Source organism: Bombus terrestris, chromosome 1 (assembly GCF_910591885.1).
Source record: "Bombus terrestris chromosome 1, iyBomTerr1.2, whole genome shotgun sequence".
Taxonomy (NCBI): Eukaryota; Metazoa; Arthropoda; class Insecta; order Hymenoptera; family Apidae; genus Bombus; species Bombus terrestris.
The window spans coordinates 12,611,307-12,843,256 of record NC_063269.1 but is presented as its reverse complement, the minus strand read 5'-3'; the positions used below and the strand labels follow the sequence as shown (position 1 = coordinate 12,843,256).

The 231,950-nt window shown below is 37.3% G+C and overlaps 4 protein-coding genes, 2 long non-coding RNA genes and 1 pseudogene across 22 annotated transcripts; 2 read left to right on the top strand and 5 right to left on the bottom strand.

The window, feature by feature from the left end:
- Positions 1 to 277: 277 nt before the first annotated feature.
- On the top strand, positions 278 to 38,778 carry LOC100642393 (protein tipE). Its single transcript, XM_003393369.3, has 6 exons — positions 278 to 888; positions 5,571 to 5,900; positions 15,404 to 15,691; positions 16,666 to 16,859; positions 20,864 to 21,183; positions 33,345 to 38,778. Exons 2-6 carry the CDS (start codon positions 5,696 to 5,698, stop codon positions 33,406 to 33,408), a joined length of 1,071 nt encoding a protein of 356 aa, XP_003393417.1. The 5' UTR covers positions 278 to 888; positions 5,571 to 5,695; the 3' UTR covers positions 33,409 to 38,778.
- A 14,491-nt stretch (positions 38,779 to 53,269) lies between these two features.
- LOC100642916 (homeobox protein GBX-2) lies at positions 53,270 to 71,138 on the bottom strand. Its single transcript, XM_003393373.3, has 3 exons — positions 68,684 to 71,138; positions 66,519 to 66,830; positions 53,270 to 54,878 (listed from the first exon to the last, which is right to left on the bottom strand). Exons 1-3 carry the CDS (start codon positions 68,958 to 68,960, stop codon positions 54,118 to 54,120), a joined length of 1,350 nt encoding a protein of 449 aa, XP_003393421.1. The 5' UTR covers positions 68,961 to 71,138; the 3' UTR covers positions 53,270 to 54,117.
- Positions 71,139 to 83,740: 12,602 nt separating this feature from the next.
- On the bottom strand, positions 83,741 to 85,421 carry LOC100643030 (dynactin subunit 6). 2 transcript variants are annotated; one of them, XM_003393375.4, is made up of 5 exons: positions 85,295 to 85,421; positions 84,932 to 85,102; positions 84,728 to 84,855; positions 84,515 to 84,612; positions 83,741 to 84,440 (listed from the first exon to the last, which is right to left on the bottom strand). In XM_003393375.4, exons 1-5 carry the CDS (start codon positions 85,321 to 85,323, stop codon positions 84,339 to 84,341), a joined length of 528 nt encoding a protein of 175 aa, XP_003393423.1. In that variant the 5' UTR covers positions 85,324 to 85,421; the 3' UTR covers positions 83,741 to 84,338. The 2 variants fall into 2 exon arrangements, with proteins under 2 accessions (XP_003393423.1, XP_012168250.1); XM_012312860.3 differs by having other exon boundaries at positions 84,515 to 84,657; positions 85,295 to 85,420.
- Positions 85,422 to 86,157: 736 nt separating this feature from the next.
- Positions 86,158 to 221,856, bottom strand: LOC100643231 (probable nuclear hormone receptor HR3). 10 transcript variants are annotated; one of them, XM_048407725.1, is made up of 10 exons: positions 167,235 to 168,305; positions 157,115 to 158,338; positions 110,329 to 110,556; positions 103,008 to 103,173; positions 101,288 to 101,514; positions 98,297 to 98,674; positions 96,638 to 96,910; positions 95,136 to 95,360; positions 94,003 to 94,341; positions 86,158 to 90,978 (listed from the first exon to the last, which is right to left on the bottom strand). In XM_048407725.1, the coding sequence occupies exons 2-9, from the start codon at positions 157,236 to 157,238 to the stop codon at positions 94,082 to 94,084; spliced, it is 1,881 nt and encodes a 626-aa protein (XP_048263682.1). In that variant the 5' UTR covers positions 157,239 to 158,338; positions 167,235 to 168,305; the 3' UTR covers positions 86,158 to 90,978; positions 94,003 to 94,081. The 10 variants fall into 10 exon arrangements, with proteins under 10 accessions (XP_048263682.1, XP_048263683.1, XP_048263660.1 ...); XM_048407726.1 differs by lacking the exons at positions 157,115 to 158,338; positions 167,235 to 168,305 and adding an exon at positions 221,823 to 221,856; XM_048407703.1 differs by lacking the exons at positions 157,115 to 158,338; positions 167,235 to 168,305 and adding an exon at positions 201,049 to 205,131.
- On the bottom strand, positions 113,630 to 117,601 carry LOC125385488 (annotated as a pseudogene).
- On the bottom strand, positions 182,598 to 189,219 carry LOC125385492. Of its 2 annotated transcripts, none has more exons than XR_007224832.1 (3): positions 188,952 to 189,219; positions 188,186 to 188,241; positions 182,598 to 188,090 (listed from the first exon to the last, which is right to left on the bottom strand). It is a non-coding gene; the product is annotated as an uncharacterized LOC125385492 (long non-coding RNA). The 2 variants fall into 2 exon arrangements; XR_007224834.1 differs by having other exon boundaries at positions 188,972 to 189,219.
- Positions 205,247 to 212,672, top strand: LOC100643435. Of its 6 annotated transcripts, none has more exons than XR_007224826.1 (5): positions 205,247 to 205,493; positions 205,591 to 206,936; positions 207,455 to 207,600; positions 207,699 to 211,216; positions 211,856 to 212,672. It is a non-coding gene; the product is annotated as an uncharacterized LOC100643435 (long non-coding RNA). The 6 variants fall into 6 exon arrangements; XR_131813.4 differs by having other exon boundaries at positions 205,258 to 205,493; positions 207,699 to 207,877; positions 208,541 to 212,672; XR_007224828.1 differs by having other exon boundaries at positions 205,258 to 205,493; positions 207,699 to 207,877; positions 207,971 to 212,672.
- Positions 221,857 to 231,950: the final 10,094 nt, after the last annotated feature.

The window sequence follows — 231,950 nt, the reverse complement described above, 5'->3', positions numbered from 1 at the left end:
GAAACGATTCAGAAATAACCAATACGAATATTCCATATCTGTCAATACTGAAAGCGTATATACACGCAGATATGCTAAGAAAAAAGGTATACGTGTAAATGCAAAGGAAAGAAGGAACGAGAGAAAGAAGACTGAAAGCGCAAGGTCGTGAAACAAGAAACAGCAAGGCGTAGAGGATGAAGCAAAACCCAGTCAGGGGACGCCCTGGTGTCGATGTTGAGCGTCGGTTGGCGGCGTCGGCGGTGGTGGCGGCGGTGGCGACGGTCGATGCCACCAGATGCCACTGTGGCGCTAGCATCGCTCGAAAATAAGCTCGCCCAAAAGCTCTACCGACTGCAGTAGCCCGGCATCCGTCGGCGCCGCGGCCAGGACGAAAATTTCCCGCGGTTATATTATATTCCACCGTGTCGTGTGAGCCTCGCCGATGGAAGCTCGAATGGCAGCTCGAGGTTAACCGAGAGATACGAGACGATCGACGGAACACTTCGTATCGACCATCGAGATCATACGATAAAACAGAAACGAGAAGGGAACGAGAAAAAAGAAAAAAGAACGGGAAGAAAAGAACGGCGACCATGAGGTGGCAGCCACGATTGGACTAAAAGTTATTAGTCAGAGCTCTCTCTGGTTACCTGACTTCGCTGTGCTTCGACGGAAACAGCGGGTTCTTGGTTCGATCGAGGCGCGGTGGTTCGCGAGATCGCGCGACAAATGTACACGGGGGTGGACAGTGTGACATAGTGCCGCGAAGTAGGCGACGAAGAGCGACGGGGAGGGAGGAAAAGGCCAGTGAGCAAAGAACGCGGGAAGAGGAGGAGGTGGGACAGGATGCGGGGGCACAGGAAGAGGGCGCAGAGCCCCGACGATTTCTCTTCTTCTTCATAGGGGGTACCGTTCCCTTCCTTTCGTCGCGGAAACAATCGAGCTTTCTCTTAAGTTGTCTCGTCTGAGTCTGTGAGCTTTTTCACACACGGGTAGGACGCGCCTTTAGGAGCTGCTTCGCGAATGGATGGGTCAGGGGGTGGTAGTCGCGATTCAGACCGAGACTCGGTTATTACTCCGCGTTCTATGATTCTAAAGTGTCTTCTTCCGTTTCTTTGTTACAATTCGTATAGTGTCGTATTATCTCATTTATTCTTACAAGTGACATAAGCATCTACAATAGAAACTTTTAATAAAAATGAAAAGACGTGATTTCTTTAAGAACTCGGTTGGCCCAGTTTCGAACTATAGGATCCATCGAGTGAATGTTGCTAGAATCTCCCTAGAGAGGATTCCCGGTAGCACGTGAACCTGGTCGACTGAAAAAAACGTTGCGAAATTGTTTTCACTCGTAGCTCTTTCAAATGTACTCAGAAATATACGAGTCCGATATTTTTCATGGAAATCAAGAGAGTCGAATCTCTAGTACACTTTCAATTACGTTTCTTCCGTCATTGAAAAGGATTCTCGAGATCCTCCATTGAGAAAGGCCAACCGAGGGGCATGCTGATACGCGGACGAGGACGAAATCGCGGATTTAAAAGCACACCCAAGCATATACTAATTGCTGGTTAACGAGGCAGGCCTGGCTGCTTCCATTTGCAGGCACTGACGCAGCTTCTTGTAGATTGGATACTTCCTTTCGTACGGACGCGGCCATGTAATCAACGTGGACACTTAATGCGGAGCGTGTTGATTTACGTCAAGTGGCTCTGTAAATGCAAAGCGTTCTCCCTCTTCACCCTCTTACACGGCTCGCCCCTTTGTCGTGAAGGGGTTGCAGCGGGACAATTTGATCATTCGGGGCGGAGAACGAACTTGTCGTAATTCGAACTGCTCTGAATCACGCCATAGATTTCAAAATTTATAGAAACGATTTCCCCATAAATTGAAAATGAAGAGCTTTTTAACTCCAATATTTTTTATACTTTAAACATAAATTTGAAAACGTTGAAAGAGAAAAGACTATAAAGTGTTTCGGTATTACATTTTAATTGATGCTTTCGTATTTCGAAGAAGAAATTAAAATTGAATTATAGTTTGAATAAAGTAATAAGTGCGTACGTTTGAGTGATGAACAGAATCTTGTTCACCGTGAAAGCTGTTTTTATCGTTTAAATCGTATTCAGAAAAGGTGTTGCTAAATTTTTGATACTTGATTGATACTTGAGTTTCAGTGTCAACGGAACATTAGAATAATGACGCGTCTGCGTAATAAGTGTAGCGGGTAAAAGGTTGTAGGAAATATAAATATAGGCTGAAATTGTCTTTTTCATTTGCAAGGTGATATAAAAATGAGCAAAAATGTAAAATTACAAAGGACCGATGAGGATGATTTTACGCAAAACACTCCTTTGAGCTTTCTCTGTGTCTAACTTAAGCTTTCTCTGACGTAATTTGTCGACACGAGACTCGTCAAGTCGATACAGGAACACAGAGCACTTTGTGGCCGTGAAATTTAGTTTCTTTGCATTACGGGCCAAAAATGCACGCCAAAAGAGGGAAGATGCGATTTACAAAATCATGAACCTACTCTTTTTTCTAACGTAAGATTTTTCTATGTTCCTTTTCTACGTGCAACAACATAGAAACCTCGTTTTTATTTCTGCGCAATGCAGGAACGGTTTAGACATTTTTTTAAAAGATTTGTATAGGCGACTGAAATTAGTAACAGATGTAAGTGATAAATTGTCGTTTAGCGAGGAACCAAACAAACCGTGTATTCAAGGCTTAAAAAACAAACTCATCCATGGCAGATCAGGAGTACGTAAGTACTAAACAAGTCAATCTAATGAACTCAAAAAATTGCAACAACTTGAAATTTTGCATTTTGCAAGTAAAAAAGTTCATCCTGGTTTTCGTTTATCTACTAATCAATCAATTATTCTTCGCTACTTTATTTTAATCGTCGTTCCTTCAAAACCTTGCTATCATTCGTCATCATTCTTTGCCATCACAATATTAGTTTATAAATAACGATTAACGTAAAAGTCGAGATAATACTTACTCTATTTAATTGCGGGAAAAGCAGATGGTGGCAGAAACTACACGGCGGAAGACACTATGCCACACAAAGCTCGGCTCTAAGTTTTATCTCTATAATACTGGCGCTCCGTGAATCGGAGCAATCCAATAAAACAAATCCGTAGTTTGCGGCCTAAAGTGCGCGGAAGCGTCAAGTGTAGTTAAAGTTCCGTTACCAGTCTTGTAGAGACAAGTAAAAAGAAAGGATGGGGAGAAGAGAATACACGATCGTGCGTTTAGTTATTTTCGTTTCCTCGGATTTATTAAAAGGAGCTTGCGCGACATGGGCGTTTATCGAAAGCTTCAAGGGCAGGCTACGCCCGCCACTGAGTTTAGTGGTAGGCGAAACGCTTAAAATCCAATAAACAGCCGCCACTGTTCCATAATTTACGGAACACGAGAGCGTGAAATCTGACTCGCTTCCTTTTTCATAGAAAAATTTCGCAGAAAAACTTTCTTAGGTTAGGAGCGACTTGTTAAAGTGTAAATCATATCGATTACTTTATCTCCATGTTTGTGTTAAGTCGAAGACCTCGATAAAAAGTTTGATCTTTGAAGAAATTTATTTAGCGTGAGTTATCGAAAAATAACGTTTATTAGACGTTACGGTCTAACGTTAGAAAAATAACGGTTTATTAGAAAAGTAGGGAAATTTAAGGCAAATTCGGAGGTAATATATTTTTGTAGAAATATTATTTTATTAAATAGTATATGCATCGTTTTCTCGAGTGATATGTAACACTTTTTTGATAAATGTAAACTATAGCTCTCAAATTTAAGCTTAAACTCAAACAGTACAATCCGCATATTTACTTTTACGTTTTGTACTAGTAGAAAGTTCAAACAATCGGATCACGAAATATTTTTTTCCTGGTACGACGCGATAGTTTTCCCAGTGTAATTCGGTCGCTCAAAGGGCGGTGAAGTTCGGTTGAACTCTGTCAACGCGAAGCGAACTTCCCCAAAAAGTCAAAGCAATGCTTCGTAGATGAAATACCGTAAAAGTTTCGAGCGCAAATGGATCCAAATAGAATTATTCGTCGGCTCAATTACAGGAAGACGTGAATGGAAAGTTCGTAACTCGCGTATCGCATTGTTGGTTCATTGTCATGAAAATATCTTACGCGTAATGCTATGAAATTGGCACGTGCCTCTTGGACAAATGAATGGATGGCATCGTGAACGATAGTTCAAGATCCGAATAGCTAAGGCTTCGTCTTATTTTCAAGATAATAAAGACCAAGATATTGCTTTGTCACTGAAGAAATGACCGTAAATATTGAAAAGCTTCATAAAACGCGTTTCAATGTGTATTTACATTTCATTGCTTTTTATTACGTTGTCCCGTGAATTTCGCTGGTTTTCTATCAAAATTTTGACATAAAATTACACAAAAGCATTGTGAAAGTAGTTTAATTATCAACGTATTTTTCTTTGTTTTAGAAACTAGTAAAATTTAGGAACCAAAATTTTTATCTGCAACTTCTAAAGTTTTAAAAATCTGTGTGTTTTACAATTTTATTAAAATTTGTTAATAAAACTATTCCTCTTTAAGCCTCGAAAATCATCTGTGGCCTGTTTTTACATATAAAGCTCGTGGATAAATGAAATTAATATTTTCAATTGCTGTCATTGCTGGATATTCATTTTCGATTTGCATAACTTCTGTTAGGAATGTCTAGAATGGAAACATTGTGCTTCCAAATGTTGGTATATGCGGTTAAAGCGGATCACAAGATCCTGAGAACGTAATCGATACTGTTCTAAGAATCGCATAGCTTTCGGGGAGATTTATTGAATCTCGGTGTAGAAAACTCCGTTTCCTTGAAACTTCGTCGACATCGATACCACAAATATAGAAGCAAACTTGTGCGTTGACAGAGCGTGAAGTCACAACAGACATTACTTTAGGATCCTCGTTGTGTCTCTTGGGATTTCTTAAATCCAATTTGAGAATAGAAAGTCTAAAACTCTTATCTAAAACTCTGACCTTACTGTCAAATATTATACCTTAACATCCATTAAATAAGAAAGTGATTAGCTATTTGCAATCTGTCATAACTGAAGAAATTCTATAGATGTATTATATATAGTATTTTATAAATAGCTTCATTCAAACGTTCAAACTTCATGATATTTAATGATGTTTAAGACTTTGCAATAGAATTCCGGAATTAGATCAAGATGAAACAGCAATATCTGAGAGATTGCTCAAACGAAGCAGACTATCTTGAAACTTGATGGCTACCTTGACTACTTTTTACTAATAATTATCCAATACGATGAAGGGAAATCTTATCTTAGAAAAAAATGAAATCTATCTTAGAGATTTTATGAACTTAAATCTCACTCCTGAACGTACAAGTGCCCAACAAGACAGCTGGAAGTAACTCTCTGTCAAAATATTCAACCAACCATAAGAACCCTTGACTTGTTTGCTTTCAACAAGGTCGGTTCTAAATCTATAAACGTCCAATCCGTCGAGAAAGCATCTATAAGAGAAAGCTCGATCTCTCGAAACGCGATACAAAAGCAAAGTGGTGAAATTCGAGACGAATCCGTAGATCGTTTCGCCTCATCGACGTCGAACGTGACGACGGGTAGCGAGCACGCCGAGGACGACGACGACGAACACGACGACGTCAACTAGGTGCACCCCTGAAACGAGCACTGCCGTTTGTTCTCCGAAATGGCGGAGGAGAAGGAGAAGCAGACGTTCCTGCAGAAGCTGCTGTTCTACACGACCGCGTTCTTCATCCTCCTCAGCACCTTCAGCCTCTTTGCCTTCCTCTTCTTGGTCCCCTTCGTCATCGACCCCGCCTTCACCACCATCTTCATGCAGTTCGACACTCGGCCAGCCGAGTGTGTCACCATCGACGTTGAGTCCAGGAGAGGTGAACAATCGGCACCCTTCACCAAATTCTTTCGTCCGATCGGTGATCGCTTTCGTTGTGTCGTTGCATGTGAAGAATCCTCTTTTTTACCACAATTTTTCTCTTGGAGGTCACTTTTTTCTTCTATCCCTCGGATGATTACGAAGTTTTAGATCGATTGGTTTAGAGCTCTGAGTTTCAACGATCCTGAAGTTGTTTCAATGTATTGGGTTTTGTGTATGATTTGCTCAAGTTGGAATAGTCTAGTAATATCGTAGTTTGATATATATATCTGGACTTTTCTTTTTGAAAAGTAAATAGCAAAGATGACGTATATAAGTTATGTGTTTAATTGGAAATTGGTTTTGGATTTAATATCGAACTTTGTCTTTAGTTTCTTGGTAGTTACATTGGAAGTTCTATAAGTGTGAATTAATATTGGATGTAGATTCGAGTTTAGTTGAAATACGTGTTCTATGAATCTCTGAGGTTATCCTGAAATTTAGTTCTTGAATAAGCACTTTTATTCTAATGTTAAGAGTAATTCTTATTTTATATTATGTTATTTATTTATTTGTACACTATGTGAGAAAATGTTATATTTGATTTAATTTTATGATTATCTATTTATCACAAATCTTTCAACAAATCATATTTAAATTAACTTCGAATTTGATGGACACTTTCTAAAATTTTTAACGAAATATTTTTATCGTTTCTTTGTATCTTTTTCTTCACTTTCATTATTTTAAATTTAATTCAATCATTTAAACATCTTTTTATTCTTTTTTGTATCGTATCTTCAACAAATTTCATTAATTGTAGCAGGACGCTCCATTATCATAATTAAACGTTCATCGACTTTTATCGTAGGCGTACTTCATCGTTTAAAGTATATAAGTAAATAATTCCTTCTTGAACTATTTGATACGTTCCTTCCTTCCGATCTCTTTGATCTATATAAAGCCACGCCTGTGATGACACGAATTATGTTCGTCTCTATACTCCTATTTTTCTACTTTCTCATACTTTCTCGATAATTTCTTTTCTATGTGTTCCATGGTGTGATCATCGCGTGAGATTAAGCATCATGTAACTGTATGTAAGTACGTCTTTGGGGTACATTTAGCAGTGAATGAGTATTAACAATATACGGTACATATACTCGTTGGAACAAGGACGCACGGTTGACGTAAAGATTTAGGAAAAATTGTCTTCATTGCAATTGTATATTTCACATTTCGCAAAAACACTGGTGAAAATAGGAATATATATACAAGATATATTATAGTAGTTAGAGAGTTTTATATAAAACTATATGAGAGTAAAATTTGAGATATTTTATTATCTGAAGGATTTAGGAAATATTCAACAAATATTATTTTAATATAATAATATAAATGTTTCGATTTTAATTAAAAAATGTGCTTTTATTACATTCTTACCGGTTAAAGTAACTTGATTTAGATATTTCATTGTTTTCGATTTAGGAAATATTTGAAAAATATTATTTCAATATTTAAAACCTAAGGTTTATATCATGGTTATTGATTAAAATTACACCAAGTTCAAGGGAAAATGTAACATAAAGAATGCAATAATATATTTAAAAGATAATGGATTTTCTACGACTCCTCATAAAATATGCAACCCTCTATTGACATATGTCAAATTCGTAATATTTCTGTTCACCAGTATCGATTGTAACTTCATTAATCCTTTATGAAACGTTTAACCAACGATTATTTGATTAATGGACAACATCAATCGATGAATTAATTAACGAAATCAACAACGTATAACGTTCCTTAAAACCTTCGATGGAAGCAGCATCGATTGTAACTTCCTACAACAATTCTACAAAAACAAACCTGCAGAGTTCGCAATTAATTTCCAAATAATCCAATCTGCAGTGTTCTAATTGGAAACAGAACATCTCTTAATCAATCAGTCAGGTACGTCTTTTAAATTCAGCTTTTATGAACTCTGTCTTTCAACGTCTATTTAAAGTGTTCATGTTCAATTTACCAAGCGAGAAGCTTTCTAAAAAAGAAACACAATAAATCTGTATGATAAATATTAAATTGTCTAATAAGTGCTGCATTATTTAATTCTATCATCTTTTGCAAATTGATTAACTAACTTAGTCAGTCTAACACGTCAAAACTTTAGCCCTTTTATTAAAAAGTTTTATGCGTAATTTCAAATTCTTTAAATTATTTAATGCTTACTCGGGAGAAAGATTTCCCAAATATTGAAACGAATGATATTCCAATATGATGATCTCAATTACTTTGAAAACTTCAATGAAATCTAATATAATAGAACTCGACTGTGTTTTCCAGTCAAATAGTTGAATTAAATATTCTGAAATATTTATTTATTTTGTAAATACAAAAAGAATGTTTCACTTACAAAATATTACAATGAATATTACAATATTACAATAAATATTACAATGAATATTCTGGATATTTCATATATCGCTGCATATTGTTTTTAAAATTCTTAGATTTTAAATTTTTTATAAATTGCATAAAAATCTGCGATCTAATACATAGTTATTAATTCAAACATAACGGATACTAGAAAATTAGAACTAGTACTTCTCTAGAAGATACAATTTATTCAAGTCGTTATTTTGTCCTATAAACTTTTTTCTGGAAGTTCCCCACCCATATTCATAAATAAATATTTCAAAGTGACGTTGAAAATGTTGGTATACGTGTAATATTTTGTTCTAATCGTAGGAAAGATGGGATATGCGTGAAAGGAACTGCGGAATGTATAAATCGATTCGTCCTAATTCACGAAATAGGGTCACCATCGGAATATACGATTTGCATGAATGATTGAGAAAACTATTTCCAGCCAAGTCGAATAACGAGAGCTGTTTTGATAGACGGTCTTTCGACGGTTTGCACGACGAATTTAATATTGCATATCAGATCACGGATCGGAGGCAATGACATTTAATTTAATATTCAAATGGGACAATTCAGATTCGCGGCCGAGAGACCTTTGCCTTCTGTTCATTATTTAAGAAAGGTAAAAATATGCGCATAAACGGTATGACATCTTCCGAAAGGGCGTCGTAGCGTTCGAATTATACTTGTTTCAGTGACACGATGATTTTTCGTCGGCTTACATTATACTTGTAAAAGCAATAACACATCCCTATGAACAGAACTCATTTTGTCTCATTTTATGAAAATTAAAATATAAAATGGGACAGTTTTTATTTTATTTAAAATTTAGTATCGATTATATCTGTTTCTTGACATTTATCGAAGTATCTAATTTTCAGTACTCAAAATTTTTCACTGCAAATAAATTTCCATAGTTTCTGTCCATTTGAAGAATAATTCAGAGATTCAATGAATTTACTTACTATACTAGATTTTTCCAACATATTTTCCCATATTTTTCCCAAGGCGCAGTGTCTACACATGTCACTGGAAGGTATCATAAATAAACGTAAATCTCCCGTAATAGTTAAATAGTACGCAACCAAATCTTCCGAAACAATTGATTCACACGAATGTGTACATATTTGAAACGTAAAAACCAGCAGAGATATACTGTAATATTTCTCGAGAACTCCTCTCATGTTTTTCGAGAAGCAAAAAAATCTCATAAAGTTGAACTTTCTTTCTTCTTTTCCATAAAAATGTACAGATATAGAATCTAAAATAGACATCTCCAGAAATATAACATTCCCTCTACGATAACTATTTATGCATATTGACAAATGGTTATCGTAGCGCTATTTATGTAACGAGATATTTATCGATAGTTCTGCTGAAGAACGATTACTCATTTCGATTGCGAACGTTTGATATCTCGTTCACCACATTTAGATATTACTTTCATAACCATTTACAAACTCGTGTCTTTATAACCATCGTGGCAACTTATTGATTTACATCGTTACACCGCCTACCTGATTTTAAAAAAAGAACAAATAATAACGAAGAGTATACATATATATTTAAAAAAAAGAAGAATTCACCGGATGAGAGTTTCATGTAAATATGTTTTATACAATAATAAATGATCGTGAAATGGGACCTATCGATAAATTACGATCGCATGTCGTATGGTAATGAGGAACAATAACGACGAGCATTAATATTATTTAAGTAGAGTAAGGGAGAACGTAAAAAGGTATCGACGTCTTTTGCGACCCCATTTAAATTCGACCACCTCGAAGGCCTAGTTTCCATAGATATTTCCGGCAAACATTGTGGTGTTGATTTTCATGGAAACAAGATTTAAACAGTAGGGTTAAAACGAGAGGTAGGAAGGGTTTATAGGATGGGATAGCTTTTTGAACTGCGAAACACTTGTAGCGGTTGTCATGGGACGGTCAGTTGCACGTTCAACGTCAATCAATTTCTCGAATACGATAAAAAACCATGCAAGGTGATAGTGACAATCATAATTCTTCTAGACAATATTTTCGTAACTATACGTATCGATTTTGGCAGTTATAGACAAGGAATTATATTTGTGATCAGTTGTCAGGCGAAAATTGTTGATTTTCCATACAGGGAAATTCGTTTTGTCACGAAAGAATAGGAATGTTTCAATAACATGCAAGTTTCGACGTTTCTGTAAATAATTCGTTGGATATTTACGAACAATGCTACCGATGGCCATTGGAAACGCACAACTGTCTTGACGCTTTTAATATTTTATCATTGGAGAATATACGATCAATTGTTACTATATTATATCACGCACCTAACACAAGATTTAGGGAAACATTAGTTTTTACCTATCTGATAATTTTTGAACACGATACAATTAGTCTCTGGATAAATATATACGTGAAATTTGTTGAAAATGTTAATAAACCTCGGCTAGTGACGGTAACATTACGATTACAATAATAATAGATAGTAAGATAAGAATTAAAATATGACAATATCTAAAAAATAATGAGTAAATTCTATTTTAATTGAATTTCTAATCGATCTATCGAATACATTCGTCTTAGGAAATATCAATATATTGCTTAAAGGAAAACAAAAGAATACGAGTAGGTACTTTTTAAAATATTTATATATTAAAAAATACACATTCTATTTCTACAATAGAAACTAAATTACGTAATCTGTGAAATGACTGCATTTAAAGGAAAAATTTTTTGTTTTCCCTGCAGTTATACATACACACACATATGCGTAAAGAAGCAAACGTCGAAGCATCCGATCGTTGGAGAATACCAGCCGCCTACGGCCGCTGGCATTCGACAGAAGCCTTAAAGTGTAAGCAGAAGGGTGACGAAAGAGGGAATATATAGAGTGTAGGCATAGGGGCGGACACATGTTCGGATTGCTCAAGACCGACTTGAATGCTGTGAATACAAAGACACCAGTTGCGTCAATCTTAGCCTCGTCTCCGTCTAGTACCTCTTTAGCGGCGTTATTACGGCCATATATCGATAACGTCGTCGTTTACCAAAGTTCTAGGTGATTCGGCGCGTCCAATCTGTTACCTCATTTCTTGTCACGATCGTTTGCATCGATATCTACGGCGGACTCCATCCTTGCTTAATTCTGTAGCGGTACGTCTAGACGTTAATTAGAGGGCGACCAGGAAAGCCTGTACTCACTTCACTCAAAAGAACGAAATCTCTCCCCTCGGCGGTTGTTCGTTTTCGACGCGACGCCGTTGAAGGGCTGAAAGAAAGGCATTTGAAGAATTATTACAAATATTATTATGTCTACCCAATCGTAATTCTGTTTTTCAAGATTCTTACACAATATAATTTATTAAAACTATTAGTGAATGAGTGAGTGAGTTATATGTTGTAAGTTATAGACTTTCGTTGCTCGTAGTTCTTACAATCTTGCAATTTTATAGTTTTATGTTACATAGAAAAATCAGTTATAATTCGTATATTTGAAATATGTCTAATTTTAATATCATATTTGTTACAGTTATGCAACAGAATCCTTTTTGAGATTAGTAATTTTTAATTTATATTTTATAAAATTTTTCTGACAACATTAGCTGAATTACGTAAGGAGCCTTAGCTGTTGCGTTTCATTTAACAGAAGAGAAAAATCATAGGAGGGTGGATTAAGGATTACAGAATAGGATTCTTTAAATTGTTCTTTTAATCCCATCTGACCTTTTCTATAATTCTTAGTAATATTCTTATTTTCTGTAAGCAATAATAATAAGTAAAGAACAAATTTTTTAATTTTATTAAATAACTGTAAAACGAAAAAACACGATTTTTAAATTTGGAAATCGAATGGAAGTCGGTTATGATATATTTATAAAAGGAATACTACCTAAAATCGTGATTAAAATGATGCTCTCCTTTTTGAGTGGAATAATTTAATTCAATTGCGAAATGTGAAATATAACTCTATATAATAATAAATATAAATATAACTATAGATTGAAGTTTTCGACTCTTTACTGCGTTAAACAAATTTACTTAAGTACTCATAGTGCATTATTTAGGTATTTAGGATACACTGTTCTACCTTCAGATTTCATGTATTGCATGTAGTCTAAATATACATACATACACCAAATGCAATTTTCAGTTGTTCCAAGATTGGCGATATTTGTATATGAATGTGTCTCGTTTCTCTGGAATATGTCATCATGTTGGTTACTGTTGGTATTTCATATTCTATTAATTGTCGTGGTTTCCATCCTTTCTCTCTGTAGATGTCCTCAATGTATTTTCGGACTTCTCGTAGATTTGTACTATTTATATTCGTGTTATATGAACTTTGACTGCATTATATAATCTGCTTTTTTGTATTATCTCTGGTATAAATTTTATATAGTTATAAATGTATCTGTGCATATATGCAAATCCCTTGAATGCACATTTGTCAGAAGCATTTATCTTAATTTATCATGAAAATTGCAGAAACGAATCCATGTTTCAAACAAAACAATTTCCATTTAAAATTTACGACTATTTGAAATTTAAATTAAAATGAAATTATAACTAAAAATTTAAATTATTTCCTGTATAAAACTTTATTATTATTACACTTTTGGTATTTTAATATTTAAATATTTCATTCTAATTTTCTATAGAACACATAATTTCATTGATTGATTAAATGTCACTTCAAGGGAACCTAATTCTCAAAATATTTGTCACTTAGTGATAACATTGTTCATTCAACACAAATACTTCATATACAATTGAACAAGTGTCAGCGACAAGTCCTGCTAAGATTATTACGCGTAGCTGATGTGTCGTAATAGGATTTCAGCGAGAACACGAACTCGATGGCAAATTTGCGCAGGGAAGAAAATGCACGAAGTTAAATTATATTCATCCCTATACGAGAACAGCCTTGCAACTGCGGTTAATTAACAATACGAATTACCACCGACGTTGTTGCGGCACCATGTTGTTACAATTAAAATTTCTGCTTGACGCAACTTCGCAAATAACTTTGCAACGTTATATTCCACAAACGACCGGACTATTTAATTTTGATAACTTGAAAATTCGTTTGATATTCCAATTACAGCTTAGTCTTATTGTATACAGAATCTAAATATATTGCATTGAATTTCTATTTATCGTTTTACAGTAAAATTATTTTACAAAATAAGATTTTAATTATATTTTACTAATCAAAGCTTGCCAACAGTCGATAACTAAAATTCAGGATGTTCACATTCCTCGCATGTGTTTCGAACTGAAACTCGCCTTAAAAGAATTAAAATTGTAACGACGTGCTTTTTAAGCTGGAATCTCCGGACGTTGGGCGTTATCCAAAAGTGTGACCCGGTATGTCAACTACATCATTGCTGAAGCTTTTCTCTCCGAAAGTTTCGAGGAGGAAGACGAGGTCAGGGCAAGGATTTCGTAACCTGCCTCAGGGACTAAGTTGAGAACTTTACTACAATTTTCTTGTACTCAAGAATCTCGAGGAAGTCACCGTGCATTTTTCCTCCCTGGTCAACTTCGCCTTTTTCCATCTTGTCTATTGATTCTCTTTCATACGATTGGTACAAAACTTGATCAGTTGTTGAGATAATGATGCCATGTGTGTCTTTCAACTATCTTTGTCTTCGTTTATTTCTTGGTATATCTTCGTATGACACTATGCACGTCGAAAAATTGTGCATGTTCCATTACTTATCCAATGCTTTTTATTGATAAGAATATCTAAGTTCTAAAAGTAGTTTGCTGTTTTTGTTTTTCTCATAAATGAAAAGTGTTTCCTTGGTATTTGAGTTTCAATTTGCTGGTGCTAGATATTTAGTATCTTTAAATTAATGTTTTTAACAAATTTTTAAACTAAGTATTAAAGTAATAACTTGTACTTAGTAACTTATAGTATATTATATGTTATATATATAAAATATATAAAATATAATTATATTTATAATATAATATAAAATATAATTATATTTATAATATATATTATATATATACATATAACGTAGTAACTTGTACTTTCCATTTTATTTTAATTATGTTATTACGTAATATCAATTTATAGCTAGATCGGGGTATTCAAATTTCCAGTTTCTCAATGTTTATCGAATAATTATAATCTACGTATATCTATATTCAATAGTATCAAATATGTATCTAAATTTTGTGCTGCATAGAACCTCTCGTAATTAAATGTAATAAATCTGCATAGTTATCTTCAATCTTTTAATTTATACAATAAATTCATACGTTCAAACGATATAGATTAATATACAGATCTATCAAACCAGCTAGAATTATCAAAATCCTCCAAAGCGAAAGTAACAGCAAACTACGCACAATACTACGATTCATATATAATTACCCAGTTCTCAAATATTACCTCAAAAATGAACACTTCCACAAGCTTTTTGATTCACATGTTAAATTCTTCAGTCTTTAATTCCACTTACTCCACGGATACACATAAGTTGCATCAATCAGAGATCTAAGATTTTTACATCCCGGTATTACAGAATTTTTCGAATCGTCACTTCAGGGTGTGAGCCATGTTCTCGAGTAAGATACGTTTCACAGTATTACAGTTAGTTTCAGACAAAACAAATGCTTTCACATATTTCTCTGAGAAATAAGAACGTTATTAATTACGATTTCAATACTACAAGTTAATGATATTATGAATAAAACTTTTATTCGCTTGAACAAATTATTTTTTTTTAGAAGTCCTACTATGCTCCAAACTTTTAAGCAGGAGTAGGGTATTTTATTTTCTTACCTTTTATTTATTTTTTTATTTCTTTTACATTCTTATAGATTTAAAATTCCCATAAATGCGTGAACATCTGCGGTACATCAATAGCCCCTTAATGATGATAACTGCAATACTGATTAAACCTCAAAATTCTTCCTTAAGAATACGGTTCATACCAAGAAGCCTCGATTCTAAAACTTTTAAGTTGCATCGAATTACTTTTTCGGCGTGCACCACTCTTTGCTGTTAAGATAGTTCGTTTCTTCGTGTCTGGTCCCCGTAAAATTCGTGTCTTCAATCGACGAAAGTCCATGAACGATCCGTTGAGTCCAGGTACGAGCAACTGCTCATGGACATCCTGTAGAGAGGGTTGCACCAAAGAGCTGTACGATTGCACGCAAATACGTGTTAACTACAAGCTACCGACTAATACGTCCGAGGATAGCGATGGACAGGGTGAGGGAGGCGGGGCGGTAGGAGGTGTCGAGGACGACGAAGACAGTACGATGATGGGAAAACCGCGTTACGAACGCTCCCTGAGAGAGTACGATTATATCGAGGACCTTGACGACGACTTCGCCGAAGACGACGAAGCAGGACTGCCGAAACCCTTTCCTACAGGTACAGGGCAACATACTGTGCCGTTTTCATCTACATATTTATTATTAATGTGATGTGGATGATCTAATTTAACACTAAAATATACGAGTGATAATTCTGACATGATCAGTTTAATAGTAATATTGGAAGGGGGGAAATTTCATATAGCACAAAGGTAATAGGAAAATGTACCGTACGGCGGAAGCGTGATTCAATGCGTTGAATGTTTAAAACGCGATTACAAGAGAGTTTCATTAGTTTCTATAATAAAATAGAACGATAAACGTAGAAGGAAGTTTGGTCTAGCATTTTCCCCAGTTTATTTCAACCTGTCGACATGAGGGACTGCTATATGAGAACATCTTAACGCAGTATTCAGTTTCGTGTTTAGAAAGAAATTGTTGAAAATCTATTTCATGTATATTAGAAGGCAATTTTATATCGCTCTAAATACCAATATGGTTTTTAAGATTGTACATGGTAATCTTTATATGGCAATAAAAAAAAAATAAAAATGATCGAAATTTAACTTCTCTGTATCTGGATTAACGTAGATATATATTTTTAATACATCAAATCACCGAGTAGATATATTTCAAAATACGTATATACACGGTACAAAACCAACTTACAAAAACATATTTAAGAGTAATAAAACAACAATTCCGCACGACAGTAGAAATTCGACCTACTTCCTAAATGTCAGAAATGATCCACCCCGCAGAGGAGTGTCACGAAAGACCGCAGAAAATAAAGGGTCAAGTACTGTAACCATGAAAACCTAACAACCATCGTGCAACACGTTCCACTAACGAAATAGCAAAATTCATTATCGTTTGAACCTGCAAACTCTCGAATTCTCGAACGTCAGTGACCATATTGTCACTAGAGAAACACTTTCTACTAACAATGTCCACTTTCACCCTCTCATTGATGGAAATGTCTGTCGACGGTCGGACGAGATGACTAGGATGATAACGAGGCGAAGTTCGCAGGGCTCATGGGCAACGACTCCGAGTGGTACTTCACCGGGGCCAAGCTGTTCCCCAACGTAAAAGGCTGTGGATACCCTCCAATGCTGAATTGCAGTATTTTCTACCGGCAGTACGCCAACATAGGGCAGAACTTTAGCTGTTACTACTCGAAAGTGGATCCCGGGATAGTCATCAGCGAACTCGACATGTGGCAGGTCTTTTTATAATTTTCTATTATTCTATGTGTGTATACAGGACATGGCAATATGGTACAACTAGATTGAAGATTATTCCATGTGTATACAAAAATAAATCGAAAATCTGAAATACAACTTTTTCATTTGAGTATTCAGGTTTGTGGGAAAATTGAGTTGGAAGATTTATCAAGTATAAGATATATGTAAATTTGAATAATTCCTGAAATGATACAAGTGAGTACGTGTAAATAAATTAAAAATGTGGAATAACATTTCTAAAAGTTTGAATTTGAATATATTTAGCTAATAATTTATCCAGTACAGGCGCAGTTGATACCTTTTTATCAGTTTATTCTTCATTTGTTATTTTATTTTCGCGAATATAGGTAACCTATTATCGATTGTGCACCTGTCTCCAATCGAAAATTAGTCGAATTTATATGTACTCGACAAGTACTCGACTTTTCTTTTGAAAATAAAGTTTTAAGTGAAAAATTATTCTAGATCTTTGACTTAATTTTGCATGTGAAATAACCTTCTGTCCAGTTGTATCATACGTATTGCCATATCCCATATACAGCCTACGACATAAGATTGTGCATTTGATACCTGCGAAAATTAGTTTTTTTTATATGTATCTTTTATTTATGTAAAACGTTTCATAAAAAAATTAATTCCCGCAGAGAGATAATATATGTACGATCTTATATTATAGACTGCATGTACGTATTTACTTCAAATTTGTCTCGTACTATGTAAAACACTGATCTGGGCGGAACGTTGTTGCATTTAGGTATGCAACGTATCTGGTTTCTATACATATAATTCAGTTGATTTTATATTCTACATTTGTTATGTGCTACGCCTCAAGAATTTTTCTATCGTTTAAGTTTATTGTTCTGTGTAAAAAAGAAATGGATATTATTATTGATTCACATTTATGTGCATCTGTCCTATTGGTATAGATAGTATTACTATCTATTCTTCCTGAATCTTGATCTTATTTAGATATGCAGGAAAAAGGATATTTATATATGATATGCATATTACAGAGAACATGAATATAGCGATATTGAGATAACAAGAGAAATGCTGACTAAAACTTTAAACTACAAATCGTAAGTCATATTCAAATATTTGAGTGAGTAACAAAACCTTGATATAAATTAAATTAATTATAAAATATGTCGGCGTCGTTAAAATGAAGTGAGAAGTGTAGCAAGTAGATTCTGTCGCTCATGATCAGACATTTTACCGTTCATCTTGATCATGTTACCTGATATTCTTCTAACCTGCAATATATTTACTTACATCTGTATGAAGAATGTTCAAGGATATTTATTATAACTAACAAAAAATTAAATATTTCTGTTTTTTAATCACCAAGCATCTTACAAAAGCAGAGTCAGTACGTCAAGTACAATCATAACCTACAAAAAGATCGAAAATTATATTTAAAAAATTCATTATAAATAATAAAAACAAGAGAATCGAATCAATTTCCCAAAACGAAAAATGTGATAATACTGTTTACCATGTCAAAGGTTCGACATCAAATGCCACGCTAATTATTGAAAAATGAATTCAATATTCATTTCATCACGATGTAAGACTGAGCAGAAAAACAAATGGTACTAAAAAATCAGCTTCACGATATTATTTACCATATGAATCATTCGACAGTAAGTATCACGTTGATTGTCGAAACGTGAACTATTGGTGCTCGTTCTAGACAGGATTGAAAATAGAGGAATTGGTCTTTACGAACTGAATCAACATTACGATAATCGAAAGGGATAAGAATCGTATCTCGTCGCAGTGACGTGTCGTTTGCTTCAAGGTGTAACCCGGTTACCGCGTTCTAGACGTCGCCGATTTACACCCGGTGCTTGTACGTACAAGTCACGCGACAATAGTCTTTATGTGTGTGACTTTCGTGCGAGTTTACAGTAGACAGGAACGTCGGACCGTGAATCGATACTGCAGGTGCTTATTGAGGGCATAGTGCATTATGCAGCGAACAACGTCTCCCCAGTAAATGGTTAAATACGTAACGACGCTCATTATTAACGGAGATCGGTATCTGTTTTAATTTGGGCATAAAGACACGGAGCCGCGAGCTAGAGTAATTGATGCCGATTGCATTGGCTGCATCAATGGGGAGAAAGAGTTACGAAGAAGAAAAGGGAAAATTTCCCTCTTGACTTGATATCAGTAAAGACAAAATTACAAAGTACCTGGGTGAACAAAAAAGGGCGTCGAGAATGTAATTGCATAATGGAATCCGCGGTGGCAATTTATCTACGAGAGAGCGTAAAATGGTTTGTCTCAACGATCCGTTGATTATGAGATATTTTTAGTGAACAGTTCGTGAGTATCAAATTGGATTTTTAGAATATTTGAAAAGTAGAATGTAGAAATAAAGCATTCTTATGAAACACAATAAATTGCTGAGTTTGCAGTATAAGAGGATAATACGAGAATGAATACAGTTATTCACAAAAGGATTATAGAAGGAACAAAGCAAATTCATTTAATTTATTATTTTATATATTAAATCGCAATAGTCATTGATCCGCCTGAAAGAAATTGGGCTTCGATATTAGTACTTGAATAAAATGTTTTACCCATAATTATTCAAATAATACATCGTTTTATTCGACTACAAGTTACTTTGAAATAATTACATGAAAAAATTAGCCAAAACAGGAAACTGTTTGAAAATGATTTATTTGATCTCAACACAGAATGTTATTGAAAATAATTAAAATAAAATAAAATAAAATAAAATAAAATGAAAATTATAATGTAGTCAATAATAAAGTCAAAAAGATACATTATTCGAAATTATTATTTTTCACTTTTATCTCAAATAAAAGTTTCCATAAATCTGGAAATATTCCGCATACTTTACTTAATTCGCGTAAATTACTGGTGGCGCGTCGATGGAAAATTCCAAAAGAGGATTTAAAAAGAAACAAGCGTCGCGAGTTGGAAAGAGCGATCCAACGGTATCTCAGCGTGGAAAACGATATTCCGGCGCGAGGCACAGTAGAATTCCGTTACGTTTACGGAAACGTGGCCGCCTGTACGGTGACGGACAATGCATTTCAAGCGGGCTGAATACACGACCCGACGACAAAGACGGGAACCATCGTACTCGATGGAACTCGTGCCGCGCTGTCCGGAAGAAAAGAAAATTTCTCGCTCGTCCGCTCTTCAGCTGCGGTAGAATTGAATCCGCATGAGCGAGAAAGGATGAAAATGGACAAGAAGGGAGACCGAGAGAGATAGAACGAACGCTCTGACCATTATAAAGCGACGATAACATCGTGGATTTACCGGTGGAAAAGCTTGCTACTCCCACCACGTTACGTGTGTCAATTTCGTAAATTAACGGCGCCCTCGAGATGCGTTCAGACATTGGATTGTTTGACACCACCAGGAAATTCATTGGATGAAAATGTGAAGACGCGAATTTTGGTATCGGACGGAGATAAAATGTGCTGTTGATGAAATAGTTTTTTATTAGCTGTTTTCGCTTAATACAGGTCTTAGAGGACATTTTATGGACACGTGTCTATGTATCGATAGTAAGATCGAGATTTTGGAGGAAATTTTACCTTTGGATATTTTAGATCTTTCTTTTATTGATTACTAGGTTGGAAATTACTATTCCATAGTCATTATTCTTTTTTGAGTTTTAGATTATTTTTTTACATTATAGTTGCTCGGCTCACACTTTTTTATAGCTTCCAAGAAATTGAATGAAAATTTCTCATAATTTAAAAGATACTTGTTCCGTGATACTTTATATTTATTCCGACAAATTGAGACAACTGCTTTCATCAAACTGAAACATCCCATTCGATAAATTCTTCGCATAAATCCTTTCCACAAAACTCCCCTAACCGATTCAGTGCGTACGAGGTATTCTTTGATATGCCGCACGAAAGCGGAAGTGGACGTTGAGGTTGCTCAATCAATCCAGTGAGGTTGCTCGAGTGACGTGTTCCCCGTAGGTTTACATGAATCTGGTGTACGCGATGGCGATTCCGATACCGTCTTTCATAATCTCGGTGATATACCTCACCATCGCCTACTTCAAGATCTACAACGAAGAGGAGGTGGTCCTCGTGGGCGGCGAGGAGGGCGAGGACGGCGGAGAGGGTGAAGGAAGTAACGCGACACCTCTACCACTGACGAGCGGCGCCCTTACGCCCGGTAGCGAAGCTTTCAGGGAAGACCTAGCAAGCTTCGGGCATCAGCTGAAAGTCGCCATGGCTGACGACATCAGCAGAGAAAGCCTGGATGAGATACCTAACACATACTACACTCATGGGTAAGCGTGAAGATCTGTAAGATCTAAAAGGTCATTTGTTTCTGTGTTTTCCATTTTCGTTCTCACGTGCCTTACAATCTTGTAGAGAGAAAAACTGTTAGTTGCAATTGGTCGAGGAGAAGTGGGAAGTAGGTTAGAAATTTGATGCTTGAACTAAGCTAGATATCTCGAGATTTTATGGACGTGGAGTTGTTTGTGGCGTTGAGAATGTTTCGGTTTGTTCGGTTGTTGTTCAGTTGTTGAGTGTACTTCTGAGAGAATGTTTTGGGATTTCAGTGGTGTTCAACTGGGTTTGTTAAAAATGTGTGTTAATTCGGGTTTCGTAGTTCTAACGAAAGTAGTCGCAGTACTAAACAAGTACGAAAATGCTCTTATATTTAATTCTTTCAGGACCAAGCGTTTCTGAACTCTGAGAAAGTACTATTGTCGATATGCAATATCGAACTTTATTAATTGTGGAAGCATTGTGTATAGAGGGACGTAATATTGGATGTTTGTTGTATCATGATTAATCTCTAAAGATTAATTCAACAGGAAGTAAACATTTCGAATATTCGATTTAGCGAGAAAGAATTTATCGATAGGTCAAATAGGTCAATCGCTTCGAGTAGCCTGCCAAACGAAAAATTGGGGTTCGAATCCCATTTCAGCAATCTGACTGACTGGTTCTTTTCTCTATCCAATTTATCGAGACTCTATGTATATAAATCTATGATATCACCACTTTCTGTTGGCGGAGACTATTTGGAAAATTGGAAAATCTGAACGAGCAAACAACAGATAAACTCCAAAAGTTTATTAGTTAATTAAATCATATTCGAAATTAATACTTGCAATATAGAAGGAAACATAGTTTCTGATAATGCTGTTAAAGTATTAAAAACTGTTAAAATGCTACTATTGAATTATATACAAATATACAAATTTAAAGATACTTCATTCTCCAATCTCTACTACAAACAAATTTTAAAATATTAAAGACATTTCTACTTAAACAAACGTTTACGCAGAATTTCTATCGCTAGCAAAATAAAATACTCGTATCGACTAACAATAATTTCCAAATTTTAAACCCTAAAATCGTCATAAATCTCCATTGAATGTAACATTCCTATAATTTTCTTGAAAAATGCATCTCAAAGGATTAGTTTCGGACACGACGAGATTAACATACGCCTTTCGAAAACAGCTTCGAGAATTTATGATACCGTGTTATAAGAGTCATATTTTACTGGTTACATATCAAAGATCACGTATTTCTGCTGTTACGACTAATAGCGTAATAAACCACAGGTAATGGTCAGGATTCAGTCGAGCCAAAACAAACGTCGTTAATGGGACACTTGGGTGGTTTTAAGCGCCTTGGTAGTTAGAGTACCACGTTACTTGGATCATAGGGCTTCTGGTCAATCTAACAACACTCAGCCGCCTAGGGTTTAAAGAAATCGTTAATTCTAACCATGTAATCGTGTTAAAGCAATTTTCCCACGATTTACTCGTTGAAAGTAAAAAAATTTAAAAGCTGATTTTGTTAAGTGACGTTTGTATTTATTCACGCATGAGAATATAACAAAAGATTTGAAGAATTTAATACAGTAGAATGTTAGTGCAATTATATCGATTGTTATTTGCACTTATCTATATGAGAACCCTAAAATGGGTTAGGTTTTAGGATTTTATAGCAATAGAATTCTTTGACAAAGTTCACCATAAATAAAATCGTTATAATTATTAATAAATGACATATAGAGAATTAATCTTTGCTTTTTTCGATAAACATTATAACTGTGAAATCTTCGGAGATATAAGAAGATATATAGATCACCATTGGATCTTTATCATGCTCAAACGAAATTTTTACATCCCTGTTGAAATTCCATTGCATCTTTCTCAAAACTCTTAAAATATAATATTGCTGACAGGATCTCTCCAACATGTTAGGAATATCTTCATCACCTTTGAAACCTTCAGAAAGAAAGAAGAGTACATATTCCTATATGTACCATCATTCTATCTTCACCACGTCTAAAAAATCCTTCAACATCTGCATTGGAATTTCAATACACTCTCTCGTAATAGTTCAAACATTACACCGCTATCAGAACTTTTCCTGAACACACGAACACATATCCATCAACATCACAAAAGACTGCACGATATTACAGCAGCGGCAATCTCTTCTTCATCCCTTAAAAACTTCGAACACCCTCGGTTTTCCATTTTAACTCGCACTTTCTCGCGAATCCATAAATGGAAGAACTCGTTTCCTCGCGTATCCTGCGGAGTATCGATCCGATCGGCGTAAAACTACGGAGAGATTCCTTCGCGAGGACAAAAAGCTTAGCCCAGAGTGCACGGCCATCGAATGGGAAGAACGGAGTGATCGTCGTTGGAAAACGGTTATCGAGCGGCCTTTGTGCGCGGGAACAGGCATAAAATACGCTCGAGATGAACGGTGTTCGCGGATCGTAGGTATATAAATATCCGTGGCACACGGTCAGCAAGCTCGACAAAGCGTCGATATCGGATGATTACACGGTCAATTTCGCCGGTGGCCCGCGACAAACCGAAGATATCCGATCACTCGGCTGCGCAAACACTGCGGCCTGCGCATCGAATATGATTAGCCATCGTTGAATCGGATCTATGGCCTCGAGATTTCCGAACGATGCTCGCCTGGCTTAACCCTAAACGCAGTTTAACCCTTTGTACGAAGATCTTTAACGTTGTCGCATGTTTGTCGAAGGAAATCTGAACTGTCAGGATTCGTGTCATGAGGTAGAGAGAGCGTTCCGGTGGGAGTGAAGTTTGTTTTGATGCGTGGAAATTCCGTTTACGTTGCTGTCTTTGGTGGTCGGGTGAAATGTCAAAGGATATATTAGCCATCTGCGATTCTACTTCGAACTGGATTTGATATTCTTGTATCGTTCGATTTCTTTCAGATTTCGTATATAAAGCATACTGTTCAGCAAACAGGATTAAAAATTTTGAGCAGTTCTTGGAAAAGTAGTTTATTAATTATGAAGTATTTGAAATGAATGGTTGAATTGATTCTAAAGCCGTAAAAGATTACTCCTTCGAAGTAAATAAGAGTCATAGTATTGTAAACATATTTAAGAAAAATAACCATAAATTTCTGTGAATTTATTTATTCAGTAGCCTTCTTCCGTATTCTATCTTTATTGGTGAAAAGAATAAAAGAAACAATCTTCACATTATCAATGCCACTGTAATGGCGCCAATAAACTACAAAGGGTTTAAAGGATTTACGTGAATGAAATTCAGGTTAAGAATTCGATAGAATAAAATTACATTAGAACGTTTCTTCCAAAAAAGAAAGACGAGAAAATAACAAAAGAACGTGTAGAATGTAAAAAAAGAACGACTTTATCGATCAAAATAATTATTCTCGCCTACGATTACCTTTTATTAACGCTCGTCCACAGAATAAAAAATTCAACAGCAAAGATGCTTTAGAAGCAGTGTATTAAAGAGATTTCCCACCCTCTAAAACTGTGACTCTTATAAAACCAGATTTTATAAACTTGCTTCCTCTTAAGAAAGAAGCTAGTTACCCATGAGAGTAATTATTTTGTATTTGTTCATTTCAATCGTAAAAGAATAAAATTTTCTTACTTACTTGATAATTCTGCGACTGAAATGTTCTAAAATTGTTTCTCTTATTTGTATAACATGGTTCGAAAGATAAAGCCACTCTATTTTCAAGTTTTTATTATTTTGCTTTTCATGGTATAACGGAGTGTATCTGAAGGTTTAAATCTTTGGCAATGAAGAAATCTTGTTACAATACACTTACGTATGTATATCGTTTTATCTTCAAAGAGATCTATTTTTAATGCTCGTTTTTTCTTGTAAATGTATAATTAAGATATCGTTAATCTACATGAAAAGCTATTATAAGTAGATCAAAAATGAAAAAAAGACTTTCCGGAATATGATCGTCTTTGTTGAGAAGAGGGACGATGAACTGGAGAGAATGCGAATTTAACGCAACCTCATTACCCGAAGCGAGCGTTCAACTGTCTTTGCTTTTAGCAATACGAAAGCACGGTAATAACGTTAACGTGGAAACTTGCGACGTTCCTCCCTGTTTGAACTCGCTTATTATATAATGTGTTTCCACGAAATTGTCCCACATGTTCAATTGCAAAACTTGATGAACCATTTTCATTGCGTCACAAATATTTTTATTAATTGTTCGACTCTTTCTAACGCTTCATTTTCGCAATTTGTGAAACATATAAACTTCAAGAAGAAGCAAATATGCCTGAAATACATGAAACATTTATTTTACAATTTCTCCGTACAATTTATAATACTAATCGTTCGAAATTATAAGCGTTTCACTTTAGAAATATTTTCTATTAAATTATTTAATAGAATATCGATAAATATTAGACTATTTTCTATAAAAGCGTGAACCTTCGCAATATTCTTTCTCGTTTAAAATACGCTCTCGTAGGCACACAAATAGAATAAAATCAATCTCCGCAATGCTCTGCTCGGCACACATACTTACGTTAGAAACGAATCGGAACCTATCCCTTGAATCTGTAGTATAACTTTTCCTTTATCAACATCAATTTTCTTCGCTATCTCCCAAAAATCCCTAAAAAAAACATCAGTTATCGATAGAGCAAAAGGAATAAATCCTTTTACAAGAAATCAAGCTCAGTTAGACAATTGAACGACTTCCTTGCTCCAGTTACTTCAATCAGTGTTCATATCACTCTAGATGCGTTATAGTTGCATCGACGATAATGTTACACAGATGAAAAATGTGAGTCCAACGTCAAAATAACCGTTGTAACGGTCGCAATATCAACAATTCGCGAGATAAAACGTAGAACAGAATTAAGTAGATAAATATGAACTGATGATAGATCTGACATATGTACACCAGTTTGAATCGCATCCTCTTATCGTGCAGAAATATTTCGTTTCTATGTCGAACAAGATTCATCCGGATTTTCTGTTAGTGTTGATCGTGATTTTAAAAACACATGTTTTGAACTAAAGAGATATAAAAGCTTGTCGGATAATAAATTTTGGATTTATTTCTAAATAAACTTCGGATGTTTATATAAATTTATATTTTTACGAACGGAAGTATAGAAATCCGACGTAAATAAAGATTTGTTTCAGGGATATTTGAATTTTGACTGCAAAAAGTGAAATATTATCATTCGCTGTGCGTTGAGTGCCTCTGAAATTAAAACTTCATCGTACAATCGTGAAAGGCAATTTTCCTCTTTTATCGTTAGCATAAAATAAGTAATTGGTTTTTATATAATTTATTTGTAGACACAATTATCATCGAATTACAGATATTATAGTATGTAGGACGATTTTTATTCCTTCGATATCCGAATAAAACGCAACTCTTTTCTCCGATAACGTTTTTTCTCCGTTCGTTACGTTACATTAAGCAGAATTTAGCATGTTCACACAATAAAAACAAGTGAAAACACGGTCAAATGCTCATCTTTCTTTTCTAGGTATCATTGTTCCAATTCCTTTATTCTTCGAACATATTTTTATTCTCGTAACGATAAAAAAGTTGACGCACCCTCACGATTCCACCAAGATCGAAATACATTTTCAATGAAATTGCTTCGAGAATATGTGATAATCTTTAATTAAATTATACAAAATAGTCCTTGTAAAATTTATTCTTCTTACATAATAATTACGATACTTCCTATTTCTTCCCGGGAATCTTTGTCTTTATCGAGTTTCTTCGCTGTCGATTGCAGTTTTCGAATTGAGATCAGAAAACTAGGCGATTCTTTGCTTGATTTCGGTGTTGCCAACGAAATTATGAAAGTATAAAATTATGCTGTTCTCGTAAATAGCAGAAGTTCCAGTGAACGGGCAATAGGAAACTTTATTTTCCAGACTACCAGTCGCCGGAGTTTTTCCCAAGCTATGTTATAAATGGAAGGGTGCTTTGACTCGTCGAAAGAATTATATGAGAGCACTGAGAAGGTCGGAAATTATAATTTACTTTTTCGCTGTTTAATTATTGAGAGAAATTGTAAAATTCGTAATGAAAATATCACGGAACTCTGTCGATTTCAATTAATTTAACTTACCTCTTTTTGGCGTAATTTAAACGTTTATTTGAGTTAAACGAAGGTTTTTATCCTCATGATAGCTACATTTCATGCAAAAAAATGTCTACCTATTCTTTATTCCAATATAAATATGTGAAAGTAGAAAAGTTAATAATTTGTAGATTTTAATTTTTTTCGAAATATGGAACTAATAACTTTAGGATAGGATGATAAAGAATTAATAAAAAATAAAATTCTTATGGAAGAGGGAATTAGTTAAAAAATTGAGAGGCTGGAATATACATAAAGTACTTATCGAATATTTACAGAAGTGAAATTTCGATATTATTTTCTATAATAGTTAATTAAATTTTTCAATTGTTGTACATTACTAAGTTATTAATTTAAAATATACATGATTCAATGTAATGTATGTAATGAAATAATGTAAAAAATTACATTTCGAAAATATCGATAGTAAAGAAACTCGTAATAAAAATTGAAAATACTTGAGAGTTTAGAGAATGTGATGTTAGAAATACTGTTAATGACACACGGAGTCCTGTTTTCATATAGGGTGTAGTTGAAAAGAGAGTGAGTGCCTTATAGTCTACGGCGAAATCAATGGATTACTACACGACATTTCAAAATATGTGTTACATCAAAAAATTCACAATAGTTTCGTAGCTCATACTTTTGAAAAAAAGAAAGAATGTCAACAAATTTAGTTTTTATTTATTACATAAGATTATATTACACATAATAAATTTTTTAATTGACATATTTTTAGAATGATGGATTCTTCTACATCAGAAACGAGGATTAATATAAAATTTAATGCAGATTTCTAATTCTATTTTTAAAAACTATTATCTTTTTTGAAATCAAACCACTCTTTTGACAAGCTCTGTATTTTCGCGTGATCTCTAGAAGAGATCATATTCCCCTTCTATATTTCTCTATCGTATCGTACAACTACACAATGTATGAATGAACTTGAGCATTTATCTGTTGATGGAATTAAATCAAAAATGTCATAGAAAACTGAAACGCGCGAATTTATCATCCGATTTATTATTCGAAATAGAGAATATAAATTTCACCAGCGGCATTAAAATTTTGACAGTCAACGATATGCGATAAATTTCAAATAAAAAAAATAGAAAGATCACTTATTGATAATATTTATTGACCTTTTGAAAATTGAATTTTTCAGACACAGAAAGGAAATCAAACGACCTAATACAATGCAATATTTTATCTAGTTTACAGTCGCGATTGCACTTTTAATGGAAAAGAGAAAAAAGAATCTCTTTCGGGTTCATTGTTAGCTCTTCTGTTTTATCGAGAAAAATGGAATTGTGGAGAAAGGAGCTCATCGAACAAAGCGGCAAGAGATAATAGCGTTGTTGGCTTGCCAAAACTGCTACTAAAGCTTTCTTCCTTAAGGATGCCTCACAGTTAAATAACTTGTCGCGTAAACTGTGTGAACGCTTGAATTCAAATCGTTAAATTTTATCCTTCTAGTATTTAGATACAATCAATTCTCACAAGTTCCTGAACATCGAAATATTCGTATTCAATAAGTTCTTATTCATCTTGCTAGGAAATTATCAACATTGTTTATTGCGTTACAAATTACAAGTAAATATTTACGGCTATTAATAATTTAGAGATAAAAAAGTTAAATAAATAAGAAAATAGACAAAAAAATACTTGCGCTCTTTTACGATCTTCTCTCATTAATTTAAAATAACTTACAGTATTGGAGTCACCTTTCCAAAATAAATTAAAAACATTAACCAGCTTTGTGAGAGAGGATACTTTCCTATCCTTTGATCTTCCAAGATATGTATATTTTATCTATATTGGATCGATATCTTACCTGAATTCATAGTAGAATTTCGATGATATTTACATTTCTTCTAATGGCTCGATACTGATTATGAACCTACGTAATGTACGTCATGTATGTCAATCTACGTAATGATATGTAAGTACAGCGAACAGATCTATCTGCTCGTCAAAGATTCGAATTGCTTTAATAGGAAATTCCCATCGGCTTTTCGGTGTCCCACGACGATTAGTTTACTTGCCGCAATGTAATCAATTTCTCTTAGGAGGCGCGTATCAGAATTCGAAGCGCAACATGTAATTAGTTACGGTCGTGGTACCAGAATTAATTCCCAGCACACTTATTCTTTGGAGATAATGAGGACATTAAATTTGTTAGAAATAATTGTGGAGAAATTATAGCAAGTATATTACAGGTTGATAAATTGATTTTTTATATTAATATCTTAACGATAGACTAAGATTACTGAACTTAACACGAATTTAATCATATACTACATGAAATTACACGAAGTCAAATATCAGTTTGTTCGACGTTTGCGACGACCAGAAACACGATGAAGTACCATAAACGATGTTACTTGCGTCGTGCCCATATCTGAATGTACATTCATGTGTTTATTTAATTAGCGTAAATGTAAAACATCATCCAGACAAAGACGAAAATAACGATGAATACAGTTTATGAAATTAAATTAGGTCAATTGATCTCTCTAATTCCAATTTCGTGAAATTAAGAAATATATATTTACATTTTGTTAAACAAACAGAAAGAATAAAATCTTTTATTTTCTTGCTCAAATGGATAAACTTTTATAAAACATAATCGTACAAAACGTTATTTCACATAGTTCTCATTGGTAATTAAAAGATTGATAGATTTACTCCTTGTCTAGATATATATTTATATATTTATGTATGCACATACATTCATACATATATGTATTTACATTTAGCGATACCTATAGTTCTCGCATATCATCTTACAGTAATCGTAAAATGAAAGTAGTATAAAATATTACATTCAAAAGAATTAAAAATTCAAAGGATAAAAATTAGAAAGTTACATATTAAATATTCCAAATGGTACAAACATCTTTTTCAACCAAATTTCCTGGACAAACCACAAGCAATTAATTCGTTTTAAATCTACAATGAAATGTGTACCATGTACATACGTTTTTCCTATACGTAAATCAACCTCTATATGGGATGCGTGAGTAGCGTGAGTGAGGCCGGGCAAGGACGCAAGCATCGATTCTGACCTAACCACCTCCATCCCAGCTTCTAGCCTAACTCCAACAACTCACCCCGTTTCCACTTTCAACCTGCTTTTACCCCTTCTCTGTCAGGTCAACTCTGAACCTTGCGACTTTGTTTTACTCGACTACTCGTCTACCTATTCGTGGTCATCTACTCCTGGAGACCAGACGAATAGTAACATTCTTCTATTAATATTCACTAAAGATCTTAATTAGGATTTTGAAATTTCGCAATTTACGATCTCTAATTTTCTTTCGTTTTTCGACCCCAAGATATCAGATGAAACATGAACGTTACGAGTGGAATACAATATTAGTGTTAAGTTAACCTTTAAACTGTAAAGGTGAATAATTCATGCTGTTTCATTTCGTGGCCATGTCGACCGGGCCACAAGACAATAGATAGGAAACTTTTATCCTGCCGTTTTATTCTCAGAATGCAAGAAATAAAAATCACAACATACAATTAAGTCAGATATACTTATATTTCCAAAAAGCCATTTACAAGATACTTAATTTTATTTTGTGCGATTTCTCAGCACTGTTTTCGCTACCTCACACTATTTTAGAAAGATGGATCTCCTTTGGAAAATCAATTTACAATAATACAAAATTGCGAAAAATATTATAATAAAATTTGAGGGTTTTGAGATAATTCAGCAATAACTTCTAAAAGCAAAGAAAATTCCATAATTGAAACGTGGAACGACCTATCAGAAGAATCGAATATCACGCAATTATCTTTCATTCTCCACTAACGTTCTAAGCTATGTACATTCTCAATGTCCATGATCAATAAAACACACATTTTAACATGAATTTAATACTAAATGAAATCACTCGTTAGCGTAACTCGATCGATAGGGCTCTCCGGGTTGAATGTTTGAGTATATAGCCCCGATTCTGGCATCTTGCCTACACACGATCTTGCATTTACACTATTATCCCATTTCGAAGCTTTATTTTTATTCTCGTAACGGTACCTCCAATTGGCCGATTCGTTAACAACTTCTGATTTCCGTTCGATTGACGTATCGAATTCGGTGTAACATTACTGCAGGAAATCGCATGCTGTTTCACGAAGTGATAATCGATAACCGCGTACAATTTCGAAGATTTTCAACGTCGAATAGCGTGTACACATTTTGATCAATAATACGGCACCACTTTGCGTTGGACTGGTTTCGAGCAGCAAGTAGAGCATGCGCCCGATAAACATTAAGGGATTTGCTGTCGTCTTCTCGTTCGAAACGATTAATCGTTCTACGTTCGCGCGATCGCTTTTTTTCCTTTTATTTCTCCTCGGCACACTAGTTTTTGTTCGCTTTCATTTCACGCAAACGATCGGTGGAATTTATCGTGAAAGTGTTGGGACAAATTGAGCGTTTATCGTTCCTTCGTTAATTTCAAGATAGAACGTTAATTCATATTTTAAATGAAGAGATGTAGTTTTATAACAAGAGTCTTTAGTAATTAATAAAAATAGTATTAGATATCTAGAGCTTTCAAAGAAGAAATGGATTTTAAAATTTTATTATTTTAGTTATTTAGTTTCATTTAGCAAAGAAAAGGGAATTTTAGAATTTTGTAGGATAATTATATTATCTTAAATATGTTACTTTACATATTCAGATAAATTACATAGAAGTTGTTCGAAACATCAAGTATTTTTAGAATTTAAATAAAAAGAGATTTTAAAATTTTATAAGATACATTATTTTAAATACAAATAATAAGAACTCTGAACTATCTTGGAAGGATAAAATTTAAATGTTGATGCATTATTCGTTATATTATATTTACATTATTAAAAAATTAAATAGGCACCTTATTGCAAATTTAAACAACTTTTACTGTGCCCAACAGTTATTTTTGTAATATTTGCGAATTACTATCTAGTGAATTCTGTACCTTATTCATTTCCTTTCTTAGTAAATTTTAGAAACTAGGACAAAGAAAGGATATTAAATTTTGAAGAATAAGTAAAATCGAGGAAAAACGATATTACTTCGAAAATGAATTTTATGCTACATCTTATGAACCATGCAAAGTTTCCTTGGTCCGCTCTCTGGTCTTTAAGGTTAGATTATGAGACCATTCATTTGGTTAACTGTTTAAGACCATCGGCAAACTTGGATTATCTTTCGATCGTTGTCGTTGACGAGCTTCTTGGTGGCATTAAAGATCTTCAAGAGCCTCTTGGGATATCAATGAAATCGATAATAAAATTATTTCGTAGCATGTGAGCGAAGCAATAAAATTCCAATAGAGTCAGAAGTACGATTTTAAAAGGATTTTAAAAGATTTCTTTTTAAAATATGTACGTATTATTTCATAGTACGCAAATACCATTAAAAAATAAAAATTAAATAAAATCTACGTTATGAAAAATTTTGTTCGTTAATCTAAATCATAACTTAAAAAAGAAAATTTAAAAATCCCAACTTTACACACAAATCCCTCGTTTTAAGAATGACTCGGTCTTCGTTAAAATGTGTACATGTGTGTGTCTGCGAAGGATGGGTCAGTGTGCGAATCTAAAAGGGAGAGTGCGAAAATTATGTACCTGAGGTGAGAGAATTAATCACCTTTAAATCTTCCATCAACTTTTTCTTTCTTAAACAGGACAAGGTAATCAATTTACTATCATTAATTCGCTATCCGCTATAGTTGGGTCATTCAGAGTTCAGACGCAAGTAATGGAGATTTGGTATCGATTATTATAATCTTTTCCTAAAGCGCACTTTGTGTATAAATGTGAGTAGATGTACGTAGATGTGTGCACAAGGGTAGGTGCGATACTTTTTTTGTTTCAAAAGAAGATTAAGAACCAATTGGAAAAATGGTAAATTTATGTATCAACTGTGACTGTCCCAACATTACTAAATTATCATCTGACGCTTGATTTTCTTACAGTCTGCACTGTATACATTTACAACGTTAATCAACGCTGATGCACCTGTTTCAGAAACTTGAGCAAGACGATGACGACGAGTATCTCAACTCCCCCTGGGCCGACGGCAGCAGTCTGAAGCGACACTTTCAAGGTCTGAACAACATCTCCTGGAAACCGCACTAAGCGGAAACCCAAGAATGGGACCTAGAAGAAACGAGAGAAAAAGCGAAAGAAAAAGAATTTTTTCTTCTACGTAGCTTGTTCGAGTTACCAACCGCAAATATAGCCAATATTCTCTCACCGACTATCAAAGATGAAGAATGAAAATTTTATGAGATATGTAATAGAGAAAAAAGACCGCAATGGCGACCGTATCTTCAGATATTTCCACGGATTGAACCAGTGGTGTACGATGCTCAACGTAAGAGTTTTCGAAAGGAACGGGCGTTCAATTGCGTCCAATTAAATACAAAATAAAAAAATAGAAGAAAGAAAATAAAAGTAGGATATTCGTCGGCGTTCTCTCCTCAAAGCGAAGAAATGAAAAAAAAAGGATTCAATTGATATAGGGTTTGATCCAGAGTGTCGTTCGTGATGAAAGACAAAGGAAGGATAGAAAGAGAGTGTTTTAATAATATGCCACAACGCTATCGCATAATACTGTCCCACACTGTGTACGCGCTAATTATTATCCAATAGAGATATAACGATATTTTGTGACAGACTTTTTTCTACTCGACAACCGCCCGGCATCACGAGAAACGCATGCAAATAACGTGACCTCTCGGTTCTTGCTGATCGATTAATCCGTCGGTGGCTCGCGTTTTTAGCCCGGCACCGAGGTCGAACGATCGGCTGCTTGGCGAGGATCCAGCGAGGAAACATTATATTCGGATTCGTTGCCGATATTCCGAGCATCTCTGGGGTCTCGTCGTATCGTAAAGGGTACTTCCGAAACATTATAGAAGAACTTCCAGGATAAATTCCTGGCACTACTCGATCGCCATTGAGAAAAGATCGATGCAAATGAACCATCGACTTGGAAACCATTCCGTATCTAAACTGTATAATCCCTCTTCTCGACGATTTAACAAGTTCCCGAATTTGCTCACAGCGATGCTCGAGGAACGTTATACAAACGTAGAAATTGTATAAATTCTCAACGATTGTGCTTTGGGGAAACGCGATTCGTAACACAATATCAAAGAGAATTGCGAAATGAATCGTGTCGAGTACAGGAATTATTTGTCGTTGAGCTTCTTCGGGAACACTCTGTACGGTATCGACGCCCTATAATCGCAGTCAGGCGATTTTTTCTTCGTATATGCAATTCACGTAACTGTTCTCACGGAAGCCTGCGAATGCAAGACAAATAAGGCGAATCGTTTCCTGCGGGTTGAACGCACCATACGATTCGATCACCGACAGAACAAATTATATGTAATAAACAGTCACGCGATTCGCTCTTCCTCATCGTGATACTAAGTCGAGCGAAAGCATTCCTGCCCATTTCTTCGATAGCACGCGCCTGATGAAAAAACACACACACACACATACACACACTTGGTCCTTTTTGCACAACTCTGGCTGACTCTAATTTACTTGACCAAGGAAATGTAAAGAATGAGGAAAAAAAGAAAATGTAATCCCTGTCGTGATAATCGGCAAACGCTAAAGAGGAGAGAAACCGAGCTTGCGCGAAACGGTCGCGTTTACTCAAGTGGACTAAAAGCTTAAAACGAGTAAATTAATGAATTAAGAGTACCGTTACCAAGTTAACAAGTATTACTAAGTTAATCTGCTTGCTGTGTGATCATGACGCGCATCCGAGAAACGCCACTCCACGTGCATCGTAGACGAATCGTGAACCACACATGTATCAATATACCATATCTTTCACGTACACAGAACATACATACACATACACGTACATGTACACGTCCGTTTTACCATGAACCGTAAATACACGCTTCTGTCTGAGAATATTCGACGCGATTCACCGAGACGTAAAACGGCGAACTTCAAATTACGCTTTAGGGGTGCGCCCTTCCTCCATCGATTACTCGATTTCTGCGTTTGTTTTCTTTCGACAAAAGTAAAATAGAGGTCGCTCGGATATGATAGAAACAACAAGTAAAATATTGTGATCGAAAATTTGGTGATTGATGGAAATCGAGTGAGAAGGCTGATTCGTATCCTACTGTGGATTTGTCTGACTAGTCTCGGGTGTTACTACTGAGCCCTTTCTAACTCTGTTGGCGTATTGAATCAGTAGGTTGCTATAAGTATATTACTATAAGACTTGATATAATTTTCGTAAAATTATAAACAATTATTATTGTATTACGTTGAAACATATGAAATGTTCGATTTTGAACGGCTGTCTGAATTGTAAAAGAATGTATTAATATACGTAAATGTTAGAAAAATAATATTATATATGATAGAAAAAATTCTCAGCTTTAAGATGACATAAGGATAAGAATATTTGTTGAAAAGAAATTTTAGAAAATCGATGCAACAAAAATGGACATTTCATATATTACAAATTATTATTAACAAACGATCATTTTTTCAATAGTACAACAATATAAAAGGATTTATGTAACAAATTGTTGTATGTCAAAGTGGTTAGTGAGAGCTATCAATGATAATATTGTCTGTAAGAGATACTGCCACAATGAACTTAAATGTTTCCTTCGAAATACGTTTATACTGCAACATATTGACAAATAAGATCCGATGAAGTGTCGGCGTTCAAATCGATGCTGTTTGTATGCTGAACGCTCAGTGAAAAGGTATCGAACGATACTTTATCAAACCAATATCAGTTCTTTATCAGTAGATCGACACACAGCACGAATCAGCCCTATCTGAAGCATATTGTGTGGCATCACGATACAGTTTCGTGTCGCGAAAGAATGTAATTTTTCAAAGGTGGATCGGGTGAAGTTTATCGATAGGAAGGAACGGAAAGTTCATTGTTCCCGCTTTGTATCTCTGGTTGAATAACGAGTAGCACACAGTCAGATGTTGCACGCGACATTTTCTAAAATTATAGATTTCGAACCGCTGGTTATCGTAGCGGGCTCAAAGAAAAATCACCCCCGCGATTACGTAAAGGGACACAGGGTGCCACTTGCGCAGAGGGTGAAACAAGTAACGATGGTTTTTTCGCGGCATCGTTGCTGCGCGTGAATCGATACGAGTGGCGCAGGACAGGCGAACCTTCGCCCCTGAGATCGATGGCAAAAATTGATGCTGAACAAATTTTACCAACACCAAAATTCGAGTTATTTGATGAATTTTTGCTGTAATATTCTTTAAAGTTCATATTCTTCCTTTTGCACAGGTAATATCATGATATTCGGATTAACTTGATCCGTTTCGTGCCATTACTATCCTTTAACACTGAAATTCAAAGATAATTGAAAAGATTTCTGGAAAAGGAGCTTATAAAATAAAATGGTAATTAAATAATTGGTGCTTGCGTAAATTGTGTCGGAAATTTTAGTTTTATTATTATTATATTACCTACGTCTGAATTCACAATTATAATAGGTCTTAAAGGAGATCATTCTTTCGATATTTGTGATATTTTATGATCATTCCACTATTTGAGTGAAAGATATGTTCGACACCTATATATTTACCATAGAATCTTACCTACAAGTTCTATTCTTAGAAAGCTCCTGCATTGTCAGTTTTATTAGAATTCATGAGCGAATTTAGAATAATATTGAACAATATTAATATCCACTTTGTACGAAGTACTAGTTATAATGAAACGTTCATTCTTATAAAGAATGAATCCTGAACAGATTGTGTAATTAATTCAGAGATCTATGTTTAACGAATGTAAATTATAGTATTTTCTATTGTTCGGTTCTGGAATTATTGTTGAGCAGAGTATCGATCAAATAGTCGCACCCTGGGTACCACGCAACTTGAAGCTGATCTTCTACGTTCGAAGATCTGAAACAACACTAATTTCAGCGATTGAATTACAAAAAAGAAAATGGAAGCATAGTAGAAAACAACTAAGATTTCATATAGACTATTTTCCTTTCCGCTAAAGAACGCGAAAAGTGATTACTATGGTGCTTGATTCGAGAAACAGTTAAAATATCTGTATTAAAAAATAATTTTAATATATTTAACACAGCATCGAATTATATGAGATGATCTCACGTATGATTCTCATTCGACGTGATCTTTCATCATTTTACAAATTTGCGACATGTTCCATACGTAAAAATGCCATACACACACGCACACACACAGACACACCTTTTCAACGAACATGTATACACACGTGTACACACATATACGAACACACATATGACTAACACGAATATACACTGGTAACCTATGGAAAGAAATAATAATTGAATTGTTTTTATGGATTAAGAACAAGTTGTCTGTGATCTACAATAATTAAAAGAATATTTAATAAGTATTAACATGGTAAATGCATAATTGACATGTCGATAATGTCGAACGAATCGGTTTAGGGAATAATAACTAATAATAGAGCAAACAAAAGAAAGAGGAAGGAGAACAAGGAAGCGGAAGTAAAAGCAGTCAGATATCGGAATGATCTCAATGTTAATGGATAGAGCAATATGATAGAAGAGATGGTCGGCAAAAAATAATAATGATAATGTTTGTCGCATTAACGACATCACCGCAAAGGAATTCTAGAGAGAAGAGAGGTATATTATATAAATGCATATATAAACACTAAAATAATAAAGAAAGAAAAAAAATAGAGATTTAAAAATGGAACACGCCACGTCTAAATACTATGTAATCGCTGTTGTTAATCAGTAATAATTCGCGATGTAAAGAGAAGAGAAGAAAAATACCAATTTATGCGTGCTGCGTTCGAAGTACCGATTAAAATACCAAAAAAAATATATAAATAAATAAATAAATATATATATATATATGGCACTTGACCGTCGCGGCTAAAAAAAAGTACATAGGATAGATAGATTTATAGAAGCGCAAAAAAACACCAAAAATCGTTCCTTCCACCCGCTCCGGCCGTGTATTTGATTATCGATTTTAAATATATCGCATCTCATGTAAAAGTCAAAGAATGGCTCTGCGAACTTGTAAGCGCACCTCAGAATGCAATTAGTATGTCGTTTTACTAATAAAACAGGGAGGAATAAAGTTGTTAAACTGAATGAAAACAAGAGATTAAAAGGGGAGAGGAATGGAAATTACAGAGGAGAGAAAAGAACGAAGATAAAGAGAATGCTATATTAATGCCACAATCACCGAGTAATAAGTTGTTCAACGAGCGTTGCGAAAGATGTTCGAGATAATTTTTGTACAGTTTTGGCACACACGAGAACGTGCAACATCGTCGTCTTTATATTTATGTACAACATTCAATTATTATAAATTTTCGATATTATTACAAACTATGATCGATTTCGTGTGAAAGTGTATATGGCTTTTTCTGCGGTTAACAATAAAATGTTGTCAAAGCTTTTTCACGAGATATATATACATACATATTTCACTCAGAAGTTTGATTTATCAACTGATTATTGTCCTTCCCTTGTTCCACAATATATTATAGCTTAATGAATTATAATTTTTTCAACAGAATTTTGAATAGTTAAACTATTTCAAGCTATCAATTGTTTATATGATACGTGTTTTTTTTTGCATAGGTGTTTTATTATCAATAACTTTTCCGTATATAAGATATTAAATTATACATTATCAACTATTATAGGACAACATGTAATAATTAAAGTGAAGCATTTAGTTTAATAAAATACTGATTAGAATCTGAAAGGGTGATATGATTCGTACAGTTTATTTTGCAAATAGCTGACTAAAAAAAATTCTTTCTATTATTATAAAACAATATAGGAATCTGATTTCTTGCCTGTTTAAGAATCTCCTCAAGGAGAATATGAAAATTGACGACTTCGATTTAACCAACAGCAGATATTTCTTGATACAAGAATAGACATCAACCTCTTTATACCATTCTAATCTATTGTAGATTACAATTCTTACAGATTACCGACGTAAGAATAATCTAGGGATAATTTTAATTTTCTACTTTACCAACAAAGCCTCTTACTCACCCTAACAAATATTACTAAATAAATAATCTACATTTCTGAAAATCAAAAAGTACATGACATTAACGAAGATTAAAAAATTAATCATATGTAACGACTAAATTAAAAAAATATATAAACAATTGTTCTTAAAAGCTATTATTAGCAGAAGGTACTTAATCCTCCGAAAAAAGGTACGCGAAATCAACTCTTTAGTTTCCACTTTTTCATTTGGATCATATTTCAAGTCCAATATACATGTCCTTGGATTCTTTTACTTTCGTATCCTTCAGCTCGCACATACTCAGGATCCATTATGAGCTGTAGGCATGTCGAAATTATCATACATATTGGTTGGTCAGATGCCGACACGGAGATACCTGCCACGGTCCCGAAACGTCCGATTATTTAAACAAACCCGCGCGATACGATCGCGGTCGCCGGTCACACCCATCTTAGCTTGGCGAGCACCACAGAATTCTTCCAGACAAGAGGTCTTGAACAAAACAAAATTCACCTTCTTCTTATCTTACAAATAATACAACGAAACGGTATCAATAAACTACAAAGTCAATAAGTTACAAATTGAGCTCAACTCGTACAATGAAACCAAATTAGATGTTATTCATTAAATAATGATACGTATGTAATATAATTATTTGCATAGCTCAACAAGAAAACTACTTAGAAATAAGGAGTATATAATACAGTGAACAGCGTAACAGTATGACGTTACCAAAATCAATTGGTTCTGTCGAATTGAGAAATCAACGAAAGTTATATTCACTTAGAAATGATTATTTTCAAGTTTTCCACTTTATACAAAGACGAGTGCTTCTAATATTCTATTTACAATAATGACAGAATCTTCTTTAGATTGATTTAAAAAAACTTTGGTATTTCTAGTGTTAATAAAATATTTTCTCCAAATTTTAATGGAACATAGGTCTGTGATAGCTTCATGCAGCATTTAAAAATTTTAAAAGCGTAATTTCACAGTCGGTCAATAGTAGAGATGTGAGTGTATCGATGGCTCGCACAATTGCACATGAAATGACGCACGCGTGGTCTTGTCCCATCCCCTGACAAGAGGGTGGCAGCGTGACCGTTGATTTCCCTTCGTCGCGCGTGCACGCGGCGAAATTAAATGTCTCGTGCGCGGACATCGCGAGCATTACACCCGCTTCACTTTCGCATATGAATAATAAAAGAGCCGGTAATGCGTGAGTTCGACACCCTTATTCGGCTCTTAACCGAGTCGGCGTGCCTGTCCACCACTGCTGTATAATCGAAATCTTCGTCGTGCACCGATAATTTATGCATTATTTCGCACGCTAATTCATTGTTGCGCATCATTGGTGAGCTTTACAATAACTGTCTACCGCGATATTAATGAATTTATAGCTGCATGTCGATTCTCACGGACCTTTCTTCGGTATATCCAGCGTAATTTGTAGTAATTACTATTGTTTAGCGATTCGTTACCATGACGCTGAGTTTCACTTAAATTTTTTATAATTGGAATTAGTAGAATGTCCATTCCGATAAGAATTCTGATAGAATTAGAAATCGCGCGATTAGCCTCGGAAATCACTTTCTATTTCATCAAGATCAATCCTCCTATCTCTAACCTATATGAATGCGTTGACTAAGCATTTCCTATTCAACTTGGTGACTGCTCTCTATAAACAGAACAGACATCCACTTCTTGTACTTCTACAAAACTCAGACTTGTCGACACGATACCATTAATTGTTTACGAGAATTGTTAATTATATTGTCAAATACGATATTCAAGAATATTCAGGTAACACCTAAAAATCTATTTGTGCATCTTACAGAAAGAGATCTTGTGTATTCTGATGCTCTACTCCTCAATTGCTTACATTTAACTGCGCAATTGCAATCAAGATTGACTCTTCAGTTCATTCTTGCCGCAACAAACAAAAATACGTTTAATATTCCAAGAAGAACTTTAGCATAAGATTGTAACAAGAAATTGAAATAAGAAAACGTTTCAGTAGTAATTCCTTCGTACTCCCCTAGAACTTAAAGAAAATATTTAACGTCGGAAAGACACGATTGAGGAAAAAATATCCTATCAGAATGTAGAAACTTAAAAGAAATGTGCAACAACTAAAAAAAGATTACTCTCGTCAAAGCAACGTCTTTGTACAACAACCTCGTACAAGCCTCACTCGCGATTCATCGTCGATCATCGTCACATCAAGACACAGATTAGACGATTTTCCTGGAAGCAGTCCGTTCCAGCGCCAAATGCAATTAAAAGCGACGCGTCACGGGCGATTTCTACGTAGGATTTCACGCGATCCATCGTCGGCGATTCCCCTCACCCCTTTTGGCCACCGTACCACGTTTTACGCATTCACGCTACGTGGAAAATGCCAGAGGACGGTATTAAATAAGTACAAAAAGGTAACAGACTGACAATGAGCGACGTACGTGCCCGCGAGGCGGAGAGAAGGCACGGCGCTACGGGGGCATCTTGATATGCAGACGGCGTGCGTCGCGGCGGCATTGCCGAGCAAAGAGCATCGGGCTTCGGTTACGAAACGATTCTCGAAATACGGGATCGGATAGCGGAATACCAGTAGCCACTGTCTCCTTGCCTTCTGTCGATAAATTTTCAACTGGCCATGATAGATCGGCGGAAAGGAAGCGGTGCCCTTTGACTCGCTTCCACAGAGAATACGAACGTTCTACCGGGTAGAGGATGCCTGCGTTTAAAAACAATTACCCCAACATATTGGTGTTTAGTCTTCGATCGAGAACGTTCTCGATACTCGTTGCTATTATCGTTATATAAATCTATTAAACGTGTGAAGATAAATTTTGTGCAGGTGGTTTATGGGAATTTTTTATTTGTGTAAGTCGCATATGTGAAGGAGCTAGAGGCTAATCATTGTAAGTCAATCTTTCGTTAAAAATGGCTTCTATATTGGAAATATCTCGTCGTTGTAGATACTTGGTTCAGCCGCTAAAAATTTTGGCAATGAAAAGGTATTTGCTTCACGTAACTCGCGTTTAACGAGACTAGGTTATACCGATTAGTTTTCGAACCCTTCGTGTATTTCAAAAGTATCGCAACTCGAAATAATACAGTCTTGTGATAGAAGCATCCTTTAAAAGGAAGCCTTCAAAGGATATCTTCTGTCGAATATATCCTCCATCTCGAAATATGCAATCATACTTCGTCACAATGAAGAAAATTAGGTAGTTTTACCAATGATAATCTCTTCTTTCCTCAACTTAATTCTCACTAAATTCTACCCACGCAGAGTCTGTTTATGTCGGAAGAAACCTTTTTGCGTGCTGTGGTTATGAAATAGAAAGAGTCAGCAACGATATCATATCGAAGAAACTCGAGCGCAGTTCGTGTACCAGTGCCACGTATCCTTTTTTCCTCGACGATATCGTTCCTTTACGCAAGAACCGGGACCGAGGACGGGCTCGTTCTCGTTTTCCGCCAGGTCATCGAGTCTCATTTACAGAAGGGACGTTCCTCGTTAAACGGCAAAACCAAGATCTCAACTGGCTGACCCTCGAACAATACGCCCACTCGATACCACGATCTGATCCACGAACAAATCCCCGACGTTGAATCGATCTGATTCGCTGTTTTCTTACTAGCGGTACGTTCGATCGACGGTGTGAAATGAATACGCGATTTCTCGGCTGTTCCCATTCTTGAATACGTTATCACGGTTTCGCGAACCATCTCGAGTTCCAACGAGCTGTGACGCGTTTATACAGAGTTTTTGGAAAGTTTGGTTCCTTACTTCTTTCCATCAGAAGTAATGATTTATAATTCCAGTCGTTTGTCATTTAAATGTTCTGAATTTTTAGCATTTACCACGTTCGCGGATTTAGGAGGACGATAAATGATGACAAATGCGTGCGGTCTGTGATAATTAGTTGAATTTAGTTGAGTTTCTACAGAGTATACTGTACGTACTTTTATATTTTTCAATCGTGTCCTATATGCGATTGTAATATTACCGTAATTAACATCTTGCTTTTCTAGCGAAATAAAATGACGAAAAATTAAAACAAACGATTTAGAAAATAATTTCCTCGTCCTCCAAATTTTTTGCATTTCTATCGTCAGATATGAGAGACACGGATTTTCAATTCTACATGGACAGCAAATTTTAATAATTACGTTATGTATACGTATATAATAACATTTAAGTTATGAAATTCGTGTGGCGTTATATTTATTTACTTCTTTAAGTCCCTTCGTGTTACTCTGTAGAAAGATTCATTTCTGAAATATAAATTTTTGTATAGTTAGAAAGATTGAAAGATAGAGGTGAGAAGTGACACGTGAAGAAACGCAAAAAATATTTCATCCACCTCATTTGCATCATCCTTTTTAATTCTACATTTTTATCGATGCAATATGATACTGTTGAAAGCGATATGGTAAAAGAATAGAAGGTTTATAGCATCGACAGGTTACGTTCTTTACATCTGAAGTTGTAAGATTGCTAAATATACCGCAAAATATTGATTCAGAAAAGAAGGATAATAAAGAATATCGTAGTCGTTCGATGGGAATTGGACTAAAACCGATATCTTGGAATGAAACTGGAAAATCCTAGTGCTACTACATAAAGAATGGAAATTAATGAGACGGATATGAAAATTAATTAGTGGTGAGAAAATTCGAATAGAATATTCTCAAATAATCTCTCTCTTTCTTCCTCTCTGTCTCTCTATTTTTAATACGTTCATTATTACGCTGGTCCGTGATATGTTTAAGCATATAGAGGAAAATATCACAGTTAATCGTAGCGCTTCTCAATGGAATTTCTCAAATATATGAAACGTGTCAGAAGAAATGTTTTATAGAAATTAAGATTGATTCTCCCGGCATAACATCAATACAGTGTATCCTCACTAACATAATTCTATTGTTCCGTGTATGTAGCTGTATTCATAGACGTTTCAAGATGTATGACAGTTCTATTATCTATAATTCTATTATATTTCATTAGCTGGCTCATTTTATACATTCGTACATCATTCTCGTATTTCTACACTTACGCCGACTATTTTATATTCTATGTCACTTGATTGTCTTCAATTTCTAACATTACGTAAGAAATATATCGATATAAATCAAAGTAAATATATTATTGATTACGAAAATATAAAAATATAGTTTAGATTTACGCCTCAGCTTTCGAAAACAGTTAATTGATTGAGAATTAATTGAAACCAAATGTCAAATACTATTTGAGTTACGAAACGTTAATAGATGCTGGATATATAAGAAGATGGTTTAATTAATTAGAAGTGTCAAAAAAAGAAAAAATTTGTATAACAGTACTTTGATACTAATGCACAGACGAATCGGTTCTTCTATTATCAAATGATAATAAATAGTGACAAGAACTGAAAACAAGGCAGACAGAGAGAGAAAGAGAGAAAAAGTAGCAACATTCTACTTATTCAATTCATTAGGCGAGACATTGGTAGATATGTTCACTTCGGCTAATAATACCTACGTTACAGCGAAAACTGCATCTGAATTTGAAACGGACGAAATATTTTGATCGATATTCCTTCTGTTCGTCTTTTTTTCGGCTCCATACAATACCTACGTCCATAATCGAAGTGACACAATTAGGATGTCTCCATTTCCATAAAAACCAGTATTAATTTTATCAAAAGCGCTTGCATATTTTTGGTAAAGATGAAAACAGAAAATCCAAAACACGCTATTTTGACATTTGGGTCTGCTATTTCCTACTATGAAAAGACCACATTAAACCGACTCGAAAATATCATGATTTCTTGTATTTAAAAAAGTATCACAAAGTTGAGAATACCGTGACTTTTCGCAGTTAAATAAAAAATCGCGTCAAGTAGAAGACACTGTGATTTTGCATATTTCAAAAAGAAATACCTATATAATTTAAAAAATATCGTAAATATTCGTACTAAAGGAAAAGCACGTAAAATTAAGGGTATCATAATTTTTCGTATTTGAAAAGAAATCATAAAATGGCAGACACTTTAACTTTTCGTATTTAAAAAGAGACCGCCTTCTCGCGTTTAAAAGAAAATCGCATAAACTCAAGCATATCGTAGTTTCTGATATTTTAAAAAAATGTTACATAAAATCCAAGGTACCGTGATTTTTCGCATTTAAGAAATTGCATAAAATCGAGGACACTGGCGCGCTTGCACGTAACACGAAGGGGCCGCGTATACGTTTACAAACGCGCTGCGCTGACTCGAACGTTTACTCGCCGCCGGTGTCTCCACCCACTTTATCCCTGCTTACAGTTGCAGACGGACTGGACTCCAGTTTTCCTAAGCTTCCCCTGGTCCCGCGCTGCCCGCTTTTTCCTAGTACGCTTCCTTTTTCCCCGTTCCACAGTTCCGCGTGTCCCCCGAAGGAGAATCATCTTGCAGCCCGGGTCGATCTTTCGGGCGCGGTGGCAATAAAAAACAGTCCAGTCAGCGGGGCGTGGATCGCCGATGGCACCAGTACCCTGCACAACTTTCGTTCATCTCGCTGGCAATCACTCGACGCGCGCGATTCGCGAAAGGGGACAAACGAACTCGTTTGGAACGTTGGAACGCTGTTGCGTTTCTTTGAGAAACTTGAGAAATTGATGATTTCAGTTCGTAAAAGAAAAAAGTGAGATACGTTGTTCGTCACGTTGTTTCATAATTTTTGTTTCTGTGCGAAGCTTAACATAAGATAACAAAAAAGCATTATGAGTGTAATTAGAAATCGTTTCTTATTCAGAAACTACACTTTCGGTCATAAGTAGACTGCGGATACAAATTCATACTTTCATACAAGTCATTTAAAAGATGGAACCTGGATAAAAAATTTATTTGATCTTGGGTTAAAAGAAATTAAGATATTGGAAGATTGATTTTGTAATCATGTGCATCATCTCCACAATCTGTACAATTTTCATTAAGGATTGTATATCGTAGTAAAGGTATTTGTAATTTAGAGTATACGTTAAATTTAATAAACATTTTATGGTTGTAAATTATTGTAGATTGATTAGAAGTCGATCAGGGAATTTTAATAATAATTAAAACAATTTTTCCTATGTATTTATAAATTCACGAAAGAGGCCGAGTAGTAAATTTTAATGAAACTACTATACGAAGCAAAGATACGATCAAAATTGCGAGATTCGCAACACTTGAATAAAAAATTGAAAAATTTTTGGTTACGATAGAAATAATGTAGAAACAGGTATACCGTATCGTATTAGACAAAATCAATGTAATTTTAATGAGAATTCATTGGAAAAGAAACGGAGTAGGTGAATTTGAAATTTCTGCACTCCTGGCAGTTGTCCACGCGATATCAGAAAGAGGAGGTCCCTTGGCGAGCTTTGATTCGGTTTCTCGACTTCCTCGATATCGTAAATTCGTATCTAAAGAAGAAGGAAGCAACGAGCCAATATGCATTGCAAGAGTTCGAGAGAAAGAGACCAGAAATACTAAGAACCGCGTGGAAAGCACATTGGAGAAATTAAATTGTTAATAATATTCTGAAATGTTCTATTTAATGAATCAACTACTTGTGAAAAATTAATTCGACTTGATCCATTAACGAAATTGAATAAAAGTGATCCTCTGTTTGAAATATAGAAAAAATAAAACTGAGAAAGCCGATAAAAAGAAACTATTAGCTTCTAATATATAAAATACTCGATTTTGTTCTGGCAATTGGTTGAACCTTCTTTTTTTCTTTAAAAATATTAAAAGACATTTTTTATCCTTTTGTATTAGTCAGTATTTTATCTACCATTTTTATACGTGATCTGACCCTGATATTCTTATTTCCTTTGTTCTCATTATTCTCTTATTACCGTTCAAACCTTTCCATAATTTTAGTCGTTGACTCTTATATGCCTGACGATTAAAAACCAAGAATTACTTACCTACCCCATAATCGGAGTAACCCCGTCGTTCCTTTCTATACAAACTGAGCCCTCAAAAGCTTAAATCATTCTCACACAAACACCCTCCAAAAGTGCACCAACCATACATCCCCGTTCCGTCTTAATCGAATGATACCCAACTCCGTCGTTCTCTTCTCCAATCACCTCTCCCAATTTCCCGATCTTCGAAAATCACCTTGTGGTTTCTCTCAACCACAAGCTTTCTTTCAACTTAATCAAGCAAGTCACCCGATCAAGCTGCCGACGTTCCGAAAATAAGCGCCATTTCCGCTTATAAGAGCAAATTACTCTGAATCGTGGAAATCGAGCAGAGCCAAAACTATAGCCCGAGTCCCGAGTATCGAAAGGGAGAATCAGTCGATCGGGTAATTTTCGAATTGAACTCGATCCGTGTCGATGGATTCCCGGGCGGCTAGGACGGATATCGGCGCGGTCCGGTGAGCGGAAAAGCGAGAGAGGGGTGCGGCCTCGTCGCTGGTAGCCGAGATATCAGTATCAACGCGGTGTAATCAGCGAACCACGCCCATCACCGCTATACCCGCTCTGTTCCGCCCACTACGGCAATTACACCCTCGAGTCACCCACTGGAGGGGAACATTAAACTCCGTTTCCCTGTCTCCGGTCCTCCCTCGTCCAGCTCTCCGTCTCTTCGGGTTTCATTCGCTCGCTCCACGGCCACTGTTCTCCTTCTCTGGCCCCGGAGGCAGACGGCCACTGCACACGACCGATTCTACCGCCAAACGATCCTGCTCCACGCTGTGCGCCTTTTTCACCCTCTTTTTCTAGACGTACCCTGCAACTCCTTCCTAAAGGCGACAGGCTAGAGGCGATTCGACCACGGTGGCTCGCTTTACGAGTAGGCGCGGTAATGAGACCGATTAACGGGAAAGGAATTATGTGGCTCTCCTCTACTGTCACGTGGTTTCCCTCAGACAGTTCGTTGTATACGACGTGACTCGAGTGCCATGGCTCTTAGGTTCGATCAACGTGCGAGTGGTTGCAGGGGTTTGGGTTTGATTGGATCGTAGCTGAAACGGAATGTTTGGGATTTTTGAAGGAATTCTCGATTGAAAGGGTATCGCATATATTTTGTGTTTAATACTTTTAAATAATGTACATTGAAGCAGATGAACATTTTTTCCTAGTAGACAGCTAAAATGAATTAATATGTTCCAGTAATAATAGTTAGAAACAAGGGGGTGATCTGGAAATTGAAGGTGACAGACGTTGGATACAGTAGCAGAGGGCACGGCCTGGTGAAATTCGTCGCGCTCTCTCGAGCTACGATTTGTCTGCTCAATTTCACGGCCCTTTTGGGGAAAATGGGAAAATCTCCCAGCACTCGACCGCAGTGCCGAGTGTGGGAAATAGACCGCATTAGTTCACCGTTTATATTTGCCACTCTCCATCTATGTGGGTGTGAGAATTCGTTCAATCTAGCAATATACTTCTCTTAATTTTGTTAAGAAATTTAATTCCATAAATTTAATTTCGCCAGTAGTCACACGCGCGAGATATGGCGCACAAATGTATTAAAATGTTGCTTAAAAAATAAATACCGCTTTTTCATTTAAGTTTGAAATTCTATTTGATCCAAATAACTTTCATGTTTTTTTATTTAAATTATTGTATCATAGAATTACGTATCTCGGTTGTTTTCTCTTTTCCTATATCTTTTCTTCTTGAATTAAAATACCCAATATTTCTTCCATTTTTTCATTAGTATGTATATTAAAGTCTAATGTATTTAATAATCTTATAATATTACAAGATTAATTATTCTGCGCGAAGTTCGAGTGTTTTAAGATTGAGTTTTAAGATATTGAGGCTGTAGCTAATCCAAATAACTCAACGTTTCCCTACTACTCTCCTTTTTTCTAGCCACTTTTAAATGAAAAAATAATTTCATGATCATCTTTCTATCAGCTAATAAGTTTACATCTTCCTCACTATATTTCTAACTCCAAACTCAATTATATCAAAAATCCATTTCCTCTGTCCTCCATACACTTTTAACCCATCAAATTTACGAATCAATACTGCCAATACATCCGATCGTTATTCTCAATTCCATGTTTGTATTCAATTACCGGATAGAAAAATCTATTTCTAGTTGTCGATATTATTTAAAACTTCGAACTTTGCGTTTGAAATTATATAATATTAAATTTAATTTAATCCCCTTTCAGTTTTCCAACAACTCTCGATCATTCTAAAGTTATTTAATTCCTCCGTTAGTTTTAAAAGTCATCAGTTACAAATTACGGTATTAGTAATCAGTGTTACTCAGCAGTAATAAATTTGGTAATAATACAAGATGTTAGAAGTAAAATTTATAAATTACAGTCGGTAGTTAATTACAATTCGAGTATTCTACTTCATGCAAAATTGTACGACTGTAAAGGAAAAGCTTACAATCTATAACTTGTAAAAAGCTCATCAATTGATTAATATTATTGGTTGGTAAATGTTTGTCCAAAATAACCCTAATAGACGTTTATTTATTGCAAAATTCTACGAAGCATTCGTCGCTAGATTGAACTAATATTCTTAGTCAATAGAAACAAACTTTTACTTCTTTATAGCCGAATTTAAATTCTCTATAAAGTCTATTCGGCATACGTAACAACATCATAATGCAATAAAAATCCAGTAATAGCTAAACGTTGTGATATTGCTCACTGAAACCCGTGGAATAGTGAGATAATCGTTGGTGGTGATTTCGAAGCCAAATTTCCAGCAGACAGGCGAAAACATCCACAACTGGGCTATCAATATATTCGGTTCCGTGCTAGTGGCTGTTCCAGAACGGATATCCGCGGCGGAGGATTATTAGTTTTCCGCTTTCGGAAGCGGCGTTTTCATCGAGCGGCATATAACAGAGAAAGAGAGACAGAGACAGAGAGAGAGTGAGAGAGAAGGAGAGAGAAGAGAGAGTAGTATAGAGAACGTCTAGGCCGTACGTTACGCTCTGGGGGAGCCGCTTCTCTGTCCTACGGTAGGCGTGGTTGAAATCACGAGATGATTTATCCTTTGCGAAGCGGTAACTGCCGAGATCCTCGGCTAAACGACCGCGGTCCTTCGTGTATTAACCGTAATGCACTCTGCCGTTGCCATTGTGAGCATTGTATATAACTATAGCTAGCCTGGCTCAAGACCTTGCAACCCCTCGTCCGAACGATCTTTCTCGTTCCGCGACGTGGATCATCCTCGTTTACTTTCTAGACCACGTTGCTTCTTTCGTTCCAATGTATACAGTGCTTCACGAAAATATTCGAACACTTGCAGACAATTTTTATGAATATACTATGTCCGTTATAGGAAACATTGTGAAATTTCATTTGCAGCTTCATTGAGACTCGAATATAATAATTATACATACCGCTAAAGTTTGAAACAAATTTGATAATTTTTATAGAAGTTATAAGATATTTAGTACACGTATAGATTTCGCAAAAATTAGAAAAGTACTAAGTCAGTAGTAATATATTTAACACTTATTATATGTCCAAGATGGCTTATACTGTGTGCTAATTATTTGCTATTGATCGCTTCGATCGTTCTAGTAAGTTTGGTATTAATTAGAGTAAGAAAGAGTAGCAATAAGTAACGATTTCTTCTCGTCAAAAATAGAGGACGGAGTTAACTCTTGCAGTTAATCCTATTATATCGTAAATAGTCCAATACTTTGTTTCGTTTCTACATATTTATTGGGAAATACGTGCCCTGTATAAAAAATATAGTTCATTACATGAAGAGGTTAAATCTAACAATATCGCGTCTCTTTTAATAATTTAAATACCTAAATACGCTTCAAGAATATATATAGAAAAAGCATGTTGTTAATTTGCTCCTATATCTCCCACACAAGTTTCATTTGTTATTCAAATATCGAATTAGAATTGTCACCGTGCAAATATTAGGGCGCAGCAAGAAAATTACAACTATGATACCTTCCGTACGCTAAACCGATACCCTGTGCACTTTGAACCCTACTCTATTGTGTTCCATAATTTCTTTCCCCCGACGTAACGCCCCAAGCCGAAGTCACTGCATGATTCTACCCGATCCATTTCCTACTTTAATGCGCGTGAGATGCACGAGCGTATTGATATTCGTGTAGTCGCAAATGTTGATCGATTAGGCGTTGCATAAGCTACGTATCGTTTGCATTTTGATAAAAGGCACGTCAAAATTCAATCTCGTTTGCTGATGATAAGTAACATAAACGATTTCCGTTTTAATGCAACTATCATATATTGTGTGACGTGATATTAAAAATTAAAATGATATACATCAAAAATTTTAAAATCATTGCGTTTTAAATTAAGATTCTTATTAAATTTCTAGTAAATTCATAATATTTATAACGTAACATATACAGTATAAATTGAGCTTAAAACTCTAAATTAATTAATCGAACTCAAGTCTACGTTAACGCGTGGATCATCTATGATTCAGGAATATCAATTAAGGGTTAATCATTTAATATGGAAGGAAATATCCAATAAGGAATTTGCAATGACATAAAAAAACGGATTTCAGTATTTATATTTATATTCTATAATTTAAACAAAATGCAAAAGCTGTACCTATCTCTTAATTCTTAACCCTTATCTCTATCTAGATAACACACGGAGAATTACTAATCTTAACCTTATAACGTACCAATTTTATTTCCAGAAACTTCACTTTGCCTCACATACGCCCTCTTCCATCACGAATCAGTGTCATTGTATTTTTTCGAATCGCCTTCGTAATCGATTTTCGAGTTGTTTTGACAATTACGTCGAGCTAGATTCCCCGAAGGGGTGGCTTTTGTCGGCTCTCAAACGAGATCAGTGACTCCCATGGGATCACCTTGACGTGGAAAATTGCAGGCTGCACACCACGGGCGGGATTCAACGCGCGTATTTTCGCAGGCTGCGGCGCGTGCTGGCTCGTCTTTCGAGGGGACCCATGGAAAAAGCCGGACCCCATGCTCACCTTCAGTGGACGCCTCGTAGGCGTGACCCCATATGCCGCTTTTGGCCGTACAACCTAACCGCTTCTCGATATGCATTGAAGTTTCGTGAACCCAGCTAATTTGTCCAGAGGTCTAAAGGCAACGAAAAGACGAGCACGAGAATCTTTGGGTAGATTCTTGGAAAGAATTCCTTGGCAGTTTGGCAGATGTAACATTGGATAGTTTGTAATCTTTCATTTATAACTTCATATCACTTCACTTCATTTTTCATATCAATGGAGATACTTTCCTTTAGTGAGTTAGGGAACATCTTTCTTACCGAATTAGGAAATGTTTAATTTCTCCAAGGATTCTATGAATAAGGTGCATATTCTTTTTAGTTAATTGTTTACAGTCACATCGACCACTGTAATAAAGTATTAGTTGTTTTTATACTTGAAATCATAAGTCGAATTTTATAATTTTTAAGAAAGATTGGCTTGATCAGAGAATTTATGCTATTGCTATGTTGGTTTAAGAAGGGTGATGAATCCTTCTAATTCTTAAAGAATGGACTTAAGAAAGATTTACTATTTTTTTTTACTGTTGACAAATTAAATGATGCCATAAATCCGCACCAATTGAATTATTCGTCCATACTATTGTTAATAAAACATATTCTCATCTATTGTAAACAATCGATGGACATAACAGTAGAAAATGGATCACTTACCTCCGAACTACTTTTTCTGACAAGAATGAAAGCACTCCGTAATCCTGATTGAAGGCCACTCGAAATAAGCATAAAATATTCATGCGTCTTAACTCGCGAATGAATAATAAAAGCGGCTTCTTAACCATCTTGTACGATATATAACTCGTGAAAAATTGCAAAATAGCAAGTCTCTTTGTGAATCTTTAACGATACTAAAATTAACGCGGAGAAGTTAGGGATCTATGATATGGTATACATTCATGAGTACACTATGATATTCCACATGATATTCGCACGTTTTATTGCCTTCTTGATATACACTTTCGCTGTTCTTCCGCTCCGTATCCCTGATGCAGCTGCGGCAATCGCACGATAGATCAATATCGATATCGTTGCAAAAGTGCTTCTGGGATGGAGCAGAGGTTTGCTTAAACGTAAAGAAATTATCTACAAGTACGATCTACGGTCCGTATACGGGATATACAGTCTGTGCGAAAGCTATTTACATAATTCTTCCCTGTTAACATAGGTATGTATATTTACAAGTTGATCAATTTATTGTTGTCATTGGATATGATAGAAAATCAGACGATTTTGAGATGACTTGATGGACCATGATACAGAAATTGAGTGATGAGAGAAAGATGATCTAGAGAGATGATTAGATGTAAAAATATAAGTCGTAATTTGTAATACAAATTCCCATCTCAATTTTGAATCTCGTATTTAGTAGATATCTAAAATTGAAAACTGTTAAAGATAAAACATTGTAGCTAAATAGCATCTTGCTGTTAAGGAACTACTATTATATACCATATTTGTAAGAATGGTACATACAAGTTATTCGAACAACGAATTATAAACCATCGGCAAATTTACTTTTAAATTTCCCATCACTAGTGAATCTTTATCTTCTCACCACTCACCTTCACATAACGATACCAGATCACCATACAATTCTACAAATATCACCCATCGTTATGAAATATCCACCTACACCATCCATCTGTTTCAAAAACTCACTTTTTTCATCACTAAACTTTCTCATAAATACTCAAAGATTACGATTCTCACCACGAATCTACAATTAGTCCCGCGTTCACAGTTCACTTCGTAGCTTTCACTACCTGCCGGAAGAGCTGAGTCCTCCTCGATGAGAGGGTACCGTAAACGCTCTTAGTCCAACACCGACTCCGATTCCAACTCCGCTATTCAGAGGACTTTGCACTTGTCCACTCAAGTTGATGGACGAATTGACCAATCCAAGAGCGTCTCCGAGTACCGACGACGAGGCGCTGGACGTAGGACTATCCGTCGTTGGCCTAACTCTAGGCGGCCTGGCGCATTTCTCCAAATGATGGTGGTGAGATCTAACTGCCAATCGACTAACGTGCACTGGAATCGGCACGACGATCCTGGTACCATTTCCAGAATGTTGTCCAGCTACTCCATTATGTCTATTGGATGTACCAGCAGTGGCCATATTGCTTGCACTAGACCCAACGCCTCCGCCGCTCAATCCTGCTTTCACCCTTTTCCATTTAGCTCTCCGATTTTGGAACCAGATCTTCACCTGGACCTCTGATAATTTTAGAGCGTGAGCGATATGCGATCTTTCGGTTAGACTGAGATATTTCTTCGCGTGAAATTCTCGCTCGAGTTCTAGGAGTTGTTCAGAAGTGAAGGCTGTTCGTCTGCGTCTGGCTTTGTTGTTACTGGATCCGCTTGTTGACGTGCTTTGGCCATTTTCTAAGGATCCCCCGGGACTAACGTTGCTGGATGCGTTGCTTGACATCGTGTCGGTCGCATCGTGGCCCTCACCAGCGACGCTCAATCCTCCACCCTCGTCCTCGCTGTCCGCCGAAGCGCGACCATTTTCTGAACCTGGAACCAACGCGGATTATGAATGAAGAATGTTTTTAGGAAGAGGGTTTAGTGAATGGTGATTAGTTTCAGGTTGATCAAAGAACTACGAATATTTATAATTCGTACTTTTATGAATACAGTTAAAGAAATAAGATATAGAAATTTATTTCGTCTACTAAATATTACAACGAGTACTATAATTAGAATATTTTACGTGAGTTTGCATATTGTGTGCATATGCAGTTTTGCATTTTACAAATTTCCCAATATAAATCTGCAGCCTACTAATCAGAAGAGACTGAATATAATATACAAAATTATTCCCATAAAAATTAGTACAACAAAGTTGAATATATTGTGCAACAAGCATTCTTATATTTTATGTTTTATAATTGATCTTCGAATTTTTATTGAGTTGAGGTATCAGTGTGTTTATTTTGAAAAATTTTTTAATTTCACCCTTGGCAATTTTAAGGTCACTCAATGCAATTTTCATTTGACCATTTTAAATAAAGATTACTTTCAATAGGTCGTTATTTTGTTGAATTCCAGGTCAGTGAGTAGTTAGACTATTGCACAGAGACTCACGGGAAACTAATTAACAGTAATATAGTTTAAGAAGAAGATTTAATATGCGAGACATGCAACTCGTTCGATCAGAAAGCGTATGCCTCTCGATCGAAGTCTCACCCGTTACCTTTGTTATTTTCCACGTGTTCTATTCTCTTTCCTTGTGTCTTTTTACCAGCCAGCTAAGCACTTTACTTACTGTAAATGACGTTACAAACTATATTATTTTATAATTTCACTGCATTTTATACACTTCAGTAACCATATGGATACAACATTGAAAGAACTCGAGCGAAAAGTTTCCTTTGAAAATGGTTATAGCGAAGTGAGGAATTCTAGGAAGAAGCGTGGTTACATTGAAGTTGATAGAAGTTCAACCGGGTGCTATAGATTATTCAGAATCTTTAGTCATCATAGCTGTTTATGGAAATTATGAATTAAAGTACTTAACAATACCGTGAAACACGATCGATATACGGAACTTGAAAGATATTAGTAACATAAAAGAAAAATAGGAATCATTCTACGATTTGTAGAAAACTAGATCTTGTCTTAGTAGATTACTTATGGTAGAAAAAGATTATTTATAATTACATAAAAGCATTCTAAAAATGTTTAAAAATGGTCAATAAACTAAAAATATAGAGTAATCCTATCTAATCTTTAAAAAATTCTAAAATATTCACCAAGCTCTACTCAAAGTACAACTCGTTTGTTTTCGAAACCTTTTCCGATGCGAATTATATGAAACTATATAATATAACTGTAATATAACATAATCAACTTTCATCTTGTATTACAATAATTTTAAACGCTTTTAATCATAAACAGTTCTTCCAAGCATATGGAAGATACAAACGTGAAGAGCGCCATCATCAATTTAGTCAATATTTTAATATTGTCAGCAACATTTTGAGTAGTATGAAAAAATACATGTCTTTAGTCCCAAAATCAAATAAAAAGGCGATTTTCGCAACATACATGATCAATGTACAAAAGTTTTTAAATTTTTCTCCAATAAAAAAATGAAAAATCTATCTTATCGTACTCTTCTTCTGTAATCTTCAACTATAAATTAATAGAAATCGCGAAATTATCTTGCAAATTATTCTTCTAAAAGTACGATAAACATATCAGAATTAATGACCGCATAAATGTCTTTTTAACAACTACCTACGTGTCGTCAAGATTATAGCTTCCGTCTTATATTCATTTTCGTGTTTACGGCCGTAGGACGCGACGCGTAGTACGAAGCGGAACACAAAGTTCCGCGGCTAAGTTAACGCAGCTGGAGTTTGATGCACCCGCGTGTTTATTAATTCAAAGAGTTTCGATTGAATGGGCCATACGCTTCCGCGAACGAGAGACGAGTCCGCGATATTCTCTGGCAAGTACAACGAACAAACGTTCGGGCGTTGTCCTCTCATGGTCTTTACATTTTATACGATAGGAGAATCGAGCTGATCGATCGTTCAAACAATACCGTTACATCTCTATTCTGCACTATTTCTTCGCTATTAAGGTTGTATAGAGCAATTGTTCGATACCAGGACGGGCGAAGTTTTTGGTTCTCGAAGACGTTTAAGAATCGAGGAATCGACTTTTAACCTATTGGTTGCGACACGGCCGCGAATCCTGTTATTTAAGTGACTCTAAATGTCTATCGCAGCGGGGAAATATATTCTAGAGGCGTAAATGGAGCTTCGATATTTTATTTACGGAGTTTTCTGTTTTGCTTTCTATTCTAGTTTCAACTTTTCTTGGTATGAAAGGCACAGAACCGTTTCAATATTACTAATACAACAAATCGTGTTCTTAGCTCTTGTATTCTATGTTTTTAACAAATTGAAAACGCAGGTTTATTAAAAAACATTTTATGTTGATGATACATTTTTCGGCGTGTAACAATAGCAAAACAGAAGTGGTACAAAAATTGTACCGTTGTGTCTGGAAGAGTTGAAACATTTCTGGAAAAAGATTTAGTTAAACAACTGAGTTTAGGTTGCTATTACGAAAAGCAGAGATGTGTCATAAACGTTTTATTATTGTATTATTTCCTTTAATATCCTATGATTATTATTGCGATACTTTTTACGTTATTTTACTTCGCTAAACATTATTCTTTTGTAACTATTCTTTGAATAATAATTTCGAGAATACATATAATGTTTTCACCATTGACTTGAACACCAGCTACGAAAAATCATATAAAGTCTTCAAATTAATACAAAATAAAAGAGGAAATAAAGAATATAAATTCTATAGAGTTTCACGACATCAAACAGATATGTATACAGATTTGGTATTGAAGAATTTAATAACACGATAACTGCTATAGCACGATCAGGGTCTTCTTCAGCAAATTGCAAGATTTTTATTATTCCTTGCGATTATGAGGAAGATATGCAGTATAGTGTATTCTGTATGCCCGCTTGAGTGCAGTGTTCACTAAGATACTGGCGATCCGCCAGATCGGAGTTCGATCCGGTTTCTACACCCGTCGGAATGGCGCTATACAACTATACATCTTCATGATATATTCTTCTTCAGTGAATGTTTTGAAAAATAGAAACAGATATACATATTTCCTGAATAGGTCTTTTTACAGTCGTACGTGGAAACTGTCATATTTTACCCTGACGTATAGAAAATTATCTTTTCTGTATTCCAGTGAGAACAAGTGAAACTCATACGAATATTATAACAACCCGTATAATCTGGTTCAACAAAGTATAATCTTCTTCGTCGTATGATCGTTAAGTAATCATTTCGAGTTTCATGACAAAGAAAGCATTGAGCTATTATCTTATGACGTTACATTCGCAGTATTTACGACTTGAAATAGAATTAATTATGTAATAGGATACCTTTTTTGTATGGTTATATCGATAACTTTATTGTGTCAAAAGTTGAACATTTCTTGTTAACTCATTACTATTGTTACTTTTTATTTTTTTTTCTCAATAACTTTTCGTTCGTAAAATATTTCTACTAGATAATTTCGACTGATGACATGCCTAAAAGTGTAAATACTAGATTAAAAATTCAGGGAAATAAAACACCTATATTTATAGAAACAACGTTTAAATTAGGTACAATTTTAAGCGTTAAGGAAAAGGAACTTTATAGTAAATATTATAATAAATAAAAGTTATTTTATTTATTACACCTATCTACTGTATATCTATACTATCTGTGAAAATATGGATGTATGTATTTCATGTGAGAAAATTGTATCAATGTCATCTACAATAGTTGGGACGGTGTCGTTTAATCGCGAAGATTAAAAATCTCTCACTCATACTCCAATGAGTATTTAAAATACTAATGAAGTATTTAAACTCGCTAGTTTTGTCGATAGAAGTATCGTGGAACCATAAGTACTTTTATAATTCACAGGCACGAAGATATATCTAGGTTATAGCAATGTGGTTGCATTTTATACAAACTATTTATTAGATCAACAAACTAATTTTATGTGTCCCAATATGGTCTTCGATGAAAATGACGCGATCAAATCAATACGACATAAGACATATTGGAAAATAATTAAAAAACCAACCTTCAACACTTTTCGCGTGAGTAAAAAAATCCAGACGATCGTTTTCGACTTAATTAAACTTAATTGTTGGTACTGACGTGGATGATATACGGTTTGTGTTTGGCAAATCTTTTGTGTCGTAAGACCATTAAGTGTATCGACCAATCGAAGGATCCAATTCAGACCATGTTCCCGCAAGGGGACAACGTTTTTTTTCTCGTCAGAATTTGGATTCTCCTTGCGAATAGCAACGCGAGGCGATCCTCCCTTGCCATGTTGCTCGTCACGGACATCACGGTGGGTAATAAATAAGAAAAAAAAGGTCAAAAACCAAAAATTCTGCTAGAAAAGCAGAAAGAGTCTCTTTTCGAATTGTTCGATAATGAAAAAATAATATATACCTATAGTATGAAAAAAATGTAGAAAATTGTTTGTTACAATTTTGTACAGAAAATTCAATATTCAAGAAAGGCATAGTATTTAGCATTGTGATTTCATAAAGAAAAATAAAAGTAATTTATATTCTTTTTACTAGCAGAAATCGTAGTAGGTACTATATAAATATTATTATAAATATTACTAAGAGTAGATACTGTATATTATAAGAAATTGTTAATTCACTCTTTGTACTAAATTATTTACTTGTAAAGGATTCAGTATTTAAGAAAGACATTAATATTTCAATTGCAGTGTTACAAAATAAGATTAATTTATGTTCGTTTGTCAGAAATTAGATATTCTAAATCTTTATGCAATTAGAACGATAGTCGCTGGATTTGTGGAAAGCAGTTATCGTACATGTTTCATAGGGCGAATCGATGATTATGTTTATTTCTGGATATGTCACATAATGACTTCAATACCTCTTATTTCTTGCTTTTTAGTTAATTTCATGTCTGATGTCATTCGAACATGCGATCGATGCGAATATGTTACTGTGATTTACCTGGATAACTACTAAATAAACCATGCTACCTAACAAGCAGACGACATCGTTTATTGGAATCGTGAAGCTGATTGTCCTGATTCAATCAATATAATACAAATTTTTAATGGAAACTGGAAGCCACTGAAACAGCTATTTATGTTTTATTTGAATCTTTACACTGTGTGGGAATTCTTTACCTGCCATACATTCAATTCATAATACGTATGATATATATGATACATGTATACATGTAACAATTAATTTTCAATTTCAACTAAAAGGTTTATAACACATTTATAATGCAAATGAAATTTACATTATCCGATACCAAATTTAAGTTTCGTCGAAACAAAACAGGTAAAACAGAATTTTCTACATAGATTACCGCTAAGCAACGCGAACTATATATTTTCAACATCTTAAAAGAAGAATAAATCTTTTTTTTAATTTAAAAAAATATAAAAGAAGAAATCACAAACGGATTGTGAAAAAATATATCGTTCCTCAAGAATAAGAAGAAGCTTATCTACCATGTCTCAAAGGTATATAAAATGCATAAACATTGAACGAAAAAGGAACTTCACAAATAGAAATTTAATGCTATAAATTTTGAGAAAAGGAAATCATCAAATGTGATCTAGAGTATAAAGTAAACTTGTTAGACTCTTACGCGACTTTTCACTTCTACTTATACGATAATTAATTCATATATTAATCTCTGAAAATGATTGGATTCGTCGTGTCTTTCCAATGCATCTGCTCATTGCAGGGAGTTCTTTAAAATACTATGAATCCTGTAATCTATCTAAGAACCTAAGGTAATCTATCTAAGCTATCTAAGAACGAAGAAGTCTTATTCATTCGAGAAATCGTCCATAGAATAATTTCATTTAATTCGCGATCGATATGTCGTTCCTGCAATTCTATTCGTTTTCAAAATTCGTTCTTCTTTTAGAACGTTCTGTTAATGTGATTAATTTGTCGCGTCAGCTAAACCACTTTTCAATGCAACGTCCATCACCCTCCTAAAGGAAGAAAATTTCATTAAAAACTCCAAACGAACACTTGGATATAGTTCCTAAACTTTTATCCTTTTATCTTCGTCTTAATGCTGTTATACCATACGTATAAATATTGCATGGTATTAACGATTAGTCGTGCAAAATAGATACATTCCTATAGATTCTGTATCATTTCACATTCTGGTTCGACAGCATATTCTGTTAAAATTTTAAAGCAAAGATATAAATATACAATCACCAATTTTATAAAACAGAACAGAATCTTCAGTTGAGTATTTCATCTATCTTTGTTTCACAAAGTAGATATAAATATCATATTCATTTTCATGAAATTTACTGTAAAAAATTTCTGATTAGAATTTCAATATAAAACTTTCATTCTCACCGTTATATTTAATTTCATGTGAAAATAGCTACTTTCATTTGATAAACTTTGAGATGAATCGAATTAAAGATGAAAAACTCAAGGTCTGCGTGTGAAAGTGTACACATGAACATACTTTTATACGATTCATTTATATATCTATATTCCGGCAAACTGAATGACATAATTACGAATTTTATTAGAGAGATTGAGGCTGTTTTAAGACTCATCGTGGTTCATTTAAAAGCAGTCCAGACGACACGCAAATAGAATTACATAAAAGTGCGATCGATCATCTCTTAAATGGAAACTAAGTATATAAAACTGACGCGGCAATTTGGTGAATGAAACTTGAAAGCCAAATAGGTTGTTTGGAAACAGTCTAAAATTGACTGTGAAATAATGAAATTATAGCAATGGCTAGAATTTAACATAACAGCTATGTCATAATTTAACATAAGTAAAAGAAAGGATTAATTACTCTGTAAGCTATTGTTTTGTTTAAGTCGAAGGTAAATAAGTTAATTGCAAAGTGAATAAATAGTCGAAGCAGGAAATCTACATCTTGTGACCTTAAATTTTCTCAATTTCATTGGACACGCAAACAAAGATACCTGCATCTACAAATAGGAAATGGTATAAAAAGCAGCAAGAATAAGTTTATTCACAAATTAAACTTAAAGTATTTATTTCGGTGAATATTTTTATACAGTTAACTAAAGAAATAAAATCTAAGCGAGGACTTGCTACGCAAAATATTACAGCGAACACTTTATTTCAGATATTTCATACATTTCAACATATCACATGCACTCTGCACATTTTTACACTTTTAAATGCATAAACATTCACAGTCCAGTGATAATGCAATTTATTTCAAACAACGATGAAAAAGGCCTTTAAAAACAGGGAATCTATACATAAAGAAATTATTATGTCGAAGATATTAAGAATTCGAACGACGACTAAACTCATCTTCTCCACTTAACAGGTTAAACTGTTAAATCACGTCAGAACTTCCTCTATTGAAAGCTCTTTGTAACACAATCAGACACGAGAAAAGGAGGGGGGAGACAAACGTAAAACAATAAACCGAAAACACAGAGAGCCGAACGAGAAGAAGCAACAATTCAGGTGAATCGTTTCCGATGGTCGGGGGCCAAGAATAGAGAGGGCATGCGTCTCGATCGGCGTGTTCGTCGTAACGATCGGCACACCGGTTCGGCACGGTGCGTCATAAATGACCGATGACAGATTCCTCGAAGCCATTTCGTTGCGCATACGAAATCGCCTCGGTCGGCGGTACATCAATAAAAAGTGATCGGCCACGAATAAATGCGCGCGACTTCGTCGATCGTCCGTTCGCCCCCGCCACCTTCGGAAATACGTGATCGGCGAGTTTCGACTTTCCATCGAACATCCAATACCCCCTTCCATTTATACGACACGACTGAACAACCCATCACGACCCATTACGGGTTTATTCGCGCCGCTCCAAACAATTAAGCGGTCGCGTATTTCTTGATTGAGAAGTTGAAATAGTATACAATAGGAAAATGAAAAGTAACTTCTTACCAGCGAGCAAGGAGGTAAATTTTAGGTAGAATATGGTGAGAAGTTATAAATAGTATAGTAATTTACTTTAGCTTTTCGGGATGTTACAAGGTAGAGTGTCAATTAGACTTTGGTTGAAAAAGATGAAGATCTACTTGTTAGATGTATTTATTAGACAAGATCGCTTAGTAGTCAAGGTATCCATAAGTAGGTAATGAAAATTAAATTTGTATTTAATTTGCATTATTTAATAGAACATACTTTCGTTAAAGTCTCACGTGAATTCATAAGTTGGCTAATACTCGTATACGTTTATCAAATTTTATGAGATATAAGAGGCATGTGATATGTAATAAATATAAAATACAAGATATAAGAGATATATGACACATGTATGCAAAATAGAAGACACAAATATACATAGTTTATGTCTGAAAAAGATTATGTTTAATGAAAGATAGATCTTGTTAATGTGTACAAACTAAATCTTAATAAGATTTTATACTTCTTGAAAAATAAATAATATAGAATAATATAGAAAGAAGCATATGATGTATCTAACAGTTATTTTAGATAATGAAAATGCATCTATTTCAAGTCATTCCAATTAGTAGCATAAGCAAAGTTTAAATTAATTTACGTGGATGATCTTTCGATTATTTCGTGCACTGTACTTCGGAGGAGGAAGGGAATAATAAATTGAACGAAATGGGAACGAAAAGTGATTAGTAAGCAAGCAACGTGTTACGTGACTTCGTTGATTCGTGATCAGAGTTCATTAACTCGAATAATACTCTTCCAAGCAATTATAATCTTTAATTTTATTAATATAATACTTATTTAATTCTTCGGTTACAAATTTCATTGATTTAAATCATTACTTTCAAGTCTACAATAAAAGAGAAATTCAAAGATGGCACATTAACAATCTAGACTTTCTTCTGTTACCTTTCTTTAATAGGTAAAAAAGGGGAAGGAAAACGAGTGTTATTCGAGAAACACGAATCGACAGAAATTGCAATGAATCGCTTACGGATTCCAGGAGCGTATCCTCGACTACGATCGCAGTCGCCACGATCGAAGGCGGCAAAGGGCCCGAGATCCACAGTAGCGTGCATAAATTATAGACGTCCCAAAGTCAAATCTCATACAGCTCCCACACACGTGTAAAATTCCGTACGCACACGCGTTTACAGTACGTGATACGGTACTCGGTGAATCCTGGCCGAATTTCAAACGCCGAACGAACATTCGAGGAAGAACCCCTGTTCCTCGAACACAAGGGCGATGTTCGGAAATTTCTCCGATCCGATCGATAATTTATCGAATATATTTTCCGTGAAATCATTCTGGATGGTATGTACAGAAGGAATTCTCCGAACGAGACTTTCAAACGAATGCTCGATAATGAATCGCGATAAAGTTCATCTTTGTTTGGTAACTTTGATAAAAATGTAGCATTGCTTAAGAAAATTTTTGTTTCGGAGAATCAACCATATTATATTACAAAATTCCAATTGTTTTATAAAATACTATCCTCTTCTTTTCAATGAAACAGTACAACTGCGCATAACTTTAACCTTATCTTATCTACTCTACTGTCTTACTTTTTCCACCACTTTCGGTTTTTGCGAAATTATGCGAATACAAATACAAAGTTATGTGAATGAAAATCACTGAATATATTTGCTGTTCAAAACTTCATTAATGAACAACAAATGCATCATGTTCTTCACAGCCGAAGAATCAAAGCTTTCATTGAGAAGCAAGTTCATGAAAGCCAGAACGCCGTACGGGAATCCGTTACTATCCTAATGAGAATCTCATCGATCGACGTTTATTTTAATTACTAATTGCTACCATGTTTCGTCAGTCCTAGAAATAATTGAAACGATCACTCCCGCATCCTGTTAACACTAACTACCGTCAGACGTCGTGCTATGGTATAGAGCTAGCTCGTGCTTCGAATATAGAATTACCGGCTGTAAGTTAATAGGAGAATATAAATAAATAGGTATTTCACGATCCCGTTCGCATGACGGTGCATCGCCGTTAATAAACCATCAGAATCGAAGATATCCAATCTCAAGTAGCATAATACATGCTGTGAGAGAATATTTATTCATTTTGGAAATTACACGCGGAAAAGATGTATGAATACTACACAAAAATTCATATAATCGTGTATTACCTAAATAAAGTATTGTCTAATAGTATATTATTGTATGTATATTTTGTATGTATATTAGAATTTTTTTACAAGAAAAGAAAGAACGAAGTAATTTTTTCACACAAGAAAAATATTTAAGTGATACATGGAAGATATTTTTTGTATTAAAGAATTAAATTACAATAAATTATTAATACTATTTGTCTCATTTACGTATTCCTAAAAAATGTTTTTTCATACTGTTACGTGGAAATGAATCTTTAGATATTCTTTCCATCGATTATCGTGGAACCTGTTCACAAGGTTTTCATTTACAAGTTTACTTTTAAATCAGAGATATATAGCAGTTCTTTTAAATAATAACAAGAGAAATACAGTATGCATGAAACGAGTTTGTTAAACAACTGTTCGACAGCATCCCTGAGAAGAACTATTGCTTGTCGAAAGAACGAAAGAAGATTACACAGAGTATGAATAATTTCAAATTAATCAATATGTATTTAAATAATTTTCTAATTTTAAACAATCCTTGCATCAGGTTATTAAAATAATAGCTCAAATACCCTTATATTCATTCATAAAAACAAGTTATCTCCTTTTAGTAGATCGTCCAAAATATTTGGTCAGTACTGTTCCTTGATACATTGTCGACTACAAAATTGAATTTGTTAAGGTTTTATATATCTCGAAATAGAGAGAGCAAATGCGTGGATGAATCTATTATAGAAATTCTTTATTCAGAAATGTTAGAAATTAGGATTTCTAGTAGTTTCTATCCTATGTGATAATGTATTGATTACAGTGGATTAAACAGAAAACGATGATTATTTAACGTGAACTTAATGCAATAGTGTGATATGACAACTCTCGATTAACGATTCTTGACTCTTAAACTCTCCGGTGACTAACTGACGATCAACGACTGCGGTGCCGAAATATATCGATGGCCGTTAGGCCTATTGAAGTTTCCCGACCCTTTCGGCTTGTCGGCATTTGCGCTTTATCGTCGACATTGTCTGTATGTCGGCGATCTTTCCGCGGTACTATAATAGAGACCAAAGAAGCCGCCGTAAAGAGAATCGTTGTGCCAAAAACTAAACACTAGAGAAGATGTAGAGTTTTCCTAGAAGTGAGACTCACTTCAACAGAATTAAAAAAAACATTCCATTATCAATGGTCAGTTTAAATTAGTAACTACATCAACAAAACGTTGCACTCTTTTCTTAAAATATTCCAACTTACAAATATTCACATAGAAACATTCAAGAGCCTGAGCATCAAATAGTTTCAGTCATAAATGTATGGCATGGCACTATTTGTATGCACAAATTAGAAAACAAACATTTCATATAATTCGCAGGAATTCGATTAAACAATCGCTTAATAAAATATTGTTTAAATAAAAAGAAGTGAAATTCTACCATAAGCTTATTGTAAAGCTTATTGTAAAAGAGACGAAACATAAAGAAAAAACAAATATTGCGCTATACGTTTTACGCAAAAACTTACCATGTCTCGATTTAGAAAGATCGTGAGCAGGTGATGCCGGTGAATCGATACTACCATCGTCCTCGCTATCTGTGAAGCTGGTCGAGCCACGATGATTCAAGCCACGCTGACAAGCGGTCGGATAAGCCGCACCTTGGAGATGATTCGTTCCTGAACCAAGATGCTGCGATAACCGATTCTGATATAGATCCTGGTGAGACGGATAACTGGCAGAAGTATGCGCCGGTAACATTGGAACACCGGAAGCGCCGCCGCTGCCGTACATCCGCATTGGTAGCCATGCACCGTACAATCCGAGTGGCACTCCAAAACCTGAAATAGAGAAGACTAATCAATACTTCCTGAATAATTTCTACAACATCACTCAACTTAGTGTAACCAACACGTAACAATTGTTAATTATCAATAATTTCATTGTGAATTTAAATATATTTTATTCTTCGTTCTCGTAAATGTATTTATAATTGTAGTTATAATTCTGGATACAACAGCTTACGATTACCAATGATTTTATCGTGAATTAACTACTACAAATATTTAATATCTTTTATTCTTCGAATATTTAAATATTGCATATTTTGTAACTGTTTCCTAATTATTATTTTACATGCAACAATTTACGACTCCCAGTCATTTTATAGTGAATTAGTTATTAATTAATTATTTAATATCTATTCTTTAATATTCGAAGAGAAGTTTTCACGTTTAAAGTGAAATATTTTTCTTAATTTGCTCTGCTTTCTCTACGATATAAATTCATATTTCTTTTATTGTTCTAAATCATATGAAGACTATCGCTATCATGATATGCATTTCAATGAGTGGTATTAATAATACTTGTATGACCAATATAGATAACATTTGACGTAACTGATTGCGAGATACTCTAATGAGGAATTACTTTATTTTTATTTGAATTATATGATATACGTAATACGATTTAATCAATGGCCGATCTGTAAAAACGAAAATGTAATGTAATGTTCCTATACCTACACTATATAAATTTGGAGCTTATCGCGTTCTTAAGATGACGTAACATTTTAAGACGGCGTTCAGTGGAACTTATTTTAAGTAGACTTCGTTCTGCGGCAAAAGTAGGACGTTCACGGATTAAATTATGCATGCTACATCCGGTAGTTGCAAGATTCAAAATGAAAAAGCGGTTGTAGAATATGTAACGGGCAATTAATCGTTAACGAAGCATGCTCGATCATTTTATTTTCTACTTTGTATAAATTGAGAGGTCTAATAACAGTTAAACTCATCGTTTCCTGTCGCTTTTGACGAAAAAAATAATTCACATAAGCGATAATCTAATCAATATTTAAGTTATGAATTAACGTTACCAAATGATTTTAAAACACAATAGTCTTGAAGCATCCATAAAAGACATAAATGAAATAACATGACATAATGAGCCAGTATAAATAATAAGTAAATTAGTCAATTATTAATATTAAATTAAGAAAAATTAAGCATAATTAAATGTAATCTAGAATAAATGAATATGAAAATAAGTATAATTAACACTAGCACGCCATAATTATGCAAGATAAGAAAGTAGTTTATCATATATTATGATCTCTGATTATATATGATACCTACTATATCATGATATGCTCCAATAGCCGGTTATACAGCCTTATAATCTAGTTTGGGCTATCGCAGCTGCCATATTATAACAGTTGTGATGACTGATTAACTAATATAAAATTAAAGCAACTTGACAATTTTATCCGTCGGAACATTTAGACATTTTCAAATCTATAAATCTTAATAACGTTCTATTTTATAATTCACAAAGTTACGAGTCTTAAAATTGGTAACTGTATAATATAAGTTTCGGTAAAAACAGAAATCGATAAATTATCACATAACAATATAATAACAGTGTGTCAAACAAAAAATATAGAAAATCTAGAACTGTTATTTAACTATAACGAAGCCTAAATGTATAAAATCTACGATTACCATCTAGAACGAAATATGTGCATAATTTTGAAGCTGTTAAAATGGAGAAAAGAAAAGATTTTATAGAAAAAAGAGCAAATAGAAAGGAATATAATGATTCGAAGAAGAGTATTGTAAAAAGTCTATTTCGAAGTTTTCCAAATAATTGAGAGTAAGAGATAGCTTGCATGCAATGTTAAACACAAACCAACCAGGAGGTAGTGCGCTGGCAGCCGCGGTCGCCAAGTAGTGTCTTTGATAAAGATATTCCCTATCTCGATCAGAATCCTCTTCATTTTCATTCGTCTTCTCTCCTTGTGTTCCTGGTTCACAGCTTCCTTTCTGTGTACCACAATTACCGATCAAACTCTCGATCGTGAAAGGTTTTGGCGTTGGTCGCCGCGGTAACTTCGATTCTCCGATCGAAGATTCGAGTTCGTCGCTCGCTGATCCGACGTCCAATTCCGTTTCCTCTACGTTAGAGTCCATTTTTGTTTTCGGATTTCAGATCTTACGGTAACAATTAACAGGCGATCTGTCCTTCCATAATTCTACAGCTTTTGTATTTTTTTTTTTTTTTTTGTGCAACGAGTTTGATGATTCTTCAAACTTCACTTCAGACGCAGGATGACAATGTTTCGTTGTTTTTTAAATATTCTCTTTCGGATTTTTAAATACTTTACCATGAATAATACATTTATTCTTGATCGTACTTGTCGAGTTATCTTTTAACGATACTGAACTGCGTCGTAGCGATTCTGCGCTTATAAAATTCGATATGAATATTTATTGCTCTATTAAAAGTGAATTTATGAATTCTAAACAGACGTCGCCGTGCAAAAATTGTATTAAAATTGCATTATATGAATAATAAGAGATACCGCTATTTTGTAGTGTGTAATAAGTATTGATAATCATGTGTGTATTAAAACCTGTGTGTGCATCGATAAATCCATCGTCAGCATGTGTTAATAACTGCTAAACTACTTATTTCTAATATAAGTGCTTTTTCTTTTGCATTACTACATATACATATGATAATTCTTGTTATAAGAGATATTGTGTTTAAGATTGATACAACTATACATTTTTTCATACATTGAACTTACTAGTTACAAGTACCCTTTTATTACGCTTAATACTGTATTTCGCAGAACATTTTTCATTAAACATCACTTATACACGTTACTGTCTTCATAGTATTTGATGTCTTTGTATCCTGTACAGTCTTTACAATATTTGACATTTTTCAGACAGAATTCATTTCTTAAAATACTCGAAAATGTAACGATCTTATGCCTTCTTCACTTTTTTGCCTTTGGAAATCTACAAAGGCTGTTCACAATTCACTGTCTTTCTTATTCCAATATAATTATGTAATTCTTCAAGTACGACACTCCAAATTCAAAAATCTTCAGCTGCATCTCAAACAGTATCAAAAAAAAAAAAAAAAAAACGCTTCTCCAAGTCCAATCCAAGTTCTTCTCTTACAATATACTACAATTCCAATCAAATATCCTCTAAATCTTCCATTTCAAAAACCACAATCCGTTATTCCAAATCACAATCTTCTTCCGCCCGAAACCTTCTTTCTATTTATTTCCAGCGTCCATTCTTCAATATCCTGATCACGTCGTGTTCGGAAAATCAAAATCACCAAACGGAAACCGCACTTGTCCGGCCGAAACTGTAACCACAAAATTCTGAACCGCGACTCGATCCTCTTCTCCAGGAACCCTTCTACCTTTCCGTTGCCATGCCGCGTATATGCGCGTTCTCGAACCCGAGCAATGGAACCAGAGGGGGCGAGAAGAAGTCGGCAGGGAAAAAAAGAGCACGTGGAGAGTACCGCACGGGGCACAAGTCGACAGGCAACTGGCGGCCGGCGGCGAGCCGCATTTCAATTGCCGGGCCGCGTCCCTGACGCGCCGACTCGCGGCGGCGTGGCTGTTGGCGTGGCCGCGTAACCGCACGGACGTGGTTCAGCCGCGTCGTTGATTGGTCGTAGCTCGGGCCAACTGCATTCACGGACGCGCCTACCGATCCATGGACCGCCATCTTGCTGCCGTGGCCGCTTTTGTCCTTCCGTGGTCGCGATCCGCCGGCGTGATCGAGCTTGAACCAAGGATGAATTTCACCCGTTACGTGGCCGGATACTCTACCATCGATCCCTCTGTTAATTGCTACCTATGACGAACTGCCATGTATTTTGTGAACTCGATGCGGTTATCTTGTTCCTTTTGCCGCTTTTGCTATTTCTCGTTTCGCTGACATCGCTTCGTCCGTATTTTTTTATTCTTTCAAGAAGTTATAGAAATATGTTGTAGAAGCAAAGTTGTGCTAGGAATAGTTAGGATTGTTTATGAGAAGTGTAAAGTGATATATATATAGTGAGAATAATAGAATAAGTGTAGAGTATACATAGTTATCTGGTAGGTATAACTATTTTGGAGGAGCATTCTCGAAATTGTAAATTCTATAGAAATTTTGATGTCTCGCCAATTTTGGTGAGTAGTGCAAACGCATTAGGTGAATGCATCTGTGGAGGATAGTTAGTATGTGAGGTTTAAAGGACGAAATTGCTCGTTGATGAAACAGTCGAATATATTTAAAATAATAAATTAATATACAGCCGTATACGCGAGTCGTTAGTACAAAATATAAATCGCAGAATAAAATCGCGAAATAAATACTCGTTAATGCTCGTCGCGTAACTCGATAAATACTCGTGAGATACTCTGTAGATACTGTACGATACTCTGTCGCTCGCGATCGCATCCGTTTATTTATACTGGTCGAGGGAGAGTCAGGAAATTCAAATTCGTCTTCATTCGACGGTTATATGTAGCGGCAACATTGTTTTACCCGGAGTTTGTTTATTATTACATTTCTGCGTTAAGGCTGAGTCGATGTCCTGAGGCAAAACAACAGCATGAGTCGCTCTCGACTCGCGTCGTCCTTTGACTCCTGTGCCGCTACACATCGATGACTTTGTATTAGGTAAATTGATTTGTGACAAAACGCATCAAAGGAAGAAGTTCATCAAAGAAGTTTTCATGCTACGTATTACTTATCTAGAATAATACATTCTCTTCCAGAATCCCTAAATTTAATTCGATGAGCTTTTTAAAAGAACACATAAGAAAGAACGAAACCCATTTTTTACAATGCCTGAAACTTATGAATGGAAGTATTTATTGAAGTTACCTACTTTAAACGTACCTATCGAATATTATCTACATACATGATAAGTAGATAATCACTATCAAAATATAATTGTATATTATCTATAACATCAACGAATCATGTTTCCCCTAAGTATAGAAAACGAAATATAAAGAACATGAAAGTCTGATAAATATCTACAGAGGTATAAATAAATAATGTTTCACAAAAGGGAATAAACCACGTCGTAATGCTTGACAGCAATCATTTACGAAGCTTCTAACAATTCTCAAAGCTTCTACTTCTTCCCCAAGTAGGTATTGTCATCAAATTATCTACTTAAATCCCCGACACCGTAATATCAAAACGAAAGCATCTGCTCTCAAGTTGTCAATCGATTTTCAAGAGAATAAAAGCCAAAGTCAGGGAACGATTTCGTAGAATACACGACGAGATTGATTCTCGTGTTGAGCTAGTACGATCTCGATGACGCTGAGCGGATTGACACCAAGAAGGGTGCATCATTATCCTGGGAGTGGATTGGCTCGCGCCAAGATCGTTCGGATAACAGCGCTCGTTAAGGAAGCGTAGTGCGGGGGTGGCATGGTGAGCAACCTAATGGGAGACACGTTCATCGGCGGCGTTCGCGGGCGAACGATAAAAATACAAGGGACGCGGTTGGTGGGCTTATGGCAACGCTTACGGTGCTGAAAGCGAGCTGGCTCGTTAACGCTGATCGCTATGCATACTCGTTATGACGTAAATACACCCACGTGACCGGTCGCGTCTAATAACGCGTCGATTATGCACGTGAGTCGGACCACCCAAAATAGCTCGCCCATTGCACCGAATTTTGATGAACGTTAATTTGATGAGTAAAAATAGCTGCCATTAATTTTGATAATTCATACGTTGTTAACGTACCGTTGTTATCGAGTGTTAAAAAAATCCTCTTTTGGATTTTTACATTTTTTTCGAATTATTCCATAATGAAATTAACTTTTGTTATATATGTTATGGGAATGAGAACTCGTACAAACGAGGAGTAGGAATCGAAGTTCAGTATCTGAAAGATTCAAGTCATAATGGGTGAGAATTTTATCATACATTTTAAACGTAATTGCTATTCTTTCATATTCTTGAGTAAAAACCAGTCTACAATCCAACATTTCTACTTTTTACAGCTTTAATTATTCTTATGTGATCTTTCTAACTTTTTTCTGTGAATTGCATACCTAAGTACAAATTTTTCATCCTCTTCTAATAATTTACATGTTTAACTAGTTTTCCTTAATGTCACATTAAATTTGCATTTTGCTATTGTACTATTTACGTTATTTATTTATTTATTTATTTAAGGTACAGAATATGTAAAGAGAAGGAGATTTTAAGGTACAAGGAAAAGAAAAGATGACCAAAGGATGCAATTACTTACTGACGCATAATTTCCCGTGGCAGGTTACACCCATTCGTGGTTTCTTCTATTTGTAGGCGTTTCCAAGCTGGGCTAATCGGTACATCACGCTAATAGTGGCGCTATTTCGGCACTCGTTAACGCAACACGAGTCTAATTGAGCTTTACAGAATCTAAAGTTAAACGGCTGGTCGTTATATGAAAGCGCAAGAACATGTATCTTCGAGTTCGTTACGACAACAACCTTTAAAGAAGTCTAAAATTATTTGATCAATTATGATTTCTTAAATTTAAGAAATTTATTGGCAATAGAAAAATACAATTCGATCAAAAGTGACTGAGAAAACAACAGAATTAAAAACAATTTCATTAAAGTATTGATAATTAAATTATGTTGAATATATTATATATTCATTCATCATATTCATGAATACATACGAAGAATTATATATAATATTAAGAATTCATTTATATTTTTCTTAAATTCAAGAACTTTCTTACAATACAAGAATACGATTCGATCCAGAGTGATCCCAAAAAACGTATCGGAGTTAAAAGCAGCTTCATTCAGTGATAATTAAATTAAAATAAATATATTATACGTCCCTTCATTTCCTCAGGTTTCAATGGTCTTTAAATACATTTAAACACATAGAATATGTTGCTGTATGAGATGCTGTCAAGAGAAGTTTATCGTGCGAAGCAAATCATCTTGATAAAAGTTGTTCCCGGTGACAGCGAAGCGGAAATGAGTATCGACCGGATCTGCAGGCGGATACGGAGCTTGACAAAATAGCACTTAACGGGTTGTAAAGCAAAATGAAAGTGCTGTAAATAAAACTCAAGAAACGGTGCATGTTGTCAGGACGTAATTAAGACGAGTTTCTTGCTAGAAACACATTATAGAAATTTATTTTCAGGTTGTCACTCGTTTGAATTTTTCACGAAAACCGCATATCCTAATCCATGTCATATTCATTTATTTTTCTAAATTCATTTAATTATTTTGTATTTATTTCTACTTCGCTATAAATATTCTTAAAGAAGGCTAAAATTAGTTCTGATGATTAGAATATATTCAACAGCAAAAATGAAAGGGTCACGAGATTTTTCACGAAAGATTGTCGATGTAAACTCTTATAACTTTGTGAACAAAAATCGTGCAACAATTTGCTTAGAGCTATTTTAAAGGACAAAACTCAATTTTCGTCTTGTGTAGGTCATTTTCTTGAAAAATGTTTCTATACGACGTTACAGAGTTGACAAAATAAACATGCCTATTTTTTGACAATTTTGTGGAATTTACATAATTCTGTGGTATTTAGAAACATTTTTTTACGATAGAGATTCTACTTTCTCTTTTACAACGACGTTTTACAAGTTGATGCGTGATCTTTTTACTGCTATCTTATTGCACTTTATTGTATTGGTATCTCATTCACTTGGTATCGTCCAATGAAGCTACTTTACTATTCTTTAAAATAACAAAATATAACAAGAAATCTGTGAACTCGATGAGTTCGTTAAGTTTAACAGATGACTCTAATGTTAAACCATTTATATCTTCTTGGAACCATTCTCAGCTGAGAAAATTGTGGAATCGTAAGCCTCTTGGTGATTGAAATTCACACGGAATTCATTTCTACCAGCGTTTCTCATCATTTCACGCGCGTCGACCTATGGAGCACGGATTTTCCCAAGCAGAATCTCGCTAGGCGTGCAGGACGAGTGGAAAACGTGCGCAAGGAGATTCAGACACGAATACTCAGACGGCTCTAAATCTTGTCTCGCGAGGCAAGTCACTGGGCTTCTCTTTATTTTGCTCCTCGAAGGCGTCGTTGCGCGCGACCCGCGGAGCTTTCGTTACGCACGTGTGAACGGAAGCGTTGACTCTTAAACGCTTCGGTTCTCAAGAGCGCCGCGACGTTCCCGACAAAAGTACGACTTTTAATTGCCTGATGTTTCGTCAGCCGAACGGTACGATACAGTGACGTTTACAAAGTTAAATTATTCGAACAGTATGAACGGAATATTTATTAGTTTATGCTGCTTTATGATGATAGACGAGTGATAATGATAATACGTGAAATAATAAATAATTTGAAAATGATAACTAAACCTATTTATGGATGGATGTTTATGCATTTACGAATATGGAATTTTATAATGCAAAGAATATATGCACGATATGTAAATATTTAGACAATATTTTTATGAATATAGAGAAAATATATTCAGCAGATGATATAACTTTGTATTTAAACTTCGTATTTTTAATTGTGTTTACTTAATTGTGTATGGACCTGCATAAGACCTTCTGTCTAGCGGTAATAGAGAAAATATATCTAACGCGCTTTTGTTAAGCTCCAATTATTTCCTAAGAGTAATTCATTTTTCTTCTTTTCGCTTTCCTTTTAATCACATGATCTTTAAATGTAGAAAGTGAAATTAATACTTCGTACGTTCTATTTATTCTAATATATACTTCTAATATATACTTTTTTATGTATAATTACATTTATATATCTTTTGTATTTTATATAACTCATTAAAAAGGAGAGTACTATAATGCTCGAATGGTTGAAATAGATGTTTGAGAATAAGTTAAGCGCAAGTTCAAATTTAATACGGCTAAACTGGATACTACTAAAATGGAGGATAAAATAGTACTATCTACGCTTGACGACTCATTTCCTTAGCAACATCTCTTTCCTTTTATCTTCCTCGGACAATTTATTCTTTCCCCTTCTTTGTCATCTTACTTCTTACGCTTCTCTTTCTCCTCTTTCCTTCGTTTATGGGGTATTACCCACGAGCTTTTCACAATGATTTACAATGAGACGTTTAACCAAATCTTGACTTAAACTGGAATCCTGAATATACACGTCGAAATATATCGAATAATTGAAAAACATTGCTACGCCAACAGAAACCCTATCACGAAACGTTTAGTTCTAGACTAATCATCTTTCCTAATATTATCCAATTTTTACATTCTACTCTTCAATTTATTAAATTTTCAAAATTAAGCAACGTCCCAATTTCATTTAGTAATTCAATCCAGGACCCAGAGATTCGCTATTCTTATATCCATAATTCAATTCCGATTCCACGAAGAGAACACCAGTTTCTTGAGTTCCCGACAACCGCGGGACACGCGAATCCATCAAGCAAGTAGAAGAGGAACGCAACGTCAGACGAGAGAGGCCACGGTGGCCGGTTCCGTCAAAAGGGACACGGTTGCCGCGCCTGCGTTTCCAAAGATAGCAACCACCGTACGGGGGAAAAACGCGGATGGAAAGGGTCTAGAATTTGCGATTGGCGGCTTGGTATTATTTGCGTCCGCTGCGGCTGAGAGAAGAAGGGCTACGGTTTAGGAGAGAGCGCACAGAAATCGATGGTTAGCAAATTGGTGGGCGTCGTGGAAACCGAAACGACGCGTACACGGTAATGGATTAACCAAAGGTTTTTGGTTCGCCGTGGCGACAAATCGTACACTGTGAAAAGGAGACGCTGGTAACCTATCGCGAAACCTAATCCATCGTCGTGTCGCAACGCAAGCCGCGAATGTTAGGATTTGTGCGCACGAAGACAAAATGGCTCGCCCTGTAATCGGTGGGATTTCCGTGGCGTGCATCACGACACGCTGCATTAGCAGGAAAGGTGGACAGTTTATTGCGTTTGGTTGAATGATGCGTTTCAAAGGAGAGCGATTCGGGAGTTGAAGTTAGCATGATGAGTGTAAAGAGCTGTTGAAATGGCTTATAATAACGTTCTGCAGTATTTGGGTACACTTGTATGCAGTAGTTAGCATTCTTGGTACTAAGAACTATTTTATTCGAAAGTTGCTCGTCGGATATTTGCTTATAATCGATTCTTGATGTTTTTTTGAATATGGATAGATATAATTTAAGTATACACGTAATAGATTTATTTAATACAGATGTAATAAATAACAGGAAGGAAAACCCAGAGGAGGAGAAAAGGAAAGATGGAAACAAAGGAATGAATAGAATGCTTGGAGAGTAATACCTTTGCTACTATTTGTTTAAGGATGATGGTATGAAATAAATTCTTACTTTTGTTTTCTAATCTCGCATACAACAAATCATTCTGAATTATTCTTTAATCGATATTCCAAGAATCGGTTGTCCTCTTAATTGGTGTCCGATAATCAAAATTTTACCGTATAATTAAATATAAATGCCTGTGTAACATATATCTATGTGAAACATCATAGACGAGAATTGAAGATCACGCGTTTACGAAGTGCGAGAATGCAGGAAAAAACATGCTGCTTGAATTATGGCGGACATTTTCGTTGAGACGTTAAACGGGCACGATACTTAAATCACGTTAATCGTACGGGACACGACTAAACGGGTGCTATCTTAAGAGGAAGCCCGCAGTCGAGAGAAGTGGCGAACGTCCTCGACGCTAAATGGGACGTGCTTTCAATTATGCGTGAAATGAAGGCGGCGATGCGTGCGTCTGCTTGCCGACAGGCAGCACGAACGCGCGTATGGCACGTCAAGCCAACGTATATGTACATACATAGATGCACTCGTAGAAAGAGCTTGAAACGTTCACCATGCTTGTCTGAATAATCACCAAAACGAATGTAATCGGTTTTTAATTGCGCATGGAAAGTACATTTGTAAAACAGGATTTATGCCGCAAAATCTCACTTCCAGGTGCATACATAGAGAAACTTCATAAAACTTTGCATAATCTTTCTATCAATTAATAAATTTCACATTAACTCATATATAAATAGGGGAAGACTTTATACAAAATTTAATTTTATTTCATTTGATTTTTTCTAAGAAATCCTCAACTATACGTCAAAATTAAACTGTGGCCTGAACCATTAACTACATTATTTCTTTAGCTGTATCCATGTACATACATACATGCGTAGAAAGTTTGTATAGTATGATGATAAAGGTTAGTCATACACATACACACTTTCCAGCTATGATTACGCGTAGATAGATACAGCACGAAAAGCGTGGAATCTCGTCGTGGTTAACGCTCGCGGCATGGTAATCACGAACTCGATTGATTAGCCGACAAAGTCGAGCCGACAAATTAGAGGAATGCCATCTACGTTTCTGCTTGGCTCTCCCTCGGCAAACCACATCTGCATACACGCTTCTGTTCTGTGGATGAAGTGGAAAGATTATCTGATTCGACGTGTATGTACGGTAACTTTTTCGCAGTAGTCTGTGTCTACAAAAGGGAGGTAACACGTTATATAACTGATATTTGCGAAATTGTTCATCAATTTCTTCTTTATTGTTTGAATTCTTTTAATGAAATCAACGATCTAATTAACGAAATCAGATCTATGTGACAAATTTTATTATTAAAGCATTTTACTTTTCTCTTACTAATAAGTAAATAATGTAAAAACTGATTAAGGACTAATGTGGCGTTAACATTTCATTTGAGGATTTTGTTCGGCTTATTTGCGTTGTTGAATTTTGTTTCTTAATTTTATAAAAACCAAGTATCAAAATAAAAGAAAGTTACGCAACTGAAACTTTATCCTTCGTATGTATCTTCCGCAGTGTTCATAAATCAATCAAGAAACGGAAGCGTGTTAATCTCCGCGTTTACTTAAACGGAGCACAGCTGGCTCGGTCGGCTAATTAATTTTTTCTCATCGCAAGTTATTATACTGGCAGGGAAGAATATGTACACGGTGTCGTCGGTGTACTTCAAAGCGATCGGCAGTCGCATTCGGATGCAAGGGACAAGTCGAACAGCAGCTCGACGTCCAAAGTCCAAAGAATCACAGAGACGGACTTTGTACGAGATAATCTTCTTCGTCGTCGTCCTCTCGATTTGCTCTTCTTTCTCATTTTAGCTAACAACCACTGAATGTCGATAGACACTTGTGCAGATACGTGATCTTGTACGCTAATTGCATTCTTTGTTAATTTAACGTACTAGTAAAATAGTAAATGTAATTGTATCAGGAATAATAAGATCATTGATAAGGTAATATGTATTTTATATAAAATCTTAAACATTGAAATATTCTTAATATAGAATGTAAATTAAATACATATGTATCTAAATAATAAAAGTAAAACAGCATTCTTTCAAACGATAAATTTTACACGATTAAAATTAAAATATCATTTCAAACAATTGTTTTCAGACACGGTCTTAATAATGTCTTATGAAGAACAGGAAATACGCACCGACTATCATATAAAAAATTATGTAACCCCCATTACGAAAGATATTGCTGACTTTAAAACTTGTCAAAAATTTGTTACTTATAATAATATCTACCCCTTCGAAATAACGCTTTATATTTTTAATCGAATTTTCAGAGATCAAATATAACATAGGATAGAAAATAAGAAGAAGGAGAGAGAAAGTGAAGGCCATAGAATGGAGTAAAAATAGTGGGATGAATATCCGGCTGTCCGAAACAAGCCTAAATACGTCTCGAAAATATTCTATGGCGTAACGGGCGAATGGTACAAAGGATTCGGCGGAAACGTCGGGTATACGACTGAATCCTACAAATAATCCCGTCGAAGCGTCGTCACGCTTCGATGGACACATAAATGCCGAGCTCGTTCGTGCATGAGTTTCTTGCGTCTCGAATCGCCCACGCTGATCTCTTTGCCTCTCTGTTATCGCGAGGAAATCAAATTTTGACGAAGTTTTACTGCCAACGAAACGGAGAATCTATGACTTGGTGAAGTGCATTCATATATTTTTACGATCGCAAGTTTTCATCGAAGGAAAATGAATTCGTGAACAAATATGAAAAGTGAATAGTGAGATATTATATCTTTGTTGTAAGAAAGAAAAATATGGTACGATATTTAACAATTAGAAGCTTTATCTTGATAAGCAGATTAGGAAATTAGTATTACAAAAAAAAGTTTTCTAAAAAATACAAGGGGATACGTTAAAGTTTAATTGTGTAAAATTAAAAATAGCATTGGTATCAAATGGGATTGGAGATATGTTGTTGACAGTGTTGGTGCGTATGAGGGGTGGCAATGGTTTGTGACACGAAATCGCCTACATTTCACTGGAACGAAAATGCATGCGCATTAGGCGAACCGAGAGAAGGGTGTAGAAATAGCGAATCCATGAAAGTATTAAAATGCAAAAGGCATAAAATATATTTGAAAGTTAAATACGAGTCAAGTGGCGCCCCGATAGGGTGTAACCAGACTCGAGTGGTCGGGGCCCCTTCCATCCCTCATGTATTCATTGTGTTCGATGGTTTTGGCAACTTCTCTTTGCCTTATGTATTACGTATAAGAATATAAGTAAATAACCTTTGTTTCTTCTTGTAAATATAAGATTGATTATGAGTACGTACAATAACGTAAATAGCAAAGGGTATTCACGTACAGTAAAGTACTTTTTACGAACTGTTGTTAACGATTTCATAGATTGAATATATGATGCAACAGTAAGTATTAATCAGAAAAGAAAAAAATACAGCTGAGCTGTTATAAACTGAGAATATTGATAAACTTCTATTTCGAACTATGTAGCATTCATTACACTCATTACTAGGTAGTGAACATTTCAACAAAAAATTCTACTTATCAAACCTTTCTGGCCGTAATCTTCGCGATCGCTGACCGCTGACACTTATACCCTCGACATTTTTTTCACTTCTGTCAATCATCGAGCATCGTTTGTGTTTCCTTCTCGAACAGGGCGTACAATGGCCGCGCGATTCCCGAGGATTCCCTGGCTCGTGCACAAGGAAGAGAGAGTTAGAGGGGCAGGGGGCTGCTATTGTTCCGGTGTAGCCTTAATGCGCGCCGTTGTAAACAGCGTTACAATGGAATAACTTCGTTAGCATAATCGCGTCACAGAGTCGCCTGGCGCCCCCTGCCGCTCCCGCTCCACTGCACCCCTTTTGGATTTTACGGGTGGTTTCCCTCCGGACAGCCTTGTGGGCGGACCCGATCCGATCCGCTGCCGCGTTTAACCGTCGCTCCAGTATTATTCATTGTCACGATTGAATCGTTTATCTCGTCGCCTCTCGGCTGACCGCGCGGCGGGATCGCTCTCGACGACATCGTGTACACGGTATCGACATGGATCTCTCGACATGCGACGATTTCATCGCTAAATGGACCTAAACGATCCATCCACGTTTCAATACCGGACAAATGATTTGCGAAGATTTCGGTCGTATAAGATATTTAGAATGATATGGAGGTCGAGTCATTTCTTACATTTCTGATTAACTCCTCGTATAAATTTCATGGATAAATTTTATTAGATTGAGTTATAAGTTTATTCATTCTAGTGTTATTTCATACGATGTCTATTTAATCATGAGAACCCTTATTTTATTTAACTATAAAACAAGCAGAGACTTAATTCGCAATGGATTAACGTTTCCCCAGTAATTACGGGAAATCTCTGTCAAACCGCGGCGATATCGAATTAATTCTACGCGGGATCCCGTCGACGTACATGACATTTTTCGCCCTCTAGTCTTCGTTTGCGTTCACAATGGAAATGTTAAGCGAGTCGTGCATTCGCAACGCTCGTCACTCTTGTTCGCCGCTCGACAAAGCGGTTCTCCCGTGTTGTCCGCGGACGTCAATTTAAGCGCAAGAGTGAGGGCGCCGAGAGTTGTTTGACGCGTTCACGATCGCCGCCACTGTTGATGGACGAAACGTGGATCATCGTGAAACGTTCTCTAGGGACCGTCTATCGCTAGCACAAATCGTCCAACGATAACTACTCCCTGAATTATTGGCGGATGATTTTAGCGCGGTTGGAGTTCCATTTGGTGCTGAATTCATTTTGTGCTCTTCATGATTTTCGTTGTTTTATATTGCAATTGCAGTTGCAGTTGTAGTTCTTTTCATATTCCATCCATTAGACCCGATTATTAAGCAAGAGTAATTCTTGTTATAAATCTAAAAATGATCTTTTTCCATAACTACTGTAATTGCCTTTATAAATTAGAATTATATGCTACAAAAATAAAATTTTGTTTATAAGAAAATTGTTTGTATAAATTAATTTTGTGGAATTAGTTTACTGTTTCTGGATAACTACTTTTGCGTAAAAATTTCTTTATGAAGATACTGCAGCCCGTATAATTGATGTAGTATAATGTTGTAAAATATTACAGTGCTGTAAAAAGTAACACGTATTAGTAGTAAGTTTGAAGTTGAAGTAACATTTCAAGAGTATCGTAATCCAAAATTTGTTATGTTCTAGATCTCGTTTGAAGTATTTTCAAATTAACAACTAAAGAATGAAGTCTCTTTTCAATTCACACAAAAATCATCCGCTAAAAATGTATCAATAACGAATTCGCTCTAATAGGGATAAGAAAACCTTGCACGAATCTGTGGTTGTTACGCCATTAGGGACTTTCCCTTGGTTGTGCCGTCGCACTGATTTCTGGCTTCTCCCAGCGCGACGAAAAATAATCTCTTTTCTTCTCGTCTCCCCCTTCTAGCCTAGAACGCCCGCTGCGGACGTCAAAATATGACAGCTCTCTCGGGTCACCACTTTCCGCGACAAGAGTTGCGTTCAAGAGGGTTGCGAAGAGCGATCATTAAAATAAAGCGGCACTCGCGACCGCTACGCTCTTAACTGCGTTTCCTCTTCATATATTCCTTCCGAAAAATTGTTGTTCTATTTGTTACATAATAAAACATATTAAATTTATTTTTTTATTTCAATAATATTCAATTTTTATATAAAATTTATTTTACACAGAATTTCGTATAAAACGTTTTTTCACATAAACTAGAAAATTTAGTAGTACAATTACTTATCGTGAAATTTTATTAGGAATTGTTAAATGTAACTAAAATAATCCAAACATAACAAAATTTTATGTTGTACTGTATAGATAAAATTGAGTAAAAATTGAATATTATTTCTGTTATCATTCAGAAGCATACTTGAACATTATGTAGTATAAACAAAATAAAATGTCGTCTACAGATGATTAATGAGTTAATTCGGACAAACTATGTAGTAACATGACTCGCACATTTGTTGCTTAAATAAGCATTGCATTGAGAGCCACTGTGGTACGCGGCTAAGCTGACGGAAACGGTAAATGGTTCGCATCCAACCCCCTCGACGAGACGCTAATTCATATTCATAGGTGTAGCGTTTAGTATTGTGCCGCCGCGATTCTCCGGAGAGTTCGCCCGGAGAAGAACGTCGAGAAGGAGAAACATCAAGTTATATTAACTTGTCGCATCGCCGACGCGCACGGACTCACTGATATCGTGAAATTTCGTCCAGGTTCCTAAGCTCCAATGAATAATAAGAAATATATTTTTATTTACAGATCTTGCGACTTATATGAATAATTAATTAATTGTTGGAGCTTAATAAAGGATGGAAATATTCTTATAAAATGCTCAATTATAAAAATTCTATGTAGATAGAATTATTTATATACATGTATTTTATATAATAAATAAATAAATTATATGTGTATTTTGTTAATATAAATAGAACATATTTCATATTTTGCACTTTGTTGTTAAAAGTGTAAATGTTAAAAACTGTAAAACCGCAAGTTTATTCAAATCCGATACGTAATAATAAATAATAAATAAATAATCTAATTAGGATATAATAAAATTGATAAGTTTTTTATAAAACAAGTTTTCACGCCAAATTTGAGAACTGATTTCAAAATAGATGATAGTTCTGCCATCTGTTGGCACAGCAGGAAATTAAATTTATTACTAGGATATACACATACACCTCACTCTACAGTGTACATATAGTCGATTCATTGATTAAAAAGCATAGTGATTATAATATGATATAGTAGTACTATTCTTATATCCTAATATGCGACAAGAACACTGAATAGATATAGGTTTCCTATGATGTTACAGTAAACCATAAAATCTTACATAAGAAGCATATTTTATTTAATACTTCAAAGTGTTATCAAAATATTCTGTAGGTTCATTTTTAAATATTTGAAAATAAATCTATATTAAAAAATTATTCACAAGATGCTATTATGCATACTATATTCATTTTTGTTTCAAATAACTCATAAGGGCTATATGCTGATGTATTGTACATCACATGTGAAACTACTCATAATTTATTATACATATAATAATAATACTTTTATAGTGCAGAATGTATAAATACAATTAGAAAACAGAAACGTAATTATAATGCACTCTTAGTTTTTAGAATTAACATTAAATATATAAATATCTGTTGCATTTTTAAATCACTATATCGCAAATATATTACCTAAGAATGTATGTAGTTTATTATAGCCCCCCTTCAATTTTTGTTGGTTTTACATTAGGTTTACGAATGTGATGGTAAGTTGGTAAAATTTTTAACAAAAATTCTATTTGACTTATTGGAGGCTGAAATAAATAATAAAATTATAAAACAACAAAATATTACCTATAATGTAACTCCAAATTCAAGAGGAACTCACATATGGTTTATCGTGCATTTCTCTACGTTGGCATTCATTACCATAAATTATTGTATTTTCTGGTATTGTGTCTGCTTCTGTCAATGTACACGACGTTCCTATAATACAACCATTGGTCAGTTCAACCTCACGACCAACATGTGCTATAAATAAAGATAAAATTATAATAAGATGCATCAGAAATAAATAAGTTCCTAATTACAATATAGTAACCTTTGCTTTCTAAAATATTATGATCTCCAACTTTAAATGCTTCGCAAGTACAATCAGTTTCAAATACATTATAATTGCCTATTATTTGTACCGGGATTGTTGTTGGTTCAGGAGTATCTGGTGGTAACCTATAATAACATAATTAAATGTTTTAGTCAAATAATAAGTAAGAAAGGGCAAAGAAATGTTTGAAATTAAAATTACCTATTTGTTATGATCGCCATTTCTTCTATAATGTTTCCTTCACCTATTATAATTGGACCAGCTTCTGCAATGATACTTGCTCTTGGATGAATTATAGTTTTTGGTCCAATAGTGATATCCCCTTTTAAAATACTTTCCTCGCATACTAAAGCTCCTACTGCTATTTTTACGCTATAGAAAAATTATGTTTCTGTTTTATATTTTAGTAATTACATACATAACAGACTTAACCTCAAAAAGATAAAGATAAATATTTTAATTTCAATAAATACACTGAATCCTTTTCAAATTTTTTGTGATAAACGAATAATGAGAAGTTAGTAAAATAAAAGTATCTTAAACTAAATTTATAAATTCTCTCACTTTGTACGACGACTGCCAAATGTATTCATTTTAGCGTCTGTCACTCTGTCACCATACGCTTAACACGCCCTCCTTGGTGATTTCGAAGAATTAGTCGCCGCGGATTTCTTGAAGCAGCTTCAACTCACAATAAATTCATATTAACATTAAAAAATATCTATGTGATGTACAAAATATTTAATTCACTTTTCTTCTTCCTTATGAAATATACAGAAAATTTATTAATAATATCGATGATCTTATTTTATTAAATCCGGTATTAAAACATTGAAAATATTTTGTAGAATAATAGAACAAGTTCGAAAGAATTCCACATAGGTGTAGAATAATTAAATTGTCATTTAAATTTTATAAATATATGTAGTTACAAGTGCTATTTATGTAAAATAACACATTTTGAATCCTTTTCTAGGTTTTAATTTTTACATACATACTAATTTAAAATTCAGTTAAGAAATGAAACTAATAAATAGGTTCTAAAACATACAAAAATTAAAATCAACAAAACTGAAGATGTAATAAAATATGAAAAATTATTATAGTACCTATCTGATCCATATACATATTTTATTCCACAATCCTTTCGTTTTATAATTTATGTTGTAAATGAAAAAAGAATAATAATGCGTACTGGAGTAATGGAAGAGAAAGCAGAATCCGTAGGAAGATAGAGCGTAATTGGGAACAAGACTACCTTGAAAGGAACCGTGAGAGGAAATGTTAAAAGGATTAAGAAAGTTAAAGAGGTGGGGATTAAGGTGAAAAAGGTAAATCGATAGCGCGTGAGCCGCACCACCCTAAAGAACATAACTCTTTCACTCGTTTTTTCTTTTTTTTTAATCGATATTTAATATAACTCTATATTATCCGTCAACTTTTATTTATATATATTATATATATTTTTATATATTATATATTATAAAATTTAACTCCAAATTGCGATAATAACGTCTAATTGCAACGTGCGTGCGCGTGTACGTGTTGCGCCTTTGTGTGTGTGTGTTTTGCATTAATTTTTTTCTTTAATTCTTCTTTTCTCTCTCGCTCTCTCTCTCTCTCTCTCTCTCTCTCTCGCTTTCTCACTTTCTCTCCTCCATTCGTTTCGCTTTTGTGATCTTTTTGTTTTATTATTTTGTCTCTTAAATCGTACTTCGGTTATCTCCGATGTCTAAGTAATGTAACTGTTTTGTGTACGTGTATTTGCGCTTGTGTATGCATGTATGTAGGTTCGTATGTGTGTGTTTGTTTGTTTGTTTCATGTTATGCAGTACCTGTGTGTTTTGTACGCTGTGTATATATGGGTGGGTTTGGTGGTCGTGGGTGAACGATTACAGGTGGTAATGTATCTTGCACTCGCGCGTACGTGACTGTGTACGTGTTTTTCTTTATCTACAGTTAAACGAATTCTACGCACTTACTCGTTAATCGGCAGAATAATATGCATTTCTTAATTTCGCTACAAGTATATTTAAACCGTCCGAAAACGTGTCAGTCGGCGCACCGTGACGGATTCGCCATCGCTATCGTCGAGCCTTCTTCCTTTTCAATTTGTTTTGTTTCTTGTTCTTCCTCTTTCTTTCATTCTTGCCTTTTTCTATTTTTCTCCTTAACACCCTATAACTTACGTTTAATCTTCATTCTCTCGCTTCCTTTCTCTCCTTATCTTTTCTCACCTTTGTTTTTCTTCCCTCATTCTTCACGACTCGCTATAACTCTCGCGTCTCCGACGTCTCAATAAGCGATGTCTCGTCTGAGAATACCACGTTTCCCTCTTCCACTTTCAAACAATCGTCGCTACGTTTACTTTTACTTTATTATTTCGTTCTTTCGTTACACCTCCTTTTTTGTTTGCACTCGACACGTCGCTCAACTCGGTCGAAGTATACGAAATGATGATTAAAAACCGAATAATCCCTTAAGCAGCGCGTCCTTTCGACGATATAATTAAGTAGTGAACGCTGTGAACAATAGAAACGTTAATGTAACATGACATGAGTTGTCCATTTCTTTTTCTTTTCTTTTCTTTCTTTTTTTTATCTTCGCGAATACAAAAAATGCACTCGATTATCTCGTTCGACGAACGATGATTCGGGCAGTCATAGCCGCCACTTGAGGGATTAAGCGTCACGCTAAATTACAATAAATTGAAGGGGATTTTGTTACGAGACGCGGACGATACTTTACGGTGAAGAAAACTTATCTATAAACTCTGTTTAAATCTATCAACTACGGTCACGCTACGCGGTCTGCTAAGCTGCGCTAAAAATGTGGGACACTTTATAACTGTAAAGTATCGACGCTCCCGATGCGCTACGAAACTCCAACTTAGCGGCTTAAAAACTCGGCTAATTCGACGTTCTCGAGAGCTGGCGTTTGGAATACACGCAGAAGAAATAATATAGTTGAATAACGGACAGTCACTCATCGTCATTTTTCTTTATCTAATATCACGCGAAGTTTGAAAGATATTTATCAACGATGTTTAAAAAACAGTCAGATATGTAAATATTCATATTGCGAAGAATTTAGCGAGGAATTTATTCATCATTCGATCGAATCAGACTTTAAAATTTTCAACTAACGAAGTATCCTATTATTCATTATATATTATTCAGTGATTTCGAGTATTTAATTCTAATAAGAATTCGCGGCTTTTATTCAGAGATTAAGAAGATCAAGACTACAATTTATTCAACTATACAACATCCTCTGCTCAATCAACGACAGTCACACTCTGACGGATTGCAGATGGATCGAATCACGAAGAACGTCGCAACCGCAACTAACTCACGGGGTACACGATCTTGGAGCATGGCTTCTTTTTATAACGGGGCTAGAATTTTTTCGAGCCATAAATAGAAAGTCGAGAATACAGGACCGACATCATCCTCGATTTGAAAAAATCATCGAGTCACCCGATTGTTGTCGCGTTTTCCTTAAAGCGTCTAACGATAATCGCCAACAATAACATCTCATCGACGACCCAACCGTTCCCTTTCTGCGATAGAAACGGCAGGCTCTATGTTTAATAATACCTAACTAACGAGCTAATGTGTGTGTCTTTAACCGGAATCGTTGATCGCGTACAAAAAACGGATTTAACAGCGAAGTGAAACGTGCGGCCGCAACAAACGACGTCTCTCGAAAAAGAAAAAACCTATTGGTCGTTGATCGTCATCACATTGATATTGAATCCACGAAGTGTCTCTTCACGATCCATTTACAGTCCATGCGTCGAGCACCGAGCCAACGCGATTTCCGTAATATTTCTCGTTGAGAAGTCCGTGTTTCGCTGATAATTCATATTCGTTTGTGATAACGGACTTTAAAAGATTTCTTTTGTTTCTTATTTTTAATCAAAGCAACGAAAGGAATGGAGATTCATGTACGATCACATTTTTATCACCGTTTCTATTATTTTCTTGCCTTTTCTCCTTTTTTTGTTAGAAGATTTAGAATAACGTTTTTTTAACATAAAAATTGACTAGGGGTTTCTATTTGGAGTTTTTAAATGGTGAAGCAGATTTATTTGTTTACACCGTTGTTTCGTGTTACTCATGAAATTTGTAATTGCTATTTCTGGAAGTTCTATTAAACTTACATACGTGATTATTGTATTGAAGATATTACATTGTTGACATTTAGTAGCAAATACCTAAAGTAGTCTTTGTCTAGCTAGAAATATTTTGAGAAAGAAAGTGGAGTACACGGCACAACAAGCGCAAACAATCTCGAATGGAATTACGCAAATGGCTTGTAATAACTGAATACAACAAATCCCTGTAATATATATACTAAATTTCGTATAATCAGTTGTATCACATTATTATCCAATTATTAACGAAACTATAATGTGTAACTGATCTTTTCCATTTCAAATTAAATAATATAATATTCAAATTCATAGAAACTTAAAGTTCACTAAACAAATCATTTTTATTAAATTTTCTTCAAATATCGAATTTGTTCAAAAGATTGCTCTAATAGCTAAAATTATCGCTCTGAAAATGATCCTATGATTACAACACAATTCAAAGAATGCAAAAAGCAGTCATTCGTTTGGACCTCACGGAAATCGAATTGACGCGCGCTCGTTCGTGACACGATAGATGACCAGCCAGTATCGTCTGGCCGACGAAAGCGAGGAAAGCCGGTAACGGTGCGTAAAAACGCTTCGAGAGGCTTCACCGCGGCGATGGATTATTATTTAGTTAAGAAGTACGTGTTTACGTATAAAGAGATGCGTCATACAGTGCCGTACAGTACCAAAATGTTTATAATGCGCACATAATGTTACCTCGATTAATCTCTATCTACGCGCTCGCGCAGGCATCGTGTATGTAAAAGTGTTCCATTTTAGTCGTATTCTTTTTAGTCTCGCTGCAGGTGTGTGTATATCGTGTGTATGTATCCGTGTGCCTGTGTTTCTCGTACTTTTTTTTTCATTTTTATATCCACGTGTTGCGTCCGTGAGCCGGCCAGGCCGGTCCAGGGACAAAAGTTCCATTCTTTTCTTTATTTTATCTTTATATATATATATATATATATGTATATATTGTATATACATATATACATGTATACATATATATATATATATGTCTCTCTAGCACTCCTTTTTAAATATTTTCATTCTCGCGTTTCACCTCTTTTTTTTCTTTTTCTTAAATCTTCTCTTTAAGCACAGGGACCGTCGAATCTTGGTCGTGCCGCCGGAATGTGCTCATTTTTCACCCTTTTTAATATGTATATATATTTATTGTATATATATGCGTGTGTGTTTATACATATATAGAGTCTAAAGTAGCTCAGAGGGAACTATGCGAACCACTAACGCGGGAGTTGAACAGCGTGGCCAGTTAGACATCGCGTCGACGTTTTCCCTTATTTCATTTTTCGTTCATACATTCCATTTCCTTCATTCCTTTCATTTATTTTGTTTTATATAGCGTTGACAACTCCTCGTAACATCGATGCGATCTCCAGCTGAACACAACGCCGATACCCTTCGTCGACGCTATTTCGTTTGGGTAATTCTTTACTTTTGCACCGTTTGCGTTTATTTAAATGTATTCAGTTTCTATGTCGCGAGCGACGACCCGACCAACATTCTTTAGTACACGCCAGTCCCCCGTAATATAGGTATATGTATATATTGTTATATATGTCGTCCGTGGACCGTCCTGGCGGGGCCCTTAATTAACCACTTTTTTTACTTTATTTTAATTAATACAATATATATACTTCTTTATGTATGTATCATCATAACAACCGATATTTCTCAGTTCTCTCTCTCGTTAATTCTATTATCACGCAGCTATCTTTCTCACACACTTCTTTCTCTCGTTTTCTGTTACTGCAATTCTTAATTTTCTTTTTAAATTCCTTGTCGTCTCCGGCTCTCTTTCTCTTTCATTCACTCCATTCGCACATATTTTTCGTCTCGCTCTCTCCCACACGCACGTAATCGTAACACACTCTTCCTGTCACAAACTCACACGCTTCGTACACTTTCTCTCGCTATATATAATATATTTTATATCTGTGTGTATATATATATATGTATGTATATATATATACTTCTATATATCTTTCATATATACTTTATGTTGCTTTTTATGTATACTTTATATATAACAATGTTATGTTTATTTAAGGCCCAATACGTTCATTACGAAGGAAATAATCTGCAACAGAAAGGAGACGAATATACGGTTAAACGCTTGTACCTTTTTGCTCCCTGTCGTAAGCACCGCGAGTATAGAACTATTCAGTCGATAAAGACGGGTCCAAGTGTTTCTTTTTTTTAATTTCATGAATGTGTGTGTGTGTGTGTGTGTGTGTTTTCTTGTCCTTTTTCCCTTTTCGTGGCGCCAGCTTCCGACGCGGCGACTCCTACCTATCGAGGCTAAAAGAACGCAAGTAGATGCGTCCCGCCATGGTCAGACCGAGCGGGACGAACCTCTCCGCTGGACATTTTACAAGATATTTTTTATGGCTTTGAATGATTAATATTCTCTATCCAAATTGAATTAGTTATTTCAAGTCATTGGAGTTTCTTCTCTTTTAAGGACAGAAAACATACATCTGGAAGAAATTTTGAAATAAAGTGTAATTCGTGAAAACAAATGGTCTATTCATCTTGGACGAAGAATTTTAACAATTAAATTTCTTTTCCTAACATTTTTATCGCAGTGTCTAATTCCATTCGCAAGAATTACATAATTGATTAAAATTTAGAAAGTACAATACTAATACAATAATATAGTATTATTAATTAATTAATTTCGTTTAAAATTTATTTCTTCTTTTCGTAAAAATTATTGAAATCTGTTTTGAATGTTGTTTTTTTGCTGTCATCTATTCGTTCTGATTGCCTCGACACGCCCGTTTCCCTACGCTTTCCATTCACGCTGTTCCTCCTACGATCCTGAGTTCGTTTTTGCATGCCATCGTGTCCCGACTCAACGCTCCCTAGGAAGGATCACTGTAGATCAGAAACAAGTAACTTTCGACTCGCGCTCTGAGAAAGCTCGAATTCCGTGATTGATTTGTCGATCACTAGAAGCCTACCGGGTTTTCAGAAACCCTTTGCAAACACCAGAAGAAACAAACTAAAAGACACGGCAGATCATTTCGATCATCTCACGCGATTAATTTATACAATATGTACAAACGCAGAGGACGTAATGTTAGCGTCGTGGTTATCGTTATACGCATCATATCCGTATCGATTTTAGAATGAACCTACGATGAAGAGTAATTAAATTACTCCTGAACGCGAACAAAATGCGTGACGAAAACGATTCTTATATTTATATCATAATTACAAACTTTCATAGGTTAGAAAAAGCACATCACGTAACGATTAAGTCGCTTATAATACTTTATTATTTCTTACAAAATCATCCCAGGATGAGACGTTTAAACGTGTATAATTCAAAATTCGTTTACTTTACACAATAACCTGTCGATTTATATAATAACAGCTAAAAAAAAAAAAAAAAAAAAAAAAATAAAGAAAAAAGTAACGTTTAACGTTCCATGTGAGAACCTGACAAGCTGAGAATAAATTAGTTAGCGTCGCGAGTTATAACTTCGAGAGGAACCCAGAACGCGTGCTCAAAGAGACGCGTAGAAAAACCCGGTAGACTCTGTACGTCCGTGTTTCCATCGTTTTATCTGGTCGAACGCTCGTTTTTCGTCGCGAACCCTGTATTTTTCTTTCAGAAACGCCAAGGTAACTTTCACTTAACAAGTACGATTAATTAATGTTTGCGGAGCAGATAAAAAAAAAGGAATACCATCGAAACAGATAAAAGGAAAAAAGAAAGGAAGAAGGGGGCTTAGCGCGAATTATTCTACGGTAGTTTGTACACGTTGAAAAAGGAATAAACAAAACGAGAGCTTTTAAAAAACGAAACGAGGGGAAGATGATAAAAATAAAATAAAAAGAAATGTTAATAAACATAATAATAATAATGGTAGTAATAGTAACAGTAACAGTAATAATAATAGTTATAATTATAATATAATAATAATCGTAAACGATACTACGCAGTTTCTGACCAAAAAAATACAAGTTACGTGTCCGTTTTCTTTTCTCCCTCTTTCTCTCCTTCTCCTTATTTATAACGACGAATAAAAGTATAGAAAATTAACGAAGAAACTTACAATGACCGCAAGCTAACCACAGTTACTTGTTTCCCGCTCGAAATCGCCGACTTTTTAAAGCCAGGCTACGCTTTGCGTGTAAAATTCAAGATCCGAAGCATAACGAGCTGTAAACGAAGTTGGTTGTTTGGGCAATCGTGAAATCGGGTTGCGCAGGTCTTACAGATAAGATTAAAGATATTCTATTATCTCGGTTACGAAATGGTCATGCTCTATCATCGTTATACATTTTCGTCAATAGGAACGAGACCAAAAAGGAGAATTTATGTACAAAGCTGTATGTGGCCTAACAACCACTTGTTCGACTTCGAATCGCAATTCGCTCGTGTCTACGACTCGATTCGAGGATCTTAACTCTCATTGGTTGAATCGGAGGGCTTGAAAGAAGATCGTGCAAGTCACGAGCGAAAATAAATCTTTTTATAACATAAATCCTTTTGTACTTAAGCACACAACGATGTCTCTGGTCGCTTAATTAAATTACAAAGGTTCTACACGAGCGGGAATTAAATATAATGAACTTTTTCATAAATTAAATCTATCTACATAACACTATCCATTTCCTTATTTATTTAAGCATTCTTATTTAAAGCTGTGAAAGCAAACGCGAGTATATAGCATGATTAAAAAAAGAAGGAAGAGAAAAGAAAAGAAGAAGAAAAGATAATTATTTTCTTCGTAATATCCAGTAGACTCGAATCATATGCGAAAACTTGTGTCCTGCTTTTGAACGAACTTTTAAGAATTTTAATTCTTTAGTACGTATCAAGTATGGAAAAGAAGAACGACAATTGACGGTATCTCATTACTCGCACTAAGTTCTTTTAACCCTTCGACTCTTCGCGTAAGCGCTCGGCCTCCAAAAAGAACGCGCCTTTGGGCGGTTATCAGAGCGACACTTCCTAGGTAGCTTCAACGCCCAATCTCGCAGTAACGTCGTCGTTGATATGCGGTTGCCCGCTTCGTCGTGTCCTCCCCAAAAATGTTATTCGTTTCTTTTTCTCTGTGTTCATTCATTTCCGGACGGTGAAACTCACCTTGACAGAGCAAGGCCCGGCGCTACTCGCGTACCGCTTTGTTCGTCAACGTCGGGACGCCCTGCGCCGCGTCGATCGTTCAGCTGTCGACGCTGAAAAGCTCTTTGTGAAGGGCCGGGAACTCGAGATGCGGCTGCGACCGTTTGAACTTAGCCAGAGCGTCCATGTGCAACAGAGAAATCTCCCGGAGCTGTGGGATTTTCGCGAGGATCGCATCGCACACCGTCACGTCGCCCTTTATGGGCGACACGTGGTTACGATCCAGCTCCGACCTGAGCGCCCTGATCACCGCCTGTGACAGTCTCGTGATTTCCGCGAGCCCTTTCAGTCCCGGCCGATCTGAAATTATTTTTGGACCTGTTTATTTCTGGCCATTCCGACCCTCGCCTCCGCGGGGATGTTTAGCGGGATTCAATTCCTTTCGTGGAGGTTGTCGGCTGTTGAGAAGGAGTAGCATGCAGGGACGGTTATTGGGAAGACGGAAGGGAGAGAGGAACGAGATACTTCCGTCGAACGAGTATTTATAAGCGGCGATTAATTTTGTGGAGGAGCGTCGTGACGAAATGGGACGAATTAAGCGGCCTGGGGATAATTGGGGGGCCGAGTTCCTGGATAATTTTGGAGAATGAATCAGGGACAAAGGGATGAGAGGAACTTGATATCGTGACATTTAGAGTGCCACGTATGTGCTTTAAATAGGTAGCAACTTTTTTAATCGCTTCAATTAATGGCATTATTTTTAGTTTGTATCTTTCTTAAGTCGAATTTAGATTTTACTGTAGAACTCTGACGCTAACTAGTTAAGAGAATTTTAATACCATCCACTCTGTAGCTACTGAATCGATGACCATCAAAAGTACTTGACTATGAAGCCAATCCTTTTGACTCCAAGAAGCAAAAGATATCAAAGGTTATAATTGCATTTATTCTGCTTAATGAGGCGCTACTGCTGTTCTTCGTGTTTTTTCTTTCATGTAAAATAATTCTATGATATATTGTATTGCTAGATGAATACGTAACTATAACAACACCTTTAATTAGTAACGAGTGATAATATTGTTTTAGGTTTATGTGATTGAAAGGAGAAGAAATGCATTCTAAAGTAATAATATAGGGTTGAGAATTTCACTAACCGGGACTAAGAAGAACCGCTGCACTGTAAAGAGCCAGCTCTGTTTCCGTAAGCTTCAATTCGGCAATACTCCTGGCTAACTCAAACACGCAAGAAACAAGTTTCATTTCCGCCGTGTCCGTCGTGTAAAACGCATCCTGTGGTAACATAGTGTCACCGTAGAGGACACAGTTCTGCTGGAGATCGAGGTACCTGCTCATACGTAGCACAGCCAACTCGAAGGAACCTGGAAACGTCATAAGCAGCAGTTAATTAATTGAGAAAATTAACATACATAAATGTATTCAACTAAATGTATATAAGACAATGTTTATAAAATATTTTGATAACAGTATTTAATTAAATTTTTTTATTAGAATAATGACAAATATTTTCTTATAATATATATACAGCTTACAAGTAGTTAATGAGTATTCTACAAGTATTTAATAATAACTCTTTACAAAATTTACTTTTATGTCAAAATATAAATTTGTAGCGACACATGAGTCAGAGGACAATTCAAATCATGTTGTTGTTTTGCCTCGGAGTATCAAGACCGTTAGGTTACAAATAATGTAAGAACAAAATAAACTGCGGCAAAACAATGTCGCCGCTACGTGCAACCGTCAAATGTAGAAAAATTCGAATTTTCCGGTTCTCCCCCGACCAGTATAATAAACGGCGCGATCGCGAGCGATTTAATATCGAACGAGTATTAACGAGTATCAACGAGTATCAAAGTGTATCTACAGAGTATCTCCGAGTATTTATCGAGTTACGCGACGAACAATAACGAGTATTTATTTCGTGATTTATATTTAGTACTAACGACTCACGTGTACGGCTGTAAAATTATTTATTTATTTATTCCAAATATATTTGACGGACTGCGACAGCAATATTTCGTTCTCGTTATTTCGCACTATCTATCCTCCACTAATCCTCCACAAATTTTACGGTTAATTATAAGCTTTTAAAAAATTGATTATACAATAATTTAAATTTATTCTGTGTTAACAACTAATCGTTAAATAGTGTTTATCTTTAACAAGGTAATCTTTCAATAAGATAAATTTTACTTCATAGGGTCTTAACTTTCCTATTAAAAATTTATAAGTTTAATATTGACACAGTTAGTTATTCAAGTTCTATTGAATTTCACTACCTCTTCTCCGATGTTCCTCGATATATTCAAGTTTTATTTATCTAGTGCTATTCTATTTATAGTAATTTAAACAACCTTAAAAATTGAAACATTAGTTACACTGGTGAATGATTGCGTGCGTGGGATTAGACTTTTATCTTACACACCCGTTACGGTTTTTCTTTCTTCCAAGATAAGACGTGGGACTACGCCAGTATTTATTTAACTCGAGCAATATTTACATCGTTCTATATACCATTTTATGATTCACAATTGAATAAAATCCGCCGCAATTTATTACTGTAACTCTAAACTGCTTTTTTCTATTTCTCTATTTTAATATAGTCTGATTACGAATATAAATTCAAATTACTCACCAGCCTTTAGTAGAACAATCTGGTCGTCCTGCGAGAGCTTCATGAATCCAGGAACCATCTTGGCGAACTCGATGATCTGCTGGATAACGGTGGTTAGTTTTTGGGCACACTCGAGCCAAAGCTGCTCGTGCGCCATGTTCTTGTAGTAGATCAATCTGGAGAGGTCGTGCGGCTTCCGGAAAGACTCCTGGATCTGTTCCGTCGACAGCAGACACGTTCTTGCGTGTGCATCCGCTATCGTTTTTGAGAGCAACTCGCTGATCTGTGCCGGATCTACGAAAATCCATCAGGATGTCGGGTTGAAATCTCACTCTTCAACGATTATATTAATAAAAATATCAAGAAAATAAATATTTAACAGTTCCATTCTACTTATTAAAACGACTATACGTTAAGAGATATTACATAGAGAGAAAAATTGTAAATTTTTGAACACGTGTTGCATGAATCATTAACAAATATAACACAGAGAGAAATATTATAAATTTTTGAATATGTATAGCATGAATCAAATATGTATATGTATAAGCGATAGATGGTTAAAAAGTAAAAACACTGCGGTTAGTTTTTGCTATTTATGCATTTGTTGCTATCTTTCACATGTTAGAATGCAACGATTCGATATGGGAGAGCACGTTTTCCAGGTTAAGTTCACGTAAGCCAATATGGACCAGCGAAATCTATGGTCGAGTTCGTTGTAGATCTCCATAATTACAGTACTTTCAAACTACATTATCGCTACAGTTACCAGAGCCATTTCACTGCAGCTTTCAAGACGGAGAACTTTAAACGACCTCCCCTTTGCTTCGAAGAATCGCCACGGTGAAATTCAAACCCTTTCATTCAATTCCTTCCCTCAACAATTTAAATTACCTACTCTCAGCCACTCAACTCTTACACTGTTGTCTATAACTTTGGGAACACTGATCAAATACATCTTGTTACTTCTTTAAATAAGTTTCCAATGTAACTTGTAGATTAAATAGGATAAATATTTGACGTACTCGAGTTGTTAAAAAAATCAAATTTACAATTACAGCTATTAAATAACCAAACGAACAATGTATTTGCTTTCGACATAGCTGATCATAGATCTTAATGATTATTTCTCCATCGAAAAAACACCAGGAAAGGTAACGCGCTTCTATTACTAATAATTAATACAGAGAAAATTTTTCGTAATTTTCAATACATTTCAATAGTTCAAAAATAAGTCCTGAGTAGTTTATACAACAGAATAATATATTTGTATATACAAGTACCGCTCGTAAAAATATATTATATAAATACCATATGTGAAGCTTATTACACAGCTACAAAAATTAAATTCCACATAAATCTATGCTTAATTCCTAACAATACCCATTTACATTTTCAATACTGAAATTCACTCCACTATATAAATTTATCCTCTCCGTATATTCATCAATTTTCTCACCTCAACCCTACACCCTCCCCTCTAAACACAGAAAAACGTACTCTCTCGTCGGCGACAACACGAAAAAGAAACACGACAACTACCGATCGATTCAATTGACGACGCAAAACAGAAAAAAGAGAATACAAGAATGAAAACGTAAAATAGAAGGAAAAATAAAACGCGAACGAAAGAAAAAGCGCGACGCATGCCCATGCAAAGGGACACAAACGTAACCTCACATCTCGCATGGGACATACTGGGCAGACTCGGCACTTCGTCGTCCTCGGATGGATTGCTGACCCTTTGTTGCTGACTGCTCAGAAAGGTCGTCGAGTCGACCATCGTGTACGAGCCGTGGCCCAAGCTGGCCAGTTCGACGGTGGTCTCTTGCTTCACAGCAACGATCCCACCCCCGCTTAGGGAACCGGCACCACCACCGCCACCGGCAGCCGCACCACCGCCGGTGCCAGAACCGCTCCCTCCACCACCCGAACCACCACCACCGGATCCACCACCGTTACCACCGCCACCACCGCCTCCACCGCCTCCGCCGCCGCTACTACCTCCACCACTACCCCCCGTGCTGCTTCCGGTCGTCGAGGCAGACAGCGACTTCCCTGGTACGCGAAAAGTCAAAGTTCATTCGGTCTCTGTATCTCGCTTGCTTATTTCTTTCTCCCTACTACTACTTCCCGTTCTCCTTTATTTCTCTCTTTCCGTCTGTTACTCTTATTTTTCCTGTTACGTTCTATTCTTTTTCTTTGCGACTCTTTCCTTCTCTATTTTTTTTTTTTTTTTTTTTTTTTTTTTTTTTATTTTCCCCCAATGACAAGAGAAATTACGCTACTCAAGGGTTAAGTATAGCAAGTCCTCGAGTTTTGGATCGAATAGAAATTGAGATGAGGTTTGTTAGCTTATCGAGATGAGACGAGATTCGGTAGAGGATGTCTAGGATGGAACGGACGGCGAAGACCTTTCAAGGATGGAATGCGGTTGCGATCGATCCTGCTTTTTTTGGATGGTAGGTAGGGAATTTGGAGATTGTCGCTTCCTGACTACGTGTGTTAGTGAATGTATCTATAGTAGAATCTCGATTATCAGAACATCAATTGGGAAATTGTAAGGGTGGTACCTTGTGAAATAAGAAAAAATATATACAACAGTAAGAAATGAGTAAGAAGGTTTAGTTCTATTTAATTATTCATTTTATTCAGAGGAATTAAATTATTCAAATAGCGTGTGTTATTATTAGTTCGAATAATCAAGATTGAGAAAGTTAACAGTGAAATATAAAAGAATTCGTTATTAACACTAGATTTGCTAATCTTTAATATATGCCTAAACATGTAATACACGTTACAAAAATAGATACACAATAGCTACAAAAAGTATTTGCACGCTATTATATTTAATTGTTATAGCATACTAATTAACTAAGTCAAAATATATGAAATTTCGTATCACATAGTAGTAGTTTTATACGACTAAAAAAGGATACTAAAAAGATGCTAAAAATGATATGTATATAGAACCTAATAAAAAGAGCGCTTTGTTAAAAGAAAACGTAAGTGTGCAAATAGTTTTTATAGCCACTGTATGTAATCATGTTTCCGTTTCAATAGAAGTAAACATTAATATCATCAAAAACTCATTTTGGCTGGCTCGGTAATTTCAGTAGAATTACCAATTAAAGGGGATATTATATTGTACAAAATGACGAGCTACATGCGTTTATGGGAATAACTTTTTAAACATTTACAAAGATGTTACATTTTGTTGCAACATCATCGCGCTTTTCAAACGGCAAATCAATCGTATCTTTATGATTGTAGCGTTACTTCGTAGCCACCAATATCAACATTATTCACCGAATGCATCGTGCAGTCAACTGGCAGTGATAAACACAGTAATTGTATCAGCCGCGTGCTACTGAAAGAGACTAGTACTACTTGGCGTTGCTTGTTCATCGATTGACATCTTGTTACCTCTCTTTCGTTAACAATAAACTTCAATGGAACTATAAACTCCCGGCTTGGCTCGGATTCAGCTATGTCTGCTACTCGGCCAGATTCACGTTGCATTCGATCAAAATTGAAAATATACATCGCGAGAGATTCGTAGACTGCTGTACGTTGTATCGTAATTCTGAGAATAAATTATCGCAATGTTTAAGCAACTTTATAGATCTTTCATCTAAATATGTAAAACTAGTGGATTGTTTCTCGTAAATTTGAGGACTTGGAATGGAAGAAGGCGTTATTCATATTTAAAGGTCAACTATCAAATTTTTACATTTAATAAACTAGACTAGTTGAAAAGTCTTGTTATCCAGAATAAATTTGACTAGCTTTTTGAACAAGTTTGAAAATAAAATTGTATCGAATCGTAAACAATAAACGGCATTTCGTTTCGCTGTACGTTCGAAAATAACCAAAGCATGGAGGAACTTCTATTGAAACGGACAGATTGAAAGCAAGCAGAAAGCAGGACTTCGACCAACGATAATATAAGAAATTCAAACATCGAGTGTTGTAACTTTGTTTTTGACCAATTATCGACAGAGTGTAAACTTTTTTGCGAATAACATGTAAAAAATAAAAAGTCTACAAAGTAAAGTATATTCCTTTTCAAATTATCTTTATAAAACTATGAATTTGCATAAATATCCGCTATTTAATCATTAATCACAGGATGATCTTTACTTCGATAAATATTTGGTCGCCCAGAAAGTTCGTCCCGATTTACATTTTGATTCGATATACATTTATTATATTATATAGGTGCCATTTTGTTCCACAACCTTTCTGCATCTTTCACGCAACTTGAATAATCCATCTTTCCAGAAGCTTTCAGATTTTTTAGCGATAAACTTTTCAATATGATCTTTCAGATCGACCAAATTCCTTAAAAATCGAAACGAACTTTCCGGGCGATCCAATATAAGCATTTCAAATCTCTCAGTAGTTTTAAACACAAGGTATAACACTAGACATCTCAATTTCTTACATAATATTAAACTTGGATTTACATTAACTTACAATTTCACCCTTTCAAAAAGTACACTATTAAATAAACGTTTTCATACGTTAAACCAAGCTTTTTTCAATGTTTATCGAGAGATAATGAAAAAGAGACAGATTAGAAGCGACCCCAACGTTTGTTTTCGTTTTTTTTTTTTTTTCGAAAAAAAGATGGACTAGATTGAAAGGATTTTAGAGGAGAGTACTCACCGGTGGTGACCACGCTGGGAAGTACCCCAGTCGCGGTGACAGCGGAGGGCGTATCAGGGGCGACAGTGTCCGCGACCTGCGTTTGCGTCGGTCGTGGATCGTAGGTCGTCGTGCTGTCGACGTAGTCGGCGCTAAGCTCGTAGTTCGTCATCGCTTGATGATTGTAATAACCCGACCCACCCGTGCCGGGGCCGGGAGAAGCGTATTCACTACCGCCATACGTGTACCTGCGACAGCAAATTGAAACGAGGATGAGAACGTGCACTTCCTCTCTCATCGAAAGCTTCGAGACTGATATGCTGAAGTGTCGTTTCGTTGTAGACCTTTATGCGGAATAAAATTCCGATACTATACGTTTTTATTTTCACTTTTACTTTCAATTCATTTCATGATTTTTAAGGAGAATAAATATAATGTATTATTTCTGTTTTATATCTTTAAGAAAGAGAAAAATGAGACAGATATGCGTGCATGATGAAGAAATCTTAATATATAGTATTTATTTGAGCCTAGAATATTAGTATAATAAGCATACTGTATAACCTCGTTGAAAGATACGAGGACGCTTGTTCAGTTGTAATGTACATTTCGATAAATTATGAAACTATTAACAAGTCTTATGTACTTCATCTTTGTTAACATTGGAGTGCATATGTAATAAATAATTCACTAGATATCGTGTGTAGAATGCGAAATAATAATTCTATCATTAAAATTAATAATTCTTTCTCATACTTTTGAATAAGTCTATATATTTGACGATTAAATTACGATTATGTTGTGTTCGCGATACGCGTATAAAATTAAGCCTGATTGGTATTGACTAATGTACTTGGATTGCATAAAAAGGAGTCCCGGTGTTAGGTAATCGTGTGTATGTTTTGCGTTGTAATTGTGTTATTGTATGTTTATGGAATCTATCATTGCGCATATCTATCTATCACGTTAATTGTTGAAAGATAATTGTTCAATTAGCGGTATGTATCTTTTGTTTAATTGAATACACTGATCGATATATCTGATTTGGAAACGCAGCTGATGTTTTGAATTTACTTATCTTATCTGCTTTTTTTATACTGACATGACAGTAAAGAAAAATTTGCATCAACAATACAAAACAGAACTTCTTTGAGACTACAGCATTATTAGAAGCTATGAAGTTAAAGTTACGTCTGATTAGTTTAGTTATGTTATATCTGATGTCACTTATTATTAGTCACATAAATAGATCAATCGTATTATATTTTTCGCTTTATGTTTTGCGTTTTTTTTTTTGCCATTTAAATATCTCACAGTTTAATTAACATGCGATCGAGTGTTTGTTATCTGGCGCAATGTTGTATTAGAAGTTCAATATTATCTTAGCATGACTAACGTATCAAATGAAGCTTGAATCAACAATGTACGTGAAATGTGATGTTTTCAGAGAAATACGAGTATAATATCCATAAAATCGTAATTAATTTCCTTGTAGACTATATTACAGTTCTTGTACACCTATAATACTGCTATTATCAATTTCGTTAGGTTGTTCAGAATAATCAGAGTGCTAGTATTTTCATTAACCTTCTGAAGCTTCTAATATATATCATATAATATGTAGAATGTATAAGACTCAATCAATAAAATGGCAAGATAAATTTACATTTATTTCTTACAATTATTAATGACATTTCACGATCATTTATATCTGACGTGAAATTACTTTAGACTAACTTACCCGCCATTGAAAGGGTGATGCTGATCCGAACTGCTTGGGGTCTGATGTTCAAACACACTGCTATCGGGCGCTGTCTCAGAGGCCGCTCTCATTTGTGCCTTGTGGAACCTAACTTCGTCCTCGACCTTCTCCCTTTGCTTCTTCGACATGCGCCCGAATTTAACGGCTGCAACATGAATCATATCACTTCGTTGCAGTACCTTTCGACGTTTACCGCAAAATCTAAATTTAAACTTGTCCTCTATCAAACTCATATAACAACTAGTTAGCAAGAGAATCACTTAAATTTTTAGAGTGCTTCATTCTTAATTAAATAGTCGATGTCCTCAATTAACTACTAAAAATCAAGAGGCGCAGAGAAGAAATGATACAAGTGATGATATCCTTAGTTTGGAAAACTGGCTAAACTTAAATTTCAATGCCCTACGATTAAAGTTTTGTGTACGAGAGCAAATCGTCATATTTTAGATAGATTGTGTAGTACATAAAATTGTAAAAATATAGATACCTAAGTATCATTCAAGTACGATGTTATAAAGAAAAATAAGTAAATAGAAAAGCCTTCCAAACATTACGGCTCATTATTAAATTCATAAATACTTGGAAAATATCAACAGTCCCTTGATAACTACAAAGCTTATCTTATATTTAAAAAAGAAACGCGCTTCTATCACTACTCCATCAATCCTAATTCCAGGCTGTAACTTCTTTCCCTCATTACAAATCTGTAATCAGTAATTTCTCTTCAACGACGTCATACCAAAGCTAAACATATATTACATCAACGAAAATTACCAATTTTGGATCGATGATCATCTTCTTAAATATTGTATGTATTTCGATCGCTGTATACATACGTATCTCGTAGTGTGACTTGATAATTGTATACACGGGTTAATTGACTAGTCTCGATTCGATCAAACTTCGGAAGAAACAACTTTAATAAAGATTAAAGATCGACGAAGCACTTATATACATATATATAATCCTGTTTATAAAGTGGTCGCTGAACAACGCTACAAAGAAACGTTCTGATTCGAAGAACGCGGAAGTTCTTTGCATCTCTCGGACTTCTTCGTCGTTATCGCCAGCTCAGATGCACCCACCCATCCCAGTGACGTCACTGCACCACGAACACTATGACAGAAGAGCGCGCGCGATACGCTACGTCACGTGAAGCGTTCAACAACCGCTAGAACCTGAATCGTTCGTCTTCCTTTTTCTTCCGTGTTCTTCAGTTTCTCAAGTTCATTCGCGAGTTCAGACGAGACGCGCCTCTTTTCAAATGAGCTATTGTTGCCGCGGCTTCTGATTGCTTCGAAAATTGATCTTCCTTCCGGCGAAATTTGAATCCGTGTGATTTAGGGCTTCGATTCGCATGAAACGAGACGAGGAGAGCCGAGAAATACGATTGGTAACGAAGTTTTGAATCTTGTTTATTTCGACATAAATTGATAAGATTGGTATAATTGATTAGAGGAAGTTACTTGCGATGAAGTTACTTTTGTTGGTAAAATTGATCTCTATCAGACTATATGATTTAGTTTTTGATTCGAATGAAATAGGACGCGTAAATTTGGAAAGAACATTTGATACTAATTATATTTATTCAGAGCTTAATTTATAAGATTAATTATTTCAAAGTAATCAATTATTTTCGTTGTTAAAATTGATCTTCCTTCAGAACAAATTTTTGTCTATATGATCTTAGCTTCGATTTGTGATGAAATAAGACAAGTAAGATCATAGATAAACATTACAAAATCGCCAATTATGTTTATTCAAAATTAAATTTAATTTCATGATTTTTATTTTTCGTTCACTTAGCAAAGATCGTTGCATAAATTCGCATAAAATTTTGTATAAAATAACTTGCATAAAATTTGTAAGGAATCGAGAGCTATAATTGACCTGATATACGGCATTTTAAAAGTACAGTGTGGTTCGTTTTAACGATCCCCATCTACTTAGCTGAGTGCTTTCGTTACTCTCATACTGGGATTTCAAAGTGTTAAAAATAGGTCCAATTGTAAGTGTCCTATGAGTGATTTGACTCCAAGATCTTATGAACCAACTTTATTTGAATTCATAAAAAAGAATCAGATAGATCTCTAGCAAGTAACTTTTTCGATTAGTATTACGTAAACCTTCTTGGCTGAACAGATTGATATAATTAATATTACATAAACTTCTTAACTCTTAACAATAAAATCTCACCAACCTCCCTTATAAATCAATGATCCAGGTAATAACGAAAATTCATTCCTCTTACATTATCAAATTCTGTATATTACATTAGTTCTTTCGTTTCTAATACCAGCTCTAATCATAATCCATGGATCGGTCTATAGATACGCTAACATAGTCGTCGTCCAAAAACAGCCCGTAGCTACTAATATTACCTATTCCTAGTCATCATCCAAACCACGGCATTGTACATCCTATAAACATACACGTATTCAACTACTATTCTATTGGTATTATCGACGTTTCTTTCTCCTACTCTACGATAACAACATACCCAAACTTGCTCTAGCAAAACACATAAAAAACAGACAACCATATCGGTAATAAAATTTAACCGAAAAAAGACACAAACTCAAATCAAGATTTCAATGCATCAATCAAATCCTCTCCCCGACTCTTCGCATTGACATCCGAAAAACCGAAGTCTAGCGTTAGAAAAAGAAGAAGGAGGGGAGGGGGGAGCAGTGCTTCCGTCCGTCCTCTCTAAAACGCATTTCGATGCACTCACGACGAATCTCGAGCGGTCGGTTGTGCGACCGCATACGCATGACTTGACGTACACATTCAGGCGCGCGCGTGTACACACACATCAGTTTGGTACCGTCCCGCTCTCGGGGACGGGGTTGTTGGTTACGCGCGAGAGAGAAATGCGACCCGTTGGTGAACGAGACGCGTGAAAAAGGGGAAAGAGAGAGAGAGACACAAGTCGCGAGACGTCAGCTGCCAGCTGAAACCGCTATCGGGATCGCCCGCGGAGGAAAACGAGAGAGAGAAGCTCTAGCCGGACGACGGAGAGGCAGAAGCGGAGGGTGATCGACCGAACGCGGCAAACGAGCGACCGAGAAAGCAGACTGGGGATTCTGATGAAGCAACGAGGAGGCAACGACAGAGGGAAAGAGCGTGACAACACTGGCAGAAAGGGAGGGAGAGAAAGATGACAACAGGAAGAGTATGCGCCCGCGCGCGCGCGCGTCACCGGTAGCACACGATGCACTCTCCTCTGAGCGTATATGAGAGCGCATACTGCAACGAGACGAGGACAAGAAGACTGGCTCCTTATCAACCGACGCAAATACTCCCGGACGCCGGCTTGTGAGAAGCAACACGATTATCATGCCGGATCTATGTACATCGGGGAGGATTTGTTCTCGTTGCTCGAGATGTTCTTCTTTCGGATAGCATATCAAGCCATTTAAGGGATTCCAGCGTGTCCAGGGGTGTGCGTCGCGCGACCAATACACCTCGCGGTGAGGATTCAACGAATGGGACGTCAATGACCTCACGGCGGAGAGTTCGGTCGTGAGGTATTCGACGTTTCGGTTTTGACAGTCTGTTGGGAGAGGGGGACAGGGTAGGCAGTCTGAAAAGTTGATGTGTCGGGAATGCTGGGTTTGAGGATGAAGAATTTGGGATTGATTTGGGAAAAGTTGTGGAATTCTTGGAAATGTAATTAATATATTAGCGATCGAAAGAGTTTGAATATATCTGCAATGCTATTTCTATAGAATTCTTAAAAATCCTCATTTAATGGTCCTTTTTATAGAAATGCTGCCTTTAACCTAAATTCCACTAGGACCTACAGGCCCTATTTCTTCTAAGGTCTAAGACCTGCTAGAGAATGTGATAGATGAGTTCACTATAAATACACCTTCTTCCTCTTTTTCCTTATTCTTCCTCCTCTCCTCTTTCATTTTACTATAATTCCACAAATACTTCTAAAATAGATTTTAAGAAAATTCATTAAAAAATGCTATGAAATATAAAGCTAGAGGATGTCCAAAATTTCTTGAAATTCCATTTCTTTCAGCTATCTACTTCATTAGTCATAAGAGATTAAGAGCATAAATTTTTCAAGAAGTCAAAGTTCACGATAATAGGATCTTATTCTAAAATATTCAAGAATATTTATGAATCTCGTTGGCAAAGGTGAATGGTTGATTAACAAAAAATGCAGATATTTTGAATCGGCTACTCGATAAATGCTATTTTAATCTGTCGACTAAGGGAGGATGTTCTTTGAATGAGCAGCATGGCGTACAGAAGAGATGAAGACCGATTGGATCCTTATCAGGCATTTGCAAACGATGATTGGTGAGACGGTCGATTATTATCGAAGAACCAACTTGCACGATTAGGATAATATTTCCAAACTCGTTCTTTCTACCTCACAATTTAATCTTATTTAAATCTCGAAATATTCCTATTTAATTCCTTTCTCATCGTTTGCAATATAGAGAATTTTTACAAACAATTTTTTTATTGATTTTAAGGACTGCAGCGAAATATGTTAATTTTAAATTGTGAAAATATAAGATGAACAATTAGATCGGCAGCAAAGTCCGTTCTTTCATATCAAAAACAGCTGCGATTCCATTCAGACGCGACCGCAATGTCCTGCTTTTCGGCTGCTACTTTATCGAACGTGGCTTTTTATCTAACGGCAGAAACCTGGAAACTCGGAGAGTATTCATTAAAAAACTTTATGAGCACTCGCAAAAACGAACTGTCGAAACAACCTCTATGAAACACTTCAACACACGTAGACGTGCTTCGACATAGCGTGGAGATTCAAAAAAAGATGATCCTTTTTTAAACAATAATTATACGTTTATGTCGTTATGATGACAATTTTTTTAAAGCGATTAGGATTCTTTCAATTCTTTACATAATGACCAATTCATCAAATATCGTACAGCGTGTCAGATTTGCACGAATACATGAAATTGCATTTCAAGTTATTAAAAATACAAGAATTACAAGTTGAACGGCGAGATATAATATTAAATTTGTATCTTCTGGTACAAATTATCCTTCATTATAGAGATTTATACAAAATTTTAAAATATATCGAATAACAAACTAGAATAAAGTTTAACTGTTTTTCACGCTATGTTTCTACAGTGATAGGCGAAAGAAAGATTGAAAGATAGGAGGTACGAAGCAAAATTACATTTGACACGAGCAGTGAATAAATATAATATACTTCGAAATAGATGACTGTCATCAATATGATAAAAAATTATTAATATCTATAGTGTAGTAATTTTAAACTTTCCTTCCTTACCACTGTATATGCACAATATAACGAAATATTTTCTTTATCTCAAAAGAATATCTAATTCAAAGGAATGTCTAATTGAAAGACATAGTTTAAGTTAATGCTTCGCGATAAAAAGACAGATTCCTGAAATCGAAGAAATACCTGAAATTAATTTATTTTCCACAAAAAATTGTATCTATTCTATCATTTCAATTGCATTCTTCCAATCTTTGTCAAATTCATAAGATTTCTCCGATAAAACCGACATTCAACCACGTGGAAATCTAAAAAGCTACCTGCCACCACATCGTCGGAGCACAGACCTGAACGCTTGCGCGTGAATGTCGTTAAACGTGTCCAAGACATCTTGTGTAAGTAAGTACTCAGGGTCCGATAAGGTGGAGTAACGTGGTAAGAGGCCTAGCTGCACCGAGAGGAGAGCGAAAGAGCGAGAGAGAGAGAATCGTGCGGGGGTGTTGAGACGTGGCGGAGGCTCGGGTCGAGAGGGGGCTGGACAGCCTCCGATAAAGGGTCGTACACCCCGAGAGGCACGCGTGGCCGCTGCTATCCCCGTGTATCTGATTTGACGAGTTCTTTCTCTCTCTCTCTCTTTCTCCTCTCTCTCTCTTTTTCTCTCTGTTGAATGTTTATGAGTGACGTCGCCATGGTAATGCGCTTCAACGTAAATTCGCAAAATTTCGAATTGATCAAAACCAATAAAACTGACAAAATGTTGCCACTCTGAAACGTTTTCAAACACATACATTTGCATCGATCCGTCCATTGTGACATTCGTATCCCGTGAATTAGCTTTTGTCGAAAATTTCGCTATAACGTTCTATAGAGAACATCGTTTTGGGAATAATACGCAGCAATTTACGTTATTGAAACACAAAGTTGTTTTTTAATTTGACAACTTTTAAGTTTCTTTTTTTTCGACATTGTGTATAAGCGTTTATATGCAAACGTCGATCACTTTTAAAGGACGCGTACGCGTATTCAGAGTATAAATCGATGCAATGTGGTATTATAAAAGCCGAACAAATACACACCGCACGTTAGCTGCTTTCATAAATATGAATCGTGACATCGAAAGGGATAAAAAAAAATAATATATTGAATCGTATAATCGTGATATAAATTTCATTTTGTAATTGACCATTCTGTTATATTCGGTAGAGCAGAATGCACATATGAGTGTATATCGTAGAACGTACACGTTCACGTGTCGCGTAATTAAACTCGTTGATAGCGCTCGAAACAAAGAAATTCCATTTCCATATCGACGCTCATGATTTGTTGGATCGTTGTTGGAACTTCTAACGTGACACTTATACATAAGCATTATCGTATAGTTCATTTGTTTATCAATTCCTTTCTTTCCTTCCCTAGCCGTAGATAATAAAAATCGAACAATTCATCATAACTATCTAAAATGCATTAGAAACCGAATATAAATCAAGAACGGGAAAAATATGATAATGTTATTTCTGTTGGTTTATTGAGTTTTATATTGATATCTAAAAGGAATATAACATAAATAAATAAACTCAAATATTGCATAGTTGAATAACCTGTTAAATCCAAAAGTCTAATAAACTTTTATAAAAAAAAAAAACAATAGCATACCTAGTGTTGGGACAATCAATATTTTTGCAATATTCACGAGGACAGGAAAAATACGTATAAAATTTGAAAATCAAATAAAGAGGCAAGAATTGATTGAAAGAATATTAAATTTGAAAAAAGGTTGTTTCTCTGCTGAGAACATAAAACTTGGTTTATCATTATCTTCTCTTATGGCACCCAAATATTAACAAACAACAAACGATACCAGTTTCTGTTAGTTTTACTATAAGCGTTTACATTCGATGGAAATATATCCACGGATAAATTTCCAAGAGAGTGACATCGTTTTCTAAGTAGCAGTCGTTACGTTGTTCGTTAGAGATGCTAACGTAAACTAACGCGAGTCCGTGACAACCTTGAGGTTCTCCGAGAAAACAGAGGCTCCAACCAACGATATGCACTCACCATCTCTAGACATGCCGAGGCGTAGGCACTTTTGCAACCGACAGTACTGGCACCGGTTTCTGTTTACACGGTCGACCACGCAATTCTTGTTCCGCGGACATTGATAGTTGACGACCGACGACTGAGACCGCCTGAAGAAGCCTTTGCAGCCCTCGCAGGTGATCACGCCATAATGAACGCCGCTGCTCTTGTCGCCACACACCTTGCACGGGATTATTTCGATCTGGGCTGAAAGCAATAAACAAAGGAAAATGTTAAATTGTCTGTAACACCACGTGTCAATCGAAGACTGATACAATAATCAAAGAGTAACTAATTAAAGATTCAGTCATTGCATGTTACATATAAAGTCCGGTTACATTAAGTTTTTCATCTGGTAGATTAATTGATATCGATTTGAGATTATTTTCGCAAAATTTTGTTTCTTAGGTAAAGAAACTTTTCGTATCTTAATCTCGAATTGCTATGTATATCAATGCTCGAATTGATTTCTGAGTCGCCCCAATATGAAATTTAAATCAACATTTATAAGCTATAATTGTAAGATTCAAATAATTGATGATTATTGATTGTAGAATACTTTGTCATATGTTATTTATACAGATTTTATTTCACTCTTGTGCTCATTTAAGAAAACATGAATGAATTTATTATTCGACCTAGTTTCATTTCTCCTAATTCCTATTTCTGCATGCAATTCATTGTTAATTGTTTACTACTTAAACCCAGAATACCGTCCAATGTTCAGTTCAAGACACTTATTTACTCTTTCATCATTTCTTGATAAAGTGTATCAAAGAGGAAGGACTGAAACGTCTGACGTTTTATATGTTGCCACTTTATTCCTGGCTCGTCGAAGTTCATCACACCATCGGTCGTTCTCGCATAGTATATTTATGGATAACCTTTCGATTGGGAGACAATACTACACGGCGGATTCTGTAGCGATGCAACCGCGGCAAACCGTTCAAATGTATCGTAAGCTATCTACCAGGGAGTCACATCGGAGATTTCCTATCACTTTAATGTGTCGCGATAAAACGGAGGATAAACGTGGCCGGCGTTTCTGTTAGGAAATCAAAGCTAGAAAGAAACACAGCCACTTTGCACCGCGAATACCATGTCAGGCAGAAAGACGCCTTTCATGTACAAGTGTTTCTACAAATTGCAACTCCTTATCCCGGATGCACTCCCATCAAATCTGAAAAATCGCCTCTAAAAGATATCTTTGTCTTGTGTCGACGAGGAAAACGTAACTAAAGTTTCGTGTTAAAATCCTGTTTCCTCTATCATGTAAACAATTGCGATAAGGCGAAAAAAATATCCATATGTCATAGTTGTTGTTCTCAGATATAAGATATAATAAAATTATTTTAACGAGATGTTTCTTGCTGTTTAAAAAAAAAATAGGAGCTGCTTTAATCGAGAAGAATATTTTGTGTAATGTTCTACGAAATATGTAATATCATTTTCCCATTCTATTTAGAATGTAAATTTAATGTATCAATTAAATTGTATTAATATACTTCTATATTTGAAGATGGGACAGAGTTCGAAGTATTCAAATTTGCCATAGTTTAGAGTACCTCGTATAGAATTAACTTGAAGTCTAACTGGATCGTCCAAAAGGTTATTTTCTGGACTGGGAGTTTGCACTGATACCCTGGTTCTCGTCGTTTCTGGCGGTTGAGGACTCGTACTGTCCGCCCCCCAACTTGGCCCACCGAATGTTGAGAGACTTCCCTCCATTTACGTTTCACACTAGGGTGTTTCATTTAAAATCCACCAACAACCCTTACATATGAACACATATTACGGTGGTATTTCGCTCAATTTTCACAATCCTTTTAACCATCCATCTTTCACGCGTTACAGTTCACATCATATAACTGCCGCTATCGTCCTACCAACTTGTGACAACTTTCCACAGCGAAAAATAATCGTGAACAGTCTCCACAACTTAGTCATCGAACTGGCTCAAGATGTCGTCCCATCGATTGTGAGGTGGTATATGGAACAGAACACTGTGAGTATTCTATTCCGAACACGTTTCACGCTGTACCCTGCAAAGAGGGCGGGATAGGATGTCCCACGGAGACACGAAGAATTTTTCTTCGGCAGTCTAAAGAGGATCGTTTGTCGAAGAAAATTTGTGCTGACACATAATCGATTCTAGCTCGATCGATGGAGCTGCATGAGCACAATCACCGAGAGAATGTAGCTTCTTGAATGTAATTCATGTGCTAACCAGATACTTTCCTTAAAATGCTGCAAAACAAAAATAGTCTTCGAACTCTTATATTCGTCTTACAGCCCTCTGCTGAAATCGTGGAATTATTGTTCATAACAATATCGGAAAGGCGACGAAAACGAATAAAGGGATGTTGGGAATGAACGAGGCGTCGAAAATTTGCGTTCCAATACTCCACGGAACAATTTCCAGTCATGTCTATTTATACGCTTTCTAACCTGGATTTTGACCAAGAATACATCCCGATCTCTGTGCGAAGCAACCCCTAAATCAATCGCGGCTTATGGGTCGCGATTTCGAACGCGCCATCGAACATGGAATGCGCGCGACAATTTCCCGTCTTGGGCTTAAACCTCATTGATCACCACACGCTTGCTTCTCCTTCGCACACGAACGAACGATCTACCACGCGATACCAATCAAAATCATCCAGCCTACAGCCTTCGTTCGCCTCTTGCGGGCGAAAACGATTGAAAAAGTTGGATAACGCGTGGAAACGAAGTCGGAACCGGGAAAGTAGACGCGATGGAACGGAGGGAAAAAGTAGAAATGCGGCTGCTGCAGTGGCTCCCGTTGCCCTCTATTTTCGTTCTCAGCTCGGTAATGCAGCGTCTATATCGTGTGCTGCGAGGGCGCCTCAGACAAAAGCGAGACAGAAGAAGGAGGGTGTGCTAGAGTAGGAAGAAGAAGAGAACCAGCGAGACTACCGAAGAAAGAGAAAAAAGAGGATCGGTGTTCACATGCTTTGTATATTATATATGTATACGTACATATGTATATGCATGCATACATGTATACATTGTATGTGAATGTATTTGTGTATATATGTATGAATGTATATATGCACCAATATGTTATGCATGGATGTAAGTATAGGTAAATATACTATATGTAGGATGTGTATGTACATATGTATGCATGTATGTATATGTGCACGAATGTACCTATGTATATATGCATGTAAGTATGTATGAATATATGCGTATATGTACTTACATATTTATGTATGTAGGCATATACTATATATACATATACGTGTATTTATGTATATGAAAACGCGCACGCGAATGTACACACATGCACGTGTGTTGGTGCATCATTCGTACAAGCTGCTGGCTACTGTATTGGAGCGAGGAGGATTCGAAGCGGCTCGTGTCTGTATATCGTGCTTCTCTCGTCCAACAACTCTAGCGCCACGAGTAGCGTCGAGGCGCTTGCACCATACGGTCGAACATTACATAACCGAGAACGATGAACCCAGAGTACAGTCACCCGGCACGCTCGCATCTTTGATGTGCGTCATGCCGTTGCCTCGAGGAGAGTGCACAGCGCTTACTATATACCCCGGAACTCCCGAAATCGAAGCCACTTTGTGCCGTGGTTATAGCTTTGTCCGGCCAGGCCTCGGCAACTTTAGCCTTTCCCCTTAGATATGCATACATGTTCCTACATGTGCATACGAATCACGGTAAATACGCGTGTGGAATGGACCAACGGAAGCAGAGTGTATTCTGTGTTTGCCAGATCGCGGAAACAGAGCTCGACGCTTGACGTTCGATTTCGTGAGGACGGCTGGAACTTGTCCAGATCTTGAAACGATCGGACGTGTATATACCATGGAACGATTCGCGAATAGAATCAGTGACGTCCTCCAGACTTTTCCACTTGTTTGTAGAGAGAATTACTGGATCGAGCACGATATCGTTCGATCTGACCGCCACGACAGATCACGATATATTTACTATATTATTAACGGAGTCATCGAAATCGTTCAGAAATCGTATTTTACGAACATCATATTGTGGTGGCTAGAGCAAGTTCTTATATGAAGAACTATGGAGGAAAGCAGAATAACACAAAGAAATTCGTTTCACACTTTTTTGGAATTACTGACTTTCTCTATAATTAGGTAGCTTATTTTTGTCCTCTTTAGTTAAAACGTTCTATCTATTGAAAAATTGAAGGAAACTGAAGTTTTAACATTCTCTTTGTTCCATTTTTATTCGTCTCGTATAACTTTATTTTAAACCACGAGGAACTTAAAATATTTCAACGTATCTTGAAAAGTGAAAAATTCTATATAAGATATTTTAGCTAAGGAGAGAAGACTTGTGAAAACGTACTTATATCTATGAATTCCAATGAAATTCCAATTACAGAGGAAGGAAAACAACTTAGGGCGAAGAAGAGGTCGTAGAAACGATGTGAATGAAAAGGAATCTTATTAAGTTTTTCTCATTCTCGTAATGAAAGCCATCCAGTCACATTGTTCCGTATGGAGTCTCCACTTGGTTCGAAATATGTACATATGTACTTTCGATGCTCTGAATGATACTACGCACAGGGATAAATAAATAGAGCTGGACGGCGAAAGATATCATTAGCTACGGTACCGATTAAGTCGAAACCAGTTAATCACGTAACTCCGTGAGTTCGTTCGAGTGGCTAATCTAAGATTTTCCAGACAGGGACAGGAACAAAGAACAGAGTAAATAGAAAGAGACAAATAGTAGAGTAAGCGTGTTGCATCCAGAACACTCGAAACTTAAGCCCGACCGTCAAGTAAGCTCCTTCTCGAGCGGTTCTAGTTGAAGATTTTAGGACGATGGTCAGCATACGCAACGTTGCTAATATGTCCGCGAATAATGAAATTCGAATCATTTCCTTCTGTTTCAATCCTAAACTGATTTTATTCGCCATAATTTAAGAAGAAAAAAAGGTAAATGTGGGGAAAGAAATGCGTGCCCTGAAAAATATAGGTTAAAGTATAAATAAATATAGAGTATATTATTACTAAATCAGATGTTATAGAGAATTAAAGTGGCAGACGGAGAAATAGGCGTCATCAAACTTTTACGACGCGAGGTAAAAAAGAGATGATCGAAATAAATAAAATGTCTTTTATTTGAAAAGACTATTACGAACGTCTATCACCGGTAGAGATATTAAAGGTTTCTGACTTGAGATAGTTCGAAACAGCAGTTACAATTTGCAGTGAAATCTAATTGTAAGGCAACCTGACGTTTACCAAATCAAATCAATAAGTTCGATATTCGTTGTTTCGAGATAACGATTAATTTATCAGCGAACTAGAATATTGAGCAGCCATGAGATTTTGCGTAATTTTGTGTACAATTCGTCTAATAGACAGCGATTGAGTATCAAAATTGCATCGACGATGCTTCAAACAATCAAAGGAAAATTAATAACTCCAAGCATAAACACGGTTTCTCGGTTACATAGTAACGCGTTAGCCACATATTGCAACGATCTCTTATTTACGATTGCTGGAAGCTATTAGCTGCTTCCGACGACACACGAGAGAATCATGTATTTTTATCCTTATGTAAGCGTGCTTTCTTTGGAGTGTGAATCGAATCGACGAAAAGAGAAATTCGGCGAATATTCAACGATACCGAGGAGACACTAGATCCATATTTCACTTTGCCTCTTATGCTACCTACAGTCGGATCATCGGACGAATGAAATCCGCTTTTGTTTTGCACAGAATCGAGTAGAAAGTGGTCAAAGGTTCCGACTATTACAGGTAGACGTGAACTCGCAGCTCGACAGCGTGAAAATTGGGAACGCATAAGTGGCTTTGGTTACCGATGGAACGACGTGGAATACCAATCGAGAGAAACTTACAGTACGACAAAGTGAAACAAGGAACGAGCTTTAGAGTCGCGCACACGCAAGCAAGCAAGTAAGCAAATCAGCAACGTGTCGACACGCCGGCCAACTTTAGCCGAGTTGTAATATCCAGTTGTGACAGAGCGTGGCGCGTAATCAACATATCGCTATCTCGCTGACATCTATCGTTCAACGACGTCGATGAATATCGGCGGCGGAGTATCTTCCTCGCGTTACCTAGTCACACGACAGTTCTGTCAATCTTTCGACTCCATTTACCGTCGTCGTATGTCGAACGGACACGTCATGCCGGGCGTCTTCCGCTCGAGAAGGAGATTCCCTAACGCGCCAGGACGGTTCTCGATCATTTTCGGAGTACACCGTGTCCCAAAGAAGCGACGCGTGAATCGTTCACAAATAGCCGATCGTTCCACCGCGGCAGAAACTCCCACACCGCGAGTAGGCGCGAAACGTCGCTAGGTGCCGCGCAAGCGCCGCATGTAAAACGTAATGTGTACACTGTACACGTACAGAGAGAGGTGTGTACGTAATGTGTACACGGACGACTGAACGCGCGCATTCACGCACTCACGTACGCACTATGAGCACACACCACGGGAAACGCGTACACAGACAGGAGGAGGTCGCGCGTTTTCCACCTGGAGCCTTTCCAGCCACGATGATCACTTTGTTGGCTGCACTTAACACGCACGCACACGGAATGCAACGTCGAACGGCGGAGCCAGCTTGTCCCGGTAACACATCGACAACACCATCGTCGTTCTCTTCTTCATTGTCTGGCGTGGTGTTCGACCGAAGGCCGACCATGAAAACACGCCGAATTTCGTGTATCTCGTGGTATTTCGAAACGCGAAGAACCGCAACGTCTTCGATCGCGCATGGAGCACTCGAGCAGAGGTGGCGAGTAGAGTGCTGTTGGAGCAATGGCAACGGGAGACAGAAAAAGGGGAGAAAGGAGAATGGAGAGTGCGAAGAAAGAAAGGAAGAGGGCCGAACGAGGAAAATGCTGGTGTAACGCGAGCGGAGAAACGACGGAGGCGAACGTACTCTTCGACCGAGCGGGACCACTGGCACGCACGCATGCACGCGCCCGCACGCAAGCACGCACGCACACGTGTACTCATGTACACGCGCGCACACGTAGTCACGATGCCTCCACGTTTCCTTCCTCCGCGGTAATTTCGGGAGTCTCGCGTACCAACGCGTACACCGCACGTCACCACGATCCAATCGACCGTCCGATTCGGGCGGCAAAAGTGGCAAAACCAACACGCGGTACGCGTTCGTTATCTGATGTAGCGCGGCCACCACGCTTCCTACTCGGGCCCAGCGGGGAAAACTCGCGGAAACACCGTGCAACTGTCGCATTAGAATATTTCGGGGGTTTGATGAACCTCGCGGCTGTACGGGCTACCCGAGTCACTGGCGGAGAAAGGAGATGAACAAAGGAAAGAGATAATGGAACTGACAAAGATGGAAAAACGAGTGAGCCGCAGGGGGCGGAGAGGAAGAAACAAAGAAAAGTAGGGGGAGAGAGATATAACAAGAGAGATAGAAAAAAATGGTAGGAGAGGGGGTAGAGCGGGAGTAACCGAGGGAAAAAAAGCATAAAAGAAGTAAAGCCAGATAGATAGAGGGGAGATGGTGATAAAAAAAGACGGAAACAGAAAAAGGGGGGTTAAAGTGAAAAAGAGGAAAAGAGAAAGAACATTAGAAAGGAACGTGTGTGAGAGAGAAAGAGAGAGAGAGAGAGAGAGAGAGAGAAAGAGAGAGAGAGAGAGAGAGAGAGAGAAAGAGAGAGAGAGAGAGGTGTTTTTCGGGGACCGGCGTTAGCGAGTTGGCATCTCACAATATGTCAGAACTCCCCGCGCTTCCCCACCGCCGAATGACGCTGCGTCAGGTCACTGAACTGTGCGCGCCTCCGCCGATGATGGCCGAGTGCCTCACCCTTCGCTCTCCCCACCCTAATGTTTCGTGCTGCCCTCCCACCACCCGCGCAACACGACTACTACCGAGTACGGCCGAGCTGCGCCGACAAACCAAACTACGCTACGATCGTCGACTGCGCAACTCCGAACGATCACGGAAACGCACGACGAGGAACACGAGCGAGGAAGGCGGGCTTTCCGATCTCGTCCCGTGTGGCACAGCACGTTAACTTTATTAGCGCAGCTCGTTAAGGACACACCGACTCCTAAATACACGTGCGTATCGTGTTTCCCTCGACGATGCTCGGAAATTGCCGCCTCGGAAAGTTTGTCTTTGGGGACGAGAACTGTCGCCGCTGCTACGACCGCCGCGACTAATTAAAGAACCACGATGGTTTTCCGTTTACTCCCGCCGTTTACGACTTTAACCTAAGGTTGAGTAGTCGTGGAGCGACGCGGTGTAGCCACGACCGCGAACGCACCACCGGTTAGCAGGATTTTGGAACGGGAATAATGGATTTAGAGATTCCGCCCGATACCAACCGTATTTTACGACCAGATTTTAAACTAACGAGCGTGGCACCGGCGTTTTATGGACACTATGATTCAATAAAAATGGAGGTACGTTACTTTTATGGATATATCTTTACCTCTTATAAATTAGAGGAAGCTTTATGGACGTCATTATGACATGTCTCAAGTATCATATCCACACAAAAAACATTTCTTTTTTCAGAAATTTTTATTTCATTTGCCATGAAAGCAAAAATTGCAGATACCAGACGAAGCATTATATATAAACTACTTTTTGTTTATGTGAATGTAGAAAAATATGTAAGAAAGAGGAAAAAACTTCTGTACCACAAGCATTAGATAACCTTGATTTGATATTCGCACGAGAAACTTCTCTACGGTTGCATGGGCGGAATGCAAGACTTAATCGGCGAACTCCAAGTTCTCATATTTCACAATTTCTTTTTCAATCGAACTATTGCATATCGGCCGCCACGGGATTGCTACACGGTGCGTAACAATCAGTTTTAATTTATATTCAGTGTTAATGCGATTCCACGATCGGTGTACGCTTTAGGCATTTGTGCCAAGGTCACTTTCATTTTTGTGCCGAGCATAATGCACTTAATGCAACGTGCACCGCTGCCCATTGAAAGTATTTTGATTCAACAGTCAGTCCTTTTTCACGCGCTATTGCATTTTTCATTCTCGATCCCATCTGTTGTAATGTAAGCAGTGATTCGAAGTTCAAGCATAAACTGTCTATGTTCGACATGGTATACAATACTAAATCATTTTGCATACTACTTCATCTGTATCCAACAACAATGATTTATACAACACTTTTTTAATATCCTTAAGACTCACATTAATAGTATCATCACGAAACGTCGTTTCATCTTTTCCTCGCCATCTCTCTCCCCCACCTAAACATGCATACATACGTTTTCCAGAAACCTCATCCCTCGAATACTCCATTTGGCCCTCTGTCCCAATATGAATTTTCAAGTTATTGCCTCTTTCCTTATAGCGTTTCCCCTTAAATCCTCCTTGCATGCACACATCATGTTCCCTTTCACCCTCCTACCCTCTTATACTTCTTTCTCACCCCTGACTTCCCCTAACTCGCCCTTATCATCAAATAACTCTTTCTGAAGTTCGTTCTTTCTCTCGGACACGCGCACGGTACTCCCCACTACCACGACTCATCCCCACCCCGCGAAACTTTATTTTCCATCCTCGTCCTTCACAAACAGTCTCTCTCTCTTTCCCTCCGGTTCCACCCCCTCTTACTCCACTACGTATTATTGTCTCTGCCCCCGCGGCCGCAGGCATCGCCTCCTCTCACTTCAAGCCGTTCCCTCGTTCGTCCTCCCCCTCTCCCGTGTCCCTTTCGCTCCTTCTCTCATTTATTGCATAACCGTGCACGAGGTTGCCAACCTGCGCCGCGTAATACTCTATAAATACGTTTCGCAAATAAATAATCGCCCCGGCGATATGTCTCTTTGCGCCGTTCCAGCGCCTCGACTGGGCACCGGCGACGTCGTCGTTACCACGCTTGGAATTTACACGATGAAATGGCCAGATAGCTGGAGCCGATAAGCGGCCCTCGTCGATAACGAGCCGTACATGCCTCAGAATGCACGTATGCACAATGCACACACAAGGGAAGCTGAGATGCGTGCACGCATCTGACGCCCAACGTTCAGCCACTTTCCCTGTGTATAACTATATGTACATACGCGACGATATGAGGTACGAGTTCCCTCTCGATACACTTTTTCTGCCATCGGGCTGCTGCGCGACGAACGATACTAATCGATTCTCTTCCATGTTATGTAATTTGCAAATTCGGATCAGTGTTTGGTTTTCTTCACACTTACTGATCGATACCAGTCTCTTTTACTAAGCACCTGCTTGATTTATTATTGAGTTCCACACACATATACATCTTTGCTAATAAATTTGCTGATAATATAAATATTTCTAACATCATTAGGTATGTTTTTTTTTCATGAAATAAGGTTGAAAATCTCTAGAAAAATTTGATCTTCTGAAATGTTCCTGTTGAGAGACCTTAAGTTACATAACAGGAACCTCCAGAGCCACTTTACAATGCAAACCTGTTTCAGTTTCGTTCCCTTTGCCTTTGCGTACGCGCCACTATTCGCCAATTCGGCATTATATTCGACGAGGTAGTGGAAGAAAAATGGAAGAAGAACATACCGCATGTTTCGCTTGATGCCTCTTTATGTATATCTCGAGGTCGAAGACTGCGCCATAAATGGCGAAAAATCGGCCTGATCCAGGCTTACCATGATGAACTCGGAATCGCGAACGATGAGCCGCGAGAGCCAATCGTGGTCACGCCGCCGATCAGCTGTCGGGTAAATTTACACCAGGTGAATCAGAACTGTATGTGGCTTAGAAACATGTATCGCAAGGCGTGTTTCCACGGGAGATGTGAGGTACAACCAGTGCGGATGTCGAAACAGCTTCGATCGGTCGTAACTCCGTTAAGCGCAGAGACTTGGCGCAAATTACTCGGTCGAAGTTGATGTTTATTTCCATGACACTTAGGAACTTGCTGCGAAGTTTGTTGTCCCCTCGCGGCCCTGTTAAATGATGTCAGACATCGCAGCAAGGAAGCAACCGAGTGACAGCGTTAATTCGCGCTGTCTTCTCCGATACACTCTGTTAGAGGACCAATCGCCTCCAGTAACAAGATGCTGATACTTGAGTGGTGTTTGCGTGTTGTTTTGGACAATCTCAAAATTTTATAGGAATTTCGTAATTTAATGTTTCATGTCTATATTTATTTTTGAAAGTGCTATTACAATTTCCATGTTATTGAATAATATTTTAAGTACGTTTAATACATGAACTATTTCCTACTTTTTATTCGATAAATTATAGATAAAATTCGTATACTTTGATACTTCTGAGATGAGAAACCGTGCACTATATGACCATTTTACAGACCACATATCCGCTGTTTAATAGACTGATTTAATCTGAAACTGTTTACTCATTTTCTATAAATGAAATTCTACCTTTTAAGAAAAAGTGATTTCGGCTCATATACTTTCATCTATTTTTCTATTTCTTCAATTTCCAAAATAATCAATAAATATATATTCATCTATCATGAGAAAAAACCTATAAGACATTCTTCAATATATTCTAATCATCGATATGAAAAAATGCTGTTTTATTCGAGTTGCTCCAAAAGAGACTACCCTTATTGTTAGAGATACTCCCTTAAGTCGCTCCAAACAACAACAGTATTACATAAGCTGTGGCTGAATTCAACACCGATCTAAGGATGACGCGGTAAACTTTAGTGCACTGTGTATGCACCACAATTAGAATCGTTTCATCTGGCAGGTCGACCGGTACGGTGATACACCTGCACCATTGGGAGAGTTTAAAATTTCGTATGGTCTTTTCAACCGCATTGAGTCATTGTCGTGTACCTCCGTTTATTAGAAACGAGAGCTTGGCTGGTCTCAGTTTATCCAAATATTTTCTCCATTTTTATTACTTCCTTCTTAGTTCTCTATATCCGCGTAGCAGACAGCAGACGTTGCGTGCAGTCGCTGAAGCGAGCTCACGCGTTTGTCGTCGGCAGTTGCGAGTGGCGTGAATCTCGGAATGAATGTAGGTCAGGCTATAGAATAATCAGCATGGAGGTAGATTCTTATGAACGAGTGCAAGCGTTCCGCACGCTTTTAATATTTCTCTTCTTTCTACGGCCTGTCGGCGTCGTTGACACACCACACATTCGCGGAAACGCCCGCGAATAGACTGTGCATTTTGCGTCGCGCGGCGGGGCGTTACGATTAGGATTGACATGCGATTGCGTCCCGTTCGGCTGCATCGTCCAGATTCTATCGAGGTTACCGATAAAACGTTCCCTATCGTTTGTTATCTCGCACAGAGACAACATGTTGTTTGACGTTCGGGTTACCGCAACGTCGCCGAAGAAAAAGAAACTTCGCAAAATTTTTCACTAGAATAGCTGAGGTTTGTCGTCGAATGAAGATGATACCGAATACGTTCGAGTCGACGCGAGAAAAGTTTGGGACCGATAAGATAATAGAGAGCTACAGCTACCAATTTTACCCGTACGCTGCAATTTCGTGGAATTCGAATCGAACGCCGTTTTCATCTACTGGCAAGATAACGAACACACAGTTTATTCGAGTCACCGATCTGTTTCCATCGCCTACACCCATGCATTGCTGCCTAAATATACGCGGGACAAAATATAGCGTGATGATCTTTGGGAATAAGGTACTGACTAATACATAGCCCGCAGAATCCCACGCAACGTGAATATTACCGAGATGAACATGCCTAACATAACCGATTTTTCGATTTACCGATAGTTATTTATAGATATTAAAGTTTCGATTCGATACTATGACTACGCCTATGTAGTCTCCATGGCTGCACGGGGCAAAATGTAACGCGATAAAAGGCAACCGGTGTGATCCGCGAGAGTGACCGATCTCATGGATTACGTAATAATTTAACGCGAGAACGAGAGATGCAAACGGCCCTTGGGGCCACGCAGTGCGCAACTGCGAAGGAGTCTCGCACGGCCGCACAGACAAGAATGACCGTTACAGTTTCCTTAAGCGAATTCAGATGTGGCAACGCTTGCGACACTGCGATGCCGGCATGGACATGGCGCGGCGTGGCGCGGCGGTCGATCGACGGTGTCGACCGGTGCCAAAATCGCTCGAAAAGATTTTTGAATTTGGGCCGGGCCGGACGCGAATAGCTCGGAAACGCATCAGCCGATTCAACCGGTTCAACATTGTCTTCCGTTTCTCGTGGTCATTCATTATGTATTTTCGTCGCACACAGTCTCTGCTGCGGACGCGTATGTCGCGGATAAATTGTGGTCCGTTACGCGCACGAATTTATCGTATCAGGCAATGCTACGTCGGTGCACCGGCCGCGAATACGGGACTGATTTGCATCTCTGCTCGTCGGTCGACTTTAACAACGACGCGATTCGCGTCCCTCCGAGTCACGCTCTCCGGATCGTTCGATACATTTTCATTCGTCAGCAGACCATGGCGCGTGTTGTTAGTCGGTGAGGCTTTCGTCGATACTCGTGGAAATCTCGAGTAGAGCCCCACAGCATTTTTTAGTTTTGGCTGCGAAAATCGATCGCTGGAATATTTTGTGGTACGGCAACGGTGCATGCCGGTAAGAGACCGTATCTTCCAGCGACATCTACTATCCGAAAACTCGAACGCTTGAAAAAAGAGTCGGGTTGTATAAACGCGAAGCGCGGTCGCGTTCTTCCCGATGCCATTTACCTTTCGTCCCTCCAGACGATGTTATCTGTTCATGTTAGCGCTTCGATTTTACGAACGTGGACACGCGCGGGTCTATCGACAGTGCGTTTATCCTGTAAGGATTATAGTATGAAACGACAACTAATGGCCGTGTTATATCTCACGGCGTCGATTCGATCGCGAGTTGACGTCTATTACCGGGTTGTCTGTACGGTAGATTAAACGTTCAAGCACCATGTTTTGAGACATTTTAGCCACCGCTCACCGTTCTCTGGTCGGTCGCGGCTTCCCTTGTGCTTCTGATCGAGCCAACGAAAAGCTCCGACGGGTTTCTCATGCGAGAAAAGTCAACGTTTTTCCAGCGGTCAATACGAGAAGCTAACTGGCGACCGGGTGTCGGAAGGTTAGTAACTTGGTCAACGGTGAACGACCGAGGGAGGGAACTGCGCATGCGCCAGTACGCCGGTGACCCAGATGCGCGCAACGTGATTGCCGCTCGGCCGTTCTCGCCGATTCTCGGCGACCCTCGGGGCCTCTCGCGGTCGCCTCGCGGTTGACCCACATCGCTGCTACTCGCGGCACTCGCCACCACTCGCGCGCTGTTCGCGCCATTCGTGCGCTCTCTCTCTCTTTCTCTTCTACCTCTCTCTGTTTCACACACATACACACCTTTCCGTCTCTTACTGGTGTTCTCGCTCACTCTTCCTCTCCCTTGGCGATTTATCGATGCGCTTCTCCTTTGCACCGACTCTCTGTTGAGTATCTCGCGAGAATTGGATGGTTTCGATGATGACGAAAGCAATGATGATGGGTGTTAATTTGATGAAAATTGAACAGATGGGAAGTCGGTTGTTAATTAGAATGTACGTGCTTTAGTGTTTGAGTTAGGTTAGAGGTGAGTCGCAGAGGATTCGGGGGAGTTCGTAGAGGTTACGCTGATAAAATGAGGGTTTGATTGTCTGGTATCAGTTCTACAAACCGGTTAACCAAAGAAATGATTTTAATTAGAAAATTGCGTTGTTGGTTGGAGCAACATTAATTCGAATGTTCTTCCGTTTTATGTAAATGGAGAAAGAGGGGTTGAAAAAGAAAATGTCAGGGTTATTTGAACGAAAATAAATTGGGAAAAAAGTTATGAATTTACATTTCATAATTAGATAGCGCCCGACGTAAAAAAAAAGAATTTGAGAAGGACGTGTGTAGCGATAATTTAAAAAAATTCGGTAGCCGGTAGCACTCGTGATTCGAGGAAAATTGGAGGGTCCGAGAGGATCTCTGAAATATGAAAAGGCACGTACGATGTGTCTGTACTTGAAACTGACTCACTGAAGCGTTGCTCACTTGTGACTACCACTCGTCTGAATTCCACTACCTTTTTGCTCATGCCCGGGTGTCAATGCTGTTTTGCCGTCAAAAGAATCGACATAATATTTTTACGAGAGTTTATATCTCGTTTCTTCACGATCTTCACGATCTTATTATCAAATGAAAATTGATGACCTTATTAAAAGAGAATAATAAATATACAGTATAAAATAAATTTGCTGAAATTTAAGGAAAAAATTCTCATATTCTGTTTTAATATTTTACTATAACGCTATCGATCTTCAGAAAAGACAAAATTAGAACGTGTAATTAACAAGAAACTCGTTTCTCTGCGTCGTTTCGTGTTTATCTAGTTGTTATATCTGACTGAAACGATTCGTAGGAGAGTAGGCTCGCATATGCGAGGTATTTCTTCCAATAGTGTATAATTTGCACGGTGCTCGCACCTACGTACGAGAGAATGTCGAAAGGAGTCGCAGCACCTTGAACACCGTCGCGATATCGCGTATGGTTAACAATATTAATGACCGCGTCCAATAATTGTTAGCAACCGTTGGGTGGAGTTATTAATCGCCAGTTTCGATTACGTTTCGCGCCTAACGACACCTTTATCAGTCGATATTATCTTTCGTTCACCCCTTTCCTCTTTTTTTCAGACATGTCTGGTGTTGTATGGTCGCTTTTCACTTCGCAGTCGATGCCCGTCATTTAAAGTTACGGCATATTGATTTTAATGCGGCACTCTCTCACGTTCACCAAACGCGAGTCCCGTTCGTTAAGAGAGAGAAGGAGAAAAAGAAAGAGAAAGAGAGCCAGCCAGTTGCAACTGAAGAAATTAATTCCTTTCAGCTTTGTCGTTCCTTTTTTCCGGGGATCCCGTTTGAAGAATATCCGTAATGAAGTTCATTTCGTCCCCAAGGAAACGGCACGGAGGAGACTTTAGCTTTCGAGTGGCTCTGAAGAGCCGACCATCCTTCAGCCTTCTTTCCTCACTTGGTCCTCCTATCTTTCTTTCTTCCTCTCTTTTCTTTTTTGGTACAGCGCTTCAGCGGTAAACTAACGAGCCGGGCGTAATAAAAGTATTCGACACGAACAGAGAGCAATTGATGGCTTTTTTCTCCTTTTTTTCTCCTTCTTTCTTTTTCGACTTTAATTTTTGCAACGATAAAAGCTTATTGAAGTCGGTTAGTTCGGCAGGAAGTTGCGTCGAACTTGTCGCGCAATTGAAACGTCTTTGTCGGGAACTGGCGCAACCACGACGATTTACATCGCGCCAGTAAAACGCGCTCGTCATTTAGTTCCGTTTATTTTTAGTCTGCGCGCGGCCGACGCGTACAATAGCCTTTATTCGATTTGACGAAAGACCGGCACGCGTCACTCGTTTTCCGGAATGCTTGCAGTGAAATTTAGAAAGCTCGCCCGCATCTGCATGACCGCGTGTCATACACTGAATATACATCGTCCCAACAGTCGATACGTGTCTGTACACACTTGTGACAATGGGGGATGCTTGGAGGATTCCCTTCGTTTTAATCGTGCCTTCTTTTTCTCTCATAAATTATGTTCTCTCCGATACGAAGAACCTACATTCGAACGTTGTGAAAGACTTACGAAGATACCAAGTTCGCCATTTCGTACCCCCATTTTTCGTGTATTCGTCCCGACATCCTGGTAACTGTGTCTTAGTTAAACGTTACCTGTCACGATGAAAGCCGCGCATGTTTAAATTGACCGGAGCAATCCATTAACAGCACTGATCGATCAGCTGACAATCGACTGATCATAAAAAATTCATTATTTAAAACGTTAGTCGGCACTTTTGTTCTAATCCACTTACTAGTCTGACGCCTGTTCTTACTGGCTCGCGTCGATGGTTTGTGCGTACTTCTAATGTCTGCTAGAAGAATCGCCAGAAGCTGTCCGAATCAAGAATCCTCGTTACGCGATCCTGCTTCCTCTTGGTTTAATTACCAGAAAACATGACTGGCAACGATAATCGGCCAAAAAAGTTGATTAATCGTCTCGCCGATACTCGTCTACACGTTCCTACACGATCGAAACGGTTAATTGGCCGAGCGAATCGGTCGATTAATCGATTAACTGTCGAACGGTGTCTCTGCTACCTGAAACGGAGGTTCTCGATCAGCGGAACCGATCCGAGATACAACGACGTATCTTGCCTGCTCGTTTAATTGCCCCATGCTCCGATCGTTAAACTCGAAAAGCCCGATGACGATCTTATCGGTCGAGCACACGACCATCGACGACCGACAGATTGTAGTACGATGCATCAGACTATCAGACGAGTGCATATTCACGTGTGGCGTTCGTCGAACGCGGATGCACTGGCGCATCGAAATGTCACCATTCGAAATGCAAGCCAACGAAGGAGGAATCAATTTCCGTTTTGCATTTACATACGAAGTCGGTTTATTCGTTTTCTTCGTAACATTCGATCCACACGATTTCAGATGATGATATTCAGCGCCGCCGTTTTTGACACGTGTTACGTGCGATCTTGCATATTTATGAGCGTCGTTTCAACAAAATTACAGATTTGTTTCGCTACGAAGAATGGTATGTTGCTAATTTTGTTCGATAATATCTGATACGATTATTTATTTAATATACGGGGGCTGGTTGGTTAAAGTCAAAGGAAAATGTTAATTTTGGTTAATAACTATGACTAAGTGTATAATTAGTGGCGATTTATGACATATTTTTCTATATTCGAGATAATCATAAGATATAATGCTACCTACATGTAAATTTTATATCTTACTTGACGTAATATATAATCCCATTGTTGATATTTATTATTTATAAAAAGTTAAAGTTTCGATGTTACGGAAATAATAATTTCCTACATTATTTATTTTAAATTCGTCATTCTATTACATTAGGTTAAATGTACGCAACATGAAAATTTTGTATTTAGTTTTAAATGTAGATACATATACTATACATATGTATGTATACATTACTTTATATATATTTTCTCTTAAACGTTACTAATAATGATTTCGTAAATGTTTATTGTTTTTCTTGCTGTAAATTGTCTTTTTCACTAAGTGTTTATAGATAGAAGATATTAAAGGATTCGACATACGTACGTCAGCAAACTCCCGACGAAATATAGGTTCAATAAAATCGCCGTGCGAAATTCACTGGGCGAGTGTAGTCGAGAAATAACTTTGTGCTCCAGAAATGTATCGCAAGAGTCAGTATTTGAAACTACGACTATAAATTTTTCTAAATCTCCGCTTAAACTTTACCGCCGAACGGTCTTTCAAGAGATATCAAAACTTTGACTGTAAAGGATCTTCCGTTCTCCCTGGAACTCCCTCTTATCTTCGTTCTCCTAAAAATGTACAAAACAGCTTCTTCTCTAGAAGTCATTTTTGTCCACTTTCGTATGAAGTGAAACTTCTATCCCGCATATAATTCCTTATGCATATAATTTCAAATCCTCTATGCAAAATTAACTAAAATCATAATATGCGCAGTAGCTCCACCAGAAATTTATCTAATACGGAATTCGACTAAGATTCTGCTTATTAAATTTTCCATTAAAAATTCGTTAAGCTCAATAATTCAAGTATGAAAAATATTACGTTACGTACGGGCAAAAAATGCACTTAAACCTGATCTACAAAATTGATAGAAATTTCATTCAGAGTCCTTAAAAAATGAATACAAACGCTATTACCTCCGTAACTTTGCATCTCCTCTAGCTTTCCTCCTTAATTTCGCCCCCATTTCACTCGAAAACCCCTACTTCAAAGTTCCACATCATGTACTATTATCCTACTCTTAGCGACCACCTTCTTCCAACTAAATTTTCATCTAGTAGCGTGTGATGCAGAAAACGCGTTTCGTCGGGTTTGCAACCGTCTGGGACGTTGCCGTGCTCATCTACGAGAGCGCGAGTCCATTTTCATCGGAACGCGGCTTGCGCTTCCGCCTCTCGCGCTTGCTCGCTCGTTAATCGCGAGATTTACACGAAAGCAACGCGACGCGGCCCGCAGCCAACGTTTCGACCGTTCGCGAGATGATCGTGCATGGTTGCGTGCGTGCATGCGTGCGTCTCCTCATAGCGATTTCGCATTCGGCGCGCGACCAGGCGTACGCAACAACCGCGCGCAAACTGTTTGGAACAGCGCGGCACACGCGGTCGATTCATCGAACGCGCACATATTTATAGCGGGCCGAGTTTCCACGAAGACTTTTCCTGGCGATGGATCCTACCAACGAAAGCCAGCCAACTCGAGCGAATTGCCGGGCTGTTTGGGATTCTCCGCGGCGAACCGTGTCGCCCAGACGATGTTATTGTTGTTGTTCTTGATGATGATGATGACCAAGATAGGTGATTCATTTCGAAGGAATTGAGATTCATTCGATCGAAAGTATTTTTATTGGAATCGTTCGAACGTACCTGAATAGGTCCTACATGATATTTGCGGTTATTATTTAACAAGGAAGATATGTTTTTAAGTATCTAGGAAAAAGATATCGTGATACAAGTGTGATACAAGTTAAAGATAATAGCAGTGAGTAGATGATCGGCATCTATAATGTTGACAATAGATTAGAAATTAGTGTTATAGAGTTAAATGTTTGTGGAGTTGGATAGTTTAGATTGAGGACGTTGGAAATTTTGTTGATATTGTCGTAGATAATTATTGTTTGGAAAGAACGGGATATTTTCGGTTTTGGATAAAGTAACTCGTTTGATATGTAATCTTAACGCATTCCTTTTGCAGTTTCTGCGTATTTGATTCGTGTTAGAAGTCTCATTTATCTTCATAAATTATAATGGGACGTAGTCTTGCAGAATAAAACATTCTGTCGGTTGTGCAGTGGCTCATTATACCTACTGATGACTACTTTATAAAATAAATTAGTCAATAATTGTGACTAATGTCATTGATTGAGGTTGTAGTTCTGGAACTGAAATAAAACACCGTAGAAAAGCAGAGTTCCTGGCTTGATCCGAGGTTAAATGAAACTTCAATAATCCAAATGCTCGTTAATTACAAACAAAAACAGAGTTAATTTACTGATCGATAATATTGTGAGGAAGCGATATATACTAAATTGCTAGTATTGCGAATATTTCGATATAAATAATCGATAGGCATTTCGATGTCTATTTCCAGTGGAGGGGCATAATTAATTGTTAATGTAATTAAAGCTAGATTATATTCTCTAATTTGAAATTATTTTTCGAAGGCAGTTATTATAAATAGGAAAATTAAAAAATACCTCGATATATACATAATAAATTGATATTTGTTTTAACAACTTAAATAACACTTAAGCTGGCAGATAAACGGGTGTATTTATAAAGTAAGCCAACTAGTAGAAATTACGAATAAAACTTGGAATCGTTGATCGAAATTGGGCTGCGAATATCACATCGCATAACCATAAGATTTATGCAATAGCAAGAGGAAAGCCAGCACACGCAATGCGTCTATTAAACGCACTACTTTATTAGTCCTTCTCAGGTAAAATATACGTTCTAACGTAAGAAAACGAATCACCATGCTTGCTATTATGCAATTTATTACTGGCCTGTATGCTGGAAAACCAGGCAGAATAATTAAGATGCCCTTATCTACCATTCCTAACGACCAGATTAAGAAATCACACTGCTCGTATCCAGATAAAGAAGAAATACAAGTTGGCTACAATTTATCATCCAACTATTAGCACCTTCTGCCTAATTCATTAAATCCAGTTAAACGTTGAACGAGCTATCGGACATTTGCTGTTCTAAGCTTAACTTTTTCTCTGTGTGCTTTATATCTGTAAATCATGTAACACAAGGATCTTTTCATTACCACCATCGTCCTGAGATCTAAATTGCGATAATTTATCGATTACCTGTGTACAGTAGTTTACAAAAGTATCTCTCTATGAACATTTATTGTATGTTTTACACAAAACATTCCAAAATTTTATTAGCATTGTAATTTGATTCACACTATCATACTTATATCGGTAAAATTTAATATAAAACTGAAAATGCACATGGAAGTTGCAAGATATTTATTGTAAATATACATTTTACAGAGATCATCAAAGTATTTGAAGCCACAAAGTTTAGTAATTCTATCTCCGGCACTAATTGCATATTTAAGAACACTCCATGATATGTACCGATTACTCCATGCCACAAATGATGTTTATAGTAAATCCTGTGATGCATATACATTTGCAGAATGATTCCAAATTTTACGAATATAATCACGGTAGTCATATCCCATTACAGTGCTAATGAAATTTCAAGAAGTTTAATACAACACGCAGAATACATTCATAAAAATTTTTTATGGTAAGTATACTGTCACGAATCATTATATATCAATTTAAAATAAACGTTTGGAAAAATTCAGATCTCGTAATGGTAGTAAAGCTTTGAAACGGAATACAAAGTGATACGTTGCGCGCCCGTGAAACACGACAACGTCATTCGGGTATCATAAAGTTGCAGGATTATCTGTTGGCGAGCACACAGACGAACACAGGCATTATGAGGTTCCCATGTAAAATTGCAATCAACGTTACGCCGATCGTTCGCCTACGACTAGTCGATTCTCACATATCAACATGCCTAATCCGCCTACGCTTCGCTCTCGTCGTGCTCTCACGCTTTATTTCATGCGAATCATTGCGCCGCATTGTGCGAGAACAAAAAGAAACGGGCAAAAAGAAAAAAAAGGAATGGAAGGCGAAAAAGTGGAGAGAAAAAAGAAAGGAGCACGTATTAACGTTTCCTTCGATTTTATCGTTGCGATACGTTCCTTTTCCTTGGGAAGTATGAACGTGCTCCGAACGCACCAGTCCCGATATATTCGCAGTGGTATCGATATTGAATTGCGTAATGGCGCGCTTACGATTCGCTTGTGAACTTTCGCAAGGTGTATCCTGCACGTTTATTGTTTTTCGCGTGGAAACTTTTTTCCATCCACTGTCACAACACAGACGCTTCATCGTGAAATTTTGTAATTTAAATATATCAGTAATCTTAATTATCTTTTTTGTTTGCTATGTCGAAGTTTGAATGAGTTTAATCTGATATTATTCCGTAACAAATTTAGCAGTATAGGTTTTACGTTCTCTGTTACACGATGACAAGAAAGTTCTCTATATAGCAACGTAATATTTTTAAAATTGTGTTTTTTAAAAATAGATTTATATATACGATTAGATCAAGAATTGAAAAAATTCAAGCTACTCGTATAAGGGGATTATAGAGTTTTGACGATAAAAAAAGAAAAAGAAAAAAAAAACAGTGTATGAAGCGATGTTTGCTTTTGTCCGTTTTATTATATCGCCTAGCGATCGTCCAAGCACCACGTGATATTTTAAGCGCGGAATGTGATAGTAAAAGTAGAAACTAAACAATTATTTTATTGGTGGTGCCTGTCAGAAAGCTACTTATATCACTGGCTACTTTTACGCTCTTTCTTTCTCTAGAATTTTCGATATATTATTCAAATATAGAAAAATTCTGAAAATAATTATCACGACTGAAAATGTATATTTGAGACGAGAAAAGTATCGTACGTTGACGAGCATAAAGTTATCAGTCTAATATTAGATATTGATCCACGCGTGTTCGTATATGGTAGTCTATATTCACTGAAAAATCTAATATCTCACATTAATGTACACGGGCCATTAATACGATTACACGAGCGAAAACTAATGCATTTCGTTATATTTCGGCGCTACATTATATACTATACGAGAACATCTTCGATAATTAAATACCTCGTAACTTTATGAACGCTGATATCGTTTCCAATAATTAATCATGAAACATCATTATGAACCGATTTTCCAATTTCCACAAATGCATGTATTTTATCCCGTATTTTAAGTAACATAGAAACGAAATGATAATTTACGTTGGATAGTATTTATGGAAGATATATTAATAAGTTTGGTAGATTGAAGAACGAAGATTTTCGTAACGTCGGAAATCGATCGAGTTGTTTCGCAAACGAGAAATAACTCGAATGAATCGGGTAAATGTCCGACTTCTACGGGGTGAGAACAAAGGTGCTTCTATTGATTATCTCAAAATAACTCGCACGGACTTAGTAATCACGGCGGAGGAACGACAACGGGTCAATCTTATAGTAGCTATGTAGTTTTCATATCCGGAAGTTTCACGACGTTGTCCGACGTCGGAAAATAGTGTCAAATATGTCAGTCTATAATTTTACGATGTTATATGTACATAAAACGATTTATTGACTTATATTTTCTAACTATCATCTTTTTATATATTTACGAATTTTATCAGCGAAATAACACCTATCATAAAATATCATTATCCATATCTACATATATTATAAATTGTAACATTGGAAATTGTACCATTAAATTCTGCCATTATTTGCATATTTGCAAAATTAGCTATTTCATATGCATCAAGCACGCAGCAAAGCGATGTTAATACCAATTCACCTATTTTTACATTCTCAACAACTATTTTATATTACATCCAATTTCTGAACTCTTTTTTTAAATTTCTTCGAAATCTTCAAATCCGCAAATCCGCAGTTGCTCGCAGAGCTTTATTATCACGGTACCAAATCTCCCTTCCCGTTGGATTTTATATCGTGTCATTTCCAAGGCGTGCAAAGGGAACGCGGAAACGTGAAATTGTAAAACTCATTAAAAGCTACGAAATACCTGGTTCAGAAAGAGCCGGCAAAAAGCGTGGTCCCGATGCGCCGCGTCGTTTTGCACGTTTGATGAAAGGATTACTGGACGAGCGCACTTCTTGCACGCGATGTTTACCCGGTGTTTTCAACGCGTCTACGTGTTTCCCCGGTTAGTTTTTCCGTCTCGTTAATACGTCAACACGACGAAACTTGCCGCGCCGGGCGTAGACATAGAAATTTTTAGAACAGAAGCTACGGATACACAAAGTAGTAGACGCGAGTCAAAAAACGAAGAACTGCCGAAGTGATTCGAGTAGAAATAGAAACAATCGGCCAAAGATTGTGATGCAAGTCGTGAGAATACGAAGATCTTCTGGATTTAGATGAATGTTCAAGAAAAAGGAAGAAGAAAAAGGAACGAGAAATTTAGCTTATAGTCCGAATATTTAGTATCTGTATATTCGAAATTTTTAAAGATGAGAAAAACCTAACGGTTTCTTAAAAGGGCTACGAGCCAACGTTCGAAAGATCGCGTGGTGTTTGACATTTACGTGAAAATGGATTGCGATATGAATTTTGAAAAAAGCAATCACCGCCACTGTTTATCTTGAAAATTTCAGCTCTGACCGACTGACCTGCATCGGTCGGCCCTTGTATATACGTGCATGCGTCCATGCTCCCTCTCCTCGCCTCTTGATATCACTCGATACTGTGTATCTCTGATATCTTTGAAATTCAAATCCAACCGCTCACGATATTCGAACATATTTCAGAAAGTTTGTGACTCATGGACGTGAACTTTACTATTACGTGTATTTTGAACATCATCTCATTTCCAACAGAGAAAAAGAAAAGAAGTAGAGAAAACAGTAGGGGGTAAAAAATTCGAGTGTATTTTGAAGCCCTTGATTCTTCGAAATCACAAAGTTGTCGCATGCAAACGTTCGTGGAAGAGGCGAGCATTGTTTGTACTTTTAATAACGCTCCGGTTTCCGCGACGCTCGAGCGTAGCTAACCGTCTGAGACGAGGCCTCGACGACGATACATCGAGGAAAGTCGAGTGGAAAGCGGACAATGACGACGTGTACACGCTTACGGGCATTATATCGTCACGACAGGCTAGTTACAATGTAAGAAACTGATAAATGCCCGCAAAAGAGGATAACCCGGTGCTATCGCGTTACGATCGGAATATCGCCTCTTGAGTATAATTTGCATCTCGACTAGGTGAACGAGGTGACAGTTTGCAATAGTACGACGTGGATGATTCGTGGCGATTGGGTTACGTAAAGGGGAATGGGTGCAACAATAACGTTGCAGCGTGACGAATCACTGGTTTGTGGTGATGTTTTATGAGCGCGTCTTCGGCGAAGAATCGCGGAACAGGGTGACTGTGAGTTAAAAAAAGCTTGCTCTTTCTTCGCCGGTTGCTTTCATCCCGCGATCTCTGGCTTCGTTTGCATGCACAGCGAAGCGCAGTTTTGTAATCATTGAATACGCGAGAGAAGTTTGCTTTACTTTCTACTGGAGGTAATTATTTGAACGGTGGCAGAATCGCTTTGTACCTGCTAACCGTGGCAGAAGAGTTTATTTTAGGTTCACCGATGGTGGTTAATTGTTTAAAGAATTTGTTAGGATATTATTGTCCAATGATGCTTGAATATTTGACCGTCAATGCCTTTTCCGAGCGTCTCTGCTTAAAATTATTCATTATTTATTATTAATAATCTTGCTATTTGAGTTCGATAAGTCTGATAATGAACACAATATTTAAATGAAGATTATGCTTATTTATGTATATTTTAAAAGTAACGTTTATAATAGGTATATCTATATCATACTAAATTATGTATTTATGTACTATTATTAATGTGTAATGCAATTCTATTTAGATTTATGGGCTTCCGGAATTCTGTTTAATAGGTTGTCGCACCGCTGGTCTTCGTTTCAAAATAACTTCTTTTTACAGAACCTTTTTACCTCTTGCCCACTTTATGGATCTACTTTCAAATCCACTAGCATTCTATCCAAATAAGAAAAGATAGAAAAAGGAGAAACAAAAAGGACGATTAGATAATCAACGATTCAAGTAAATACCTGAATCGTTGAACGCACGCCTGGGACTGACGGAGAGTATCAAAAAGATTAGCGGGAGCGCGTGAAGCCGCGCAATTCCGTGCTCCTCTGTGCATCGAAGGCGAAGACGACGACGAAAGTCGAGGAAAGTGCGCGACGATGACGATACGTACATGCGTATGCCGGTGCTGCGGCGTGAACTCGAAGAGGGGCTGCTGAACAGTAGTGGGAGTGGAACAGCGAGTGATACAGAGAGAACCCCGTGTCACGACAGAGACGGAGTCATCTAGTCGAACGAAGACCGGTAGACTCATGAGAGAGAGTTAAAAGCATCGTGTTAGTGGAAGAAGGAGGCATAGAAAACGGCAAGAAGCTACGAGAGGAGAGTACGGAGAGACGGAGGAGTAGCAGAAAGGAAGGGAGATGGGGAACGGCAAGGGAGAGAAAATGCAGGGAAGAAGACGGAGAAAACGTGGAGAAAGAGGGAATCAGGGAGACCAACGTAGGATAGAGGAAAGAAGAGGGTCGAGAAAAAGATGGGTGAATAGGGTGCAAAAGAGTGAAAGAGAGGGAAGGCGAGAAGGGTGGAGGGACGAAGTGGATGACGAAGGGTGAGAAGAGAAGGGGAATTGTGCGCGCATCGGCGTGCACTGCACAGTGCATGCACCTCCGAGAGGTGTGGGTGAGATACGCGGTTGTGTTGGTACGAGCGTGTAACTGGGTCGCGGGTTCGACAACTTCAGCCAAGGCTGCTCGCGCAGCGGTTCTCACTCGCCGCTTCTGTCCGCGCGATTTCGCCGCCGATTCTTCATTCTTTCCGTCTCTCATTCTTTTTCTCGTCATACGGTAGAATTCAACGGAAATTATTTCGTTGAATAATACTATTCGTTAAATAAAAAAAGTATATCAACGTGTAATTCACGTGTGTATAAGTTTGTTTATCGAAATAACTTTCTCATTTTCTAAAATCGCGCGTTCGAAAGACGCGTGGCGCATCCAAGACACGCTCGCGCATCTCCCAACTGCGTTTTAAATTTCACGTCCGCCGCGAATTACGGTAAAAATAACCGGTCGCGAGCACGCGTTTCGCCGCTTGCGGAGGATACGTCGATCGATACGATCCACGGCGAACGCGAGCTTCCCTTTTCCCTTGCCCAGACTTAATTGAGGAAACACGATGCCGCGAACGTTGCTGCCTGAACGTTCCAACGATTTCCTCGATCTTTTTTTTTTCTCCTGCTTCTCGCCTATTCTCCTACTACTCTCCTAGGCAACTCGGTCGACTAGCATCCTACACCAAGAGTCCCTGTCTAGGATTATTTATGTTTCTGGTCTCGAACGTCGCGCGGTTCGCATCTTCGGATCGACACACCTGAGTATCCACTAAGACCTTGTGCCAGCGACATTTTTTCCAATGAAAAGCTGCTTAGTTCTATTCTAGACGACCGAACTACACAATCACGTACATATTTTTCATTATCAAATACATTGCATTGAAACTACAATAAAGATTGAAGCATCGCTAAAATTTTGCACTGGAAAGCTATGTTAATAGAACATGTTTTAATGAATTTTAACGAAATTTTAATGAAATAGCTATCGTGAAAACAAGATATCTTGTTATATGAACTTCATTTATTCGAGCGAAATTTTTGTCAGTGTCTGATTAAATACATGGCTGAATCTATTTATATCTGAACTCTTATTATACGAACGTAAAATTATAGATTGTAGGGAGAACTAATGAATTCTTATTATATGATATCCAATTATATGAACTATTTGTTCTGCGATTGAATTCTATTGTACATCTGAAAGTGATATAAAGGACTTTACTTGTAAGTTATGATGGTGAAGATCGAAAGTGCCAGTGCGACGAAGTATGAGCACGTCAGTAGCCGTGAGTTTCCACGTCTAGGGTTACCTTGGCAGCATGATTTAACGAGGTTCGTGCAAAACAACGAGAGCCGCTTTAAGGAGACGGAACACCGTGAATGCAGCGGGAAACTTTGCGTCATGCCGCGCATTATCATGAAAGCACGCTCTTTTTATTGGTCCGCCGCCGCCGCGCTATTGGAGATCGACGACACGGTTGTCGGTATTGTTAGTCGATGTAAAGCGTAGTCGCTCATCTAGCAAGTAACCATTGGGAATAAATGTACTTATGTATGTTACTATTCATAAGTCCCCGGCCACTTACTTCGTGAATACATACTTAGCATTTAGTATAGGGATAAATAAGAATGTAACGTTGTGATCAAGAAACGAAGTTGACACGTATCAATCCTGTACATTACAGGGAAAGCTAAATTGTATTATATGTCGAAGAGTTTATTATGAAGTTATTTCTATAAATATCACGTTTAAAGAAAAAATCTGTATTATAACCGTATTTTAAATTTTCTATCGAAATAAAACGATTCTATTATATTTCATAAATTTGTGAAAATTCGTATTTCGTTGGTTTAGGAAAATAGTTGAATTTTTTATTTGTACTTCGTCTACTGTGTAATATGCTGCGAATTTTGCTGAATATACTAGGAAAATTTTGCATCAACTTGCGAGGCTAAAATGACTCAACGTTGACTGGAAGCGAATTTACTTACGTTCAATCTGAAGAGGATTAGCTATCGAAAATTTTCTAATCCCTATCGATTATCGTCTACGAGATATTTTAGAAGCAAAGATTTCCTGTATAAGCATGATAAATAAATGACCACGTGTGTAAGCATCTTTTCTGGTAACTTCGAATAGTTTAAATCATTTTTATTCTATAAAGTATTTTATAAATAGACCATATTACGAAATCAGTTTTTGTTTTAACTTACCGATTGAAGTTTACTTTTCATAAAGAATAAAATTTATGTATATTCGTTTGACATCTCCACATTGTCTAAGGAGTATCAATGTTGCAAATGCATATTTTTGACAAACATCTATAAAATTTGACGTTTCATTCATTTTGTCTTAATTCATTTATTAACGATTAAAAACTGCTGATGTCATACGAGCGTGATTTGTGCGGACGTAACTCATTGAATCCTAGATACAACGTGCTTCTCCTGTGTTGGTTGATCGTTTCCTCGATTTTATTGCCGCGTTAAAAGTATTGCTGAAATTGAGTGAACGCAACGCCTCCTTCCTTGAACGTCTAATTCTCGATAAATCACAGATTGCGTTCCGACCTTCACGTTTTTTTAGCGATCAGAGAACGTTTTTCTTGCTAAATATTGTAGCTTTCACGGGTTATAATTTTGCTAAATGTTTTACTTTTTAAAGTTCTCCTATAAAATAAGTAAATCAAATAAAAATTAATTTCGAGTATTTTTCTATAGAACGTAATATACGCGTGAAAAGAAGCGCAAACAATGCGAAAAAATAGAAGCACAGACATTAAGGGAGTATTTAAGCCCTATGAGAGTTTGATTCGCATAGTTTTATTATGTCGCGTAACTGGGACGCGTATGATCGAAGAATCGAAGGAATTCCTTTCGAACAGAGAGTATTAATATTAATACGCTCATGCTTCACATGAAGTATTCGAGAAATAAATTCTATTTCATTAACATAATATAGATATGTAGTACAAATAGCGCGTGATTACAAAATTAAAGAAATTTCTCCTACTTGATACTCGTATCTTAGATTAAATTATACAAAACGTTATGTATGTAAGAAAAGATTGACAATAAAATACATAGTGTTTCACTCAAATACGAACAAAGCATCTTTGACCAGATATTTTCATACTACGTAGAATAACATTCATTGACAAGTTTTCAACTTCGACCTACTAATTACATCTAATTATTACGGTGTTTTATCTTTGCTATGTATGATAATTAATTAATTTGTCGAGAACGTTCTGCAACAACATATCGTCATTGCTCACCTCTAATGAACTTAATGCTTTGTTAGTTTTGTATGAACAGCACAAAGTAGGTATATATGTGGATTGTAGCAAGTTTGTATAAAAATTTTATCTGTAAGTTTCCAAGCCCTTGATGAATCAATCAATTAAATATTTGTTAGTATTCATTAAAATGAACATATTAATAGTTACTGGACATAATGTTACATTCTTTTTATGACCGCAACACTACATCTAGCAGTGATATAGGACCACAGTAGTCAGACAGACTAATTATCAATGATTCAAGGAAAGAAGAATTTTTTATATAATAATTAGACTGTGAATCTTTACACAAATTCATATTTTTATGAATATAACGAAAGAAATGGATAGAACTGAATTTTACGAACACAACTAAGGAAATGTAAGCGAAAATGTGTTTCGCACATTAAATATTTATAAGACGTGCTGTGCTTTGGACGTTTTATACATCCTCATATATTATATTTATTCTATGAATTGCATCTTCACACAGTAACTAAAAAATATGGAATCTCAGCAAAGATTCATTTACTAAATATTACAATGAATATTATACTCTGAATATTTTACATATTGCTGTATATTATATGTATTCCGTGCATTCTTTATGCGTTTACAATGTAACTAAAGAAGTGAAATTCAAGCAAGTTCATTAAATATTATAAGGAATACCATATTTCCAGTATTTTATAAAATATGTATATAAATATTGGAAGCATATTATGTATATCCTTACACCTTCGTCATCAAATAATACGTGATATAAAGTTCCCTTCCTGGTCATTTTACAATTTTCGTAAAATTATGACCACTGATGGCAATTGCACATCGCAGTAAGCATCTCTAAAATTCACATAATCATAAACAAAAATAAAACACGAGTCCTCCATCTTCTGTTATAAATCTACAAATTATCCAGCAACGTTACGACTATCGAGGGAATTTAGCATAAAGAGAAGATTCATAGCGGTTCATAGTTCGCGAGGCGACTGGCGACGCGGAGCAAAATCTGCATGACACGATTACGTCACACGCATTTTCGTCGCGGCGGCATGCGGAGACCCGCGGGAAATCGTGCGTTCGCGCCCCAAGTTTTCCTACGGTCCGGCATTGCGTACCAACCGGTGGAGAACGCTTGTTTACACGAGATCCAACTGTCATACTCACACAGGATGCAATTACGTAAAACGTAGCGACCCTCTCTCTTTTTCTAGTCGCGGCGCGAGACGAGAACCGCGAAAACGCGAAGTTCGCGTACTCGAGCGCGAAATCGCGCGTCGCGACGAAACCCGCAGCGTTGCGACGCGGCCGCCGGGTAAACACGACGATCGATTCCTGCACCCTGCCCTGCCCTGCCCAGCCCAACTTCTCGCCACGCTACTCTACACCAACCGATGGACTTGCAGAAACTTTCCCGTGGCGCGCTTTTTCCCCTTTTCTCTTTTCTCCTTTTCTCTTCTTTCCTCTCTCGTCCTTTTTCCGTTTCGCGTCTGGCGGCTTTCGAGGAAAGAGTAACGGGCTTAATCGAACTTTAATTATACGCAACGCTGACGTACGTACGATATAATTGTTTCGTTACGTAACGCCGACGAATGGTCGCGAAGCAATGGAGGGGGTAATTTTCACGAGTTTGGGGAACATATTGCGACGAAGGGGCTTTAAGGAAGATACTGATAAGTTTCGATGATGTTCTATTTTTTTCTTTCTTTTTTTTTTTGAAAAATTATATCGCTGATTCCGATTGTGAGTGGGTCTTGATTTATTGAAACGGAAGAACTTCTGTGGTTTTAAAATTAAAAATTGACAAAAACCATCTTAGTTGGATTCGTTTCAGTACTTGTAAATATAAATATGATATAACTTATTTTTAGGAGGAGTAAAATGTTAGGTTGGAAGATAGAGAATTTTTGAATAAAGAAATTATTTTGTTCGAGAGATTGATAGTCCAAATGAAGAGTTAACTCGAAGGCGAATTAGTCATCTCTGGTTAGCAGATTAGAAATCAATATTAATGAAAAGATGAAAAATCAAAATTTTTATGGAAAATGTAAAACTGATTCTATCATAATGTAAATTGATTCAAGGAATAGATAAAAGTTAATAATTTCGACGAATAGCTTCAAGAACACTTTATAACATTTTTTGTTTCTTTCAAGAATTTTTAAACGACTAAGTATATGAACGATATGATATAAGCGATGCAGAGGTAATTTGATCGAAAGCGACTGCGCTATCACAATCTTGTCTCTTTAAACATCGATAAACAAACATAGATACCATGAAGAGGATTTCCGCGATATTTATTAAAAGCTTGACGGTGTTACACTGTTTTAACTCAGTTACGATATCGATATATATATATAACATGCTTATCGGATTATTATTATAAAATTATCCCTGCGACGCATTCGAGATAAACATGCTATTTGTTATTTGTATAGAAGCTTGATCATATTGTCCATCTTTTCCCACAGTTTTAGGACGACACCGCTAAAAATACCGGGAAACCGTTAGAGTAACGCCACGAAGCATTATTCTAACTTTACAATTCGTGTCGGAACGCTGCAGACCTTAATGATCATGGTTGTATGGTGATCACGTCATACCAAGAGTCAAGTCGTAGTCATAGCCGTCGGACTCGCCTTACGCAATCTTATCGTTCGTCTCGAGCTCACAATGTTCTCGCTCCTTTGTCTTTACCACATTCGGTCATTTTCAAAGATATACAGACCGTTATGAAATATTACAGTATATACAACAAGTTCATGAATGATCATTACGAATTGCCTCCACTCTTCGTCATAACGAAATAATTTCTCTACGCTTTCTTTTGATTAAAAAAAATCTCCCAAATCGCAAACTTTCCAACGAAAACGATTTAGTACACACAGAATCATAAAAATTCGCCCATTAATTGCTATCGATCGATGAATTCGAACCGTTTACTGACTAAAGTCAGGTTTGACAAGTTTGCTAAATGTTGTTGTGTGATAAAAACTGCTCGAAGTATTTAACATGACGAACGTCGTTACGTTTACAACGGTCAGAAGAAAACAAGATACAAAAAAAGAGAGAAAAGAGCAGTCGAAAACGTTATATACTACGTGTATGTAATGCTATAGCTCTGGTTGCATAATACTGCATCTGATTCTCTTTCTCCGTCTATTCAATTCTTCGTCCCTGTTCTCCGTTTTACCTTCTGACGTGACACCTGCTCTCGCAGTGCTGTCGTGAATTTTTTCTCCTGCAAATCGGTACAATGCGACTTTCCCGAGGATTCTATGCTCGCGTTTCTGGCTCACATTTACGTCCCGTCACTACTACCGCGGTCCACCAACCCATTTTTCCAGTTTAGACGTGATACGTCTGTCTTTTATTATTCTTTCCCTCTTTTCTTTAAGCTGGGAGGGATTTCGCGAAACATGATATTTCAAAGGAAAAATGAGAGGAGAGGCGAGAGATATACAGATGGAAAATGCGAGCAGACAATTTGAGAAGCATTCGAGTGCAATTAATCGCTCGGAACAAGCGCGAATTTGTAATTCGTGGTGAACGCAACGTGGAACGCGGTTAAGCTAGTTTTTCGCGCCTGCCTGTGAGAATCGTGGCCTTTGGATACTGAGATCGTGTTTCGTGTGAACCAGTTAACGACAACGTTTTACTGATCGATCGATTACTGAACGATGCCCTTTTATTACGAAAATACTCGTCCATGGATACCTTTTTTTAAAACAAAATGGAAAAATCTGAGATTTTATTGTTAACTCCAATTTAATTGGCAAAATTATATCTTTTTAATCAGGCCCTGTAAAAAGAATAAAAGTATTGGGACTGAATATTTTATTATATATATTACGAATAAAATTACAACGCAAAAAAAGAAAGCTAATAATAGACAGATAATAATACAAAGTGCATAATTCTTAATATCTTGAAACTATCAAAACTATTAAAGCAAAGTTATAAAAATGGCAATAAAATCGCATTATTTAGTAGAAACCGAATCGTATTTTTCTACCTCTGAAAATCTTCTGAAATTCGAAACATTCTTAAAACATTAAAAATTGTTTTTTTTCTTCGTTGAAGCTCGTTAACACATAAAAGATTCGAGTACCACAGCAGGATTAAATACCATCAAATACTAAATCAGACAACTACAAATACTTTTTGAAGATTGTACGCCCACAAAACGTATGAGATATTGCGCTGTATCCTTCAAACAAGTCGAGAATGGATCTAAGAAAATAATTTTGCAGCTCCTTAGTGGATGGAATCGAACACCTTATACTCGATACACCTTAACTCGCAGCTCGCTAATGAGTCTAACGACTCCACGCGCGTACAAAGACGCGTTCAAATGGACACATCTAAATTGGTAACGTGTGGTGACGAGCCAAGAGTGCCGTTTTTGCGATGCTGCCCTACATCGGATCGCAACATAGCAATGGCCCAACCGGGAATCGGCGGTCGATAATCTTCCTTCCTATCAGTGTCTTCCTGTCACGCTTAAATATTGAACTTTCCTCCGTGATAATGCGGCTCGATTGTTATTTCATTCCGAATGTATCGCCACGGGCCACGTGATACTCTACTTTTTGTGACTCACCTGTTAAAACATACACATTAGCGCATACCGAAGGAAGGGTCTACGATATAGAATTTAAATGGTTCAACCGAGTACATGTTTGTGTTAGATCGACTTACAAGAGGTGACAGTAAAGCGTTATTATCTGTATTTAAGGTATAAGATAATAATGGGGAAAGTGGTTGCATTAAAGTTGTCAACTGAGTTCTGAGAAATGAACTATGGAAAAATTGTTTAAATTTTTTTGTGTTACTGGAGATTCCTATAAAACTCAAGTTTTTATTATTGATCCAATAATTTATCATTTATAAATCTAGAAGTTTATACGTACAGTAACTAAGTACAATAAATAAAGTAAGTTAATTACAATATACGAGTAAGTACAGGACCTTATACAAGCTCTCCTTATAGGCTTAGCCATTTAAATTATAATATCTAACGATAATGATTCAAAAGCAGCAAACATCATTCCCCTCGACATTCTTCTTCATATTCCCACAATCGAACGAAAGAAACAGAAACGGGACTTTCTTTCCCATGAAACTCGCGATTACTTCCCTATCACGATCCCTTCTGGCTACTTTGTAATTTCACACCATGTTCCGTTAGAGAATCGTCGATCGATAATTAGCCAAGCGATAAAAAAACAATCCAACGATTCACGTTCTATGTACAATTGACTAAAAATTTTAAATCACTGCGTGATCCGTAGATCCCAAAAATTTATGAAAATGTTAGCTTAAAATTTTGCCGGCTTAGGAAACTCTTTAATCAAAAATCTAGAAAAAAAATTATCTACATAAATAAAATGACCATTATCGTTAATATAAAAAATTGCAAACTAAGGAGATTACCAATAATATAGCATTAATTCTGAATTAATAACAAAATCAGTAATTTCATATCTTTTACTAATAATATGCGTTTTTTGTTCTTCGTCTATATAACGTTTACCATAAACGTACGCGTACGAGCTGATATCGTTCACGGTACAGATGATCTTGAGGTGCAAAGGTTAGAAACGTGATCGTAAGTGGAAGCACACCGTGTTGGCCCGACAATGGGTTTCACGATATCGAGATATCTCGCTTTAAGGAGATTCAGCGCCGTTCCCGTCAGCCAGCCGCGTACACATCGTATCCTTGCAATTTCCTATTCGTCGAAAGGTGCCGCCGCTTGTTTTTCACCGATTCCCATATCCGTGGCAAATATCGCTTGACCTATGGTTAATGGCAGTATCGAGCTTTCCTGTACGTGCCGTTCCGAGTGTAGGTACCGTTCGGCATTCATCGGGAATGCGTGCCTTGGAAAACATCGACATGGAATTCGTGGTCACTAGCTTCACATTTCTATAGAAATTTCTATAATAACAATATACAAGGGTGAGAAGGTAAAAGTTAGGGAGAATTTGAGAACGTTGAACGCAAGGTACTTGGCGAATTTATGTAAAATATCTGAAAGACATTTGGCCATTTGATTTGATGAACGGATTGCTTCTGATAGAAAGTAATATAAGTTAAGAAATTATGGGTAGAAAAACTGGACAGTTTTTATCCTTTGCAGCGAAAAGTATATAATATAACATATTAAAATATAATTAAATAATATATGATAGAAATTTTTAAATCAACATAATTTGATAATTCAAAATGTAAGTTTTAAAGCGCTCTTAATAAAAATTGAAACGTAATTATTAAATTTTTCGTAATCTAGAAATTCTCATTATACTTATGTTATTAATTTAAGAAGAGCAATACGATCGGATGGAAAATGAATCAGGGACCAGAATTAAATGTTGAAGATGCGATTAGTGTGTTTGTGCATTCGTGAATATGGATAGGACATTCGTTAATGTCTGTGCATTTTAGATAGTACGAATTGCAGACATTTTGGTGAATTTATGCTGAAGAGATGGAATAAATTAATCAAGATACGGTTATGCACATAATCCGTTAGAATAATATGCGGTGAACGGATGAAAGATTGAAGAATATAAAACGCGATTGAGAATAATTCATAAATTTCTGATTATACGTTACTAGAGTAATTGTATAAAAATTTGAGGAATCTCCAGAATAATGTACTTGCATTATACAATTCATTAATTATAACATGTTGCCCGATATTACGCTATTTCGATGTTTCTATATATATATATATATATTAATATACATGCTACCAGAGTAATCGTTATATGGAAATTTATAAACCATTGGAATCATCGATTCCGGGATTGCAAAATTATTTGAATAAAATTATTATATAAAGCGTCAGTTACCGCGAATATCTTAGCCGATATCATAATATTTCGATGTAATTGCATTATACACCGCATAATTCGTTATGGTACATTAAACGTGATATAATGTAGCCACAGTATGTTAATATTTTTTCTCAAAATGTTCAACAAAGTGGTAAATATTTGATATCGGGCCGAGGATATTTATAAATACTCATTGTGTGATATCAACGTCCTATTACGTCTTCGTGTCTCGATTTGTCGAATCATCTATTCCCATTCGTTTCAGCGTTCAATTATCTCCGTCGTTTATGCACGCCTCGTCGCTCAATCGGTTTTTATCTGTTACGAAACAAACAACATCCGTGTACATGTAAGTCGCTGCGTTACTCCAGAAGACAATGAATCCGCGAGATCGATTCCAATCGAATCCACGGAACGGAATAATCGAATAGGAAAAATCCCACTCATCGATTTAGCCGACGTTCTATAGTTAATAATTTCACTTTTCTTCGAAGGTTAAAAATGCATTGGAACGAAAAAGTACATAATGAGCATAATTCGGTATCTACCCGTCTTCGCATCAATCTGCTTCTGCATTCTCCATGAAACGTCCACTCCGCCTGAAATTCTCGAGTCGTTAAAATCGCATCGAGTGAACAACGCACGTCCATTAAAAGGCAACAAGGGAGAGAGAGATAGAATGAGAGAGAAAGACAAACGAAAAAAAGAAAAACAAAGAATGAGGAGAAAGAAATAGCAGAAACGCTGGAGACGGATACGAACAAAAAGAAAAGAAAACGTGAAAAAGCAAAAAAAAGAGAGAAAAAGAAAGAAACGAGGGAAGAAGGAAGAAACTCGACCATTGTCCGTCGTTTCTACGACAAAGCTCGTACTTTCGAACGATGAGAAAATGTTGCACGTGCGAGCCGTATCGACGTCTGCGCCACGGAACGGCGTAGCATACGTCAACGATGACGACGCCACCGACCACGACCACGCTGACTACGGCTATGACTATGACTACGACCACGACGTCGAGAACGACGACAACATCGTCGTCGTAGTTGGCGACGCGAGGTGAGCTTCGGTTGCACGAGCGCGCGGCTATCGATCTGGGAACCCACGCTTCCGTTTCTCCTCCTGTCCTCTACCGCGCCTCACCCTTCTGCAACTGCAGCTGCAGCTGCAGCAGCACTAGAACCAGCAGCTTCGCGGCCCAACCCTCGCAACGCTGATACTTCAGCCCCTACCTCGCTTGGTATCTTCCTACTGACTCTTTCTTTTCGCATCTTTCTCATTCCATCTATCTCTTTCTTCCTTCCACTCGCACGTTCACAGTTCTTCGTTCGACCGTTTCCTATTGCGCTCTCTGCCTCTTTCTTTCCCCGTCTCCCTTTCGGCGCTTCCAACTTTCTGATTCTTTCTTCCTCCGTGGTTCGTTCTGTGCACACCTATAGCGTGGTCATTTCAAAGGGTAGGTGTTCCTCTTTCTTTTCTTCGACCACCCCTACCCCCTTTTTCTTCCGCTCTCGCTATCCCTACCACCCGTTCGCCACGATTCTTTCGTTCGTTCGTTCTTTCTTTCTGTCTTCGAGCTCGTGTTCCGGCTGGCGCGCGCCCGGAGTTCCAGTTATGTGAATAATGAAGGGCTTAGAAGTCGAATAATTAATATCTCTTTAAGCGGCGTCGTTGAACGGATCTCCAGCCTGTGGCGCGTTTGTTTTAATGGTCCGTCTTCACGAAGACGTTTCAGTCTTCTCTTATAAATCACTAAGAGATGATTAACCATGGCAAAATGTTCTATACGAATTTCACGGTGTTCTACGTGTATAGATATTTTTCTTTCTCTCAGTTGCGTTTTTATATGGACTCTGGTTGTACTTTTCCTTTTTCTTATTCGTCCTCTCTTTTTCCGTTGCTATAAAGCTACGTTTAACGCAACTCGAGCTTGCTCATTCCTTATTCCCAGGCGAAAAACATCGGCCGCGCGAACAATGAATTGCCAGAAATTTAAATAATGTTTCCTTGCGGCGTCGCGACGAATTATTCCCTCATATCTGCGATATTGTACCGCGTTTAAGCTATTGCTTTCTTGTGCCACTTTTCTGTGTTACGTTTTAATTGCAAACGGGATGCCCGGGTTTCAACGCGAGTCCATTGCATGATATTACGTACCATCAAGAGAAATTATTTTGGAACTTTATTACACGCAAAATTGACCTAAATCGTCGTTCTTGAAGCGTGCTCCGTGCAAGTGAACGTAATAATACAATCCCCATTAATTGTGGATTTGTAATTTAATGTGATATAATATTTCAAACAACTCCGTTGATGAGAGTTAACAACCATTTTCGCTCGTAATCAAAACTAAAATAAATAATTTTTTCGCAACATTTATCCTGCTTTGAATTTGTAGATTTATTTATTTTCGTATACTCTTTGTTCTTATCGTACCGAATTTGTTCATCGAATCAAATAATCTTTTATTTTATTTGACATTTCACATTTGAATAAACGTCATCGACGTAATTTTTTTTATTTTATTATGTCATCGTTATTAATGGCGTCAGAATGATTAATTTCGCCAATGTAAACACATATAGACAAGTCCTAATATCTACTAGTCAAGTGCGATTGAAATTAAGATAATTCTGAGAGCAAATGTTTTTACGTTATACAATAGTCACAAGTATACTATTACAATTCAGCTATATTATTTATGACTCGAACGTATCCAAAATACAATATTTAAAATCTATAATTATTTGACAAAAGAAATGGAAAATTATTTGGAAGTAATTTATCGTGAACTATATATATTTCTGAAATAATAATGATTCACTGCTTCGAATTGTACTTACTTTTTCAAAATAAAATTTATTTTAAATAGAATTTGTTCAGACCTAGTTCATCTAACATGTTTCAAGCTATCGTAACGTATCATATTTTTCTGAAAATAGCCCCGCAATAGAGTCTCTATCGTATAAAGACTGGAACGTTTACCTACTTACAGTAGTCGTACCTATTACTATAATCTTATCGTATCACGACGTCTATAAGGTCGATGATCTTTGAATGACTAGTGGCATACGTGCACCGACAAGGGGCACTGCATATCGACTTTCTTGACCACGTGAATGATTACGTGGCAATTATTTCAGAATCATCGAGACAAATATTAGACGAGTATGACTCAAAGTCGAAAGCAGACGCTCGTTAATAAGACCATCCGTGACTAATGCGATTGGACCTATATCATTGAAGCTGCATAAATTGTATTTAATCCTACAGTTCTATATAGTCGAATTAAAGCGAACAAAAATGATAACTTTCATTTATTTGTAGGAGTTAAATGCGATATATTTCTAGTGGAAAAATACGAAATCTCTCCAAATATATGATTCTAATGAACTACTAAATTGAAATTATTGAATTACTAAAATGAAAAAAATGAAACTTAATCTTACGAAAAAATAATTGCATAATGTTAAATTACGATATGGCATCATTTCAATAAATAAACTGTAAATATTTGGTATTTAATAAATCTCAAACACTAGAGAAATAAAATGATTGCGTGCTTAGATATAGTGTAATGATCTAGAATTAAGACTCTCATAGCCATAGTAGAACGATCCAAAATCCTTGTAATCATCGTCATTTAGGTCGAAACTTGCTCCGTTAGCTAGTTTGGTAGAAAGTTCGACAGTAACCGGACGGTAACCACGCGATCATAACAGCGCGATAAGTATGAATCGGGTAGCGATCACGACAAAACGATAGATGTGGATCGATTTCGTAACGACAACCTTCGAACCCGTTCGACGGCTTTGAAAATACGGCGATCAAGAGAGGACGAAGGATTGCCCTGATTCAACACCGTTCACTGACAAACTCACGTGGCTGCTTTGGCTTTCACTCGCGAAAAATATACAAGGAAACTCGTAGATGACAAAGTCGACAACGTATTTGTTCATTCAAGAATGTTGAAAGAATAATTCTCTAAAGAATTAAATTTTGTTCTTAATTTTTTCTTAATATTACAAAAGGAAGGGTTGATCATTTCGTCTGATATTAAAAATACGTAACATTTGGTTTTTGAACTCGACCTTTTCTTTGTCCTACAACAAGATTTTAATAGTTCGATGCTTTGAATCATTATTCCGCTCGAGTTGTCTATGGATTTTCCTAAATTAGGTTAAAGTGTCCTCCTGAATATTCTTTCTCTTTGCGTCGACGTTATATTTGCTGTGTATAGCTTAGAATGATCGAAAAATATTGTACTTTTATTCAAATCGTCAATCCTCATTCATCATGTTATTTAATTATGTGTCTGTATATAAATTCTATGTTGTAAATTTCAATAAAAATATTTGCCAATTTATCTATTTTATTACACTATTTATCTTTTCATTACATTGAACCTTTTACCATCGTGTTAATTTAGCATCAAACGATTAATTGAATTAGGAAATTTAACGATTAGGGTCATTGTTTTCTAATTTTATTTATCTTTCTAGTAAAAAAAAACTGTTTAAAATTTTATACATCTTTGTTCCATGAACACAATCGATAGGCGATGCAAGATAGACAATTACTGTCACAAGTAATAGCGACGATATATAATGGTATCTCTGCGAAGAGCCGCTTGCGAAACAACGCAATTTATTTCTTCGTCGAACGAAATTACTTAATTTCCTGAACATCGTTCCCGAAACGTTCACTACGTTTCGTTAATAAGCCATCGTTATTAGACGTCTCCTTCGCAATGAGAGAAGAGGCTGAAATCATCGTGGCTATCGTTATCGGTTGTAGCTCGCGAATCGAACGACACGCAGAAAGTGCGCAATTATTTGATTTTATTAACCGTCAAAGATCTGACTAATACCATGAAATTATTGCTCGGGTCAAAGGTTGCCCCGTTGCGAAATCGATGCACAATTGTTCGTCTGTCCTTTCGGCGTGATCGTTTCTCGATTTACATACAACATCATTCGATAGTAACAGCTATCTAAAATTTTTGACAAAGATTATTTCATCTAGTTTATATAAAATAAAAACGCGAAATGGGCAATTGTCAATTAGAATCCAAATTTCGTCGTTGATCAAATAAGAGATTGATTACCTACTATCTGATGCTGGTACGTCGAAAATATCAAAATTGGATTTACAATATTTGAAATTTGTCCATAACGTGTTTCGATCTACCAACGACCTCATAAATTTTGAATGCTAGAGGACATCAAGTGTCTCCAATAATTTCAAGCTGTGGATAATTTGTAGCTACATAATTAACGTCGTAAATATTTATATAAGGTAAATCCGTGTATAATAAGCTTTAGTAGGACATCGTTATTTTAGATCAAAATTTTCGTCGTAAATTTTTAAGAAGTTATCTTTATAAATCAGCGTTCCAATTTTCCTTTAACCTTTTGTTTGAAGTTAAAATCATCATCAATACCATTAAAAACAGTTTCACGTTTCTGAGAAACTCGGAAAAATGGACCAAGTTTCAAGAACGAGATTGCAGATGACATTAACTATTATTATAAAAAATATATCGTTCGAGTTTATGAAGTTTTTCACTTATCAAGTTATCCTATATCTTAAAAGCCTTTATATACGTATTATATAAATTACACGTTAAATACACGAGATACCTTCTTCGATTATTAAAAGAACGCAGTATAATTATTTCAAAAATGGTATATTTTAAACGTTAAACGCTTTGTAACACGGTTACATTGCCGAGATTAAAATTTATAACAGCAATTTTCATCCAGCGCACTATTATTACTCCAATATCGTGAAATTTTATTGAACTTAGTTTACTTTTAAATATCTGTAAACACTTTGACCCGAAATACCATGCGTGTACGGGTACACTACATCTCTGTTTATGTTTGCCAATAATATCCTTCTTTATCTGCCACATGTCTTACATTCATCTTGTAAGGAACTTCTTCCAGGATAACAAGATCAGCCAGCAGGTGGAGCAAATTTTATCGAAGGGAAATATAAGGAATCCCAACATTGGTACAGTCGAACATGGGGAATAACTCTATATGAAAAAATATATCAGAGATACGGAGTACAATCTTTTTGTACGAGCTGGTTGTTAATCGACACAGTATGATATTTATGATTAGAAAAAGTATTGGTGTGTCATTGTATTTATTATAGCATTTACATATAAATTAATTAGATTTAGATATATTAAATTTCATATCACTTAATAGTACTTTTATATGATTGCAAAAATTTGATACAGTGAAAATGAAATGTATATAGAGACTGATTGAAAAACGTTTCATTGCAAGATAAGGGTATGTACTAGTACTTTTTTGACCACTTTACTGTGAAGTTGGAGAATTTTAAGCCGAATAACAATGAATTAATAAGGAGTTAATCTGCATGCGAAGAAAAGTAAAGAATATAGAACTCGATATATTTTGTCTAAAGTTTCATTTAAGAAAATAAGGTTTGAACACGTTTAACCGAGAATTAGCCAAGTGCATAAATATCCGACAAATTTTCAAATTGAATTTTTCCAAAAAAGAGGTTTTACATCACACGATTTTATTTTACAGTCTCGACTTATTTCTTAAAATTAAAAAATGTCGATTCCTATTTAATTAGACAGTTATCAGCTCAATTAGTTAATTTCACGCGTACGCGACAAATTTTCAAAGTCAATTTTCTCAAAAGTGAAACATCATATGAGAAAATGTTATTGCATATTCTCAACTTATTTTTTCACGTAGATTCATCCACTGCTCAAGTGAACCATCACTCACGTACGTCACGTCAAGAACGTGAATAGACGTAGACGAATCAAGATAACAGGCGAAGTTCAAAACTCGGGGCGGCGTAATCGGCGAATGTAGAAGGAGCAGCGGTGGCTGTCGCCGCGAAATTTGTTTTCTCGACAACGCGAAGGCAGGACGACATTACCAGCCGACGTTACGGTCGTTCTTCTTACGAAGCTTTTGCGCAACCCGCTCTTACGTGGGTACTTTCGCTTTGCATAATTTACTCGCCGCGTTTCGATCGTGTATTCGTATTCGGGACAGCTATGACTCTCGCGACATCGTCCAGTTGCTTTTGAAACCGTCCCCGTCCTTTGGCTATTTCGAACCGAACGTGCGTTTTCCCCGGACTTCGTGGAAAATGCGCCGTCATACTCCTGTGAAACGATTTCTGTGAAACTTGTAGCCAAGATACACGTACTCTCTTCTATCTTTCTCTTTCCCTCTCACTGTTCAGTGTCTTCAACGTCCTCGAATTGATGAAGTTCCGTAGTTCGAACACAAGGCTCGAGCTATGAGCTTTGATCGTTCACGCCTCGAAGTTTGATTATCGATCACGGCGCTACGAGTTCGCGCTCCATGGCCAACGCGGAAATACTTCTCCGCGTGTTGCAATGTTTGTAACTTGAGCATGATTGGTCGAGTAAAAGTCGTCGTTAATAGCAGAAATATCAGAACGATCAATCCGATCGATTTATCAGTTTATTTTAGAGATTGCGTAAAATTCTTTTATTTTACTTTTTAACGATGTTTTCAGAATTTTTTTATTTCGATATTTTGTAAAATTCTCTTTTTCTTAATTCTTACAGAGATTTTATGGAATTCGTATATTTCCATATTTTCTAAAATTCTGCTTTTTTAATATCTCATAGAAATTTTATAGAATTCTATTGTTTGAATATCCCACAGAAATTTTGTAACGGTACATTTTTGACAGTTTGAATTATTTTTAAGAAAGTACACGGATAAAAATTTTTCCCTTTACATTTCTATTCTTTTATTCTTCCTTTTTGATATGACTTTTATACTTCGGTAGTAAATAGTTCTAGTGTCAAATACAAGCAGGAATTTTTTAGAAATCTATTACAATCATTTGAGTTTCTAGAAATTTTGAAAATTTTATACGATTCAAAGTTGAGAGAATATTTGACTTTTTTCGTTTCAATGGGGACATAAAAACGAGAAGGGAGATAGATCATAATTTGAAACCATTTTTAGGAATGATTTTTAAAAAGGAACTCGTGTATTACAGTGTGACACGCTTGGCGAATCTGTGCTTTCCAGCGGGTATTTGTATTCGGTACGGCGCGCGGTTCACGACATCGTAAAAGCAGTTTTGAAACCTTTCGAGGTATCCTTGCTGCCGGTTTCTAAACGATTTCCTTTTCTTTCTTTCTCTGTCTGGGGTATTTTCACCAATGAAGCTTAATGTAAAAAAATTTCAGAACATTTTATGATAACCCCGTTACACTCAAGCTGTTCTCAGAGAAGGTATTTAAATAAACCCAATTCCCGAAAAATCCAAGCTAGTTATTCTGTTTTAAAAATACATTTCTTAACCTACACTAATCTATCACAATATCTGAAACGTGGAATTGCTAGTTTGCATGCGGATGTTTATGCCAACTCATATTTCAACGAAGAAGTAACGTGTATTTTATTTTAAATTTTTCTTACAATCTTGTTAATTAAGTGTATTCTATATACTTCCATATATACATAAATTTTCTATGAATACATAAATATCTATAATCTACCGATAAGTACTAACAGAGGTTAGCAAAGTGCACTTGTTCTTTTTTTTCATTATTACACTTCAATTATAATTTCAATTCCCATTTTTTAAAAATTAATGAATAAAGATAATTTATCGAATGAAATGTACGTAACAAACTCATTGACCCATTTTATTCTGTACTCTAACCGAAACTCAATTACTCCTAAGATCATTGGAACCGATATGTTTGACGGTTGCACGTTATTCACCAAAATCGTCGTTCACCGCAAACCTTTGGCTAACGATCGTTTGCCGTGAGCACACGCCCGTGAATCGATACATATTTACGCAGACGTATCGACGTTATCTAGTTGGCCGATCATTTCGGAAGCTACATCAATCACGTAGCCAATGTTTGAGATCAATTCCAGCAATCTTGCGCGATAACGGGATCGAATAATCGACGGTGACGAACGTGTACCGCGTTTACGAGACAATTTAGTAGCCGTTTATCAGCTATTAAAGTCGAAATGTTCCGCGGTGGTGCACTGTTCTGCGTTTGCCGCCGCGCGAAATTCGAAACCAAAATTTTACGAATGGTTCCCCGGTGACGTAACTTCGCTGAACGAATGCGAGTCGCGTAATGAAATTAACTCGCTACAAAAGCACCGTGTAAATAATGTAAAACGACGTTTCGATGTTTCACCGTTGGAGCCACATTGGAAATTTCACCGTAGAACTTTCGCGCTGCGTTCGTATTGAAATTATGAAAGTGCCCTGAATGGGATTCACGCGATGCAAACGACGACATCCACCACGGAATACGAATTAAGAATATTCTATCCTTTTTTCTCTCTTGTACAATCCTTTTCTCTCTTCTCTTCTATATTTTTCTTGTTTTAAAACGTTTATGTTAGCGAGTAAAATTCACCCATCGAGTTGATGCTATCGTTAACGCGGCGTCTCCTCGTTCCGGCCAAGTACGGATTTTCGGGCGCGCGCGTCTGACGACGAACCGCCTAATGTACTGCGAACGAAACCCACGTGCGAAGTGAACGGTCAGACGCGCGCCGAATCAACGAAACCCTCCCACTCGCGTAACTGCAAATTCTGTAGGTTCGCGAACTTTGAGCGTGTGATAAGTGCATTGCATAAGTCGAGTTTACCATGTATTTTCAAGGAACTAAAGTTGGACAATGTATCGAAATATTCCTACGCTTATTAGAAGTTAAACGCTTACATTCGAATTACATACAAACTCATAAACTTTCGATTTACTCAAGTTAAACTAGAATTTTAGTACGTAGAATTTCCTATAAAATTCCACGCCAACCATATATCATTCAAACGTCAAAAAGAAAAGAAATATTTACTCGTTGCCTTATCTCGAGTCATATGAAACAGTACCACGAGCAATGTACTCCTTGATTCCACGAAGTAACTGTTCTCGCATAGAAACAAAAAAAGCACACACACCTACTGTCCTGTACACAGTGGCAAGCAACTGAAGTACTGGTAGGCACGAAGCGCATTATTCTCAAAAGGACGTTATGTAAACTCGACAATTCCGTGGACCCCGTACAACGGTTCTCCGACACGAGTGGAATTAGAAAATTCACGTTAGGCCATCACGAACCGGCCCGTACGTACGCGTGATTCTTTTTCCTTAAGATCGTATACAATCGACGTGGGAACGGTACGTTTCTATAAAACATACACGCATACACGCTTATACACGCACATACACACACACATACACATAGGTAGATCGTAACGGAGCTTTTTCGTTACCTTTTATGCTCCCGGACGAGGTATGAGGCGTCTGCGGTGCGTGCGAGGTCAGAGGTAACGGCGAGCCCGAGGAGGTCGCGGAGTGTTCCAACTTGGAACTCACCGCGCTCCACATCTCGAACATGTTGAACGCCGTGGTGATGGCCTTTAGTCACTTCCAGGCTGCTACTCCCGTAGATCACCCGGCGCCCTTTACAAGCCCGGCGTAACATCCGCTGCGGCACTCCGCGACGCCACCCGAAAGGACGTCTTCGTCGAGCGAGACGGATATCTTTCGAGGTGTACGCACAGAATACTATGTATCTCGTGGCCCACGTGTCACTCGAATATCTTTTCTATATTGTAGTTAACTATCGTTCCTTGATTATTCTATATTATGGTAACGTTGTACTATGCACCACCACGTTTATCGTTATAGCTAAGGATCGTTACCCAGAACTTTAACACGAATTTCACTTCGTACGGTTGTACCTTCGTTTCGTTTGCGACTTTTCGATTCTATACAATTAAATGTTATTTTTACAATATTTTACCGGTTCCTCGATTGCTTCACGTTAAATATTGTCGAATCGATGATCGTTAACAAAACTATCTCTTGGTAACACTTCTCTTCTCTTTTTTTTTCTACTTCCTTACCGATTATTTACTAAGCTCGATTTTATTTACGCAGTTTACAAACGGCACTGAAACCCGTTTCTTTTCTCCCTTTTCTCTCCTTTATTTTTTCTCCCTTATCGATGCACTGTTATTATATGTATATGTATATATATGTATATATATAGATATATAGATATATATATATAGATATATATAGATGTATCACTGCCGGTACCGTGAACCGATTTTAAGCGTACGAACGGCGACGCGTCCTCTCCCTCTTTTTCACCGGTATTGCGTTAACACCGCGTCCATCGTCATCGTCCACTTCCGTCTCCACCTCCTCTTCCGCCTCCTCCACGCCACCCCGACTCGCCCTACACCACTGCGTGACACGGTTTACCGCGTATCACCTTTCTACTGTTATTAGTATCGTCAGCACCTTGGCTAATGAACGTCCCGCCGACTTGCCGACCAGCCTTAATCGCCGCGAAGTTGAAGCACACCGAGCCGACTGGTCGTGATCGTCGACGTTACGATCGTGTCCCTTGCTTTCGTCGTCGCTTTCGTTGCCAGTACCTCGAGTGACATGGCGCCACGGGCGTCTCACGTTCGTAGATCGTCGATCTGCAAACAGTTTCGTCAGCATCTTTGCCCCTCATTGATTATCGTTTCGCTCGGTACTGCTCGACATTTTTTGGGGAATTCGAGAATATGCAAGTTTTATCAAGGATGCGAGGTTTTTTTCAGGAAATTCGAGGATTAAAGAAGGAGATGAAAGGTTTGAGTATTAGGGTTGTGAGAAGGTTAGCAAGGTGAAGATACTTCGGATTCAGCTGGATACAGAGAAGTTACGAATTAAACTTTCGAATAAAGATAGTAATTGATGTTTTGGATCTACAAATCCATTTAGGGTTTATATCGCATTTTTATTTAGGGACGCGTGTAACGTAAATGGATGAAATTATACTTCATTTGTTTTAAGTAAAACGACTTGCTCCACCGACGACTTATCTCGTCTACGAAGTATTCTGCGCACGCAACGAAAGCACAACAAAGAGATTAAACGAAAGAGTAATTGTGATATAGAACATAAGGAAAGACAACAATTACACGAGCCACGTGTACAAGATGTAAAAAGAGAGTCACGCAAGAAGAGAAGTGAGAGGTGTAAGAGGATCGGATAAACCAGAAGCGACACGCACGTGTTTCGAGACGGGTATCGTGTTCGGTACGTTGACGTATTCGTCTACACACATATGCTCCGTGCACTTGTCACACGATTGCCCGACACCGTTAAATCGCGAATTTAATTAACACGTTGCATCCCGTTACGACAAAACATGCTCGGCGTACAGTGAAAGCAAGAAAAGAAAGCAACAAAACCGCTGCTCGTATACTTTAAATTAGCCTGACGCCTCAATCGAGAAGTTAATCAAAATTCTTCTTCATCGAAAACAGCCTAACGTCCAGAAAAAGGAAATTTCTTAGAAAATGTCGAAAGAAAAATTGACTTGAAATGAACATTTGCAGCTATCGTACATATTTATATCTCTCATATTACATAAGAAATTCCAATGCTTCGGTCGAGAGTTTCATCAAAATTCTGGAAAGAAGCACGAAATTCCACATCATCGAGAAACAACCAAATATGTATCCTAGAAGAAGAACGAAGAATTCCTTACAAGATTTCCACGGCAAAAGAATAGAAAACTCTTCACCAGATCACCAAATTCCTTCAGAGAGAAGAACAAAACTTGTCGAAAGTTCGTAGTGAGAACTAAAGAATAGAATTGCTCGTCATCGGGGGATGAAGCAGGGCGTCGCGTAACCTCAGAACGTGGTCGATCGGTCACGACTTGACACGAAAATTCAGACATGTGCACATCGATCGTGCATTTCCGTACACGGGCTGTTCCCCTTTAATCCTGCCGCGTTGCAAGTACTAGAGCCCGTGTCGAGGGGAACCGCACTTTGCTATCGAGCGAACCTCGCAACCAAGCGACCACCAGCCGAGCCTGCCTTGCCTTGCCTACCCACCCACCCGCCTATATACCTATCCACAAGCGCGTATAGATATACACACAATGACGCGGACGGGAGCACATCCACCAGCGGCCTATTCCGTGCTTTCATGCCGCTTTACAGTGCCTCTCTAGGGCAGGTTGAGATTCACCGTGGAAGGAAGCATCGTCGCGGCGATGCGATGTGCCTACATTCGCGACTCTACTCGCTACATACGTACCTCTTCGTGTAAGTATGTCCCTGCGTATGTCCCTGCGTGCACGTATAACACGTGCATGTGACGAGAATAAATGTGCACAAGGTGTATGCCAGAGAGAGGAACGTGTATCTGTATATGTACGTGTGGTTTTTTGTGTACACCTGCATGAAGAGAGCATGTACATCAGGAGAAGGGAGAAGAGAATCGTGTACATGCAAGGTGTTCGTCATTTACGTTGCGCTCGGTAAGGTTAGTATGTATACATAACTACATGCATGTACATAGACGACGACACACTGCACCCGTGTAATGAACTGTGTCACCGTGATTTGTAGTCCAACAGGGATGTGCACGTGTGTGACGTGGCAGCCGGTGTACACGCCAACGGTGTTACGCAATAACTGCGACGAAAGCGCGCGCGAAAAAATCGCGACTCCCTTATATACGCGCCTACATATGTATACGTAAATATACGGCGGTCCGGAGTGCACACCGGAGTACTCTAATGAACCGTATCGCTGCTATATTTAGTGCACCGGTAAACACGTCGCTACGATAATCCGTAGATACTGCACGCACTCCTATCATTGTATAATCGCGCAAAAAACACCATATATGTATCTGTATGTACCACGATCGACGTTGCTATAGTAATTTCGTCCGTGCACTGTTCTGCAAGTGTTTTCATGTGTATAAGTGTGAATACTCATACATAGACATACGGGCGTAGAGAACCCCGTTGCATGGTTGCAACCACGACCTACACACCGAGACGAATAGCGAACCCGCTATTATATATGGTTTGCAGCGGAGAACGAGTAGAGAGGAGAAAAAGATGAGACGGTGTATAGCCTGGTACGCGGAACAGAAAGAGATAGGCCTATAGAGAAAGAGAGTAGGCACACGATGGGAAAGAAGGAAGAAAGGAAGAGCGGAAGGAACGAGGGAGAGATAAAGAGGGAGATGGTGTACCGTAGTACGGGCTACATTCTGTCGGCCCCACTAGCCCACTGACTCGTTGCCTCGATGCACTCCTCGTTCCTTCTTTCCCTCTCCTCTACACACGGTCTTCTTCCCTCTTTTCTCGCTCTATTCTCCGCGGCTAGCGGGCCTCCTCGTTCGCCACGCGTCCCGTCGAACATGCACGTTTATACAGTATATATACGTAACTCTACACACGCTGATATACATCTATACACCACTCTATCCCTCCTGTATACGGTCTTTCCACCGGTGTGGCTCGAGTTCCGTGCCGGTGTGCTGCGCCTCTACCGATGAAATGGGGTGATAATGAACCGTTAACCCCTTTCGCGACTCGATGCGCGCCGGTTCGCGGTTTTTTTTTATGAATATATCTCTACACCAGCTATCGGACATCCGACGTTTTCGTTTTTTTTCGGTGTGCACTACATGGTCATGTAGCGTGGAATTCTTTAGAGATAATACATTTTTCGACTTATGAGAGTTGGTTTCCTTTAAAAAAATTTTTTTTTTTTAAATATACTTATAACGATTGATAGACGGTAATATAAAGACTTCATTTTCTTGATAAATATTGAATTTCCTATACAATTTAGTAGATGTATTTCTAACGTCTGTAAATTCATTCAACATTTTTATAAAGAAATCAAAAACGTATTCACACGTTAATTCGTAATACGATTAATACACGACTTAATATGTAATACAAATAATCTGTAATGAAACTTTGTAAAACAATATATTACTTATATAGTTATCCAGGAAATAATGAATATAGAGCAAGTTCAATCTTTCTACAATGCAAAATTCTTCCTTAAAGCATATAGAAAGTGTAACTATTATTCTATTCCGAAACATCCTCCAAATCCAAATTAAAGCGACATAACCAACGAAACATCGAACACGGGTGTACTCGCCATACCGGCGATAACGCCATCTCGACGTCCATCGCCGGTTAACGATCCTCCAATTCATCTATGCATCCATTATTGCGCGGTTAGCACGCTTGCCGCGTGACAATGTGTAAACTCCTGGTCGATCTTCGTTAGCTCTGATGCAGACGAATGATGCGACGTTCTGATTCTACGGCAGTAATACTATGCAATTCGAGTACTTTATATTTTCCATAGTTGTATTATATTTCCAATAGCCGGATTTGTGCGCATTGTATCACTAAACGTATGAAATTGTAAAATTGCGCAGCATCGAAATTTTTTTCTACATTCCTGTGCGCTGCTTCTTGGACAGATGAACAATCATTGCTGCTCAAAACTTTACAAATAACACGTTACGAGAATGATAGAACCGATGACGTGAAAACGTTACAAACATCGAAAAGAGACAACGTGAAAACATTAAAATGATCGAATGGAGGACCTGAGGCAACGATACGTCGTCGTTTCACTGGACTATTCGATAAATTGATATATTTTTAATGAATGCACACGATCGTGAAACCTGCTATTAGGTTTGAGTTAAATTTGGCTGAGATTTAGGTCAGGTTTGGGTTAGCAAGACGAAAATTAGCTTCCTACTTCTAAATTCCAGTATAAATTACCCATACGGTGTCGTGATTTAGCATTGATGACTATGCAAATCGTCATCTTTATATTTTTAATTTTAAGACTTCCAGAGTGATCAAAATAACCAACTCGTAACTTCTCTAAAAATTTTATAAATCTCTAATTGAATTTTTAGAACTTTAATTATCTGTCTTTGTAAAATATATAGATAAAAGTTTGTTTTTCTCCTGCATTATATATTTTTTCATTTTGGTATCTCTCATACGCTTTAGTTATTCTGTATAATACATAAAATCATGCAGTCTCGCTATTAGGAACATTGACGTATCAAATCAAATAGGGTGAAATCGTAATAAAATCATGTTTCTCGTCTACCAAACATCATCACGACTGAAACAAACGTATAGGCTGATATCCGGCGCGAAGTCTTTCTCTTGTCAATTTTACGCGTTCCACGTGACACAAGGATCCGCGACGCACCGCGTGCAGAAATTGAAAAACGCGGGTCGAAGCTATGCTAAAGCGGTCGACGCGTTCCTGCGGCACTTCGTAAACTATAGCCCGAGCCCGGCCGCTATACGTCTGTATCCCCGGTGCACGCGTGTGTCTGTGAATTACTTTCGCCCCGGGGGGCATCGCATCTTATTTAGGTCGTGTACACCGAGCGTATACTTTGGTTCTGGCACGAGCGTGCCGGCGTTATTACGGCATCGCTGCCACTGCTGCTGCTGCTGCTGTTCTGTCCGACACACCGAGGGACGCAGGTGATTCGCTTATACACACTGCACCGCGTACAAACGCACGAGTTTTGTCATTGCGTTTCACCAGCTAAGATGGATAACGACTTTCCAAGGTGATACTTCAATTGAGATCACTGAACAGGTGATACGAGTATATGGTATGTATGAGATATTAGTTGATTGACTGAAGCGTTGTTTGTTAGAAAACTTGATGAATATACGAACGAAATTACGCAAATGAAAGTTCTATTGCCTACGTTATATGTTGATAAATAAATCTTAAATGAAATTTATATATTTCTATACTGGAAAAAATGACATACTGTCGATTCATAGATATTCGTAGATGTTAGGACTCTTACGAAAGATGAACTAAATCTGGAAAGTTATTAAGGATCAGTATCATATAAGGACCAACAGAATAATTTTTAATTCATTATCTGTTCATAACTCACAGCTGCAAGTAATTTGTACATATTTTTACTAGATCCCTTCAATCATCATCTAGCATCAATACAGAATTTTTAAAATCGATTAATCCTTTTCTTAGTAATTTAGGTCAATTATTACGAGATTAGTAGGTGTCCTAATACTAATGAACGGGGGTGCAGGTAGTAGTACGTACTCATTCGGATGAATAGTAGACTCGACAATCTGACTAGTGATTTATGATCCCATGTAGATTGCCGAACACCTGAAGGGAATTTTATTGCCGTCAAGGCAATAAATGCAGGCAACAATCTGATTGATAAATTTTTCATTTAATCACGATAATCAAAACCGAGTTAACAAATCAATCTCTGAATATCTGAACACGTTACATACCACTGACGACTTTCTGATTGTTATACTTATGCAAAATTAAACACAGATAATGATCCGCAGATTTATGATTACGTTTCGAAGAATCAGAACTGACACAAAAGTTGCTACGCACTCGAACTCTAACTCGAATACTGCTTCCAAAAATTTAATACTTTAATTGCTCGTATTGGAAGATAATTACAGGCAATTTGGAAGAAGTGGTTGGAAATAGCAGTGTAACTCCGCAATCTTCTTAAGATTGTTTCTTTCTTCCTTTTTTAGTAGAAAATATATAAATTATTATAATCGTAGAATTTTAATACACCTAATTATACTTTATTTTATAGCAAACGCTTTCACATCAGTAGAACTTACTAATGTAAACAGAATAGTTCCTGTCACGAGGAAGAAATTTTAGCGAATTCTTCGTTAATTCAATAAATCTCATTGAAGATGAATAACGACAGATGTAACTGTTAAGTTTTATTCGAAAGTGACAGTCCAATTGAGATTATTTCGAGCCGATGATCACGAAAGGCATACATTAACGAGAGTTTCGATTGTGTTACAGTCGCAAACAACTTTTCCCGTTTCATATTGCGGCACATAGGTATTTCCGCTTGCATCATGGGGACATCGTTAGAGATAAGAAATTACGAGTATCCACGACTCTAATGTGCTCGAGAATTATGCTTTCTTAATTACTCCGATGCACGTGGCATTTTATCGAGGACTTTCATTCAAAAGTCAACGACATCAACCTGCGTAACAAGTGTGCCACCAATATTTATTAGAAACGAGAAAGCGGCTGACGTCCAATAATCCAATTAAAAACACCTTAGGAAACTATTTTGATTATGATTGCGATTTAATTTTCTACTCGGCCAGTTGATAGGCAAGAATGTTACACATCCAGTATTTTAACGTTACGAAATGTAATTAAGAATAATCAGTGCCACTTATGCGATATTATCTATAAATGTTAAACCCAGTTTTTTAAAACTATTCCTAATGCATAATCTGTGTCATTAGAATCTATTATTATTTATCATCTTGGTTCTTCATATTTGTTATTCCCGATTTTTAACCATTTTTATATTCATAGATATTTTTTGTCATTCGAGATTAACAATTTTTTAACGACTTATATTATACATTTTTTAAAAAATCGTTAGATTGAACATTAACGAAATGTAATACAAGGAAAGAAACTGCGATTATTTTTAACTGTGTTGAATTGTAGATCTTCAATTACTTGCACAGTTTTCTAATTTTAGATCATTCTATTTTAACAATATCTAAACGGACGTAATTTCTTGTAAAACATACAATAGAGACGTTTAAGAAACCACCAAATGCCACTTAAAAACACTGATAGAGACCAGAGAAAGAGAACCACAATGTTTTACGCTCAATTATCTTCAGACATTTGCGAATAAATTCGCAACTTTGAGTCATTCTACCATAATTATTTTTTATTATACTTTATTTTTTATAATTCACGCAACAAAATTCTTTAAGAATCGTGGAAAGATAGAAGAAAATCACTATGCTTTACGCTCAATTATACGAACATAATTTGTTGTAACTTACATTAGAAGATCTTTTACATGGAAAGTCGGGTTAACTCAAATACCTAATCATTCGGACATAATGATTTCTCCATTTAAAGACACAGTATTTTTCAACGTGTCATGTCATTTCTGTTACGAATAAATTACATCGCATTTACATTTGCAAAGAGTAAAATTAACATACTTAATAAAATAAAATCTTATTATTATATATCTTTATTTGTTTCTAATTTCGTAGTTATAGAAAAACTATCCCAGTTAACAACAATTAAAAACAGACAAGTTAGACAACGATGAAACGTGAACTAAAGAAGGAAACCAAAATACTTTATATCCAATAACATATTTTGAAATATTTAATATTTATAATATAAATATTATTATATTTAATATTTAAATTCTTTCAAATGTTCTCAATTTACATAATCAATAGATTATCGTAATGATAATATTCAAGGATATTATCTCAAAACACCCTGACGAGTCTTCCAAAACCTTTAAAACCTGTCACTCCCAAAAATCCCTAAAAACCAGCATAAATCAATACGAAATAATCAATGAATCATCTTAACCATAATATTTAGGAATATCATTATCAAATACACTGACGGGTTTTCGAAAAATCCTAAAGTCCTCAGTTTCTGAAAACTAGTCCTGGAAACTAGTCCAGAGAGGAAAATTTATAGTGCAGCTTTTTCGACTTCTGTTAACGGTACTTCCGTCCCCAAAGATCTTATTCGGGGCGCGCAAAACAAAAGGAAAGGTAGCGTGTATTGCGCGCAACTTGGTGCGTGTCAGTGACGAAAATCGAGATGAGAACCCGCGCTTTCCCGTTCGCCTGCGTGCGATGCTAACGCGCATGCATACGCGCGAGTAAGTAAGTACACTGCACGCAGCGGCGTCGCGCGCACGCATGCACGCACGCACACAGCCGATCGGCCGCAAGCGTATCGCCGCGCGCGCAACGTAGGTATTACTTAATAATATCCATAACCGGGAGGTAAATGGGAGTGTAGGCGGGACGGGGGGAGGGAAAGACAGCGGCGAAGAGCGAGAAAGAGCGAAACACTTGCGAACGAGGAGGCACATCGCGAGCCAGAGAAAGATAGGACGAGAAAACAGGGGAACATTCACAGTCGCATGAAAGGAGCGTCGAGCGTTCGGGAGAAAATAAATAAAATTCGTATTAAATGAGGTATAAAAAGAGAAAAGGAAAAGAATTGAGAAAAGGAATGAGGAAGGAAAGGTCGAATGGAAAATGCTAAAAAAGGGAGAGTTTTCAATTTAAATCGTGGTTTCTTTCGAAACGGAGGAACTCAATCAGTAGAAGCTGACAAATGGCACGGTAAACAAGTGGAAACGGTAGAGATCTTGCAATGTCGACACGCAAGCACGACTATCGAGAGCTTCTCCGATCGTTAGCTGGTGAATGTAATCGATGCTAAAAATACGATCGAAAACGTCACTTGCATCTCGATCGCCGTGCCCCAAATACCACGAAAAATTTCCGAACGAAACACGAACCTCCCCTTACGTTTATCCTATATACTAGGTCGGGAAAATCAGATTTAATACGACAAGGTACAAAATAATATGAGTCCGCCTATCACGATTATATCAGAACCGAGCGAAACGACGAGTTGATATACAATAAACACGTAAAATCGTGAAACCCACCACTTCTACGTAAGTTGCCCTCCGAGACGTCAACCAGGGAGTGCACGATACCTTTGGTCGATCCAAAAATCACCAGGTTAGCGATAGCGATCCTCCCTTATCACAGAAATGTAACCCTGTCACAATAGCTGCGTGTGTGTCGAGGCCGGTGGTCTCGACGCATCGTTCACTTTCACTGGTGAACCGGCCATGGATACCGGGGACCACGGTGCACACACGGCTGTAGCTGCACACGCTTCTCGCTGAGGAACGTTCGCCACGCGAGAGGGTGAGAGCACTCTCCGCGCCGAGAAACGTCGATATCTTTTTTTTCCCCCTCTTGCCAGCCGCCACTCGCGGCGAATCCCAGTGTGTCCGATAACGGGGCTAAATCGTTCGTTATGCTTTCAAAGAGGATCCGCCAACGATCTTTCTTCCCTCTGACCGACTGTCGACGGTCGTCGTGTTGCGACCGGGGCGTCGACTGACACTCACGGACAGTCACGACCCCATCCCTGCGACTTTCCACGCACGAGGATCGCTGAGAGCGCGATCGAACCGAGCCGATAAAGGGGATGACTCCGTAGTCTCGCGTGCCATCGGTTCTCCACGATCCGCGGCCGATTTCCGCTTGAACCCCCTTACTGTCGTCCAACGTACGTATATCCCCTGTCACTCACCACTCGCGGATCTTCAACCCCCTTACCCTTTTTCCCTTTGTGTTAGATTATTTTTATATATACATATACATTTATATGTATATATAAGATTCTTTATTTTTTTCCAATCCAATAATCTCTACTATATCTATGTATGCATGTGTATACATGCGTAGGCACGATGATTTAAAGCACTCGATTCGATCGTATAATATTACTGCATATGTAAAAAAAACTGCCCGTTACACGTTCTCCAACGATCGGGACGATCTAGCCGCGTGTCGTTACATCGGTCGCAACGCGAAGCTCACACTTTGCACACGAACGTTATTTAAAGACCGGTAAAAGAGCCGTGCCGTTTCTGATGTAACTGTCCCTTGAACGTGACGAACACAGTACTTGCGCTACCGTGGCTCCGGGTTGACTGGTGCGCGCCGCGCAAGACCGGAGAGAGCCAGCCCCACCGTGACACTATCGCCCTCTCGCTCGGTCCTAGCGTGTCTCTCCCTCCGACTGACTACGAAGGGAGCGAGAGAGAAAGAGAGGGAAAGCGTGAGCGCAGAGAGGCAGTGAGGAGGGCTCGACAGAGAGGGTACGGGAGTGGGGTGGTGGGACGCGATAGGGAGATTACGTGGAGGGAGGAGGGAGAATCGAAAGGGACGAGGAGGGTGAGAGAAAGAGAGACGAGAAAAGAGAGAGTTAGCAAGGCGAGCAGATCCAGCAGAGTGCCGGAGGGGCGAACTAACCGAGGAACTCTGTGTGTATGCGGCTATCTGTCCTTAAGACAGACCGAGGGGGTTGAAACGGTGGAAAAAAATACACGGTAGAGGCGTGGAGGGTGGTTCCTGGCCGGTCGCGGACACAACACTCGCGAGTCGAGTGATTGTTGTAAACAGGAAAGGGTTGGCGTAGGTCGTCCCCCTGGCCTGCTTTTTCCTCCATGTGATCGCCGGAGTTTTCGAGGTCTGCGTAGCGCGAGAGAGGAGAAAGCGTGATAGCGCAGCCGTCCTTTGTGAAAATCGCCGCGCGTCACCACATCCGGGGGTTGAAGATGCGGTTTCGCCAACTCCATTTGAAATGAACTTTTTCGTCTAATGCAGGCGGTTTTAAGAATCTTTCTCTTTTTTTGTTTTTTCGGGTTTGAGGGCGGAGGAAGAGAAAGTGAAAACAGAGAGAGTGGAATAGGGACAGAGGTACAATGGAAGTGTGGATACTTAGGAGTTCAAAAGAGCTTCAAAAGAAGGGGGTGAACGAGGGGAGCATCGACAGAGTGTACGAAGAAACGAGATGCATTTCGTCGTGCCCGTAAATATAAAGTACCATGCGGTCACAAAAGAAAGGGAAGATTCTCAAAGGGGAGAAGCAGGTTGAGATAGGCTGGTCTCTCTTATTTCTTCGTCTTTTTTTTTTCTGACAATAGTTCGCGCTCATTACGTTTTCATCATCAGGGTGATGTCACGAGCTAGGAAGCTGTCGTCGCTGCAGAGCCGGAACTTCTCTCGTTCCTAGGGATTTCCGGAAGGAAATTAATTTGCTCTTACGGAGAACGTTTAATTTATTACCCTTGAACATTGCGAAGTCTTAGAGAGGAATGCAACGGGAGAAGCTCACGGTGGAAGTCGCAATACTGAAAAAATATAAAGAAAAATTTCTTTACTTCTTTCGTAGGCGTTAATAAAATAAGAAGGGACGGATTACCGACGCTGAAGAATATCGCAGCTTATCCTATAAAAAATTCTTCCGGAATAGATCCAACACGGAAGAAGCTTTAGAAAGAGGTGGCACGTTTAAAGGGAAACAAGTGGAGCAACGTCGTAAGCAGATCGAGAAGAATATACGAGTGCGGAAACTTGTACAATAGGAGAAGCGCATGTCGAAGAGTGAAAAATAAGGAGAGAACAGTGAATAACTTAAGAATCAAACACCAGGCACTTACAAAAAGCAAGGAGAATTATGAAAGTGTAACATTGTATGTTATTATCTAACTGAAATGTATTATACATTACATTGCATAGAATGAATTATATTTTATACATCATATATTAGTATAAATGTATGAACAACCCATACTAAATAATTAACATTTTGTATGTTATGAAATATAATACGTTGAATAAATTCACATTGAACTATTTCGTGCTTCCATTCTTATTATCTTGATACATCAAACGTTTTAAAATCAACTATTACTATTTAACAATAAACTTTATTACGCGTAGCATTTCTGCACTCCATTTCTGCGTTGAAGGTGAAATATTTACGTTCATGTGAAATTTTATACAGTTGAAAAGCATCCTCGTTTTACCACGACGTCATTGAATCTCCACTGAAAGCGTCGCCACTCGTCCTGGTCAAAGTAAAAAAGTTCTCCCTCTGGTTTTCGCTCGCGAAACTTACTCGTCACACAGAATCAACCATTCATTGGGAAGGAACGCGCCACTTTACGGGGGCGAGGAGGAAAATCTCATCCCCAAAGTGGTAGACGAAAGATTCGCTTTTGCATACTGAAACATTGATATTAATAAAAGAAGAAAACCAAATTTTCAAGGGAGCAGAGAGGCGGCTGAGGGCTCGCGAAATTCCAGACAAAACGGAAAACGAAACAAAATGGCCCGTTCCGCAGGAAACGAATAGACTAGGGGAAGGGTAACTCGCATGTAAAAGGAAGAAACCGTTAAAAAGGGAGGAAAGGAACAGGAAACTAAAGAGCCTCCACGAGATCGTGCTATAGCGTATAGAGAAAAAAGAAGTGGAAAGGAGAGAAACTCAGGGAAACAGGGTCACGTTCGGGTAGGTCACTCACCCTCTTTAGGTTACCACTATTTATTTTGCAACGAACCGATAAAACTTTTCGGTTTAAATCAGATTGACTGGCATTAACTCTTTAATCGGTACATTAAACCTTTTTAAGAATAGAGAATAATTATATCTACTTTAGGTTACCATTATTTGTTTTGCATCGAATAGATAAAACTTTCTAACTTAAACAAAACAGATTTGATAATTGATAATTGGCATTAGGTTGCGAATATTTATATATTTATATATATTATAAATTTAAATGTACAAAAATGTACAAACTATTCGAAGCAAAGTACTCCTTATAATTAAAATATGAAGCGTACCTTTCTTTAAATAACATCTTCTTAATTGCATTCTAAATATCGTGTCTTTAAGAAAGACGTTGAATTTGTCTCAATGGATCTATCCTGTTTCTTATAACAAAGGGGACTCGCACCCTCCTCGTATTCTCATTATTCGTTTTGCATCGAGCCGATAAAACTTTGCGACTTAAATCAGATTGATTGATATCGTGTCTTTAAGGGATCTTCTTAAAGAAATAATATTTAAAGACTTTTAACGGATCTATCCTTTTTATTCTAACAAAGAAGAATCGCAAGATCGGAGGAAAATTGAATTTTCATAAAGTTTCTATTGACATCGAAGGGCCATGAAAGAATGAAATTTCTTTCCGATTCCGCAAATTACCGGCGGCGATGCAAGAAGTTGCTCCCCGTTAACTCCGAGAAAAACGAAAAGGGAAGGCAGTGGCTCAATTATGATGGACGAATGTACGATAAATAGGAAAGTTCAGCTTGAATATTATACAAGTTCGTCCCTCTAAAAAAAGGCAGATAGGAGGTTGAGCGGAGAGTAGTGGAAGAAGGAGCGAAAAAAAAGAAAACGAATAAAATTGCTTGGCGTAGCATGCAACGAGGACATACCTCGGCCGTACTTTTTCAGAATTATAATTTAGCATGAAGTTAACTTCGGACGAATGTAAACGCTCCCGACGTATTCTTTTTTTGCATCATCTTCCTCTCTTTCTTTCTTGTGCTTGCCTCTTCTCGCCCCTTTTTTATGGAGACGTTGGCTCTTTAATACGAAAGAAAGAAAGCTGAAAAATGACGGTAGAAAGTGGAAGAGCCCAGGGTATTCAGCCACAAATGCAAATGTCCTACGGCTCGCAGTAAATATAACCATAGAAGAGTATACCGCGTTTCAGCTTCTTTCCACATCATTTGCTGACATAATTACAACGTTTTTTCAGTCGTTCGTAGACAGACATTAGCCTAGGATCAAACTTACCTCGAACGAACGTTCTTTCATCACTCCATCATTCCATCGTTATAGACAGGCTTGATCAACCAAAAAATTACTCGTTTAGATTCAAATGTATACAATAACGAATTTAATTACCATAATCATCCTCAGTCGAGAACCATCCCCATTGACATTTCATTTTCATCCTCCCACAGCGGACGTTGATCCGAAATACCAAGCAGGTGATCGCCAAGCGACAACTCCCATCCCAACTTCCTACTTTCATCTTTTTACCCTCTTGATAAGGTATTCATTTAAATTTTTGAGGGCTTTCGCGGAAAGTTCTCCGATTTTCCTGTGACGAACGAGAGGCATGTTCCACGAGCGGCGCACGCACTTGCCACGAGACGATCGATCTCACGAGGGATCGATCGGCAGGGATGACGCCTATAGGCGTTATGTATACACGACAAGGAAGGTACACCCATCGACTGGCTACCACCGTTAACCCTAATCAGGAGTCCAGAGGCTGCGTCGAATACAAAGAAGCCCGGCTGTTGTTCGGCCGCACGATCTGAATTAACTCGCGAACGCGGAACCGGGCGTGCAACCACACCGACGAGAATGCAAAGGAGCGGTGAACCAGTCGTTCTTTTACGCCCGTGGAACATTACGCGGAACGGTACCTGTTTCTTCGTATGTTCAACGATGAAAGATTCACGTGGCACTGCGTGAATACTGAAGCCTTCGAATAAAAGGAAGCGAGTAAAACAGGATCTTCGCGGTTCTTTCTCGGTTTTTTTCTTTCGTTTTCTTAAATCTTCGGCTCTTTGCCCGATTGCGTTTGTTGGGTTTCTTCTTTGTTTCGTTCCAGGTGTGCCAGCCATTGAACGGCAAGTGTCAAATATCGTTACATCGAGGCAGGTGAAGCGGAAGATATACGGTGATCTAGGGAAAGTTGAAGTTTTAGGGTTTTAACAGATCTCACGTTCTCGAATCTTTTATTCGATTTATTTTTTGCACGTGCTAACACTAAGAGTAGAAAGTGGTTAAATGATATCAAATATTTTCGTAGTGAAAGTTGCTTGAACTCAAACTGCTCGTTACTGTCGTTTACTAGATTTGAATTTTACCAGTTTTCGAGTGAAGTTGACGTCCTTTCAACTATTTCTTGGAACACGAAGCACAATTTGAATTTATTGTGAATTGTGTACAATCCGAGTTACAAACTAATGAAAGTACGTGTTCATTTAAAATAAACTATATTTATTATTCCAACAAAGTATCAGCTTCTTTGGCGTCACTTTAGATATCCGTTAGTTGAAGTTAGTTTTCTTGTTTTGCCTCAAGATACAGATAACTTGACTTATATATACGCAAGCTTAAATTGAAATTACTTGACACAGGTGGCTTAAAAAAAAGCAACTTGGCTAATCTGAACAAGGATTTACCATTTTAATCGTCGAAATTGATAAATTCGTTTGATCATAGTATAATATTTTTCTTTTTTTGCAACGCACAAACGAATATTCAAATTGTTGTATTTTACTTTTCATCTATCTTATTTATTCTACAAACATTTTATTGGATTTTCCGCGAAAATCATCTTTTTTCTGTGACATTCTCTGCTCCAAGCACAACTTTTAATAACAGTATACTAGTGGCAAGTGTACAAAACCGATAACAATATAAATGTAGCACAGCCACAGCTCTTGAATTTCCGACATGGTTTTTCGCTATGAAAATGTTTTTATTAAAAGCATAAATGCACTTCGTGTGCAATAAACAAGCTCCAAACAGCGGCACACGATGATGGACAGTACCGCTATAAATTCAGTGTTATTTCGGACCTGATGTCCCGTATCATGTGACATCTGTAGCGGAAAACGTGCAAGGGCGTGGAGCTCGAGATATTGCATAGTGTCCATCACTCCAGTGGAACTTCATAATAATGGAAAGTAACCGTGACAGCAAGCAGCTTGTAGATATTACATTCTTCATTGTCCCACGAACATTATCGCCGTAATAGATCATTCGAACGCGTTTAATTTTCCTCCAAGATATGGACGAGATTCTATTACAACATTATATGCCGCTGTTGCATGAACGTTGTAACTTCTTAAGCGATAAAAGATGTTATTTAAACACGTTAAATCATACCGGAAGATTCAAGGAAACGAAATTTATCATACAATTAAGTAAAATACACTCGGAGCCGAAGTTAAGGGTTAAATATTGAATCCAAGATGTCTTATGAACTCGTGAATTGTATTTTTTATTTTCCTACAGAATTTTCTTAATAAAAGTGTCCAATTTAAAACTATACTCGAGGTATATCGCCACACGACCAAAACTCGCGAGTCTATATTCTCTTCTTGCACTTTATTTCTTATGAACTCTTTAGCTCTTTTAAGTCTTTTACCTCTAGCTCTTATTCTTCGCGTTTTACGTTTTACTCCTCGACTCTCTTGCTTTGACTCCACTCTCTGTCCCCCGACCGCGCTTTAAAAGCATATTTCACTTCTTTATTTCTCGTCGTGCTTGTAGAACATACACGTATCCGCGAAATTTTCTTTCCATTAATTTGTATACATATATTTCTTTTTTACCTTATTCTCGACTTGATATTCGTCTAGTGGAAAGTTAATTGCGATCTAACAATTAAGAAACTAGCTTTGCATGAATTTTGGATAAATTAAATCTTCTTAAAAGATTTTATATTTTCATTTTAAAGCTAACTAAATATTATTCCATTGAAGTTTGTGCTGAAATAAAAAAATAAAAAAAATAAAATAGTAGTAAAAATACTTCAAGTTCTCTGAATGTCATAAAATTGGAAGATCTAGATGGAAGAGAAAATAATACTATAAAAAATAAATATCTACATGAAATTCCATAGCCACAATGTTAAAAACTGTACCGTGTAGAAAACTCAATAAAATAAAGTGTATAAAAAATTGGTCTGTCCATCACATGCGGAGTGTAACACAATCAGCCCAGTATACTATAAAAATTGAAATCGTACAAATTGTTCGATCACCGCGAACGGACCGACACACGATATCGTACCGTTAGGTCGTCCACCCTCCTGTCGATCTCATTGTCGTTTTGCACATTATACAGAGATTTCCGTACAGGTACGTGGGAAGATCGATTGATCTATAGCGATCGAATACCGAACCAGAAAAGGACTCCTATTATTACGTACGGCGAAGGCAAAGAGACTCAGTGAACTAACAAGGTTACCTACACGATCGAGATCGTAGGCAAAGGTGCTCGTCGTGAATGAATGAGAACTCGGTGAAGGGAGGAAAGTATTATAAAAAAAAAAAAAAAAATAAAGGAATATCCTCGAATCGAGTCATCGCACCCGCACGGAACGACGTATCGCTTTTCGTATGATTTTTCAATAACAAGAGAAGGTTTCCGCTGCAGCGGCCGCCACGCGGGAAACGGAAGAGGAGATGCGTTTATTGTACTCCTGAACCACTTGTCTTTATAATCTATAGCGTGTATGCTATTCGAGAGCTGGGTTTACCGTTCGAAAAGAAAGAATATATCTATATCCTGTATGTATTTAGGTACGGTGTAATGGAATAGCGGAATTTTATTCTTCGGAATTATTTGAGAATTCTAAGTTCTGGGGTGATGTAATTATAAAACTGTCGCTAATAATTGAAATACGATAAGAGTTGCTTCATTTCTAATACCATTAAATATTTCTTTCATTATTTAATCAAAAACATGACGAAGTTAAATTGATTTTCAAGCTTGTGTAAAAAGTAACGAGATCGCGGATACATTAATTATTATCTAAAAATGGTTTAGTTTGCTCTATCTAAATTCCTGCTACATTAATTTAATGTTGGATATGGTTAACGAATGGGTGATTTATATACTATCTATGCATATATATTATAATACAACGTAACCGTATAATTCTGACCGTTTCCTATTAATTGTTTGTTAACAAGAGCATGGCGGGTTTATTATAAAGGAACGACCAGTGAAATTTGCAGTGGGAGCAATATGTTTCGTTTAACTGAAACTTTACTACACTAGCAATCGATAAATACAGCTTACTTGTTAAACAGGCAGTCATATTCAAAAAGATACGGAACGATCAAATAGTCGTTCAAATTATCAGATATTGAAAGTGTTATGTCGTCGGCAAAATCATAAAGCGTGAAGGTCAATATTCTCGATGGTTCAGTGAAAAAATTAATATCCTTATAAAACAGTTTATTATCTTTTATTGAGAGATAATCCGAAATTTATGAGATGATATGAAAGCAATACAAGAGCATAGACCAGAGATATCAAAGGGGTAGGTAAACATCCGAAATCCGGCGTTGATCAGTCTGTCAGAAGGTGACGATTATCAGCAACGATAACGTCGATTCGGTCTATATAAAATGGTTAGAAAGTTCCATCTCCCGTCGTGCTTGCTTAATTCCTCCTCCTACTCTCGTCGTCTAGTGCTCCCGTGGATAACGAATTTGGTCGGAGACGCTGGCATGTGTATTCTGTTTACCGGTTCTACCGTGTACGGTGAAACGGCGGATTACAGTTATTCACACGCAGTCACTGTCAATGACCCGTATCTTCAACGTTCCTGACTGTCCACGGAAAAGCTATCAGCCGGCTAATGGATCTGTACACTCGTCGTGAATCAATTAAGCAAATGGAAGACCAGAAATTTTCATAGGGAACTTCGTTTCACAGACTCCCTCGAGAAATATGAAAATTGGGAAGAAAAGGAAAGAAGCAAGTTGAGAACGTTAAAAAGAGAAATCTTAGAAACATATCCATAATCGTCGAATACGATACAAGCTACGGATACAATCGGAATACAAAAAGACACGGTCGACAAAGGAGGCAGCAAGCTGTCACGAGGATCGCGAGGGAACGACTCTCAGCTCGCACAAAGAGTAACGCCCCTTTCAATCAACTGAAATATAGCCGAAAGTCTCGATATGATCGACTTCGAAAAAATCCGCCGGAACAATTAGAGCTCTTTCGAAGCGGCTGTGGAGGATTTCCCAATTTCGACAAACGGAGAAGCTCCTTTCTCGTTCTTCGTCTCTCGTGGTTTACTCGGTAACCAGTCAAGGGTTTAGTCAAAGCTAGGCTGCGAGGAGAAAAGAAAACGAAACGAAAGAGAGTAAGACGAGGAAGAAGAGGTGGAGGAGGAGAAGAAAAATGACGAAAAATTAACGGAAAGGGAAAAAAGGAGCCGAAAGTATGATCGAGGGGTAAAGAAGTCTCGCGTTGCCAAAGGCTTGGACTAGGTTGGAGGCGGAGAAAAAGAGAGCCGGAGAGCGTACTTTCCGCCTTCTCTCGTTCGAGAAAACAAGCCTGACGGCATGGCACTACCGGTGAAGAGCAGAAGAAGACGAAGAGACAGCGAGAGAGGGGTTGCTACGAGAGAGATGACGAGAGCGACGAAACGAAGCGATCGATAGGTATGTATGTATGTACGCGTTATGCATATAGGCGCGATCGATGCGGGCCTAGGCGCTATGAGCGATATATAGGTACGTAGGTAGATAGGTAGGTAGGTTGGTAGACCATTGAAAGCGTGCAGGGATGTACCGTTAGCCGCGTCACCCGCCGATATATAACTCTGCCCATTGAAATTCCTGTCGTCACCCGAAAACGAGCAGCTCCGCTCGTAGAATTGCCGGCGAAAGATCGCGCAATCGCTCCCCGTCGTTCGCGCGACGTTTTCACCAAAACGACATTCGAACCAGAGTTTTCTCGAAAATTTTATTACGTTTCCCGCGGCTGAAGCCTTCGTCGAATGACAATCGATCCGCGTACGCGACAATCGAATTTTTTCAAGCAGCTGCGTCTTCGCAGGAATTACTTTCTCCTCGAGAAACTGTATGCATCAGCTTTATGAAACTTTCGTGAAACTTTTATGGATCTTGAAAGTTGTTTCTTTTGGAGTAGAATTTTATATATTACTTCAAGGATGGTTTTAATGTATTATCTTTGGAGGTTTCGTTCGGAGTGGAGCTAGAGAAAGAGAGACAATTAACGCGTTCTTTAGAGGTCACGATCGCGCAACAATGCCATCGTACAATGTCCAATTAAGAGAGAAAAAATATTTTATACGATTTCAATCGACGTTCCACTCACAAAGATCCGGATTGTTTTCGCGGCAGGGACACGGCGCGATCGCGTAATCGGCTTGCTCGTGAAAGCGACGTATCACCAAACTCGATGACTTCATCGCGATTTTTTTGGGAATCTGAAAATTTCACCAATATAGTCCTCACCTGCTTGATTGTCGTAATATGTGCACCGACCGTTACAATGGAAACTGATATAATGCGGAGAAATATTTGTAATATGCTTATAAGATTATAACTGTGGTACAATAACATAAATTATAATTTTTATAAATCTCGAATAATGAACCTAATGGGTCGTTAAGAACACGCATCGAAACACTTGGAAATTATTGTATATAATTACTGTGGGTTTTAAAGAAACTATCTGTGAATTTCAAAGTTAAAGAAAACGTGGTAGATCACCCCCTAATAAAGAAAAACCATTTCCAAATTCCTTTACCAGCAACATACATATAGCAACAACGTTGCGGTCGTATCGGTTGCCATTTACCGATGCTGGATTTACCTGTTTCTTTAATTAAGTAGGGCGGTTGACGAGATTTTCCCCTCTATAGGGGACCATAAACGAAAGTCTCCGCCCGCTATTCCCCGCCGCGCCGCTTTGAAATTCATTGCCATTTGCAGACAGCGGTACCTGCTCGCAGCGAAATGAATCGAGACATTGTCGTAGGCAGCTTTCTCGTTGGAACAGGCGGGTTCATTGCACGGTTTCGGCACTGTAACAAGATGCGAGGTGAAATTTACAACGAGCACAGTCATAAATTAAATTGCGACGAACGCGGGTTCGATCGCACGCATTGACTGTCGTTTTTCTCGAGGCCTGTTCAATTCACGCTCGTCAACAGAATCAACCCGTCTTTGGGCTATCCATTGTGTATTTTCTTTTTTTTTTTTTGACTATTTTTTCTTTAGTTGTTGTCTGAGTGTTCTACCTTCCTTTAGCTTTCTCGTTTTGGTGATTTGGTTTATGGTGTCTAATCTTCGGACGTCGAACGATTTCTCCGACCTCGCATCTATTCTGTTACACGATTTGGGAATTTCGGGAATTTTAGTTTTCTGCGAACGTGTTACGAGAATTTGTACGTTTCAGATGTGAATAACAATGAATTTAAGGGTTCGATGATGAAATATTAATCATATAAACGTATTTACGTAGTCATACGTAAAAGTAGAATTAGTCACTTTAATCATAATATTATACTCAATTTACGTTTTCTACTAGTGAAAATTGTTATTGTTAACAGACTTCTGGATATTAATATTATATCAATATCGACTTTTATCTTCTGCATAGAATATCCTATTTCCGCTTGAATTTCTCCATCCCATGTATTCATTTTTAACTTTACACTTAATTTCATCTAATATAAATCCTTTCCAATTTTTATTTTATGAGTAATTATACTTCTACAATTTCCTGGTATTTATAGAATGATACCTTACTAATATTTAGGTAGATCTACACAGATTTTGATCATTTTCTATCATTTTCTAATACCTAAACATGTAACCGAACCACTTAATTCTTTGACAGATTATGTCCGGTTATGTCTCACGGATATACAAACATCATGATTTTAATATTATCGGATTAATATTACAGATAATTTTGCACGGTTCAAGTCGCAGAAATTCGCTCGCGGATCTACCGAGTTTCTGGTTGCATAGAACCCGACGAAAATGAAAAAGAAAAGGGTACGGGCCGGGATGGAAGTGGTGGGAAGAGGGGTAGGAGCGCGAGAGAGAGAAAGAGAGGAAGAGAAAGGGAGTATATATTTAGTCGAGTTGGACCGATGCCAAGCTCATCAACGAAAATGAAATCTGGGTCTCTCTCTTTCTTTCCCTTTTCCTCCCACCTTCTAGCCATCCCTCTCTTATCCACCCTTTTCTCTTTCTCTTTCTCTTTTACCGTCGCCGCTTCTGCTGCTGGTCTCACTCGGAGATCGTCGTCGATGCTAAAACGTCGTCCACTCGATATATGCATCGCGACCTGCACCAGAGACGAGAATTCGACTGTTGCCCTTCCCTCGTCCAGGTTCTTCTGTTTCATGCGCTTTTGGGCCTCGCTGAAACGCAGATTTCCGCCGTGATGAAGGCGGTTACAAAGTGAAAAGCACGCGGCTCGTTCCATTTAAGGGTGGCCGTTGGTTTCGGGACACGCAGATGCACCGAGAGAAGATACAAAGCTAAAAAGAGGTTTTTTTAATTTCGTTGGTTTCTAAAGAGGACCTTTTCTTCTTGGGTTTTCGATGCTATTTTAATAACTGGATGATGATATACGTTGAATAAAGAATGATAAATTGGTTCAAGAGACGATGTAGATTTGATTAGTTTTAACTCGAACGGTCAGAGTTGAGGATCATACGCAGCAGGTGCACGGTTAATTTTGTTTACTTCTGTATAAAATCGATTTCATTCGCAAGCTGTTAAAGATCGCGTGAGCTCGAAACTCATCGCGGCAAAATTTAGTCTCACGAGCAAGATATTATTTCGCGTAATTGCGACGCAACTCCTTATTGACGTCCAATTGGACAACATGCAATTATCATATAATCGGTTGTTGTACGTTCGTACCTGCGAATAAAAGATATTAACAATTATGTAATCTTCCTCACGTAACGTGGCTCTCTTTCTTGGACCCGGTTTGTCTCGAGAAAGACAAGCACAATAAGATCAACCCTTCGTTTTCTTGTTTAATTCAATAGTTCCCAGAAATGTTTTCAGTAATTGTAGGTAATACCAATTTATGAGATACGATGGAAGTGTAAAATACAGCATTGTGAATAATATTTTCTCATGCAAAAATAACATCTCTATTTTATTCTAAATATACGAAATCAAATCTTGACTATTACATTGTGTAGTAGAAGAAGGAAAGAAAATAGCTACGATTCTTATAGCAAAAAATTGAAACCAGAATCTATTGTATTATCTAGGATTTTACCTCTCTGATATTTTATTGACTTTATTCTCATTAGGATGTTAAACGTCGAACGAATTTTATATATCTATCTCATACTTATTAAAAAACAAAATTGTTCAAATACTTTATATTACATTTAGCACATTATTTAATAATATAAAACTAAAACATGGCAAAAAAGGATTAATATTGTGCAGTTTTAAATGTTAAACGATCCTACGATGACAACTTTCTTCCTATTGTACAATTACTAAATAGATACAGAAACCTTAGGGAAAAATAATATAGACCTTAATGGAGGTAGAAATTTATTATTTTTTATTTATTATTATTTATGATCTATCTATTTCTCTCGTTGTTTATTGTCTATTGTCTATTATTATACGTTTATTTCCATTATGATACTTTAACATTTAAGTATACCTCAAAGATCCGTATTTTCTGTGTTAACTTCATCATGGAACACAGTACCGGTTCTCCATACAACAGAACAAGACTCCACTGCCATGCGAAAGTATCAAACTCAAGCGAAGCGAGCACGTGGGGCGAGATGCTGGTTTTGGCGAGTTGCGCAACCAATGAACTCGCATCGACCAGGTTCGGCATACAGCCAAAGCGAGAGTAACGTGAAACGAACAGAAACTACACCGATGAAGAAAAGAAGTGGGGAGAAAAAAGAAGGAAGAAGACGAAGAAGAAAAGAGGCGACGAGGCTGTAGGCCCGGGTCCGGGCCCGGAAACGATTTGGCTGCCCCAGGCGGGGAAAGCGGCTACTAACTTGACAGATGGTTTTCTCCCTTCGCATTCTCGCGCCTTCTCCGTTCTCCACCGTTGCGTCGCGTCGTTACAACCGCCGCTATGACCGCCATCGGCGAACCCGCGAGTGAGTATCCTCTGCGAATTGATTACTCCATTCTTATTCGGTGCGTTGTAATTTATTCGACGGCTAATACTTGTACACACGAGATAGATTGTACACAATAGCCAGTTTTGAAATGGGTTTTCGGCTATTTTGAAATTTGGCTGATTTGACCTACGACTTTCTATTTCAAGTCTTTACGCTTGTAAGATGCTTCATGGTTAACATAATGTTAACGCGTATAGCTATTATGATATCGTTTTTAAAGATTCATACGTCGCATATTCATGATATGTAAGATAAAAATAATCAAAAAGAGTTTAAAGGCGCACGATACAAGTGATAACATATTTCGTCTGACAACTGTATGAGCAACGTTGAATTTTAATAGAAAAATATTCGTGCTTTCAAATATTAAGATATGTGCGATATAGTTTATATTCATAAATGCTTATAAATTCATAACATAACATAAATCTTTCAGATTGTAGAGCAGCACCTATAATATGAGATAACACCTCATTTTCTTGTAGTACTTTTCATTAAATATTTTTATTTTGAATATTATCTCTGTCTTTCCTGTAGGATGATCTATTATATTAATAGATCTTATCTTCTAAGGTTCTAAACGTTCTTAAATTGGCATCAATAAAATTATTATTAGACATCTTCAGAATGTAATTGACATCATTTACTTCAGATCTTCGAGATATAATTTGATCTTGGACATTCAGTAATTTCGATACATTAAACGGGACATTGAGATATTTAGAAGGCGGATACGAGATATTTGCCAGATTGTAACAGCGGTAAAAATAAGTTGCGATGTATTGTTATAACTACATATATCGTTGAATCTCGCATTGATCAAGATTATGGTGAAGATTATTAGGAAGCCAATAACATGTATAACTCATTTTTCAAAAAGACACTTTTGAAACTTTTAACCAGGAAATACCGACTACTAAAGGACAGGCTGTGAACATAAGTGTATATTGCAGGCGTGAAAGTCAATGTCGAATATTAACACTAGAGTTAATAATCTATAATTCATACATAAACATATCACACCTAACTAATTTTAATTAAAGCAAAACGACGAAAGTATACAGGTACGTATAATACGTGTTCCCAGCTCTCATTTCAATAAAACTCGGTATTAACGTTTTCAGAAGCTCTTGAATATTTTTAGTAATTGTAGATGCAAAGAATCCAGAACCATTTATTTTGATGAGTTAATGGAGAAGGCGAATATTTTATTCAATGCTGTCACACAAAAGTGATATTAATTACATTCAATGTCACATTATTCGCTTGTATTTGTGAAAGTATCTATGTGTATATAATAGACATATTCTAAATAAACGCAATCACGTACTTTAAATCTTCGAGTCTTTTGAAAATTACTCGAAAAATGTAGTTTAATCGGATTCGCGCGAATCGAACAAATGGGTTGTCTCGTTTGTTCCTCGATTCGACCTCATCGATTTTTTTTCATGCCGAGCTTTAAGTGCATCCGTCTCGCTCTCTAGCGAATTTGTTTGCCTTCGAATTTGAATGAATCGATTCTGCTCGATATCGAATTCAAACATACGGGGGTTTGTTACCGAATTCGAGTGTGTCGATTTCGCCGGCCAACATCGGGCTTGGAACTCTCCTGCATTCCTTGATACACCAAATACGAGCATTAGAACTCTGTTTACCGTTAAACTCGAACAAATCGATATTCCTTTGACAACCAAGTCCATCTGCGCTTGATGGAAGGGAACTACGAATGGAATATACGTGAACATCGTTTTCTTTCTTTCCTCTTCTGTTTACTGAAGAGGTCCTAATATTATTCTATTTTTACATCGTCTAACGACTCGGTGAACTTGCCCCTTCCGTGCTTGTTTCACAACCTAACGTATCCCGATAGCGATTTATGATAATGTTCCTTTCTCGGATTGACTTTTTACAAGCATGCAACGAGGCAACGCGCCGCGTAGCCAACGCAACCCGTGAAACTAATTATGCTGATCACAGTTATCCGTGCCCTCGTTGCGTAAAATATTTAGCTCGCCACACGGAGCGATTGCACCTTATTTTTTCCAGGAATTTTTTGCCCCGCGAAAGACCCGTTGCAGACCTCGGGCTACGCCTCGAGTTCACGTACACTGTGTATAACGTTCACAGTGCGTACGCGATTCCTCTACTACGCCCGGCTGTACAATGTAGAACGATCTAATTGAGCTATTCGTAACTGCACGCGTCTACGCGTTAGTCATTATAGTGTACATGTTCCATAAATAGACACGAAATTCTGCGAACTTCGCTTTTCGCTTCTCTTTTCGCTTCTATTCAACAACATTATTCGATGTTTTACGATCTGAAATACTGTAGAGATGAAAGTTTAGTCTATCTGTTTATTATGGATGATTAATTAAGAGTTTTTAATGTCAGGAATGCGTAAAAATATTGAGTGATTATGAAATTAGAATGTGAATGTATTTTGGTTGGGTATTGTGCAAAAATTTTAGATATTCTACGATAGTGATGTCACAATGCCAATGAATCATATTTTCAGGCAATATTTCCATGTAGCGTTACGTAGGATCGAATCTTTATATATACTTTTTATTGTATTTGTTCGTCACTTCTTCTAATTCGTAAATGTTTTAAAAGTACTTTAGTAAGTAGTAGTCCGCGATAAAATGTTATGAAATACATGTATGCAGAGTGTAGAACGAACTTTGTTTAAGAATTAATTTCCATATGTTTCTTGTGTTATTATTAATTAGGTACATCTCTATAATAAATGATATAGCATTCATAAAATGATTCGTTATATAATTATGGTTTTATTCAGCTTACAGCTCCCGCTTTTCTCTTTTCGGACGGAGTACAATAAAAATTCTCACGATATGAAAGAAAAGTAATAAACAAACAAACGGTACGTTCAACGTTACACGTTGTAAATTTCGTTTTTTTACGATCTAACACACAGTCTCGAGATTTTTTGCCGACCTTATATGGCACGATCAGTGATCGTTGCGCAAATCTTTAATACAGCGTACTTGCATTTTATCGTTCCTTGATCTTTCTCCGCGTGTTGCCTTTACGCCCGCAGGCAAAGCCTCCAGTGCGTGTAAACCGTCGTCGTGCGATGCTTATAATTTAACATAAGTTACAATTGACAACGTAATGTCTTTTGATTTGCGCGCGCAGCCTCCAGTCGTCGTAATGCGGCGACGCGAAACGGCCCGCCGTAAAACACGAAATTACGATGATTTATCGCGCACGAATACAGAGGGGATTTTCGCAAGACGTTCAATGATACCAAGTGCCGTGCTAACGGGATTAATTTCGTTCCGATATCACGATATTTTACACCTCGTTAAATTCGATTACATCTATTAATCATTCGACGTTCATCCGAATCGTTCTGTCTATCGTCCTTTCAGTTGTATAAAATGTGTCTATGAATTGTGCACTTATATAGAAGAAGGCTGAACTTTGCAATAAGTAATATAAATTTTGTAGAAAGATTTACAAATCGCGCAGTGTCATACTTCGCATAAAAAATGCGTTGGTATTAATCGGTAATGGAATGAAGTCGTAGCAAACGCGTATAAAAAATGTATCTTAATTATAACTTACTTGAACAATGTTATAGAGTTTTTATAATTTTGATAGCGGAACATAATATGAAGACTTATTTCATTGTAACAAATTTATATCGTATTGAAAGGAGGCTTAAAGGTTTCATAAATGCATGGATATTAACTAAGAGTGTTCAAAACTAATGAAACAATTAAACGATTTAATCAATTTCTTCGTCAAACAATTTTTTTCCTATTGTGGTTCGTATGTAGTTTAAAAGATTTTTCTTGAACTTTTAGAGAAATAGAAGAAATTTTTATTAATATCTCTGTTAAGAAAAAGATGAACATTTACATTGTTATGCATTCTGTAATATTACTTATTATTTCAGAAAATACGAAACAAAAATTGAAAAGCTCCATTAAATAAACAAATAAGTAATCGAAACAGAAAAACCGTTTTCATTCGTCAGTTTCAATTTCCGAATACAAACAACCGTTCAGCGTGAGAACCAAGAGGGAATTATTCGCAGAACGCGCGAACGCGCTACACGCGACATTTCAACGGCCGTAAAAGGAATTAAGTTGAACGAATTCGAATGAATATTCGCTACTGATCGGTCAAACCGCCTCGTTCACGCTTAATACGTGATATAATAACGAGCGTCACACGCGTAACAATTAATTTTATTATATTAAAAGATCGTTTCTTTTTCGACGATATGAGTTTTATAACTATTATTAAGTACATAAATTTATCTAATAAAGGTTGTTATCACATCGTCTATCTGATAAAGTAACTAATTTACTTGATAATTGATGTTGACACTAATTAAGAAGTTTATCGAGAAACAAATTCTTCTTTATAATACTTGAATTAAAATAAGAAAAAGAACTGCAGAATAAAACAGAGTACTTCAGAAAAGAATTATAAACAAAGATATCATAAAAAAGGAAGTACGCGTTATAATAAATGTTATTAACTTTGGTCAAAGTTATCCAAATAACTAATTAAAAACAAAAATGATTCTATTACTGTTAGGATTAGGATCAGGATTAGGCCTGTTACCCTAGAGCTGTCATAGGAAAGTCCATTGTACGCAAAAAAAAAAAAATGATATTCATATCTCCAACTTCCAACATTATACTCAACCCACGCCCTATATTCATAATCATTTACTAAAATTCTAAAAAGATTTAGAAATACGTGTTACGTTCTTACTACAAAAAGAATTAAAAAGAAATCAGTAAACACTTCTTTTAACAAAAAAATTTGCACACTTAAATCGTCCTCAATGTGGCGGCGCGGCGGCTCAAACGCTACTTGCAGAAAATACGCAGCGTTCCAGTGAACAATTTGAGAGAGCATTATATAATAGTTTAACGATTCGCGAACACGAACCTGTAACGCTCGCGAACGCAAAGACCGCCGCTTCTTGCTGGTCGCTCGTTGCACCGCGAGGAGGGGAAATCATTGATATCGGCGCGAAGAGGAAAATTTATCCTCGTCCTCGAGCAACGTCCCCGAGGACAGTGAGAGTATACCGCGCGGCGCATTGGTTGCACGTGTGCGTGCGCTCTCATGCAATACGCGTCGTCGAACGCGACTTCATGCAAAATTTCAAATTTTCCTCTTCGCAGTTGTTAAACATCGCGAAACCATTCTGTTTCTAACTCTTTCACCTTCTAGTTTCTTCTTTTTTGCTCTATAGTTTTTAGTCACGTAGTAAGTCGTTGTATTGTGTTTTCTTGTTGGCGAGATCTATGTTCTTTTCGTCTTTCTTTCTTGGCTCGCGTAGCAGTACCGTGGACTTTGTACTTGGATTTCGTAACTTGCAAGATACGTTTACATCACGTACCTTCTTGCTTTTTATTGAAGCTGATACTGAAGGTAGCTGGGCGGTACTTTTTTCAGTTTTTTTTTTTACAGCTAATATATCCGCTGATATCGGTGTTAAGTTTTATGGCATATTATGTATGGTTATTAATTTTCATTTCATAAGGGTCAAAGGTCGAAATTATTTATATCGACTATACAGAGTATTTCGTAAAGAGGTAAAAAAGGTGATTCTACATATATAAATCAAAAACATAAAAAAGTTTTATACAAAGTTCTTTTTTACGAAGAGCTGACTTTAAATATTAAGTACAATTAACCGCGTTAATTATGTTTATATATATATGTATTGGATAATGATAAAAATTCTCAACAATTTCAAAAATAATAAAATTGATGATACATCGGTACCCAGCTTTACTACAAGTTCCCCGTTGTCCAATATTATAAGCACAAACGTAGGTACAAATATTAGCATACAAGAAGAAAAACTTTCAACTTATTTTTTCACATAGAATCTGGGTTATAATATCAGCAACAGGGCGCACTGGTAATTCACGTGGATTCATTGTCACGAATAGAACGAGATTTTCACAGCGAGAAAAATGTATTACTTCGTTTTGTCGGACGTTAACGAAGCAACCGCTATTGTATGCATGTTTGGACTCCAAACAAATCCCGAGATCGCAATCCTCGTTTTGCTACTCTGTTCCAAGCGTTAGGAAAGTTATGTAGTTGTGAAATAAATTCGTGACCGGACTGCCAGGTGACTCCGATCACAGGTAACACCGTGTTTATCCGCTCCGCTGAATTATACATTTTTCTCTGTGTGGGCTACAACGCAAAGCATCGATGACACCACGCGGCCTTACGGGAAACTTTAACGAGATGTATCGGTGCTATTTCGTTAATTCCGTGAAGGTACTCACCAAACGGTTCTCGAAAACTCTCATGTAAGCACGTGAAACAGGGACAAGAAACTTACCTGAAAAATAAAAAATGATAACGATTAGTATTATGACGTTTTTTTTTAATTGAATCGCTGCTACAATTATGGGTAATGACACAGTGAGATTTAGATTAGTTAGTTGCGATTCGAATTTGATACATGTACATCATAGTGAATAGGCGTGTATATCTTTCAACTGCTACGATATGATCGTAGAGTACTCTAAATGATATTAAATGATATCTATGTAAGTATTGTTACAATGTTCGTTCGCGAATAACATGCGATACTAATCTTCAATGGGGTGCGGCCTTCTCATTTTCTAATTACATACATAATGCTAAAGATAGTCTTGGTTTGGGGATGGGTTTACAAATCAAATGTAGTCTGAGAATATAACAGAATCTTGTCAACGTTTTTAAATTTTTATATACTGAAACATAAGATAATAACGGTAATAAGAATCATATACAAATTTGAGGCTAAGTGCAATTTTTTAGAATAACATAATTAACCGATTCAATTTTTATATTAATCCAGCGAGGGAAACATTTTTTGTGCAATTATTACATACAATTCCTAAATATGTATATTTATTTTGATATGTCTAATTTGAAATAAAAATTCTTGTATTTATTTTATGATGACTTTTATTCTTAATTTCTTTATTGGAATGCTGCAAAACTTATATTTTATCGTAGCAATTAAGGGATATTAATTCGGTAAATATATAGTCAATTACTTACTAGTTAATGTATGCACATACCAATTTCATTGTCTACTAAATGAATACATTTACTAAAAATAGTAGACACTTATATTCTTCTCGACACTTTCGCTAAACTGTCACGTAAATGCATACATTGAAACGTCAGCATATACCTTTACTAAATTTTACGCTTTCACTGTGATATATGCAAGGAAAGGGTGGTTCGAGAGTTCGTAGCTTACAAGTGAACGAGCCAGCGAGCCTTAAATGAAGAAAATTTATCTATTTTTCAAGGTAAACAGCATTTTCTTACTTCAACAATGCTAATTATTTCTCTCAGTCATTTATTAAAATTATCAGTTGCTTATTATAATTCAACGATAAGAAGTTTTCAACTTTTTGTATTTAAATAGAGAGATATATGGACAAATTTTGAACAAATGTAACGAAAATTGTTTCAAATTCTATTTCGGAACTTTACGTCTCGAATTTTGCAATTTAAACTTCATATAATACAGTAACAACCTCTGATAATATGATATCATAATTCCATAATGATATGATAACTATAATAGTTATGAATGACGTAATACCATAAACAAACTCTACTCCGTGTCACATTGAATGTAATATGTCCACATTGTCCACCTCGACAGTATATTCATCACATTTGTCAAATAAATTCTGTTCCATAATGGTTACAAAATTACAAAAATTATTATTATAAAGAAAAATTCGTAACATAAAAGAATACTGCGAAATACATCATAATCATGTACCAACAAATGTCAACAATTTTTCATAATTTTTTATTCCTTTTTGTACTCAAAATATCGAACGACTCAAACGAAAAATCCATCCTAGATCACAGCAACCCACGCAACATAAAATATAGTAGACATTCAATCCAGTAGATTTCAATCTCGATCAAACGAGCTCGTCAACGTGAGTTCACGCGCATCCTTCGCCCACCCTTCGAGTGAAAAATCGAAGCTCAGTAGGCGCGCGTATTCGCGGACCGATCATTCCCATCGAACATCGTTTTCCCGTCGAAACGTTCCTTTCATTGCTGTTCCCGTTCGTGCGAAGAAAAGACTTGGTCGCACGTCGCAAATACAGCTTCGAGCTATTATTACGCGCTCATTTACAACCCCCTTAGCCCCGTACCTTGAGCAAAGAACAAAACGGAAGCTCGGTCTTTTACAAGAAAAAGGCAGCGCACCGTCGTGAGTCGAGAGCCGCGGTGCCGTGAGCCGTTCCCGTCTCGGTTGATGTGAAACGAAGTTTTTTAAAAGGTACCGTCATGCAACTATCAACGTGCATCGCGAGGCCTTCTCGTTTCTTTGCGTTTGTTCGGCTGGCCGAGAGACCGTGCACGCTCCTAACGTAAGGAGCGATTGTTGTCGGCAATAGGCCTGTCGCAATCGGAAGTTTCGTCTTGCAACCGTCGCTCGGCCGTTTCGCTTCGGTACGCCGGCGAGAGCCAACAATCCCGCTCCAACGATTCACCGGAATCGGACGGAGAGAGACCATTTCGATGAACATCTCTCCAGGTTCGTCCCGAGAATTTCTTTCTTTTTATTTTTCTCTTTTTAGGGAGGGGGAAACGTAGAAGGTTGATTGCTTGGCTGAGATTCGAAGACAAGTGATTTGGTGGATGATTACTCTCATAACTGGACCATTCGGATATTTTAGCACCCTTTGTTAATATAATTGCATGTAGAAGTGTGTGTATGTATAATCGTATGGGAACAAATACACGTCAATTAGCGTAAGTTTAAATAAACGATTTTAGAAAATTTCAGTTTAATTTTTATTTCATATTTTAAGCGGAAAAACCACCGGTATAAGTGACAAGAAAGATACAAGCGAAAACATGGGGATAGATTGCATATACTCGATAATATCGAGTGAATGAATTTTTAATTCGCAGTTGCATAGGATCTTTAATTTATTGAATAATCATTGGATCGATTGAATGTTCTGTGCAGTCACGGCAACCCGCATCAGCGTTGAGCCCAAGGAAATTTATCATTCAGGAAAATGGAATTGAAAAGGAGCTAAATGCGGACAGTCCGTTACGCTTCTAATAAAAATCGTTAAACTCAAAATAGGCGTGCTCGATACGAGTTTAATCGGACTTTGCCCTGATTTATAAGCCAATGGAAAATAGGTCTCGGATCGTTAACCACTCGGGAGTCCTTGAGCGTATAAGGCGTTTTATACTCCGAGTAAACGATCGAGGGAAAGTCACAATACTTAGTTTACGATACACCAAAGGCGTAACTGTCTTCCAACCATAGGCGTTCAACTTGTTCCAACGAACCATTAACCATTCCTCCCGGAATCTCTTCAATTTGAATATCTTTCAATTAACGAATATCTCTCTTTATTGAAATGCAAACATAAAACATTGGAAAGAAAATATGAGATACATTTCTACAGAAACGAACTTGACACCTGCAAATTTACACAATTCAACAATACAAACTTAACTTGAAATTCCTTATTCGATCACAAGTATATTTTCAATTCATAAAAATCTTAAAAATGAAGGAAATTAAACGAAAATCGCTAAGTACATTCTTATTATGGAAAAAGCGCGAATTTGAAACATGGTATCCGAATCGGTGATTCCCATATCCACCAATGAAATATTCGAACAAGGTGGCTGACTATGGCGCCGCACTTGGAGCCAGCTTAGTCGGTAAAGTTGAACATCGACGATAACTCCCTCACAGTTATCAGCGGTCCCGGTCGATACAACGACCGTTCTCTAAGTGCCAGTTGGCTTCGTAAGATTGGTCCACGATGATCGTGGCGTCAGCAGCGTCATCTGACGTGGTATTCAGTACCATTGCGGCGACCGGCCTTGCAAGGCTGCAGGCCATCGAACTCTTGGCCTACTGCCGCGCTACGTAATACGTGTACATGATGCGCGAGAACGAGGATAACCGGCATGCAAGAGGGAAAAAGGACGAGCGATTCTCGGTGGGAGCGGTCTCTAACTCTGAAAATCTGAAAGAGTGGTGGGCGAGGCCAGTGCTGTACGATCAAGGTGTGCGACCACTTCAGACAAGCCTGTCCAGTATGAGTTTCCGAAATTTCATTTCACGGGATAGGATCAGAGATGCAATTAAATGGTACTTCAAACGAAATCAAAAAATTGCAAATTGCTAGAATAATTTGGAAGGGTTCCAATATTGTGGCTAGGTTGAAGGTAAAGCGTCGCCTTGAACGAAACTGTGCAGTAATAAACGGTAATTGAAACGGCAGTTGGTACTAGGAAAATATTTGAATGTAAATATACGAACGACTTTAAATAAATGTTTGTTATACTAAGGAAGGTTTCTTTGAAAGGAAGTTTGTTTTAATATCTGCTGATTATTGACAATTTATTACACCTGGCTTAGCTTGATCTTCTATCTAAAAGAATTTTCCTGCTACTCCCTTTTCTTTTTCATTAGTGATGATAATTCGCCTACTTTTTACCTATGTCATGTTTTATACAAATACTATAAAGTACTACGACAACAAGTATAGTAAAATGAAGAAATTATAGTACATTTAACGAATACATTGTTATTTATGTATTATGTATAAACGAATACGTAAGTAGAATCTGTATTTGTAACTATCAACCAAACCTTCAAGAGCGACGATGCCAAGTTACAGTTTCATTACCAATACTAGCTAAAATCTAGCACCCTATCTAACCAACCCTCTAACCAAACCTAACCCAAATCCGTATTATGCAAACACCACTCTCCAAATTACGATGGCCGGAAAACAAATAAAACGGTTCCAGCGATAATCGACAACGAGCAAAAGCCCACCAGCGAGGTAGCAGAGAATTGCACCGGTACCATAATGGCGAAGCCCAAATGCACGAAACGCAAAGTGCCCTTTGCCGCGGTTATTCGTCGTTCGCAATATTCCTGAGCCATTCAACGTCCCGGCATTCCTGCGACGCGCGTATAAAAAAGCTTTCAGTTGGTGAGAGGCGGTTCGTTTTATAAATGGGGAAGCAGCACGGTATGCTCGGGAAAAAGGGGAGGAAGTGGTGACGTCGGCACAAGGAATTTCATCATATAACTAGAATGCAAGGTATCAGTCGGTTTTAAGCGCGCCACAGGAGGCCAAACCGTGCCACGGTCGCGTTTCGAAGCGGGGCTTCGCTGTCGGACGCACTTTTACCCTACATCGTTCTGTAAGCTCGTTAACGAGACGAGTCTCGTGCGCAAACCTGACGGCCGTAAGAAGGGAATTAGATTGTTAAGGGTGTGAATTACTCCCTCGTCTCTCCTTCAACAGAAATCTTTATCCTTTCGCATTTTTTAAATGTTACGCATTTCACTGTTTCACACATGCTTCCTTTGCTAGGGTGAGCGGTTTAGCGGTTGTATGGTTTTGTGTTTATGCGAGTGACGTGATTCATGCAACAATGGGAATTTAATGACCGTAATTTTTGTGTGGACACGTTTACAATAAAAACTGGGTGCTCGTTTTTGCCATGTTTGTAGTCTCGTTTTTATTAGTGTCTTTTTTTGTGGAATGTTGTTGGTAGTTGCAAAAGAAAATACGGAAAAAGCGTGATGTATCTGTTTTTTGCTTTTTTTGTTTTTCTGTCTCTCTTTTTCTTTTTTTTTTTTTTTTTTTACTAGAAAGAAATTTTAAAATTCAATACGCTGTGAAAACTTAAAAAATAGGTATTATTTTTTGAGAGATTATAAACCTCTGCAGAGTTATAAATTGTTCCTCTTTTTCAATTTCGTTAAAAAATTATGTTTAGCCAAAAATGATGTGAAAATCGGAAAATTAACAAAAATGGACTTTATCATATTGCTTCCCTGCGGTCTTCATATATTTTCTCTGAAGAGCCATTCGAGGCACGATTCATTTACACACCATGTATTTTCGATGCTGATGAGAGTTCAACGCTTAATGGAATATTCTGTCGTGTTACGTCGTTTATTGCGCTCGTGAACAACACGGTACCAGGTTTTTAATTACTTTTTCTCCATTAAAAATTCTAAATTTAAAACTGTTTCCTCGCGTGTCATAATTTTATAACTATTTCTTTCAATTTTACAACTATAACAAAAATTGAGACTGGGTATGATTACGAATTCCTGCATGAGATAAATGTAGCGAAAAGAAAAAAGAAATTTATATGCAAAGAAGCTCTTTCAGAGTAGACCGCTCGATTGAATGTAACTGAACTGTAAACAGGTCTGATACACGAAAGTGCACTCTACTTTGCCAGAATTTCCTTTCCCCTTGGCGGCTTCCATCTGTTTACGTCTATTTACCAAACTAGGCTTGAATTGCTCGACGTACTACTTGCCCGCTCGTTTGATGTGTCCCGAAGGAAATCGCGAGACATTATGAACTAACCCTTGATATAAAGTATAACTTGGAAATATCTCCTTGTCGTCGAACTTCGGTTCAGCAACGTTTTTGTAGTTCAAACTTCGGGAAAATCGAATTTCTTTGATCCGCGTAATTTTCTTCAATAAATACAATAAACGAAATTTCGTTGAATTATACATAACAGTCTCATTCGTTAATTTAATTTTGATTATCAATAGCACAAACTTTGAAAAATAAATACACCACACAAATAATTCAATGCGTCGCTCAGTAACCGAGCCATAAAAAATTCTAAAGATAAAGTTTCCTGGATTAAAATGTATTGCATATTCAATATCATCCACTAGACTTTTATTGATCGTTCAACTTCCATAGCACAGTTACCTCTAAAAATACTAATTGCTTCGTTTCAACAAATAATTCCATACAATCACGGATTTCTTCTTTACGAAACAAATATCGGCCATTTAAAATCTCTCTGAAATTAACCGCATCGTCCAACAGTGGTCGAAAAAGAGAATATTCAGGGGAATCCTACCAAAAATTCACACGATGAATGCGACGACTGTGTGTATTAATTCTATTATACCCTTTAACACTTTGTGTAATAGATGCTAGAAATTGATAAACGGACAAATATCGGCGGAATATATAACGTACATATGCTTGGTGTGTGGCCGACACGAACGGTTAATGGCAAACTGCCTGACCCCGTAACCCCCAGACCTAACAGATATATACAAGTGTGATTAATACCTGAACGCGTTACTTCGAAGTTTCCCTTTTCCGTAAAACCGGTGCACTAGGTACACGTGTATGATGTGATCGTAACGTAATAACGGGCGACATTAAACAGTTCACAGCAACAATTTCGTTCATCGTCCTCAACCTTTTCGCTCGACGAACAGAATCTTTGTCTCGCAATTATTAATCGTATCGCAAGATTCCAGATGAAAAGGAAACTTAATGTGCAAGATCTAAATTTGTTCGCGTTGTTAGATCGTATTTATAGAAGCGACGATGATTATTTTCGCGTGATTCATGAAAACACGAGAATAACTGTTCCGATGTTTACTTCGTTCTTTGCGAAGGGGTTAATGAAGAGAAATATTCTTTTTCTTTGGTTGCATTTTATTTGCACCGTGTTTTTGCCTTGCAGAAATTACTTTTCACGGTGTAAAAAGTACAAGATGTTTGGGAATATCCGTGGAATCTCCTTTCATCCTTCCAATTTGAAAGCCATCTCGCGGAGGCGTTTATCGACCCAGCGATAATGACGCTAAACCACACAAATTGATGTTAATTCGACCTTTGGAACGATGAGATTTTAAAATTTGAGAACAACAGACACCGGTATTCCCTTTCTTTCGCTATAAAGAATGTTTAAAACACACGATATTTCGATCGATTTTGATAAATGAATATATTAGGTTGCATTTTACAATTTTGCAACATTCAATAACGATTTTCGTTTATGCATAGTTTTATTTAAAAAACACTCTTCTATCAATCCTTCAATGATGATAAAGCAACAACGTTTTACATTTTTAAGGCACAATATAAATTTTTTTATACAAATATAAATTTGTCGAAACTGTCATCGAAATGGCAAGAGCATGAATCGATAAATTTAGCGAAATCACGATCAAGAAAGATATATCAATAAAAATGATTCATACTTTGATTACAAAATTTCATTACTAAAATAACATAGTTAAGTAATGAAATAAGGAATCGATATAAAGTATGTTCAAAACAGTCCAAGCATAATTCCTAAGCAGAACGCTTAGAAAAACGTGCAAAGCACAAAACATCAAGCCGGCCGATTATCGTATATCGATGGTATGTACGGAACACGTGCGGTAAATAGCAAAGTGCCTGACCTCGTAACCTGTAGATCCTAGAGATGTGCCTCGTTATTTCAGCATGATACATGAACAGGTAGCCCAACGTAAGAACGCTTAACAATAAAGATAAACTCTGCAAAAACGCAGAAAGACCTTAACCTACGGCAAGACAAGTTAAATGACAAGTTAAGTGAAACAAAGTCGCACGTTTTACATAACGACAATAATCGAGCCGTGACAATTAAACGCGACACATGTTAGATAATTATTCGTGATCGCGGACGAGGATTAATTACCTTGTTAAACGATATTCGAGCACGATTGGTGAGTATCAGCAGTAAGCAACAAAATCGTTGACCTAGTAACATTTGCGAATACCTCTCCGATCGAAAAATAGATGTTTTCGATTCTGGAAAATGAATAACGTTGAATATCGCTATTTGACTTCCGTCGGAATAACGGTAAAAATAATTCTAGAAACGAATTGTCGTAGAAAAAATATTCTCCACGGAAACGTCTCCGGTTTTCCGGAGAATCACAAAAGGATGAAAAAATACACTTTGTTTTTCATCAAACAACAATAATAAAAGTCAGGAGGACCTACAAAATTCGTATTAAATCGAGGATGAAACCTTCGGAAGCCAGAGTGAACGCAAGGATGGAATGTGCGAGTGTAAAAATAAATGAGCGATGGGTCGTTAATGCAACGGTACATACCGCTAACAAGGCGTGCTCGCGTGGATTCGGCGTAAGGCAAATATTATAATCGACGAAGGATACGCCTCTAAACGCCTATGAATGGTTAATGAACAGGGAATATTACAACAAATATTGCCTCGTAAAGTTTCCCATGGTACCGGACATGAGCTACAAACGGCAAAGTGCCTGGCCTCCTAACCTCTAGACCCGGCGCGAGATGTACCTTGAGAAATGGCTGTTCGCGTGAGCATCGATTCATTCGAAGTCTTCCTTTTTCCGTTATGCGTAATACGCGTGCATGACGCCGCGCGCTTCGCCGCGGTCCGGGACGAAGGCGATTAAAACGGCGCTTTTAACGCGCGAAAGCTTCGTCTGCGCGCAGCAGTCATCGTAATATCGTAATAATAAGGCGGTTAAAAAATTGCCCGGTTAACTGTGATTCTAGCACCCGCTTGCGGCTACCTCCGCGCACCTTCGCCACAACCGGTTCCATTATCTTGCCGAACCGAGTCTCAATGTATTCGCCATTGAACGACCGGCGTGTTACGATAACAGATCCGTCGACGCGCTACCACAGTACTGTTAAGTAATATTTCGTGTCAGCGATTGGGTTGACTGGCAGGAAGACAATGGACAATAATTTATGATTGTACGAATATATTCCTGATTGGTTGGTATTTTTGGAGTGTTAATATGCTTCGCTTGCACGTTGACACTGATAAAAGACTGTTTTATTTTTATTACTGTGGAATGTCCTTTTCAAATTAACCTGCTCGCTTCCACAGTAGTTTAGTAAACCAATAAGAACAATATAACTGAGCTACATATACGTTGAGCAAGTTCTGGAGCGTTGCCTAAGGTTCCTTTCATTACTTCATATCACAGTTTTGGTTCCAAATACAATTCATATGTTTTAACTCCTATTTAGTGCAATGACGATTAAGCGACTCATAACTATTTGGATTACCTCATGTAATTTTGGAGGGGTGATTTTTATCTTTTCCTTCGCACGATAATGCTCATTGATTACCGATATTTGTTAATTAAGGTATATAATGCAAATTGATATAAGATATGTTAACATTTCTGTATATTATTACTAGATTCAAAAGTTGCATTTACATGAAAAAATAACAAACTACATAAACAAGACTAGCATGAAAAAGAGACATGCAAGTGACTAAATAAGTAAAAATATATTGCAATACGCCTTAAGTTTCAAAATCATCCCTCACTGTATCTAACTTTCAATAAAATTCCACTAATTCTTCCTCCAGACTTTCCGCGACCCCTCGATTCACCGTTGTAAAGTTCCAGCGATGCTCGATGGAAACGTAAAGCGTAAAAACAAACGGCGATATCGTGCGCGATACTGCACCGCGGCAACATCGGTTACCCATAAGCCGTAACAATGAATCAAGCTAATGTAGACGGAACTGGCTGGTTCGCGGGAGAAGAAGTCGATGACGGCGACAACGTCTGCTAAGATATAAAGAAAAAGGAGCAACCGTATATCAATTGTAAATCAGTGGCAAATCCTGCCGGCAGAGGGATCGCAATTTTTCCACGGTTCGACGAATTCGCGCCGCTTCGTCCCGGGGCAAACGTTTTCCTTCTACTCGAACGAACCGCGTGTTTCAAAGAGAACGGTGAGACAGCACGTGGTGGGTACTCGCGGATCACCGAAGTAACGGTGTCCGGTAACCGCGTCAGAGCCGGTGCTAGCGGTACTCGAAAGCGTTCCGTTACTCGACCGACAGATCCGCTAACGCGACTCGCGCTCTCTCCTTCCCGCTGCTAGCCATTCTCTGCCCCTTTCTCTCCCCGCCATGGGATGAGAAGCGTGCACGAAAAGCGCCGGCATATCGGGCCGCTCCGTCTCGCTGTACAACCCGCGACGAGTAATGGCCCTTCATTACGCGGCCAAAGCGAACAACCGACCTCGACCATCTCTTTCCTCTCTGTAGCTAACTCAACTTTGATTTATACCCACTGCCACGTGGACCTTGCCCCTCTCGTATCAACAGTCTTTTTGTATTAACGGACGCTTTCTTCTTTTACTTTGGTGCTTGGAATTTGGACGTTATTACATTGAGGAAGATATGGAAGTTTAACATGTTCAATTGAGGTACTTGTATAATACGATGGGGCCAGGATATGGCGAAGTCACAATTATGGATATTGAAGCATTTATGGAGAATTTAAATGTGCACAGATATTTATACAAGGCATATACAAGGCAATGTAATGTATTCGTTATAATATTCAAGGGACAAATGCCTGTTCAGACTGCATTTTTTAACTGTGTTCATAAAAAACAAGAATTTAAAAACGGAAGAATTCCTTTTGCAAAATATGGCAACAAATATTTGTATCAGAATTTTTCTCTCTTCCTAAATAGAGGGAATGGTGATTAATATTTGCGATTCATCTTCTTGCTATAAAAATTTCAGTATTAAAATATTTCTTTAAATTATAAATTTTATCAATAAACACCATCTTTCTTTGAGTGGCTGCCATTATTCGATAGTTTAATTTTGGCCCGTAAGCCAATATACCGTTGATCGTAGATGAAATATAATGGTTTGATAGAAGTTTCGACGCTGACTTGGTCATTCGATATGGTAATAGCGGATTCTGAACGTTCCTGATCCCGTGAGGAGTGGCTTTGGCTGCGTGAACAGCATTCGGCTATGCGAACTAGAGAACGATTCAGACTGGCGTAGTTCGTTATTAGTTATCGCAAAATGTTCACCTTGTGATGGCATCACCGATATGGATAGTTGCTAGACAGGTTACATTTTTGTGTTACGTTTCCGTGTACAGACAGACAGACTGTTTGCCTGAGATGTTTATCATCTGATTGGGTCGAAGATGGATCGATGATTTCGTTAATAGAAAAATGACGCAGTTGTGATTTATGTCAGGAAGTGGAGTAGGTCCAAGCACAAATCTTTCTAATGTGTATATTTAGCACCTGATAGTTGCTGAATATATCTAAAGAAATAATTATAACGAAGCTGATTCAGTATCTGAACTAATAGAGGAACCTGATAGTTTTATATAAGAGAATCTTCAAATAGAAGAACATTTATTTATAGATATCTCTTATAGTGATTATTTTATACTTGTAAAAAATATATGCGTGAATGGTATAATACAATGTACATACTAATTATATTCAAGACACTGAATAAATATCAGTGAAGATAATAAAGGATAAAATATCCATGTAGAAGTAACATTTTTACTATGCACGAACTTTTTAATGTGACAAATTGTGTAACTTCTGTCTACAGCTGAAACCATCTCAATAGTACAAATACTTTGAAGTGAATATTATCTGGTTTTATTTTAATTTAAATGTACGACAACTTCGTGCGTTACAGTTTAGCAACAAAAGCCGACTGATCGAATAAGCAAGGACGCAGAGTTACGTAATTCCCGAGCATACTTTTAATTACAAATTTGCCAAATTGAATTTCTTTTATGGAAATTTACGTAATATGATCGAGAAACTGTCTCGAGCCTCTTCGTACATCTGAATCAATTGATTCAGTAATTACTTCACGATCATTTAACCGAGCCAAAATTAATTTCGTTAATTAAAATGCGATGCAGGAGTTCAAAGCATTCCCCAGGAAACATTACGTGTTCGACATTGATCCGGTTTAGTTTGGCGATGCGCCATGTAAGGGACCTTCTATGTAGATATTATCGCGTTACAGTCGGAGCATTCTCGAATATCTGAAACTTTCACCTATATTTTATAATCAATGCTTTATAGTTGCCATTTAATCGATTCATTTAATTAATACACGATATCAAGAAACCTGCAAGCTTCTTCCATTAGAGAAACCTCCACATGGCATCAGTTTGATTTTAAGAAAACAGAGACGATCAAGACACAAAGTAGTATGTATTTGACTCGCTGAACCCATTCAACTTGCAAATGATCGCCAAGTTTCTATCTACTCCCTCGTCAATGATCCTTCTTAACAATTCGTTAATAAAAAATTTAATTAAAACAGACGTAAAGTAACATTCAACGCTCGATGTTAATATTACATCAATATTACCTCCTGCTTTCTTTACGAAAAAGATTCTAGAGAGATGACAATCACACGAAGCAGGCGTTAAAAGTATCCCTAATGCCTCTAATCGAATAAAAGCAATTTAAATTGAGATGCCTATAGATCTTAAATATAACCCTACCGGAAGATCTCGATCGTTTCCTATTCGTACCTGTGCCCGTGATCGGTGGAGACGCCAACTGCGAGCTGCTTATATCCGGTGGTTGTTGATTTTGTTGAGTTTGTTGCTGTGGTTGCGACTGTTGCTGTTGTTGCTGCGGACTATTCGCAGCTACCTGCACGGAACCCGGACTTGCCGCGCTTTCCGCCATTTTATCTTTTTCTTTTTTTTTCCTTACGTTCCTCCTTTCTTCGATTCGCGTTGCGACTTTTTTCCCTCTTTTTCGCATACAGTTGCTCTTTAAACTTCCATTAACGACAGTCGCGACATTTTTCTGGCGTTCGAGAAGAGAAAAACGTGATTCGAACGTGATCGACTGTCACACTGTTCCCGTTTTCGCTCCGAAGCTCGGCGATTCGATGCGACGAGGCGAGTAGATGCTGAACGTATTGGATCAGGCACGTTTCTATCTCGCTCCGCAGGTGGAAAATTGTTACCCTGACTCGTACCTGCGCACAGCTCGCCGCTTCTGCTCGATTAACGAATTTCTTCACACTTTTCGATCATAGATGTATATATATACATATATCGTTTTTTGTAGTTTTCTCTTTACACGTTACAAGATAATACTTTTTTTTTACATATATCTTTTATTCATGTTATCTCGATAGACCTTTTAACAACGCGTCCGTTCGTGTGCTGCCTCTGGTACCTTCTCCTCTCTTATCCTGGTTTATTGCTGATAGACTTTCCCTCTCTTTCAGTCTTGCCTCCCTCGTTTTACGATCAGGCTATCGTTGTCAACGGCCTGAACCAGCACATTACGCTCTTACAAGGAGAAAATTCCTCGACGGTTGCCACGCAATCCCGTTTGACATCAGAGGACATTACGACGGCTTCGAATCGCGATTCAGATGCCATCTCTTCCGCGAACGAGATTAAAGATGCACTGTCAAGGACTGCCCCTGTGTACCGTTCGATCGATCGTACTGTCGACCCGGCAAAAGTTCGACGATTCGATTAGTTTGGCAAGCTAGTCAACGGTATGCGTTAATTCTTCCCGTGGACGCATTCGTGCGATCGAATCAATGGCGGCTGATACGTTAACGAGATCGATGGTGTATCGAGGATGCAAGACATGGAAAGATAATCGGTATACGATCAATTTTTACCGACCTTCGTGTACTTTTCTCGTGTATAGTCGATCATTATCATTCTGTGCTTATTGATCACGATTCGTTCCTTGGACGATGAGATGAGTAAGAAGGGGAGTCTTTTAATCACGATAAATAAAACTTCATAAAAATTTCGAGAAAGACGATGAAATTCGAGTCGAAATTATGTACGAATATCGTTCGCCATTGAAAGAGTTTCTTTTTTCTCTCTTCGATCAGTCGTCGATTTTTGTTAGTCACTTAGATAAAGTTTCGTCTTCGAGCTATATCTTCAGTCCCCTTTTGAAAATGAAAGGGAACAAGGTGAAAAACTAGGAATTTCGGGCACACCCAAGGGAATAACAAGCGAAAAATCGCGAAAAATCAGGAAAGCTTATAAGATACAACAATGTATATGTTTCTTCGTCGATCAGTCGAGAGAAGAGAATAATCTCGAGGCACTGTTTATCGTATCGATCGCAAAACGTTGTCGACCTTCGTTACTTTGTAATGAAAGAGATCGACGTCGATCTTCTTTCACGATAAAGACGAAGGGAAAGGAAGTTGAAACAATTAAGGTACGCGAGATAAATTTGAGAACAAGACACAAGGATTGTAACAACGATTGCGTTACGTGTCCACGATCCACGTATCAATAATCAGTCAATCGAGAAAGGCATAAAATTTAGGCACTCTTCACCTTGTATCAACGATATCTTAATTCAGTTACTTGACTCGATCTACTAGACGATCCAATGAAACTAAAGAACCGCGAGAAACGATCGAGATTAATAATAATATACCCTGAACACGGTAACGTCGGCGATAAATGTTAAAAAAAAAGAAGTAAAAAATCTCCAAAGCGGAGTAACGAATACAGGAAAGATAGAAAAAGGCAAAGGGAATAGAGAGTCTGGAAATTTTTACACCTAGAACGATCAGTCAGAAGTACCGATTGAAAATACTTAGGCACTCGTTTGTCCTTATATACGTTATGTACGTGTATTTACGTATTTGCGTTGTGTACATATGTATGTGTACCGTGTTGATATCGACCCTTTCGTATCCTCGAACGTTACCCCTGTCAGGGGAAACACGAAATGGAATTACGAATACCCCGACGCGGCACGCCAACAAACGCAGGGGAGAAAAGCTGAAATAGGGTGGCGAGGAAAGAAAGACGGCTAGGGTAGTAGGAGTGGAACGGCGAGTCGATAGGTCAGTGGGTCTCGTTCAAAGAACGACTCTCTTCGATTCACCCGCGCGTTCGTACGCGCAGCTACGTCGCCCTCCTGCCTTCTAATGCCCACTTCCTCCACCGGTCGGTGTCCTCTGATGCGTCAATTTACCTAGTCGATTCGATATCTAGTAGTAACAGCAACAGTAGAAAAAAGGAAAAAGAAATGTGGCGGCAGAAACAAGGTGGGGCAACGAGTCGATAGGTCAGTAGGTCTCGTTCAGAGAACTGTTCTTCGAGGGAGTTTCATCCAGTTCGCACTTTCGGTTTCAATGTTTCTGCTCGTTAATCTGGACGCACTAATTGCAGACCCATGCGTCATGAGTTTTCTAATCTTCTTAAAGATATATACGCGTCACTGGCAGGGATAAGACACAATTAACGACGTTAACTCACGAATTTTTCCCGAATAAAAAAAGCACTTTGCACGAACGACTATCAGGTCTGTTTTCTTGTAACTTATAGAACTAATGGCTTGTTGAGGGCTGTGTCCGTTGATAATTGTCTGTATGTTTGACAAAGGTTGAAGTTTGGAGGCGCCCTTAACACTTTTTTGGGGTTGCTGATCCAAATCTCAAGGAACGAGGTGCACGCGTTTATGTGCGACCTTCGCCACGACTAATTCGGTAGCTACGGTCTTCGGTCGATATTCCGTTAACAACCAGCTTCGTCGTTCAACATGACGTCGTGCAACGTAGCGAAACAATTTGATACCCGCGTTCGCGTTTCCTGTTCCTTCACATTTCGCCTCGTCCCGATCGTCCACTCTTCGATCGATTTCCTTCATCGGACTAACGTCCCACGGAGCAAACCACCAATTATCGTTATTTCAACAAGTATTATAATATCACGTAATTTCAATAGTTCTTTGAGGAACACGATAACACGATAGACGATATCAGTCTCAGCTGTAAAATGCGACGAAAGTTCAGTCATCGACTAGACGACGTTTTGCAAGCTTCAAGTATTCACACGAGGGAGCACTGCGAAGGATCATCGCATGCTCGAGCGATGTTTCTTTAATCATTGTCCAATCTCTCGAATCTCGATGAAGGTACCACGACTTACGATCCACCTGATTTCCATAATTTTTAATATCACACGATAGATTTAGTGTCAAGCTCTGCTCCGAGATGAATTTTGGCCAAGGATCACGATACTCGTACACAGAGAACGAGTCAGACCGCCAGTCGGATCCACTTGGCCTCGTGGGCTTTACGTCATTGTCGTCTCCGTCATCCTGGCTCGCTGGTACGTGACCGTTCGTCCCCTCGATTCTGGCAGGAACACAACACGGTACCACGAAAACAACACTTGTAAGAGAACCCACGTCGCAGCTGTCGCGCGTAGATCGCGTCACGAACGGAATCACCCTCGGATGTTTCGAAAAAAAGCTCGTGGTGATGTCGTTTCAGAGCTGAACGTCTCGTTTCGGCTATGCACTTCACGGGGAACCAGTGGCTCGAGCTTAAAGCGACCGTCAGCAGATGGCAGCCAGTGTTGAGCCACCGTTCACTACCACCCCGCCCGGATAACACTGATTCATATATCCATTTCCCTCGTAACTGATTATCCCTCTTGTCAACATTCCTCGTCAACTGATCCGGCCACCGCTCTAATGTACCAACGTCTCACACTTTCTTCCCGTGTTTCGCGACGATTTCTATGGGGTCACATCGCTGATAGAAATTACCCGAAATATATCGAAATGTTCTATCTCCGAGGCCTGTGTAAGAGGGAGAGTTTCATTGGTTCAACACGATTCAGGGATGAGACGCGCACGCGCCACCACTGCGCGCTCTGGCTAGTATTCGTTCGATCCGTTACCAGCTTGTATTCTTCGGTCAGATAGACTCTTCCGTCTTCGAGGCGATAAAGTTACACTCGTATCTCGTATCGTTCCTTCCATTTATGAAGATAATCTAAGTTAATTTTGAGGAATTCTGTTCGATATTCTTCGTTCTTCGAGTGGCGAGGTTGGTTTCTAGTAATTTTACGGGTATAAAACGAAATTCGACGAGAGAGTTGAAAAGAAACGGGTTGTCTGTCGATACGAAGGGTCGTGTCCCTTTAAGGTGAGATTGCCTCTACGATAATATATTTGTCCTGGCCTCGTGTGTGTTTTTTTCGTTCCATTCGGATTGATTCGATGTTCTGGTGGTGGTGTTACAGGTTGCTCAGTTCGCACGTTTCGCTAAACGAATGGAAAAGTACGCGCGACGACGATAGAGAACCTATTTCTAATCCTAACGACAGTTCTGGCTAATGCCATATCTCGATCAACGTAACGATGGGTGAAACAATAGAGAAACTACTTCAAATTTTTAAAAATGTTCCATCAGAGTCGTACCACGATCAGTATGACAGTGACAGAAGCTTGCTTCAAATCCTAAAAAAAAGTATTAGTCAATGTCACGCCTTGATTACTATGATCACGACAGAAAATTAATTTAGGAACCTAACGAGACTATTAATCAATGTCATTCGTTCATTAGAGCGAGAATAACGCGTAACAATAATAAAAATGTTACTTCAAATCCTAAAAATGATAAAATATTAGCCACTGTAAATTCTTAATAGAAAGCATTGCATTCGTTTTTTCTTTCACGATGGAATTTCTTGAAAGTAATTTCCATCGGAAGCCATCGATCGTAACGTCGTAACTGAAATTCGTGTCGACGGCAGTTTTATTATCGGTTACAATTATTTGCACGTAACGCGCGTGCAACGACGCTCATATTCCGTGTTTCATCGTCTCCGTGCCATTGAATTTATCGCTACCGTTATACACCTTTCGACTGGATCCCCGCCTCTCGTCGTGTCCGTTTGAGTTAAAGCGCCGCTCGAACCGAGTACAAGCGAAGACTACACCGAACACTCTCCTCGCTCTCTTCGGGCTCGACACGAGCCGCTGCATTTTCAGAACGGTACTCCTAACTGTATCTTACATACGTATACATGTACATGTGTATATACGTCTGTTTCTACTCACCTGTCGGCATCGCGACCAAGCACCCGCGCATACCGATCGGAGAACAAGGGAAAACAACCGCGTCGATGACCCTAGACGAGATGACGAATTCTTTGAGTAGAACTTATCCATCGGCTCGCATGGAATTCGAGGGAACCGAGCGAATCTTTAATTCACACGTTCCCTTCATACGTTGTATAGATATTGGAACACAATTCTTAACACCTGGATCATTGACAACTAAAGTGTACAGTTTGTATCAAAGAAATTGAAATTGAAATTTTACGAAGAAGATAAAGTTTTATCCATGTTTTTCTATAAAAGTATTATTCAAATCTCCAAAGCTTGCATTGTTATAAATATGTGAAATTTCCGTGAAAAATAATAAACTATACTTTGGTAGACCTAGTACTAAATTCATATCTTATGACATCACGAATTTGATAATGTTTTTGAAAACCATCTTATCTCTTTTGCATGTGCGATTCGACGATTGGAACCTCGTTGTTGGAGAAATTTGATAAATCACAAGTTACAAGCTAGCAGTGTGAGTAAATTAAATTTCCAAAAATCAATTTTATGCGTCATAAATATCATATTTAATGAATTTTAGAGAATTTTAAGAACCGTTTATGGAATACAGAGTACCTCGTAATTTCTTAATATCATTTGCCCCCTAATTATTGTGCCTATCCCTATTATTAACTAAAGAATTTTGACTTTCGCGAAGTACGATGAACTACATTTTCCACTCTCTCTCTCTTTCTTTAAGTCTACGTAAGTAATTTGATATAGAAACACGATCCTTATGTTCGTATCTAATGATACATAACATAAAATGCGATATTGTTTTGAAGACTACGCGATCTGGTGTAAAAGACTTAGTTATTTACGGGGCACAATGAACTCTATTTCCCAACATTCTCCTTCTTCTTCTCGTTATTTTGCGCGGTACGTTATACGTTCTAGTTAAAGCGAATTGAATTTTCCGAGGCCTGATTCAGAAAATCTAAACCGTAGCTAGTCGATAAATATATTCTCTGTACAGTCGGAACATCCTTTTAGGAATCCTTTGTGCGACCAAGATTTTCTCATTACGTCGACCCGGTACTAATTTATTCGTACACGATGGGCAATCACGGAGGAAACGGTTAGTCATCGTTCAACGATCCTTCGTTGAATGAGACGCGAAGAGTCAGCTTTGAAACAAGGTAGAAAACGTTGCATACAATTAAGGAACAATCGGGCATGCATTGAAATAACGATCGAAGATCAAGAGAGAACGGTTTGAACCGTTAATCGTTTTTAGAATCCCGCTTCAATGAGCTACACGAAGCGAAACACGGACCAGAGAGAAACGTCGAAGGAGTGGAGAAAAAAAAGAACGAAAAAAAAGAAGAAGAGAGAGGACATACGATGAAAGGGGGAGAAGTTCTCGGCTGGCTCGAGTCAAACAACGTGTAGCGGATCTTCTACGCGGGTATACACGTAAGTACGTACGTGCGGATCGCGTGTAGGGATACTCACGTAATGTAGGCCCGTTGCCGGAGATACCGTAAGACCTTGCTGTTACGTCACTAGAAGCCGCATGATTAGGAGAAAAAGGATACCGACTAGAAGGGAGAGAAGGAAACGGAAACTCTGTCCTCGGGATGCGCACACTGAGTGCCGCCTGTTCTTGGAAATTCGTCGGTGCAATGTTTCCTTAGCCCTTCAAATCGTTCTTTTTTCTTTTTTCTTTTTACTTTTTCGTTGCTTTTAACCTATTAACCATAAGACGAGTTACTGGGAATATAAATTTCTCTGAATTGTACTCTATTCAAAGACTCTCATGTTTTTTATTTATTGTTTTATTTGTATATTTTGAGGTCCTTAATTATGATGTAGAATATTATTAAATTAATTATAGAATTATAGATCAACCTTATATCATTTGTAAACAGTTTCTCCACGTTTCTAAACGTTAAAATGGTTAATAACCGAAATGGAATAAATAATTTACTTGAAAAATTACAATTTATGATCGTTAAATGGATTGAGAATGGAAGAATTAAGTAGTAACTTTGAATAGATCCTTTTAATAATTTTGAAATAAATGCGAGATTCTCTGTTTTTCGAGATGCAGTTTTCTAGATTTGTTGAGTTTTTCAGGCTTAAAAAATAATCCTATAATGCCAGACCAAGTGGAATCGGAGTTTTTTAATGGCTGCAAAATAGTCTCAATTAACAGAATTACAACAGAACGGTGGTTCCAGGCAGTTTGGGAGGTAGCATGCGGGAATCGAAAGTGATTATGCAGCTGTTCCACGCTGAAATGTTTCTAAAATAAGAGACGTATGTGTGAAGTTATAATTACGTGTCTGTAGAAATTGCTTATAAATTTTTATGTGCGAAATGGGCTAAATGATCTTCAGTTGATCTCTTCGGTCAAACAAATCTAGCCATGCTAAACGAGACAATATGTCACTTTTATACGAACTCTCATACTTGCAAACTTTAATTTTACTCTCATTTTTTGTAATTCTGTAGTATTTTTAACAAACATTCTTTTACCTGATACCTTCTATACGTTGATATTGTGAAATATTTACTTTATCATATCGCTATTTATCGATGTAAATAAATAGAATTTTCACGATGTAACGAAAAGCTGATGAAAACATCTCCAAAAGAAGTTTCATTTCTTTTGACGAAACTGGTAAAAGATGCGTCACGTATTCGTCGGAGATTTCGTAAGAGCCAACGTTTATTTCGTCACGTAAGTACTTACGATGACTGCTGAGTCTTCACGTGAAATCATCAGCCCTTCGAAACTCCCCTCCCTCGTTTTCCTCCTCTTCCACGGAACCTCCGTCACCGACACGGTCTGCGTCCACGTGTTTCTATCTGCGGTCAGTGCACCTTGCTGCACGAACCACGGCCATTTACCGAAGGTCCACGTAACGCGACCGTGCTTAATAATCTTTTCTCCCAAGGATCGTCAACCTTGCCGATGGAGATGGAGAAAACGATAGGGAATAGACGGGATCAAGAGGTTGATACTCAAAGCCCATGGACCTTCTTCAGGGTGTCTAACCGTCTGACAGAGTGATTAATCAAACTAAGCTTTCTTCCATGAGCGTGTTACATAATTTCCTATTAATTTGATAATTACAAGCTACCTCGCTTCCGAAATATGTAGCGCCATTAGATAATTTCAGAGAATATAATTAATCTCTTAATGTTCGAATTTCTTCTTTTTGCTTTTTCGTTTCTTTCTTTCTACTACCGGTAAAGAATGATTAACTATTTTATTGCAGAAAACCATTTATATGAAGAACAGGTGTGATATACATATCTAATTAAAAGTTCATAAATACATGAATCAAACAATATTTTTCGAAACGATGGACGATATTGCGTATGCTTTTTAAGAAGCTGATTTTTATTTAGTTTGAATTTTTCTAATTTTTATTGAAAATCTTTAGATTGTAACATTACTAATCTGAAGTTCGATGAGATACAATTTTCGATATGTATCTCACGTATCCCAACAAAACGTAAGCTCAAATATAAAAAATGCTTACGCACGAAATAAACGATATAAAATAAACGTCTGCAACAATGCAATTGGAGACAGAAGGATGTACGTGAGCATGGATCGTTCATCATCCATCCGGTTTGATATCGCGCCGATGCAAATGTTCATTGGATTTTCGTGTCGATGACACGTGTTAATGGAACGTTTAGCTTGGTACACAATACGGAAGTGCAAAGTGCAGATGAAGTCGCTGAACTTGCACCTCCTCCTTCGTCATTCTTATAAAAGGAACGCTGACCTTTCGTCTTTAAAAATATTACCTCATATTTCTGGAGTCGTGTTTATATTTTCCACGAAAAAATTCTGGATCTATTTTATTTCGAGAAAGGCCATTGAACTCTAAGAAAATATACTCCACTTGAATCCAAATTATATTAGATTATAGCATATGACGTATTCTATTTTCCATCCATCTTCTAAAACTTCTATTTTTATCGGCGAATATTTGTATCTTTGTACATACATCACCGATGGTTATCGCATATCATTTGAATATTAAGAATTTTCTTTTTCATATACAATGGATACAAAAAGCATTTGCAAGTATCCTTCTTTTTTATCAGATTTTACACACTTCATTTTCATAGTAACAAATTCTGGTAATGTGAAATGAAAATACTAAATGATACCTAAATTTAATATGCTTGAACCTAATTAATATGTAAACGCTATAATAAATGATGCGAGAACGTTTTTTATAACCACTGTAGAATTTAATTTATAGAATTTAATATAAATTCTTATGAAGCATAAATCGTCAAACATTGGACACTTCATATATAACCTAATAATAAAATAGCAGTCTATATTTTCATTAACCTATTTTTCGCATCTTTAGGGAAATACAAGAATTCTGTAACTTGAAGTCCAATGACAGATAACCTACTTATGTCATCGCCCTCTTAACCCAGTCCCCTTTTTTCACGCTTACCCTGTCTATCCTAAACGTAACAATTCCATTCTTACGTGTACTACTACGACGTTCGCAAGTCGAGCGTGTCGATCAGTCTTGTCTACTCGCAGGTAAGCACAAATACCGGTAAGACCAGGAAGAGAGTGGATGGTAAATAAGACGAAGGGAAAAGGTGGAGGCCCTAGGAAGACTCAAAGGTTCACGGCCGGGTGGTTGCTTTAAATCAGGCAGGTAAGGTGGTTTGACGGGGAAGAGACATCACTCGCCACGTGGTGGCTCAAAGGTCATTGTCCTGCGGTCGAGCTTCGTCGAGGTGAATCGGCTTGAGAACCAGGTACTTGTTCAAAAGTTCCCGCTCCTTTCGGCGGTCTTTCAATGCTAGACTACAGTCCGTGGACACTCGCTTTTGTTCGTTTACATTGCCATTTATAAACGTATTTCATGAAACGCGACCGGTTTCGATGGACAAAGCGCAGATTCAACTCCTGTCTTTCTGTTTCACGTTACTGAAGAAGTTGCTTACCGATACCGAAGACATTCATTTTAATCTCGAATATATCGATTTGTTGTTAACTAACATTTGACTCTTTCATTCGCGGAAGAAATCGTTTATACACCTCTATGATCAGATATATACAATCATTCACCAAAGTTTTCGTACAGTGTATAAATGATGTGTATATGAAATATTTATTTACTGTTACTCACGTAACAGTAATATTTTCCCCAGCAAAATATGTAACACGTAAGGAGAAAAGATTGTATCTTTTTAGCCTTGTTATTTCAAGTTGTACGTTATATTGTCCTTAAAGTAGCTCTTAATTAATCTTCTTATATATATATAGAATACAGTAAATTTGAAAAGAAGTTTGATGTTTTACAAACACCTTTTGTAACTAACTGTTCATATATATATGTATAGTCATTTTTTCTCTCAATAATGTAAATAACGTTGAAAACATAATTTTTCCAGAGAGTCTGCGCAGTAAAATGAAGGAAGAACCTACACACACGACGATATTCAACTTCAATCGTTCACAGTACTATCTTTGAAGAATCCCTATTTCAACGAATATCTATCACGTTTGTGATATGGAATTAAAAGAAAAATCTACGAAGCACTTTTTTCTCACTGAACCGTGAGATAAGCTAATCGTAACCGCTTCCAAATTCTAACGAAGAGTTAACTCTTGCTTTCGTAGCGGGAATTCCAAGAACTAAACGCCGAATTCCTATCCAATTACGGCGGGCATTATCGGCAAGCTACGGATAGTGGAACAACGCGCGTAGAAAAAGCCAACGTGACTGTAAATTTTTTTACGAACGTGAGAGATAGAGAGGGCAGCGGGCTGTGAGTTTCGGCCCTGGCGAGGACGAACAAGCCGAACGAGCGAGCGAACGAGCGTGTAGCACCTGCGGTCGACGACCCTTGCGGTGCTATCGAATACCTGCCGACACGAAGCGACGATCCGCTCGTTTGCTCGCTCGCGATCGCCTCACTCTTTTGGTGGCCCGTTCAATACTTCGCTCGTGAAGTCGATTAAATCGGAGAAAAAAGCATACACACATATTGAAGTTCGCGAAACGATCGTGCAGATCGATTGAAGACCACACGGGATAAACGCGATAAGTTCGTTTTTGTCTACTTCCTGATTTTTATGTTACTTCGTCGTTGCAACGAAGTATTTCAGTACAATATACTTGAAAGGCGGAACCGACTTGTTACGTAACACTGGAATATATATGTAAATTTTATATATTAATAATAAATATATATATAAACTTTGTAACACTGGAATTATCGAACCTGCTACAATTATTGGAAAAATGCAATTAATGGAAAGATGCTTTTGATAAAATTAGTTCTGCCATTTATTCAAATAGGAACATAATTAGGAAGGCACAAATCCACAACGTGTTGTGTAGACCTATTATATAATTAATACTTATATTATGACAATCGAATGTTTTAAACATCTTTTTGAAATATTCAAGAAGTTGAAGAAACGTAGCAGTAGTTCATCTCAAAAACTAATTACAAGACGGGATTAGTTGGTAGTATCCTGTTTAGTTTTAAAATCGTTCTCCTATAAAACACAGAAAGCTCGATTTATCTCATATTTCTCTGCCGTGGTCTTAAATCTTAATCGAATAATAGGATATAACGTATAATTTACTTGAACAAACTGTTATGGCAGGACTTATTGCATAAAATGATAAAAATGGCAAAGAAATTTTTCGAGGCAACTCGACTTTTATCAAAATAGACATATTATAATACATTTCCATCTATCAAGATTATCAAAGAAGTGTATTTAATGTGTAATTAAAATCTTCGAAGTACTTGTATAATTATTCTCAAAGGGAAAAACATATGCGCGTTCTTATTAATGAAATGTGATTATTTCGGTAAAAAATGGAGTAATTTATTTTAACCAACTGGACTAGTTCAGATATGTTGATTAAAGGTTTGCGATGGTTTGGAATACACCGAAGAATCTTGTGCGTTAACGCGTAAACAGATCCGGTGAAATCGGACTTGTTCTCGATTACGCGCGTTACCTCGTTGATGCGCAATTAAGTTGCATCAATTTTGAATTAGAAAACGTTCCAGCGTCTGCTGATTCCTGTTCAAGCGATATTTCAAAGACACACACATGCGTGCTTTTACAGGAAAAGAGGAACGACAGTGGAAAAATGAGAATTTTTCATCACCTACGAACCTCGTGGTATGAAATTCAATGATGCAGAATCTGCGTGAAAGACGAAGATTTAAACAGGTATTTGATGAAACTTCTTAAAACTGTCGAGAGTTTTCAACGCGCTTGGCAAGCTGACACGAGTGGACTTGAATTTACGAACAAGTCCTGGCCAAGATTTTCGCCTGGAAAATTGTCAATCCCATCTTCCGGCATTCTGACTGCGAATCATATTTGCATCGAAAAAAATCTTACTTCATCGCCCTGCCAATAATTTTGTTACGGAATGTTTACCCTAGGATAGCAAATAAATTCTGGAAACTTCACCCGACTGTTGCCAACATACACGTATACAGTGTATACACACGGTTCGGTTCAACGAACTCCCACACGATCTTCTCTCCTCGGAGAGATTCAAGAAGTTGAATTAATACCAAACGAAAACCTTGAAAACGCGTCGACTCGTCGTAAGTGAGCTACGATCAAGATTAAATGCATATAATAGTGTGTCCCGCATAGTTAAAACCGGGATGATTTAAAGCCATAGAGGAATAGGCTAGAGCGGAAGAGTTCTCTAAACTGCCAACGGCAGAAAGCAACGGATGACTTATTTCACAGTTAAAATAGTTAAACAAGCCGGGGATAATTGAGGCGACAATTGTATTTGTTCGTGACAACGAGCTTCGTAAGAATAATCTTTAGCATTTTACGTAGCGATCTTACATGGTGATCTCAGTCCTTCAACTAGTCGACGACCATCACATGTTTAGATCGTTGAACCTGTGTTAAACCTTTCCCTTGCTCTCAAGTTCAAAAACCCGCGTTAATCTTCGAGTAAGCGGATTATTTTTGTCAGGTGAATCACGACCGAGGTATGACTATCGCATGACAAAACGCAATCCTTGTATTAAAAGAGAAAAACGAAGGAATGTGAAATATTCGTCATCCACTCTTTTATGTTCATATTTCAAACGTGCTACAATAAACTGCCCTTTGAAGTATTTTATCCATCCTTTTAAGACAAATTTAATTATGACCAAAAAAAGATAATTGCCTTTTTACCTTTCTGTTTCGTTTATTTAAAATATATTTATCAGTATGGGATACGACAGAGAATATTTGAAAATATTTTCCAATTTCGATGTTTTTAAAATAACATCTATTATATTAAAGTAACCAACCATCGTATTTTTGTATTTTGTGTATGCGCCATTGAATTAAACAAAAATTAAACATACGCACATATGCCAATATTCATTAAAAATTTTATTTACCATGTGAATATTTTCAACCAATAACCCAGATTTTTCTATGTCAATAATAAATTAAATGAACCAGATTCTGAACAACGTTTCGACGCTACAGTACGAATCCTCGTGGACGTTTTGATCTTATGCTACAATTAAACAAAAATTTAATGTACACCGACGATAACGTGAATGATAGCAATGAAAAAAAAACACAATCTGATAACATAGACAAAAAATAAAAACAAACATAGACTAAATGAACTAAACTCCTAATTGAATTTCTGTTTTAAGCCTAGAAGAAAGGATCTTCGGATTAAGGAAACGAACGTTTAGCATCGATCAAGCTCGGCTAGATCGTTGAACCTAAACTCGACCTTTCTTTCCGCTCTCGCTTAACCGAATCGATATTCAAGGAGAACCTTGAAAAGACCCTACTACATTACCTTCACTCGGCCAGCCCGGTATCGAGAGTAGTATAGAGAGACTTCTAAGACTTAGAGGTGTCGGAAGAGGCATGGTCCACGGCCAGGAAGAGAACAGTGGGGAGTATCTGTAGGGGGAGTAGGAAGAGAACAGAGGGGGAGTAATAAGAAACAGCTGGTGGGTTGAACGAGCCTCGAGTTCAATGACTGGAGAACGAAGGAGCAAACCGAGTTTCGAGATAGGTAGGTAGGTAGGTAGGTAGGTAGATAGGTAGGCAAACGGAGAGTCACGTTTACTTGCGTAGACGCACGCGGATGCGGTTGTATGCGTGTTAAAAACGATCGTCTCGATGTATCATGTGTATGGATATATAAACGTATATTTGTCATTGATTAGGGATTGATTGATTGTTGGACGTAATATTTTTTCGTGGAATTAAAGGATGTGTAGGAAGAATTATGGTAATCGTTATAATGAACAAACTCCTCGAAAAATAAGTTAACATTTAAACGCTTGACAGGAACGTCAACTTGTCTTAATTTGTCTTAACTTTGCCTCCCAAAGCGATTGCAATATATTTATTGATTAAAAATCTCTATTTGGACAATTGTCTGTGTTTGATACAATATATTTCAATTAACGAATGAAAGAATCTATAATAATTTTATTCTTGATGATCATTATAACTATGTGTAGTAGAAAATTATGACACAATGAAATTGATCTCTAGGAGATAATATATGATAATAAAATTGGCATTTATAATCGTTAAAGATTTATAAACATCTTGTTGTTTGAAAAACTCTACTGATTTAAGTTCCAAAATATGTAATAAGGAAGATTGCACATTTGAAGAATCAAACACTATTTCTACGAATCTATCAAAATATATGATATATATAGAATATATCAAAATATATGAATATTTAAATATATAAAATATTATATTATAAATATAAAATATTTGAATATTTATAAGTAACAGTATATAACTACATATCAATTAAACATATACCTATATACTAAACAGTATAGGTATATGTGTAACGTATAGATTGAAGCAACGTCCCCGAATGCAATTCCGAGTTTCGGAATCCGCTATGACTCACGATTTTCCTGATTGGGCTCATCGCGTGGATCGTTTTACGCTGACACGGAACCGAAATTACCGTTGGCTGCGCAAGATGATCGAGCTCGCGTTCGCGCGCGGCATTTTGCATCGAGCCATGGAACGAGCTCGCGTCAGCAAGCTTCAGATCTTTGTCTCCTCACCGTGGAATGCCCTCGCGCGAGAAGTCAGATGTCTTTGTTTCCACAGTAAGATTGTATATCGAGATATTAGCCCCCTCTCGAACTCGACTTTTTCAACCGTTGCTCGGGCTGAACGAATACATACGATATTCTTGAGACAGTTGAGCGCTGTTACTATGAGGAATTAGAATTACGAACTTGGACTCTGTGGGATTAAAATACAAAGGATCCAGATAATATTACTATCAAGAACTCCTGGGGATAATATAGATCTGTAAATTAGTTACAAAGAAAATATGGAAAGATTGCTGTGTGTATTTCAGAAAATGTGAAAAATCGTTTAAATAGAATGCCTCGGAAAAACTTTTTTAACGATATTTGTATTGAGGAGGAAAGGTATAATCTACTGTCTCATCTCAAAATACAAGTATAAGACTGAGAAGATAATTCTAAATGAACATTTAAATAAACTATCAAGTATCGATCTCCAAGACAAGATATCAATAGTTTCAGCTTCTTCGAGTTCTACCAGTGAGAAAAGTTTTATCGAAAAATTATAGTTACACGTCTTTCCGTGATATTTATTTTGAGGAACAGTAATTTTAATTTTAGCTGGGTGGAAGTTAAGAAAATGTTGATTGAAAGTATCGTGATGATTTCGTCATCGACGTCGATAACACCATTGTATGCATGATCAAGAGAGGGTGGGGACAGTTAAAATTCGATGTAAGACATTTACGAACGGTCGCTTCGATCATGGCTCTGTCATAACGGTACCTTGAAACGTAATTTGGGTAGAGCCACCCATCGACTTATACCAACTTTGGTTCATTGCCTACTATCTGCCTTCCTGTTTGTTCATCGACACAATTGATTTCTTTCAAATACTTTTTTGTCCAAGGCGGTCACGTCAAACCAGGCTTATTTTTACAAACTTGTATTTGCATAAGAACGACAACTGGTTAAATTTATAATCGATGCGATTTGGAGATGTAGACCGTTTAAGCAACAAATAATTGAACCACATATAGCTTTGTAATCTTTACACCTGTTTCAAGCATGTACATTACGAAGACAAAACATAAACTGTAAACGCGAATTTATTTAAAAGCAAAGGAAAAGAATATAAACAAAGAAGTTGTTTTCACTAAACCTACCGATACTTATTGTATACCTATTCCTACCGTGGTCGATCAATATATTACTTGACAATTATATACATTTTCATACATATGAGTCCAAACTTGTATTTGTTGATATTTTTGGTACATTTTCTTCTCTAGCTAACTGGAATAAAAATTCCTGCCTTGACATTTTTTCCCTGGTGTAACTTTATACAAAACCCAGGCATTTATTTCTGCTAGGTCTAGAATATTGAAAAACACCTGGAGGGGCCACTTACAAGATTTCGACTTGATACTGTATTTTCTTACCATTTGGTTATTTCTTTTGAGTTGGCTATGCCACATTGAGATAGCTTTTCTTTTATACTGATTGTATATAACAGATGGGGCAGGTTACATATAACTGTTCTGTTTTTGCGACCAGGTTTTCAGGACAGACTTAAATTTAAGTTACAAGTGTAAACCTAAAAAAATGTAATATTGCATGACTATGTCGTACCATCATGTATCGGTACTTTTGCCTGAACCACCTCACAACCGAATTCATCGTTTATTATGGAAAATACACATATGTAATACACAAATTCTGGCCAATAAACACTATAAAAAAACAGGTTACATATATTTCTTGAAAAAAAGTAAAACGAGAAGTAAATACTGAAAAATACATATTATGCATATTTTAAGAAAAGCTGTATAGTTTGATGCCGATGAGATAATGTTTAAATATGTAAAAGTTGTACAAAAGTCGGAAGACGGTCAAATTGACCGATGGTGGTAGATTTAGTGATAAGAGCTTCACTCGATAAAATTAACCGTTTCAACTGGATGCACAATATAGACATACACAAATGTACAGTTGAACCTATTCAAGCAAAATACAGTACAAACAGAGATGCTTGTAGATATACGATCATCTATTATACATTTAATTGTTATTACTGTTTCTTGGAGGCATTAAATTATAGTATTTTTCTTATACTTTTGAGAAAAAATGGTATTTTGCAAATCCATTAGTAAATAAATAGTTACTGTTACTTAAAATAATTTAGTAATATTATTGCATATAAATCACCTAATCAAATACATATGTACAAAGAAAAGTTCTCATCACACTAAAAGCTTAATTTTCAAAAATTGCTGTCCACTGAAAAGGTTAAAATTGCAAGAAAAAGGCGGCTGTGACAGGGCTCCTACGGGATTCGGAATTCAGATTGTTGCACTCCAGACGACCTACCTACTAGTGAAACACGCCACAACCAATGTAACTCACGTCTACGTAAATGAGTTCGTTCACGTTCGAGGTAACCGCCTAGCTATCGACATGTGTAACCAGCGTACGTGAATACCATTGATGGTCCCAAAGTCAAGAACCACGGTAGGCTCACTCACGTATCTTGCGTAATGTCTTACGAGAATTCATAAAGCCGTATCCCACGTAACAGAGTTTCTACGTGACCCATTCCGCCGGCAAAGAAGAAATAATAGCACCCAACATGTGCAAGTTTATCTTCGCATCTTAAATAACTGGGGAAACTTCTGTCGTTAACCCTTTCAGTAATGAATTTTCCGGACATTAATGATTACTACATACGATTTGCTATGGCCATCACGGCAAGCATAAAATTGCGAGGACTATATAAAATACCAATTAGTTGCTAATGTTTGCGGTATCATCATCATTCTCTATATTGTAATTTATAAAATTGATCAGTATATCTAGCATTTATACTATGAGCATCTATACTCTGCGTGTACTTTAAAATGACTACTTCTTTCACCTATACTTTTTTCATCATTTAGAACCTAAGACGTAACATATGCATGAAGAACAACGAATGTGTATAAAGGTGAACTTCCACTTAACAAGCATCGCCTATTAAACGACAGGTACAACCACCTCTTATCTCGTAACTTAGACCACGAAAAATTTTCGTGTAATACGGAAACGAGAATCACACGAAGGCGAGCAACGTTATCGAGGTACCAGCAGTTCGTCAGGTCCGCGTTTATGTAAATGATGCGGCAGGCAAAGGCACTTTAGTCACCGGAATCCGGACTTGACCGGCCGTACCATCGCGGGTACCACGAAAGTACCTGGTGGCCCGTGAGAGAGCCAACGAATGCGTGTATGTAGAGGAAGCATACAGAAGGCCGGTGTGCGTGAACCGGGCCCGTGTGTTATGCCGTGCGTGTATACGCCAGGTTCAACGACCTTAGCTTTTGTTCGTGTCCCAAGTGGCAAGCCCCGTCGACAGTGGGCGCCGGCTCCCGAGGTCCGAAGCTCGCGTCACAAACTAAAATCCACTGCCGACCGTCCGGTTAGGTAATCGATCGCAATGCCCTTACGTTTACCAAGGTCTTTGCCACCTGTCACAGGAAGAGTATCTCGCTTTCCTACCTGCTTTTCCCCCTTCCCTCGTTCCATTCGCCACAGTTCCTCTTTCTCTTTCTATCTCTGTGCCTCTCTTTTTCTTATTCTTTATCCCCTACTATGTACTTTACAGCTGTCTCTTTCTCTCTATTTCCCTCTAGAGACACTCTGTCTCATTTCTTCTATTTTGCCAGATAGATTTCACGATAATAGGGATTTCGCGAGATGCGCTGGGTTTTAAAAATTCGTGGTCACACTTGGCACTCGCTGTATACTTCCTTGGTTTGCTCCGATCGATCGGAAAGGTCGATGATCTCGCGGTTACGCGTTCACGAAGGTCGTTGAATAATTCGTACAGCCGTCTACGTCGATCCTGGCGATTTAATTTTTCAACTTCGCTGTGTCCTCGCTGCTTATCCTTCGTGGAAACTTGCGAGTTTGCTCCTAACTTTCAAGGTAATCGCGTGGTAATTGATTTCAGAAAATTCTGCCAACTTTCAATTTCCCTTGGCTCCCTTTTCTTTTTATAGCTTTGGGACAGTGATCGAGGCTAGGAAATGCAAATCGTTCTTGAAATGCACCATGCTATGTATTGCATGTAACGACGTTGTCGTTGGGTTATCGACGAATTGAGATTGATAAGAAAATTACAGCGATGATAAGAATCTTGAAATCAAAGAGAATCTTCAAAAGCAGAAGGCGATGAAGGTAGAAGATATAGAAAAGGAATATGAGATGATAACTACACGTCTAGGAACCAGAAGTACCTCGCTGACTGACCTGTGTTCGTTGTCAGTGTGTTACTGACCTCGAGTGACCCTGCTATCACGACCGTAACTCCGCGTACTGTTAGCTTCCACAAATATATTTATTTCTTCGGTCAATACTCCGCCTAAGCTGCAGCTTTGCTCTTCCTTAAAACGTCACATTCATTTGCAATTTCGATCAAACTTCTTCCATATTTTTGATAAATTGATGTGAATATATTGATGTGAACAATTTCATTTTATTCAGTTTCCGTGTAGTCAGGTAATAAACGATATACTTTATGAATTAAAAAATAATAGGAAATTGATTTGTTTGTAAGTTCGAACAATTTGTTTAAAAATATCTATAGTTAGAGAATGATATTAAATAATTGAATGTGTAATTGATCATAGGTAAGTAGATTTATTCGAAAGTACAGGTAGGCGAGTTGGATTCACGTCTAATCGTCAGTGTGTTACTGACCTCAAGTGACCCTGCCATCGTGGCCACAACACCGCGTACTGTTACCCCGTGCAAATGCATTTGCTACTCGTGCCGCGTGACGAACATTTCGATCTAAACCGTACGGAATAAAGATCGATCGTTCTTTTTTTAGACACACTGACGAAATCGAGTATCGGAGTAATCGGAATTAAATCGAAGGTGTTGTATCAATTTGTGTCAGAGAAAAAAAATCAGAGAAAACGCGTCTCGCTCGTGTGTGATTATGTGCACGATATGTATAATAATATGGTGGGATTCTATTTATCTAAAATATTATAGTAGGGGAACCAACAGTTCACATAACTGGTTCGGTCGTATGATAGGAGTTCGGTAATTCTTCCCATTATCTATGATTTTTCAAATAATCAGAACTTAACTTCAGATAAGTAGATTTAGGAGTTTAGTTAAAATTTAAATTTAATCAAAATTTCGTCCCAATAAATGCAATTCGATTGTAATGATAATTAACTACTGCTACTAGAAGCGAAGAAAAATAAAGTCACAGAAGAAGAAAAAGAAAATTGACATTTCTGAAAAGCAGGATGCCAAATTTTGTTCGTTGACTCACCTCTTATGGTGCTAGGCATCTTGTCCGAGTTCACATATCCTGATATCCAAAACGATATATCTCCGATTCACAGATCGATCCGTTTTGCCCACTATTTTGCACTAAATTGATCAATCACAATCTAATCAACGAAACCTCGTGTTTCTCTGTTTTCGACACTGAATCAAATAGCACCCTTACACCCTCACCGCGATGCGTCTTCATTCACCTTGCGTTACCTAATGTCAGACGATGAGCTTCCAACGCATTACGACGCCAATCGCTGTTATTTTCACACATCCGTAGCTATTGCAAGTGTCAAACACGCTCACCACAAATCCTTGTCCATCGATCGGCGATCTCAACGTTTCTTTTTATATTCATACGTCCAAATTTATTTGTACCACGTTTTCTCTCTCTGCTTCATACGATACGAATTTTAATGAGATTACTTCACACTGCTCGATCTTCCTGCAAGTTACGACAAGATAAGTTTGAACCGCGAAAGATGTTGTAGAAGATCCAACAGTTTGACAAGATGGGTTTTAATCTTCAATCGTACACTTCGATTCAAAACTTTTGCACTGATGTATCGAACAAACCACCTTGATAGAGATACAAATATCCAGATAACGAAACCTTTCAAATAACAGGATTCGAAGATTTCTCGTCCTTCATCTCCTTAATCAGGAACAAAGGAAACCGTCGGTAACCGTTGTCGTGGTCGTCGTCGCCCTTCGCGGATGCAACTGGTCACCAACAACAATGGCGGCGGCGGCTTCGACAATGGTACCAAAAACTTGCTATGAGTTGACCACAGAATTACGATCTGTGTTAAACGGTAAATGGTAGCTGGTGTTGTCAACGACGCGTAGCGAATCCAGGTAAGACAGGCTATTATCCAGACAACGAAGATTACAGCAGGATTGCCGTTGTTATCAACCGGAACAATGGTCGTGAAAAATCAACCAGGGTAGTTGACAGTAGCTCCACACACCAAGAAATCCCCAGACACCGCTTCATTAACAGGAAACACGCTCTATATTATTTTGTTCCTTTCTCAGATGTACTCTTATATGTTCTTGTATATATCTTCTTCCAAAAATCTAAGGTATGATCCTTTTCCGTCAGATGCAATGATAGAACGAGATCCAAGATGGTCAAACTGTATGACGTAATCGGTACTGAAAGATTTTTTCCTTCCCAATGGTAATATTCGACGGTTTCTCCGAGTTCGCGAGCCACGAGTGGCCGTGTTCCGTTTTGTCCTCTATCTGTGAACCAAGGTTCGGCGGTGGTCCGGTGGTGGTAGCCGGTGAGTGACTCTACCGTGGCGCGGAGATCCACAGGTGCTCGCACGGTGCCTCGTACCCTTACCACTACCACCAACCCCCTCCCCTCCACCGTTCCGTAGTCGACTCTTCCGCCTCCACCACCTTCTCTCGTACCCCTACCAAGAGCTATACCGCGACGGAACCTCTTCGCATAGTGGTATCGTCGTCTCTCTTCATCCCCTCTTCGAGAGAGTCACAGTCAGTTTCTTCTTCGGCTACTACTTTTTGTTCTTCTTCTTCTTCTCCTTCTTCTTGTGCCACGACGTCGTCTTCCTTCTGTGTCTCTTTCGTCCGGTTTTTATTTATCACCGAGCTCCCCGATGCTCTGTGTGTTTCTTCACGATACACACAGCTTTCTTCCGCGATGGGCTCGTCACTCGGCTGCACCGTTCACCGTTATTCGCCTCGTACGGCACCCTCTTCGCATTCCTCCCTTTCTCCCCCCCCCCTGGCGTCGTCGGGTTGCCCGTTTTATCCGCGACTCTCTGCACCGTAACCCTCGTTTCTTGATGGTTTGCTCGCACCGACCGCGAATGTCGCTCTTTGAAAAGGGAACGCGTCGACGTCGCCGGCGATATCGGTGAAGCGGTTTTTCAGTAGCGTCATCAGCACCATGGGGGATCATTCTTAGATCGCTGGCATTAGGATAGCGTGCTTCCGAATTCGAATCGATAAAACATTAAATTTTAAATCGGGCGATGAACAGTTACGAAAGTCTCTCTCTATCTCTCTCTTTCTATATATATATATGTGTGTGCTGTGGCTATTTTTACTGAAATAAAATGATACAAAATTAATCTTAAAAGTAAAATTTAAGTAAATATTACGTATGCTTTGTGTAGATAAAAATTTTCCTTTTCATGGATGATAGCAAATGTTACTGTGTTATTCAATTATAAAACAATTATGTTGTAACAGATCAAGATAAGCTTTTACAATTTACTTTACTTACTACGAGTTTGTGTCTAAAGATAGTAAATATATTACTGATTCTTTTTAACGAAAGATTACATTTTATTGGTTTTGTTATAGTAAATAAGATCATGAAATTTTTCCAACTGTTCATAGCTACAAGGAAACTTGTTCAATACTTTTTCGCGTTTACTACCTTTTTCCATAGTTGGTCAGTATAGAAATGGTATTACCTCTGCTCGTTTAGCCATTGCGCAGTCTGTTTTCAGTTTGGAGCCTCTTTCGTTTTACAGTGTACTATCAATTCCGCTGCTGGCCAGTTAATTAAGCTTCGAGCAGAGTTAATGATTCCGCGGTGGAATTAAAATTCAAAGGCCTAACCGCGATGGATTTTTCGAGTCAACGCCTCGGCAGTACAGTTATTGCAAAACAACTATCCGATTCTAAAGAAGGCCACGCTGATTACCGACTAATTCCGAGCGTGCATCGCTCCCTCTAATGAATTGTTCGCGTAATGCCAATTAGCCGCGTGAAGAATCTTAGCGGTATCAAAATCATGCACTGCGAAAAAAGATGGAACGAGACACGCAGATTTTAATCTAAATAAGCCGTACGTTACTCCGCCGCCATATACATACACCTATATAAACCGTACTCGTTGTTTTTTCTGCTTTATTATTTTGCCTCATCGTTGCTCCCACTAATTCACGGCTTTGTTTTTAACGATATTCATGCCTACTTATTAATTTCGTATTAAGCGATTTCTTTAGCCGGATTTTAAAGTCTTAATCAGTGGAAATTTTCAACTTGAAGCGGTTAAGATTTAAGAAATCTCTAAAGATATTCATAATGTTTATAATAAATTCTCATAGGATTACAAAACTTTTCTAATATTACCTAAATTTCTAAAAGTAAAAAAATATAATTAATCCCATTGCGTACGTCGTGAGTTCAAATCGAAATATAGTTTTACAGTATTTTAGTAAATACATGCAATTTAATATCACGAATTTTTTAAAGAATTTTTAGCATCAAAGCTATCAACGACCATGATACAAAACTTGTATCAAAGACAAATTATGTATTGTGGGTTCTAACGATTGCGATAGCTCTACTGTTATAAAGTAGTAATATATTTTATACGAGAATTATTTATTACTACTAATACTATGAAGACCACGAATATTTCGATCAGCAGTGAATGTGCTATAGCCTATGGAAACAATTCACTTCTCCAGAAATTACATCTAAAATAATATTTCTCTAACCCATCTATCGATTCAATCTTAATATCTATTCAATTGAACCATCGATACTAAGACGTCTGAATGGTCGAAAAGGGTATACCGATATCCCGGAAGCGAGTATATCCCGGAAGTTCGTATTAATATCGATACACATCAAAGTCTGGTACGTTGCATTGTTAAAAGCTGAATTCGATCGAATCGACAGCCACGTGGAAAGATATTTAACAAATCCGCAGATTTGCAATAATCTGAAGAGTCGAGGAATCGCTGAGGCTAAGCCTGACTGCCTGCCGGCCGAACGTGAATATTCCATTGGTCATTGACCTCGGGCCGGTCTTTGGCGCCGAACCCAAGGCTAGCCTGCCTCTCGTAAAGTGGGAGCTACAAGTATTTAGTTATAGAACGTTGTGCTCAGCGATTTTCGGCAAAATCGTCGGCCAATAAAATCGAACACTAATCGCGCGTCGATTATCGGGCAAAAGACTTTGCTGCGCCTCTTTCGTTGTTCGTGCGCAACTCTTTTACGCGAGAAAGATATCGCGAGAAAATCAATTGGACACGATTGATCACATCGTACAACATACCCTGTTCCGAATGGAAGTACGATTCTAAAACAGGCAGCACCGTTAGGTATTCGCTGAAATTTATCGGGCGCGGTGGAAACGGATAATTCGAAACTGAATGTATTGACCAGTTATTGTCATTCATGGTAATTTTGTAAAAAATTATTTTAAAATACGTGGGTGAAATCGTGTTTTCTGAACTTTTTTTTCGTACTCTTTTCGGTAATTTGTAGATTTGTATCTCTTTTTTTGACATGTATCCGGAGGTGTTTCTACTCTATGATCACGACATCAATAGACTTCCAGTTTTGGCCTTTATAGATTTAAAAACTTTCATAGCATGTGTCGAAATTTTAGTCACAAAATTTTGACTTTGATCGTCGTTAGATAGAAAGATACACGCCAATGGTCAACTTCAGATACGGTCAACGATCTTCAATCTTCACTACGATGAACTAGCTACTATCGAAGATATTACCGGAAACAAGCCGGAAACCACGATCAATTTTAACCACGCACAACTTCATCACGACGACCTGGCGTCGCGCTATTGGCTCGTTCTTCTCTAGGAATGATTTTATCATTCCTAGTTCTTTCTTTTTTTTTTTTTTTGGATACAGAAATCATCACTCCTTGCAATCTTACATACGCCATATTCTATCAGAGAATTGGTCCATCACATTCTTTTTCAATCCTTATTTCGAAACTCCTTTCAATTCAGATTGAAATATTCACGAAATATTCTACATGTCTCTCCTCTTCCTCGTTAGCGTAAATAAGTAAAATTTTCGTTCTATTCAACGGTGCTACGAGACGTGTTTCACTTCCTGCCCCTTAAAGACATTCTAGCTAAGTTCTAGCACAACGTAATTGCTACTTTCCTATTCTTACCGCGCTCTTAGGTTTAAGGAATTGCGTAAATGTCGAAGAAATCCTTCGAAAGCCATTGTTCCCTGCTGCGTTGTCGATTTTCCAATTTTCTCAGCTTTTAGCTTTTGTTCTCCGGCAAGGATAATGCAATTTGATCGCACTTCGTCCCGAGAAACTTTCCGTTGAATCATTTTCTTGGAAACAGAATTTTGGTCACCGTGAAAAACATAGTTTCTTGTGTTCATCCTTCCAGTTTGTAATTCGGTCAGACTTCTTGTCGCTTGATCCTCTTGCTCGCCTACTTAAACGAGAATAATTCACCCGCTGTAAATAATATCTTCCGCGTTATAATCTCAAGGATATGATTTTGACCAACGCTCTTTTCCACTTTGGGAAACCCCCTTCACTGCTAAAAATAAGAAAAATCATTCCTTTCTTCTTATCCTTTCTTTATTCCCATGAACGTACTTTTTCAAATATTACACATATGAAGATCTTGCATTAAGTTACTCGGCTGTACTACTTCCTTTCATTGCAAATTTATTCATTTTATTAATATTAGAACTAACGAGGATTATTATAATGTAAAATTTCTATCAAAGAAGTTTTGAATGTAGTATTAAAATGAAAAATATGTATGCGAAAAAGATACATAGCGTAAAGGAAAAAGATGCTAAAAAATATCGACGTCTAAACGATTGAAAAATTTTCAAGCAATATAATTCTAATTTCCAGTAATTCTAGCGTTAATGCCCGTTTTCTTTCAGATTAGGATTGCGATGGAATTGATTTTGTTGAGTAGAAAATCAAGTATAATGTATGACACATTTCAAATATCCAGAACCGTATCATTAGAAACGCTTCCTGATCATCGAAATGTGTAGATGAAGTCGAGCGTGTCCAAGAAGTGATTCACGATGTTTTAGATGCACAGTAATTGTTCCATTGTAAAATGGGAATAAAAGGGATTTAACGCGCAAGACGAAGGAAACAAGCTGCAAGATAAATGATACTTTTAGCGCTTTAATTCTCTTGCTATTACTACAGTCGTGATATATCATAGTTTTAGTTATTTGCACTATAATTTCGTTGTAAATACATTCTGTAACACGGTCGAAGATTCATTCACGATATACGAGGATATCGTAAGTATTCCATTAGAGCGCAATATATCCTCGTAAGCATGATTGTAAACGGGAGAAACTTATTCATTCTTCTGCATAAATATTGAGCTATCTGCTGGCCTTACACTGAAAGTGATAATTCATCGAGATTTTCAGTCAACGATAAGCAATTAATCAATAAATATCTTAAATTTCAGCGAGATAACGATCCATAACATGTAACAAAAGTTTATACAAGCGATTTGCATAGAGGTAGGTAATAAACAACTATAATTTCCTGATTTAATTCGTATTGAACGAATTTGAATTAGATAAAAAATTTCGAACGATCCAGCAAAAGTCTAATCAATGTAATCTCATGCACAATAGACGAGCAAAGCATTTAACTTGATTACACGTAACTGATGAGATTCTTATTAGAATTATTTAAATGTATGTATATTGGTTCTTTATAGTCTAATGACTTTACAAAATTTACATTTCACCTGTTATAAATGGTTTAATCGCAATGGTAATAAATTATAAATAAGGATTTCTTACGAACAAGAATATAATTTTGCATCAGCAAGACAATGACTTCACAAGAATTCATTCAATTTCAAAATACCCATCCCGTGAGAAATGTTTTGCCATGATCTTGGTAGCTCAAGAATTGCATCATCGACGTTATTCAAAACTGCTGCCGTGTAGACTAGTCCTTGATCTTGCAAATTCTGTATCGAAGACCCTGAGACTTCGCTTCTACGAAACGGTGGTCCTAGTCCCCCGTGGCTTCATCTTTCCTCGAATAAATCTAACCTCCGTTGTGTCCAGGTGCGTTAACATACGTGTATACAAGTCGTCGTACAGAGGCGTAGGAGTCGCTCAAATAAGCACTCTATTGTTTGTTAAACGCATACAGATATTTTTGATATCTTACTCCGATCTCGAGTTTCTGCCGCGTTATACCGTGAACACAGCCGATTGTTGTACTTCACCTATTGTCCTCTTTATGCTCTCCACAATGCTTAATTTCACTGATTGATGATCGATGAGTTAGAGAGCCCTATGTGGACAAAAATACTCGCCATTTACTTTTTACATACATCTACATATATTTACCTGAGAATAACGAAACTTCCATTCTTCCAACGTTAACGCAATCTTAGGCAATCGTGTTTCTTTGTTCCTACTACCTTGTCCAGGTATTGCCATTGAGAAACGCGAAGTTACAGTGATATTTATTACGTGTTCATTAATGGATTAATCAATCAGCATCGCCTCGATGACACACGTACGCGAACGGAATCGTTAACGCGAGCTCGAGTCACACATGGAAATTGACTGACACGATAAGTGCGTAATTGAATTCATTACCGATAATTCTATTTAATTACCATCCTCGAAATGCATCGTACATTTGTTATGATAACTCGTGGCACCACCGTTACTCCAATTAGTCCCGTTTGAATAATCGAGATCGCATCTGATTCCCTTTATCGTTCTCGCTATCCAGTCGATAAAAGTTCATAAATAAAGCAGAAAGAATTATTGTTAATGAAGCCGTGGCTCTATCAAGTGCTTATTTCCCAACAAGAACCGGGATACAAATTTTTCCTTCTGTTCAACAGTTATCAGGTTTTTCCATCCCGTAAGATGCAAATCCACCGGATAAATCAAAACGTAAATGAGGATTTCCTACGCTGGAAGCGCCTCTGTTCGTGGCCCGCAATTGTTTATAATCCAATTTTAATACGTTCAAAGCTCCACGGGCTCTGAGACCACTCCATTAAACTCACTTCTATGTACCTACATGTTTACGATCGATGATGCACGTGGGCGTGCAACAGAATGAAAGTACCGGTTGCAGTTCACAGCCAGCAAACCGTGATGCATCGATGGAACGAACTTTGGCAAAGTTGAGAAAACCAACGGCATTGAAACGCTCGTTCCTCGACGAAATTCGAAGTTCCAATTAAAGAAGGAAATTGAGGATTCGATGGTAGGGAATAAAAGCTTGAAAATTGTTGGAAATTATATCGGAAAAGTTAAAGTAATGAATAACATTTATCTTGAAATAAATTGGGAATTATTTAAGATTGTAAGCAGAGAGAAAACCACTAATCAATTATTGTAAGAAATATGTAGGGCGAAACATGAAAATTAAGAAATATAAAACCTACGATAAGATTTATAAAATGAATGTAAATTTTAAGAGAAAACGAAAGAATATTAAAAATAATTTAGTAGACACGTGTCCACATGAAAATTATTTAAATTACAAGCAATTTGACTTACATCCACAGACTACTTATGAAATATTGCTATTATAAGAATCGTGTAAAACAAAACTCAAAAGTGAAGAAGGACAAAAGTAAAAGATGTGGCAAATGTAGTGAGCAATATGGGGGTTATTTTAGTGGCTACCCTATCTGTGCATCAAGGTTCTCGGATTCAAGTAGTGTATGCGGTCGATCACGCGTGTGGGCGTACGATAGAATAGAGGTACCGGACGCGGGTTATACGAATAGCGCGCGAGCAAGCAAACGAACGGCTTGCAACGGTAAAACGTAACCGTTGTGCCCCCGACTGCGAGAGAGGCTGTCGTTGTGAGAGCGGGTTGGAGAGGGATCCCGATGATGTAAGAGAGAGGGACAGGAGGACTCCAATGGTTGTGTGTAGTAGGGGAAATCGACGATGTAACACTGCCACATAGCGGTACAGCATCCCCACCGTTCGTAAAATCATCCTCACCGAGGTTCACGGGCAGTCGTAATTCGTGGCTATCCCCGCGTACAGAGAGCTGCGCGCAATCGTTTTCTTTTCCTTTTATTTTCCTTTCTTTACCTTTCTTTCGTGTCTCGTCTCGTTCCTTTTGAATTTCTATGAAACACCGGGCGACTGGTATTATCGAGCAATAGCCTCTACTCCGAAGAACCGGTATTCACGGCCAGTAATCTTATCTATTAAAGCAGTCAATACATCGAGGACATGTTTTGTTCTATTAGCGACACGGAGTCGTGCGTCGTGGTCTTTGATCGCGATGAATCACGCGTTTTTCTCGAGACACATCCAAGCGTAGGAAGATCAGTACGACGACGACGCATCGAACCCTCCTTGAGATCACGGAATTGACTTGCATCCCTCCATAGTTTGCAAGTTGACGATTCCAAGTAAAATGATGAATTCGTCGTTAATACTACTGTCTATATATGTGTACCCAGAGTTTTTGTTACTTATTAGAAAAAAAAATTGTGCATAATCGGTTGCAATTTTTTATTTTAATTAATGAAATCTAGCAACTCGTAAATTGCGAGAACATCGATTGGTTTTGATAACGTTTTATTGTATAACTTGAACATTAGAATATTTAGATTTGTTTTGGACATTTTATGACACCATTACATCTTTTATCGTTTTACTACGGTTATAAACATTAAAATATTTATATACAATGTTAGATAAAAAATCTATTTACGACATACATATCTCTCTACTTTGATAAATCGTGCTGTCAAACAGCACGCAATGAATAATTTCGTCCACGAAGATCGTAAGAAACAAAATCTTTTTTCTTCTTTCTTTCCTTTTTTTTTTTTTTTGCTTTCTGTAATGCATCGTGACCAATAGCTGGAGAACCGGTATTTTATGGTAAGGATGCTATGTATTAAATGGCTCTCGGAACGATTATTTGTTTCCTCTTACTATCTCTGATTTATATCCGTCCTCGCGTAAATGGAGCTGTAAAACGCATTCAACGATTGGAAAATCGTTTAAGTTTCACGGATAGTCGGTATATGCGCACAAAACTTTTATCGATAGAATGGAAAGTATTTATTCGCGAAATTTTTATTTCCATCCAATAACGATACAAAACATATAGGTCAAATGAAAAATATGAATTCTGTAAACAACTAAACCTGAAAAAACGTTTTTTACAATTTCATTGCAGGTAGTAATCATAAATTATTAAACCTCGTTTATCTCTTATTTTGTAACTTATTTTATCCTTTGTTGTAAATTTATACGAGGATAAAAAATCAATATGCACACACATTATACACCAGTGTTAAAAATAAGAGAATAAAATTACAGTTCATTCAGGCGAGATTATTTGCGT

Excerpts from the sequence above, each read along its gene's own strand:
- LOC100643030 (XM_012312860.3), bottom strand. The coding sequence starts at position 85,323 with ATGAATACATTTGGCAGTCGTCGTACAAA. Across the intron at positions 85,103-85,294 it reads TTTGGCAGTCGTCGTACAAA|CGTAAAAATAGCAGTAGGAG; the intron begins GTGAGAGAATTT and ends ATTTTTCTATAG. Across the intron at positions 84,658-84,727 it reads TAATATTTTAGAAAGCAAAG|CACATGTTGGTCGTGAGGTT; the intron begins GTTACTATATTG and ends CTTTATTTATAG.
- LOC100642393 (XM_003393369.3), top strand. The coding sequence starts at position 5,696 with ATGGCGGAGGAGAAGGAGAAGCAGACGTTCCTGCAGAAGCTGCTGTTC. Across the intron at positions 16,860-20,863 it reads GCGAACTCGACATGTGGCAG|GTTTACATGAATCTGGTGTA; the intron begins GTCTTTTTATAA and ends TGTTCCCCGTAG. Across the intron at positions 21,184-33,344 it reads AACACATACTACACTCATGG|AAACTTGAGCAAGACGATGA; the intron begins GTAAGCGTGAAG and ends CACCTGTTTCAG.
- LOC100642916 (XM_003393373.3), bottom strand. The coding sequence starts at position 68,960 with ATGGACTCTAACGTAGAGGAAACGGAATTGGACGTCGGATCAGCGAGC. Across the intron at positions 66,831-68,683 it reads TGCCAGCGCACTACCTCCTG|GTTTTGGAGTGCCACTCGGA; the intron begins GTTGGTTTGTGT and ends TCTCTATTTCAG. Across the intron at positions 54,879-66,518 it reads TCTTTCTAAATCGAGACATG|GTTCAGAAAATGGTCGCGCT; the intron begins GTAAGTTTTTGC and ends CGTTGGTTCCAG.
- LOC100643231 (XM_020868394.2), bottom strand. The coding sequence starts at position 201,316 with ATGCGAAAAAGAGGGAAAAAAGTCGCAACGCGAATCGAAGAAAGGAGG. Across the intron at positions 110,557-201,048 it reads GAAACGATCGAGATCTTCCG|CCCAGATCGAAATAATCCCG; the intron begins GTAGGGTTATAT and ends TATTGCTTTCAG. Across the intron at positions 103,174-110,328 it reads CCTCGGCATGTCTAGAGATG|CCGTTAAATTCGGGCGCATG; the intron begins GTGAGTGCATAT and ends TTCATGTTGCAG.